Source organism: Columba livia, chromosome 1, assembly GCF_036013475.1.
Source record: "Columba livia isolate bColLiv1 breed racing homer chromosome 1, bColLiv1.pat.W.v2, whole genome shotgun sequence".
Classification (NCBI taxonomy): Eukaryota; Metazoa; Chordata; class Aves; order Columbiformes; family Columbidae; genus Columba; species Columba livia.
In genome coordinates this window covers 129,752,131-130,040,488 of record NC_088602.1, presented here as the reverse complement: position 1 = coordinate 130,040,488, position 288,358 = coordinate 129,752,131, and the positions used below count along the sequence as shown (strand labels likewise).

Here is a 288,358-nt window from a genome sequence, read left to right as displayed (position 1 = left end):
GAAAATGGATCTGTGAGGAGGAATGGATCTGCGAACCTCTTTATGTATTGCTGTCTTCTCCCACATTCAGACGTACTGTTTTATCTTCTCAGTTACAGTTGAGTGTTTTTGTTAAATAGTTGCTTTCCTACTCTCATCTTTATTCTGTATCCTGGATAATCGTTAGTCTTCATTTCTGTGTTACATTCTGGGTACTTTTTCCTTCCTCTATGACATGTGTCCATTACCCATCATGCAGCTTTAGTAGGAGAGCCAGTGGATTCTGGTAAATGTAGTTGAGGTGTTGGTGGGCAGTGTCTTCTGTAGTCTGCTCCACTGCAGTGGCTGGGAAGACGAAGGTCGCAATAGGCTACTTGAATATTTTCAGTTCTTATTTATCAAAGGTAAACGGGCAACTGGTTTAGTGGTTGTGTTTTTTTTTTCTGTTTTGAACTGTGGTATTGTATCTGTGAAAATGCTGCTTATTCTTCCTGTTCCTACTGGAATCCCTCTTACTGTGCATAAACCCTTAAAACAGAAAAGCACAGCGAAGAGCACAGTGTTTTTGTGTGGGTATGTTGGAAGAGCATGTAGATATACTGGTCTGTGTAGTTAGTCGATCTGAAAGGATGTGTGGAGCCTACAGCTGTATTAGCACACTACTTGCATTCCTGAGCAGTGAGTGAACTGTAGGAGTGACTCTGGCACAGCCATTTCCTGTAAAGTCTTTAACACCACCAACCCTGCTGTGGTGGGTATAAAAAGTTTCAAGTGTGTTCATGTGCTGGAAGCTCTCTTTTGTTTAGTTATTATGTTACACTTTCACAATGACCAAGTGCTGGAAGGAAGGTTGCAGGAAGAGTAGGTAAAAATAGTGTAATTTTTTTTTTAAGCTACTATTTAAAGTGCCATAGTGCTTATGGCTTTGTTTCTTTTTATTTTGCTCCTTGTATGAATCCTTGCACTTTAGAATGGCAAGTGATGGCTACTTTCATTTTGCGGCCTGCTACAAGGTGATTGTGAAAGAGAACAGTATTGTTATCTTTCGCTTTACCAAGCTCTGTGATGTGTTAGAATCTTATGTGTTTCAAACATGTCTGAGTCTCAGTTTAGCGGCTGGTGGTAAGGCATCATTTAGTTTGCATTATGATCCTGTTCCAACAGTCTTCAGATCCGTCTTTGATGTTCTGTAACTTTATTCCAGTGTGGGTAGGAAGTAAATTTAAAATATGAAGGAAATAATTTTCATTGAGGTTTTCCATAAGGCACATATGTCAGTCATAAAATATTAACATTTTGCCATCTTCCAGGTAAAAAGGAAAACCTGGAAGCTTATTTCCAAAAGTTGTGGTGTTTTTATAGCTTTTTATTTTCTGAAGAAGAGACTAATTTTTGGGATGCATTTTCTTTTAGGAAAAGCAACAAAACCTCAGACAGTAGCTTCTATCTACACAGGACACCTTTGTAGTTCTTTTTAATTATATAAGAATGTGTCCATAACTCTGAGAGCTACATAGATTACTTTGTAACAAACTCTTGTCTACAGTTAACAAATGTCATCTATTTCTTAAGTCAGCAGGCATATGAAAAGGAATATTCCCCTCCCCCTGCTTTTTTTTTTTTTTTTTTTGGTCATGAATATTTTATCTGGAGCTTTCAGGCATTTTTCAGACTGCCAAAGATGGCCTTTTCCATCGCCTATGCTTTAAATAAAAAGCATGTCACATTTTAAATTTATGTTGAAGTTTCACATGACAACTAAAGTATACCTTGCTGCACTGCAAAGGTGTGTCTCTGCATGTTTCTTTCTTAAATTGTGGATGTTTGCAGGTGGAGACAAGTGTATAACTCTTGTGGTGGGGACATGCAACAGCTCTCCCTTCCTCTTCAAGAGAAGCATTCATTCTTCCAGGCCCTCCATTACCTTTGAATCCAAGGTGCTACGTATTACTGGTTCATGTGAGGAATAACGTCAGTTTTTAGAAGCAAAGTGTTTTCAAGGTCCTAGACCTGTTATGTGACAATACTTGAAATATATTAGAAAAAAATTCTAGAAATAAGGAAAACGGCAAAGTAAAAAACCAGGCGAGTGGTAACTTGCTGTAAAATAGCATTAGTTGGCAATAAGCACCAATTTTGGAGTATATACACTGTGTCTGTGTATAAAACTTTTGTTCTGCATATTGAAGCCTTCAGCAACAAAGGCCTGTGCTGGCTAGTGTAGTCTGTCTGTAAGGACCTCTAGACTGTCATCTGCCTGTCTGGAAGCTGAGTCAAATGTGGATTTACTAGGGATTGATGGGATTCTGAGCCCTTTCTCTGCTCATTAGCTCTCTGCGCTGTGATCAAATTTCCATGGCATATGTGTTGCAGAAACACCACCCCACCTCTCTCCCTGTTTCTCACCATCTCTTTTTTTTTTTCCTTGTTAGGGTTATATATTCAGCACTGTCTGCCAGCTGGTGACTTCACATCATTGGACATTTCTGCATACCTAAACCAGATGGAGAATTTCCTGTTTAAGCTGAATTTTTGGCTAGCCTTCCTTTTCTACATGATATCAATAAAATATATAATGTTTGTCTGTTTCTCATATTAAATATTTTCTTCCTGATGCTTTCTAACTTTCAGAGAGGTCTTTGTCAAAGCTGTGTAGGGGGAAACTGCACAACTGTGGTAGGCAGAATATGTGCTTACTTGTTAATTAATCTTTTCCCTTTGTAGGGTTAACTGCTCTAAATTGCACTTTACATAATAATTCATGATTGTGCAAAAGGAAATGGGAAGTCTATATGCAACACAACTTAAAACAAAAAAGTGAGTCCTTATGCAAGTTATCTATAAAACACTTAAGTAGTGAAATAATTATTTTTTTCATCTGTAGAAATCAATATGAGGTGTTGCAAATACAGATTCAGGTATTAAAAATAGTTCTGGGAAGTCAGGCAGGAGGGGGAAATGGTGCAGGTTTGATTCCAAGACAAAACCTAAAATTCTGAGTTAATTTGGAATTGAGCATTTTATGAAGAAGCAGGGATTTTACTGAATTGGTTTGAACTTTGCTAAGCCTTTGGATAGAAATTGTCTCATAGCCCACCTCAAGAGTGGCTCATATTCCATCTGCCAGTAATTAAGCCTTTTTTACTTACAGAATGTTTTCAAAACAGTTTACTAAGAAATTTAAACTACAGTTTGGTCCTATTTATGACAGAATGTGAAGTATGTTTTCTTTTTAATGACTTGTAACTTGGTCTTCTTGTGGGATAGAAGTTATGTCTTACAGTTGTTTTAAAATCTTGATGGTGAAGTTGTAGTCTGTGAATAACCTGTGCTCTTGCAATGCAAACAATTTACACGCAGTAATTATTTTGTTTCTTTCCCTTTCTCAGAATCTTTGAGGATGAAAGCATGAAACTACGACAGCTGAAACTAGAGAATCAGGTAAGTGATAGTGCTGAAGCTGGTAAAAATAAATATATGAAAACAAAAATTAGCCATCTAGAGACCTGAGAAATCAGAATCCTAGAGTGGTTTGGGTTGGAAGGGACTTTAAAGACCATCTAGTTCTTACCCCCCTGCCATGGGCAGGGACACCTTTCACTAGACCAGGTGGATCAGAGCCACATCCAACCTGGCCTTGAACACTTCCAAGGGATGGGGCATTCACAGCTTCTTTGGTCAGCCTGTTCTTGTACTTCACCACTCTCATATAGGGGTGAAGTGCTAAAAATGCTTGGTCTAAAGATTACAAATAAGAACTCATTGCTAATATTTTTCTTTAAAGATTTTCATGGCTTTCATTAGTTTAAGTGAACTTTGCTGTGGCTTGTAGGCTTGATTTCTTTGATACATTTATTTTTCATACATCCTATTCATTTCATTCAGATGGAGTCACCACAATGCAAGAATGAATCAAAAGAAAGGAAGGCTGCAGGGGATCGTACATTTTAATCCTGAAAGAAAAATTTTCCCTGAGTTATAGAAAGTCCTCCTTAACACTACTGTTGAGCAAGATTTCCATCATATTTTGTCTTTTTTTTTGTTTCCTATAAAGAAAACATCTACAGCACAGCATTTGTCAAATATGAGGTTATAGATCTCAGTTTTTAAAGCACTGTTTGCTGGATCACCATGTTCTTCAAAACAATGAAGTGTCCATCTTTAATATTCTTCCTCTATAAAATTTTAAATGCTTATAAATAGATCAGAAGATGTGAGATTATTGGCATTCTGTAGCTGGCCATTTTCCATGGACTACAGATCATTGTCTTGCATTAAATTAATCTGTGTTCAAATTAAAGTATGTTTTTTAGAAGAGCTCTCTCTCAGAGCTGAGGATCTTTAAATCCAGACATAAGAGTCTTCAGGGGACTGTTGTGGTGGAAAATAACCTTCTTTATGAGAATTTGTTTGTTATTTCTAGTCTGAGTTTGCTTAGCTTTGGCTTCAGCCAGTGGAGTTATTACCAACTTCATCTGTGTATATGTAGGCATTTCATCTTCTTCACAGAAAGGGCTGTCAGGCATTGGAACAGGCCGCCCAGGGAACTGGTGGAGTCACCATCCCTGGAGGTGTTTAAAAGGCATTTAGACAAGGTTCTTAGGGACATGGTTTAGTGCTAGAGTTGGGTTAGATTATGGTTGGACTTGATGATCCTGAGGGTCTCTTCCAAACGAAATGACTCTATGATTCTGTCTTTGGTCATATTTATAATCCTTTTACTTGTAGGCTATCCAGCAACAGTAGTTCTTTTGTTTTGTTTTGGGGTTTTGGTTTTTTGTTTTGTTTGTTTGTTTGTTTTAAAAAGGCAAGCAGCATTAATTCAAGTAGTCAGTAAAAGAGCATTTAGTGCCAAATGCTACTCAGTAGAAGTTCCAAACCTGATGATGGTCTGACTGCTTCGTGATGAACTTTAGTGTCTGTTTGAGGACTGTTGTCTTGGGTCATAAGCTGGTAGTAATCAGTGGCTCCTAGTGCTAGACACTGTGGTCAATGTGTGCATAGTTTCAGACCTTGTCATAGGGGTGCATTACTGTTTCACCAAAAAAAAAGCTGCTGGGCTAGGTGGCATTTCCTTGGAGCAACTGTCAATTGAATCATGAAGAGCTGAGTTCAAAGAATCTATACCCTTTTGCAATTTTGTTTCAGGCTCTCTTGGATTTGGTTGAGATCGCAATCACCTGCAAAACCAACAGCTAGAAAATGTCAGTAAAATATATTTTAACACCACGCCCTCTCCTTGCAAATGAGATTCCTTGAGAAATGCTAACAGTCTCTAATTTAGAATTGCATATTTAGGTTTGAATATTACCTTTGAAAGTCTGTTTTTAACCTTTACATGAATAGTACCATGCCATCTGAAGAAACAGAGGTCAGGAGGAAATCACTGTTGGACATGATGGACTCATTGCTGGTGGCAGCTGATGCCTTGCTTGACTAATTTGTCCTAAACATTTACAGGAATCGGAATAAAAAATGCAGAAAGTTTTAATCCAGCAGGATTATGTTTAGAACATCTGACCATAGAGAGCATTTGCCACAGCAAAGGCACATGCCTGTCATCCATTTTTCTTGATAGGTTTGGAAACCATGTAATTGCAGTTAAATAGTATTTATAATAATGCATAGCATTAAGTTCCATCTGTGGGTCAGCTCTGCCTATCAGGATGTTTTTTCTAGACTAATGTCTTTTCTTTGAGGAGACAGTGTGTGACTGCTCAGGCAGTGCTTACTTTCCCAACAGTAGAAGGTGTTTTCCTGTCTTTGGAGGCACCTGCAGCTCACAGTGCACTGCTGCTGTCTCTCTGTGAGTGGAGGGCATGAAGCTGAAGGCATACTTCTGAATACACCTGGTAAGGTACTTACTTACTCTTGACATGAAATTTTGTTAATGCCATCATCACTAGTACAGTCACTACTGCCTCAGCATGAACTAAGGAGGAGCTGGAAGAGTGGAGAAGATGTTTCATAGCTAGAATCTGTCCTGCATGGTCTAGTAAGGTAGGACCCTGCCAAATAATAAGTAGAATGGCATTGCAACTTCAAGGGTGGAGTAGTTGGAATCTTCTTGTATACCAACTTCCTGTTCATCACAGTTGTAGAAAGAATACTAAAATAGTTGTCTTGAAAGTCTGCTATGATATATTCATCTGACATACTGGGCTTCTTAGCTTGTTGGAAGCTCATTAGAACTGTAGTTGGTATTTTATGATCTTTTAATCATCCTGTATTCTGATGTTATGTTTTTCTGTGGTGCAAAGAAAATATTTCTGAAAGTATTTAATACATGGAGTTCACAAAATCCTGAACAAATCATTATAATCTGTATCTATTATTTATTTAACAGGTTATGTGTACTGGTTCATGAACTAGTTAAATTTTTTGTTGTAATGTTATATGAATTTTTACTGTAACACAGAGCTGGAGGACAAAGTGTTAGTAGCTAGTTAGTAGACAAAATTAAAATTGCCATTTTTTGACTCCTCTTAGTGGAGTAAGTCTGAGAATACATAGTACTGAATGTAAGGCTGCTCTGCCACCTTATGTAGAGAAAATGAACTGCTACTATACTGTCAGCAGGCTTGTAGATTTTTTTCTACCTCATTAAGCACAGTAGTAGAGAGAAGCCTTAAAAAGATTAAAACAAATTAAATTACTGTCAGGTTTTGTAACTTAGATTATCCTGAAGTTCCTGCAAGAAGGTCAGTCGCATCTACCAGCAATAAAGTATGTGTTTCAGTATAAACCAATATGATCCCATTGGATTGGTGAGTCCTAGAAACTCTTTGATGAAACAGAATGTAGTATAATAAGAAAGAAAAATGTAGACTGGTGAGCAGTGAAATGTTTAAAAAACTCATCTAATAGAATAATCAGTTAATCCTCAAAGTTATTACATCTTATAGTGATCTCAAATTCACTTTCCTGTTCTAGCAGTAGCTGTGTACTTTCTTACTGCCTTTAGGATGTCTGGTGGGTTTTTTTTTTCATGTCTATCTGTTTGTTAGGTAGTTGCCTTGGCAAAAAGTTTTCTCAAGCCCCTATTCTAGAGCATAATGTTTTGATTCTTGTTTTCCCTCTATACTTCTATTTAAACTATTAGAGATTTATAAACTCTCACTTTTTTTTTTTTTTTTTTACTTCTGCCCAGCATTAATTTAAAAAAATCAAACAAACAACAAAAAACAATGTAAATTCTTCTGGAGGGTCTGACTACCTTTCTAGAAAACAAGTTTTATTTGTAATTAGTGTTTGCTAAGAATTTGACTTCTACTGCTTATTTTTATTTTCTTCTTCTAGAGCAGTGTGATAATCTCTTTGGAAATCTATGTAATTTTTGACCTGCAGGACAATCCTTGCAAAACATCATGCAGCAACAAACACTACATGTATTGCAGTCCAGTCTTCAAAGTGTAATCATGAACTTAAATAGAAAATGTTGTTTTGTTTTCGTGGCTGGTTGCTTGCTTACTTTTTAGCTCCGTGCTCAAAAATTAGAAAGAATAAAGGACCAATGGCTGAGTTGTGTGTGAACTTCTTCAGGGAGAAGTTGCCTGAGAAACTAACCTCGCTTAAGACAAAAAGCCTAATAGGAGAGGAAAGAACCAACAAGAGAGAGAAAAAAGCATAATATGAGAGGAAAGGGTTCCAAAGATGTCTGTGTCTCAAGTGAATTGAATTGTTGGTATGGTTTATCTCATGGGTCCTTGGAGACTGAAAATAAATGTGATGGATAAAGGGTTTCTGTCATCAAGAATGACTTTCAGGGGTGTTCAGGTGCCTAAGAAGCAGGCATGGATAAACTGCATCTATGGCAAGGCACATGCACGTTGTTTCCATAGTGGTGCATTACAGAATATTAGAATATGGTTTTTCCTTCTTCTTCATGCATCACCTTAACTTTTCAGGATTAAGCGTGGCTGTCTTTAAAATGGTGCAATGTCCCCATTTGCCTTGATTTAAGTTGTTTCTGTTCTCATTTAGTAGGAGATCATAAGCATCAAATGTATTTGTATCTTGGAAAAACTGTTTTATTTTTTAACATTTTGATTTACTGTTCGTTCCTTTTAATCTGGAATTAGATGGACAATTTTTGCAATGTAGATAAATTTTCCTTTTACTGGATCAGCCCTATAATATTTTAATTACTGCATTTTTTTTTTTCCCTCAAAGTCTTATCTCTCAACATCAGTTTTTGGAAACTATTTGTTTTCAGTTCTCTTCATAAGATGATAGATTTAGAGATAGAAGCCTTTTCCTTTCCAAGTCCTGACTTGCTTTTGCTGCATTGTAACAGCATTTTTAACTGCAGTGGCAGTATAAACCCGGATTAAGGATTTTTAGAAATGTTATACTAATATAGTAAAAGACTTAATTGCCATGTAATGCATAGGGCAAGGGCTCTCATTTTTACTTAGCATTTACAGATAGTCTTGAAGATAGTTCTCTTAATACAAAGTTACCTTAATTGTACAAAACAGGGAGGAAAAATTATACATTCCCTGTATGCACAGGAAGTTGCCCTAAATGACAGAATGTTTAGTCCAATCACAACTGCAGTGGAAAGACCAAAGAGTCCTTGTGACCTGTTTTGCCCACTCTATCAGCTTAAGTAAGTAGGATGCATGGAGTAATAAAATTGCATGACCATGCTGTATCTTATAACATTTACTTTGTGAAATGTTTCATATTGGATTATAAATGATTGCTGAATTTGTCTATTTATATTAAGGATTGCTGCAGTTAGACTGGATGAAAGGAGTTTAAATTATCTGCTGGTGGTCTCAGGATAGATCAGAAAATACACACATATCATTCTCATCACCCATCAACCATTGATGAAGAATCAAAGGAAATGTCTCACTCCAAACACACAGTGATATCTCTGTCTAGGATTTTTGTAAGATACTACAAGGGTATTCCAGGTTTATTGGAGATCCTGACTGATCAGTGGCATGTAATTGCCAATTGCTGAAGCATGGTTTCTGCCTCTCTGGATCATAGAATCATAGAATGTCCTGAGTTGGAAGGGACCCACAAGGATCATCAAGTCCAACTCCTGTCCCTGCATATGACAACCCCAAAATTCACACCATGTGCCTGAGAGCATTGTCCAATCACTTCTTGAACACTGTCAGGCTTGGAGCTGTGACTACCTCCCTGGAGAGCAAGTTCCAGTGCTCCAGCACCCTTTGGGTGAAGAACCTTTTCCTAATGTCCAACCTGAACCTCCCCTGGCACATCTTCCTGCCATTCCTTGAGATCCTATCATTAATTGCCAGAAAGAAGAGATCAGCACCTGCCCCTCCTCCTCCCCTTGTGAGGAAATGGTAGGTGGCCATGAGGTCTCTCCTCAGTCTACTCCAGGCTGAACAAACCTAGTGGTTACTCATCCTTATTTCATGTTTTTTCTTACTCTCTCAGAGAGCTCTTCTAGAGAAGAAGCAGAGGAAGAAACGTCTTGATCCCTTGATGGTACAGCCAAATCCTGAGGCAAAGCTGTGTAGGTCAAAGCCCAAAGGGCATGAGGAGCAGACTCCTTTAGTAGAAAGTCCTACACCTTTCCACAGTGAAGTTACGTTGCATGGTAAGTAATCAACTGGTTAGCAACAATGTTCCTCAAACTGTCAGTGCATTTTATGTCACAGGTGGGTCCCTACATTGCTGTGACAGTGGTCAAGTAATAAACAACATTCATTACGCACCTTTGTATGTACAAAAGTAGCATTGTAGTACAGTATGGTTGAGCAACACTGAACTGTAAAAGCAAACAAAAGCATTAACCTGGATTTTGTGACAGCTGAGAATGTATCTTCATGTGCCTTTGAGTAGTCCCTCCCTTGTGTTAGGCTAAGAAAAACAGTAGAAATGGGTTAGGAACTTCTATAAAGGCAGGGAGATACAAATCTGAAGCAAGATAGTCTTTTGAAGCTGTAGGGTAAAGAAAAGGGAACTAGCGACTGCCTGTACTTTCCTTCACTGTATCATGGTATATATCTCAAGACTGCATATGACTGAATGATGAAGTGGACAAGAGCAAAACAAAAGTCTTATGAATACCGAATTAGGTTCTTGCTGGTTTTTACCTCATCTATTGTTTTCTGTGGGCTTCAGGGAGACAACTGAAACTTCACAAGCTGTAGTGGTCTAGAAAGCCACAAGCACAAAGGTGGTATCAAAGGCAATAACTCAGTGGTCTCAAAACATTACAGTAAAATAGTGACCATTCTGTTAGGAGTGAAAAGAAATGCAGTAGTGACAGCCTTAAAACTTGTATGTTGCAGGATGGAAAAAAGAACAGCAATGAAATGCCTATATTCCAGTGGAAACATCAGGAAGTAGTTTATCAGAGTCAGGATCCCATCAGCCCATCAAGAAAGTAACAGGAAACATCCTAAGGCTTTGAGATGTATGTTATCGCAGGATGTTATAATAACACCACTATATTAATAGAGAATTAAAGCGTAGAGTAGAATTTTAACAGCCCAAACAAAACAGCAATACCTGATTGGAAGGTCACATTTGGAACTATGTTATCCCCTGCCTTTTGAATGCTTTTCTTGTTCTCCAGATGTCTTTCATGATTGTAGGATGGGGAGGAGTGTGGTGATGTGGATGGTATCATTTATGTGTTTAAAATCAGGTGGGAGAAAGCTTCTGTTGAAAGACACTTTTAAGTGGAAAAGAGAGTGAGATAAAAGATTGATATAACTTCTGAGTTAGGAAACTTCAGTAGTACTGAAACTACAAGAAAGAAAAATGAGAACTGCTTCCTCACTAGCTTCCGTAGTACTTCAGTAGTAACAAATCCTGTTAAGAAGTGGTAACAGCAGTAAACATGTCAGAAATCTGATGACTAGATAAAGCAGTAAAGTTTTAAGAAAGAAAGCAGTGGGAAAGCAAGAAATCCAAAGCTGGAACTACATTTACATATTGTGCACTACACAAACATGTATTAAGTATTATGCCAGCCCCGACATCAAGACATCTTCACCAATTACAAAGTGCAGTGCACAGCTGTGTTGCATGATTAAACATGAAAACTTCATTTCTACCAAAAAGATAGAGGGCATACATTTACTGTTTTTCTGCCTGTGGGTTTAGATATTTTTATCAAATTGATTTGTGATGTTCACTGTAGAACACTCACTTATTGGCACAGGAGTAAACAAGGAACCTGAAGGAAAAGAAAATAGAGTAGTTTCCCATAAATAAGTTGAAAGATATCAAGGTGCATGACAAATACAACTAGTTTAAATTGCTTAAGGCCTTGTGAAAAGGTAGATACAATCACTATATTTATAAATGGAGAAACTGATGCCTGATATGTTTAAGGTAATAGGTGGTCTATACCAGAATCAGGCCTGACTCTTCCTAAGTCTTCTGGCAAAACCTGAACAAGTATGTATCAATACTTTAAAGGGATGCTTGAGCAAAGAAAAATGAAAAGCAGAACCATCCTGGAATGTGTCTTTAGCCATAAAAAAATAGACTTTAGTATTCCATTTCCTTTTGACTGGCAGGTATTGATGGACCAGCTGCCTTCCTGAAATCAGAACTGCAAGATTTGGATACCAAGCTCCAAAATCTCTGTGCTGGATCTTCCAAAACAGAAGACAATGCAGATCAGGAAGATTATGGAGAGGCTCTAACAGACACATCAGGCAAGCCAGATCTGCAAGAAATCTTACAGAAACGAGGTAACAGATTATAAGGACAAAGGTCTTTTTCGGGGCTTTTCTACTTCTTATGTTTTTTTTTCTCAGTAGCATTAGAAAAACTAGAAAATACGAGGAATCATAAAACAAGTATCTGGATATTACTTTTAAATGCAGAGCTAGTAGAATCTATAGCATGTGGAAATGCAGAATTGCAGTTCCTTCTTCTGATATTAATTGGAACATACCAATTACATTTTAAAGGTTTATCAATGTGCTGTATAATTTCTGACCTTTCCAAAGAGCTGGTGAAAAAATGCTATGCTTCACATTTTCTAACATCTGCCGTATTTTTATTCCATATATATTATATCTGGATATGATGCTTGAATATTTTCACAACAGCAGAACCCTCTGTAGCCAGTAAATGCCGTAATTTAACTGTTTAGGAGACTAACAGGAAAGGTGTTTTTCCTGAGTCAGAAGCTTTTGCAATCAACAGTTTTAGAGTTTTGTGTTCAGTAATTGTTTCCCATTGAGTAGTTTCCCAGTGGAGTGTCCATCACTGTCTGCCAAGTACTTAATGTTGCTGCCAGTGCCACAGGAAACTTTTTTTGTTGCATGCAGCCTAAGCAGTTTGCAACAAAATAATGGCTACTGTTTAATAAGGTACATGGCTTGTTTTTATTTTGCAGAGCCTGTCTTCCAGAATGTTTCCAGTATACTTTATGTGTTAAGGTACTACCATATATAGAAGGATGGAAATACTTCCATTCGTTTGTGAGATGCGACAGCTGCTTACCTATGGATAGCAATATTATCCAAGAGTTAGTAAAGGAAGCAAGAGAAAAATATCCAGAAACTTCAGGGGAAATTAGTGGAGGTGGAATATAAACAGTGAATTTTAATATTGGCTGGAGTACTAGGGTTAATGCCTTTCCTCTTTCTGACAGGTTGTTAAAGCTATATATTTCTGTTTGATCTGAGTCAAAGAACTTCCAGCAGTGCCCCTTCTATGCAGTGCCATGTGGGAGCACTGTTTTAATATTGGCTCTCAGAAATTAATTCAGCTTAGCAGGCTGTGTTCATTTGCTATAGTGCTTAATGTTCTTTTCCATTCTACAACCAAATTGAAGAATGGGATCGCAGAACCGAATTAGGCAGTTTCTGGAGTGGAAGTGGAAGTGGAAGGAAACACCAGACAGTGATGTCTACAGCAGATTTTTAAAAACTTATCTTACTTAGTTATATACCCACAGTCATCTCTATATAACTGTGCTGAGGTTTAACCTTAAATAAATGAGTATTGGAGCTACTCATGTGCACTTCTATTTTAAAAATCAAATCATTAGTAGTATTCATGAGACCCAAGTTATTGCTGCTGATGTAAAACTAGGAGGGGCCCTTACTGCAAAATTATCATACTCCATTTCAGTGTGTATAAGACTAAGAGGAAATGGTAAAGGATGTAAACTCTGTAGTGTCCAACTTATGGCATAGGTGTTAGCATATTGATCTGGATTTTCTTTTTTTGTTCTTAAGACATGGAGGGCTTTTTGTGTGAAAATAGGCAAAATTAATTCAATGACAGCATACACTAAGCAGTATGCTATATCTTGTAATATTATGTAAAGTATGTATTAATAAAAACCTGACATCTGCTTAATCATCTGCACAGTGCCAGCTGCCCAATGGCACCAGGGGATTGAATTACAAGGCCCAGGAAGCAATATGTAGCACATTAAGAAAATCAGCAGTTGAAACAACAGAAATTAATTAAAAGAGCAAGAGTTGAATGGCTTTGCAAGAGTAATATATGAATTAGTGATCCCATGAACTCATGACACCTTCTTCCAGAGGTTAACTGTTTGATCCTGCATTCTGACAGGAATTTCAGGCAGTCTGAATTTTGATGAGGAGGACACAGAAGAAGAAGAAGCTGCTAAGAGACCAGCATCTCATTCTCCATGTCCAGAATCTGAGAGGCCTAGTTCTGCAACCAGCGAGAAATCTTTTGCAGTAAGTGTATAAAAATACATTTCTGATAATGGCTGGGCACATGCTTGATTTTAGTACTAACCCCTTGAGCAGTGAGTTAAAAAAGGAGTAGTCGCAACTACAGTAGCTAGTTTATTAATCCTTGAAGGCAGAAGAAGGTCATGACTGTCAGGTTATCTGACTGAGAGGGCCTTTGAGTTAAATACAAAAACCTAGTAATGACCAAAAGAACAACGGTGGGTGGAGGAAGCCAATCAGCCTGATCAGTGAAGGTGGGAACATAATCAGCTGCTCTTATGACCCGCAAAGGAGACAGATTAGGCCATTTTCTCTCATGTAAAATCCACCAAGATGACTAACAGAAACTGAAATGCCATGCAAACTTAGGAGAGTTAACTGCCTGAAGATTTGTAGCATTTATTGTGGGATGCAAGGAGGACCAGAATTTTGGGATGAAACAGAGAATTCTGGGATTGGTAAAAATTTTTTATGGGGTGTTTAGGGGAAGGGACTCAAGAGGGACAAGAAAGCGGTCAATGTGGATCAGAGGGATAAGCATTGGAAAATAGGGAGTAAAGGGGTTAAAAAGTACTTGATGCATGTAAACAGCTGCAAGACAGCATGGTTGTGTGGCCAAGCCTTGTGCCTGATTACTGCAGCATATCCTACCATCTTCCAAAACTCTGGTTCTAACTATTTCCTGTGTTAATGTGTTCCTGTGTTCATGTGTGTGTGTGAGATACATACACATATATATATACTGACAAACTGTATGGTGGACTATGTGAGTTGGAAGAGACCAGCATCAGGAACACCCAGGATCTGAGGTAGTGACCAGATAAAGGGCATAGGGCTTGGGCATGAATGCTGGACAGCCTTACACGTCCATGCTACTATTCAGAATACCTGTGTGAGTATATTTGTGAGGTGATTGTGTGGGTGGGGAGTACAAGAGGTCTGCCTGTTAGGTATTTGGGAGACTGGGCTACGGGTGTCAACTGCTGGAGATGCAGTGTAGGGGGTGCTGGAGATGCAGTGTAGGGGGTGCTGGAGGTGGGGAGGGTTGAGACCCACTAGTGAATTTCAAGTCTGTGTGAATCTCTCTGTATTCATTCATATTTCCTACTAAGTGTACCAGGGAATGGGGATAAACCAGCAACCCCATCTTCAGGTTCCAGTAATGGAGGAATCTCCTGGGCTCTACAGTCCCAAAGATTCAGCTACCTCTAAGAAAAAAATACTTTGATGATGCATACCAAATTTCCATTAGCATTACAGTTCCTTTGGTGACCATAGCTTGCATCCTGACTGTATGCATTGTTTTAAGGTTCTTCCAGCATTTAGTTGAGGTGGTTCCACCATCAGCTTACTCTGTTTCTGCTACTCTTCTGAACCAACGTAATCTCAGTGCTCATTTCAGTCATAAAAATCCCAGCCTGTCTTACTGCAGCATCTACCAGTTCAGTTTATCATTGTGCTGTTTTGACTGAAAATGTGGTAATTTTCTTTGTGCAGTTAGAAACCTTCCTTTTTCATAGCTAGCATGCTCATTATTTGGCCCTGGTTTGAGAACAAGCAGATAACACCCCAGCACAGAGTTAATGTTTTTAATTGCTCTGGTCTGAGAGCCAAGGACATTCTGAGTGCTCTGCCCACAGGTGTGAGGCATCAAGGAAGGGAGGGCAGAGATAGGGCAGAGCTTGACTGACATCCAGACTGACCAATGAGAGTATTCCATCCCATTAGAGTCATGCTTCAGATTTAAGAGTGGGGCCTTCTGGTTTCTCACACTCCTCTGCTTTTCTGCTTTTCTCTCTTTCTCTGGGGGTAGCCGGAGAAGTTTGGTCGGGACATTTAGCTTGGCCTTTTGACATCCTGCAAAGGCCTCTGGGCTTTTCTTTTTCCTCTTTTCTCTCTCTGGGATCGGCTGTGGAACCAGGTGCTGTTTCCTGGGACTCACTGCTCAGCGTGTTTGTGAGGAATAGCCTTGAGTATCTTTTATATATATATATATTTACTAGTAGTGTATTAGTATTTTGTTATTGTATTAAACTGTGTTTATCTCAATCCAAGCTTCTCCCTTCCCTTCTGATTCTCTCCCTTATTGGGGGAGGAGATGAGTGAGTGGCTATTGTGGTTTTATTGCTAGCTCCAGTTAAACAATGACAATCGTGCTGCCTATTTCCTACAGTGCTTGAAGCTCTAAAAGCAGAGAAGCTCTTTGCTTAGAATATTTCCAGTATCTCATAATATTTTTCCCTTCTTAGCAATTTACTTATGTCTGGTTAATGGGTACTTTTTCTCCCCACCCCTTGGAGGGCTAATCTTTCCTCAGAGTTAAAGTCACTTTCAGCCACTTTCTGGAGGGAAACACGTGTGGCCTTTCATTTAACTTCCCTTTCCCAAATACCTTCTTGAGACATGACATCTTCTGTTTCAACAGACCTTTCTTTCCTTTGGGAATACCAGAACCTTGGATCTGATATTAATTTGCTAATATGATGGTTCTTCCCACAGGAAACAGGTGCGTCCTGTAGTCCATCCACTCAGACAGATGTACAGCTGGGAGAAGTAGAGAACTTGGAGAATTTTGCATTATGCCCTGCACCCCGTGGTATTACAGTCAAGTGTCGAATCACTAGAGATAAGAAGGGAATGGACCGTGGCCTCTTTCCTACTTATTACATGCATCTGGAAAGAGACGACAACAGAAAGGTATTGGAAACAGCACACAGTTATCTTGGCTATTTTACTGCTACCACAGAATATCTTTGGTGTAAGAGAGAGCTTCTGGTAAAAAAAACACCAGAAGCTTAGGAGAGCCAGCATACACATGAGGACAGCTTATATTTGGCTAAGCATTAAGCAGGGAATTGATGATGGGAAGGGATGATGAGGGAATGAAAGATGAAATTTTAAAACTATGAAAAAGTCAACGATAAAGAAGAGCAGGGAGACTGAGATGCTCCAGAAGAAAAGGGGGGAAGACTAGAAAGGACAGTTGTATTAAATCTAGACTGCTGAGTGAGCTGATTGGAGGAACAGGATTTCAGGGTGTGCACTTGTGGAAGAGATCAAAACTTTGGAGACAGTAATAACAGCACAGAACAAAAAGGACAATAGATGTGGGAAGTGGAGAGATAACAGTTTGGATAGCAATACCTCTGCATTCTTACAAAACTCCGGTCTTGATCAAAGTTTTGTATTTCCAGACATTCCTTCTTGCAGGGAGAAAACGAAAAAAGAGCAAAACATCCAATTACCTCATATCAGTTGATCCAACTGATTTATCTCGGGAAGGGGAAAGTTTCATTGGAAAACTCAGGTGAGAACCACAGGTGAAAACTACTGACAGGAGAGATAGGATTTTCTTTTTAGTTGAGTTGGGGTTATAAATAGCAATCTGTTATCAATTTAGAAAGAGTGAACTTGCATTGGCCTGCTTAATGAAATCTGTATTCACATGGTTTGGCAGCCTTTCTTCAGTATTACCATTGACTCTGGCAATTCAGAGAAAGAATTCTGGCTTGATGCATTTCCAGGATAGGTTACAGCCTCAGTTTTATATGGGCACTTGCTCCTTACTGAGCTGGCAATAGGAAGATTCAGATAGCAGAAGGTGTGTGTTTTCACTGTGCTGTACAAATACCTTCAGAAGATGACATAACTTTCCACTGATGCCTCTCTCTTTGTCTTTCCAAAACCTGACATTAGGTCAAACCTCATGGGAACTAAATTTACAGTCTATGACCATGGAGTTAGCCCAGTCAAGGCACAAGGTCTAGTGGAGAAGGCTTATATGAGACAGGAGCTTGCAGCTATTTGTTATGTAAGTAGTGCCTCTCCCCTTTTGCCCCTTCCTTTTTTGCTGCCTGGTTACCGAGGAAACCAGGCCCACAAAATCATACTTCCTGGCAGCCTCCCCCACTTAGCTTTGGAACCAACTGACCAATTTGAACCAGATACAACAAAGGGCAGAGGCCTCAAAGACAAGTTCTTACAAGTTTAATGAAAAAAAAGAGTCAATGCGAGGGGAGAGAGAGAGACACAAACTAACAGCCCAATGACCACCTTATCTGGCCTGTCGTTTGGTGTGTGGCTATTCAGCATATCCTTTGCATAGAGCCAGCCAAAGCATGAACTGCATGTTGTCCAGCTGGTATCTGGTGGACATGAAAAAGGCATTGGGAGTACCCTGTGAAGAAGAATTATGTTTTGCAGAACCAAAGGCATTTTGGTGGATAGGAAGAGGCTGGCATTATTTCAGCAGCAGCTGAAAGGTGTTGGTAAGGATATGTTTCCAAGGGAAATCGTGATTCGCTAGCTTTGTCCTGGAGATATTTTGTTTTTCTAGTCTTGTGCATCACCTCACTCTAGGCTTCTGAGTGAGGAGGCACTTGTGGCAACTCTAGAATTATGTGAGGGATCTCAACATCACATTGTTTCATATTCCAATCTTAAAGTTTGAGTAAAATTTGAGGTTCTTTACAAAATGCTGTCCAGTCAAGTGAAGGATTTTTACTTTTATCACAGGTACAGCAGCAGAAATTTAAAGGCACACTAGCCTACTGAAGCATGATCTGGATTTTTTTTTACTGTTGATCTTGGTGCCACTTGGGAAAAAAAAATATGTGATAATTCTAGTACTAGCCTGTTTAAAGAAGTATCACTAGATTTGTATTATATAGAGTATTCTTCAGTTTTGTACATAACTGTACACAGCAAGGTGTTAAAATTACTACAGCAGATAACACGAAGTCAGCTTTTCAGATTTCTGAACTTTTATCTACAAGAAGTTTGTAAAGTTTATATATGTATAAAATCAGTACCCTCATTCTCATATATGTCCCTAGATTTTCTGAAGTGAAATAATAGAGGTTGCAATTCCAAAGACCTGTGTGTAAAATGCACTAGCATGTTAGGAGAAGCTATATCACTCCTATCAATTGATTCAGTACTTCAAAAAGATTCTGGCTTTTTAATTGGTCTTTAGGAATTTTAAAGGTTATCATTGACATTGTTACAGAACACTTTAAATGGACTCTTGGATTTTGGTTGACATTATTAAATGGGTGGTTTGAGAATGCCAAGACTTTTTTCCTTTGCTTATTATACTAAACCCACTTGGAGTAGCATCCTGAAGTACTCTGAAAAAATCTGCTTGTTTTAAGATTGAAGCTCGGACAGATGCTGAATACTTTGCCTTCTGGGTCTGTTCTTAGTCATTTATGAAAGTGTGATTTGAGAGAAAATTGTAGGCATGTTCTTAAACACAAAAACCAGCACCTAAAGAAGAATGTCAGTCATTCTTCAGGAACATTTTAGCCTAAATGCTGATATATAGACTTGGGTCAAAGATATTTGCCTTTTATCATACTTAACACTTGTTCACTAGTAGGATTTTAACATGTTTTTGCCTCAGATGCTAAAATTTATGTCTGGAGATTACACTTGTCTGATTTCATTATAAATGTTTCATTAGGATAACAGATGTGCTCTCAATTAGCTAACAGTATGTATGTCTTTTAATGCAGTTTTCAAAATGGGAGAGAATGCTATTCTCAGTCATTAAACACAGTTCTAGTTAGATAACTGCTACTACAGTTGCAGCTAGCACATCTCTAAAGCCAATATAAATGTGGATTCAAGTACAGTTTTGCTGCCATTCCTTCTTTGAGATTGAGTATCCCATTTACTGAAAATAATGTCTTTCCTTGTCTTTCAGGAAACCAATGTGTTAGGATTCAAGGGTCCCAGAAAAATGTCTGTGATCATTCCAGGAATGAATATGAATCATAAGCGAATTCCAATCCATCCACGAAACGTGAGTTATGGAGTTTGGTCACGTTTCAGATTGGAGGAAGAGGTTAAAACTTTCTGGAAGAGGTTTGGGTGTCACTGACAATTAAGGTTTTTAGTGCAGGGTTGTTAATACCCTAGGCTTTAGCGAGTTTCATAGAGAGTAAATACCATGTAGCCTGAAGGTGTTGATCAATTTTTTTTTACCTAATTTGTAGTTGGTATCCTTACTTGTCCTTTGGTCAGCATATTATTTAGTTAGCTATTGCAATGGCTAGTGTGTGGTGTCGCTGTTGCACCTACAATGCCTCCTCGTGAGCAGGACTCTATTATGCTGAGAGCTGCATGAACACAGAACGAACTTGCTTCTCCCAGGAGCTTCCATTCTTAGCCAGTATTACAACAGATAGATAATAAATAGATAAGGTGGTATTCTGGTGTAGTAGCAAGAGAGTAAATACATTTTTGATCAGAATGGTAGTCTCTTTGTAGGAATCACAGAAAAGGAGGGTTCTTTAAGGAGAAAGTGGGATGAGGAGAAGGATGGAGTTTTGTGGTGATTGTTTAGCGAGGATTTCTCATACATATGGGGAACATTATAGCTAAAAGCTTACAGAACAGTATCTGAAGATATATTAAGGTATATGATTAAAATAACGCAGCTTCCTTAATGTGGGTTTTATGTTTGGTGTGACAGAAGACAAAAAGGCAGGAAAGACAGGTGCAAAATGAAAGACATGGTCAGTGTTTTAAGCTAATAATAGTATTTGTAGACATGTTGTGAGTAGATATGAGTAGGACAAGAGTGTATTTGTTGAGTTCAGAGAGAAAAAATCAAGACGGGAAACTCAGAGTCATGAGAGACTGGAAAACAGGTTTAATTTTGTTGAATGGACAGGAAAATTGTATCTGGAGGTGGTAATTTATTCATCATCTTTCAATTGACATTGCCGTCTCCCTGGTCAGTACAGTAGTGATTCTATGGCCCTGCCTTTATCTTTCTTCGGTTTTCCCAACTGTTTTGCCAGCAGGCAAGTGTACTGACAGTAGATAAGGCTAAAACACAAAGTGGTTCCGAAAAGTTGGCAAAGCTTTCAGATTAGGGGTTTGACTCTGTTTTTATCTTCCTTCTCTTCAGTGAAGACTGCCCCTACTTTAAAGGAGGAAAAATTGTATCTAAATGCACTCAGGTGCCAATTCTCAAAGTTCTTTTTATGTTTTTAAAAAAGTAAAAAGGGATAAAAATAAATATATAAACTAGCATTTAAATTGAACTGTAAGTTTTATGTAGGTTATCCTCAGAAATCCACTATCATATCTATATACAATACTAAAACTATGCCTGTATCAGTCAGACCTCCACAGCAGGTTGTTTTCTGATCATTTTTGCCATTAAATAACTTCAGTTTGGATTATTTTTCTTAAGAGTTTTGGCATATATTATTTAAGTTTGGATTTACTTGTTGCAGAACTTTTAAAATTAAGTCATATGTCATGTGTTTCACTACTATTTGCAGCTTCGTGTAATTCATTCTGTTTGTCAAATGTAATGTGCTGGTTTACCTCCTTTTTGTATCTTTTTGTTTTTACTTTCTCTATTTTTCATATTGTGCATCACTTATTAGACCCAATAGGATGACATTTAACCTACTTATGGCATACTTACAGCCCGCTGTAGCCTTTGGACTTTTTACTGAAGCACCCTAGGGCCTGGCACTATAGTTAATTGTAGATTATTTTCTTTTGTTACAGAGTTTAGGATAGTAGAAATGAAAGGTGGATCCAACAGGATCAGAGAAAGCTTACAAGACTCAGAAAGGATTCCTGCCAGCAGGGTGGCAGTCATCTGTGGCCTGTGAATTGCTCTCTTTCATGTACATACACTTTCTTCTCTTTACTCTTTTTTTTTTTTTTTTTTTTTCTCATGTGAGTGGAAATATGGTGATAGATTGAGTGAAAAGGAATGCTTGGACTGAAAATGCATGAAAGTATCTTCCTGGTACTTGCAGGAAATTTTCAGTAGCACTGAGTTTAAGTGTTGTCATGTTTGATTAAACAGGGAATGACCTTCAAGTGTGCACACACATGAGAGAGGCAGTACTCGAAAGCAGACCCATTCCAATCTGATAAATATATTTATTTATTCTGAACAGGAACATGAGAGTCTGCTATCAAAATGGCAAAGCAAAAATTTAGAGAACCTCATTGAGTTGCACAACAAGGCTCCAGTCTGGAACGATGATACTCAATCCTATGTTTTGAACTTCCATGGGAGAGTCACTCAGGCCTCAGTGAAGAACTTCCAGATTGTCCATGACAATGACCGTAAGAGTCTGGTGGAGAGTGTGGTGGGCTTATTCAAACAGAGAAAACCCAATTTATTTCATAAGGTATTGGAGGAATAGGACATTATTCCTGGAGAAGGGAGAATGGGTGGAGCAATTCAGCTCAGCACTACTGGGGACTTCTTAGCTGTCAAGAAAATGATAAACTCATTTTTCTGGGGTGAGTGCAGAGACTGCTGTCAATAGCTGCAGCAAAAGAGGGGGAAAATGTAAGCTTCCTGAAGGGAAAAAAATACCTTCAGCCCAGCAAGCTTTGGTTCTGAGAAGAAAGGTAATCTCTAGAATAATGCAGTCGCTCTAGACGACAGATTTCAGGGCCAGTCTGGTGAGAAAGGATGGATACAACAACCACATGTATTTGGGACTGTCAGACATGTGGTTTTTTGTTTGTGGTTGCTTTTGTTTGTTTGTTTCACTGTGAAATTGCTTGTCTCTGAATCTTCCTTTTCTCCCCAGCTGACTACATTGTGATGCAGTTTGGTCGTGTAGCAGAAGATGTGTTCACTCTGGACTATAATTATCCTCTTTGTGCTCTTCAGGCCTTTGCTATTGGACTCTCCAGCTTTGATAGTAAATTGGCTTGTGAATGAGAGACAACAGACTTGAAACATGGAACTTGCTCCCATCCCTGCATCTTGTTGCAAGAGTTCCAGGTGGAGTAATGAAAAGCACTTTGGGGAGGGAAAGGAACTGGAGGATGGACTGCAGAAGGCTTGTTAGAAAGCAAATACCAGGCCTCAGAGCATTATGGTTGTTTACAGCAGACCATTTTAGGAGACTGTCCCAAGACTGAGCAGTCTCTGTATGCATTATGGAAGAACAAGGAATATGGGTGATGTTTTTGTCATCGGTATTGATTCTGCTTTCAGAATCCTTGTAACAGATGCTGCGTGAAAGTGGGCTAAGGAATTTAGCCCACTAATTGGAACTCCTTGCATCTAGGGTTAGAAAAATAATGTTTTGATGTTCATATACCTTGGAACTTCCACAGTGCCACTGGAGATGATGCTACTGATCTGATCAGGAACTCCTGAGTTCCTGATCAGATGAATTCAGAAAAAAGGAGGACAGTTATTGGCATATGTTCTCTTTTAGTCTGTATAGCATTTTGCTGTCTGCTACAACAGTCATGCACAGAGGGATCCAAGTTATGGCTCTGTGCAACCATAGGTAATGTCCAACAAATACAGAGCTGGAATGAGACACTGGCTCTAATAAAACACTTTTCTCTTCCTCTGTGGGATGATTCTCTGTTAAAGCTCATAGTCTAGTTCCCTTTCATTATTCTAGTTGTTCCATATCCCTTGATAGTCTTTTTACCAAATAAAGATCAATCAAATCTCAAACACTCCCTTTTCAGTTGGTGATGTTATAACTATTGCTGTTTCTGTTAACTGTTAACTTTTAACCATGTGAAAAATGAGACTGAATAGATGGTAGAATCTGACTAAATTTGGCAGAAGGTAGTATTGTAACAATATACAGTACTATTCCTGAAAAGCCCTGTTCTGATTAAGTGAATCTAGCCTGTAAGCCGATCATAAATATATTTTTAATGTTTCCATTTTTTGTAAAATTTGCTATATTTTTAGGAATAAGTTAGTGATTGATTTTTTTTTTTTTTTAATGTGATATTATCTCAAGTCATGACATACTAAAGTAGATCTTATGTAAGTAGTTTTAATGAGACTGTAAGAAGGAGTTACCTCAAAAGGAGACTGCAGCTATTTTCAAAGGCATCAGTAAGTATTAAAAAATTAATAATTGTATCATGGGGCTTTGCAATGTGTCGTTCCAGTGTTCCATTTTTAATGTTGGATGTACAATATGGAGACTGCAGGTCACAGCATGGAATGCTTCTTGATTCTTATGGCCTTGATTCATCAGAGTGAATTGCTGCACACTGTGACTTATAAGCCTCGTAGTGTACACATGTGCTGTGTACTAGAGCAGAGAACAGTAAATATCTTGCCTGTTTCTTGGCCATTATGCATATTCATGATGATCTTGGAAAACTCTCTCCCTCTATTGAGACAAGACAGACATTCTGCAGATTTGTAAATTGTCATTGTCAGCTGAATAATTCTGTTTCAAGCGCCAAAGAGACAGATTTATTGCTTTTGGTCTCTGGAGTCTTTGCAGTGGTAGATATAACTTGCTCTTTCAAAATAATGAAACTTTGTGAAGACATTTTCTGATGTTGCCAGGAAAAAGAAAATGATGGTAATCACGTGTAAACTCTATATTTAATTGTAAATTATTAACTGGCACTGACAACTCCAGCTCGCCTGTGTCCCAGATGACCACTCTGCATTAGCTGGTGAGCCATTGTCTTGAGATGATCTCATCAGCAGAGCAGTCCACGAAGAGAACTTGAATCATGGATCTCTTTTGTGCCTTCATGTACTTCCTGCTTCATCAGCCCGGGGACAAGACCTGGCAGTGTTTTCCAGTTGTGCTTTTCTGAGTTCTTTGCTGATGGCTCTGCATTCCCTCCACCCATCCAGAAAAACTAAGTCAGTTTGTTACCTGTCTGATTATTTTTCTGATTACAACTGTGTGAAAGAAGCTGCCTTATGTTAGTTTGGGGCAACCTGAAGGTAGAGTGCTATTTTCTAATTCAAGATTATCTTCTCTGTGCTCAGAAGGCCACGGTTGCATCCCTTTACTCATCCTTTTAGTTAGGCTTGTCAGCAGTGGCTCTTCAAGCTATTTGTTGACATGTAGCATGGTCAGGGCCTCTCGGTCTCAGTCAAATTATGCAGACAGATGAACTGATTTAGTGCTTTTTTATGAGATACTGTTTTATATTAGTTGTATTTATAACTTTTATATCTAAATGAAAATAAACTAATTTATATATTGAAAGAATCCTTGATTCTAAATGATTTTTGGTACAATTTTGCTGTCACTCGTGGGTGTTCTTTGTTCCTCCTGTATGAGATACTACCTCAGTTTCTTTCTGTCGCCTCGTACCTCATCTTTATTCTTATTCCCCCTTTTCCTTTGTAATTCTCGATTATCTTAATTTGTGATGGTATTTTCATACACTTAGTCTGGGAATAAATGTAAGGTTAGTATCTCTAATACTATTTTTCCTCATCAGCAAGTCTTCCTCTATAGTTCTTGGTTCCCATTTGATTCTCTCTTCAAGCTAATTGCACTTCTCTGTTTTTAATGTTTCTCCCAACATCCAGTTAAGGCTTTTGAGATGGTTCTTTATGCATTTTTCTACCCTCCATCTAAACCCGTTCTAGTGTTGGAGTATAATACCATATATTTCTGAATCAAGAACTGAAATAATACAAGGCTAGGAGGAACATCAAGTTGAAGTAGTTGTTTTTCCCATTTTCAATGGGAGATGTATCAGCCTCAGTAAGAGGAGATATGCTGGTTCCGATAATCAGAAATGGACGCAGTTGTCAATGTGTAGGCCCTATTCTTCATACACCCCCTTTTTCCCAGTATTTCCATCTGAGCCAAATTAGGTTTACTGGGGAGAGAAAACTGAGCAGGAAATACTACTGGGCATTTGTTCTTAGTACAGTAATATTAGTTGCTTATATGCAAACACGGCATTCTTGAAATCTCAAAGAGATATGAAAACAAAAAGTAACCATATAAAACTGTTAAATATGGATCCTGAAGGCATGCCTAGCAGACTAAAATAGCTCCTTGGCTCACAAAGACTGAATAATTTTTTGCTTTAGGCAGTCTCACTCTCATTGAAGTTTTGCTGCTAAATTTGGTAGCAGGGTTTTTTGTTACTGTTGGCATAATAATTACTTAGTGTGCTTCTCTATTTGCTGGTAGTAACAGCTCTGTAAATCTCTCCGTTGACATTGAATTAGGTTTCTTGTTCCTGGTATAGAAGACAAGCAAAGCTGTCCCTGTGATTTATAGGTCGAGAGCTAAAAGTTTGTGTGAAGTCTTGTGAAACTAAACTATGGACAGATTCCTTCTCTGACAGAATCAGGAATCTCATCTACTCTGCCACAGTGTCAAACTGTTGTACATAACTGCAGTTTGTAACTACTACAGCTGAAACCCAGACCTAAGATCCTTAGGGTATGCTAGGGCCAAATGTTTTGGCCCAGCATATGTGATGAAGGCAAGTAGAAAATTAACAGTGGTGTAAGGGCTTCCTTACTAACAGGAAGAACAGCCTGCCGCAACTGTGAACTGGTAAGAATTGAAAGGCTTGTCATGAAAGAGGACAGAGACCCTGTACCCACTCTTTCTGTTGTATCTCTTGAACTGTACAGCCTGTAGAGTTTTTGTCTTCTCATTCCATCCCTTAATGTGTTCTATATGGAAGTATTTGTTTCCCTCTGGAAGCTGGAGGTCACTTCTTTGGTCCCCACATCAGAGAAAAATCCAGAGGCATACTAACTTCACCAAAACATATTAAGGTAAAGGCTATTATAATTGTAACCTGCTCTGGTAATTTAACATTTAATTTAGAGAATACATAAATGGGTGAATGTATTCTAGGGGACTGAATTTGTGAACATTTGCTTTGATTAAATTAACACTTCTAGACAAGGCAAAACATTGCAGAGTCTGCAACATAAGAGCTTAAAATTATAAAGAAAACAAAGGATTTTTTTAAAAATGCTTAATCGAATTGAGCCCCTTATTTATTAAAGGGAAAGTAATACTATTTTACTGTGAAAAATGACTTTATTTTAAAAGCTGCAGAGGGTTGGGGAATTAAGTCTGATCAGCTTGCCCAACTTCCTCTTCTTTCTTTTCTAAGCAGAATAGTTTACTTCCGTATTATCACTAGTAAAGAAGAAAAACAAAACCAACAAAAACCAACAACAAAAATCCCAAACCAACAACAAAAAAACTACTACCAAACCCCCTCTTTTCTCTTGAGTAGGTTTACATCTGCAATTGACTGGAGTCCTGCAAATAATTTGTGTGATGATTCACAGGAAGGAATAGGTTTCAATTCCTTCTCTTTGAGCTATGTTTATTCTGTGGGGAAATGGGAGCAAAAGAATACTGTTAGTCACATGATCATGAGACCTGACCTAGAATTCACAGTGAACAGATGTGATGAGAAGTGAGCTACCTTTAATTTGTTTTTCATTAAATTACACATTCTAAAATATGGCTTAGTAGAAACAGTGGCTGAGATTGTTACAGAACTTTAAATAACAAACAAAAGCACACAAAATAATTTCAGTGAATTTTGTAACTTCATCTTACATATATTGTACATACTCTTGATTCCTACAGTTGTATCAGAAAGCTTTTTCTGAAGTATTCGTAAATTATATAAGGTGTATATTTCTTAAGTATTCATAAAATTATTATATTACTTATAAAGTGTATTAAAAAGTATCAGTTATCTTCAGCACTGCCAAACTAAAAAAAAAAAAAAAAAAGGACAAAAAAAAAATATGGAGTTGGCCTTCCAAATCCCAGTATTAAGTTTATGAAATTGATGGGTTTTGTCATCTGGTTTCTGAGGCCTTGGGACACTTTTACATCCTGTTTTCTGTATTTTCTCTGCAACTTTAAAGACTTAAAAATTGTTTTAGCTTTGGGTTCTTACCAAAAGCTGAGATTTTTCTTAATCAATTTCTTCAATATACTGAAGTTTTAAACAAAGCCAACTCTGCCATAACTCTACCACAGGTAGTTATGTGCACAGCAGGCATCGGGTGCATCCACCGTCACCTCCTGGAAGCATGAAAAAGTTTATTTTGCTGATGTAGCTACACGCCTAGAGCTGCTAATAGGATGCAATTACAATTACTAAAGTTGCTGGTTTACTTCTGCTTTTGTTTTGGGGATGTGGCTTTCCAATCCTAGTGTAGTTCTCAGTCTTGGATCAGCATTTTCTAGTGCGGCATGTCTGCATTCCTGTACAAATAACACAAGAAAAGGGCAGCTTCCTCGCGAGATCAGGAAGAAGCCACAGAGGATATCCCTTTGCTGTTGGGCGAGTAGCTTACTTTCTGGGATGCTCTGGGAACAATTAAACCCTTACGACCATTTCTGCGGTGTTGGGGTTGGTTTGTTTCGCAGTGGCTGAGCTATGCTGGGTGCAAATCCCATCACATCCCTAAGGGGCGCGGGCCGCGCCTGGTCTGAAGGGGCTACCGAGGAGGGTCGTGCCCCCGCGCCAACAGAGGACTGGGGAAGGCCGGGTTCCCCGGGAGCGGAGCCCCCTCACCCAGCGCTCGTCCCCGGCGGCCGGAACGGGCGGCTGTTGGGTCGTCGTCGAATCCCCGCAGCGCCGGAGTCCCGTCCCTGGGAAAGCACCAAAGCAAGTGGCGGCATTTCCAGAGCTCTTTCTTCGGTTAAGGCCAGCCCGTCCAGGCCGCGGACTCCAACTCTCTCCCCTCTCGGACACCACCCCCGCCCGCACCACTGCGTCACTTTCTAGAGGTAGCGGCGTCCCGAGCGCTCCCGCCACCCCCGCCCCCTTCCCCTGCTCCCCCTTCCAGCCGCTCGAAGTTTCCTTCCTTCCTTCGCTCCCCCCCTGTCGGGGCAGCCTTCCTCCGCCGGCCCCCTCTTCCGGCTATTGCCCGCATTCCCTCCGCTCCGGTCACACACGACCCTCGGCCGGGGAGCAGCTCAGCTCCGCCTCGACCCTTCTCTCGCCTCCCCCCAGTAGTCCCCTCCCCAGCCCCGTCCCAGCCACTGCGTTGGGCAGCAGTTCCCTCCCTCGGCCGCGTTCATTTCATACCAACTCGCATTCCTCGCATTCCTCACTTCCTCCTTTCAAACTCCAGGGGAAATAAAAACCCTCCCGAACTCCTGCCCGGCCGCCGCCACGCCGCTCGGGCTTGCGGTCCCGCCGGCCGCTCCGCGCTCCTCAGGTGAGTGTGCGCTTTGTGCCTCCGGTCCCGCCGGCCATCGCTGCCCCACCCCTCCGCCCCGCTCTGTTCCCCTCCTGTCCCCGGCCGCCCGTCCGGCAGGAGCGCCCGGCTGAGCATTGTTCGTGCCGCCCCTGCAGCTGCGGGACTTGAGGAAGGGGGATCCTCGGGGGCCCATTCCGCCGGGAGAGCAGTTCGTGGATCTCCGGCAACTTCTTTCCTTTCCGACTTGGCGGTGGCGATGCTGAGCGAGAAACTGACCCACCCGCTCCGTCTGTCCCAGCCCCCATTTCTACCCCTGCGGGCTCGGGGATGGGGATCGGGCGGGAACGAGGGGCAGGCATGTAGTAACAGCCCTCATCTGCTCTTTTGGCAGAAAGTCCTGGAGCAGAAGGATTTGAAGCCTGTGCCCGCTGCCCCTACGAAGCAACAACCGCTCTTGCCTCGCTCAGGTCAGGACAAGCTATTTCACGGTTGCTTTCGTGGGAGGTGATGCGGCGTGGGTGCCTGTAGGAGAGCGTGAAAGACAGGGTTCGGAGCCAGTCATGTGCGACAGAGGAGGCACAGCCATACAAAGGAAGCGATAAGATCCTCTATGGAGGCTCCGGCGGCTCTCCCTGTTGGGAAAGGGCTGCCGGCGCTGGGATTTCGGGAACTTGGTCACTTGCCGCGTCGGCTGAAAACTACTAGCATGTCTAATGGCAAAAAATAGGTTTCTGTACCGTTTGTAGCCATGTTCTTGGGGAGGAGGATCGGCACTTTCTGTAATAAATTTTAATGTAAATTGTGGAAGTTCTTTTGGGGAAAAACAAAACAAAAAAGTCATAAGCAAACTTGTCCTTGAGAAGGCATGTGGGTTGTTAAAGGGCATTTATGAAAAGATGAGGGAACACTTTTCCCAGATGAGTTATTCTGAAGTTAAAGTTGAGTTTTGGTGGCATGCCTCTGGAAAGGATTTGAATTAAAATCCAAAACAAAAAACACCCCCCCCCCCCCAAGCAAACAAAAAAAAGTACCACCAAACAAAGCTTCCCCAAGTAATATTTTATCTTATGTAGATAACTCCGTTTAAACAATTCCTTGTGTGGGATGCTAAAGATGGGCTTTTTTTGTGGAAGGAGGAGTGAGTATAACTCAATGTATTTTAAGGACTTCTGTGAAGTACTTTATGGTGAATGGGCATATATAAGTTAAAAGTAAAAAAAAGCCCTACAACTAACCTACCAATTTTAAAATTATTATTTTTGTTTTAGCTGAAGTTACCCTCATGCTACTTTCTAACTTTAAGAGCTGAGTTCTGTGAATGCCATACAAATAAACAACACAAAATACTTTTCAAATGCAGAGGGCAAGGGTGAAAGGGAAGGAGATTTGAGGATTGTTTGTTTATTTTTTCTTGTTTCCGATTACTCAGAACAGATTATCTTCCCCTAGACTTGACTGTACTGTGTGCAAAGTGAGTGGAGCATTCATTCATCTGTCTGTGTAAATGTAAGAGGTTTTATTGTTCCTCTCCTACAGGAGGAAGTAGACAGTAAGACAGGACACGAGTAACAGGGAGGAGCAAAAGGAACAGAACAAGGGGGAAAGCAGACTGGATATGTAATAAGTGCCAGTGCGGGTTTGAAGCTTCTGTACTGTTACCTGTGCAGTTAAGGCCTTTTGGTCGTGATAGTTTTCTCATGAACTGGATGGTGCTGTATTGAATATGGAGGGGATTCTTTATTAGGGTTGTTAGGTGCTGAGGGACTCTGGTTTTCTTTGGAACTTGGGTTGGCAGAGTGAAGGGCAGCCAGACAGTGGGTGCAGTCACCTTATAGGCTTTTCCTAATGCAGTCTGGATGGCTCCCTCAAACTTGAGCATGTGAGAAAGTCTATCATCTTTAAACTGAACCATCAGCTCATAGTTTGTTATCCTCTCAGACATGATTTTGGGAGCAATTAGTGTGCATGAGAATGGGTGTGAAGAATTGCTCCACTGTCCTGGTTCCTGGTACATAGTTTGAATTTTTAAATTAATGTTACTGATGGCTTTGAAGTATTTTATGTTATTACTGTGATAAGTGTTTTAATGTTAGCGTATTACAGAGCATATGTGGGCAAAACATATGAAAATAGTACTGCCAAGCTCTGAAGCAAAAAAGGACTCTGTGGCACTGAATTTTGCTTGTGGCTTAAAATAAATCATGGTTGTTGTTTTTCTTACTGGGGTATTTGTTTCACAGAACTTGAATACTCTAAGTAGAGTTTTGAGAAGGTTACTGAAAAGTGCCATTTCCAACAGATGTTGCTTGCATCTCTGTTTAAAGTGCAATTGGACTCATTCAGAGCTCTCCTTCCTTAGTATTAGGTGTCTTTTTCTGCTTTTATCTTTCAGCATTTGGTTCCCCTACAATATTGCTCAAGGGGTGGGTCCACAAAGACTTGAGGCTGGCACTGCTGAAGATAGAAGCTGTCTGCACAGCCTCAAACTTTCAATTTCTGTACGTGTCACACCTCTTGCCCTTGTTGCTGGAATAGGTGTTGGTACTGCTGTTTACTGACCCAGGCCAGGGGACCAATCCAGATGAAAAGTAGCACTCTCTTTTAGCAAGTTAGTTTTCAGCCACATCTTGTTCTCCAGTGTGGTTAATTGTATGGTCTCAATAAATGCTGGTGTGTCTGGAGAAGGGGATGCAATGACTAGGGAGTGGGCAGCAGGAGAAGAATGGGGATATTTTCTTATCAACATTGTAATCTTTTGTCACCTTAAGGAATTCCTTGGTCCATGTCTACAGTTTCTCCTGTGAGCATGAAATTATTTTCTGTTTTATCTGTACATAACTGTATCTTAAGAAAGAAAAAAATTCAGTGCTACCTTTCTTAAAAGATCTCTTATACTTTCCCTATAGCTCAGATTTGTCCTTTATTCATTTGTTTGTTTTGTTTTCTTTCCCTACCCCCAGTCCCCCATAAATGCTATTCAATGGATCTTGCAGTATTTTTCTTGGGCAACTTTTCCATTGCCTTATGTACTCTAACATCAGAAAAGTTCTTACTTTAGTGCATCAGTTTTTGCCTTGGTGTGTATTTCTGTGAAATGATTGATTATTCTCTGCATTTACACCTTGTAAGTTCTTACAAGTTACTAATGAGACTAAACTTTTAATATTTTTCAACATCTCTTGTTTTTTATTCTCTGCTTTTCATTTTCTTCAGTTTGTCTGTGTTGCTTTTAAAGAATAAGACCTGATATTCCTTGTATCGGAGGTGATTAATCTCTTTTTTTTGCTTAATGTGATACCTGAGCACAGGCAGACAAAAGTTACATTGGTCATTTGGCAGATATATTTGCTTTGCAGAGAACTCTCTCATTTGTTCAGGGTTCTTGCTCCTGCTTCTCGAAGAGCTTTTTCCGTTATTTATTTTGTTGTTGTTTCTTCCGTGTCTTTGCATTACTTTTTTTCACATAGTCTTATTTGTCTCCCTTGCTTCTCTTGTTTGTTTTTGAGCTGTCCGAATCCCTTTGAGTTGTTTTTTATCCACTGATATTTGTAAACTTCATTCCATGTCACCTGTAAGTTTTGTTTACATTCCTTTTATTCTGTCTTAGATCTCTAAATTAAGATGTCAAATCTGGATGGGCAAATATCCCTGCAGCAACCTAGTAGATATGCCCCCTATACCTCTTGGTTTCATTGATCTGTATCATTACACTTATTTTTGAATGTGTTAGTTAATTTTCTAATAATATGAGCAGTACTGTCCAATTTGAAGTAATTTTTCATCAATGATTTCCTTGGAGAGTAGCAAATGCTATTCTAAATCTAAACATATTACATTATGCACTGTGTTCTTTTCATTCCCTAACTTAATGTCAGTTTTATCCTCCTTTGAAGTGCAGTCAAGTTTATGAAGGTTTACAGTAGTGTATGCTTCTCTCTCTCCAACTTCTGCATTTTGCCCACCGCCCTGCTAAATAAATGCTCAACACGTTCCTTTTAGAGTCCTGTAAAAATTCAGGAATTTGTGTGCATGGAGCCCGTTACAAGATCTGAGACTAGATAATTAGAAAGAGTTCTTTGGGATTTGGAGGTGCCTTTTTTGTGTGGATTGTGTGTTTTTGTTGTTGTTGTTGCGGTGGTGGTTTGTTGTTGCTGCTTTGTTTGTTTGTTTGGTTTTATTTTTTTCTTTTCGGGTGGGGGGGGGTGGATAGGGGTGGGGGAGTGGGTTTTGTTGTTTCTGCCCCTTGGCTCCTCCTTTTTCTGGAGATAATGCAGTCAGCCCTGCTAGGGAGGGTCAGGTTTTCCGGTTCTGGTGCCACTGGCTGAGTCACACTGGCTCTGTTTTTTGTTCTGTTGTAGGTTTCTAATTACCTCATTCTTACTTTCATTAGAAAATGATTGCCAAAAGGTAGGTGTTTTACTTCATTTTACTTCTGAAACATGAGTGCCAGTGGCTTTCAGAGCCTGGATACAAGCCTTTGAAGCATCTACTTTGCTATTTCCTAAGAAAAAATAAATTAGCGTAGTCCTCAAAATGCCTCCCTTTGAACAGCATGGTAACCGTTAGTGACAGATGTCCAGGCAAAGTCTAATCTCTTGTAACCAGGACTACTTTAACTGAAGGAGGAAAAGTCAAAAGAGTACCGAGCATGTGTATACTGAAATGGAAAGGGAGGATGTGCTGATGTGTCTTAAGTTTGTCTTTCCTGATCATACTTCTCCATAGTTAGTATTCAGCAAAGCCTTTGACACTATTCCACAGCATTCTCCTGGAGAAGCTGGCAGCTCAGGGCCTGGATGGGTGAACTCTTTGATGGGTAAAGAACTGGCTGGAGGGTTGTGGCCAAAGAGTTGTGGTGAATGGAGCCAAATCCAGTCGGTGGCCGGTCATGGGCTCAGGGCTCAGTGTTTGGGCCAGTTCTGTTTGATCTCTTTATCAATGATCTGGATGAAGGGATTGAGTGCACCCTTAGGAAGTTTGCAGATGACACCAATTTGGGTGGGAGTGTTCATCTGCTGGAGGGTAGGAAGGCCATACAGAGAGATCTGGACCAGCTGGATCATTGGGTTGAAGACAATTTTATGAGGTTTAACAAGGCCAAGTGCTGGGTCCTGCACTTGGGTCACAACAGCCCCAGGCAGAGCTACAGGCTCAGGGAAGAGTGGCTGGAAAGCTGCCTGGCAGAAAGGGATCTGACGGTGTTGATTGACAGCCAGCTGAATATGAGCCAGCAGTGTGCACAGGTGGCCAAAAATGTCAACAGCATCCTGGTTTGTATCAAGAATAGTGTGGCCAGCAGGAACAGAGAGGTGATCGTGCCACTGTATTCGACACTGGTGAGGCCCCACCTTGAATACTGTGTTCAGTTTTGGGCCCCTTATCATAAGAAAGACTTTGAGGTACCAGAGAGAGTGCAGAGGAGGGTCATGAAGCTGGTGAGTGGCCTGGAGCATGAGTCTTATGAGGAGTGGTTGAGGGAACTGGGGCTGTTTAGCCTGGAGAAAAGGAGGCTAAGGGGAGACCTTCTTGCTGTCCTCAGCTACCTGAAAGGAGGTTGTAGCATGGAGCATGCTGGTCTCTTCTCCCAAGTAGCAAGTGATAGGACAAGAGGAAATGGCCTCAAGTTGTGCCAGGGAAGGTTTAGATTGGATTGGAAAAATTTCTGTGCGTAAGGGGTTGTCAGGCATTGGAACAGGCTGCCCAGGGAAGTGGTGGAGTCACCTTCCCTGGAGGTGTTTAAAAGAAGTTTAGACAAGGTTCTTAGGGACATGGTTTAGTGCTAGAGTAAGGTTATGGTTGGACTTGGTGGTCTTGAAGGTCTCTTCCAACCAAAATGATTCTGTGATTCTATAGCAGGTCCATGAAATAAAGCTCACTGATACAAGACTGGCAGGATCTAGAGAGAATCTTTTGGGTTGAAAATCTTGCCAGTATAGGGAGAAAATAGAGAGGTGTAAAAGAGTGTTTTGCATAAGAAGATTTTCTCCAAGTGCATTTACTGCTCTCTGAGTTACCTTTCTAAAAATAAGTAAATAAAATCCTATTTATTTTCTTGCCCTGTTTGTTTGTGAAGGATCTCTGTGAACAGAAGAAAATAACTCTGCAGGGGAAACAATGGAAATCATGATTTCTATCCACCCAGTAAGCTAACTAAAAAACAGAGAAGCAGCATCTTTTTCAACTGTTTTTGGTCACAGATTTTATTAAGAACATGCTTTAAAATCTGGAACCAAGTCTGTGGTTGGCTGTGTCCCTTTAAGAATCTAGTTTTGCTTGGCTACCTGCCCTTGTTCTCCTGTAGATTAGTCCAACAGAAGGTATATAACCTGCTGACCTTCCTGGTGAGAAGGGTGTGGAAGGGCAAAGAAATAAATCAGGAGGTTCATGCAAACTTAACCTGTGTTTTTTCAGTTTTTAGCATTCCCCCCCCCCCTTTTTTTTTTTCTTCTTAGTTATTCCCATTTGAGGGTTAGGGTTGTACTTACAGGTTCTCATGATTTTCATTTGCTTTCTCTGAAATCCCTACACGATCAGCAGTTTGGAAATGACAGTGTGTTTATGGCGCAATTGAGAGGGAAGAGTTTTGAGCTCAGAACTACACTAGTCTCAGTTGAGGATGGCTTTATTGTCCACTAGTCTCAGTTGAGGATGGCTTTATTGTCTCTTGTATCAAACTAGTAGAACTGCAATCTGTCTAAAATGGCTGGTGTCTTTGTCTCCTGAGAAATTTCAGACTCCTCTACCAAAAAAAAAAAAAAAAAGTCAAATCTGGTGGATTTTCCTCAGTGTCAGCCATCAACAAGTGATCATCTTATCTGCAAGCAGTGAATGTTCACCTGTTGCATGTTCCAAGTGGAGCATGCACTTCACAACTGAACTGGGTGGTTTCTGAATAACTCAAGAGAGTGTGGCTTGGTTGGCAGCTATGAGTAGGGTTCATTCATATGATGCAGATGTTTCATGGTTCTTCTGTATTTTTCTTAGGCATTAGTTTATCATAAGTACCAAACACTTTTGGTCTCTTTTCTGACTATGACTAAAATCAAAGCATGTGCTTAATTGGTTGACCGAATTGACGTCCCATTTTATATACCTGTTCTGCCTGTTTGTGGTTTGCATTTTTCTTGACGCTTTAGTAAAGGGCTTAGCCCTGGCCAGGCAGGTCGTGCCTGCAACACAGACCGCCTGCAAGCACTGCAGATGTGAAAATCTGACTCTTTTCATGGGTTCTGAGGTCAGTGCTTCTGGTTATTCTGTTGTATGTCTCAGCCTAGATTCAGCTATTTCTTTCCTGGGAGACTGGCTGTAGTTTTGGAGCTCGATGTTTCACTGCTTTGGATGAAATTTGAAAACATCTGTCTCTTGTCTGAGTTATAATAAGTTCTGCCATTAGTGTTATGGAAAGGTAAGTATGTCACAGTTGTGAGTTTTTTTGGGACAGCTACCCTCAAGTCCTAGACAAGAGGTTGAAGGAAGTCATGAACAGGGTGCACGATTAGGAAATAAGAATTCAATTTGGATATCATAAAATGGGCTTTTTGAATCTCTCAATTCCATGTTACTTATCAGGAAAGACTCAAAAGACACCCAGTTTCCAGACAGTGTTAAACACGAACCTCTCTGAAGTTATACCACTTGCAATCGCAAATCACTTTTAAATTTCACCCTTTCTTGTCTTGAAATTCTTGTATGGATTTTGCCTCCAGTCTGATTTTGTCATTGAGTGGTTCACTTAGGTCTTCAGGCTATAGTTTTTTCCATAGGTAAAAAAGGGGCTTTTGACTCTGGTGAGATTTTCAGGACCACCAACTTTCAGTGGTTTTAGGAGCAAGACTTTTTAAAGTTGCTATTAAAGGTTCCCTATCCTTTAATAATGATGGGAATAATACTCTTTAGGAAAATGCTAAGCATGATTTTTCTGTCGCTACCTTGTTTTGGTAAGACCTAAGTAATTTTAATTAGTCAATGTCTACACTTGTCTATACTTGAAGGGACAGTTGTGATTTAAATGTGTTAGGTAACACTGCTGGTGATTTTGGTGATAGAAGAAGGCCATGATTATTTAATCTCCTCCTGGTTCATTGCTTTCTAACCAGCTCCATGCTTTTTGGGAGAATGACTCTTGGTGACCTCTGCTGCTAGCATGAGGGTGGGTAACCATCTTCATCCTCCCACAGCCTTCATGTTTGGGAAACTGTGAAGCACGTGCCACATCTTGGAAAGCTGGGGAGAATGGGAGCTCTGGGAACAGTTCCCATGTGGCAGATTAATGGTGACTCCCAAGGAACTGGCCTGTTCCTTTGATGGTTTGGGCCAGCCCAGTGTGTGGCTCAGTCCTAGGGCAGCCTGGCAGTGTCCACATCTGCTAGCCTTGCTGGCTCATTTTCACTCCCAGCTGAGATGTAAATCATGCAGCAGTCATTTTGTCAGTCCAAGGCTGGTGGCCTCCCAAAGTAACCCATTCATGGGAGCTGTGCATGAGTTGTCTGCGGTTTAGGATTGATCCTCAAGTTGGCCATCTCTAGACTAGTAGGCCATCTCTAGACTAGTAGGAGCAGAAGCAGCCTTTGGGTTTTGTTGTTGTGTATTTTTTTCCTCCTCTCCTTAGGGCGGCAGGGCTCTGTGTTCTGTTTCCTTTATCACAAATGTAACTGATGAGATGGTGTGCAAGGCCATGCACAGTCTTCTCTCATCACATCCTGTTTGATTGCATTATCCAGGGCTGTGCTGATAGAAGTTCTCCTCCATCCTTGTTGCGATTTATATCACTGTGCTGGACACTACCTCCTCGCTCTGTTTCAGCCAGAGCTCAGCTGCTGCAGTAATTTTAAGAGTGTTGGTTTGCTTTGTTCAGGAAGTCAGATGCCTTTTGAACAGTAGCTGCTGCAGGCAGTTTCAGTGTAGCAGGCAAACCAAGCTTGATTTTGTACTAGTCAGCGTGATAAGCATAAATGCTGGAGCTAAGCTTATGCTGGATATGATCTGAGGCTGGTAGTGCTTGTTCCTTTGTAAACCAATCTTATTTAGTGGTGAGATGGAGACAAAAATCTCACAATGCAGCCTCTAGGTGTAATCATTATATTACCCTGCCCAATACACAGAGGGAAATCTCGGTTCTCCTTTCTTCCTTGCCTGGTGCTGGTGCCTGTTGAGAGCTTTTGTTTCACCTACAGCAAATAATACCTTAACTGGTTTTACTCACAGGATTAGGCAGCATTACCCTGGTGTCCTGGGTGGACAGGGATATTGACAGAGAATAGCCAGCAATGCTCAGGGATTGCCGGAGGCCCAGGGCAAAAGGTCAGATTGTAGCCACTCTCACCACTTGGCTATTATTGTGGAGTGCTTGAGTGCAGCTCCCTCAAAAGGCTCTTTGAACTGCACCTACCCATCTCCACTGTCACTAGATTTTCTGTTGAAGCTGTGTGGCTTTGGTTCCAGGCTGATCTAATGAGTGGCGTACAGCTGTTGAGGAGCCTGTAAGCAAATAGTTGCTGGCTGGTGCTGTGAAAGTGCAGTTTACTTTCCTCAGTATAGTTCAGTGCTAGTTGGTCTTGTGACAGTTGCATCTTTATTTTGCTCTGTAGAGATCCTGTAAACAAGTTTGTGATTTGTCTTCTTTTGCCTCCAAGCTTTAACAGATCTTGGTTATTACTGAATAGCTGCTTTCCCATGTTTTCCCTTTCCAGTACATTTTTTTCCTGCAGTCTTCGAGTTGCACCCCCTTGGAGCTACTCATCTACTGATTGCACTCATTCTTCTCTTTCAGAGGAACTGACCTATTACTGTAGTGTCCTGTAGAATTTCCCAGCCCTCTTCCTCTGGTAAGTTTGAATGCTGTCTTTCATTGTGCCTCACATGATACATTTTGCAGCATTCCAAAATGTTACTTTCCTAACCCCAAATCTCTTTGTATGACTGCATTGTGTAAACTCATTTGTTAGTATGTTCTGGATGGAAGTAACTGACTGGTTGTTGCTGTTTCCAGGTTTTCTTCTTGTTATAAATGACAGTTATAGTTTCATCAGCAGGACAGTTTCTCTTCTGGCCAAACTCTTTCTTTTTTGAAATTCTCTATTTGACTGCTCATCAGATATGAAAATGTTGTGCTTCAGATCTCCTCTATAGTAGCAGTATTTGACTCGTGATAGCCAAGAAGTGAATACCAGAATTGTTTGTTTTTATTTGCATTACAATGATATCAAGAAATACTGTGGTAGGAAGCAGTCCCTGCCCCCACAGCTTGCAGTTCCATTAAATGAGACCAAGGATGAAGTGATATATCCTCGGTAAGGTGAAGTGACCTGCTCAGAGTGCAGCCAACTCAGAAGCAGGAGTGGACCCACACGGTCAGGCTCCACACGGCTGGGCTAGCGAACATTCCTGCCTTGGAGGAAGGAGTGGATAGGGACATCTATAGTTAGTGTGTCATGCTTGATAGCAATTCCAGCAGGGAAAGGGGGTGGCCATGGAGTGGGGGTAGCCTTTTGGAAAGAGCAGCTCTAAGAAAACAACAACTCGAGACAGCTGGCTGCAATTTCTCACATCCTCGGGAAAGCATGATTTTTGTGTTGAGCAGCTGCAACAAACACTTAAGAGGGAGCTGTTACTGACAGTAATGACTGAGAGATTGATATTAGAAAGCAGATGTATCAGACTATAGAGTCTGTTAAAGACGTGCTCTCTGTCAGTGAGACCTCTCTGAAGGGCTCTTGGCAGCTGTCTGGCCCTGCAGGATCTCTGAATCTCAGTTTGATACCATGTGTCAAAGGAAAGAGAGTGTTGAAGTTACCAGCATCACAACAATTAAACCCAAGCTGCTGGAGCTGAAAGATTATTGTGCTTTCTCCATTGTTTCGCTTTTATTTGGCCCAAAAGCCTGCTTTTGTGAGGGACTCATTAAGAGATGGGCCATGGCAGAAAGAGTAACAGGGACCAAGAGTGAATAACAAACAGTTTTGGACAGACGGGAACAAAAGAAGGAAGTAGAGGTACTGTCGGGAGGCGGTGGAGGAGCTGTGGGGGGCTTGTGTCTTTGATCTTGGGAGGGGATCCATGACTGGACCCCACAAAAGAAAGGTCTCAGTAAAATATGAGTAGGATCCGAATAAGAACAACTGTTGGGTACAATACCAGAAATGTGAAAGTCAAGAAGCAGAGCATAAGTTCAAACTGAGGAAATCTGAAGATAACAAATGCCAAGCCTGGGACCTCTGGTGAAACTTCCTGTTATGAGAAAGGGACAACATCCTCTGACTCCTCTGATCTTAAGAACTGTTGTGCCTGGACAGGGGGGATTCAGATGGGGAAAGAATTGTCTGAGGGTGCCTGGGTACTGGGATGTCTGTTTAGTGATTTCACAGTTAAATTCCTTCCACATCAGAAGAAAGCTCTTGCATAAGCGGAACTTTGAAAAAAAAAAAAATAGGAAAAAAACCCACTTACAAGTCCTAAAATATTTAGTTATATTAGAACACTCAGTAGTACAAATCACTGTTAAAGTTACCAAGCTGTATGTGTATAGTTATTATTGATTGATTGAGAAAACAGAAGCAAACTGAAAAGTAGATGCTAACTGAAAGATTTGTATTTTCTTAGATTAGTTACTAATGAATATTATTCACATTTTATAAATAACACATTCAATACTACCATGTTTCTGAAAAATGCTCTGTTTTTCACTGGGTTGGGTTTTCAGTGGGAAGCAATTCCACTGACAGTTTTTCGACTTGCTGTACTAATAAAGCCATTTGCCATATAGTTTAGCCCCAGTTTCTCTGCAGTTTGCTTTACTTAGTTTAATAAATGGCCACTTTGGCCACCAGTGAGCTCAGAGTTGAGATCAACAGTGCAGGAAATAGAAGGCCTGAAGTGCTCAGCCAAGGAAGAGACCGATAGATCAGATAATACCTGACCAGACCTCCCGGTATTGATGTTTATTGCCTCTGAGCACACAGTATTTTCTGGGACCGCATCTGGAGCTTCCTGTTCAAACAACATTATTTAAGAAAACTTCATAGGCCCTTTAAACCCTTGGCATCTTACTGAACTGGAGGCATAGAGTTATAAGGATTTTCCTGGTCATTTCAGTCTATAGAATTTCTTTGGAAGGTATCAAAAAGAAAGCAGATTTGGTTTAGTGTCTGGGTAATTACTGAGATTTCAGCTGAAGACTGCCAAACATCCTTGATTTTATGATCTGTGCAATTCCACTTTTCTCATAATTCATCAGGAATAGCTTTAATGCAAAGAAGGGAAAGCTGAATCATTCACCAAGCTGTAGAAAAGTTGGGATTGGGCATGACAGTACATTTGATGCCTGCTGACCTAGCTGCAGCTTGGGATAGGACTAACATTGCTAGTCAAGACATGAAAAGTAGGAACCATTACAAAAAAAATACCTAACCACTTTCAGATTTATATAATTTCTTTAATTGCTCTTAAGTTCCACAACTCCCTCGATTTAGACCAATGTGAGCTAAGGCTCACATATTCTGTCTCTTGCTTTGTGGACTTCCCCAAATATGTAAGTGACATCTGCTCGAGTTTGCGCAACCTTTCTTTTGTGTTTGAAAAAGAGAGTCTTGGGAGTTGACGCTGAACTGAATACAGCATGTTTTCTCCTCCACTTATTCTGGAGCTTAGATCAGAAAGGACCTAGAGTTTCCTTTGTCACCCAAGGTGCTTGGTGCAGATGGTGGCTTGTAAAACATTAAATGATCAAGCAACAACTCTTAGGGCTTGGGTGTGGGGGGGAGGAGGGGAAGTTATGCTTCAAATATATTTGCTTAGTTTCCAACGTAAGAGTGTGCCATACTGAAATTATCTGTTAGATATTAGTCTGTGTCTGCATGGACATTAAGGAAATGAAAATAACTGCATACACAGTAGGTGCTTCTTATGGTTGTGATGGCCATACATTCCCTAGGATATGACTTTGTTCACTTGTATGCATTGCTAGGGAATTTGGCTTGCATAGGAAAGGTTGTAGCTTCCAGTGACCATAGCTTTGGGAGTCACACAGTTGAGCAATATGTTTTCACTTGGTGTGGAGCCTGCTGGCTATTATGAGACTTACAGCTCCAAATGCTGGTAGAGCTTTCATACCTTAGGCTTTCTTCTGAACCCCTCCAATTCTCAGTCTGTCAGCCTAAGTTAAAACTAGTCTGTGTTGTGTGTTTGTGGATATTTTAGTGTGCATTAAATACAGACAGTCTTGACAACCTCTAGGGACTAGGGATGCTTGGAGAGATACCAAAAGAAGAATAGGTGGAACAAACAGCTTCTGTTTCTCTGTCAGAGTGGAAAGCTTACTCCTCTACACTGATTCCACAGCTGGACCATCTCTTCAACACCTGTGTAATTTTTTTTTGAGCATCTGCCACTGAAACAGGATGTATTGGTGCTAGATACTTGGTGAGGGAAGCAACTGTTATCATTCATTTCAGGGTCTCTTAGAGTCGTATTGCCTGCTTTGGTGCCATTCATAGTGTGCATGAAGTCCAAAGCAGTAAGAAACCGAAGAGAGACTTAAAAAGGAGTGTATGATGCAATGTGTTTTGTTTTGTTTTGTTTTATTTTAAGTTATGTCAGAAAAGTTTCTGGAGCCATGAGCCCTGAATTTTTGAACTTCTGAAGCTGGATTAATGGACCTGCTTTTCCTATTGACCAACTAGGGCATGGCATAACTGCACAAATTTTGTTCTAGCTAGTTTTTGACATAGACCATGCCCAAATTTCTCTTCTGTCCTCCTTTACATTATCACTGTGATATTTCTGAGCTAGTCTGACTTGGCATGTCAGAGCCTTCTCCTTAATTCTCTTGTTCAGGAAATGTTTGATGGTTCTGTTGCTCTTGCAAAAAGAGCATTCTGATTTTCTTGCTACCCAGTGTAATATGGTGATACGCAGGGAAGTTTTGAACTCTCTCATTTAACTGGATTCTCAAATGGTGGCTTGTGAACGTTCTTTGTAGCTCAGATAATGAAACTATTCAAAAGGTAAATTAACAGCTTTGGGAATAAGGCAGGAGAATGATCTGTATCTTTAGAAGACATTTGGCTTCCGTATGGTTGACTGGAAGTGTCAGTAAGGTCTAAAAGTTGCCTTCTGAATTAGTGTTTTAGCAGCTCCACTTAATGACTTCAGCCTCTACTGTAGGCATTTATAAGCAGACTATAATTTATTGTAGTTTTCAAGAGCTAGGAGTTGCCTGCTTAGGTTAAATGAAAAAACAATTTCTGCTACTGCCCAGCAGCAAATCTAATAGTCTGAGACTGGTAAAGGATGAGATGGCAGAGAGTCACAGAGAACTGAAGGAATGTCCCCAAGGTCATTCTGAAGATGAGAAGTAGAAATGGGCTAAGTGCCTAGGATTCTTGACCTGCAACCTAGTGCCTTTATCCTTTTACTCATGGTGCCTTCTGTTCCTGCCAGAATATATGTAGTGCTAAGATTTGGGAGACGTTGCATTAAACTGTCTGCCTCCAGGGATTGCTTTTTAGAAGTGCAGCTGATCCTTGAGAAGAAGAAATGTCAGTGTTAAAAATGACACCGACTACTAATTCTGATCCAGTGAAACAGTACCTAAGAAAATTTAATCCACAGGACTCGGTGATGACTAGGTAATTCATCACTGCTTTATTTTGTATAGTCTTTCACATGGACTGAACCCTGTATGCATGCTTCAGAAAGTTAAATAACAGTTACACAGGTTATGACAGCAGAGGGAGAAAGAAACTGGGAGACACAGATATAGCATCTGAGGAGAACTGGGAAGTGATAGAGAGTTAATGAGCCAAAGAGATACAGGAGCAGGCAGTTCTATCAGAAGGATTTGTAGAAAGGGTTTTCACCTCAGCATTAATAGAAATCAGGGAAATTGTTGAGTTACCATTTAAAGTAAACTTGAAGTAAACACCCTTCTCACTGAGGATTTTTAACCTTCTGTTTGTTTTGTTTTGGTAGTATCTCCTCATCTTCCTAGAGAGGAGGATTTCTAACTGACAGATGGGATATGTTTGTCACCACAGGTTCTTCTAAGTCTGCTTCTCTGCGTGGCACCTTGGAGTTTCTAGCTGGCACCATTACCTCCAACGAGTGGAGTTCTCCCACCTCCCCTGAGGGGAGCAACGACTCGGGAGGCAGCGAGGCCTTGGACAAACCCATTGACAATGACGCTGAGGGTGTGTGGAGTCCAGACATTGAGCAAAGCTTCCAGGAAGCGCTAGCCATCTACCCACCATGTGGACGGCGGAAGATTATCTTGTCAGACGAAGGCAAGATGTATGGTAAGGAGAAAGAAAAGGTACATCACAACACTCCAGGCATCCTGCCCTGTGCAGGCCAATTGCCTTGTACCAAATGATGTTCTGAATAAACTCTTTTCTCTCAGGCATTCCCAAGTTGATGCAGTTGGTCACTTCAAGTTGTATTTAGGAAAATCAGTGAAGATTTTAACAGTCACAGATCAGAAGGAATTATAGATGTCTTTTTCAGGGGAGTATCAATAAGGTAGATCTCAGAATTGAGCATGCTACAGAACTAATCTTTGGATAGATAGTATATAATGGCTGCATGGTGTGACTAAGTCTATCTTATGGTATCTGTCACTGCTGTCTCCAACATTCTTATCCTAACAGGTAAAGGTTTGTGTCTCTGGTGCTAAAGGGCAGGTCAGCCACTTGAAGCCCTTAATGGTTCTGCTGGTGGTGTGCAAACACCTACAGTTTGTTAACAAGCTACACTTCTCAGATCTTAAGAAGGGCACAAAACAGACCTCTCTGGCTGCTTCCTTTCATTGTAGTTGACCTTCTTATAGCCCTGTCGTGAATGTCTTTCATCTGTGGGTTCTTCTCAGCTAGCTAGATAGATACCTAGCCTAGCAAGCAATGGCTTGCAGCTGCAGCAGAAGCCAGCTTTTAGGTGGTAGACAAGATTTTGAATTGTATTTTTGGTCTATTCCACGTTTAAACATTCTGTCTTGATTTTGTTCACAAAAAAGCTGATCTGGGCTGGTTTTTCTGGCTTAGTGTTGGAAGAAGTCACCTGGTACTTCTGTGACGAAAAAGCGAAGCAAAGGATGGGAATGCACAATATTTGGTTAGAAGTCCCAAGGTATTAAAACTGTTTCTTAAAGCACTAGCAAGGATCTTACGGAAGGCAGCCCTCTTCCTACCCAGTCAGTGCTTTCTTTTTTTACTTTACATTGGAAGGTGTGTCTTTGCAGGCCCCCTGATGAGAGTGCTGTGGCCTGAAGCTTCATATGGAGCACTTCAGAAGTCATTCTGCAGGTTTCTGCCCACCCATTGTTCTCTGAGCTAGAGAACAGATTGCTCTCACTATGAGCGCATGGGTGGGGTCTTGTTTACACATCCTTATCTACAATGGATGGTTTTACTGGGCACATATTGTATCATTGTATCTGTACAGAACAATATATGTTGAGTAAGGCTGATCACCCTGAGGCTCAGAGAGTGTCAATATCCTGTTGTAGACATCAATTCCTGTTCTCTGCTGGCACAAACATTTTCGTTCTTGTGCTATGGAACCAACCAGGGAGCTGATCCGTCTCAAAACTGACACAGTCGGAAAGGGGAAAAAAGTGAACCTTAATTTGGATATTCCCTGATTTGTTTCACTGCACAGCTGCTTGTGCTGTTTGTTACTCAGGAAAGGGATGATGAGAATGTGAAAGAGCAGCCACAGTTGAGGTGAGGGTAGGATTGCTTTTTTCAGAAGCAATGCTTGCTTAAAATGTTATTCAAACTAAAATATTACTTGAAAATCCACTCCATGGTTATTAAGCAGAGATTAGTGACATGCGTCTTGTTAGTCTAAGTCTGCACTAATTTTCATGACATATGACTTTTAAAATTACTGGTGAAAAAATACAGTTGTGTTTTAAGACAGTCTTGATTTACTAATCATTCTACACAGTCCCTGAAGTACTTCAGTTTTGGAGTGAAAGTGTCAGTGCAGAGAGTGAAATGGACCAGAAAAGAAGGGTGAGAGCAAAAATTAAGTAGAATGGAATACAGAAACTAACAAGACTTAGCTGGGGCCTGACCTAGCATGGGCTGGTGTTTAGTGGAAAGTGTCTAGTTAACTGCACTTGTGAGCTACAGAAGGTGAATAACCCACTTGCAGAGTGAAAAGTTTAGGCTAGGCTCTGAGAGAAGAAATGAACAGCTTTTCTGCAATCCCTCCCCCACTACTCCAAATGGGACAGTGTCCCTGCTTGCCTTCAGTGCACCTGTTCCCAGTGTGGACGGTTGGTTCCATGTGCTCCTGACAGAACTCAAGGCACTGATTTATGCCCTCCTTTGCTTACTAGTCTCCAGGATCCATGCCAAGGAAGTGGAGCCCAGCTGGGGATCTACAGAAAGATTTGACCAGGCAGGAAGGATAAATATAGTCCCTGATTTCATCTTTGCTGCTTACAAGCCAGCTCATGGAACAGGACAAGCTGTATGTGGAGCTGCCCCTGCCTCCAAGGGATGATTGTTAGCTGTGCCATGACCAACTTGCACAGAGCTCATTGACCCAAGGGGCGAGGTGTTACAAAGAACTGTATATGCTCCCTTCTCTTGACAAAAGTGGAACAATTTCACTGGTTCCCTCTGAGGAGTGGCTCATGTGGTACTACTCTTTGGGCATGATGTTCCAGGTCCCAGGATCTCTTTATGTGCAATTTATATACTTCTCACCTGTTGTGATACAACCTGGTATCAGTTTAAAGTTAGTAGCTTTTGACAGCAAAGATGTTGAACAAGCTGAAGTGCATCAAGCCAATATGAAGAACTTGTACTGTTGTGTTAAAATACAGTTAAAAATGCACAGAAATGTGTGTTTCAGCCTATACACAGGCCTCATGCTCATGTTCCCTAGCCTCTTCAGAGTTAGCTTGCTGCTTATAGCTTTTTAGATGACGCTGCTGATTGCTGAATGACTGTGATTCCTACTTCACCCAAAAGTCAGCCAAGCTTTTCTTTGTACATTGATGATCTGTGTGTCGATGCCTTTGCTGCCTCCTTTTCTTTTATTATCTTTTTCCATCCTAGATGTGTTCCATTACTGGAGGCAGCGTCCTGACTGAATAAGCTCATAGAACAGCACTGCTCCAAGTACAGGCCCTCACTGTCCCTTTCAGCAGTCTCTGCTTACCACCACCTTAAGGCGTGAAAAGCTGTCTTGTCTTATATGCGATGCTATCTTTTTTCTTAATCATCGTGTTGACATTAGAAGCAGTGAGTCTGAGCACCATTAACTTACTGATCTGGTGCCTTCTGGTACCACTAAGGTCCTATAGGTTAATTTTGTAAGTGTTGCCTGCTAGAATGCTATGAGGGTACAGTATTACAAATCTGTCTCTTACATTTTTTTCAACTATGTTTTTCCATGGGAGAAATGGTATCTGTAGCATTTGTATCAACTAAGCAATCACAGAATCAGATGTTAAGACTCAGTATCTCCTGGCATCTTCAGTACTGGTCTAGAGAAAGGAGAGGGGAAAAAGCTTAGTTTTTTGTATTATTTTAATTGAGATGCTAAAAGAGAGGGTCTCCCAACACTACTGACGACAGAGAAATAAAAAATAGTAACTAGCTAAGTCATATTTATTTTGACAAAACACTGCTGGGACCTTGATTTGCAAGTGAGGAAGTAAGAGTTTGGAAGAACTCAGCTACTGGCTTAGCTGTCAAGTGTTCCCTTTTACTGTGCAAACATCTGGCTTGGAGCACCTTTTTGTAAGAGGAGCTAGAACTGTCGGCTGTTAGTTAGGTTGCTGTTCTGTAGGAGGCAGTAGTTTAGCAGCTTGTTTACAAACACCTCATGCATTTCTATGCTGAGCAGGGTGGGGCAGATAGCTGGGGGCAGTCTTCTATCTCCCAGGCTGGTGCTGTCTGTTTGTGAGTCAAAGCCTTGGTACAGGTTATAGGAAATACTTAAAGACCTCCAAAGCTCAGAGGCACAGAGTGACAGAATAAAGATAGGTAACCATGTTACTAGTTAAAACCTGGAGCTAGCAGTGAGCTGGAAATATTTGAGCTTGCAACATGAATTAAACTGGCATAAGAGGCCAGTCTGATGCCAGAAACTACAATGTCACAGGTGGTTCCTCCCACCTATGTTCTGAAGTGACTAGGTAGGATATTAAGGATATTCCTTAATCTTGAAAGGATATGTTATCAGTTCATGTTTTTCCCTACCTCAAAAAGTCACTAAAAGTAAAACTGAGAAGCAAACAAACCCAAAGAAGCACAAAACCTACACTGCCTACACTGCTGTCCAAGTTTAAAAACACTACTTCTCCTTGAGTGGAGGGAAGAGCATGGTAGCTGTTATAAGGAGGAAAACTTTCAAGGTGTCAGTCCTCAAATCCTTTCTTCTATGTCTAGTTTAGCATCTTACCTGATGATGATTCAGTCAAAGCAATTGGAACGTGCTGAGAATGTGCTCAGTTGACACAGAACTGGTTGGCCCAGGTAACTGCAAAATTTGGATTTCAGTTGTAATATCCTTCAGAGAGATACTTTTGCAGTTCCTATCCCTTCCATTGTTGTGACCTAGGGAACTGCATAAGTCCTTTATCCCACAGTTTTGCTAACAAAATTGAATCTCCCATTTTAAACACTAGAAGACAGACAAAACTTAGAGATTTGTGTACAATCAGTCAGGATGATTTTTTTTTTTTTACACCCTCCTATCCTCTCTTCCTGGTGGTAGGTGGGATATTTTTTGAGTTACTCAATGACAAGGCTTTATTTCACTGAGTCAGCTTTCAAATTTGCTTTTGTGTGGTTCTAGTTCTTTGTTGTTGACTAGATGAAGACATTTCTGGAGACCTTTGCAACAGGTTAAACTTCTCCTGGAGTTTAAGTCTTTCCTTCCATGTCCTTTGTAAGCTGAGTGCAGGGTTCTTCATGTTAAACTGTATGTTAGTTTCACTGGTAGTTTCTCTGTTGAAACATAAAAAATATTTTTACATGAGTTCCAAGCATTTCCTGTATATTGAGGAATTTGACACTTTTGAAATGCCAACCAATGAGGAAATTGTTTGCTGTTGCAGATAATAAAGTTAATAGTACTGGCTGTGGCATGTTTTTTTTTATTGTTTTTGTTTGTTTGTTTACATTTTAAAAATCACTGTGTTGTTGGTTTGTTTTTTTTTTTTCACAGTCAGATATGAGTCTTTCTGGTTGCTAATCTCTTCTTAAATATAAAAAACCCCATTCATTTTTATTTAAAATTTCAGACTGAATACAAAACATAGGAACAAAATCAGGCATGGAAAAAGAAAATTAATAAAGTTCACTGACTTTGGTTTCTTTTTTCTTTAAAATAAGTGCATGTAAAGCTGTCTTCTGGACAGGTTTTTGTTAACACATTACCAGAAAGATCTCAAAAACATGGAGTGAGTTCTGAGAAGAGCAACAAGCATACCAAACTTAACACTAAGCTCTGGGAGTTGAAGGGACTGATTTAGGAGGAAAGATTAAAGTATCTAAATATATATAGCTTGGCTAAGTGATGACTGAAAGGTGGAGGGTGGGGGGACATGTAATAACAGTCTAAAAATATTTGAAGGGTGTTAACATTTAGGAAAGAGGGTTTTTATGTGGAACATGTGAGCATGACTAGGATTAATGGGAGAGAAAGAAGGAATATAGGATGGACATCAGCAGAAGCTTCATGACAGCGTGGTGCTCAGTGTTGAGGGTTCTCTCTTCTGTAAGAAGCTACAGTAGAATGCTGTTGTTGGGGACTTTTAAAATTGTAGCAGACAAAACTGTAAGGAATGTATTTGTAAAACTAGTCCAAAGGCATGTCATGTGTGTGTGCGTGGTTTGTATGAATGAGAGGTAGAGTCTAGATTAGATGTACTATGATTTTATACAGGAAGCAGAACAGTGGGCATTAGCTGGTGGCCCAATACGGATTTCCACTGCAAATATCTGCATTTTTTTTCAAATTGTTAGTATTATGATTTATACTATCTGTGGTTTTGTGCCATGAATAAGTTTATTAGTCTGATGGACACAGAGGCTCTTTCTCAGGTCTGAAACAGGAAAAGCGAAATTCAAGATAAATATTAGGAGTGCTTTCTCAAAACCTGTCTTCCGTTGATTAGTCAGACATTGGGTAGAGAAGGGTGATGGCATTTCTCAAGGAAGGGGGCCTGTGCATAGAGGGAACTTGTAAGTATCAATATGTAGGTTGTGTGGAGATCTGGCATAGGAAAAAAGGAGCTTTCTTATTTTTACAGTGCAAGAAAGCAAAACCTATCACAGGAACTCTCTTAAAGTCTCTTTCAAAGGCATGCCTTATTGCTGGAGGGCATCTATGAAATATAATTTAACAAAACTTTAATGAAGTGTCACTATACGTCTGTTAAGCAAAACCAGTAGAAGACCACAATACCTTTTGAAGGTACTAGTGCCTTAAAGAATGCCCTGAAGTGAAGGAAAGCGTATTGATCAGAAAAAGACGATATTACAGCTAAAAGAAAAGGCAGTATTCTCATTCATGCAGGATCCAGAAAATGAGCAGAGGAGAACTGGGAATGTCTGTTGGTTTAAACAGTTGTTCATTAGCTAAGCCACAACAAGCCCTGTATTGTCTGTGTATGGTGAAGATCTGGGCAGCAAAACTGGGAAAGCTGTCTGCACTTTGTGCCCAGACAGATGGTCTTGTAAGTCTGTTCGTTATTGGCAGAGCTGACTTAAACCTCTGGGGCCTGGGTACACCTGCTGCTGAAGGGTGCATAGCCAGCAGCTGTTCCTCATTGTTGTCACCTTGACCTTGTGACCCATCTTCTGGATACTCCTTTACATTCTCTGAGCCTCACTGCATGCACATATGTGGGCATGGTCTTGCTCTTTCGCTGTCTTCTTGAACAGGAAATTACACTCTTTTCATTGAAACTTTTTCATGTAAAAATGTCTCTTTTGAGTGTGATTTGTACAGTAATTGCAAATCTCTTTTCAGGAGCTTAAATTAGAGTCTGTGGCCTGGAGTGCCAGGAGTGTAACTAGTGCTTGATGAGAGAACTCAACAGGAATGACCCAAATTGTTGACTGAAAGTCTGCAGACTTAGGGCCATCTCTAAGTGAGACAGTATTACAGGGAAACACACATGCATGTGTAGTATTTAGCACAACGTTGCCTTCAACCTTGTCTGTGGATTATGAACATTACTGCATATGAACACTACATCATCATCTTTAGTTGCAGAATCATAGAAAATGGTGCTGGGAGGGACCTTCAAAGTTCATTTCATCTCTTCCTGTGCCTGGAGGCAAAGGCAACTCTACTTAATCTGTTTATGTCTAGTTTGATCCTTTCCGGCTAAGACTGGTAGAAAGTGGTCTGACAATTCTAGATATATCAGCTTTCATCTGGAAGGTAGTCAAAGCATTTAGGTATTTGCAAATTTCCTTCTGGATCCATATGCATTTTTAGGTATCCCTGCAGCTCAGATAGTTTTGTCATCCTCTTGTTACTGCTGTCACGTGACTGCCTGAATAATGGTTGCCCAGCTATCTATCAGACTTATGCTGCAAACTCAGTCAGGGAACAGGTGTTTAATGAATGTAGAACAGAATTGCTCCGGTGTTAGGAGTAGAAAGAGAGTGTGTGGGGGGAATATCACAAGCCACTGTAAGAAATTTTATGAGCTTGTCAGAATTCAGCTGTTACCCAGATCAGTTCCTGGGTCACTACCCAAATTGTGAAGCTTGCCTTTCTGCTAGGCTTTTCTGTCCACATTCTCTTTTCACCTGTTACAGAATATGACATCTTTATCAACTATTTTTCCTGGTGTTGGGATGGTATAAAACTGCTGTGTTGAAACCCAGTATATTCCCTTCAAAAACAGTGAAATGATCTAACAGTTCACTGCAGAAGGAAAGAGGGAGTTGCCTCTCCTGTTTCCTTGCTTCCCTGCTCTGTTCTGGGTTTTTTGCTCCCACCCTTTACTCTGACTTTGGTTGCCAGCAGACTCCTTGGTGATGCATTTTAGCTTGCTAAACTGAGAGCAAACTACTCTGGTGAAATGAGTGTGACAGATTTCTGCCAGATTAGAGAGCTGAACTGACCTATGGAACGATCTGGTGAGAGGGATTTAGGGGGGAAAAGGCAAGCACTTTTTCAGCAGTAGCCAGCCATTTGTTTAAGCTGGAGCTATAACCTGATGGTTTCGAGTAATCATGCACAATGACTGCACTTTAAATTATGATGGCAAAAAGTCAAGATGAGTGAAGCGGCAGCCATTCCACTTACAAAATCAGTATAATGCAAGAGTAGTCTCAGGCTTCTTTTGCTTTCCTTGAAGCTGCTGCATAATTTTCAGTCAATCAGCTGGGACTGAGTCTTGGTGTAGTCTCATGTGTCAAGTGAAGCAGTCACAACTCACAGGACTAAGCCTGACCAGGCCAGATGCCTTGAGAACTGCAATAGTTCTGTGCTGGTCGCAGAACAAGTGGCTGAGCAGATCTCACAGACCACTTTTAGCTCCGATTTCTTTGGTAGTTGAAACTTTGAGTACTTGATTGGCCTGTCATCTGGGCACGTGCACAAGATTAGCACTTGGGCCAGAAATCTGCAAGAAACTGTACTGTTGGTGCTAACAGAGGCAGCTGACTGCAAAATGCGGAGGAGAGGTGCTGAAGCTTTTGCTGTCCTTTGAAGCAATATCGCTGAAGCACTGTTGAAAGTTGCTTTCAGATACCCTGCAGCTATTGGAAGTTATTGAAACAAGCAAACAAGATGTTTATTGACCTAAGGAAGAACTTAGTAGATGTCTGGGTCTGTGATGTAGAACTTGGAGTCATGGGAGCTGGAGGATGCTGTTTCAGTGCCACACTCAATTATCTTGTTTTTCTGAACCTGGGCCTTTGTGAGTAAAGTATGTTTGTGTCTGTATAATGTTGTCATTCTCAGGTGTCCTAAGAAACTGACAGCTGTTAGTTTGACATGCCTTTCCATGTAGGATTGTTATTGGCTGCCACAGGTGTTACCTGATAAACTCTCATATTACTGTGTGCAGCTGCTTTGCTGAAACTGTAGGATTTCACAGCCAAACTGAATCTAAACTATGTCTATAACATTCTCATCAGTCTTACTCTGGGAAACACCAGAACAAGCCCTTCCTCTGTTCCTGTGGCAGCCCTTAATGTGGATATGGAGGAGTACTTACTGGATGGATTATGGCCTGAGGTGATAATGTGAGAAAACATAGCTGTTGGGGACATTCAATTTATGCACTGAAAAACTATTAAAGGCTGAAGGGTGGTGAATTGCTGCTTACCCTGGAGTTTCCCATTAGGGTGATGTCAGGGATTGCTACATGTGTACATTGTTGTACCCTAGTAAAAGCTCATCTTTACAAAGAATAACTCCACATGCCTTTGGGGCAGCAATTAGGAGGCTCATTAACTCTGTCTAGCAAGCACAGGAAAAGCCTTGCCTGTTTCCTCACAGGTCTGTATGTATGGAAGGGTTAGGTGGAGTACAGTTCCAGGCTACAGTTTATCTGGTGGCAAAACTGGTTTAAGAAGTTTTGCCCTGATTCTCTCAGTTCTCTCTGCTGTGCCAATGCCGTGGTTAATGTGGCCACATAATGTGTCCAAAAAATGAACTAGTTCACCAATACAACTGAAAATAGCCTGGTTGGAAAAAACGAAACAAAAGCAGCAACAAAATCCACATGGAGGGTGGGGGGAGCTGAATTTTTAAATTTTTTTGTAATTAAAGAGATATGTGTCAGTCCTTCCCTCTCATCCCTATTCTTCCTCCTTCCAGCAATTTAATTGGTATAGCTGCACACAGGAGTTGATGGAATATTGCAGGAGGAGGAATGACCAGCTGAGTAGAAGGACACCTCTTTAGGTTGTTTTGTTGATGAAGAATTTGTTGCTGTAACTACATCCGTTGTGACAGACTTTTCATTTATCTCCACTCCTTGTCTAGAACCAAGAAGAAGCTTCCCAAAACCTGCAGGGTCTGTAATTATTATCCCTCAGTCACGCACATTGTGTGAAGCACTGGCCATGAGGAAACAGCAAGTTTCTAAATGGAGATAGCACTTACTGTGTTTCTAGGTGTGAATTGAGTTTGTACAGTGGCAAAGGAGAGGAGTAAACACTAGCCTTTCCAGCAAAGGTCTTATATGCAAGACAGGATTTCAGTGTTTAGACCAGTTAGTAAATGAGACAACTGAGTTTAAGACCTCAGACAGATTGATCACCCAACTGCCTTTTCCCCATGTGGGGTGACTGACTGGCACATTCTGCTCAGCCACTAAAGCTTCAGCTATGTCATTTCAGCAGAGGAAGGAGCTCCGCACTTGCACAGGGAAATGATGAAAACAGGCATGTGAGGGAAGACCTGATGGTGTGGTGGTGCTAATAATTTCAATATCATGTTTTCAGGAATCTGATTGTTTTGGTATTTTTCAGAAATACTGGCTCAGCTCACTTTGAGTCTTCATCTCAAAATCCCTTTGTTGTAGGGACTGCATGAGCTCAGAGAGTCTTCTTGTGGAAGGTTAATATTGAGAAAAATTCAATAATGGGATAAGTTAACAGAGTCAGGGAACTTTCTTCTCACAGCAGAATACAGAATTCTCTGGTATGTATTGAACTGAACTACTAAACACTGAAGTCCTGCATTGGTGGGGGAAGAGATGTCTTCATAGGATAGGCCAGTGCAGTAAAATGCAAGTATAGTTTTCTAGGGTCTCTTTCATGGGAAGTGATCCCAATATGATGATGGTCACAGTGGTATATGAAGTTCCTTTATTGCCTCCTGAATACAGTTCTCTGGAGTCAGTGTAGAAGTTAGGGTTGAAAATACAGGTTGTTAAAAATATCCTTGGAAGGACCTTTATTAGAGTGAGCTTCATTGTTATTAGTGTATTATTTAAAGAGTTGTCTCCAGGTCCTAGCTAAAAATAAACATCCTGCTCTTGAGATTATCCACTGCTGTTGGGGCTGCTTCCCACAAGGATTTGCCACAGTTGTAGTCCAGCTAAGTGGGAAAAACAAGACACCATGGTGCATTCCTTGCTCAGTATGTTTAGTTTATAGGTAACAGCAAAGACTGAAGACCAGCAACAAGCAAACAACAGAATTTGGAGGTTATTGGTGGGGGAGTGAGGGTGGATGTTCCCAAGGAGAGGTGGAAAGATAGGGATGAATAGGGAGATGGTTATTGCAGAATTCTTATTGACTTTGGGGATAGCCTCAGCTCTGGTAGAGACATTAATAGTCAAAGTAGGAGCTGAAATGTAGGGAGGGAAGAACTAAGCCTTTGAAAGAGTTTGGGTGCTGAACATAATCACTGTATTATATAAATTGTATACCAAGACAAATCTCAGAAAGAGGGGAAGAAGTACCTATAGAAGAGACAGAGGCCAAAGTCTAAAACTTCATAAACAGGTTTCCTGAAAAAGAGATTTTAAGGTTGAAGGTGAGCATGCTAAGTAATCAAGAAAGATATGACACTAATGATTGCCAAAAGTCAAGGAAGACAGGAAGGGATGAAGGGAACCCAGGCCAGAGAAGGAAAGGTCATATACTGCACTTTCTCTTGCCTTGAAAAAGCTGGGCTGTGAGGCTAGCAGTATCTTCTCACCAAGGCTTTAAGAAAACATGGTTTATGATGAATGAAAGATCTAACAAAGATAGCATTAAAACTATCCCACTTTAGTGTAATTCTGGTAAGACTTGTTGGCAGTTAGTTTTGCTTCATATGCATTGAGAAACATTGACATTTGGTGAGCAGCTGAGATATCCCTAAATTTCCTCTTGTATCTGGATTTATTTGTCATGCTGTCTGATGCACACAGTTAACCACATTTTTTGATTGTAATCAACAGTTAACTAAATGCTTAGCAAGTTCAGCATACAGCTGCGTCTCAGGAGCTATCACTAAGTGACATAAAGAGATTTAAATGATAGTTGAGATAGCTTCCTTGACCTTGCTTTGATTAGCTGTTCACTAGATACAGCTGGATAGTTGCTTCAGTATTCCTGTTATCTTTGCTGTACTTCACCGGTAAGTGCATGTGTTTACTTTGGGTACAGAAACGGTATCACTAGCAAGAAGCAGATACTTTCATGCAGTTTTCCATTGGAGGGATTTTGCAGAAATTATTGAGTTCTTTGCTGTCACCCGTCACAGAAGAGAGGCTCTTGGTTCTTCTACTTTCTTTGGCAACAGGTGTACAAGGAAGTATAAGGCTCAAAGAGATGCTTTACCTGCCTCTTGTAGATGCAGTAATATAACATTACTAGCAGAAAGCTTTGAAGTGGGACTGGGAAATGCTCTTTATGGCTGTGGGAATTTCCTTGATTTTTTTTTTTTTCCCCATCCTCAGAGACAGACAGTTCTCTTCTTGTATTGAAAGGAGAACAGGCATAGTATGGAGAATCAAGAAGCCTCTTTATTCACTTCTCTTGGCAACACCTTCTTGGATAACTACTGAACACAAAATTTTGCCATTTAGTGTAAGATAGTGTGAGAGCCACATTGATGCCCTTGGAAATTTACCTGTTAGGAGTGAAATAGGGAACATAAGAGAGTATTTCTTTACTGCTTTTTTCTTGCCATGCTTCCAAGTGGAAGGCAGCAGGGAGGATAAGGAGCTTTTGGGTGCTGTGCTGTAGTTGGTATGTTAGCTAGAGCTTTATGAAACCCAATGCGCAATTTCAACAGAGGAGGCACAACCGTTGGCAGGTTCTGGTGACCATGGCAAGCCTCAGTGGGAGTTATTCTAAGAACACAACATACGATCATGTTACTGAAGGACGCTTTACATGGCTCTAAAAAATGTACCGTCTGATGGTTTATGACAGCTCTGCCTATTCCAGCCAAGTGAGAAGTACTCGTGTTTGCTGACCTTGAAGCCAGGGTTGTGAAACAAAGAAAGTGCTTTCCAGAGGCTGTGAACCTACAGCCTTCTGGCTGCATAATACCTGCTTACAGCTAATTTCTGATAAGAAAAACAAAAGGCAGGATTCACAGTAATTTAATACGTTATTGCTGCAGAGTTTACTGGCCTTGGCAATTTGGATAGTTCTATATTTAATAAACCCTGTGATGCTAATGTACAGTAATCTCTTGGGTTTTGTTTGGGTTTTCTTTTTTTTCACAACCAGTATCTTTATTAGCTTAATATACTCTGCCGTCTTTTTGTTTTTCTCTGGCTCTGTGTGGTCACACTTCTGGAAGAGGAAGGCTGTATGAGAGGTGGGAGGCATGAGGCAAGTGGGAAGTGAATTCTAAAGCTGGAAGTCTTGAGGGTCCATATTTGAATGCTCTCTCTAGAGAATTTATCTCTAGAGAATGTCTATACCAGCTTCTAATATATGCAATTTGTACAACAGCTTCCCCTCCCTGTAGTCATCTTTAGTGAAGTGCGTGCCCTGAGAGAGCTTTGCAATTTTTGCTGATGTTGTCAAAAACAACAATTAAACACACTTTAGGAAACACCTCCCACTTTCCCAGGGTCAACTACAGTTTTTCTCTTCTCCCTGCTTTCTCATCTCAGCTTCCCTTGTCTTATTCTCTATAACACTCAGTCTCCTGTTTCCTCTGATGAGGTGCTGGGTGACACAGGAGGTTGGAATCACTGTGTAAAGGTTCTGCCTCTCCTTGCTTTTTAGTTTTTTTCCTCTGGTGCTCCTTGCTTCTTGCTGTTCTTCTTCTCCTACATGCGTTCTCAATGGGCTGCAGTCTTTTCAGAGTTGTCCCTGCTCTGGCATGGGTCCTCCATGGGCTACAGTTGCCTCAAAGTGCACTCCTTCTGCAATGGAACACCTCTTTCCCAGAATACTTTTCCTGCCATGTCCCTAACAATGTCCCCCATCATGTGTCTCCTTTTCTCCTTTCTTTTCTCTAAATGTCTCTTTTTACATATCTTGCATTTCTTTTTTCTGTGCATCCTCACATCTTCCTTTCGTGGTTCCTTTTCTTTGTCTCCTGCCCCTAGTGGCTATTGCCCTTTCCAAAATATCAGCAAAGGTATCCTGTGCTCCTCTCATTGACTGAGGTTTTGATGGTTTGTTGTTTTCATCCATTTTGGAAATGGCTGGAATTGACTGTGACTGTCACCGTTCATGATATCCTCTCACACAGATTACACCTCTACTGCTGAAGTAGCATAGTGCTCTGTGAGACTGCTCAGTCTGTATAGTTTTTTGACATTCATGGAAATACAACAAAGCTCAGTTTGCTCCCTAACATTTATTATATCTGGCTGAGAATCAATTGAAAATGGTTCTGCAAGGATGGCACATATTTGAGTCTGGAGGGTTTCCATATATTCAAATTGTCAGTGTAGTTCAATACACATCCTTTAAAAGTTTGCCTGAAGTTCTCCCTATCTGCTTCTTCTCAAGGCTAGGTTTTCCTTTCTCTTCTATTTAGTCATTTTCCTTGCCCCTAAAAGGGTCCTTCTGGTGTATATAAATTTTCCTTCATGTTTCTTTATAGATAATGAGGTTTGAGCACCTTGTTTGGTTCTGCACATTTCCTACATCTGACATCTGAAACTGTCGCTCTGAATTTTCAAACATGCCAGCATCTGTGCAAGAAGAATCACTTCTTTTTTTTTTTCTTACCTTTCAACTTGTATCCATGTCCAACAGCTTTGAAGAGCCATAAACATTATTCTTGGCACTGGAAAAAGGTGGTGTGTGTACTGATTTCGGTTTTGTAAAAATGGTTACATTGTTTGGAAAAGCAGACAGTTGGAAGGTAGCATAACAGTCTCCACTCCCAAAAAACTCTCGTGGGCATGTCACCATGCTAATGCTGAAGCTGTGGGAACTGTTGGGCATTGTGGTTACATGCTGGCCATTGTGTTTCTGGTACAGAAATAGTTCCTAATTTGTGTATAGAGGAGCTGGAGATGTTTTCTCAGCTACAGACCTGATTCTTCTCCTAGGGGAATAAGGAGAACTTGTTTCCCATTCCTATGTGCGCTTTGATTGTGTTTTATGAACATGGCCTATATGCAGTCATGGACATTTACATTCTTCTGTTTCAGAAACAGATGCAATTAGGAGCTTTGTCACCCCTTCCCTCTGAGTGAAGAACCTTTTCTTAATGTCCAGCCTAAATCTCCCGTGGCACATTTTCCTTCCCTTGGATTCTGTCATTGATTGCCAGAGAGAAGAGACTGGCACCTAACCTTCCTCCTCCCCTTGTGAGGAAGCTGTAGACTGCAATGAGGTCCTCCGTCAGTCTTGTCGACGCTGAACAAACCAAGTGACTTTAGCCACCACTCACACAGCTTCCCCTCCAAACTCTCCACCAACTTTGTACCCCTTTTCTGGACACTCTCCAGTAGCTTTATATCCTTTTCATACTGTGGCACCCAGAACTGCAAACAGTGCTCCACGTGAGGCCACACCAGTGCAGAGCAGAATGAGACAATCACCACCCTCACCCGGCTGCCAATGCTGTGCTTGATACACCCAGTACACGGTTGGCCCTCTTGGCTGCCAGGGCACACTGTTGGCTCGTGTTTGACTTTCCATCACCCAGAATCCATAGATCCCTCTCTGCAGAGCTGCTCTCTGGCATCTCGTTCCCCAGTCTGTATGTCCTATGGGTTGCCATGTCCCAGGTGCAAAATCTGGCACTTACCCTTGTTAAACTTCATGTTGTTGATGATTGCCTGGTTATCCAATTTGTCTAGATCCCTCGGCAGGGCCTCTCTGTCCTTGAGAGTGTCAACAGCTCCTCCCATTTTTGTGTCATGGGTGAACTTACTAACTATTCCCTCAAGTCCTGTGTCCAAGTCATTTATGAAGACACTGAAGAGTGCTGGCCCTGAGATGGATCTCTGTGGAGCATCGCTAGTGTCTGGTTGCCAGCCCGACAGTTAATAAACTCCCAATTGATCTGGAACTTGTACGGGATTTGCTACTCCAGCTAGATGTGTTCACGCAGCCATGGTTCTCTAACCCAGGGCTATGGGGGCCCCCAAGTCCATCTTCGGTGTTGAAGACTGAGGTAAAGAAAACATTAAACATCTTGGCTTTGTCTATGTCCCTGTTTATAAGGTGACCGTGCTCACTGAGTAATGAACCAATATTATTTCTAGTTTGCTTTTTGCCATTAACATATTTTAAAAAGGTTTTTTATTGTACTTCATGGTACTGGCCAGCTTGAATTCTAATTGAGCTTTGGCACCACTGATTTTTTCCTTACAGTGGCGAGCAGTATCTCTGTAGTCTTCCCATGACACCTGACCTTGCTTCCACTAGCCTTCTCTACTTCTTTTCCTGATTTATAAATACTGGACCTGAGTTTTCTGCAGTTTCCTGCTATCATTCCAAGCAATTTCAAATTTTGTACCAGTGACCCTATAGCTTCATGTTTCATCAGCCATTTCATTCATGTTGCTGTTAATAGCATTTCCCTCATATCACCATGACCATCTTTTTTTTTCATCTCTGCCCTGGCCTGACCTTTCACATTGAACATAAAGCTACATGTCTTAATTTCCTTTGGCCCTGAAGGGTATGATCTTGCTATATTGTTTCTTAAAATCAAGGTGTAAAACCTGTCTTCCTGTTTGTGGGAGCTCCCAATAACAAGGCTAAGATCCCTTCTTTGTATCTCTTCTGAAAAATGCTCCTTTTTTTGGGGTTGCCTGCAAAAGCCTGAAAGCACTTTTAGTTCACAGTATTGTGTCACACTGATAAATTCTCTTTAACTGTTTCTGTGTATTTCCTCATTGTTAGTTTTCTTGTACTTAGATTCACAGAATGACAGACTCATTTAGGTTGGAAGGTATCTCTTCAGATTGTCTAGTCTGGTCCTATGGCTCAAGCAGTATCAACTACAGCAGGTTGCCCAGGATTGTGTCCAGTCAGTTTTTGAGTATCCTTCAAGGATGGAGACTCTACTACCTCTCTGGGCAGCCTGTGCCAGTGTTTGACCACCCTTGGGGGTTTTGTTTGTTTGTTTTCAGATGGAATTTCCTGTGTTTTGTTTTGCGCCTGTTGTTTCTCGTCCTATCACTAGGCACTGTTGGAAGGAGGCTTGCTCCCTCTCTTTCATTGCCTCCCATTAGGTATTTATATGCATTGATAAAAACTCCCTGAGTCCTCTCCAGGCTGAAGAGTCGCAGCTCTCTCAGCTTCTCCTCATAGGAAAGATTCTCCAGTCCCTTAATACTTTTTGTGAACCTTTTGCTGGACTCACTCCAGTATGTTCACATCTTTCTCGTGCTGGGGAGCCCAGAACTGGACACAGTATTCCAGGTGTTGCCTCAGCAGTGCTAAGTAGAGATGAAGGATCACCTTCCTTGACCTGTTGGCAGCGGTCCACCTAATGCACCCTTGGATGCTGTTGGCCTCTGCCGTGAGGGTGCATTGCTGCGTCATTGTCACCTCATTGTCAACCAGAACCCTATCCATACAGGCAGTTTTCAATCCAATTCCTTGTCTGCTTATCTAACCCATACTTTGTCAGGTTGCTTATGGGAATATTATGGGAGACAGAGTCAAAAGCCTTACAATATATACAGCTCTGTACACATCCATCAAGCTGCTTTGGTTACTTCACTGTAGAAACTATCAGGTTGGTTGATTTCCCATTTGTATTATAAATCCATGTGGACTATTTCCAATCACTTTCTTGTCCTTTGTGTATCTGGAAATGGTTTCCAAGATTACATGCTCCATCAACTCTCAGGCATTGAGGTGAGGCTGACTGGCCTTTTATTTCCTGATCTTCCTTCTTGCCTTTCTGAGTGTTTTAGGGTGAGTGGTTTTCCTTTTTCTTCTTTCTGTTGGCAATTCTGATCCATGTTTACAGGTTCTACACACTATGGCAATGTAATTATTAAGCAAAGCATATGATTCTCCTTTTCATTGGTAATTTTTAAGCTATACAGGTGCAAACTGGGAAATAGAATTTGCAGCCCAAAGTATGCTCCTAAACTCAGACCTCTGCCATGCCAACTAATGAGTACCTTTCAAAGACAGAAAATAGTTAGACAGAGTGTCATCCCACTGCTCATATCTATAGATAATTCCATTGTACATCTTTGCTCGGGTATTGTAGCTTTCTAAACTGATATTTGCATTATTTCTCTGTTCCAGGCCGAAATGAGCTGATTGCCCGCTATATTAAGCTGAGAACAGGGAAAACACGCACAAGGAAACAGGTAAGTGTAAAGTTTTCACTCTAAGTATTAGCTTCTTTGGACCACTAGACATGATGAGGGCTTATAAGAACAAATCCCTTTCTGTTCACTTGCTATTAGTTTCTGGTTTTGCTGGAAAAAGGTTGTTGTGCTGAGCTGGTTAATAGGAGTGGTGGGAAGAGTCAGGCTCAGGCATTTTACAGTAGAATTGTAATGCTCGTGTCTCACAACCACATTGTGACACACATTTTTTTCTGCTGTTAAACAGTGTGTGATTTTATTTGTTTGTTCTAGTAATGAATGTTTCAGTGAACATCAGTGGTCTTCAATATGAAGATTCTTTTTTCAGTCCAGTCAGATGGACAACAATGGTGATTTTGAAAATACTTGGCACATGGCATGAAAAAGGAATCTTTGTAATTTGGGAATGGCAGTCCAGGCTGTGCTGGATGAAGCATTGAGCAACTTAGCCTGCTTTGTGTAGGGAATTGATGGATGACATCCAGAAGTTCCTTCCAACCTAAATTATTCGATAATGTGTTTTGGCTCACATTAGATATGGGGCAATTCTGAGAGTCATTATATAGCAGCCAGAGATGTGGAACATGGGTTTCCCTTCTACTAAGAGGAGGACAAGATGGGGAGCAGAGAGATCAGAACTCTCAGTCCTTAGATTTAAGGATGAGCTTTTTAGTTTTAGAGGAGGTCTCTGGCTTGATAAAGCCATTTGATTTGGAAAAGACCTTAAATGGCCCATCTTTGCTGGTCCCCTGCTTCATTTCATGACACTTAAGTTATGTTCAGAAAGCATCTCGTTACTACCTCACCCCACTGTCTCCCAACCATAAATAACTCCTTATTGCACAAGGTGCCTGAAGTGTGTTTACTTCTGCAAGAAACTACCAAGCACTCCTCTGGAATGAAGATGGATTTTGTCTTTTAATGCAGGTATCTAGTCACATCCAGGTCCTGGCAAGGCGGAAAGCTAGAGAGATCCAAGCCAAGCTCAAGGTATGATGGGTATCCTTTAACGTATCATGCAAGCCCCGAGTCAGCCATTCCCTCATCCATTCTCTTTTTTAATAGCCTTACCAAAAAAGGTGAGATTGGCCACAGAACTGTAATAAACTGGGGAGGAAAAAGTACTTCCCAGGAAGTGTTGTGCAAACACACTTGTATTATGGTAGCTCTGTGATATCTGGAGCAATTCTGTTTAAAGAATAATTAAAAAATAACTTTAAATTTTATATGTCTGATTTCTACTTCTGGTTTATGCTGCTATCATCCAAATCTGAAAAACCCTTAGACTTGTGAGTATGCAAAGAGTGTACTTGAGAAGGAGGGGTTTATGGTTACCAGTGCTGAGCAGCGATTAGTCCCTGGTGTTGTCATTGGCCTTGAGAAAGGGTAGCCTTGCAGTTACTGCAGTGCTAGTTGCACTTCTACTAGTGGTAGTGATGTGGAGTTTTCTATGAAGAAGTGTTCTGAGTTGGCATAACGACTGAAAGGAAGCAGTAAAGCCAACTGGCATCTTCTCAGGTGAAATAGTGCCAGCAGAATAGACTTTTCCACTTGATTAATTTAGAACTGATTTACAGAAGTGTGGGCTAATCAGAAAGAAAATAGTTGACCACTCAGCGCTGGTGAGGCCCCACCTTGAATACTGTGTTCAGTTTTGGGCTCTTCATCATAGGAAAGACTTTGAGGTACCAGAGAGAGTGCAGAGGAGGGTGACAAAGCTGGTGAGGGGCCTGGAGCACAAGTCTGATGAGGAGTGGTTGAGAGAACTGAGGCTGTTTAGCCTGGAGAAAAGGAGGCTGAGGGGGGACCTTATGGCTGTTCACAACTACCTGAAAGGAGGTTGTAGCATGGAGGGTGTTGGTCTCCTCTCCCAAGTAGCAAGTGACAGGACAAGAAGAAATGGCCTCAAGTTGTGCCAGGGGAGGTTTAGATTGGATATTAGGAAAAAATTCTTCATGAAAAAGGTTGTCAGGCGTTGGAACAGGCTGCCCAGGGAAGTGGTGGAATCACCATCCCTGGAGGTGTTTAAAAGGCGTAAAGACGAGGTTCCTAGGGACATGGTTTAGTGCTAGAGTAGGGTTAGGTTGTGGTTGGACTTTATGATCTTAAGAGTCTCTTCCAACTGAAACAATTCTATGATTCTATTCTTTTCTGTAGGAAGAGCTTTGAGATCATGCAAATTAACTGATAACTCTTGACATTTATTTTCCACCCAGATTTGAAGAAGGGAGCTGGCTTATGTGCTCAGACTGAATTGCCAGAAATGTCAAGAAGGTCAAGTTTGTGGGTGACAATTGCTTGGGAGGGTGTCCACTGTTAGAATGTGAGCCATTCAGAAAGGGCTTGCAGAGCAGCATGTGAGGTCTGCTCCTTGTTATGTATCACTGAGACAGCCAAAGAATGAAGGTATTGTACATGCTGACTTTCCTGATTTGGTACAGCAATAAGTGATCTGGAGGGACCTGTGTTTTCTTCCCTGATCTTCCATGCTTCAGGGGATGATGAGGATCTTGACAGCCCAGTCCAGACCTGACTGTTGAGTGGATAGTTGTTAGTGTGTCCATCCTCTTGGCTCTACGGGCAACTCTTGCTGGGAGCCAGAGATAGTGGACTGTCTGAGTGAACTGTTGGCACTCAGTCTTGACCAGTGCTGAAGTGCATGAATCTCTATTGCAAGCAGTGATTACCTTTAAAGTCATAACTGCACCCTCCACATCCCATCCCTAGCTCCATTTTAGAAAATGGTGTGTCTGTCATTAGCCCATTGTGTTTCCATCTGCTCTGATAAAGAGAAGGAGCCACACATTGCAACTATCTAATTCAGTGCTTCTAGATAGGGCTGCCTAAGCTTGAAACCTGTGGTGCTGTTAAGTGGTCAGTTCAGGTGGAGACCCGCTTGAGAGGCAAGTTCTAGCGAGTAGGAAACAACAACTGCCCGTGGTGTTAAAAGATTTACTACTGCTTATATCTATAACCTTGATTCCATTCCTTACATGTCACAGCTCTGGGATTTGGCATTATTGAAAAGCCAGTCAGCTGAGCCTGTTTCCACTTAGCACACAGGAGCTGGCCATTTTTGTTCTCTGGGAATGAAAGTGCCTTGGGGAGCTCTATGGAGCCATTGGTTGGTCTCCTTTCACGCCACGCCAGGCCATGCTGTGAGTTCTGCCCAGCTGCCTGTGGTGAACCATTCCCAGTATCCAGACTGTTACTTTCTGCCTGCAGAGGCAAGTCTGCAGCACTGATTCAACTTATTTACTTCTTTGCTTTCACTAGTCATTTTCATAGAGCATGGAAATGAAATCACAAAAGCTGCTGCCCTTCTAAGTTCTGGCTGATAGCTGTGTGTTCTTCTGTCACTGTTCATTTTACATAGCTAGTATATGTTTTCATATTTATATCCTAGAGATTACAGCAGCTACGTGCTAACTTTTCAGATAAATTACTATAATACTGCTGTCTCCACACAAACTGCAGTGTCTTCTAGGTGTGCAGTGTGCCTATAACAGATAGAGGTGGGAAAGTAGGGTAAAGCTTGGAGAAAAATCTGCTCCCAGAAATCAGTAGTTTTCCATGTCCTGGGTGGCTAATAGATGTCACCTGTAATAAGGAAAAAGATGGAATTTGTGGCAGTATTATTATTAATATTATGCATTTTGAGAACAATGAAATAAAACACAAACCTTGCAAATGTTTGGTAAGTTTTCGTTGCTTCATTTTATTTTTTATTTAATACTGGAAAGATTATACAAATGAATGTAGAACTGTTAGCTGAAAGAGGAAAAAAAAGTCTTTTACAAAAACATGCTTTTTCTAGCAGCCTGTCAGGCATTCAAGCAAAAGAGAAAAACACAACGGGTTAGTAGATGAAACCTTTTCCCTTAATTGTTCTTTTTTATTTTTTTTTTACTTTAATACTTCCACAAGTAAATGATTCTTTCCCATAAATTCCTGCATAAACTCAGGTAGACAAATACGATTTTTCCAGTGAGAAAGTAAGACGAAGGGAAAAACTCCTTTTCTGCAATGGCAACTGGGAAATGGTCCTTGTGCATGTCATGAAAAAACAGAAGAGTCCTTACCCTTAAAAAATATATTCTTAAACTATTCCCTAAAGCATAATTTAATCTGGATTCTTGAAAACTTTCCTATAGCTTTGGAGAATCTTAGGAACTTTCTCAGCAATTAAAATGTTTCCCTTCTATTCATTTGAATGGTACTAACAGGAGTCACAGATACTGTAAAAAAGAATACATGTAAGTTTTGCCCATTTCTACTGATCATTTGATTTAAATGTTATCATTTATTCCTGAACTTTTGTTAGTGTTGTGGTTTAACCAGCAGACAGCTAAACACCACATGCAGGTGTTTGCTTACTGCCCCGCACTGGGATGGGGAAGAGAACAGAAAAAAGAAGTCATACTTGTGGGTTAAGATAAAGGCAGTTTAATAGGACATAATGGGAAAATAACAATAATAATAAAAGAATATACAAAACAAGTGATGCACAATGCAACTCCTCACCACCCATCAGCCCATCCTCAAGCAGCAACTGCAATTCCCCAGCCAAGTTCCACAAGTTTATACATCGTGCATGATGTCATATTGTATGGAGTATCCCTTTGGACAGTTTGGGTGAGCTGTCCTGGCTGTGCCCCCTCCCAGCTTCCTGTGCACCTCCTCACTGCCAGAACATGGGAAGCTGAGAAGTCCTTGACTTAGTATAAGCACTACTTAGCAAGAACTAAAGCATCATTGTGTAATCAACATTATTCTCCTACTAAATCCAAAACACAGCACTGGGAAGAAAATTATAACAGCCAAAACCAGGACAGTTATGGCTCCTGCAAGGCATAACTCTGTTAGACACATCAGAATCCCTGGGCTTTGAACTTCAGAAAACGTTAGAGGAAGTGAAGGGGTTAGAAAGAATGGAGACTCAAGGGTGACAGCTTACTGCAATTCAATGAATGCAAGTGGGAAGTGAGAATTCCTGAAGAAAACAGCAAGAGCTTACCTCTTTCAGCAGTTTCTCCAAGACATGAATTCATCTGTGGCATTGCCATTATAATTATCATGTCATAGATAATGTGGAGTGTTTGAAGGTTGAAGATTAGTTGTAGGAGATGTAGGAGGAAAGGCAGAATGTGGGAAAGTGCTTCTGTCTGTTTATTCATGGAAGAAGAAATTAAGAATGCCATTTGCTTTAAACATACATCAGACCCCCTAGTTTTTGCACTGTCATTGCATGTAAAATGTATGCAGTTCCGCAGCCCTGTTAAAATGCAAAAAGGAATGTCCTTGCATATGTGGTTTGGGAGGTTGTTAAGAAGTCCTGTTTCCCCAGGGATGTGAATAAAATTATCAACTCTACTTGAGACTAATGCAGTTCAAAATTGAGGTAGTATTTTTGCAGTAATGATGACAAACTCCTTTTGTGAGCTTTTCTTTAGAGGGTTTCTCTGATAAGCAGGAGTCTTTCCTATTGAATATTCTTACCAGTGATTAAAACACAAGAGTCAGGATTGTACTTTCCATAACAAAACCTTCAGACAGAAAGGATAAATGCTTAGCAGTCTCTAAACCAGTGATGTCAGCATTTCAGAAAGGACAATCACATCTGAAGCTATAGCAATGGGTGACACACGTGCCATGAAGAGTTCTTAGGACAGTTACTGGTGAGTCTGCTGCCCAGGTTTTCGGAGATGCTTGCTCCCTATTAAGAAGCTGATGAGAATCCTGATTATGCAGCATTAGACTAGGCAATTTGTTTATCCTTATAATAATTCAGTCTTTTCTGTTTCTACTCTTGCCCATAGGATCAGGCAGCTAAAGATAAAGCCATGCAGAGTATGGCTACAATGTCATCTGCCCAGATCATCTCTGCAACTGCCTTCCATAGTAAAATGGCCTTGCCTGGTCTCCCACGACCAGCCTACCCTGCTGTTTCTGGGGTGAGTCTTGGAGGAGTTGGGCTGAAGACACCTGAGTATTTGAAAGGGTGTTGGGACCTGCTGAGGAAAATCCTGAGGACATCAGAAAGAATGGGCCAAAAGGCATTGTCTTTTTAGAGCATATCTGTTATATGGCTTCAAAAGTTTGAGTCTGATTCTTTGCTCACACTGATGTAAAACAATAGAGTTTCACTGTATGCTCTTTTTAAAATGACACAAATGAGAAAACAATCAGATCCTTTGAGTTTTCAGCTGCCTGAAATATTTTTAGGTGTCTGAATTGCTTTCATAGTCCAGGATTAAAACTGTTTGGGCCATCCTGACCCTTTCTCAAGCTTATAATTCCCAAGCTCATCTTTAGTGCTTAGATCGCAAATGGATGGCCCTTATATAAAATCCTTAATAGATACGGCCTGTCAGTATCCCATAACCTCTGAGTTGGGCCTAGTGAGCTTTTGCTGAGCATTGATTTCTGCCAAAATACTCCCATGGAGCTTTCCTGGGGAAAATGGACCCTCCAACAGAAAAAGCATCATTAAAAAGCTTTGGAGACAGGGACACAAGGTGCATACATAGTATTTAACATTAAAAACCACTATGGGTCAATTGCTTGTGTGTCACTAGTAGTAGTATGTAGAAGGAAAACTAAGACCAGTCAGCACCTCCACAAAGATGAAACCGGGAAAGTGTAAAGAAAAGATATAGCTCAGTCACATCTTTAAAAGTCTGTGACCTTGAAGTTTCTTTACCCAGAAAGGAATAAGCCTTGCTTTTCATCTCTGTCCTAAGATTGATGACTTTTGCCTTTATGTTGTTCTTTTGCAGTTTTGGCAAGGAGCTTTGTCAGGCCAAGCTGGATCTTCCCAAGAGTGAGTATTCCTTCATGTGATGGCAGATGCTTCTGATGATTTCTCTCTGCTGCTACAAGAATTATAAAATGCTAAGATAATGTAGTTAACTGCTCTCAGATTCCTTGATGATGGGTCCAAGACTTAAGGCCCATGGTTGAAGACAAACTGACAGTCATGAGAAAATCTTAAATAGATAAAACCCCATGTCTTCATATGTTACCTTCAGCATAGATTACACTCCTGACTGTCCCATGACTCAAGCAGTCTAATATGGGTTCTTTTAGGGAGCTGCTGAGTCTAGCAGCCTGATAAAGTTGAGGCTGCTGCAACTCCATGCTCACAAGTTCAACCAGTAGTGAGGCTGAGCATGCATTCCCAGTAGGTGCACACACAAATGCGCATATACATTGCACATATACACACATCTGGCCACACAGAACGGCACAGACAGACAATGCTGAGCACTCACAGAAATACAAGCAGCAACAACTTCATCCTGTACCCCTTTCTGGCTGATGAGGGTGAAGGTGTGTTAGTGAGAAATACACATGCCCTGTGGATCTGCCTAGTAGCTGCTGCTCTCACACACACAAACACACAGACCCTGAATCTCTGCAGTAGCTGGGCTTAGATACACAGGCCACCCTGTATCTGGATGTTCACTTTTACCTCCCACAGGGTTAAACACACACACAGAAAATTATCTTTCAGTTGACCTTCAGACTCCACAGTCTCTCTGTCATTTGTTCTGAACTTCTTTATCCCTCTGAAAGCATCCTTACTTCTGGAGACACACAGAGCTGGCTCCCAAACCATCTACTTGCTGGCTAGTCTGGTTTGATAATCCCAAGTGATAAAACTCTCAATTGCTGCTGGCACTCCAGAAACAAACAAACACACACACAAAACTGAGAGCTCCTCATGCAGGAAAACAATTAGAAATAGAATTTAGTGAGAAGATAAGACATACTGCACTGACAAAGAGCATGGCATAGACAACTGTACTGACTTTCTTACATGTGACTGGCACCTTTTATCACCATAATTTGCATAAACATCCCCCATAATAAGTCTTGAGCAATCCCAAAATGCTCTTCCCTTGCATTCTGTAACATGTCCCATACCATCTAGGCATAACCCCATCAGTTTGTAAGGTTACTGGTTTGTAATCCTCCCCAGCTTTGTTTTATACCTGGGCAATGGGGCTGATGGCTCTCCTATGACAGTTTTGGAAGGGGTTGGAGTCAGGGGCTCTGTTTCTCTGATGGCATTACTGACACCCCCCAGTGTGGAGATGAGCCTTGATGGGCTGATTGGTCACCCTGGGTGTAGGTGTGTAAGAATATTATTCAGGTTGCGCTGCCTGCCATTGTTCCTCTGTGCTCCTTTGTTTCTATCACATAACCTAACAGGAGCAATTTAAGTCCTCGTAAGGAGAAGCAGCTGGAAGGGAGTATGTTCTTTGTGCAAGCCATGTGTTCCCACTCTCTTGTGGTTCTATTGCTAATGTTTGTGGAGCAGATCAGGGAAGAGGTACTATTAAAATACACTGTGAGAAAAAATGGCTAGTAAAAGAAGGGAAGCCATCCCAGGAGAAATAAAAGTAGGTTTTATGCCTTTAGCTGGAAAGTGAGTGAGGAAGCATCAATGTGAGAGTTTCGTTTAGGAGCTTGAAGTATCTGCCACCCCTGATGTCAAATAATGTCTCCATATTCTGATTTTTCTTACAATCGTGTTAACATGGAACTGAGCTGTCTTGAAAACTAGGTTCAGTTGTGGTGGGTGTTGAATCTGGACCTTAAAGTCTGAGATGCCAGACATATATCTACTTGTATAAATTTAAATCTATCTGTGATTGAAAGAAAAGGATAAACAAAGCAAACGGTCACCAGTGTATTAATAGGCTGATAAGAATCTCTGAAAAACAAGTCTGCAGGGAGAGCCTGCTGAACACATGCAGGTAAATCTCATTCAGTCCAGTCCTGGTCCCTTGCTGTTTTTTGTCTTTCTCCATGATCTTCTCTTGCCCACACAGAAACATAATTTCCCAAAGACATGCCACTTCCTTCTTTAGGAGAAATACTTGCTCAAATATTCACAAATAGTTGGTCAAGAATTGTGGTGGTGTTTTTTTTGATTGTTTGCTTTTTGTTAACCATCTCTCTTTGTGTACTTCTATAGCGCGAAACCTTTTTCTCAACAACCTTATGCTGTACAGCCCCTGCTGCCATTACCAGGTAGGTAAAATCAGGTTCCTCTGATTTGAAATTATATTCCAACTTAAAAATAGCAAACACTTGATAAAGCTTAAAAATTAATTTAAAAAAAAAAATATTTTTACCTGTTGAAGTATTTCAGTGAGCCTCAAATTAATTTTTATATAGTTTCCCCTTATCACCACTTCCCATCTTTTTACTAAAGGAGCTGAAGCTTTTAAATTTTCTTTTAGTTTAAAACCATTTTTTTCCTGTTTTAGGTTGGTTGTTTTGGAGTTTCTTTTTTCCTCCTGGCTCACGGAAAATAAAAGTTTATGTATCTCTACTGTTCTTCCATCATGCTGCATATTCTGTTTTTCATCATAACATGATTGCCTTTCCAATTTCTCATTAAGTGGAACAATAAATGTATTTTTCTTCTCAGTTTACCAATCTTGAGAGACTAATGGTCATATTAATGGTGATGCTTCATGCTGATACTGAAGCAGTTTATTTCACTGCTCATTTAGGGCTCAATCTAGGTACTCTTAAAGTTGCTGAACCTATTTTCTCTAGTGTCAAAAACAGGTAGGTTGCCTTTTACATCATTACCCACCCTGACAGTACCGTCTTAGCAGATGGTAACTGACAAGCCATCAGAACACAGGAAGAATAAGAACCTTGTAAATTATATTTTTGCGTGATAACTAATGTCATAGGAAAATGTAGTTAGTCAGATTTGATAAAGAGTGCTCTACTGGAAAGCTGTTACCAACTTTGTCCTAAATTTTGTTACATAAATCCTGTGTGCTTAGGGTTTGAGTCTCCTACTGGCCTCTCACCTTCTCCATCAGCACCAGCTTGGCAAGGACGAAGGGTTGCTAGCTCCAAACTTTGGATGTTAGAATTCTCTGCATTCTTGGAACAACAACAAGATCAAGACACAGTAAGATACACACCTAACTTTTACTCCTCATTAATTTTTGGTCTTCAAGTATCTCCTGTACATCATGAACGTGTTATACTACTGTATGTGTATGGAAATACTCACTTCATTGCTTTACTGAGAATAGAATGACATCTTTGGGAAACACAACATATCCTTCTCTTGGAGGACAGAATTTTGCCCATAGTGATATAGCCAGCTCTGTGCCATGTGGTTCTGGCCTCCCTTTTCAGAGTCATGGATGTTCACATACCAAAGCTCAAGGCACTGAGGTCATAAGATAGTGGTACAGCCCTTTCTGGGCTATTCTATCTGTCCCCTTCAGCCTTGGAGGATAGACCCATAATCAGATGATGGTAAGATCACATGAAGCCACCTATTTCTCTGGTGTGCTGGGAACTTAAATTTGGGTGTAACTGGGATATGTTTACATCAATGTGTTTCTATTGTGCCAACTATAAAATGGTAGTAGTAAGATTTTCCCATCTCACTAAACCTTGTGATCTTGAGACGTTAATTGATGATGGGCCAGTTATATTTTCTCTGTCTGAGACAGGAAAGTTCAGAAAAGATGACGGTATCTGGCTGGTACCTTGCTGTGGGATTTCAGGCAGCTCTTCAGACAAGAGCATTGATTGTCACAGTGACCTGTGACAGGTAACACTGTTTCTCAGGTTATTTCAGACTAGATAGCAGCAGCATCAGGCAATAATTTAGGAAAAAAACCCAGCAATAATTTTTCATAAGAAGCAAGAACCATGGATATATTGATAGGAAAGAAATAACAGCATAAGCTGGTATTAGGAGAGATATTTCTGCCAATATTTCTGCTCTTTTAACAAGTGTTGTCAAATCTTCAGTGACTTCCAGTAGTTCAGTTCTTCTGTGAAGAACCATGAATGTTCAGTACATACTGAATGATTTCCTAACTCCATGTTTTTTCTCTTCTTGCAGTATAACAAACACCTGTTTGTGCACATTGGGCAGTCAAACCCCAGCTACAATGATGCCTACCTCGAGGCAGTGGATATCCGGCAGATCTATGACAAGTTCCCTGAGAAAAAAGGGGGCCTGAAGGAGCTCTTTGAAAGGGGGCCAGCTAATGCCTTCTTCCTTGTCAAATTCTGGGTAAGGGAAGGACCCTTTGTAGGGTACCCATTTGCGATGAAGCCCTCACTTTAAAAGCAGTGACCTTGCTAGCTGTTAGAATACTGCCTCCTCCCAACAAATTTTTCCTGTCTAGGCAGTGTAATACAGTCACGGCTGTCACTAGAGATTTTTCCTTGACTGCACAAGGCTGTCATTCTGGTCTAGAGGAAGATGTGTCTTTCACAATGTCATCTGTAGAGTTTTTGACTAGTGCCTGGAGACAGTATTTGCTAGTGGTGACTTGGACCCTTTAAATCTTTATTTATGTATAAGAGAAGAATTCAGAGGAAATTATTCTCTGTGTACTCTTATGTGTTCTCTTCTCTCAGTGCTGAGTAACTTCTCAGTTAGAGGCAACATCTTTCCATCACTTCTATCTCACTACCTGCATTTTGTGTTATCCAAGTACAGATGCATGGTTACTGCAGGCATAAGGACAGACAAAATTTGAGAGACATATAATGAAATTGGATTATGCTGATAATATATTGCTGAAATGACTTCTGGTATGTTGACAGAAATCAGCCTGACAAAAGCATACTCACTCTATTTGGATTTTTGTGAGTTAGCTCAAATTTGCAAAAACTATGTCATTGTGCTTCACGGTACAAATGGTGACATGTCATTATGTTGGACTCTTTCTGGGCCCACATGAGTTGTCTGGTGTTCAGAGGGTACCAACTCACTGAAATTTGGCTTGCATAAAGAGATGTGACATAGGATTTGAAACACCTTTACTCCAGCGTATACCTGATGATCTGAGGCTCTGCATCTGTACACTTATAATGACAGTGATATTTCTGGGCTTGGTTTAATATTTTGACTTTCTGATTCCTTTTTTTTTTTTTGTACCTTTGCATTGTTGAATTCCATCTGGAGTTAATATGAGGTTTTATTGGGGGACACACTACAGGCTGTCACTTAAAAATAAGCTAAGTTTACAAGTCTAGTCACTGATGAATGGAAGCTGCTAAGGCTTTTAAGAAGTAAATCATTCAGTCTTGTATTTGTTTCTCAGGGTAGACTGTAGTAGGCAGAGGATGAAAACACCATTCCTGATGCCATATTCTCAATGAGCAAGGATTGAGTCATGTTTATGATTTGCACTGTGCTTCACAGGAGTACTTACATTAATGCTGTTGTAAGATTTCAGCTAGGATCTCTAAGGCAATATAACTAAAGCAGTTTAAAAAAACTGTTGTGCCAGAAAATGTGGGCTTTTTTTTAAAGAAAACTCCAAACCGTTTTGTTGAAAAACTTTGCATTCAACATGCCTGAAATACTGTAGTAATGCAGTCTTTTACCTAAACAAAGCATGTGAGCTGTGCCTATAATGCACCATGCTACTCATGTCAATGGGACTTCCTGAGTTTGGTGTATTGCAATAGATGTGTGTACTGCAACCTTCCCACCAATAAGCATGTTTCACAGATAAGACAATGTGATTTAAAAAATAACAGTTTAACAGAAGAAAACTAGGTTTCAGCTGAGATTTTTATATGCCTCTGCATTGTTATTCTTCTGTAACAGTATATGCTAAGGTGTTTTTTCATTTTGCTACCTGATTTCTCTGGACAGATACACAAATATGCTGTTGATGTCCAAAGATGTGTTGGATAAAGCAATTGCTACACTGTTGAGTTTATAGCATCATTTTAGGACAAAAGTATTATACAAAAGCAAATCACTGATAATGTTGAAGTTGGGGAGTAGAGTTAAATACCTGACGGGGTGTTTTGAGACATGAAAATGATTGATTTTTCAAAGGTTCTGAAATAAGTGGTGGTTGCAGGTGACAAAGACTTGAAAAAATTAAGGCATTGAATAATCTGGGTTTGTATATATGTAGTTTTAGGCTTGAAGAACCTGAGGCAGAAGCCTGCTATTACTGCACTGAGCATTGAATATACCAGATGATGTGTTGTGCACCAGAAGCCTAACTCTAAACACTGGGGCTGGGGCTTCTTCACGTCACTGATAGCACTTAGGATCTAGTGTGACTGAGAAAGAAATATTAATGTTTGTTCAATGGTGCTTTAAATTATTTATACAATAGCTGAGAGTTAGAAGTTGATTAGTTTGAAACATAAGAAGTGTTTGCAATTCTTCCTTGATTTTGGCATTTTGAGTTTGATATGATAAAATAACTCTTGGACTTCAATTGGCAGGTTGTGTGTGACATCTGTGTGACATTTCTCTGTGCTCCAAGTGCATTCTAGCACGTGACAATGAATGTGACACATTAGCCTTCCAACACATGGGCAGTGGCAGCTTTGCTCTTTTCCAGCGTAATATTATCTCTACCACCTGTTACTTGGTTCTCTCCGTGAACTCCTCCTATATGCATCGTTATTAATAGTATGGGGAAGAAGCATTTTCAGGGCTTTGCACATTAGCAGAATGGTACAGTTGCATCTTAAATCTTTCAGAAGTTGTGAGACTCTGGGTGAAAGATAGAAGGGAAATGACAAACCAGGAATTCAGGACAGGCAGTACTGTCCAGAGCAGCCATCTGCAAAGGGATGGATCAGGGGAATTACCTGGGAGGCCATTCCTGCTGCTGATAAATATATGTAGTAATTTCTTCTCCTCAGTGACAGGCAAGCTGGAACAAGCAAATCACTGAGTGTTTTCTTTCCAGTAAATGAATTCTGCTTTTGTGGAAGTGGGTGAAGGGGTGGGCTGGAGACTGCTGTCCTGTACTTGGCTTCTTTCCTGTACCAAGCAAATCCAGTCAAAACAGCAGCAGTGCAAATTCCCCTTGGCACCCTGTCCTGCTCACTGTATATACCTTCAATCCTGACCTGGCAGAAACTGCCTGGAGAGCATGGAAATAGTAATTTGGTCTCCATGTCCATTCTGTCCTTGGCACTTCTTCTGAGGCAGCAAACAAGACAGCAGCTAGCAAAAATGATCTTTGCACATTTTTTTATGAGAATGGATCTGACAGCCCATTAATTTCACCTACAGTCACCAGCACCACCTCCTTCCAGTTGCTACATTATGTAAGGGAACTCTGTCTATGGTACTTCTTTCACCAAAGTTATTCCCCACCGTGTTCGACGGTATATAGAGATTGTTTGCAGCAAAAAGCAGATTGATATATTGAATTGCTAAGGGAATCTGTATTCTGCATGTCAAAATAACACAGTCCTGGTGCTAGCTAAGTCACAGCTACCTGTACTATTGAAAAGGATTTTTGCTATCTTCAACTAACTCAGAAACTCTCCCTTTCTTGGAGGCTGAAGCAGCAGTGGTACAAGTTTTGGACTGTTCTTAAAGAATTGTTCAGCATATGCCTTTGCATTGACTGTGTGGGACCTGTGTGCAAGATACTGGCAAGCTATGATTTCTCACAGGATTTAATGCCATTTGGGCTCTTGTCTAATAATTGCTTTTCAAAGCCTCATATAAGCTGAACACTGATTCCCAAAGGTCACATTTCTTACTCCCACCAAATATCAGACAAAAATCTTGGGTTAGTGTATGGTTAGGACAGTGCACAATGCCTACTTTTCTGTGTTTTTTTCTCAGGCTTGAAGTTGTTCTTCTTTCTCAGTAGTTGCCTGATAAACTCAAGCTCATCAGAGCTGTTTTCAACAGAGCTGCTAAGAGACTCAGTTACTAATATGATTAAAACAAACAAACAAACAAAAAAAAAAAACAAACCAAAGGAAGTAATATTAGCTTGCTGAGGGTTACTATACCCTTCCTTTATCAAATCCCTTCTCTTCCATCTAGAAAACTTGTCTTGTAGGTATTTAAATATGCTGCTTACTTCTCTGGAAAGGAGTAAATCTCAGATGTTTCCCCCAAAACAGATAAATCAGCTCTCTTGCATGCAATATGTAAATCTCTGGGACATGCAAGATGACAGATACTTCAGTTTCAGTATGTTTGGAAGTCATGAGGCAAGCTATGGACAAGTACGCCATTTGTGCTGAGCTTGCATAGTAAGTTGAATGCATCCCAGACACACCAGATTGATGTTATGCTAGAGCGTGCACCGCTTTTTGCATTTAGAACCCTGACTTTGTCCGATAAAGTAGTGTGGTCCAGTTGGTGGCTCATCACTCAGATTTAGCTTGTAATATGCTTCATCTATTTGAGTTTATATGTTTGCCCTTAAAAAGACAGAGAATAGCTGTTTGAGTACTAGACACCACAAAGCCAGCTGAATGCTGTTGTTGCCCCTGCTGCAGTCTCACCCTGTTGCTAGCAGCAGCTAGTACAAATCTGGGAGGTAAGACAACCCAGTGGACTTTCCTAAATCCTGACTATGTCTCATTTGGGTGCATAGGCTGGGATAAGGAACATATTCAAGAGTTACCTCACTTGTTGTTGGACATACTAGTGTAACTGTCCGTGAGGACCTGAGGCATCTAGGTTCTAGTCTCCAGATCTGAATCACATTCATTTATGTATTCAACAAGTCCATGCATCCCCACACTATAAGATGAAGATTAGCCTTCCTACTTGATGAAGTCCTGGGAAGATGAATTTCCTTCAAGTCATAGTCACTATTATTCTTTTGCATCTTAGAGGGAAGGAATGTACTGAACAGAGTAAAGCAGAACTTTCTCTGCTCACCTTGGGTGCTCACTGCAGGACTGCATGTGCTTTGACACAAGGCTTTTTTCAGAGAAAAAAACTGAAAGTGAAGAAAAAGAAAGAGTCCTTTCCCCAAAGCAGTAATGTGGTTTCTAGTCCTGATGGCCTAGGTGTTCTGAGGAGCTCATAGGAATCTAGGCATGGAGGCCATAGCATTTTTAGATGTTAAGTTAAAAGCAGTAGCTCTTTTGGCCATTACAGACCCATGATGTACAGCATGATTTTGTCCTGGTACAATCCTGGGCATCTATTAGCATTTACCTCAGTGTCCAGTAGACATTTAGAAGTTAATTTGGCCATGGCAAATGGTGTTTTTCCTCAATTTTCTGCCTTGTTTCCCTTCAGGAGGTAATCATCTCCATAGCGGCGAAAGCTAACAGATCAGAGTTCCTCTTCTAAGGGTTTCTTTGGTCTTGTATTCGTGTACATCATTGCCATTCTCAGTTTACGTGAATAAAACAGGTTGCAAATAATTCAAGAGCAGATGGGTGTGTGCTAAATAATCTCTGTTATGGGGCAATAACTTCCATGAGAGGGTGATAAGCAGCAGCTGTAAGTAAGTAGATAAGCTGTAACTGTAAGGTCAGCAGTATCTGCCTGAGGTTGCTGTAGCTGCATTCTCCTGCAAATGAACCAGACCCCTCAGCTAGCTGCTACTGTCATTCCCTGGAGTTACTGAAATTCCATGTACATATATGGTCTCAGATTTTCAGAGGTGACAGAAGGAGGTGGGTGCATCGCTCTTGTTGACTGACCTAAGACGTGCCTGACGGTCTTAGCCCATAATATGGGATGTGCTTTAGAATAAAAGGTTCAGTGTAAACATCAGGGAGTTCCAACATGACCTCGTTGCTTCACTGCAACAGGGCTTCCGGGAACCTGGCTTTACATAATGTTAGTGAATGGCAATGACTGCTTAATTCAAATAGTATTACCATAATTTTTCCTACAGCGAAATAGTTTAACATTGATCAATTAGATATTAACTAGCTGTGAAATTCTATGGTATGGTCTTTTGATGGGAGACTTGCCAAATTGTGGAGGCACTTGGAGTGGCTTCTTAGGGCTCATTGAAGCTTTTCTCATGAAGTGAAACTAGCACCTTTCTGCTTTGCCTGCTATTGATTGCACTTTTTTTTTTTTTTCTTTTTAGTTTGCCATTAAGGGTTTAGGGTAATGTAACCTTAACTTTACAATCTGAAAATGTTTGTCTGCAGTGAGGGCCTCTGCTATGTTTATGTAGCAGTGGTCTGACCAGTCTTCTGTAGCCTTGACCCTTTGTTCTTTTGACTCAGTGGGACAATTTCTTTGGAAGAGCGGAATTGGGTCCATACATTGTTTTAATCACCCCTAAGGAAAATAGCTGAAAAATATTGTGAAGGACTCCTAGTATGGTTCCTCTTTGGAGAAGGGAAGGAATTAATCTCTATTCAGACAGCTGGAGTATGAGTCAAATAAACAATAAAGTTAGTTGCATTGACATGTAAATGAGTATTACAGCAACTCAGTAAAAACCTAAACCAGAATAGAGTAGCATTGCTACTCTCTAAAAACATGAACATTTGTTGGGCAAACAAAGTAGCTGCATACCTATGGAGTGGAAAATTTGATAGCAAGGACTTCAGCATGACCATAATAATTCAGTTGGCAAGTTGAATTATGAGTAAGTCTGTAATACCTGTGTCTTGTTCCTATTAATACCTCTGCTACCAGGCTAAAGCTAGCCTGGATTTAACCACACATGCTACTCCAGTGGAAACAAACCATCAGGGCGTAACACTGCATTAAAGTCACTTATGTGGTCATGACAATGTAAAATCTTCCAATCTTCCTCCAGCTGTTGTTTCCAAGTCTTGTGCAAGAGTTATCACTACCTCAGTGGTGCAAAGGTGAACAATGTAAAATGATTTTTTAAAAAGTTTTAAATCCAAATTGTTTTACTGATATATTTTAGCATGTGTGCCCAAATCTGTTTTCAGCTCAGTGAGGAGGCAGAATACTATGGGGGCAAAAAGCCATAAGTTGTTAAAGAGTAATCACGAACCTATTCAGCTGGATAAATTGTTTTGTGAACCTATATTCTGAGAAGAAGCAAACATGAGAATAAAATAATTGCCAGCTTTGTATGACTATCTCCTGATAAATCAGAACATGCTCTTGGATATATGGTATGCAGGAGATGACAAATTTAGGAATACATGAAGGCATGAGTGAACAGCTGGTGTAAACTGGTATGAATGTATTACTTATTTAGGACTGAGAGTATTCACAAGTATTCACAATTGAAGATCTGTCACTACTTCAGAGAAAAGGATTCTCCTTAGAAGGGGGAATCACAGAGAAGAAAGAAAGCCATTCTGACAAATGGACTTTCTCTCATCTATAATCTGTGGTGAAGATGGTACAACTATTAAGGATTTTTGTAGAAACAGTGGGAAACAACACAGTCACTTCCAAGAGTGATTTGTGATCATGTGTTTAGATACTGTGCTGTTATGCTCTCCATTAAGAGTAGAGTGAGCAGAATGAAGGCTGCATGCCCATCCCTAATGCTGCCAGTGTTGATGGGAACACTGAAGCACTCTGTCATCCTGCCTGGACTGAAACTTTGTCCCCCTCGAATTATCTGAATGCTACAATTGCTACTCTAGGAGATAGCCCAAGAGATCCATTGCTTACTGTACTTCATGAAAAACCTATCTTAAATCTCGCTTTCACTTGCTTCTGAGTTTGTACTTAAAAAAAAAAAATAATAGTAATTGGATTTTATTGGTTTATTTGCTTTGATCTTCTGTGATATCATTTATCTAATGCAGGTGGTAGTTTTTTCTCTAGGTGGAAATATATGTGCACAATGGCACAGTGGCAGCAATGCCCCAGTGTTATGCAAAGTGGAAAATGGAACTGGATTTTCTGAAATAAATGGGGGAGATGGTTATTTTATTTCCTTTACCACTTCCTCCTTCATACACCTTAACTGGCAAGTTAACAGCCGTGGGAATAAGATTGAATGGAAATACTGCATGCCTGCTCTTCCTGCTAGTGCTTTTGGCATCACTGTTGGCAAAACGGTGAATTCTTCTGTGACAATAACTCTGTGCGATGGGAACTGCTGGTGAGTGTTGTGGTACAGAGAGGGTGCAGCCTGACTGTTTAGGGACAAAACTTTTAACTGGAAAGGAATTACAAAAAAGTTTGGCTTTTAGGAGGTTCCTAGTTACTGCTGTAGTTACTCAAACCCAGCCATTCCCTTACAAGAAGCAGTCCTGCCTTCTGCTTTCCCTATTGCTGCCTACCCTTCCAACACATGTTCTTTGAACATACAGAAGTTCTCCTGGATCAGGTCAGGGAACTGATCCCACTGACACCAAGCTGAGCAATTCCTCAGTGAGTCTTGTAATACAGCTACAGAAACGTTTGTGTCAGTACAAGAGGAACGGGGAAGTACAAACTGCTCTGGGACAGTGAGACTGCTCTCTCTTGGTAGTGGGACCAGCCTGGTGTTATCAGTCTACAACTTTGAGATGCAGTTTCCCAAGAGGCTCAAGCCAACCTATATGTTGCTGTCAAAACAGGCAGTCTTTGTGCCCTCAGTTTTTGTGTGTGTTCTCACCTCTTCCAGCCTCTGCAGTTTTGTGGGGATCCAAGTGAGCTTTCTTGTCTGACTGAAAACCACAACAAAACTTGTTTTGGCTGGGGTCGGCTCTCGCATCTGGCTAACTACGAAGTCATAGAATTGCTAATGGTGGCATAAAGGCAGCAGCAAGCTTGTGTGGCTACAGATGGAGAGAAGGCTGGACTGGCACTTTCTAGATTGACTTAAATTTTTGTGAAATTGCTACTTAAGCTAACAGCATTATCTTGTGGCAGAGACAGGTATTTTGTATGGCAAAGAACAGGGGGATTCATTATTGCAGTGGTCCAGTTCCAAGGCTAGCATTGCTTATCCTAAGCACTGCTCTAGATCTCAAATAAAAAACCTTCACTGACATCAGCTAAGAAACCCATGCTAGAACGGCATCTAATGCAGTCCTGTTCACACTGTATCCACTGTAGCAGGAATATACTTTCTTCAGTTTCCTGTTTCCCTCAGATCAGCAGGAAGAATAGCCTGAAGTACCCTATGGGAACAGATCGTTGCTTTTCTGCTGATGTGAGCTAGCACCTGGACTTGCGGGTTACGGGGAAGGTCTACTCTTCTCCTTTTGAAAGGGAGGATGCTGAACTGGGCATTCTCGCGCACCTTTTCTGTTTTCAGAGCTGGAGGGAACCACCTCTTCTTTCCCTGAGTGTCGTTCTAATGACCCCTGGTGGAAGCTTCAGGCAACGGGGATTTTTAGGAGTTAGGTCCCACCACGAGGCTTCAGTTGGCCAACCTTCAGCACTCAGATTTGAAAACTGTGGCTGCTCACTGAGATGTTTTTGTATTCAGGTGGAAGTGGGCTGAATCCATCAGCAACCTACATTCCTTATCTTGCATCCTGTCTACTTACATTCTTCATATCATAGTACCTGAGCATAGTATGTGTGTGTGTGTGTACTCACACATTCCTTCTCTCTGCTCTGTCTCTTACCTGTTACCTGCATATCCGGGGTGGAAAAGCTGTATTACAGTTGCTGTCCCCTTATTTTTCCTCCTTAGTGAGACAATCCAGTCTAGCCTGTCTGTGCAGTGCCCTCCTGTATGCTCTCCCCATGCTTTGTGAGTACCTCCAGGTTGTCCTGGCACTGTTCACTTCTAGTAAATATCAGATAATGCAATGGACTGTGTCAGATGTTTTTAATGTTAAGATAATATTTTCCAGATTTAGCTAATGTGTATGCAAATCCTCACTACCATTTTCTGAAGCAGGAACTGGATTTTAGTGCATATTCTTCAGATTACCCTTGCTTGTTTGGTGCACTAATCTGCTTAATGAGCTTTGGACACTTCAGTACCTTACAGTCTTGGCTACACCAGACTCCCTTAGGTAATGGTGAAAAAGCACCACAAATATCTGTTGATAACCATCTATTTGTCTTGCCTTATTTTTTTTTGGCAGGCTGATTTGAACACCAATGTTGAAGATGAATCCAGATCGTTCTATGGTGTTTCCAGCCAATATGAGAGCCCAGAAAACATGGTCATTACCTGTTCCACCAAAGTGTGTTCCTTTGGAAAGCAGGTGGTGGAGAAAGTGGAGGTAGGCAGTAGGCAACTGGGTGCAGGGCTCTCTCTGGCTGCTGTTTTGTCACTTCAAGTATTTGTAGCCTGCATATATCTCAATGCAAAATATATGTCACAGTTGTTGTCAGAAAGATGAATGCCATGGATTATTATTTCTGAAACACGGAGGTATAAGACTGCTCCAGCTGTGGCCTTGTCTCAGGACACCATTGAAGGTCTGGTAGTGTCTGCTACTTTTTCCTTAAATCTCAGTTTCTGAAGACATGTGAATTTCTAAGACTCTCAGGCCTGGTGATTCTCTGGGTTTTTTTAGGGGAGCAAAAAAAAGCTAGGAAACCCGGACCCTTGTCTTGTAGTCCAGAAAGGTGAAAACACATAGGCAACATCTCACTCCCATCAGTGTTTCTAAACAGAGAATGTATAGACTATAGCCATTAATTAATAGACTGTAATAATTTGCAAACTATGGTTTTGTGATTTTATGAGGCTTTTCTTAGTGTTTGTACACTTACAGCTTGAGCAACAGTGGACCTGCATAATTATGCATATATCTGGCATTGAAGAAATTCTTCTGATGCCACATTCAGCTGCTAAGAAAGCTGCTCTGACCTGCTTCCTGCTGCTCTCTTTCTCAAGAAGCCTTTAGAGATAGGAGGAGCACCAGTGTGTAGAACATCAGGTGTTCTTGTGTCAGCAATCAGTTCCAGATACATCCTTCCTCAAGACTCATCTCCAGCCATATAAGACATGCCTGAAGTCTGGTTATGTATTTGCATGATGGGATAGATAAACCCAAGAAAGGTGTCATGGTGCACAGGAAAGGAGACCAAGCTGTTGCTGTGAAAGGAAGTAATGGGTACTTAAAGGGTCTGCTGTGAAATGATAGAATCTAACCTCAGCTTTTGTTCAAAGGAACATGAAATATACAGGAGCTAAGATGTGAATGTGAACAAAAAAATCCCTCTGTGTACTATTGTTCAACCCTCTTCTAAGGGGAAGCAAAGATACAATGTTCTCTCTCACAAGTACCAGAAGGCTTTAGTCCTTTCCAGCTGTGAAGTATCCTGAGCATACAGTCACCTTTACTAGGAGCAATTGATCTGCTCCTTTTAGTTACCTTTCACAGTTCCTTGGCAGTTTGCTGCTCATAAACTGGAACCCACTGTTCTGAAGCAAAAAGAAATCAATCCGAAGAAGTTACAGGGCTCAAGGAGACTGATGTGAAGTTCTGTAGAGGAATGATTCATCACCTCATTACTGTTAGTAAAATTACTTGAAAATGCCATTGTAATTTTTCTGATCTGACTCCCTTTATGTGATTAATTCTATTATACTAATGTGACAACATTAGCCCCATATACCCCTTTTGTGTTTTATATTGCAGACAGAGTATGCACGCTATGAAAATGGACACTATTCCTATCGCATTCACCGTTCCCCTCTCTGCGAATATATGATAAACTTCATTCATAAACTCAAGCACCTTCCTGAGAAATATATGATGAACAGTGTGCTGGAGAACTTTACTATTTTACAGGTGGGCCTTTCAATGCTTTTCATTGGAACTTGGAAACATGTAAGCCCCATCTAGGAGTTCACTGTTGTGAGTCAAAGCAGCATCTAACTGAACTTAGTGTCTCTCATGTGTATCACACCTCAAGACTGTTCATGGAACTCTAGAGATACTAACTCAGGAGAAGAATATGAGAGGCCTGAGTAAGAGAGAAAAAAAAAAAAAAAGAAAGGTAAAGGGAGAACTCCTGAAGCAGGGAGATAAAGGAAGGAAAAAGATGCACAAGTCAATGAGGAAATGCTCATTCCACTATTGGACAAACGTTGAGTTGCTTTTTGTGCTCTGGACCTTTTTGCAAGGTAAAACCAGACACAATAGCACTGTTAAGTGGCTATATAATTTTGCCATGGGGAGAGTTCTTCACTGACTAGGTAGGAAAAAATGTTGTTTTCTCAGGAACCTGGACAGAAAACGGAGGCATGTAAAGGAAGGGGCATATTGGGGGAAGCTCTGTGACAACTTCATGAATCACTTCAGCCTCTAGGTAGGGCAGTACTACAAGGCTACAGCAACTAGATTTGCATTAGTGTATATGTTATAGCATCTGAGCCTGGATCAGATGCAGCCTAAATTTGAGAGGGCAGAGACAGCTTAAAAGGTGGATTTTCCTAATGAACCAAGTTCTGTCCTCACCTCTACAAGATGCGTCACAGATATGCCAGAGAACCTGAGGTTGTTTAAGTAGAAAATATGCTAGAGGCTGTATGAAAGAATGGAAATCAAGTGGTCTTTGTTCCATCCTCTGGAGATCTTCAGGCAACTTGTTTCACTGCTCTGTGGCTTAGGTAGCTCAGCTATAAAACAAGTTTAATAATGCTCTCACGTTATTAACCTCACACAGGGTTAATAATATACCTCACAGGACTTAAGGAGGCTTTAGTCATTCACATTTGTACTAAGATATTTAGCATTTGCAAGAAAGGAGGAGTAGCATCTGGAAGAAAAGAGGAATATAAATGCTGTGAGATTTTTTAAATGGGCAAAAACATGAAGGACTGAGAGATGAAAGGCCTGTTGTGCTGTAATTCATACTGAGGAACACTATAACTGCTTTCTGCATGTTTAATACCACAGACAAGCAGGAGTAGATGGAGGGAAAGAAGTGTTCATGGCTGGGATATATCAACACATACATGAGCAGGAGTGGATGTGCTACAGGAGGCAGCCTCTCTATACCCAACAAACAGAGCAAAAAGAGATTTTCTGTGAAACATCTCATCTTTACTGAAATCTGCAACACCATGGGGGGTGGCAGTAGAGGACCTAGTGGACCTACTTCCACTTATGAGGTCACTGCTTGGTCACAGCTTTCTTTCCTCCACAGTGGACTCTGCTCACCTTCCATGTCACTTCATTGCATCGTAGTCCTGATGCTGTGAAAGTGCTTTGCTTGGATGTGTGGGCAAATAGACTGGGGTTGTAGTGACCAAGCTCTGGATCATTCCCATGCTGCTCTGTTCTTTGCCTGTTACTGAATTTTTGGTCTATGTTGAATGTGTTTGAATATGTACACAGAGAAACAGGAGTTGCTATCTCAGTTTCTTCTCCTTTTCTGTCTAGGTTGTGACAAACAGGGACACACAGGAGACCTTGCTTTGCATAGCGTATGTTTTTGAGGTGTCAACTAGTGACCACGGTGCCCAGCATCACATCTACCGTCTGGTGAAGGACTAGAGACTCTCTGCCCTGAGTTGTCCATGGGATGCATGTCTAAGATAAAAAGTTCATGCTTGAACAACCCCTGCCCCCTTATACCAAACTGAAAAATAAACTGCAGATACTGTGTATTTTCAAAAAAGCACCTCTGAGCTGTTTTGTGACTGAGAGGGTCAGATAAGTTGATATCTTCAGGTTTGTGCAAATGGAGAAAAGACTTGGAGTCAATGCAACAGGAAAATGGCTGCTTAAGGGTTTCACCACAAATAGCATCCTGTGGAATGTATTTCCCACAGAGCACACACAGGGTGTGATCATACACATGTATGCACCCAAGCATACAGGTAGGGCAATGGCAGCAGATTCCATAAGTTTGACAACATAAGAACAGGTTTAAGATGTTCATGCTACATCTAGGCTGCGTTTGTGGGCATTCATATACATTCATTTGTAGGCTGACACATGCACAGACATGCTTACCATACATTTATGTAGATGTCAATTAGACGTGTGAGCACGTGCATGTGTATAGAGATCACACATATAACCTACGGATCTGCCTGTCTAGCTGTCTACTTTAGCAGGTGTGCTGTCACAGATCCCTTCAACTTTTCCTTCTGCTAAGAGGCTGGATAGTGTTTCCCTCCCTTCCATGCATGATAGTGAAAGACCAACCTTTCTTTTGCCTTTTAAACAAAGTTATGCTTAGAAAATTAGGTACGTTAAATCATGTTGTCTTGCCCAGCAGATATCCTCCATGTATCAGGTTGACTGACTTGACTGACTACAACAGTTCATAGTGCTTTTGCTTTTGTTCTCCGTGTGGAGTTACCACTGCTCTGGGAGCTAGATTCTGTTCTTCCCTTGTGCACCAGCAAAATAGTTGGTTACCAAGCTCAAATTGTTCCACCTGTTAGTTGCAGACAGTGAGGCACGCAAGTATGGCAAAGAATGCCATTTGGCCAGCAAATTGCAGGAAAATTATGAGAGAGAATAGTGAAAAGAGGTTAGCTTTTCATGTTTCCTAGGCTTTCAAACATAGTCTCTCTGCTTTACCTGTAAAGTGAGGTTGTTTACTCAAGAATCACTGAGAGGCAATAATCTTGGTCCCTGCAAATGCTGCTGATGGGGGAGAAGATTCAGCCATTCATGTTACTCTGAGGGAGGAGTTGGGTTGCATGATGCTCTCTGGCAGCCACTGGCCAGGCACAGTCCCGTGGCACAGACTTGGATATATCCTCTTCTTTCCACAATGCATCACAACACTTTAGGAAACACCTCTCAGACTTACTTCACACATTTCCATCCTTGCATTTTTTACATAGAGAAAAGTACTCATGGGTACATGAGGAATCTGAGATACCATCAGGGTTTATTAGAATGCCAGAAGGTAAGAGCTTCAGCCACACACAGATGAAATCTGACTTCTTTCAAAAACTCATGAGCTTATTGTTACTCCCTTCTACAGCTTTCAGTCTGCTCGTTAAAGGGCTCTGTGGATATCGTGAAGACACTGTACAACTCTTTCCACAGCGTTTGTAGAGACCTGCAGACTTACATATCTCCTCCAGCTTCCTAACCATCTTCTTGTCATTTAAACTGTTTTGTTTCTCTATTTGAAGTTGTAAGTTGTACTCATTTACAAGGTACACCAACAGTCTTCTCACAGATTGATGATTTTGTTTCCTGTGCATTTAAATCTCAACTTCCTTCAAAGTTTACATCTTCAAGTCCTAGAAAATGTTCTTCCCATACTTTGTGGACTTGGATTAACCCTTTGAGTACTTGAAGGTCTAAGTCTCCATTGGGCTTTTTCACAAGTATTGTCGAATATGAATCCATCCTTTCACTGAAATTAATGAAAAATGCTCAGCCAGCCACCTTCCAGTGTACCATCAGCGTACCTTCTACTTGGTAGGTATGTTATATTTGGGATGGGGTTGGGGGGAGGAGGAAGGGAGGGAGGGAGGGAATATTTCCTTACCAGAACACATTATTTTTAAAACATAATCTGGTATTGTACTGAGTTATCTCCTACAAACTGTTCGTTATGCTCAGAGAAAGCCACAATAATGGCCTCTTTGATGCCAGCTCTCAGCTCTTTCACTTTCCAGTTCTCAGGCTCCTCAACTTTTCTCCACAAGATGCTTTTGGCAATCAGCTGCTTTAAATGCTTGTTTCAAAAATCTATTTCTTCACTAGCTCTTTTCCTTGATTGTGCTCGTGAGCTTCCTTGTGTGTTTCACTAGCTGTGCTTTCTATTACCTAGCTTTAAATAAGTTCTGGTAAACACTGAACTTAAATAGGTAATGGTAGCTTCAACCACCCTGTGCAATAATTCTGAGGAGGAATCTACTGATGCCTTGGAATCATCATGGTTTTATTTTGAAGCTGGAATTGAAACCAGTTATTCTTTGCTATTAATAGCTCCTAAGTATAGAGAAACATGCAGTGTTTTCCTCCATGACTTACATCTTTAGTATTCCTCTGCCACACTGCTGGCTGATAGGATGGAGTTTCTCTGAAGTGCTTTCCAAAGCCTGTGTAAAACTTATTCAAGCCTATAATGCTGCCTGTAGGTTTATAGTTCTTAGTATATGACCTTACGGTTCCATGCAATCTTTTCTGATTCTCTGTTGCAGCTGGGTGAATTGATTCCTCGCGAGGAATTAATATTCAAGAAATAGTAAAGAATGAACTATTAAAATTTAACTTTTAAACCAAATGAGTTAGACAAGTTTATTATGGTAAAGTTTTGAAATGGGATACAACAACAGATGTCAAACAGAAAACCAGAATATAGGCTACTTGCAAAGACCTAGTGAATGTACTTCATATACAGATACGAAGGGAAGGGAAGAAATAAAAAGAGAAAAGAAGAAAAGAGTTGGAAGGGATCTACAATGATCACGTAGTCCAACTGCCTGACCACTTCAGGGCTCACAAAAAGTTAAAGCATGTTGTTAAAGCCATTTTCCAAATGCCTCTCAAACTGACAGGTTTGGGGCATTGACCAACTCTCTAGGAAGCCTGTTCCAGTGTTTGACCACTCTCTCAGCAAAGAAATGTTTCCTAATGTCCAATGTCCAGTCTAAACCTCCCCTGATGCAGCTTTGAACTATTCCCATTCATCCTATCATTGGATCCCAGTGACAAGTGATGAGCACCTCCCTCTCCATGTCCCCTCCTCAGGAAGCTGCAGAAAGCAATGAGGCTACCTCCTTTTCTGCAAACTAGACAAACTCAAATTCCTCAGCCACTGCTCATAAGACATGTCTTCCAGCCCTGTCACCAGCTTTCTTGCCCTCTTCTGGGTGCATTCAAGTATCATCACATCCTTCTTAAATTGTGAGACCAAGAACTGCACATAGTACTCAAGTTGAGGCCACACCAATGCTGAATACAGCAGGACAATCACCTAATTTGGCCAGCTGGTTATGCTGAATTTAATGCACCCCAGTATGCTGTTTACCTTCTCAGCTGCCAGAGCACATACTACTGACTCATTGAGCTTCAGCTGACCAGCACCCACACATCCCTTTCTGCAGAACTGCTCTCCAGCCACTGTTCTCTCAATTTATACTTGTATCTCATGTTACTCCATCCCAGGTGCAGAATCTGGCATTTGTTCTTCTTAACTTTCATGCTATTAATATTTGCCCAGTGCTTCAATCTATCCAGATCCCCCTGCAAGCCCTCTTGTCCCTCCAGAGAGTTAACAGCACCTCCCAGTTTGGTATTGACAGCAAACTTGCTAATGGTGCATTGAATACCTATATCCAGATCATTGATAAATACATTGAACAGGACTGGCCCCAAAATTGAGCCCTGAGGAACAGCGCTGGTGACTGGTCATCAGCTGGATGTGGCACCATTCACTACAACTTTGAGCTCTGCTCTTCAGTCAATTGGTTTCAGCCAGCACAGTCAATTTTCTTTGGAGTAGCTGCAGCATTTTTTGCTTCAGCGTGAGAATAGTGCTGACAATGCCTATTATTTACAGTTGTTATCTTTGTAATGTTTATGCCTAGCTGGGATAGAATTTATTCTTTTCTCCACAACTGCTCTTTAGCTTCTGGGATGAGGAAAATGCTGGGAAAACTGGTGTTGATACTTATTTCTAGGGAAACCAAGGATGTTCCTCAGTTTCCCGTGTTTTGCAAGTAAGCAGGTGTATGATGTGGGGAGCAGCGTACCCAGGACAGCTAACCAGAGCTGGCCAACAGAACTATTTTCACATCATGAATGCCACACTCCATATACAAGCATGAAGTTGCTGAGGATGGCACTTCTTCGCTGGTCACTGTCTGTGAGGGTTCACACTCTTGTGACTTCCCTATGTGTGCTGTGATGTCTGCATTTTGCTGGACTCACTGTGCTTGCAGTGTCTGTCCTTTAGTTTTAATTGTTGGGAGCAGACATTCCAGCAGCTATTATTTATTATTGTTCTATTAAATCTGTTTCTATTTCCTGTGAGTCTTTTCTCCTCTTCTCTTCCTTCCCCCTGGGGAAAGAAAGGTGAGAGAGAGTGGCTGTTTACTGTTCGATGCTGGCCCAGGGCTAAATGGTGACATTCACCCAGCACACTGTAAACCTGCTCATCTCACGGTATCAAAAGCCTTACTAAAATACAAAAAACCAATATCCACCTTCCCTTCACCCACTATGTGAGTGACTTCACCAAAGAAGGATATCAAATTAGTTAGACAGGACTTTCCCTTTATGAACCCATGTTGACTGTGCCTGATGATTGCATTGTTATTTAAATGCCTTTCAATAGCACCCAGTATGATCTTCTCCCCTATTTTTCCAGGTTCTGAAGTTAGATTAACAGACCTGTAGTTTCCTGAGTCTTCCCCCATGCCCTTCTTGTATATTGTAATAACGTTGGCTAGCTTCCAGTCAGTGGGAACCTCCAATTTTTGTGTTCATGTAAGAATAAAGTGCACCAGGACTAGCCTTAAAACACAAAGGCCTGCACCACTGGAGTCCCAATGTGCTTGGGCAATCAATTTGATGAGGAAGGGGGACTAATTGACTTACTTCCTCATTAAACTATTGCATGTCAGTTATCTGTTGTGACTGCCCCAGTGCACGTTTCTGTTTGTATGTAGGAGGTCCCTCACAGGGATGAGTCTTCACTAGACATTACTGTGGAGCAGCTGGCATGATACTGGCTTTGCCATGCACACCGCACTTTGCTGCTCATGGTCTGTGCTAGGTCATAGCCTGTGCTTTGAAGCATGGGAAGGAAAGGATGTGGGTAAGGACAATAGCGAAGATGAGGTCATTAAGTCAGAGATGGGAATAAAGCTCTATTTATTTCTTATATGTAATGAAGTATTTCACCCCCCGAGTCTTGCAGACCCTGTACTCTCAAAGGCTCCTTTTAAGGACTGTGCAGAGCTAGTGCTGTTAACCTTCTCTGTGCAGGAGCCAGAAGTGACTAGTAAAGCACAGAAGCACTTTTTTGCATCAACTAAACAACATCTGCAACTTTTTCCTGTGCACAAAGTTCCTGCTGTGTCTCTCCAAGACAAACAAATGCTTACAAAAACTTACTTCTGAACAGCAACACAGAACACTGATACCAACAGCTTTCCATAAGATTTGCATGGCTGGTAACCAGAATCAGGCAAGCTTGGAGAAAGCCGAGCCAAGTACTTTAAACACCTAGAAAACATAGCATCTTGAAATGCCTGCCGTTCTGTGCTACACGTGAAAAATCCATGCAAGCACAGTGCTGCTCTGGCCCATCAGTTGTCATCACATACAGCAAGGTGACCAAACCACCCAGAACCAAATTAACATCTTCTCTGCAAACCAGCCACCCCTCACAGTTGGCCACGCAGGTAAGAATGGCACCAGCTGGCTACAGTCCATTACCGATGCCATACACCTGCTTATTTCAGACCTATGTAATTTCCCTCCTAATCTCTGAACCATGTGTGGAGCAGGCAACAGAACAAATAAAACCTCACAAATCAGAAAAAAGTCTGACTCTTTGGAAAACTATTTTTGGCCAACAGTGACAACAAATATGTTTCTAAAAGCCTGTACAGAGGAAAGAGTAGTGTTTAGTCCCCAGTGATGGAAAATTGCTTGTGATGTGGAGTAGTGCTCTTCTGCAAACATGAGCTTGGTGCCTTGCATGCTTCCACTGTAGGTTCACACTGGTACAGCAGATCCCATGGAGATGAGCCTGCATCTCCCTGAAGAAGATGAGCCCTAGAAGTCTTTTTTGTCCATCAGCTGATCATGAATAAAGACATATTAGCACAGTTTTATGATGTTATCAAAGTAATGAATACAAGCCAACAGGCTGAAGAACAGATGAAATCTTAGGACAGTTGATTTAGGGATCCTTATGCAGGTCTTTTTTTTTTCACTGAGTAACAATTAAAGCCTCTTCTCTGGCACTGTGTCTTTCTACTCTTACTCTTGGAGTTCACAGCTCCTTGGTGTAAATAACCAGGGTCACCAAGAGACATCTACCTACCTTTCAAACTCAGCGGAGGAACCAACAGAAAATTCATGTTTCTGGGAGAGCTCACTTCTATGGAGGCTACTGTCCCATCCCAACAGATGGGATGAGGGATGAGTTAACTCTGAACACGACATGCACCCTGTCTCACCAGGTGAGATCGAGTGTAAGTTAACTTTGGGAATTTCTGCGCAGTAATGCGAAGTGAATGACAGAAAATCACCCCAGAGGTCCAAATGAATTATGAATTTACTAAAAGCACTTGGTGGAATACAAATTACAGTTATTAGTGACTTGGCAAAAGTATGTTATAATATCACAAAACTTATCAATGCATTGACAGCAAAAGCCCTTCTAAAAACCGTGGATTGACAACTATTAGTAACTATATTGCAAAACTTAACAAGACTTTAGCAGCAGAACTTGCAATGGTATTACCTTTCTATGTTCAAGAAAAAGGAAAAGAGAGAGAGACAAGGAAAACTAAGATATCAGAGAGAGAGAGTAAGATATCACTGCTACACTGGCTGATCAGTCCTGCGACGACCTCTGGAGGGGGGGTGGATGCGTTGAAGATTTTGGTACATGCCACCACCTCATGTCATGCGTGAGGTTGTTTTATAACCCAGTTCATTTGCATGCGAGATAGGAGAGGGTGGTTCGTCTCCTCCCTCTGTTTGCTTTTCATGCTAATTAGGAAATGCTTCTGGAAATGGGTCTGCGGTCTTCACACTAGTTCACAGTACTGACCAGAAGTGAGCTGTTTTCTCGTCAAGGGTAGCTGTTTGCTCATGGTTTCTTCTGGTAATTGGTTGTCCAACGGATGGTCCATCTCTATCATCCCAATTAGGCCATGAGGCCTTCACAGGAACACTGTTAATTGCCTCTATCTTACAAGGTACCTGACCCCACAGCCATCTATTTTTTCCACCCAAAGTATCAATCACAAAACCTTGGGGGAAAAAAAAAGACAATGTGTCTGCCTCCACAGCCATCTATCTTTTATGACCAAAGTAGCAAACCCCAGATATTTAAGGCATAACATAGCCCTTTGTTTTGCTAAACATGGGGGGACCGCTTCAAGGTTGTCACAACTACCACATGAAGAAGATTTAATAAAGCTGTGAGTCAACTGGAGTACTGGAAATCTTGTTCTGGACTAAAAGGCTCCTGTGACCTTGCAGACTGGGTAAGATCCAGACAAAAACACTTGAAACGCTGAAAGGACTGTAGATCTCTGTCCCCAAGGGTTCCTTTATTGGAATTTCAAGAGAAGAAGCCCGACAGTACATCAGAACTAAGAGCCAGCTGCAATTTTGCTGAAAATGAAGGAAAGCAAACACCAAAAATCAGCATAAGTTAAAAAAAGAGCTAGCCTAGTTTCAAGAGGAAAGGCTAAATTGGACTCTAAACCAACAATAAATGAGGATATCAAAGTGTCATTTCTCTTGGGGCAGAAATACCAAAAATATTAACCTTAGCCTATAAGAATTTGCTGTAAGATCAAAGGACAAAACAGCAAAAGCTGATTCCACTGATCATTTAACAGCCACAACACTGAGGCATTAGAAGATTAAGTGACAAAACAAGCATCTAAATATCCATGCTTGCTTTAGAAGAAAGCATCTCAAGTTTCTATTCAACTGTAGCTCCTTTATTTTCTAACCCACATGCTTCGGTATATCAGCCCTCGGTTGTGCAGCTACATCTGCTTGTGGAATCATGTCAGGCTTGATTACTGAAATGATTCCACTTAAATATAAACTTCTGAGATGAGACAAAACAGAGCATGGGTCTGAGCAACACAGAACTAGGTAAGACAGGAGCCATCTCATCATCTTCACTTCAAAGCCAAAAGAAACACTTCAGGTAAGACAAGTTTCCTTGAGTATTACATATGTGCTTTAGCCTTTGGTGCAATTGGTTTCCCAGGGACTTTTTTTCCTCATTATCCAGCCCATTTTTCCTTGTTTCTTTGACATCTTGGACCAGGTGAAGGATTTGAAGAACTTAAGTGGTGACAGCAAAGAATAAGAACATTCAGACAGGTTAGAACAACTCAGCCAGCAGCCACATGCTGTTCACTCACTCGTGTCTCCCCCTCTGACACCCAGTGCGATGGGGAGAAGAATTGCAAAAAAAACCCCAAAAACATAAAACTTGTGGGTTGGGATAAGAATAGTTTAACAGAATAGCAAAGCAATAACAAAAATGAAAGAATATACAAAGTGATGGGTACACAATGCAGTCACTCACCAGCGCAGAAAACTGATGCCCAGCCCATACACTGCTCCCATTCAGCCAAGCCCAGAAGATTGAAGGCATGGACCGCACTTCATGCTCAAACATGATTGCACCACACCACTGGTCCTGGAGAACAAAGGGTGCCCTGGACAGCAGCAATTTCCCAGGCAGCGAGTTCTTTCCACAGCCAGTTCCCTCCAGCTTTATACTGAGAATTACTTCATATGGTATCAAATACTCCTGTGGCTAATTTGGGTCAATTGTCCTGCCTGTGTCCCCTCCCAGCTTCCTGAGAAAAATCAATATCCCAGCCAAACCCAGGACATTTTCAGCTTCCTGTGAAAATTAACCCTATCCCAGCTGACCCAGCACACACCTTCAAACTTGCTGTAAAGCTGTAGCAGAAGCAGAAAGAACATGTACTGAGCCTTTGAGAAGCTGCCAGAATCATGCTGCTTCATCAATCCTACACATACAGTCTACATCAAAACCAAGTAGCAAGGCAGCAGACAACTGGCATGCTTGTAAAGGAACAGCAAGAGCAGGGCTGCTTTACAATAGAAAGCTAGCCTGAAGTGTATGTTGACCACAGGTCTGTCAGTAACCTCGCAGACCGGGGTATAGCATCTAAGGAGATGAGCAGAGCAAAGATTGTAAAAGGTTCCACTAACAGTCCAGTCAATGCCAGACAAAGGCCATGTAATAAGTCAGGACTGAAGTCAATCCAGGACTAGACACAGACAGACATAAAACAGAGTTCAGAAAATGACTGGAGTGCCCAGATCTGAGCACAGATAAAGCTCCCGGGCTAACAAGCAGTGGGTACACAGATGGAAGCCCCAGGTAAAGCTAGTCGGGGCACCTGAGGCCTATTCAAGGCCCCAAGAGCAGCTCCCCCTCCCATCATGGTGTGTCCCACCCCTTGCAAATGTCTGCTTTTTTGGACAATCCTCTTCTTGGACACCAGATCCAGATCTCCTACACTGATAAGCATGTTTTTCCTGTATTTGCATAATTTAACATGTTCATTCAGCAATTAGTGAAGATTCCAGATCTGTGATCCATACCATTTTTGGCCTCTCAAATGACCCACGAAGTCCTGGTGCTCATTCTGAGGGAAATAAACAGTGCTTAATTAAAAAAAAAAAAAAAAAAAAAAAAAAGCACACCCCTGACTTCCTTCAAATGAGCAACATAGCAATAATGATGGGAAGAACCTGAATATAGCAAAGCTACAGAGTCTAGATGGATGATCCCTTTCTGTCAGAAAGAGAAGCACCAACTTCCGTTTTTCAACATCCCTAATTTCCCCACAGTACGTTACTGTTGCCATTCAATTATTTAATCTGAAATTGGTGGCTGGGACCCAAAGCTGTCTGTTACAGCAGGGGGGTTATACCCAGTGAATCACACTTCAAAGCTGTGTGTCCATTTCTAGATGCCTCAAACACAGCTACTCAAAGCTTTCACTTGAACTACAGAAATCCCATATATCTGGGTATAAAGCTGCTTCTGCTTATGTCAACAGGTAAAGAATATAACATCATGTTGTCTCTGTTAAAACAAACAAACAAACAACAATAACACCACCATCAAAACTGCCAGACTTGTCCTCATTGTCTACTGGCTTCATGCCCTGTTCATCTTTGAGGAAATGGTCCTTTATCTCTAGAGGTTGAGCCTGGGTTATTTAAAGATTGACAACATTTCTGGAATGAAGATCCTTCAGTCCTCAGGTACAACAGGAGTTATTGCATTAGAGCTACAGATGGAGCCTAGAACCAAAGAACCAAATCAAATTCTCTCAACAAAGAGAACTGCTGCATTGCAAGGCCGATTTCCTTCATTGCTTGCTTTAGGGTAAACACATAGCAACATTTGTGTACTCTTGTACATAAATAAATGAATAACAGAGTGCTGCTGCACATGCTTTTCTTCTAGGGGAGGCGGGAACAAACATGCAGCAGCTGAGAGTTGGGGTGTTGGCAGCACTACCACCAGGATGCTTAGAGTCTGTTAAACTGACCAGTTTATAAAAATCCATATAGGACAGAATGGAAGGTATGAGAGAATATATTTGATGTGAACATGCCCTTGATTTGAGAAGCATGAAAACAAGGAAGGAAATGAGGATACACAGGGGACCTAAGAACATGAAACAGATCTTCCTTTTACAGAAATATTTATGGTAGAACCTTGAGTTGCTCTTCACACACTGTGAAATACAGTTCCGCCCAGCAGGCCCATGTCCATGACTGCACTGGTCTATTTCTGTAGGTGTCTCTGCCCCAATTCTAGACCACATCACCTCACACACTTTGCTTAGCAGTCCTCACCAGAACTTTCTTTCTCAAGCTCTGTTAAGACTCAAGAGACACCTCTGCTGGAGCTGGTGTTTGAAGTTGGCTCCATTAACTTTTTGTTGCCCTTCCACTGACACCCAGCAGAAAGCAGGTAGGGACTTTCTGTAGGATCTCAAGAGGATCTCCCTTATGGCCTTTTCTTATACAACATTACAGACAATGTTCTATGCAGCCTGCATTCTGCTGCTGCCAAAGCAAAGAGCTCAGACGAGCAGTCACACAGGCTTACTCTCTGTGCTAGAAGCCACAGCAATATATTGGCAGTCGTGGGCTTAGGACCAACGAGCAGCTTAGCCATGGGTTTTCCATTTGCAGCAGCAGCCGTCTAGGTGCTAGTGGGTTACATTCATCCCAGCTACTGCCCCTGTCTATGCGAACCCACAGGAGACTTCAGCCACAGGCCCCTCAGGGCAGGGGAGGCAGCCCAGGGAGGGAGGCATTAAGTGCCCCCAGTCTCGGCGCAGGACGCCCCAGTTTCGTGAAGGTGCAGGAGAGGAATGCCCATGGCGTCCCCCCCCAGGAAGGTTCCGTCCGGGGGGCTGCGGTGGGTTGAGTGGGCTCACAGGGGGCGGGGCGAACCCCTGGCGAGCAGGCACCAGGGCAGACCTATCAGACAGAGGATCGGGCGCAGGACGGCGGCCTCTTGCTCCGGATTCGGCCAGGCCGGCTCCGGGCGGCGGGAGTTGCGCTGAAGAACTGGGCCGGCGGCGCTGCTTTCCCTCCACTGCTGGGCTGGAGCCTCCCATGGGCAGCGCCCCCAGCTCCTCCCTGCTCGGTAGCGCCGGTCCGAGCCCCTCCTCCCGTTTCCGCTGGCAGGAGCTGGAGCCGTGTCCTACCGTGCCTCTGCGGCTCCCCCACCGCTCGGCCCCATTCGGCCCACCCGGCCCGGCCTAGCCCAGCCCAGCCCAGGGTCGCGCGGGTGAGACTTGGCGCTGCGGGGGCAGTGGAAATTTGCGGGCGCTTCCCGGCCGTGAGAGATGGCAGGAGCAGGGCGGCGAGGGGCAGCCGGTGCCGGGGGGTACCGGCCTTAGGGACCGGGGGCCGCCGGCCTGGCGGTTGGAAGCTCTGGGGTGTGACGGGGTCCCTGTGGGTGTTGGCAGGGTGGGGGAGCGGGAGAATCGTAGGGGTAAGGAGTGTGTGGTGAAAGCAGTAACCTCCTCTCCTCCGCCATGGTCTGTATTATTTTTGCGGAAACGGGAAAGTTTGTTCAGAGGGACGAGACGATCCCAGTGGCGTCTGCATGCGCGGGTCCTGCTCCCCGCCGAAGAGTCCGCGGTGCCCATTCCTGACGGGAGCGGATGGCGTCGGTTTGGGATTTCTCCCCGCCACCTGTGAAATGCGTCCGCAACAACGTTGCTTGCAGGCGTGGGGGCCTCCTTTCTTCTTCCCTTGCCCAGTGCCGGAGGGTGCAGCAGGGTGAGGGCGCGGAGCCGAGCCGAGCCTTGGTTGGGCGGGAGCGCGAAGAAGTCCCCGCGAGGGGCAGAGCACGGTGGGACTCCAGGAGGGAAGCCCGGCTGGCAGGAGGGAGGCCGCGGTCCGGGGGGCGATGGAGGAGCAAGATCATAGGTGGCCGATAGGCTGACAGCTCTCCTCGGCTGCCGCCCATAGAGGTGGTGCCAGTAGTCCCTGCCTTCCCCCTTCTTACGCAAAACTTGATTCCAGCTTTGCCTTTTTCTGTTCAAGCTTTTGGAAACTTTTCTTGCCAGATCTTGGATCTTGCTTGTCACCGTGCTCCTGATGGGAGGTGGGAGCTCTGTGAACCGTGCCTCACTCAAAAAGGCCTATCAGTTCCAGAAATTTCAGATGGGCAGAGAGGAGCACCTGTGATATGGGGATGCTGTGGTAGGGGAAAACATAGACTACAAGGGTAAATAAAGCTGCCGTTCTTTACTTAGTCCTTTTATCAACTTTTTTTTTTTTTTTTTTCTTTCCCCCTATGCTTTTAGTCTGCTTGGTTTTGTAGTTTGTAATGTAGGGCTAAGAATGGGGGCACCTGATTTTCCTGCCTCGCTGAATTGACTTTGGGGTAAGTCATATGGGATTTGACTGAGAAAAATTTGGACATTATTCAGAAAAGCCATGAGAGTCAAATCATGTGGCTTGTTTGGGCTGTTACTTCTGGATGGGTCTAAACTTTACCTGTGGATGTCAAAATTTAACCTATTACTGTAGCAAAGTAATAACAGGTGACAGAGGTAGTTTTAATGGTTTGTTTGTTAAGTTGATAGATTAAGTCTATTTGAAGTCTATCTGAAGATACCTGATGAAGTGGACAGATGAAGGATGGTCTCTCTTCAAGAAGGTACTCTTAGAGGTGCAGGAGCAGGCTGTCCCCATGTGCTGAAAGGTGAGCTGGCAGGAAAGAAGGCTGGCCTGGCTGAATAGAGAGCTGTGGCTGGAACTTAGGAATAAAAAGAGAATTTATAACCTTTGGAAGGAGGGGCAGGCTTCTCAAGAGGAATACAAGAATTCTGTGAGGTTATGCAGGGAGAAAATTAGAAGGGCCAAAGCCCAACTAGAGCTGAACCTGACCACCACTGTGAAGGTGACAAGAAATGTTTCTATAAATATATTAGCAACAAGAGAAGGGCTAAGGAGAATCTCCATCCCCTGATGAATGCAGAGGGAAACATAGTGACAGAAGATGAGGGAAAGGCTGAGGTACTAAATGCTTTCTTTGCCTCAGTCTTTAATAGTCAGAACTGTTGTGCACCAGGTACTCACCCCCTTGAGCCAGAAGATGGGGATGGGGAGCAGAATAAACTCCCAAAAATCCAAAGGGAAATGGTTAGCGACCTACTACATCACTTGGACACCCACAAGTCTATGGGGCCAGATAGGATACACCTAAGGGTGCTGAGGGAGCTGGTGGAGGTGATCACTTACCCACTTTCCATTATCTATCAGCAATCTTGGCTAACTGGGGAGGTCCAAGTTGACTGGAAGTTGGCTAACATGATGTCCATCTACAAGAAAGGCTGGAAGGAGGATCTGGGGAACTACAGACCTATCAGTCTAACCTCGGTGCCAGAGAAGGTCATGGAGCAGATGATCTTGAGTAACATCACATGGCACGTACAAGAGAACCATATGATGAGGCCCAGTCAACATGAGTTTGTGAAAGGCAGGTCCTGTTTGACCAACCTGATCTCCTTCGATGACAAGGTGACCCGCCTAATAGATGGGGAAAAGGCTGTGGATGTTGTCTACTTAGACTTCAGTAAGGCCTTTGGCACCATATCCCATTGCATTCTCCTGGAGAAACTGGCAGCTCATGGCCTGGATGGGTGTACTCTGCAATGGATAAAGAACTGGCTGGATGGCCAGGCCCAAAGAGTTGTAAATGGAGCCAAATCCAGTTGGCGGCTGGTCATGAGTGGTGTTCCCCAGGGCTCAGGTTTTGGGCCAATTCTGTTTAATCTCTTTATCAATGATCTGGATGAGGGGATTGAGTGCACCCTTAGCAAGTTTGCAGACAACACCAAATTGGGTGGGAGTGTTCATCTGCTGGAGGGTAGGAAGGCCATACAGAGGGATCTGGACCAGCTGGATCGTTGGACTGAGGCCAGTTGTATGAGGCTTAACAAGGCCAAGTGCTGGGTCCTGCACTTGGGTCACTAGAGCCCCAGGCAGCACTACAGGCTTGGGGAAGAGTGGCTGGGAAGCTGCCTAGCAGAAAGGGTCCTGGGTGTATTGATTGACAGCCAGCTGAATATGAGCCAGCAGTGTGCCCAGGTGGCCAAAAAAGCCAACAGAATCCTGGCTTGTATCAGGAATAGTGTGGCCAGCAAGACTAGAGAGGTGATCTTGCCACTGTACTCAGCGCTGGTGAGGTCCCACCTTGAATACTGTGTTTGGTTTTGGGCCCCTCATCATAAGAAAGACTTTGAGGTACTAGAGAGAGTGCAGAGGAGGGTGACGAAACTGGTGAGTGGCCTGGAGCATGAGTCTTACGAGGAGTGGTTGAGGGAACTGGGGCTGTTTAGCCTGGAGAAAAGGAGGCTGAGGGGAGACCTTCTTGCTGTCCTCAGCTACCTGAAATGAGGTTGTAGCATGGAGCATGCTGGTCTTTTCTCCCAAGCAGCAAGTGATAGGACAAGAGGAAATGGCCTCAAGTTGTGCCGGGGAGGTTTAGTTGGATATTAGAAAAAAATTCTTTACGGAAAAGGTTGTCAGGCATTGGAACAGGCTTGCCCATGGCACTGGTGGAGCCACCATCCCTGAAAGTGTTTAAAAGGAGTTTAGACAAGGTTCTTAGGGACATGGTTTAGTGCTAGAGTTATGTTAGGTTGGACTTGATGGTCCTGAGGGTCTCTTCCAACCGAAATGATTCTATGATTCTAAGTTCTTTATAGACAGGGTATGTAATGGCAAAGAATAATAGCCACTGAATAAATGCATTTATTAAGTATATCAGTATAGAATATGGGGCCATAGTTAGCACTCAATAATTTAAAAAATATCAAAGGAAAAATTATCACTGTGATGTGCATGTGGTTGACAACACCAAGGGAAAAACCAGACCTCATAGTTCTGTGCCCTTGGCTTCCGTTTTGATTTTTTTTTTCTGAGCTTCAAGAATGAAAACTGATGGAGCAAATGTAGCTTCTGCCTTTCATATTTTTAGGCCTGTGCTTTTCAAATTGCAGCTTCTACAGGCAAGACCTTTTCTGTGACAGGGCTGTAGAGCTTACATCAAATTTGGTTTGAGGCATCCGCACTTTCTTTAAAATGAATTCTCATGAATAAAGCCACATGAGAAGACCTTGGGTTCAGAATAAAACTAATGCAGCATCATTTGCATTATTCAGAGAAAGCCCTAAGGTTACAATGATCCTGTTCATCTCTCTTGAGGAGGGTAGAGGATTAACTGGGAATGTCAGTGTTATCTTAGTTCTTGTGGTTATTTTAACAGAAAATAGCCATCAGAGACACATATACCACCGTCTTTGCTTTCCGTGCTATTTTAAGTTATGTTCTACCAAAACATGCTAAACATTAGCCTGTCCATGAGGGTATTTTCAGCACAACCATTTATTTTTAATGTTTAACCCTTCCTTCTCCAAATAGACAAACTCAATCATTGCAATAAAAAAGTGGAATATGGGAACAGTTCAAAATGAAATAGCAAAACAACACTTGAGACTGCAGCACTGGTTGGAGGAGTTACTTCCACATTTGTGGCACATGTGAAATGAGCAATTTTGCACTAGGGAATCCAAGACTTTGCCTCAGTATTACTCTGTGAGAGCTGGTGTGGAGTTGGTTGGGCCTTGATCAGAAAAGACTGGTTATTTTAGAACCAAGATGTTAACATTCCTGTTGCACTTGGGCTTGACAATTGAAAACCAATCTCAGTTTTTCACTTTTATCATGTTTCAGTATTGCAAGTGACTGATACCTGAAAAAATGTCACTGCATTTATTGATGCATAAAAAGATAGGAGAATGCTTCAAATAAGCTAGACATGAGCCAGCAGCATGCTGTGGAAGCAAAGGTGGCCGACAATATGCAGGGTTATGTTAATAAGACTGCAGCCAGTATACCAATGGAAGTGATTATCTCCCCATACTTGGCATTTGTTAGAGAGTCTAGAATACTGCATCCAGTTTTCTGCCCTGAGAGACAAGAAAGGCATGGATAAATTGGAGCTAGTCCCATGGAGGGCCACTAGGACTGTTAGAGGCTGGAGCACGTAATGGAACAGCTGGCCCCTGGTTAAGAGATGGGAGGCTGGGAGCCTGGTGTGGTAACCCAGCTGGCAAAGCAGGTGCCCCACCAGTCAGGGCCCCATCCCATGGTATAGATTAAGGCAGCCAGTGCTAAGCAAGAGTCTAGATCACCAGGCAGGTTTGTGATGCTAAGGCAAGTACAAGATCAAGTTGAGATGTGAATCAGCAGACCAGGATCAGGTCTAGTGATTGTAATTAGGGTCAGACACAGTCCAGTTATCACTGAGGTCTGTAGTGATGTGGCAGCTCTGAGGTCAAGTGAGGAAATCACACCATGCATCAACAGAGTCCATGACCATAGGCAGACATAACTGGAGACAGGCACACCTACAGCATTGTTTGGACTGAAGGCCAAAGGCAGAGCTTAAATGGAGCCCCTGGGATCATGGGTAGAGAGTGAGGGTGGAGGCAGCAGGTGAGCCTGATCAGGGCCTTTAATACAGTATGAGGATCATATGCTGAGGAAACTGGGCTTGTTCAGCTTGGAGAACCTTCTAGTACCTTAGAGGCGGTTATCAAGAAGACAGAGCTAGGCTTGTCACATTGGTATGTGGTGGCTGGATGAGGGACAACAAATTAAGTGGAAACAGGAGGTTTGAGTCAGATACAATGAAAATCTTTTTTGCTCTGAGGATGGTCAAGTCCTTCATCTCTCCTGGTCTCCTAAAGCTGCCTTCCAGGGACTGTTTCTGCTGCTACCTGTAGCCTCTCAGATGAAACTGAAAGACAGAGCTATGTTTCTTGGGGGAAGGAAACATCAAATCTGTCTCATGGGTCACTGCCTCTGGTTCAGTGATATACTTTCTTTGGTGTGTTTATAATGAGGCAGGATGTTGTTATCTAGTGAAAGATGCTGGATGCTTTCCTCAGTTGCACAGGTGTTTCTGGGAAAGTCATGTGTTTCTGTGAGTTGTCTTTTGCCACAGTTACGGGCTGTGCTTCAGCTGTCTTTCAGCCCCTACTTCACTTTTCCTTCTCAGCCTGGTTTTGAAAGCATTTCCTCTTTAGGCTCTATTAAACTGTTTCTTCTGATATTCCAAGCACTTGTATTAATTGCTGTCAAAAAATAAACCTTAAAGGCTAGAGTTTGTAAAATAAGGCATGATCCTTGGGCAGAGCCCTGCTGCTTTTGCTGTGACTGCAAGCATAGTTAAACAGGAGGCATCTGACCTCCGTGCTTCATGTGGAAGAAAGAAGAGATAGGAAATGTGGGATCCCCCATAGGTCATGAACTGCATTTTGATGGAAGTACAAGGCTGTTAAAATGCCTGTTGAGGAGGGATGAAAAAATCCTATTGTTGAAAAGCTTTTAAAATCAAGAATATTAAACACACAGGCATGTTCTGGGAATAGTTCCAAGGAGATGAGGCAGACTAGATCATAAATGTGTTCTCCAATAAGCCTTTAAATAGACAAAAGTAGTAATTAAGCTTAGCATTTCTTCGCAGTGATGTGAATATGATGTGATATTATGATAACACTGAAGTAATAACATCGGTTTAAAAGATATGAAGTTTGCATTAATCTTTGTTTCAAAGGCATAACAGGAAAATTTTTCATATTTAAGTTGTTTTGAAAGCACTTTTTACTTTTACTGTCGGAGTTCTCTTTTCTAATGCAAACTGTCACGTTGTTTTAATGACTGATATTTCTGAAGGTGGAAGTGACTAATAGCTAGGGTGTTTATTTCCATAGTCTCTGTTACGAATGCAAAAAAGGAAACAAACTGCATTAACTAGTGAAAAGCCAATTCTATTTCTGAGGCCAAGTCACGGCATGTCTTTAGAATCAGCTGAACTCTGTGAACTGAGCTTTAGTTTCTACACTAATATTGTTAAAGTAGAGCTGTCTTTGCTGCAGACAGTTAAATGATTTATAATTTCTTGGACTGTTCTGTGTGTACTCATAAGAAGGATATGACAGAGTATATAAACCTTATGCAGGCATAGGACCACAAGAGCTGTATTATCTGTATGTGGAAGGAAGCAGGGCTAGGCTGGAGAAGGAGCTTGGGTGGAATAAGTGAAAATGCGGGAGTCTTGAGAAGGTCGTAGGCTAAGGGAGAAGTCTGCGGCCCTCTTCTGGGTGGAAAGTCTGCAAAGGAAGGCTGAGGTGGTACACTGAACAGAGAGCTGAAATGCCACACCCAGCAGGTCTGAAGGAGACTTAACTCAGAATCTTGTGACTTGTCCTAGGGAACAGGGATTGGCTCAAATTCTAGAGAGCAGAAAGCTCTGTGAGTTTTCCTGTATCGAGTGTCCTTCAAGTTCAGTCCTAACTAAAGTCATTCGACCTGAAGGATTGAGGGAGGCAGGGCTTGATGTTGAAAGAATCCTGGGATTAGGACATTGGTGGGAAGGACTCATTGGAAAGAAAGTGTTGTGACAAAGCTGGACAAATAGTAATTTCTGATTTATAGTTTTATCTATATTCAGGGGTTGCAGAGTTCTCTATAGCCTCTAGGTAATCATTACTAATTTCCAAATGAATATGGGTGTAGAAAGGCAAAGCCTGAGAGACAACATTGCATACACTGGTGTTACTCACCCAAATTCCTAGTCTTTTGCAGTTTGGTCTCCCCAGGTGCCTTGTGGCAATATGTTGAAAAATGCTTTGTATGGTGATTGCAGTTGTACTCAAAACTCATGCTGAGCACAAGCAAGGAGACTTTCTGTTTGGATTTGCTCACTTCTAAAGGCTGAATAATTCAAGAATGCTTTTGAAAGTGTATTTTCCTTTCTCTGTGTCTGTTGCTGTCTTTTACCCCTAATTCTGTGTACAGTTCAGTGTAAGGTTTTTCTGCCCAGGGTGTTCAACTAGCTTTATTTTGAGCAGTTCTTTGGTTTCTCAAATGTGTCATTATCCCCAAACCAGCTTTGCATTGCATTTAATGTTGACTCTAACCTTACGTGAATGACGATTGTTGCTTTACTTTGAAGAAAGTACAGCTGAAGTTGTGAAGGGTTGAAGGCAAAGTTCTAAGAACATCTAGCATGTTGTTTGTACTTGAGGACAGTGTGCAGAGTATTGTTTATATGTATTTATATTCAGGTGGACAAAATACCATCAGGGGAATGGGATAATGGTTCTGGCAAGAGAAGAGACATACTAACTAGCAGACAGGAGCATGTCTCCTTGTAAAATAAAAACCTAAATGGCTGGCTTAAAAGCCTGTAAATGAAACCTTCCAAATATAAATAAAGTGATTCTCTTTCATACAGCAGAGTGTTTGGATCTCTCCAGTGCTTCTGCTCTGTCTCACAAAGTTTTGCCAAGTAACAGTGGCTCTGAGTGTTAAAAAGGCTCTTGCTGATATATTTCCCAGAAATGGAGAAAGTGGCAGGACAGGCAAGACTTGAATTTTGTAGCACCTGGGACACTACTGATAGCAGTAGAGGAAGCTATGAAGAGCATATAAATTGTGTAGACAGCTGTTGCTGAGCTATTTGGTGCCATAAGAGATGAAGAGCAAGAGAGAAGAACTACAACTCTAGAAAGATTTCCAACTTATTCCCCTCACAACCACTTGGGATGGAAGAGTGGCTAGATCCTACACTGTGAAGTTTCTCCTGTTTCAGGACAGTATTTCAGGTGAATATGGTTGTAGATTAGGGTAAGAGAGCCATGGTAAAAGTACTTTCTGGGACCAGTAATCCATAGAGAAATATGAAAGAGAGGAAGAGGCTTCATTTTGAACAGGAGCTTTTTGAAATTGTTCTCTATTCCAAATACAGAAGGCAAAGTGAAAAGGACTGTGAAGCAGAGAAGGGGTCTTCTAGGAAGAACCAGGAGGAGGAAATGATAACAGACAGAGTCCTGAGTTCCCAAACCAATGTAAACCTATCTGTATGGCTTTCCATTTTCCAAGTTCCATGCTGTCCTACCCTTTCTTGGTGGGATGGTCACCAAAAAATATCTCACAAGAGTTATACAAGAAACTCTTCCCTTTCCATTTGTTTTTGTTTTGTTTTGTTTTTTTTTCTTTAAATAATTTCTCTAGACATCTTTTTTAAAGCAGCCAGTTTTCCCTGAAAAAAAGTCACCTTCATTAGTTTCTTTCTCTTTTTCGCTGTTAGGCTTTCCTTTTCTTACTCTACCAGTTGAATTTTCCTACTCTACAGGGACCCCCAAGCAATCTCTATTATGTCCTGCTTTGTTTCGTGAGAGCAAGAAGTCCTGCTTGTGTCTCATCATAGATTGTTTTTTCCAGATCTGTAGTCTTCATCTTTAATGCATCTTCCTTTGCATTCTGTTCTCCATCAATTCCTCTTTGAAGAGCTGAGGAAGTTCATTGTATGGCAAGTGAACCACACATTCTGTTTTGCTGTATGTAGTTTGTTTCTTCCTCCCTGTTTTTACATTGAAACCACAACAGGGGAAGCAAAACGTCCAAGTATTTTAGATCTGCAGCTATATTTTTTGAACTGCTTTTCAAAGAGCTTGAAAGAGAAATGTTGCTTCATGTGGGAATCTCCATGTTTCTTCCTGCTTTAGTAAATGTTATTTAATTCCTCTGGTCTTTAAACTTGAAAGTCACTTCTCAAAATCTTCTTAAAGCACTCATCTTTTTTGAGCTGCTGAGTAATCCTTCTCCTTTACTTTTAAGAGGCAGTGAAAGGTTATATTCTTTGCTCAATGTTCCTCTGAAGTAATGAGAAAAAGATAGCTAATCAGGCTGTTTTTGCTTGGATCACTAGACAGTCCTGTTACTGTTTCAAAGATCTGAAAGTGGTTAGAGATGTAGGTTTTAATTTTGTTAATAAAAGACACCCATCCCATGCTTCAGGTACAAAATATCCCCATAGCAAACTCAAATCTGTCAGTGACAGCCGAAGTAGATATTTACTTGGTGCTGATGGTGTCAGTTCAAGGCATCTGTTTACAAAAGCAAGCAGACTTTGCTTGCCCTTGGGACATGATTTCAAGAACTGAAAGACATGTATGCTTTATTTTAGAGGACCAAGTATGGTGATGTACCTATGGTTATCAGGAGATAAGTGCCTTCCAATCATTGAGTTTCTAGAAGAGCAAAGATCTACATTTATTTCTAGGTTTTGCTAGCTTTCACGTTATAGGACTTCTGGTTTGGAAGGCAACCCTGTCTCCTGACTTCCTTCTGCTGTGAACACTAGATTGGACAGATTGCCTAATTGTTGAGTACAGTTCCACATTCATGTAGACAACATGGTGAAAGATCTAAGTTTCTGAAGGGTTTGCAGGCTGTCTGTTATTTGCATCATCATTTGTAACAAAAGCATTGTACCAACTTGAGCCCTCTAGTGAACCTCAGAGCATATGAACCGAGCTCTTCAGTTGCATCTACCTGCGAATTTTTGTTTCACCACTTCTGGTCTGATTCTTGTTTCTTTGCATTTGTTACCAGCACTACCTCTGTCAACAGCAAGACCTCTTTCCCCTAACAGTTTCCTTGCAGGTATTTAGTTTTCCTCTGTTAATTTTACTGTATAGACCCGGCTTATGTTAAGCCAAGCAGCGTACCTGTGATGTGGCAGTGACCACTACCTGACACTGGATTGCTTTACTTGGAGGACTCCTCTCAGACTATTCCTGCCTTTGCCACATGTCGTGCTGTATTCGTAACAGGCTTCCATCAATGGTGAATGAAGGTAATCTTTAAACGTAGTTGACAGCGTACCATGTGTGGCATCAATTTGACTAACTAGCCAATAAGTACACTGTGGAACTATAGGAAACTTAGATTATTTAATGACTGAAATTTTAAAAATATTTATAGGTTTTGCTAAGCCACATTTGACTTCAATATGATTAATTCAGTTACTGAAATAAAGTTGTCCCTTGTGTCTCTAGGGAGCTGGGTTGGTTGGTTGGTTGCCTGCATGTGCTTGACATCAGAGATGAGCCTAGTGTTTGTGTAGTATTAGTTCACCTTATGAAAGATGTATAGAACTGATGTGTATGATATTTTGCAGTGTCCATGTGCTCCAGCAGGCATAGTAAATAAACAGTGTGAACTGTGAAATCAACAAGACCTTCTCTTGGCAACAAAGGCAATTTTTAATTTGAGGTACATTGATTCTTAAACTTCAATGTGAAAGGATTGAAGGTATCAAGGATAAGAGGGTCATTAGGGGCAGTCAGCATGGTTTCACCAAGGGGAAGTCGTGCTTGACCAACCTCATTGGCTTTTATGAGGACATAACAAGGTGGATGGATGATGGCAGGGTGGTGGATGTGGTCTGCCTTGACTTCAATAAGGCATTCGACACAGTCTCCCACAGCATCCTCACAGCTAAACTGAGGGAGTGCGGTCCAGATGATCGAGTAGTGAGGTGGACTGCTAACTGGCTGAAGGAAAGAAGCCAGAGAGTCGTGGTCAGTGGGGCAGAGTCTAGTTGGAGGTCTGTATCTAGTGGAGTGCCTCAAGGGTCAGTACTGGGGCCTGCATTATTCGATATATTAATAAATGATTTGGATGAGGGAATAGAGTGTAGTATCAGCAGGTTTGCTGATAGTACCAAACTGGGAGGAGTGGCTGACAGGCCAGAAGGCTGTGCTGCCATCTAGCGAGACCTGGACAGGCTGGAGAGTTGGGCGGGGAATAACCTGATGAAATTTAACAAGGGAAAGTGTAGAGTCTTGCATCTGGGCAGGAACAACCCCAGGTTCCAGTAGAAGTTGGGGAATGACCTATTAGAGAGCAGTGTAGGGGAGAGGGACCTGGGGGTCCTGGTGGACAGCAAGATGACCATGAGCCAGCTCTGTACCCTTGTGGCCAGAAAGGCCAATGGCATCCTGAGTGTGTTAGACGGGGGGTGGTTAGTAGGTCGAGAAGGGTTCTCCTCCCCCTCTACTCTGCCCTGCTGAGACCACATCTGGAATATTGTGTTCAGTTCTGGGCCCCTCAGTTCAAGAAGGACAGGGAACTGCTGGAGAGAGTCCAGCGCAGGGCAACGAAGATGATTAAGGGAGTGGAGCACCTCCCTTATGAGGAACAGCTGAGGGAGCTGGGTCTCTTTAGCTTAGAGAAGAAGAGAGTGAGGGGTGACTTTATTAATGTTTGCAAATATATAAAGGGTGAGTGTCATGAGGACGGAGCCAGGCTCTTCTCGCTGACAACCAATGGTAGGACAAGGGGTAATGGGTTCAAACTGGAACACAAGAGGTTTCACTTAAATTTGAGAAGAAACTTCTTCTCAGTGAGGGTAACAGAGCACTGGAACAGGCTGCCCAGGGGTGTTGTGGAGTCTTCTACTCCGGAGACATTCAAATCCTGGCTGGACACCTTCCTGTGTAGCCTCATCTAAGTGTTCCCACTCCAGCAGGAGGATTGGACTAGATGATCTCTTGAGGTCCCTTCCAATCCCTAACATTTTGTGATTCTGTGAAGGCAACTCCTTAGCTCCATGTTTACTGTTCTGAAAGGGGCAGTATTTAGTTTTGAAAACACCATTCTTGAAAAGAAGTTTTCTTATCCGCTGTTAAAAAATGCTTTATACTGGAAATCTGAAAACATTTAGAAATTAGTTATTTTTTCGTAGATACACTTGAGTACTTTATCTGACTTCTAGAGTCTGGAAACAGTGTTTCAGAATCTTACATGATACAGCGAGGCAAGCTGAGGGAAAACATTAATTTAAAGACCACCAATGACAATGGAATAATGGAAACATTTCTGTTGACCAAGTTTGGTGAATAGTCACATTTATTTCTAATAATCAGCCTGTAGTTTTTGTATGCAGCTGTAATGATAGTTATGGGGTATTAAACACTGGAGGTCCTACTCTTCTATATGTCTCCTCCATGTGTCTGGAGAAAGTCCTAATCTCACTTTCGTCAGTTTGCTATTTTTGCAGGACAGGGTGGTGCTGTTACAGCCTTGAAAGTACCAATATGAATCAGAGAAAGTGGGTTGCTTTATGTTGTTTGGTTTTGTGTGATTTTTCACTCCAGCAGTGGTCTGTTGTACTAGAAGAGAAATTGAGACTAGTGCAAGAGAGTTCAGCAGGATAGATCTTGCTTAATTTCTGTTCTTGCTGCTGTAAACAGCTCATCAGGTGTCTTGGTGATGATAGGAACCTACATGCAGAGGGGAAGAAGCACTGTTTTTTTATGACTAATATTTCTGTTTTAATTGGCACACAAATTTTGCATTTTTCCTTAATCTCTGTTTTCCCTTTGTTTTCTATGAGTCTGTTTTAATATTTTGCTTATTGTCATTATTTAAATTTGAGTACAGGTGAAATCAGTGTATTATGAGAACAGTGTTTAGACTTAACCTCTTTTGTTCAGCAGCAGCTGGGATTTGAAAATAACTTCCCTGGCTTTTTCCTCTCTTCCACCCCCAATGCTTCCTTTCTGTCTTCCTGAGGTAATTATGTTTGTGATGGGAGATAAGTCCAAGTGGCAACAAAGTTCACTTTGGTCTTCATCTTTCTGGGTTTGGTCTCTGACTTTTCCATTGGCATGGATCCAGTTACCTCTAGTAAGCAACATCTCTGAAGGATACTTGGAGTCAGTCAATCTGATCTTTAATGCTGCTTGCATTGACATTAAGGGGAGACAAGCTGGGCCAACACTGACACCTTATGAAACTTTCTTGTCATCTGTTGTTTTCTTGCCACAAATGCTGAGAGTCCAGAGTAATGTGGTTGTTCTTGGGGTTGTCTCCAAGTGCCGCTGTAGGTACCAAATGAAATGTAACAGAGGAGGACATTCTCTTCATTATATGCAAATATTCTTCCTCTGTTTTCTTAACTGTCTCGGAGATTTGAAGGGAAAGGAAACAGGAAAGAACCAAACAGGGTTCCTACACTTGCATTAGTCCCTATATGTTTTGTCCTTTTGTGCAAGCATAGTTTTATAAACAAGCTTTGAAAATAGACTCATCTTGGAGGGACCACTGTTACCCTCACATTTAGTGTCTTAGTGCAGCTGTAGGCCTATTGCTTTGTGCTTTTATACTCCCTATGTTCTTCTTAGCCTTGGCTAAGAAGTGGGTGGAAAATGTGGCATTTCCTACCTTTCATTCAGTTTCTGAGATAGCAGAGGAAGCAACTTCTGGCCCCTCAGAGCAAGGAGAGGTGAGAGACACCTTTCTGTTAAAGGCTGAAAGGAGTAGATTGGTAGGTCCTAGCAGTGGGAGCAGCAGAGAGATAATAGTCCACTCATGCACTTGGCTTGCCAAGGACTGTTGCATACTTCTGTGCTGCTTGTGTGAAACTTGTAAAGACAACTACACACAGAGAACATCTACTGTTGTATATATTGGGATGAGCGATGAGAGATCATGATCTGTGAAGGAAAAAAATCTCCCTGCAATTGGGCAAGGCAAACAACATGTTAGGTGAGTCTAAGAAAAAGAAATGTTGAAGCTTTCTCTTACTCTTGTGTAAATCATCATTACAGGCGGTGTCACACAGTGGCTTAGTCTTGGGGATATGGCAAAGATGCATTGACCTTGGGATACTGTTTATATAAGGGAGAACTGGGAAATATTCAAAGTGGGATTTTTCAGTGTCAAGGCAGTAGTTCTGTTGTCTAACTGCCGTGGAAAATGTCACTTGTAGGACGTGTACGTTTCTGAGAGAAAAAAATAGTAATAAGATGTATTAATAGGAGGTATACAATAGCTTAAAACCTATACATTTGCTATTGAACATAAACAGCTTCTGGATATTTCTGTTGCAAGAAAAAGAACGAAGAGGTAGTTCGGGCTGTTAAGCATTGATATAGGTAATATCTGTATTTGTAGTAGATGAGACAAAATGTTAGAGTATGCAAGATAACCTATGAAATTTCATGCTGTAGAATTTAAGACAGTTATCTTAGGCATAAAATGTCTCTCCTGTAAGACTGTTCTGTGTTTACATCTTGCAATAATTTTTTTAAAATTACTTTTTGCATGTGTACCATGTTTGGAATCATACTGAATGGTGTTCTGTTGATTCCAGTGTCCTACAAAAACTCTGTTCTGCTTTTGGGTAATGGAGTAAGTACACCAGGGAAAAAATAGTTGGGGAAGCTTGAAATGGTTGTTACATGTTCCAGGAGGTTTCTATTTGTCCTTGTGACACTTGGAATGATTGTTGTATTGCGAGCTCTTTCATCTTCTTTCCACCCCTTTAAAATTTGATACTGCAGAAGTTAATTGTAACATTATCTATAATTTTTAAACTGCCATATGTATGAAAGTGAGACATCCCACAGCAGCCTTAACTCTGTCCCTAGAAGAGAAAGCCTATCAAGTGAGTGTCTTAAGTTACACCATTATGTAGCACCGGTCTCTAGGATGTACTGTTTGGCAAATATTTATATTTCAAACCCTGTCCAAGTCTATGGCAGTGTCAAAATATCATATGCTAATTATGCTAAATGATCATGTTACACTGGTAAATGGGCATAGGCTTGATTCCCAGAATGCTGATCTGTGAATCACATCATAAAGGTGTGCAAAAGAATCCACATCCCTCAGAGAGAGAAGATGAATAGGATCTTTCAAATATTTTTCTTGTGTGTATGTTAGTATGCGATTTTCTCCCCTTTCCATTATGTTACTGAAATCAGTTTCACAGAAGACTGAAAAATTAGTATCCCATGTCTAATGGATGTCTAGAAATTACCTCACTTTCTTTACCTTGCTGATAAGTATTAGCTGTGGGATTTCAGTCACCCTTTATTATAATTCAAGGATTTTTTTTTTCAAAGGTGTCCATTTCTCCTAAGAAGATAGGACTTTGTCCTGATGAGGAGAATGGAAAACATGCTTTTTACTTTCTATGAAACATGCATATTAAAAAGCTTGCCAGCCTTGAATTCTGGTATCTGTTGTTAAAATAAAATGAGTGAATGCCTTGCTAGCATGTTGTTGAGTGAAATACTTGTACTTATCACTCAAAATTGAATGCAGTGTATTGCAAAAGCAGTTGTAGGAAACAACTCAGTAGAGAAGTCAGACCTAGAGGATTAGTAGAGGTGGTCATCAGTTATATCTTAAAACCACCACTTACTGTGATTTTTTTTTTTTTAATGTCCATAAAGCACTGTAAGCCCTAATTGTTCTCGTTGTTGTGTAATGGAATCAAAAAGGCCTTGTGAAATGCTTTGTGATGGTATGTTTTTGGCATGTGGCCATTTGGAATAAGATGAATGTTTTAACATATAGGATGTATTGAACAATGGGTTTTAAATGTTTGAGGTGCTGTTGTATGGGGACAAGTTGGCACTGTGCTTTACCAGTGTAGTGGACTATGGAATCTTCTAGAGTGACCATAATACCTCATTGAGATAGGTCTGTTTTTCATTTGTCAAGTTTGTTTTGGAGTGTGTGCAGGGTTATTGCTCCCAAATTCTTTGTATTGCACCCAGCAGAGTGAGGCACAGAGAGGAGGGCCTGGAAAGTACTGTACAAGTACAGGCTCTGAAGTTTAATCCAAAACTAGTTCAGACAAGCAAGGTGAGAAAGAGAAGTATGAGAAGAGATTTAGGTAACTTATTTGGCTGTCTTACAGTTACAGAAATACCTTGATGACCTGGTTGTGTCAAAAGCATGTATTTATAAAATGTGTGTAACATGGTGATGTGTTCCACAGTTGGGCAGACACCTCATTTGTGTCTGATATTAGTGACTTTTTGGCATCAGTTTCTGTTTTTTGTCATACAAAGAACTTGTCCAATTAAATGGATAATGTTAGATCAGATCTTCAGGATCGTTATTAGAAGTCCTGCTGAGGCAGCATAAGGAAAAGTTCCTCTAGCCAGCAGCCTTGGGGCTGGCCTTTGGCCAGGTCAGAATGATTTTGTTTATAGAAATCTCTGTTTTAAACTGGAGGCCTTGAGGCAGAATCGTGAATGATCCTGTCCAGTAAGTTATGAAGTAATATGATATAGCTGAGCTTTAATGTGCCATAAACCTAAATCTCCATGTATGAGAGCACCCCACTGGCAAAAGATAAATTGGTTATGGGGAAAAGGGAATTATTTGTCCCAGGTATATTGTTAGGAGTTAATTGCCAGCTCTTTTTAGGTTGCTTGAACCTGGAATAGTTGCCCCTATCATTCATTAACTTAAGAGGTTCTTTTTGGTGCTACAACTGTCATCAAGAAAACATGTTTTCTTATTGCTTCTGCTGCCTTGGAATATCAGATTTGTGACCTTTTCCCACAGGTAGGTTTTTACTTAAGTTTTTTAATACAGAGAAAAATTTTCACTTGAGTGTTCAGTGACATGTGTAACCTAATCTTATTAATGATAAGGTGAGGCTGTCTCTTTCTTGTTTGTCATGTGAAAGTAGTCATGGAGGAATGTGATCACTGATGGAGCACTATTTTCTGCTCTTCCTTAGTTTGTTGTCCTTATTGCTTATAACCAAGCTCCTGCAGAGCTGTCGTCCCCAGCTACCTTCCATACAGTGGTTCTTGGGCATGGCTGCCTCTGAAAGTAGCTGGGGGCTGCTTCTCTCTGGTCTATGCTGGTCCATGGTACGCATTTGGTTGCTTGCAGTGTATTGTCTGCACCTCTGGAACATCTTTCTTATAAGGAAAGACAGAGAGCTGTTTCTGGTCAGCCTGGAGAAGGCTGAGAGGGGATATTATCAATGCTTATAAATATCTTAAGGGTGGGTGTCAAGAGGATGAGACCAGACTTTTTTCAGTGGTGCCCAAGGATAGGATGAGGGGCAGCAGGCATGGACTGAAACATAGGAGGTTCCATCTAAACATGAGGAGAAACTATTTGCTTTGAGGGTGACAGAGCACTGGAACAGGCTGCCTGGAAAGGCTGTGGAGTCTCCTTCTCTGGAGACATTCAGAACCCACCTGGACACATTCCTGTGTGGTCTGCTCTAGGTGAACCTGCTCTAGCAGGTGGGTTGGACTAGTTGATCTCCAGAGGTCCCTTCCAACCCCAACCATTCTGTAATTCTGTAATAATCTCTGTGATGAAATGGAAAGACTTAATTTTTAATAGCGATGTGTATATATATAGATACATATATATTCGCTAACCTATTTGGCAGCTGTGAACTGAATTCAATTTGTTAAAGCAGTAGTTTTCAGTCTGTTATCAGACCTTAAGCATTTTCTACTGAAGGCTTTAATCAATTCAAACCCACTTTGAATTATGATTTTTTTCAGCTGGTGTATTTGAATTTTTGACTCAGCTGTTCATGTCTACTCTGCACATCAAGTTTATGTCACTCAGCTCCAGAAAAGCCATGTATGTTTAGGTGTATTTGTCTTAAGGAACCAAGAAAATGAACTTTAATTATTACAGTACCAAAACTTTAATTATTGGTGGATTCTTTCTTTTTATTATTCTTACATTATCAGTGGATTCTTTCTTTCTTTTTAGTCTTTTGCATAAAATTTTTGCCCCTATAATCCCTGAAAAATTTCCTTCAGTGTAGAAGTTAGGTCACATATCTGTAGCTCCATGTAGATGTAGGTGGGATTTCAGGAGCTGTACTGCTTTCCTTGCTGGTAGCTCTGATCTCTTCGCCATCATTTTCACTTGTTAGGAGCATTTGTAGTATCACAGAGGTTAGAGGGGAAAACATTAAACTTTCCAGCCCTCTATAGAGCCAATATCAAATTACTTGCTATTAATGTGTTTCCTTGTATTTTGGTTCAGTTGCTGCAGATTTTCAGGTGGATGGGTGACCCTGAGGCAGCTAGGTTGCTCCCAAGCAGAAGCACAGAAGTCTTTTCCTGATATACGCTATACTTTTTATATAGTGTATCATTACAGGGTGTAGAAGTCATTGCCAAGGCTTTTACCAAGCCTATTGCTTGGGCTGACAGCTCAGTGCTTTTGAAAAATGGTTCTGGTTTGTCCTGGTTTCAGCTGGGATAGAGTTAATTTTCTTCCTTGTAGCTGGTATAATGCTGTGTTTTGAATTTAGAATGAGAAGAATGTTGATAATACATTGATATTTTGGTTGTTGCTAAGCAATGTTTATACTAAGTTAAGGACTTTTTCGGGAGTAGGCTGGAGATACACAAGAAACTGGGAGAGGGCACAACCAGGACAGCTGACCCAAAGTGGCCGTAGGGATATTCCATACCATATGATGTCATGCTCAGTGTATAAACTAGGGAAAAGTTGGCTGGGGGACCACTGCTCAGAAACTAGCTGCATATCAGTTAATGGGTGGTGAGCAGTTGCATTGTGCATCACTTGGTGTGTGTATATATATTCCCTCCCCCCCTTTCTGTCCTATTAAACTGTCTTCATCTTAACTCACGGAATTTACCTTTTTTTCCCCCATCCCACTTCAGGCAGGGGGAGTGAGTGAGTAGCTGTGTGTGGTATTTAGCTGCCTGCCAGGTGAAACCACAAGAAGGGTATATGTAGGTAACAAGAATAGGGATTAGTCCTAGTTCTTTCCCTTCTATTAAGCTAATTAGTCACTCTTCCCCTTTGTGTTCCTACTGTTGCAGTACTGGGAGTCTGTTAGCTTGTATTGGACCCTGTGCTAAACTTCGCTACTCAGCTATTTAATCTTTTCCATCCTGCCAGTTCCTTCACTGCCTGCCTCTGTATTGCCCTCAGGCTGACATAGAGATTAATTGACCTAGTATCATAGAATTTTTCCTGTTTTAAAGTCCTCCCTCCATGAAGAAAGAAAATGGGGGAATTAGGAAACAAATGGTTCGTCAGCTGGGGTTTCACAGAATCATAGAATAGTTTGGGTTGGGAGGGACCTTCAAAGGTCATCTAATCCAAAACCCTGCAATGAGCAGGGACATCTTCAACTAGATCAGGTTGCTCAGAGCCCCATCCAGCCTGGCCTTGAATGTTTCCAGAGATGGGGCATCTCTGATGAAGGAATAGAGTGTACTATCAGCAAGTTTGCTGATGACACCAAGCTGGGAGGAGTGGCTGACACGCCAGAAGGCTGTGCTGCCATCCAGAGACCTGGACAGGCTGGAGAGTTGGGCGGGGAATAACCTGATGAAATTTAACAAGGGAAAGTGTAGAGTCCTGCATCTGGGCAGGAACAACCCCAGGTTCCAGTATAGGTTGGGAAATTACATATTAGAGAGCAGTGTAGGGAAAAGGGACCTGGGGGTCCTGGTGGACAACAGGATGACCATGAGCCAGCTCTTTGCCCTTGTGGCCAGGAAGGCCAATGGCATCCTGGGGTGTATTAGACGGGGGGTGGTTAGTAGATCAAGAGAGGTCCTCCTTCCCCTCTACTCCGCCCTGGTGAGACCACATCTGGAATATTGTGTCCAGTTCTGGGCTCCTCAGTTCAAAAAGGACAGGGAACTGCTGGAGAGGGTCCAGCGTAGGGCAACCAAGATGATTAAGGGAGTGGAGCACCTCCCTTATGAAGAAAGGCTGAGGGAGCTGAGTCTCTTTATTTTGGAGAAGAGGAGACTGAGGGGTGACCTTATTAATGTTTATAAATATATAAAGGGTGAATGCCACGAGGATGGAGCCAGGCTCTTCTCGGTGGCAAACGATGATAGGACAAGGGGTAATGGGATCAAGCTGGAACACAAGAGGTTCCACTTAAATTTGAGAAAAAACTTCTTCTCAGTGAGGGTGACAGAGCACTGGAACAGGCTGCCCAGGGAGGTTGTGGAGTCTCCTTCTCTGGAGACATTCAAAACCCGCCTGGACATGTTCCTGTGCGACCTCACCTAGGCGTTCCTGCTCCAGCAGGGGGATTGGACTATATGATCTTTTGAGGTCCCTTCCAATCCCAAACATACTGTGATACTGTGATCTACTACTTCTCTGGGCAGCCTCTTCCAGTATTTTACCATCCTCATTGTAAAAAAATTTATCCCCATGTCTGGCCTGAATCTCCCCATTTTTAGTTTAAAACCGTTACCCCTTGTCCTGTCATAACACGCCCTGCTAAAATACAGCCCCCTTTATAGCCCCCATTTAAATACTGAATTATAGCCCCCTTTTAAATACTGAAATGCTGTAATAAGGTCTTCCTGGAGCATTCTCTTCTCCAGGCTGAACAACCCCAACTCTCAGCCTGTCCTCACAGGAGAGTGTTCCATCCCTCTGATCATCTTGATGGTCCTCCTTTGGACCCTCTCCGACAGGTCCATGTCTTTCCTGTACTGAGGGCTCCAGAACTGGATGCAGGACTCCAGGTGGGGTCTCCCCAGAGTGGAGTAGAGGGGCAAAATCAGCTTGTTTGACCTGCTGGCCTCACTCCTTTTGATGCAGCCCAAGATAGGATGGGCCTTCTAGCCTGCTGGCTAGCTCATGTCCAGTCTTGCATTCCCAAGTCCTTCTCTGCAGGGCTGCTTTCAATCCCTTCATCCCCCAGCTTGTATTGATACCTGGGTTTGCCTCAGCACAGGTGCAGGACCTTGTACTTGCCCTTGTTGAACCTCATGAGGTTCGCAGGGGCCCACTTCTTGAGCTTGCCCAGGTCCCTCTGGATGGCATCCCGTCCCTCAGGCGTGTCAGCTGCACCACCCAGCTTGGTGTCGTATGCAAGCTTACTGAGTGTGCACTTGATCTCAGTGTCTATGTCATTGATGTTAAACAGTAGTGGTCCCAATGCAGACCCCAGAGGGACACCACTTGTTACTGGTGTCCATCTGGACATTGTGCCATTGAGCACTACTTTCTGGATGCAACCATCCAGCCAGTTCCTCATCCACTGAACAGTTCACCCATCAAATCCATATCTCTGCAATTTAGAGAGAAGAATATTGTGGGGGACTGTGTCAAAGGCTTTACAGAAGTCTAGACAGATTACATCCATAGCCCTTCCTTTGTCCACTGATGTACTTACCCCATTGTAGAAGGTCCCGAGGCTGGTCAGGCAGGACTTGCCCTTGGTGAAGCTGTGTTGGCTGTCTTGAATCACCTCCCTGTCTTCCATGTGCCTTAGGATAGCTTCTAGGATGATGTGTTCTATGATCTTTCCAGGGTGTTGTGTGGGACAGTGTCAAATGCTTTGCACAAATCCGAGTAGATGACATCAATTTCTCTTCCTTACCCACAAATTCTCTAACCCTTTTGTAGAAGGCCACCAAGTTTGTCAGGCACATTTGGCCTGTAGTGAAGCCATGTTGGCTGTCACTAATCGTGTTATTTTCCATATACCTTAGCATAGTTTCCAGGAGGCCTTTCTTTTTGTCCCTTTTTAAAAATGGGGGTTATGTTTGGTTTGTGTTTCATTTGGTTTTAGTTGGTTGGTTTTGCTTCAAAGCCGCCCACAGTGCATCTTTTATTTATTGGTATGATGCACTATGCAATGAAGACTTAACTGGCAAAGAACTGACACAAAGGAATGTACTTTTTTTTGTATTTTCATGCGAGTGCTTCCTTTGATAGCAACACAGAATAATACACAGATTAAACTCTGTGTGGTGTGGGGGTTTTTTTCCCTTTTTTTTCTTTTTTGTTGTTTTTGCCTTGTTTTGTGTTGTTTTTTTAAACAATTGTTACTTGTTCAGGAACAGTGGTTTACAGTTGGCTAGTACCAGTCATCTACAACTGTTGCTTGAGGGTGCAGTTGAAAGAATCCAGCCAAGCTCACATAAATTCCTGTTTGTTAAAGCATTCACAGCTACCCAATTTGAAATGTATTAAATGAGACTGATGAACCTTAGATGAATGAGAAGATAGTAGCAGTATATGCAAAGAAATTAAATAATATGGACATGGAAATTTTCTCTTTTAAGGGAGGATGTGTAAAGAGAGAGAAAAAGATTAATCTTCAACATTTTTGTGGGTTAAAATGCCAAAACTGTTTAGTGACTTTATCCACTTTTTTTCTCTGCTCTCAAGTTACAGAAGCTGTATATTTGTGTACCCTTGTTTCAAATTAGCATCTGTTAATTTGTCTTATATACTTTTATTTGCATTATCGTAATTCCATGGATACCCACTCAGAACAAACATGAAGTACTTAAAATTGAAAATATACAGTATTATTATACATGTCATCCTAACTTTTAATTTGCTAGTCTTCCAAGATTCTTAAAAGAAAGCTTTTGTGTTCTGTCATATACAAGAAGGGGAGGTTCACTGAAACTGAGATGGGAAAAACAATGAAAGAAAATGGTGTACTTCTTTTCATACAGCATATCATTATTATAGATTGTAGAAGTCATCATTGAGGTTGATGGTGCAGCTGTAAATTTTGTGCATGTAAAAGTTTGTGGGTGCAGTTAGGTAATGGATACTTAAATAAAATACTAAATAAATCCTACTTATTATTAAGTATTAAATGTTTGGTTTCAGCTCTTAAGTCTGTTCTACACCTATGAAGTTCAACTAGGGATTTTCAAGTGGAAACAGTTTTTCTCTTTACTGACTGCTATGAGATTCTTGTCTGTTCCTGTGAGAGTACAGTACTCAGCATTTCAAGACTGCACATGACCTAATATTTTCTTAAGTGAAGTACCGTCAGGCTCTCTGCATCATGGTTTCACTGCTCTGACCACGGTGCCCACAAACTTCCTGTCAAGGGACTGGTGAACTTCTGGTACTGTAAAAGCATGGCACATGAATGAGTCATCATGTGATGGGAAAGTTGTTGCATGAGATTGGATGCGTGTTCATTATTCAGCAAAAATGGAGGCATTTTCCTCCTGTTTCAGTAGCTTTGCCATACAGCGGGAGTGCATTATGGGAGTTTCAGGAAAAAGAGAGAAAGGAAACAGGCTGTAGACCCCTGGGGAATTAGTCTGCTCACAGATGTGAGAGTCAACAAAGATGATGGGAAATGACCTTTGGGTTAGATGAGTTTTGTAAAAGTGGATGGATGTCAAACTAGATGCTGTACTAACTCAGAGAGTCCCAAAGGATGGTATAATGCATGTGCTGGTTGTGGTATCTGAGCATGCCCACGCAGCAAAATCGTATTATCACGCTGAGAGTGTGTATAAAGGAGCAGCACTGCCATGAAAGTGTGTAGCTGAGCAAAGTGATTTTGAAATTTCTGTATCTGATGAACTCTGTTCTCCTCTGGTTTAGAGACTTTGACATTCCTATGACAAATTTATAAACATCAATTTTAATAATTTTTAAAATAAAACACTTTTAAATAATGTGTTTCTCTCTTATCTTCTTAAATATTTAGCTGTGCTTCAGAGATCCAGGGTGCTTACTGTGATGTAATGCCTACTGCTGATACTGGTGTGAACAGTATATAATTTTTTTGTCAGATTTCATAAAACTGCTGAACAAAAGTAGCTGTGTAATGTGGGTGACTGTTTTTGTATGTGTAACTGAGAGTCATGGGAGCATCTCAAAGCCAAGTATTACATCAGACTCTGCATACCAGGCAGCGATTTAGTATGGCCCTGCTGGATTATTGCTACTCTCAGAGTTTGTGTCAGCAAGTCTGCTCATGATTGACATGAAGTTTTAATCTAAATTAGTGACATTAAATGTGGGTCCCATCTTTAACTATCGTGGTCAGATACTCGACACTATTCTGTAACTGGTATATTTCATGCTAGTGATGGTTCTTATGGAGCAGATATGGTGAAGATATAGGCCAAGGGTGACCACCTGTGTCGTATAAACTTTCCAAAGACTTGCTTACAGCCACATTAAAAGCCTTGTGTATATATGACCTTATGCATCTTGGTACCCATATTGATATTTTTGTCATGAAGGAAAGACATAGAGGGACTGGGGACACTGATTTAAATTTTCTTGAAACAAATGCTGCTAACTAAGCACATAAGCTGTGTGTGAGCAGCCCTAAACATTCCTCAGTGCTACAAACATATGCCAGCACTATTTGTGGATGCAGAACAGGAAACCCTGGTATGAGCATTTGCCAGCTATTAATGCCATTTAAAATGCCATTTTTAAAGCATATATAAATGTACAGGGTGTTTCAAAAAGATGGACCCAGTTTCAAAGATACAGCGATTTCAAACTGGATCCATCTTTGTGAAACACCTTATCCTTATTTCAGAGCGGTGAGTGCCCAAAAATAAATAAATACTGATGTTTGTGATGTTACTATCCCCCCTGCTCCAGCAGGGGGATTGGACTAGATGATCTTTTGAGGTCCCTTCCAGTCCCAAACATACTGTGATACTGTGAAATGGTATTGAAACTATGATACCTCTGACTCCCTGGTGGTTAGGGTTTATAAGGTGAGGTCACCTGCTGAATCGTTCAGGTTGGAAGGGACCTCTAGGGATCATCTAACACAGCTGCTCCTCAAAGTAAGATCAGTGCTGACTTCAGACTAGGTTGCTCAGACTTTGTCAACGTGTGTCGTAAAAACCTACTTGGATGTAGATTCCACGAACTCTTGGACACCTGTTCCAGTACTTCATAGCAGTGATTGATTGATTTTTATGTCCTTTGGCAACTTCAGTTTATTGTCTCCTGTTCTCTAGCTGTATACCTTGGTAAAGAGCCTGGGTCTGTGTTCTTGGTAACCTCCTCTTAGGATCTGAAAGTGTGCTATTCTGTTCCCCCAAAGCTTTCACAGTCTAAACAAGCACAGTTTCCTCAGCCTTTCCTCACAGGTCCAGTGCTGTAGCTCCCTGAGCATCTTGGTGGCCTTTGGTGAGACTTGCTCAAGTTTATCAACCTCTTGCTTGTACTGGAGGGCTCAAAATAGTGTTAAGGAGAAAAATCACTTCTGTTTTCTACTGTACATGCTCCTGTGGCTACAGTCCAGTAAGCTTTTAACCTTCATTGTTGTCACAGTGTAATTCTGACTCCTGTTTAGCCTTGGACTCACAAATCTTTTATACCAGAAGTCCCTTCCTGGTGGCTGGTTCCTCTGGCCTGTCTAGGTCCTTCAAAATGCTAGCCCTGCCCTCCTGCCCTGAACTATATTGATTGTGTCTTCTGTTTCACCATCATCTACAAAATTGATGATAGAGTGCTGTGTCACCTTCTGCAGGTCATTGACAAAGCATAAGCAGCCAACAGCATTCAGGACTGCATGAGGAAGAGCATTTCCAGCAGGATGAGGAAGGTAATCCTTCCTCTGCTCAGCACTGGTAGACCAAATCTGGAGTACTGTGTCCAGCTGTGGGCTCCTCAGCAAAGGAAGGGTATGGATGTATTTGAGCTAGTCCAGCAAAAGTCCACAGGACTGGAGCATCCTTCATATGAGGAGATGCTGTGAAAGGTGGGACAGTTCTGCCTGGAGAAGAGAAGGCTCAAGGGAGAAAAAAATCTTATCGGTGTGTATGTAAATACCTGATAGGAGGAAAATGAAGAAGAGGGAGCCAGATTCTGTTACCTGCTGACAGGACAAGAGGCAATGGACACAAATTGAAACATAAAATCCCGCATCAACACGAGATTTTTTAAAATTTTGTTGTTGTTTGTTTTTTTGGTTGTGTTGCGGGTTTTTTTTGGTTGTGTTGCAGGTTTTTTTTGGTTGTGTTGCGGGGTTTTTTTGTTTGTTTTTGGGGTTTTTTTGTTTGTTTGGTTGGTTTTTTGTTTCTTTTTACTGGGAACATGGTCGAATCCTGGAACACGTGGCCCAGAGAAGCTGCACAGTCTCCATCTTGGGAAATACTCAAAACCAGTCCTGTGTTCCTTGTTTAGCCAAGCCAATCTCCTATATGTATACTTATTTTCCTGAGTAGTAGAGCAGATTGTTCTTATGCTTTGAGGAGGTTGCTGTCAAAGACCTGCCAGCCTTTCCTTCCCTGGTTTGAGAGCTATCAGGTTACTTGTTCCACACCAGTCTGCTGACTTTCCTGCCACTGCAGGCCTGGACTAGGTGTAATACAGGTTTTAGTGATGTGAAAAGACCTGCTGGAAGGCTATAGTAAATACAATCCCTGATCTTGCAAAGACACTAGTATATGTGCGGTATCAGACACTGTGTTCATAAAATCCTCGGCTGTTGCTCACCAAAGTAGTACACCTATGGTATCATGTGGAGATATTACGTAAGTCCTGAAAGCAGAGTAGATGTGTTATTATAGGGTTACAACTGAGCTAATCACCTTTATCTCTCAGCAGGATTAATTAGATCAGGAACAGTGCTGTTCCAGTGCATTTACACTGTCACAGCCTCTGTAGTTTGTACAACAAACCCACCCATGAATAACAGATCTGCCAATTCCTGTTGAACTATGTGCATTGTGTTCAGCTGTAGAATGGGCTCTCACTCTTTCAGTACCATTTCCCCAAAAATAAGCCCTAGCATGATTTTTCAGGATGCTTGATATATAAGCTCTACTCCAAAAATAATCCCTAGTTATAGTTCATTAAAAAGTTGATTTAAATAGTGTCCAGGCAACTATATCTGTAAAAAAGTAATAAGTTTTGGAACAAAAATTAATATAAGACCCTGTCTGATTTTTGGGGAAACAGGGTAGTAACCTTGGTTGAGCTTGAGGTTGAGCTTGATGTATCAATCCAGATGTGGTGGTGATTTTTTTTTTTTCTAGTCATTAAGTCTTTGATCTGCATTTTCCTTATTTAGCCCCTTAGATAGCTTGTCTTAAGAGCTTATCTGTTAGAACATTTCTATTTCTTCTATCAGTACCTAATATTCTTAGGAAAGTCTCACGTTTTGGCATATTTATTTTGTTATTGATGCTCAGGATTTCATTTTATTTGCTGGTAAAGGACTTAATGCCCTTCAGAGAAGGTTCCTCTCTGAGCTTTCCTTGTTCTGCAATGCTAGTTAAACTCAAATTAAAATTCACATGTGGGGCCTGAGGAGGAAAAGGAGAATTTTTCATCTGTGCTTATAGTATATTAACGGCTTATTTTAAATAAAGTGAATTATAAAAGGTGGTTGTTCTCCTTTAGTTGTAATGTTTGCTTATCTTACAGCTTGGGTTATGGAAATAGATGATGGATATTTTCTTCTCTTTACAATTCTAATAACTTCCTTTTTTTAGCATCAAGCAGAGCTTTTCCTTGGGCATTTGTTTTCAGTTTTCATAAAAATACAGGGCTGAAGTTGAGTAAAAAACCCTCTTATAATTTAATGTAGAGAGCTGCTGTGGGGCAGAATCACATCTTACAAAGAAGTTTGAAAACCTTCATTTTAAAGACAAAATTGGCTCCTTTAAAAAAATCTCGTTTTTAATTTTTAGGTTACTGTGGCAAACAAGACACTGTCAATAGTTAGTTTCTCAACTCTTGGCTAGCCTTTGTATTAACACAGGAGGGCGCTTGAAACACTTCAGTCCTTTCGGAAAACCGACTTCAAGAAAACAACTTTCAGTTTTCATTACCAGGAGTTTTGTTAAATACTGTTTATAGGATGTTTATTTTTAGCAATTTAGCAATAAATTTGCTTTATTTCTTTCAGTCGTTTTAAGACCTGAAAATCTAGCTTTTAACTCTCTAGCTTTCTATGTGCTCTTATAGCTCTATCATGCATTTAGACTGATTAGCAGTCAAGGAGGTACTGCTTGTACATCCTGTATGATTCGATAGGTGTTTTCAATCACCTTGTTTCAGAAACAATGAGAGAGATGCCAGAGATGGGAATGTATCAAAGATCTCTACTGTTAATTTTTCTCAAGAAAGTAAAAGTTTATTTTATAGCACTTCCTGTTCATTTTTTAGGTTTTTTTCTGTTATATAATAAGTTCCAAACCACTTTATGCTTCAAAGGCATCTTTTTTTTTCCCCTAGCAGAACTTCAAAATGGCAACTCCTGTCCTTCAAGAAACATAATCCAATATAAAGACTTTAGAAATGAAAGGTCAAAAGAATTAAAACTTATTGTTTTCAGAGCTCATGTGAAAATTGCCACAGGAATTCTTCTTGGCTTAAACTAAAATTGGAAACATTTCATTTTTTATTAAGAACGTGTGGTGAACTACACAGTGAAACACAGTACTCAAGGATATATTGTGATTGATGAGATTTTTGTCTGTTTTGCCTGTGGAGTAAGAATCTATTCTGTTGCTTACTTATCTTTTTGTTGCTGTGGTTTGTGTGCGTGTGTGGTGGGTTTTTGTTTGTTTGTTTTTCTCTTCCTGTTTCGAATCCCTCATGCTTATTCCAAGTGTTGAACAACAGCTGAGTGATGAAATGTTTATTTGCACTTGAACTTTAAATGTACAAAATGAACTTTAAATGCTTTTAAATTATTGTAAAAGCAACAAAATAGGATCCGTACACCTGTAAGAAAGGAACTCTTTGTTTCTCAAGATCAGTGTAAGGGATTTATCTGATATTTCCTTGAATTGGTGTCCGATGTTTGTTTTGTTTCACTCTCTACAAATTATGTGATCTGAAAAGGACCCATGCCTCTCTTAGGGACATATTACACCCCAGCAATTTCATAGTGACAGTGATGACATATTGTTTTCTCCTTCAAAATAAGCTTCTGGAATTGTCTAGTTATAAGAAAATCTTGTCTATTTTTATCAAAAGCATTTCTTTAGCTTTCAGAGGTGGAGAGAATAATTAAAATACTGTAGCTATAGGCACAAGCAATAATAGAAAAATGCATAATTTCTTATTTTGGAAAAAAAGAAAAAAAAAAAGACTGGTTCTATACAGTGGACTGTGTGGTTTGTTTTCTGCTTCTGATATGTATGCAAAACTGTGGTTTGCAGTTTTCCCAGGTTTGGAGTCACTGAAAATGGAATGGTTTTATCTCTTTTTGTTGTGATATCCTGGAAGTGCTGCAGTTTTTGTGCCTTTTCTTGTTTTCTCCCATTATTTCCTTTTTATGTTGCAGAGTATATCTATTATCTGACACCTCCTTGACAGTTTTGAATATAACATAATCATTCTCACCATACTGTGGTGATTGATAGAACAGATTTTGAAAATCATTGATGCTTGCTTAATTTTTTCATATGGGGTTCTGCAAAGTGCAGGGCTGCTTGGTTGTTGGACAGTACCATAGTACTGCTTTTGGAAGAGCTAGATTTCCATAGAAGTGATTCTGAAAAAATGCAGTAGGAGAGAAACAGTGTTCTTTCTTTTATTGGTTCTGAGTCACAAGAAGGAACCAATTAAAATAAGCAAAACCATAGCATTTTTATTTTGCTCCTAACTGCTAGCCTTGCAAATTGAGAAATTATAGTAGGTTTTAATTATAACCAGTAGAAGAGAAGTTGCCAAGGGCCAAATTTTCTTCCTGTGAGGTTTAATTGCTGAGTTGTGATTATGCCCTGAATGCAATCTCATTGTTTGTAGATGTGTAGAAATTAAACCAGCTGTAAATTATTTTGATGACTTACAGACTTCTGCTCCCTCTCTCTGAACTGCATTGCCTTCATAGGACAAAAGGGAGTGATAAACTTTCATTGCCTATTTTTATCATTTTTTTAATAGATGAGACTGTGGCTGTATGTAGGGAATAGACCTGGTGGACAGACACAGCTATTCTGATGACGTTTTAGAGTAGTCTGCATTTGACTTTGACTGTTTAATAGGCCATCCTTCTTTGGATATGGCTCTTGTAATAATCACTTTGTACTAGACACTTTCTGTCTTTTAATATTGAGGTTTCATATTTAAAGGTCCTAGCTAGTAGATAAATAAGATTTGCTTCAGTATTTTCTGCTTGCTCCTTTTGTATTTAAAATATGAGTGACTGGAGACTAGCCTCTTTTTAGTAGATTTCTTCATTTTTTGCCTGGTTATGCAATGTCCTGGCAGCAGTTAGTTTGTGTTCTGAGGAGGAAAGTTCTTAGATAAGTTTGTATTTTGATAGACCATTACAGCTTCCTCTTGTGTGTTAGAATTTCAAGGAAACAGTCCTTTTCCAAAAATAGAAAGCTTTATTGATTTTGACATAGAAAATTTTGCCACCATTCACTGCCATTTACCTCTCCTACATCAGCTTTAATTTTGATCTTGCTCGAGCTTTGCTTACCAGCACACCACTGTGCCTTGTGGCATGACGCAGAGTAGATTGGGGCAATCAGAAGGAGTGAAACAAATGTGGCTGGTGAGAAACTCCTGTGGTATGGCATGGGACCTCTTCCACCTCTAATCTTTTCTCTGTTCAGTCTGAGGAAGACGTTGGATATCTTCCTGGGCTCCTCTGCAGGCTGTCTGGGTGGGATGGGGGCAGCAGAGCAATAGCCATGTCTCAGTTGTGTCATTGAAGAAGTCCTAGTAGTGAAATATGTGAACTTTCCTTCATAGTCCCATGATCTCTGGAATATCGCAAGTTGAGAAACACTCTCCCAGTGGAAGGGTTTTGAGGCAGAAACTAGGTACTGCTTGTTTGCCCCCTGTGCTTCTTTCAGTATAAAATGAACTGAACTGCTGTCTATTGCAGCACCAGTGCATTGGTCTGGCTAGTGATCCAAATAGCTTAAATTCCCCTTATAAGTTAATTAAGTTTGTGAGGAGCTGAGGTCCTCCCTAAGGGTGTCAAGCTCCTGAGAACAAACACGGAAGCTTTAGAAATAACAAAAGCCTCCTCAGTCTTGCTCCAGTTTCTCTCAGTTTTCTGATAAAGAAGCATCTGGTACAGCCTTTAGCTGTCCTTTTACAGGCAATAAATCCTGATACATTGCCAAGTGACATAATATTATATTTCATTTTTATAGAGGATTTTTTGGGGAAGAGGCAGAAGTGCACAGTAGATTTATTTGTTGCACGATAAAGTCACTAAGAATGAGGCAAAACTACAAGCATTTTATTTTTGATCAGCTTTGACTTGTGATCAGTTACAGCTTCTCACAACCAACACTCTCATAGTGATTTATATTCTGGGTCATATACAATGATTATAAACCATATTAAAAACAAAGAAACAATCCAAACAAAACCCAGAACAACCAACCAACCAAAACAAAACTAAATGTGTTTGCAAGAAAACTACTTTTTACAGTGCATGAACTTCTCACAGATTAACACTGTTATAGTTGTTTAGTGTATTTCCCATATGTAACAATGTGGGAAATCAGTGGTAGCAATGCTGGTATCAAAAGTACTCAGATACTACCTGCTTCTCCATGAGACAGGATGCTGTGTATCAGCACATCTGTACTATGTGACTGTGTTCATAAAGTATTCCTATAGCTACATCTCTATGAAGCTAAATCTGCTTGTAGTGTATCTATTAAATTGCTTAAAATCTGACCTGCATGTCTTCTTACTTGTAGGTTTGAAAAATGAAGCGAAACTGTGAAACATGAAAACGTTTTATTTTTAATAATGAAAATTGTTTTCAGTGGTTTCTAGAAACATGGTGTTAGAAGCTTGGAGCATAGAAGCATTTGAAGGTATTTCAAGAGGTAGGTTATTGCATTTTTATAATACACTTAAATTACATGTTTTTAGAGGAACACAACAGTATTGGCAGTGGCACCTCTCTGTTTAAACTGTATTTTTATGTTGAAGGGGGCCATTCTGTTCTTACAGATAAGCCAAGAGTATGTAGACAGTTTTACGATTATAGGGATGGGTAGTGTGCGATTTATGCGCTAATGCTTGCTGTAGTGATTTTATGAATTTCTGGTGATTGTATTGGTTCAAAATGGATTTGAGCATCCTTAACTGGAAGTAAGTAATGCAAAATTGGACACTTTTAAGATTCAGCTGGACAGGGTTCTGGGCTGTCTTGTCTAGACTGTGCTTTTACCAAGAAAGGTTGGACCAGATGATCCTTGTGGTTCCTTCCAACTTCAATGATTCTAATTCTTTCCAAAACACTTTTCCAAGAAACTGAACTAGAAGTGATAATGGTCAGAGAGGAACTACTAAGTGAAATCCTGTGCTGTCAGTTGCTTTAGTGGTCAGGTGAGATGGTCAAAATACCTGCATGGGTAAAGTGTTTTTGTTAAAGATTATTTTTTTTTTTTAGCAGCAAGATTGTTTTTACTGAAAGTCTGTAAAAGCATATTTTGTGGTATATGTCCTTTAATGACAAATGAAATGCAGATAAAAGGACTGTTTATAAGTCAGCCCTAACCTCTAGCCCATCCTTTTGCTAGAGTTGAGAGGAGTGAGAAAGAATGTCTGTGTGTGTCCAGTGAATTTAGACTGTGCTGAACTTGTAGTGGACATGAACAAAACAAATCAAGAACCTGCCTTTGAGAAAACCTTTTTGGTAGTTTCCTTTCATTTATCTCCAATGCCAAGTTGTTACACATCAGCAATTGTCAGGAATGTTCAGTCCCTTGGAGAGGAAGGGGGGAAAAGAAATGGGGGGTGGGGGGGAGCAGGGGGAGAAGAGAAAACAAAAAAGAAAATGTCAATTAACTTTTACAAGTACAACAGATGCTATTTTATGATTGTTTCCCTGCCACCACCCCCTTTCTGTAGAACTGACTACCTAGTTTAGAATTAAGATGTGGAACATTTAAACTTTGATGGGTGTTTCAGCAAGTCTGTGTAATCTGTTAGTGGTCTAGATGTCTGAGGCCATCAAGAAGAAATCAAACTGATTCATTTGCACAATTTTAAGATTTCCAATATATGTATTTATTTCAGCCAAGAATTAGACTGAATGAATGACTTACTCAGGAATTGGTAAATACTTAAGAGTTCAAACTCTTTTCAGGGTCATTAACAACTCAGATATAGCTAGGAAAACTTGAAGTATTGGTAAAATTTTAAGGCCAGTGCTGTGTTTTTCTTCTCTTGTTTAAATTGTTTAGTCCCATTAATTTGACCATAGAGCACTCTGTAATTGTTGTCTTTTGGTAAACATCCATATATCAGAAGTATTCAAGCTGGCTCAAGCAACATTCTCATGGGCAGCTTGCCAGGAGCTCAAAGGCTTCACCTAAATTGCATATTGCTGGGAATAACCTCACTCTCAGCTGTTCTTTTTCTTTTTTTTTTTTTTTTTGGGGGGGGGTAGGGGGGAGTCCTCCATCTGACATTTTGTTGGGACAAGACAGGTAGGAGTAAGTGGTGGTATCTATAATTTGTATAGGTTGCAGCTTTGTAGCATATTTGGAGGGCAGTACAGATACTGAAGCTAGTGGAAAACTTTGAGCCAAGTTCCAACATTTTTGAAAGAGAGTGAGTACTGTCTGTCAGAGCATAATAGAGCATCCATGGCTTCAGCTATAATTCTTTAACAGTCTGATTTCAGGTCATTAGGAAATCCAGTGCAGCTTCTAGCCATAGTAATTCTAATTCTGGGACATATAGTTTCATCAGTTTGTCCTCTGACCACAGTATGAGGCTGCAGGTATTTGAGATGGGTTAGAAGGGGTTAGACAGGAAATAGGTTTTGTCTAGACATGCCTTGTATTACTTTTGTTTAGACACACTTCATATTAATTTTCAACATATTTTCTAGAGAATAGCTATTCTTATGTAAAATATATCTTTGCTTTAAAGATGGAGAGGTTTTTTAATACTCTGTACTATCTATATTTTCAAGTATAAGTCAGTCTTCCATGATGGAACAGCTTAAAATTAAAGATTCTTTTTATTTCTAAGGTGAGATCAATAGGAGTTATTTTCTGTTTGGTTTTGAACTCACAAAGAGGGCTTTGAAACAACAATTTCTGTAATCTGGAGTAGAAATACACTTGAAACCTATGCTATTGCAGGATTGCGTGAGCTGAGCCTTTAGAAGAAATAGTGAGATTTCAGTGCAGTCATGAAGACTGACAATATAGAAATTCCTCAAATCCCAAATAGTTAGTTTCTATTTATTGATAGATTTATTGAAAACAAAACTTCCTTTCTAAAAAAAGGCATGTTCTTGGCACAATGATGATTTTGACTTTTGATGAAGAAGAACCTCATTTTCTAATTTATAAGTGGGGTTTTTTTAATTATTTTTTGGATGCCTGTTGTCAAGAGTAAAGAGCATGTTAGAGGAATAGCTGATTCAGCATAGACACCTTTTCCTCTACTTTCTCGTGATCTGTACATGATTTACCTGGAGTGGATGTAAACCAAACTCAAAGCATACCTTGCTTTGTCCCTGTTCTTTCCTCTCCCCTGCCTGTTGAGCCTCTCATTCTTTAATTGTGCAGAACTGTGTTGCCCTGTTTTGTACAGATTTAAATCCTCAATCCGCAACGTTAGAAGGAGTCTACAAGTCTTATGCTTCAAATCAGATAGCTAAATCATTTAGCAGTCTCTTACCTAGGTATGCAAACCTCTAAGAGCTTGAGAACAGTTATAGATAGGAGGTAAACTTCAAGGGGTAAAGGAAAACAGCTTTGTGGAAATCTTGACTTTCTGTTTACTGTGGGTGGAAAGCAGATTAGGGACAATTCTGTTATTTGTGTTCCTTTATTAGAGATTTGAGGAGGCTGTGTTCCCTATTTTAAAGCCCTGCATTTGTTGACTGCTGCTAATTTACTCTTCAGGACCAGCAGTAATAGACACCTGCATGACAAATGTTAAACCTGCAGCCATCGTTTTGTAAGCTTCCCAAGTGATAAGAAGACAGCCACCTTTACTACATATATTTGATCAGTGTCTCGATGTTTCCTGTAGTGAGCCCATTAATTAATTCTTTTATCTCCTGTCTGTTGATCTGTTAGGACTCTTTCTAATTGCCATGCTTTCAGGAAGGAGCACCTTGGAGCTGGAGGTTGGTTCAGCTCACAATTAGCATAGCATAAGGTGCTAAAACAGGGTCTCTGTACTTTTCTTTAGAATTTATTCCAAAGATAAATGCAGGATTTCCTAGGAATTTGCTTTACTTTGCATCATGATACAGTATGCAAAAGGAGGAATTTGTTGTCTATAAATAGGGCTGTAGTAGGACAGGAAGGCTGCTAATGCTTGCAGGCTTTTCCACTTCAGGTGTAACAAAAAAGTGAAGAAAGTGCTAAGCAAAGTAAAAAAAAAAGAAGAGGCACTTCTAAGTTACAGAATACAAGCTCAGTTGGATTAGAGAGCAAAAACAAGCAGCAGGACCAGTTTGTGGGAAGAAAAGGTGTTAGGACAAGTTAATTAAATCAGCCTTTTATAAAAATGTTTTACTTAGTCTCTAAGCCCCATATCCTGAAACTTTAATTGAAATTTGTTTTAAAAAATCACATCAAATCTTGATAATTGCTACAAAATCACCAGCAATATTTAATCGGGCTTTTTGCACAGACAGTCCTTCTAAAATATTTAGAATGTTTACTTTCTGTAGTGCATTTAGGTAACAGCAATATCATCAGTACATTTTTGTAATAAGTCACTATGTGTCTCTGAGTTTTGTTTCTAAGGAACCATATAGAAGTTCCCCCATAATGGAATGTTTGTCCCACCTTATATGTATTGTATCAAACCTAGATAATTGTTGAGAATAAGTATTAGATGAGGAGGCAAGTTTTTCTTACTTGGTAATGCTTTTTCCACTGTGAAGAACCTTTATCAATTTGATAATATTGATAATTTAGGGCAGATTTTGTCAGAACGCAGTTTTTGTCCCCAAAACAGGGTTCTGATACCTGGTGTGCAAAAGAAGCCAAATTGTAGCACACACAGACAAGATATTGTTTATTACAGAGTTGTGCAAGTCGGGATGCTGGAACAAAGCCAGCATACCAGAAAGAAAGGTAACAGCCATTACATACAAAATCTTATCACAACTCAGTCCGAAAGAGCCAGTTGGTTACACATTTGCATACTGGTTACATAATCATTTTAGTATATAATGAGCAACGTTCAGCTAAAGGACACTTTATCCAACAGTCTGGAGATATCTGTTAAACCAAATCTCAACCAATTGTGCAGGCTTCAGAATGTCTAAGGCTGCAAGGTCAGTCTCTCTGATTTAGGTGTTTTGTAAGTCACTCTTATCTTTGTTAGATGAGTGGACTGACCTAAAACTGATTTGCCTATCTTTAGGTTAGCAGTTGCAGACAGGATTCATTCTTTTAAGTAGTAATGACAACACAGTTATCATGTGGTTTGTATGATTAATTCCAGTTTCAAGTTGTTCTTCTTTTTTTTTTTTTTTTAAAAATCATGCACATTCATTAGAGCATACCCTTCTGGTAGGTAATAGCAAACCAATACTTTCTGTAATAGATGATCCAGATGGGCAACTTTATTGTAGCTGTTTCTGGTGTTGTGTGGAAAGATACGCAGACCTTCAGAAAACTGGATTGACGAGGAAAGGTTAGAAAGTAGCAGGAGTGCTGGTTTTGGTTAAAATGGCATATATTAGTTTCTTTTATTTAATATTGTGTATAGCTGGATGGAAGGTAAGGATGACCATAGAAGAGTTGCAAAGGAGGAGACAGTTTTCTTTTAAATTAGTTGTGGGGCTTTTTTAAGGTATCAGACTTTAAAAAACTTATTTATTTAACAGGTTTTAAATTTGGATAATGTACTGCAATAATTTATGAACAAGGAATCTTCGCTAAATATGATAGTGTGGTAGTTGTCACATTCTGCCTATACAGTATTAATGGCAATTGCCTTTATATATTAATAAAAGAAATAGTAACTAAAATTATCCCATGAAGAATGAGGTGGGTTTGAAGATGGACCAGTGAACTGCATCTGATACTTCTAAGCTCCACCAGATATCTGGGGAAAGCAGAATGTCTGGAGATGCATTTAACCCTTTTAACAGAAGTATGAATTTTCTGTTGAACTGCAATCAGAACTGAACTCAGGCTTAGTGGAGATGAAATAACTTAAGGGGTAACTGCAGAAGTGGAAAAAGTCTGTAGTGAAAAATCACACAATCAACACAACACTGACAGTCAACAGGGGATACTGGTGAGATCTTGTTTTAAACTGTAGTATTATATTTTTCTTCCTTATGTAAATCTATCCCTTTGGCCAAAGGGCTCATTCCCATAATCTCTATGTGGCTGGTTCTACGACACACAGTGTACATGTACATTGCTGTTTTCATTGGCACAAACCTTCCAATTGTTTGTCTGCAACCAAGATGTTGCATCAGCTTCACTACAGCTGGAACAGGGACCTGCCAACATGTTATTGAAAGAAAAAAAAAAAAGGCAATGCAAATGTGGTGGTCAAACAGCTGGGAGGGAAAAGGTGCTTAAACCTTTAATTTTTTTCCCCTATTTTCTCCTCTTGTCTATTCACTCATCCCTGTAGACTAATTGAGTCTTAATTCCCGGACAGCAGAGGGACAGAAGCTTTGTTGGTGTGTAGAACTGAAGATCCCAAAATATGTTATAATGAAGGGTGTTTATTACCATTCCTGTTCTGGATGTGGTATTCCACAACATTAGTGGTACTAAATAACCTGACATAGCTACTTGAGAAGTCCCTGTTGCAACTGAGAGGTTGAAATCTCCTGCAGCCAATATGCTGTGGTTTCTTACTTGAACTGTTATCCCACTTGCCTTCGTTTGAAGGTATAACTTCTAAATAAAAGCTTATTCACTGTTTGCCTGGCTACTGCTTGTCTTCCTGTTTTTTTAATAGTCTTGTTTTTAATAATTAAATATGTGGAAGACCTAGGCTATTGCAGCTTCTACCAAGAATTTTGCTAATGTGCAAGTGCTAAGCAGTACCTCCTTGATTTGAAAGATGAGTCAGCAAGCAATTATTGTTCAGGGGTATTTCTTTTTAGTGACATGCTGCATTACGTTTATTTATCTGCTGTGGAGCATCATTCCATGTTCCGTAACTCAGAGCGACTAGAAACAGAGTGATGCAGTGCAGGCTGAGATGTGTTTTATCTGTTGGCTACATCTCTGTAGGACTACAGACTAATGCGTCATCTCCATTTGAGGTAGGAGGGCAATGGGACCAAGATGAAGTGTTGCAACTGTCCTCATACTTAATCCAGTTCCCAGAAATGACAAAAGGCAATATGCCATCTGATATGTTTTATGCACAGTGATCCTAACCACCAAGGGCCTGGCCAATTGCCACTGGAGACCTGAGCAGGGCAGAGTTTAAGAATGTGCTTGTAGTGGTCATGAATGTCAAGTTTCTGATGCCTTTCTGAAATGAGATGTAGTAACAGCTGTACATTCCTATCCCACACTACAGAACAGGACTGGGTTTCATGTTCTGATTCACATTCATGTGCTATAGAGTGAGTTTCTGATTCCCTTCCAGATGGTGGTCAACTGACTCTCATTTGGGTGTCTTGAAAGTGCCTGTTACATCAGAAAACTCCTGGAACTGACAGTAAAGGAAGAGGGAGAAGAATGGTCAGTGGTCTTGAAAGAGCATTTTACTGGGAGCCTGGGCTGATGAGTTTTGTGTTGGCTGTTTAAGGCAGCTGTGACCCAGTGCAAAAGGATATAATTGAGGAAATGGGGGAATTCTGTTCCTGGTTCCTTAAACCACTTGGTGATGTTTGAGTGGTAGTTTTATCAGCCGCTTGCTAGATGGGATACTGCTTGTAAGAAGTAGTGAACTTGACAAAATGGAATTCACTGTCATGCAGCCAGTTACTAGGGATTGTGTTTTTCTATTATAACTTTGTGTGGCCAGTGTGCAGAAAAAGGGTGCCCACATGAAACAAAGGAGTAAAAGTTAGTAGCTTCAACATTTTCTGCTTTTGTTTCATGTAACGCATCTCGCCATTATTTAACAGCTTTTGAAGAAGCTTTTGTCTCTGCAAATAAGATTCTGACATTCTTTTTAGAATTACTTTGCTTTATTTCCCCCACCTCTAAAACTTGTAATAACCTGCTGATTAAGAAAGGTCTCTCTCTCCCTTTGTTTTGTGTTCTTTCAGTGCTCTATTGTTTCCCTTCCTCAGATTCCCAGCTCAGTCTAATTGCTGTCAGGGCAACAGCTGCTGCCTCTGCGCTACTGAAATCTCTGTGTCTGCCATTTCAGTTTATTCCCTTCTTATATCCAGGCTTAGCTGAGATGTACCATCTGCCTGTGGCTCTTGCTTTTGTCTTCTGTTACCTAATGACATAAAGCATTTTGGTGTACAGTTTGCATTAATAAGAAGAAAGCAGAAATTGCCCCACAGAAAACCAAAAAACACTGAACAAAACTATTGTGTGAGACAGTGGCTCATTTGGAGCCTTATTTTGACAACCTTAGACTGGAAAGAAATGCCACTGTGCATTGTCATGTCTCACTGAACTCTTTATTCAGTGAGTTAAGATCTACTCCCTTTCCTGCCAGGTCATTGTTTGATCAAGAGCATGGAAGTGTCCAGAATGCAGAGCGACATAAAGGGATGTTGTCTCTGTTCATGTAGCATAAGTATATATGTGTATATAAACAGAACAGGACAGCATAGTCTGAAAATTAATTAAATATGATTAAAACAAAAAAGGATTGGTGATGAGAAATACGCATGCATTACTCTAATCATGGTCCTTTCAGAACAAAACACAAATGTGCCTGCTGCTACTCTGGTTGCAGCCTGTTTTTCTTAATGTAAAAGCATGCATGAGAAGAATCAGTTCAATAGAGAGCAAATGTAAAATCACAGAATAATTACCACTAATGTGTTTAAGGATGACCTCCTGGAAGCCTTCTTTCTTTGCTGTTTCTTGGTCTACTCTAAAGCTCATATAAGTATAATGTGAAATTAAGGGATAGAGGGAAAAAAACGCAAGCCAGTTTGTTTTTGTACTATGTGAAGAATGCCTTTAAATGGATTAGTTTTTTTTATATACTTTGTTTACTTAGGTTATTTGTCCTTCTACACTAGAAGTTCAAAATAGCAGTGCGTTGGAAGCAAGATTGGTATGAGTATAAAATGTTTGAAACAGAGGTGGCAACTAAGGGGATAGGAGATACATTAAAGCCTCATCCATTCTCTCTGCCACTTATGCTTTTTTATTTTAAAGCTGTTTTGCATCTGGTTTACTTGCCATTAAAGCTCACTATTTCAAGCTTATTTTTCACTGCCCTGGAAGCCAGAACCAGAATCTCTACTCTTTTCCCACCCCACCTACTTTTGCTAGAATTTAAAGACATATCTGCGATTTCAAAGCATACGGTGCAATCATAAAGTTTCCAACACAGGGTAACACTGGACATATGTACTGGTGCACATAAAGAATTGTGGTCATTCACTGATGCTGCTTAGTATTGCACACTGGATCTTATGGAAGTAATCATGGAGTTGACTCTTTCATCTTCTACCCATTCCTACCCTCCTGCCAGTAGGTGATGGTTTCCTCTGTTCTTACTTAAATATGTTGTCAAATTGGCACACTGGAAACACATTGGAATTTGCAGACGACATAAACATTTGAATTATCTCCTTGTCAAGGTAAGAGCTGTTTTTTGGCTTTTGTTTTGACAAGGCAGAAAGGAGGAACTAGTTATTTGCCTGTGATTTCTTGATGACCCTGTCAGAACTGCAGGAAGCATGTGAACCCATAATGGTCACTGCTTATTGTGCAGTGCTTATATTTGGACTTCTTTCTGCTGCTTTCTGTAGAGAAATCTAGGAAGCCTGGTCATTATTAGGGGACTGACAGATGTGGTAATCTTATAGAGATGCGGCTGCTGCAGCTCTGTGTCTCCAGGTGTAACTGCTAGTGAGGCTGGACATGTATTCTCAGGAAGGAGCACACACAAGCAGGCATGTATGGTACATAGTTGGACACACAGATCCGCACAGAAACACTTAGCATTTGCACAAATGCAAACAGAACCAGCGGTCTCATCCTGATCCCCTTTCTGTGACTGACCTGAATTGCTTTGTTAGTGGAAAATACATACATACGTGCAATGTGGATCCCTCCAGTACCTGGGTTTAGACACTGTCTACTCAGTAGCTGGCCCCCAAATCCCAGTCTCCCCAGTTGCTGGCATCTGAACATAGGAGTCCTCAAGGCTGCAGCCCTACTTCTGTTGTTGGTATAGACCCCCTCACTCACGTGCACACACAGGCAGTTGCCCTTTCCTGTGCCCCCTGTATTGTGGATCTCCCAGTAGTTAGCCTTAGACATAGACTTCATCCACTAGCAGGTCTTCCAGTTGACTTCCAGACACACCTGAGTCTCTTCAGAAGTTGGACAGGGCCACTCTGGTTCTCCAGATGCCAGTTCCACCAGCTGCCTCTCTCTCAGAGGCAAACACATACCTGTCTGCAAAGCCACTTAGCTGAACTCCTTGCTTAGTTGGCAAGTAGTTGCTAGCTAGTGTGTCTTGATAGTTACTAGCAATTACACAGTCACTGCAGTTGTTGGCACCACAGACAGGTGGGCACTATGATCTGTAGCCCTATTCCAAAAGACGACCTTATTTACATGACTGGCCCATTTTACCTCCTTGTCCCTCTATTTTCTCTGTTTCTTCCTCCCAAATAATCTTGATGTCTCCCTTCTTGTGCCTTTGCTTAATTCCCTAAACATCCTATAATCATTATTGTGCAATCCCCAAATGGTCTTCCTCTGCATCCTGTAATGTGTCCCATACTCCTGGGAATCCCTCTTAGTCTGAGAGAGCTTCTCCAGGTGAATCATCTGGTGGGCATCGCACCCGGGCAATGGTTCTTCTGGGACAGCCCTAGAGGGGGGCTGGGGCTCTGTTTTCCCAACTGAGTTTTGGGGACTTCTTATGACTTTGTGCACATGTGTGTGTAAGAGTACATAAAAGCCTTTGAGGGTTTGATCATTCTCCTGTGATGGTCCTGAAAATAGTTGCACAAGGTGTTATTGGGGTTTCCACCACCTGCCATTGCTTTTCTGGGCTCCTCTGTGTGTATTTGGTTGTCACATAACTGAACTGTCCCATCTACAGGAAGGTGAATAAGTAGGCACCAGCCTTTGGGTGCCAATCATTCCAACACAGAGCAGAGGGATTTTTTTCTTCCTAATTTCTCTTTTTGTATGATTTATTCAAGAATTCTTAACTACTGGCTAGCCACAAAAACTCTTTGTGTAGGATGTGACAATGATTGATGCTTGGCTTTCTGGTCATCTTTGCATTTATTTTTCTGTTAAGGGTTTTTTGTAGTGCTTGTCTTCAGTGTTTGTAAGTGCTTATATAAAAAAGATTCATGATGTGGTGAATGATGACCTGACAGAGTTGATGAGAACAATTCTAGGTAATTTATTTATGTACTACTATTTCCACCCCCCCCCCCCCCCCCCCCCCCCAAACTAGTAAAATACAAGAGAGATGAACAGGGTGTGGGAACTCCACAGATACCTGTCATCTTAAGCTGTTTTGATTCAGCTGTTAGTTTGGCTCCAGTCTTCCAGTACCTCAATCCCTATCCCATTTCTCTCTACCCTCCAATGTGCTGCAGCTGTTAGAATTTCATCATCTCTAAATACCACATTTCCCATTAGCCCCTTCTGTGCTAAGGGAATGTCATTTTTGTGCTTTGCATGTATATTATTGTTAGGTGATCTGCAGCAAAAGCAGTACTTACACCTTAGGATGCTGGAAGGATTAATTCTTTGGTAAGAGACACACATAAGATGCAGAAATATTGAAGGGTGAGATTTGCAGACTTGCTGGCAGAAAATAGTTAAGCCTTTTTGTTCTTATGCTCTGCTTTTCAAATGCCTTTGCACTCTAGTTAGCCTTATCAGTGTTTGATTTAACACCGGATCCGAGCATGTTTAGGAAAGAGTCTTTTAGCAGTTTCAGTGCCGTGTCACTCATTGGATGTCACAGTTGTATCATATATTTGATGGTTTTTCCTAAAAAACAATTTGCAGTTATGAAACCAGTGTCCATTTTAACATTTTTCATCTATGTATATGTGTCTTCTGTGTTTTTTTTTTCTTTCCCAAGCTGATTTTTAGGTTTGTGCAAATGTGTGTGTTTTGAATCAAATGCTTTTGTGAAGTTCTTTGTGGCCGCTGTCTTCATTTCTCATAACTGTTTTGCACTTAGCTTGGCTTCCCAAGAAGATGCTGGCAATGCCCTTGCTTTTTCCTTACAGTCTCTTGTAATTACTAAGTCTCTGCTGGACAACTTTTGCAAGCCTGGCAGTGCATCTTAATTTGGACCCAAAGATCAACTTGAATTTCTGACATATTTGTATCTTTCTGTCTCGTCCTTCATATCTTCATAATTCTTATTAAATCATTTGTGGGTAGAAGAGACTTTGAGCAAACCATTAGGATTTTCACATGCACAGCAGGAACTGCAGGTCCCATAAAATGGCCTGAAATAAATGTTAGTTTTAGTGCTGCTTTCCCACATTTGTGGCAAAGCATGACTAGTTGCCTGTGGTTCTCTTCATCACAGTTCTTAGTTTCTCAGACATAGTGTTTTGTTTTTTGTTTTTTTTTTTTTTTAATAATACCTGGGTGGAGAGAGCATCTGCAAGATAAATTGAAAGTCCTAAGACAATGCCTGTAGATTTAACTTAGTAAACTACTGGGGAGGAGAACCTTATTTGAGGGGACAGAACAGGTCTTTCAGTCATAAGTGGTAGGAGGCATGTTGTTACATACTTGCATGTGTAGTCTACATGTGTTTACCTATGTCCCAAAAGAAACTGTGTGACTTTGGATGTATAATATGAAGTAATGAAATGTCTGTGATGGCCGATGCAGAGCTTCTACACTCTTTGTACACCTGAGCATTGAAAGTATCTGTGTTCAGTGTTACATGTGGCTCATTTCTACACTGCATGCATATTGTGAATTCTGTTGTGCAAATGTGACCTTACTTTGTGCAATCTAAGACAGTGTAAAGCAGAATACTTCTGACTGGACCTGTCTTCATCTGTTCAGCCCTCTCAAAAAGTGGCAAGGATATTTGCACAACACTTTGCCAATTCCAGATATTTTTCTCTCTTTTGGCGTGTTTATTTTATTGAATCCTTTGCAAAGAAATAAAGGATGCATCTCCTTTTGTTTACCAATATAAAGGCTGCAATCAGCAATTGAAATGACAACTTTTGATACTTAACTTTGATCCTGTAAGTCAAAGAGATCCTAGATGGAAATGCTTGTGAGGCTCTAGGAAGCCCTGAGGGCTGCAGGTGTTGTCTCCCAGTACATGAGTAACGCTCAGCACATTTTGAGTTAAAGTAAATCTGATTTTTTAAAAACTACATATGGCTTTGTGACGGTCTCACAGGGACCTTTCTGTTTCTTACTTTTACTAGTCAGGAGGGACCTGCTTTCTTCAGCAGTCCGTGGCTTGTTGACCCCATGATTTTTGTATGCTACATTCAGGACAGGAAAGCTCAGCCCTCTTCCATCTGATGTTGAAAGCTATTGGTTGAAAATTGCATCTGATATGACTAATGTTCACAATAATAAGTTCTAAAAGTGCATTTTTAGTTTGTGTTTCTTGACCTAGAGGTTGTGGGGAGATCACTTTAAACAATGCATTTTAACTCTGCAAGCACTGGTCTGAAAACAGGTGTTGAAAACTCTCTGACATCTTCCTTTGGAGATGTGGACTAAACTGTTTTGTTCTGTTAACCATGCTGTTATGGACTTACCATTTACAAGTCTCATCAAGTCCTGTCTGCTTTCTTCTGCCAAATAAATATTCCCTAATAATCCCCCAATCTGTTCCTTCATTTTCATTATTTGCTCATTTAATAAACAACCAATATTCTTTTTTCTCCAAGAAGCCTAAACTGCTTTAAACATAAGCTGCTCCTCGGCTGAACCAGGTAGCAGTTTCTGTACAGCTTGGTGTATTTGTCAGTGTTCTTTGAAGAATCACTGGTACTCTGGAAAATCAAAGTGATGTACCTGAGGGGTGTGGAGGTATCTTGAGAGAACACAGATAACCTGGTTATATGTCTCTGCTATGCTAAAGCAGCAGAGAAGTAGTTAATTCTGGGCTTCCTGTGTTCTGCTGAACTTCTCATTTCTAAAAGTGACAATGAAATTAATGTCTACTTGCAGGATATGAATTGGAACTCCTGCAGAACCCCACTGTATGTGCCTTCCTACTTGACAGTAAAACATTAGTAACTAGTAACAAGTTCATTTAAACTGTTGCCTAAACATTCTGAGTAATTGTTTCATAGACAATCTGAATAAAAATTTTGAATAATCTTCTTCTAAAATTCAGTTGTTTTAATGTATTTTATATGAGTGTATCTTTAGAGTAGACTAGACTAAACTAGACTATTGCAGTTGGAAATTTATTTCAGTTTAACTTCTGCTCTGTCAACATCCTCATGGAGGAATTGCACGTGTGATCTGCAGCACCATTCCCAAGGAAGGAAATGCAGATTTTGGCCATGTCACTCATTTATGAATAGATCCCTGCAAAATAACAAAAGGCTTCAGTGTCATTGGCACATACACAGTATAAGATCCCTCTAGCTGGGTACCTCTTTAGGAGAGCTCCTTATATTACATGTTTCGAGCTGCTGGTTCAAATTTCTAAAGTAGGCTTTTTCTGATTTCAGGCTAAAGTTTGAATTTCCAGCCCCACTGAATCCTCCTTCAAACCTATTGGCTGTACCAGGCAGACCAATATTCTAGTGAATTTGTTAATGTTCAAGCTACATTTTTACCATTCTTTTCTCACAGGAAAATATCTGTAAATAACCCGTCTAAAATTTCTTACTCTGCTAGGTTTCTTGTCACCCTCAGGAACTTTAGTGCTGCCTTTATATTGAGTGTTAGTATACCACTAAGAATAACCAACTGAGGGTATGATAATGGATCAGTGCCATTTGGGGAAAGGATCATATGCTGAAATACACCGTGCCTACCTTGTTTTAAAGGTACATAATGTCACTTTGTCCTTGCATGCTTTAAGGGAAACTTTTATTTCTAGGTTTTAATCTTAAAACAGGAATATTGCAGCACTAGTTTCTGTGTTTCCTGCAAGAGGTGTTGGTTCTATCAAAATTTAATGCTTGAATCTCACCCAAAACTTTTTTTTTCCATAGTTCTAAAGTTTTCATCCACAAAAGTTGGTGTCAAAAATTCTGTTACACTTAGTGTATCAAGAAAAAAAAGAGTCCAGTTTAACTAGGGGGAAAAAAAGGCAAAATTGTTACTGAATATATAAGCTAGTTGTCATCTTAAGACTGAATTGTCAACTTCTCCTTCAAGACAATTAGACAAATCTATTAGGTCTCACTTCTACTTTTTTGTCTCACTCATGAAGTTACTCCTCATGGTTTCTTTTGTTTTAAAGTAAATGAGATAATGAACTCTGTCCATAGAGCAATGTTTAGGCCAATGGTTTCAAACTTTTGTACTTAAAAATATAGACTTGAATGTATTTCAATTTTTCTACATTAAAATATTTTTAACAAGACTGTGGATAGTTGACAGTTTTACAAATTGACTCTAAATATGAATTTCAGAACTGTAAGCAAAGAAATTTCAAAAGTTAGTCAATATTCTGTTTTGACCCGCTGCCAATCCTCATTACACTTGCAATGTGAGGTTTCTATGTTATCTGAAGAGTTCCTGTTTGACATTTTTACTGGTTAATTTATTTCAAAAACCCCAAATCATCTATTTGTTATCCAATTTCCAAAACTTGATAGAACATCTGAGAAGTTCACAGTCATCATGGATATCATCTTGAATCTCTGTTGTCTTTTTGTGACTCTCAGTCTGCTTAAGCTTTGCTATGTAAGCCAGCAAGCTGGTTAGGACCTTCTATAGCACTGTGCTGGGGCAAGAACAAAATGGTTCATGACTTGGTTTGAGAGAGTTATGTTGGTGTGCCAGGTTTTAACTGCAGTGTAGAAGCATGCCGGCTTGTCTCAGGCATGTAGTTGGAGCGTGAGCATAGAAAGTAGTGTATTATCTGTACTCTGAGCCTATGAGGATTCTTCTCTTTCTCCATAGTTGAGTGCCTGAGTTGGATGAAAGCCTTGTTGCATGTTTCAGATGTTGAGAGTGGAACTTTCTTCATTGAAAGGGTGGAAATCCTGAGCATGGAAAGTCATGGTCTTTTTACATATAGCACCTTTGGAATTTCAGGTTTTTGAGGTTTTCCAGTCTCAATATTCATCCTTGAGAGCTATACACCTATATTTAAAGAAATGTGTTGTAAATGTATACTTTTAGGAAGTGAGACTACACCAGGTAGGCAGCTATATATAAGAAATATGACACAATAATAAGAATTACAAGTGCTAGTTGTTTTAAGGTAAGATGTTTTTGCTCTGGTTGGCTGGGAGTTTGGACTTAATTGGATCTTATTTTTTTATTGTAATAATTTATACTGAATGTAATTGCATAGTATTGGCTGATAGGAATGTGATAAATGTAACAAATATTTTTCTGGGTAGTCTATAGTACAGAGCATTTTTAAGAGCTGGCATGTTTTGTACAGACTGAATTATCATGCAAAACTTCTAGGAGCCTATGATTTATGCCAAAGGTTGCATTGCATAACATTGCATACGTGTAATGCTTTTATTCTGAACTACCATGTTCATACACTAAAATAATTATAGGGTGCTGATGATGCATCATCATTTAAGAAAATGAATGACTTAATGTTGCTTAAGTATATTTATTGTTTAGAATAGGACTATGCTACTGTATTTAAAAAAAAAAAGGAAAAGAAAATCTCAGCACAAGAAGATGAAATGCTGTCAAGTCATAGATCATAACACTGGAACTGGGAGCCGTCCTCTGTGAAGAAATTGTATTGTTTTTACCTCCATTTTTGTAAAGCGTCCTTACATGATGAAGCAGTCCATACAAATGTTGAAATTTGTGAGATCTCTGTTGCTGTTAACTTTTCATATTGACTGTCAAAGAGTATGAGTGGTAGTCTGATCTGAACTGACTGCTAAACCTGCTATAATTATTTATCATCTTTGTCAGTCATTGGGAAAGGGAATCACTGGTTTTGGTACAGTGATGCTCAGAAGTACAAAATTAGTATGTCTTGTTTATACACCTCGTACCATAGTGATAAACCTGTTGGTTAGCACATGGGTGTGAGTACCTATACCTTGAATTTGAACCCAAGACTGCTTGACTGTGTCCTTTCTGGAAACCAGCTTCTTGTATGGGTGTCTGTGGGACCTCTGAAGGGGCATGTTTGTGCTGTAGGCATCCAGACTATCTTCTGGTTGACTGTAGGAGAGTCCTGTCTACTTAGGCAAGCAGTTTGTAAGGCATGCCAGAGGAAAGAAGAATTTGGGGAATCATTGATAGGCTATTGCCACAGAAGTAGTCAGTTCTGTTGTCCTCATCCTTGCAAACAAGTTTGGTTTACTGGTAAAGTACTTGGCTTTAACTGACAGTCAGATAAAAAAAAATATTAGTAAACTATGAAAAAGGCTTAAGAAAAAAAACAAAACAAAACATATTAGCAAAAATCCCCCATCAAGTTACATCTGCTGTAAAGAACAGCTTGAAGCTTTGTGGCACTTGCGTAAGGCTGGGTTTGGTGATGTCCCAGGCAGCAGCAATGGAGCTGGAGTGGGGGAGGGGGAAGTGGAGGGAAGGATGGGTGTATGCTCACTTGGTGTTTTAGACATTTTGTACTACTATTCCTGCGCAACCTGCTTATGTAAGGACCCTGAGTGCAAATACAGTGTTAACAAGAAGAGTCTACAGTGCATCACAAGTGGTTGCCCCTTCAGCTGTTTATCGGTCACCATCAACATTGAAACAGAAGTGGAAAAAAGTGCAATGGGGAAGGAGTAATAGATAAAATAGCCAATGCTATTTACTAGCAGCTCTTTCCAGCTCTTTCCACTGGCAAACCAAGTCTCAAGCATTTGAGAAATTTTTGATAAGAGCTCTAACACTTAATATTTGAGGTGACCTTTCTAGCTTAAATTGTGATAGGTGTAACAATTTTTATATTTTTGTTGCTTCACATCAGACCTCCAGTTTTATTTTTTGTATTTCTAATTCTGAGCATTCTAAGCTTCTTTTAAAAAATAAACCTAAATTATTTATCTCAAGCAGTTGCCAGAACAGAGGGGTGTTGATACGCTAGTGCTGTGTTATCCCAGCTTTCCAGAAAACTACTGGTCAGCAATAGTTACAGGAAAATATATGAATTTACTTGTCTTTAGGTGATTTGAGTGAAGTGTGTGAACTTAAAGGCTTTTGTGGGATTGTGCTGGATTCTTCTAAGATAGGTTTTATTCCAGCTTCATTAAATAAAAGCACTAAAAAGCTTGGCAACTGCAGTAGAGTGACCTGTAAAGAAGGAAAAAAATGAGCTGCTTCATGGTTTTTTTTCTCTCATCTGTGTTGCTTAAAGAAAGTTCCGAAGATTATTTCCATGTTTTCCTTACCCGTAACAATACAAACTCAGATCCGGCCAAACATCAAAAGACCTTTTCAATAATTTGAGAATAGTGGCATCACAACTTTCAAATTATTTTAATTTGAAAATAAGTTATTACTTAAATTAAATCGCCTCCCCTCACCCCCTTTTTGAGTGTAATTCCAACATTTTCTGAATTCTGTGAAAATTTAAGAATGGAAGAACCACAAGTCCACAGCTGAATTGTCCATTTTCAGAAAACAGTGAAAATGAAACTTTATCATTCTGCTATATTAAAGAGGTCCAAAAGTCCAATACATGTTAAGTAAAATCCTTTTCTCTTTTTTTTTGTAATGCAGATTTCGATTGCCAATTTTATGATAATATAAATAAAATGGAAATTATTTGGTTTAGCGATTTGATTTAATATTCTTTTGCATTGTTAATTTAGTTGTTATGCTCTGGGGAAAAACAGATTTTGTGTTAACATTGTTTTTTGTTTTGGCTGGGAGAGGGGGAAGTAGGAAAATGGGTTTTACTACTTTTCATCATATAATGAATGATCCATTGATTTAGAATGTTAGTTTCCATGTGCTTCATCTTATGTTAAAACCTCAAAAATTAAATATTTGCTGGTGTAATATTTAGTTTAGGATTACATAAAATTGTAAGTGGCTTGAAATCCGGAAATTAGTTTAAACTATAAAATTTTGTTATGGTTACATAAGGCTTCATTAATTGTGCTGGAGAGATAAAGAAAAATATTTTTAAAAACATGCTTTGTGTTTAAAGTTAGTATTAGGGCAAAGTACCTATAGTATGTTGAACTATACTTTTTTAGTCACTGTGTTGAAGTATAAACATGGAACTTATCCCTGGGTATCAAGTGGGTTTTTAGATAGGAAGAAACCAAGGCTTTTTTCACTTGTTTGTTTGTTTGTTTTTGTTTGTTAACTTGCAACTTCATGTGATGTGGTGATGAAACAGAACTAGTTGATTAGGCTGGAATGTGAACAATTGCTACTCAGAAAATATTGCTGCTGTCAAAGGTGTTCTCTCACAGTTCTATGCTACACTTTAACTGCAAACCTGAAATACTTGAATATGTTTCTTATTTAAAATATTTTAATAGCTTGGTAATGTTTTCATCTTAGAAGTTATCATAAAATGGAATTTTTAGTAATACAATTTTAGATTAAAATATGCCTTACACTTGCAGGTGTATCTGATGTACTTGAAGTGTTGAGAGACAATGCAGTCATTGATCCTAGCCAGCATGGCTTCATGGGGGGAAAGTCCTGCTTAACCAGCTTTTCATAACAACATCACCCATCTAGTTGACCAAGAGAAGTCAGTAGATGTGGCAGGTTTGGGTTTTAGCAAAGCTTTTGATATGCCTCTCAGAGTATCCTTCTGGATAAACCATCCAGCACACAGCTAGACAAGTCTGTAGTACGCTGAGTGAGCAATTGGCTGATGGGTGGGGCTCAAAGGGTTATATTAATAGTAAATTGCATTACATCAGGCTGGTGGCCAGTCACCAGTGGGGTTCCTCAGTTTGAGAGCTAGTTCTCTTTAATGTTTTTGTAAATTATCTGGATGCAGGAGTTGAATGTACATTAAGTAAGTTTGCCAATGATACTTAACATCTACTTGCTGATCTCCTCTCTCTGGTGACCAGTGACAGGATACAAGGAAATGGAATAAAGCTGCACCAGGGGGACTTCAGATTGGACGTGAGAAAAAGGTTGTTCACTGAAAGGGTGGTCAGTCACTGGAACAGGCTTCCAGGGAGGTGGTCACAGCACCGAGCCTGACAGAGTTCAAGGAGCATTTGGATGACACTTTCAGTCATACGGTTTAGTTTTATGTTAGTCCTGCAAGGAGGACAGAGTTAGACTCCATGATCCTTGTGCGTCCTTCGCAACTTGAGATATTCTATGATTCATTCTTTTATCTACTGTGTTTACTATGTGGAAAATTACATGGCTCACATTTGAAATGCAGCAAACACCTTCCAAGTTGTTTACAGTATTTTAAACAATCCATTTTATTTCAGTTACTCTGCACTCCTTAGCTTTTCCAGTTTTTGTTTTTATAAAATGTCTGTCTAAAGTCAATTATGATATTGATGTAGCTTTTTGCAGTTTATAGATGTACAAAGCTCTGGGATACTGTTAATTCTGGCAGGGTCTGGTGTAAAAGTGCTGACATATTTTTTAGCTGCTGTGCGAGACTGTTGGAGAGGCTAGTTTCCCATCATGGTTTCAATTTCAGAATGAAAAAGACACATGTAGCAAGCAGTCTCTGCATTGCCATGTTACAGCAGAATCCCATGAAATGAGGAATCCATCTGTAACTTAAAACTTCAAGAGGGATCCAGTTGAAGCAGCAAAGGTCTGACTTCTGGCATTCATGCAGCAGCTGCCTGGGCATTGTGCCATTCATCAGAGGCAATACAAATTCCCTCTCAATCCTGCTGTGATTCCCTTTCTCCCTCCTGCTTCAAATGCTTTCACAGAGCTGAGAAGTGTGAACTTTCATCAGAGGTGAAAGTGGTGTTGCTCATTCTGAACATGCCAGGATTATTTTCCCAAGTTCAAGTCCCATTGAATGTTTATTCCTGTTTTTCTCCTCACGGTTGCTCCTTGTAGCCCTAGAGTTGGCTTGCACTTTGGTGTAATTACAAGAAAAAAGCTGGGAGCCTTTTCTAGGCAAAGAAAATTAATGTCCTTTTATTCTGAGCTGTGCTGTATTACCAATAATCCAGTTACATGCAGTCCTTTGCAAATGAAGACCATAAAAGACAAGCAGCTTTGATCAACCTTAGTTACAGTTGCTGTGATATCCCATCCTTGGCATCAATGTGGAGATTTTTCAGCAACAGTTGGTATAGTTACTCAATGTGGAACTTAATTTTCATTGTTACCTGTTATAAATGATGGTGGGTGAGATTTTTATTACCTCATTTTGTGAGAAACTGTAGCTAAAAACATGAATATAATTTATCTGTCTTCTGGAAAAAAATGAAATAAAGCCAAAAACTTTGTCATCATGAAATAAACCATAGGGACTTCTGCACAGGAGCAGCTGTGAGAGGGAATACGTGATGGGTGGTCTCTCTATCAGGGAAGCTCTCTCTCTGTAATAAAAGTGTTGCTGATGTGAGATGGCTGGTGAGCAATAAATGAAGTTCTAAGGGATAACACAAGTTTTCATTTTAATATATGTTGTGGCAAGATCATTATGTTTGAATCTTGCTTCAGCTGTTTCCCTTGTGATCTTGGTGGCCATGTACTGAAGCAAGAAGCTGCTGTGGTAAAATAGATGTGGAATTAATGCTGATTATGAGTAACCATGAATCTTGATGGTTGAAAGAGCCTCTCTGGGTCACCCCTACCCGAGATGAGATTCTACACACAGAAACATTAAGGTAGCCAAAAAATAACTGTATGAGTTTCAGAACAGACTGTAAGGGAAGGCTAGGCTACAAATAGGCTTTGTACAAACTAAACAATATTTTTTTTTCATATAACAAGTTGTTAAAAGCAAATATAGTAAAACTAGTAATACAGGCTATACTGGTTTTGCATACTAAGGAGGAAAGTGGAAGAACATTACCAAGGCTGCAAAAGTTATGCACTGAAAAGAAGTAAAAAGCAAAGGGGAGTGCATGGTGGCTGTTTTATTAATAATGACACTGGGGAAAAAACAGCCCTGGTACAAATTGGCTGAAGAAGGTACAGAGTGGCCAGCCTCAGAGGCTTTTAAGAACAGGTATTGCTCAAGCTGCTCAGATGGAGACTGCAGCTTGGGACAGTGAGTGGATTTTTTTTGCAATTTTTGTGAGGTAAGACAGACTTGAAAGGTTTCCCACAGAGCTATGAAAGGTAGTGTTTTTCTTCCTCTGCTGGTCCCTTGGGCAGCAATTACAGGACATCTCCACTGTTTCCTAGCTGTGAGTGTGGCACACAGCACGTGGCGAAGCTGGAACTGGGACACAGTTTCCTGCTGAGCAGATGGCTGTATTTGTTGATACTGCTTTTGGAGAGAAGGCTATATTAAATGAATTGTTGAGCCCTGCTTGGCTGAGTGTAATTCTGTGAAAGTTAGGGGAACAATGGGGTTAAGGTACATGACTTCTGTTTAGTTGCCTTACATGGATTCAATGTGATGCCACTTTTCAGTTCACTGAGGTGCCACCTCATTGTCTTCAAAGGGAGTGTGCTGCACTATGCAGCCAAGGAGCACCTGGTTCATTGTTCAGTTGTAATTAGTGTATGCTGTTTAAACTCTGCTCTGAAGACAGCCTGCAGTAGCCTTATTGTGACAATATTGGAGTGCTTAGTAAAATTTTAGGATTTAATTCTTCAGAGCACTTGTTTGAAGGAAAGTGAAGGGTTGCCTTTTCTCCATTGTAATGCATAGGAGTTAAACACAACAAGGTTCAGAAGGTTTTTATTTTCTGGCTGCCAAGTTTTAGATCCTGTATTTATTCAGGGCACTTGGTGTTAAATAACAACCTGTGTTCACAGCGCTGGTCCCACTGTGATTTTAAGGGCTTGGCCATTCTGCCTGCTAAGCAACCTTGGTCTCAAGTAACACAACCAAGAAACAAGAAACGTGATTAGAAGGAACACAACTATGTCAGGAATTTTGCTATGCATTGCAAAAAATCTCTGTAGTAAATGCAAGGATCGTGTTGGATTTCAAGTACCGGAGCTGACTGCCTTGACTGTCAAAGCATTGTTCCTGTTTGTCCAGTCCTGGCCTTCTCCATCACGGGACCTGTATCCTTATGTGTTTCACAATTAGGTTGTACATGATACTGCTTTCTCCCTAGAGCAAGATGGTCATGCTCATAGGTTGTGCAGTGGGACGTTTAAAAAGGCAGCAGGGTCTTGCCTGTGCTGCACGAAGGAAGAAGTTCCCCTTCCCTCAAAGATAAGGTTGTCTCTGCCATCAGGTTTCAGTGATGACTTGTGTATCTGTGGTTTTATTTTACTTGCCGCCTCCTCCTGTGGCCCTTTTATGTTTCTGTGCTCCACTGATTTTTCATATTTGTGTTTTTGCTTGTTGTCACTGGTATTTCTGAGGGCTTTCTGTTTAAGCATCTGGGTTTTCCACACCACTCTGGTGAGATTTAGAATTCCTCTTGTACAGTATTTGACAACCAACCATCTTATGTGGAAAGCAGACATGCAGGATCATGCCCCTGGTATTCAGCCCCCTTTGAAGACAAGACACATTTTATAAATAAATTTATAATAAAAGTATTGCTATTTTCATCACTGTAAATACGACTTGCTGTTGGGATTGATTCTGGTAGTTATGAAATGCTTGTCTTTTCTTCACTTGTCGTGTTTTCTCATTAAATCTGGCCATAAATACTTTTTTTTTTTTTTTTTCCCCTGGAGAACTTTTTGCCCAAAATGTCATTGTGCACGAGGATAAAGTGATGGGTTTTTGCACGTCCCTTCCTTTTTCATGAGGTTGATTCATTTAACTCAGTAATTCCATGATACTTGCTTCTTCCATAAAGGAAGCAAACTGTAATTGTGAATTATTTCCTTAAATACATACCATTTTTTGTGGTGGTGTTCACCTGGTTCTAGCACACATACGACCAAGAGTACATGGAGAAAGTGAAAATTATTCATTAATGATCTAACTAAAACCCTGTTGTGATCAGACTTGAGCTCTATAGGCTTCAGATGTGAAAGATCAGTTCAGCTTATGAGAACAACAGGTCCTGAACTGTCTGTGGGTGGCATGATTCCCATTTTCTATATGTAAACAGAAAGCTGCTCTTCTGTTGTCAATAGGGTGGGAAAGTTGGGATGAAGGTATATCAGTATTCCTAATATGTACTCATAGTCTAAGTGTTCATAACTCGTTCAAGATGTGATCTTCAAAACAGTTATGCAATACTTGAGTTTGGCACTAAGTGTGCAAGGTTTGTTTTGCTTCATTTTAGCTTTCAGGGAGGGCTACATGGAGGAATACATTTTGTAAAATGTGTTAGTTCTCACGTGCTCACTTCAAAATCCATAATTTCTGTTAATGTCTATTGAGATACTACGTCCTCCATGTCAAAGAGCTGTAGAAGTGCCGAGTGTCTTTGGATACTGAAACGGCAGTGGCTGGGCTCTGAGTTCTCTGAAGAATCTAAGGCCAAAGCAGAATCTTTGATGCTAATGCCCCTTCCATCTTGAAGAATTAATGATTTTCTGCTCTGTAGGTTTTTGTTTTTTCTTTTGAGTTTTCTCTAACTTTTTTCCCAATATTTTATATACTGAGTCTTCCAGTCTCAGGCTGTGAGGTGCTTTCCAGCCTCCCTTTTAAAACTTCAGAATCTGCCTTACTGTTTTGTTTCCTCTTTTAGACTTATTCATTTCCCCCCTGTACCCTGATTTCCCACTGACATCTCAGGATGCAGTGGTCCTGGTGCTTTGATATGATGGGTTTATGCTTTCTGTTTGAGCTGAGATCCCAGTCATGGGATAGTTATAAGCCGCATTCCTGTGCTACAAATTTCTGTAGTTCTGAATTAATTTTACCTGTGGTTCTGTCGACTGTGGTTTTTGCTTGTGATTGCAGCTGACTTTTGCGTTGGCAATGGCAGCTGACTTTGGGAAAGTGACTTTTCTCATATGAGTGTCTGCTTTTCTTCTTTAAAATGTGTTTCTTAGGATTCCAGCTCTTTGCTGCAGAAACAGCTTCAAGTGACAGTGTCCATTTGTTGGAGGAGGTACTTCTTGAATCGTGACAAGCCTAAATTCAGCTTCTTGCTCCTGCTGGAAGTTTCCTGTGTGAGGTTCGGCAGTTTGTTTGGCATCTCTTTGCTATCAATGGAATGGGATAATAGACATGTCCTGCTGCACAAGAATATCCAGAGGGTACAGTTTCAAGAATGGACGCGTTTAGGCTATATATAGTTGCACAGCTTTTGACACTCACCTCAAATTGGTATTGCTGTGATCTAGCGCTGCCCTCCATTTCACCTGAGCATGCTTTCCTCTGTATACTCATACGCTTTGGAGCTGCCTAAGTCAGCTTCTTGAAACGTTTCACTGAATATATATGAATGCCAGCAAATGCGAAGGGTGGGGAGCTGCAGGGGAAGTGAGACCAGAGAAACCCAGGAGTCTGGATTTGCAGTGGCTTTAAGTTGTGAAAACCCTACAACCTAGAAATAGACTGCACTGCTAGTGATGAAATAATGATGTTGAATAAACAGGTATAAACAGACTAGTACAAAGACGCCTTGTTCTCCACAGACCAGGAGTCTGGGTCCTCCTTGCTTGAAAACTGGTACAGGATAGTATCTTTAAGTAAAATTATTAGAGTTTTCTCCAGCCTACCACAACTATTTTGTGAAATTTTCATCCTTTACCCACAATCTGTATTCCATTCAGGCCCTATGTTTCTTTTCTTGAATGTACCTTCCTGTGCTGAGCCTTGTCCTGTTACTCTGCTATGCATTTCGTAGCATTTATATCTGAACTCCAAAGTTGTTGTTCTTACCTTTGCCTTAGTCCTTTTCTCTTGCAGAACAAACACAACTCTCTTCCATATTGTCCTTAGTATGTAGGAGGTTGCTTACACTCTTTCTTTTCCAAGGTGCTACAAGTGCAACCCCCACCCCCAAACCAAGAAACCAAAAGGTGGGGAGGAACTGAAAATAACATATTTGATTTGACTTGGTCTCCCACATGCAGGACGTGAGACTTTTTAGCAAGTCCTTCTAATGGCATGGGAAAGTGTGTTTGTAATGCAGCATTGCACTGAAAGACATCTTGTAAGAAACAAATCACTGGGAAAAATAACTCTGGGGCTGTACATTTATTTCTTTAGTGTCCTTGCTGGCAGCAGACATCAAAATATTTTAATTAATATCTACTGTCATTTACATATGCTGTAATACATTGGTTTTTTGATAAATTGCGAAATTATTGATTTTAGGGAATGAAGAGGGAAGTGGTTGTATGTTTAGTTTCTAACATTAAGATTAATTGGAATTGGTTTGGGTAGGAAGAGTATCAGGTGTTTAGGAAGTTTGGTGAAAGTAAACAAAAGCTGATTATTAACAGCAGTGCAATAATTATATAGTTTGGGAGTTAGACTGGTGTGTAACATTTCTGTTAATGATATGGCAGAAGGAGAGAGCAAATAATCTTAATAAATTTCGAACATAAACTGGGAATTGGGAGCCTCAGAGAAGAAAAATAATGGGGCAGTGGGTGTAGATACATGAAGAGAAAATAAGAGATTTAACTTGAAGAACTGTTAAATCAGGAGCATTTATGCTAACTGGAACATATATCCTAAACAGAAGTGGAGAGAGATGGATTCAAAAGAGACATGCCAATTTGTGGTGCTGCAAATGATAGCTAGGGTCCTTGAACCCCTTTGGAGCAGGGGACTTGGTCATGTTCCTGCTACTATGCAGGGCCAGCTTATATCCCCTGCCCATGCCATTGAGCTTAAAAAACAGAGTACACAGTTTGCAGAAGTTGCTTCGAATAAACTTGGTCCAGTCTTCATCAGTCAGTACACTCTTGTCACTGTTTATGGCAGGGCAACAATGAACTGTGGCACATGCTCTCTATTACTGGCCCTCTCCCCACTAAGGAAAGGGAAAAGGGAGAGAGACTTATGAGTTACAAAGTTTAAAGAAACTTCACTAATAATACTGATAATGAGAGAAAATAATGCAAAATATACAAACCCAATATTGAATTTCCCAGAGCAGCACAGCGGCTGTGGCGAGTGGCTGCTGCAGGGGCGGGCATTGGCCAGTGGCTGCAGGGCAGGCACCAGGAAGTCCTGGACTGGGGTCAGCAGTAGACAGGAACTGGATTCAGGGACTCAGGGACAGGAACCAGGATCAAGATTACAGGCAGGGTCCTCTTCAGACACTGGTCATAGACCAAGAGAGTGACACCCTCCTGATCCTTCAGTTTTAAACTGTGTATGATGTGTATGAAATACCTCACTGGTCACCTGTTCTGTCCACCCCTCCTTGCAAGTACAACCCTTTTATGAGCCTTCACTTGTGGAACATAAGAGGTCTATCACGGATCTTGCTGCTATAGCAATAAAATGTAAACCTGGGTCTTTTCTCCATACCATTCCTACTGGTAAAACTGGTAAAAGCAGATGTTATCACCTCTGGAACAGACACTGTCCAAAAAACGTGTAGCCAACTTCAGAAAAATGCAGTTACTTAGAGAACTCAGCTGAGAGGAAAGACCACTAAAAGAGAATTGGACTTGTTTTAAGCAAAACCAGGACAATCCTCTAAGGCCATTATAGAGGTACTGGGATGATCACCTGTTGGTAAAATTTGTTGTCTGGGAGTGCCTGTCTTGACCAAATGAAATTGGCTTGAAAATGATTGATAGGAAATGATTGCACCTAGTATTATTCAGATGATTAACTGAATGAACTTTTCCACACAGTTATGGGAATATGTGGCTTAATGTTACAGCTTATGTGAAAGTGTGCGAGAAAGAGGATACATAGCTGAAAGTGTGGTTTGGTGGAAGGTCTTCTGAACTCTGCTTCTTAAGTAGTGTTCTCAGCATGTGTCTTTTGTATGATGCCTTCTGCATACTTTTTTTCAAAAAGCAATGTGCAACCTATACAATCTTCTGACTCCACCACATTAGCAAGGGCTCACTATTCTCAATATTAATTGTGTGCACCTGCTAAAAACAGGTCTGTACAATGCCAAAGCTTATCTTTATTTTTTTATATTGCAGTCTTGTCTTAGAAACTGCAGTGAGGGACTAGACTCAAGAGCTGTAAAACACAAAGCAGAAAATGATCCTTGGCTCAGAGTTGATTATAACTGTTGTGGTACCACTCAGATTCTTCACGATAGTTCACAATGTCCCTTGGGGCTTTTGACAAGTTAAGCTTCAGTTAGAACATAAGCCCATGGAGATGTAGGAGATGAGGACTGGATCCCAATCACAAGTCTGTGCTAGACTCTTGAAGACTTGTTGGCTGGTTGAAATAGAGAAATAAGCATACACAGCTGGATGTTATTTATTTTTGCATATAAACTTAATAGCTTGAACTATCACTAGTACTTTGTCTCGAGTTTCATCTTAGTATTTATCTTGAGTTCTGGGTGACTCAGTGCTGTTAGGGTGGAGTGATTGCTTTGGTTTTTTACCTGTTTTTGTGTGTATTTTAAATAGTCAAAAAAATACTCTGAATGTTGTTGGGAGTGGTCTGAGCATTGCATAAGAACTGCAAGAACTGTCTGTGGAATGACTAAAATATTTGAGTATTTTTGGGATGCTTTTTTCAATGATTACATGAGAGTAGCCTTTAAAGTGAGGTCTCAGCTGACACCGATCAAACTCTTCCTAATGTCTTCAGTGAAACACTATCTCAGCTTCAGAGGACTGGTTCTCATATGAGGCATATAATTTCTTTTAGCTCCTGCTTGCTGTTATGATCCCAGGGACACCTGTGCCTGGTCATAAAAATCAGGTTCAGTTGTTTGCAAAAAAAGTAAAAAAGTATTTACTTAATCCTGACAGGCATAGAAATAAAAATGATGTTCAGGTTAATACACAAAGGTTCTGCCATCCAGTCAAGTCGTGGCCCCTTTATGGGGTGATTCTGTAAGTTTCTTTGCAGAATGCCTGGCACTGGAAGAGAGAACCTGGGCCATTTTGCACATACTTAAGGTTCATGAGTACAGCTGTCAAACTGCCATGACCTGACTTGTGAATATTCACTTTCTGCTACTGTTGTGATGTGTACTTGAAGCTACTCTGCACACTATCAGAGGTGAAGGTATGACCACCCAGCTCCTGTTCTGTCTTTTACCGTTTAAAATTCTGCCAAAAGCAGGATGAATGAGTTCTGATTTTCTTTGGACTTTTATGGTTGACCTTGTTACAGACTTCTCTCTTCCTTCCACACCTCTTACCCCTGCCAGACTCCAACATCTCTCGTGTGTCACCCTGATAGAGCTGGGCAGGCTAAGAGCAAGGTGTGCTGAGTGCCAGCCGGGAGTCACATCTGTGCCCATTCCTCACGCAGGCTCGGGATCAGCCTCACAGTCTGTTCAAAGAATCATAGAATAGTTTGGGTTGGAAGGGACATGTTCAACTAGGTCAGGTTGCTCAGAGCCCCATCCAGCCTCGCCTTGAATGTCTCCAGGGATAGGGCATCTACCACCTCTCTGGGCAATTGTAAAAAATTTCTTCCTCGTGTCTAGTCTAAGTCTCCCCTCCTTTAATTTTAAACCATTACTCCTTGTCCTATCACAGCTGGCCCTGCTGAAAAGTCTGTCTCCGTCTTTCTTATAAGCCCCTTTTAAGTACTGAAAGGCCACAATGTCATCTGGGGAAGAGTGGCTAGAGTCTGTTGCTCCTACGGTGTTGCAAATTTGTTTATAGTAGAGGTGGGTCTTTGATTGTTTGTTTAAGAAGTGTGGAGGTGAAGAGGCTGATTTAGGCTTATTGAAGAGATGAGTTAGGCTTATTGTTGGCTGTATTTATTTTGGAGCTTAAAAAGGAAGTTCAACTAATTTTCTGTATGTTCATCCCCTTGATTCTTCTAACAGCTTTAAGTGTGCACTTATCTATACTGTCATTCTGAAATGAGACTTCTAAAACTGTCAGGGAGACCTGATCCTGTTAGGAACAGACAAATTGCTTATTATTTTTTAAATGTATAGGAACTATGCCATGGGTTTTTATTTTGGACTGTAGCAAGTTATTTTTTCTCTGAGTTAGAGCAGACAATGCTAGTTTAACATAGAATATAGTAATTTGCTATGGGAAGAAATTCTGTTGTCAACCTGTATGGCTACGCAGATTAGCCTTGAAAAGATAAATCATGTCAGGGTATGAAAATCTGTTTGATTCTGTAAGAATGAAAGGAATGTACAGCACTTTGAAAGTGTGTGCATAAGATTCTTTAACTTGATCATAAAAATTAATTGTGTTCTATAGTCACATGAGTACTGGAAGTTGAGAAGCTAAGAACATTTGTATTCTTAGCACCCAAGGAATAACCCTGTATTTGTTTTCTTCATATTTTATGCTCCTTGTAATATAACACAGCAAAACACTGCAGAGATATTTCCATATGCTAATGCTTACCATTAGTAGTGCTTGTAACAAAGAGGTTAGAGACAATGTTACTAATAATCCTTCAATATCTCAAGGAAAATAACATGCCATGTGTGTCTGCTGCAGAACAAAACATCTAGGTGGGCTCAGCCCAATGACAAAACTGTCCATAACTGTTAAAGCCTCTAACAATAAACCAGTTATTTGGGGATGTGGCCAGAGGTAGCACCATTTGGCTTAGTAAACCACCTTTTCCTTTGAAAGACTACTCCTTTGCTTAGTATTTTGATGAAAAGCTTTAGTAATCAGATCAATATACATTATTAATATACTCAATCTGATATCTTTTTTAGCACTTAAAGGAACAACAGCTGCTAAAGTCAAACCACTGTCCAAAAAGTTTTGTGCACTCTTATCACAGTAGCATCTGATATGCCTTGAACTAAGGTGTTTCAGTAAACAGAAGGATTTTTCTCCCTTCTTCTCTAACACCTTTCCTTATTCTCCTTCCCCTCTTCTCTGCTGATTGTTTTTGTGCAAAGTTTCACAGACTCTTCTTTGTTCCTCACTGGGGCTATAAGAAGAGAACAGTATGATAGGAAAGCTGTAGGGAGAGACTTGCAACACAAGATGTATCTGAAAAATCTTTATAGACTCTTCGTGAAAACTGACATTATTTTATGTTGATAATGTCCAGTTAAGGAGATGGGTGCATCTAAAACTGTGTGACAAGTTGGTCAGATCAAATCCTTAAAGAGCTTTCCACTGTCATGACATAGTGGCAACAGCAAAGGAAATTTCAGCATCTCTCTGCTCAAGGATCCATTTTTTTTCTCCCAGATAAATAACTTTAATTTGTGATCTTTTAGAAATTTAGTCTTGAAGAGATTAAAACAACCCTTTGTGCAGCCAATACATCTCTAGGGGCAGAGGGATTGCCTTTAAATAATTAGTATTCCCTATTTTTGCAAATAAATGTCATTCCTTTCCTTGGCGAAGGTCCTGCATTCTGACAAATATACTTCCGTATTGGATTCACATTCCAATAGGGCAAATAAAAATGCAGAACATGGTGAGGGAAAGATTGGAATTTATTGTATAATTTTTTACTGTTAAGTATCTTTTTCAAGCAGACAGTGATTAACAAATCAGAAAGGATAAATACCAAATTAATTCACACAGATCAGACAGGCATTATGATCTGTAGATACTCAATTGACAGGCTGAGGATATTCCTAATTTGTCAAATCTAGCTACTGATAAGAAACACATCTTTCCTCCCCCACCCCCCCCCCCTCATCAGAGTGATAGAAATTTCAATTTGCTAGTTATTCAGTGCCTGCAATTGTGCTTATATTGTAAGCAAGTCACTCCTACTCTGTCCTTAGAAAGCTCTGCACCATGGAGTTCAGTGTCAGTCTTTCCCACTCTGGGGAGTTACGCTGTGGTAAGTAATTGCACAACCCATCTTTGGGGTCACTAACTGACTCAAGTTTTGGATTTTAGGACAAAATGTTAGAATCACAGGTCGAGGTTGGAAGGAGATGCTGGAGACAATGTGGTCTAAGCTACTGTTGAACACAGGGCCCCAGTCTAGGTTATCCATGCTCCTGTCAAGCTGAGCCTTGAATATTTCCAGTGAGGGAGATTCTATGGTTTCTCTAAGTAATCTATTCCAATGTTTAATTGTACTTCCACTGAAGGTATTTTTTCCCTTATATCCAGACGAAGTTTCCTCCTGAGCAACTTATTTCTTGTCCTACCACATGCATCATTGTGAACAAAGTACCACCATCTTCTGTAACTGCCTTGTAGTTACTGGAAGGCATTGATTAGCCTTCTGGAAAGTGAGAGTCTTTCATGTGTTAGGCAGCACATCTGTCCCAACCTTAGTGTCTGCCCAAAGCCCTAATATTAACATTTTATGTGCTGAAAGTTTTATTTCAAGTAGCACATAACATCTCTTGAGGGTATCATCATTTGTAAGTCAGTCCCTAAGCATGTATCTTTTATCTTCTGTAATAGAAGTCAATGCTTTAACATTTCCCAGTATTGAGACGTGTCAATAATGTAGATTTGGCTTTTAATTTCCACGGGTCCCTGGTTGCTTTAAAAATGTGGTTTACGGATTATGCATAACAGACACAGGTGACCAACCTCTGAAACCTGAGAAGGAATCTGGTTGACAGAACTTTGCAGCAATAATGTACAATGCCAGACCTCAAGTAAGTGGTCTGTTAGATTTGTTGTTGTTGGGTTTTGTTGTTGTTGTTGATTTGTTTTTCTTAGCTGCTTGATAATGTAGGACAATGTGTAGGAATCTGTTTTGGATTCTTTGACTTTGAAGTATTAAAGTAAATTAATACTTAAATTAAAAATATTAAAATAAAAGTACCTGGATCTTAAATATGAAAGATGTTTAAAATGTGTGAAGATAGTTCTGTGGACAGATATTTTGAAAGCTTTGGTGCCCGAGAACAGTTCACTAGGGAACAATTCATAGGGAAGGACTCATTACTCCCCCCCCCTCCCTACCTACAGCTTAAGTATTGATGTAGTTTTTAGACTCAGAGATCATTGATACTTGAGAGAGACTATTTAAACATAGTAGATGCATTAGGTCGGGACAAAACTGAGATATCTGTATAAATGGAGCTAACAGTGCTACAGAATAGCAACAGGCACTCTTTGGGAGGCACTGAACTAGAATAAGGCTTCTTTGAAATGATCAAGGCACTTTTTAAGTCTTTTTTGCAGCATTACACATAAACTTGGCATCAAATTACAGGACAGGTGCAAAGCATCATTCTGTTTGGAAAATATTTTGTGTAGAAAGAGAAACCGCACCTTTCAATTCATCAGCTGTTACCTTTGTATATTCAAAGATTCATAACTCCTGATTCTATTGATAAAGCTTTTATTACTTTTTACTTTCATTAAACCTAGAGACTTCCAATGGTGGAGCTGTCTTCTTTATTTTTAGTCTCAAGCCAAATTACTTACCATGGTTACAATTTCTGAACCTTTGTTTTCAGCGTATAGGTTAGGTAGCATTCAAGTTGATTTAAAAGGAAAAAACACAGGGAAATGAGCTGACTTCATATAGCAATCCTTGGAATACAAGAAACATGGGATTTCAGGGTGCAGTTTAGACAGTCAGGTTTTGATTGGAATAATGTTTAAAGCTGTGTATTTGGGTATAGTATTTCTTCAAAAAGAGGCAAATATGCGTAATCTTTTCATGATTGTGTCTACCAAATTATCTTGCTTTAGCTTGCAGTAGAAGGGAGTAACCCCATTATTAATAAATATTTTGATATAACAGTTTCCGTGCTATTGGAATAGAAACACTAAGTACCACATAAGTGTCCTGTTTTATAACCAGTGGCACAGAAAGAGGTGGGAGAGAAGACTGAGAGGATTTTATGTTTTTACTGGCCAGATACTTGGCAGGAAAGGCCTAGCGCAACCTAAGAAATGAGCATATGAGAAAAGTAACACAGAAGGAGCACCCATACAATCCAGGGAGCAAGTATCTTTCGTGTTAGGGGCATTGATATCCAAACCTGTATAGATCTGTTTTATAGACACTGAGATTATAGGGTTAAAACAACAACAAAAGCAAACAAAATATTACCACATGGATTATATAATTGCAGATTTACAATTAACTTGTTCTTCTGAAGGGAAGAAGTCTGGAAAGCCTTTTAGGTTAGGTTTGAAGGTAGTCTGGACTTGGACATTTAGGAGAGAATATAGTATCAATGCTATGGGCCTCAAATTTGAGTCCTACAAGGCATATCTGGACCAAAACTAGCACTGTCTAACCTTACGTGGCATTGCGTTTTGGAAGTCTGTAGTTTAGTTCATGTTGTTTAAAAACCTGTCTGGATAAACACTATTTACTAAGCATTTATGGCCATGTATTTGATAGATTCCTCTGAAGGAGTCTGCAGACTATTGCATGAAGCATCAAGTTGGTTGCTTCTGAAACAAAATACCAGGGTCCCAATTAATTTGTAAATTGAAAATATCTACCTATGATGAATTAACAAAGTGCTCCTTCTAAAGGCCAATGGATATTTCGTACTGTAACTACCACATACTTGTTACACGCTTAAGTAGATCAGAGCAGAGTGAATGATACGAGTTTTCCCCTCCAAAATACATTTGTCTTTCAGATGTCACTATGAGGAATTGTTGTAAGAGTCTTAGTTTCTGGCTGCTGATCAAGGGTTTTCCTGGTTTTCTCATCTCTGAGAGGCACTGATGGTATGAATAAACTTTTTAAAACCTTAAGTGAATGTGGGCTTGGCTTTTGGGAAGGAGTCAAATGTGCTTGCATCCACTCATACCCCATATTATGCTCTCAATGCCTGGTATCGCAGCTAGCACACCAAGTGTAAATGAGGCCTCCTTAATGCAGATAAGGTAATAAAACTATGTTTTGCCATTAGACTTCTACCTTTATAAAAGCTCATTAATGTACTGTAAAAAGTTAAGTAGCTTCTACTGTGAATCAGGTAGTTGAACTGTGGCACGTTTTTTTTTTTGTGGCATGACAGGCAGGGTCACATCAAACCGTACTCTGATTTTTTCCCTTTCTTTTCCTCCATTTTCATTTAAAATATCTCTCACCCTTATAATAAGAGCTGATGTTGATCACAAAGCTGATGAGTAGCATCACCGTTACATAAACCCGCTGGATTACAGTAAGAGATTTACCTTGGTTTCATTTTTACACCTTTTCTTGTATCTCATGCATAATAGATAAGAACCGTTTAGCCTCATTCTTGTGAGATTAGTAAGGTGACTAAAGTATCTGCCTCCCCTTGGGTTTTAAATCTGACTTTGTTGCTGTTGGCAAAGCAAAAAGCATTAATTGCGTGACTCTTACATTACAGGCACATCCTATTTTTAATGTTGAAGTTGACCATATCCCACAGTGTTATCACACACATGCAAGAAGCTTTCGTGTGAGGGTAGGTAAGCTCTACTGCAAGGGCAGATGCAGATGCTCAGGTAGAATTGTGTTTTCTAAACGTAAAGAGCTTCAAGACAGGAAGGAATCCGTGGACTTTGCTCCGGCTAAATGTTGTGAAGTTTGTTGGGAGTCATAGAAAAGAATCCAGCCAAAACCAGCAGGATGAAATGTGACTGTTATGCAGTGATTTGATCAGAACTTGAGAACTGCTGTTATTGGCACTTCAGGTATGAATCGAGAATTATTCAAAAACTACTTCTAATTAATTCAGCGATATCTCCCTTGACAAACAAAAGGAGGTACATGCAGGGAATTGTTAGGCAATGCAGCTTGTTACCACAGTTGGTAGACCTCAGAGAGGGCTGGGAGTAGGCTAGGGGAGTGAATGGCTTCAGAAGCTAGATCCCACCCTTGTTTTCAGACATTTCTGCCGTGGGTCATGTGGGGTCCAGCAGAGGGGAACCTTGTACTGTGGCTAGAACTCAGCCTGCTCCACTGACAACTTGCAGCGATGAGGCTACTTACTGTCTCTGGGCAAGTACTTGATTCAATCATTTGGCAGTTTGGCTCCTTTATGAAAGCTGTGTCTCTTTGACCCGAAAGTCAGGTTTTGCTTGGAAATGCTGCTGGTAAACAGCACTTTGGTAACTCACACATCTCTGAGGTCATAGCTCTCCAGTGAAGCCATCAATCCATCACTTTTAGCGATGTGTTAAATTGGAGGCTAGGGCTGGTGATGAGTTAATGGGGAAGGCAGCCTAAAATAATGGTGTATGTTTGCTGCCCATTGTAGATATCTGGGTCTCTGCCAGCCCTGATGCAGTGGTTTTAAATGTTCCCATTCATGGCATGACACCTGTTTATGTTTAAGTGCCAGAAAATGAATAGCAATGAAGGAATTCACTCTATTGTGAAAGGAATGTGCCTAGAAATGTTCCTTCATGGCATAATTGAGCATGTTCCGGAGATGTGTGCTGCCTTTTAAAAATGAATGCTCACATCATTCTTGTGGCTCTTCAAGTAGAGCCTCATGTATGAGGAATTTTTTTTAATTTGATTGTTTTAAAGTGTAATAGTTCTGCTAATGCACAGAAATCAGCTGTCAGTTAATTCAGAACAGCAAACTGAAGGTGAAAGACAGCCTCTTTAGAACAGAGGTTACAGAATGTCCACCTGATTTTGTTCAAGGAACTTGTACACATTAGATAGGGTTAGAAGAGTTCTTGTATTCATGAAGTTCTCCTACACTGTGCAAGGGGAAGAAGGGATACCATCTCTCATGACAGGCTATTTGCTAGCTTTCTTCAATCTGTAGCCAATTGGGAAGAGATAAAATCTAAACTGTTATTTAAAGTGGGAGTGGAAGAGAAGCACTCAGATTGTGTACCTTACCTCTGCAAAAAATAGGAGGTAAATAAGAAGAACTCTTCTCACTTCCTCTGTCTTGCTTTCAATTTTTTGGTCTTTAATTTGTAAAGCATGGTTTTGAAAATCTGATTTGTGGTGTTTCATCCCATAGGTCTATCAGGGATATGATGTTTCTGCATTCCTGCCTGTAGTTGACAGCTCTCTACTCCCTTGGTCTTTTCTCTGTGCACAGTAAAAAGCACTTCTCTGCGTATACTTTTTTTGTGTACTGGGAGGGGACAGCAGTCAATACTGTACGTTTAGTTGAGTGATTGATGGCCAGGGCTTGGTTTGGCATATTTTAGCTTCTTTACAAGGAGTCCTTGCCTTGAAGATGGGCTTATTAATGATTTTACAAGTAACTTGTATTAAACTAATGCTGTTGCAGTGAGAAAAGCCCCTTTCTTCCTACAAGCATGATACAGAATTTAAACTGCAAGAATTTTTCTGTTAGCCTCTGAAATGCTGGGCTTTTCAGAGACCAAAGTTTTAATCTGAAATAGAAAAACAAAATAGGAATGATGAAGAAAGGTTTGTTGAATCTGAATGGCTTCACTTTCATGCAAGTAAGGTGTTGACAGAAGAAGAATTTATTAAATTAATTTTGAATTTCTTTATTAACTCTTATCCTTTCAAGAGAATAAGTTCTTTTCAGCAGCAGATTAGAAAAGATTATGATATAAACATAGCTCAATTAGAAAGAAGCCCTGAGATTATTAGGGAGTTGGAGAGTTTTAAATAACAGGAGATACTGAAAAGATAAGTACTTAGATTAATGAAGGACAAATGACATGGGATATAAGAGAAGATTACAAAATAATGGATTATAGGTTGGTTATGAATGCCAGAACAGAAGATGGAGCTGGAAGGCTTAATATTGACAGTTAATAAGAAGATGCCATATTTTTTTAACACAGCGTACTTATGGAACTCACTGCTGTATGATTTTGAGGCTGAGTTGTCAGCAGAATTTAAGAAGAATTAGCTGGTAATGGAGATATAACAATGTATCCACTGCTATAGAAGATGCCATAAATGCCCTGAAATTAAAAGGGATACGGATTCTTATGCTAAAAGGCATAAACATACTTCCAAAGCATCTGGTACTCTGCTGGCAGGATAGGATGATTTTCTTGGGCACATGCTGTTCTTTTGCCCCTCATATTTTCTATTTTCTCCCACCTGCTAGTGGGAAAATTGGTAAGGAAGTTTTGGGAATTAAAAAAAAAAACCTCAAATATAGTTATTTATTCAGAGCCAGCTATCAATGTCTTGTTTTCTGCCTGAATTGTAGACTGTCTGTTGTGTGGGTTACTTGATCTCTGTATGTACACTGCCAAACCCAAGAAGACACTGCCTCCCAGGGCTTCTCAGAAACAAACAGTAAATTGACTTTCTAGATTCGAGTTCTTGAAGGTGAAAATATCAATGGGGCATTGCATTCTGACATAATCTTTAGAGGGTTTCTTTCAGATTTAGCATAGTTCATTATGTTGTTTGTAAAATGAAAACAAAAGACCCTTGTGCCACTACAAATGTTTTGATTTTAAAGTTTAAATGTAGGTAGCAGGATTTCTGATTTTTGTAAAGTTATGTTTTTCTGTCACTTTGGAAACTCAGGCATTCTGTCTGCTCAGTCTGAGTCCCATGTCTCCTGTGAATTCGCACAAGTCATTATCTGCATCTGATCACAGTGTGTTGTGGTCCCTGGCATGGTTTACAAATAATTCCTTAGTACAGTTTTAAGGCAGAATCTCATTCTGTCTCTGATGTGAAATCCCAAATGAGAAATTTCAGACACGTATTCACTGTTGGCAGTAAATGAGTTTTAATGGAAATCGCAGGGACCAATTTATGACATACAATGTCTGGCACAGTGGAAAGTCTTGTAATGGGATCTGGTTTTCTTGATCATCCATTCAGTGATAGCCACATGTCAGAAGGATAAACTCTTCTTATTGATATATGTAAGTATAAACTAGAAAGTATTACTTTAGGACGTTAAAAGAGTTTTTACCTATTTGCCTTGGGGAGGCAAAGAGTGTAACTGTGTTGCTGATGAGGCAACCATGAGCTGTTATGCTAGTGCCCTGGTGTCAGACCAATAACAACATCATGAAAGATAATTTCTCTGGGTGAAGTCAGGACTGATTGATGAAAGTGGGTGTTGGAATGAGGTGGCTAAATACTCAATTCTTATGTCTGTGAGAACAAACCCTTTCCCTACAGGTCTCAAACTCTCTGTCTTCTCACGGGTCCTCTTTCACATGGTCCCTCCATCCTGAAGTGCTACCCCACTCCTGTCTCTCTGACAGACCTCCTTTTCTTCAGCCATGCCAGTGCTAGGTAGACTTCTAGAATGTGGAACCTAGCCTTTAACAACCTGAGTGTCTTTTCCTTCCAACTCATGCTGTATGCACATTTACCTGGCCCAGGTCCTTTTACCTGGCCCATGGAGGTGGCTTTCTTATGCAGGTGGAACTGAGGGTCAGATGATGCCTGTTGGATGCCCAGAGGCCCCGCTACAGAGTGAACAGAGAATGGCATGTGCTCTCTCACAAAACATTAGAAGAGAATCATTTACTGGTCAGATTGCAGGCACCAGCTGTGAGTAAATAAGTTTCTTAATGCATTTGGTCTTCTCTTTCATCATCCATCTGCGCCCAAAGAAGTGATGGTTTTCTGAAGGCATTAGAAATGGCTGCTGTTCAAACTAGTACGGAAACTAGGTATGGATTTCAGTTTTCTCTAAACACTTGATAGTGATTCTTTTTAGCATTTATAACAAACAAGCTGTACATATATGCCCTAAATAATGCACTAAGCTATGATCAGTGATGGGAGACTACAAAACTGAAGTTATAGTAGTTCTTGTCTGCTCCCAATGGAAGACTTTTCCTGTTGGAAAATGAAAGTGTGTCAAAGGTAAAATATGGCTTGGGATATTTGGTTCTGGAAAACACAGGCAGGTTTTAAAACTTGTCTACTAATACAAAGCTGTCCGTGAAACCTGCCTCATTTCTGTCCAGTCCCATGATGGGCAGAATGCTTTGGCTTTACAGCATGCAAGCTGGGAGCTTGGAAGGCCCCAGGATGTGGGATACAACCCTCAGAGCATCCAGGTTTTTGGTTGTAAGTTCTTCAGCCTTAGGAGCCCTGGGAACTCCAGGTATTTTGACTTGCTGGAGTCTGTAAGCTCTTTGTTGTGGAATCAGGAGCATGGAAGTCCCGAGAACACCATATTTTTGTCTCTCCTGTGATAGTAATTTCAGTTAGATATTTTTTGTATGCTCTTACCATGTTTGTGTGTGTTTGTCTGTTTTTTGTTTTTGTTTCAATCTGAGCTTTCATCTGTTCCAACTATATGCCGGAGTCATAAGCTATTCTTTCCAACTCTTGTGCCATATCTCCTTCTCATGGCCTTCCAGGATTAAGAGCAGTGACTAGAAAGATACAGTCACTGAGCTTATAGTCAGCTATCTCAATTCTTTGTCTACCTAGTGTACCCTGAGGAAGGCTTGTATGATTGAATTATTGGTCAACATCATTCAAAGGAAAAGAATGAATTTAAGAACCATATCTCTCAAACACTTGATAGTGTATGCATTTGTATGTCTCTCTGGAGGGCTTAGTATTGTCCTGAAGTCATTTGGCAGGGTTATGAAAACTCATGTTTTCTAAAAATAATTAGTTTGAGAATGGTGCAATGGTTAGTGCACTAGCTGAGGCTGTGCAAAGCACAGATTCAGTTTTCTTCTCTGCCAGCAATTTCCTATTCATTCTCAGCAAAAGTCTTGGACCTCGAGTTCCCCATATTTGGGGGTAGTGACAGTAGTACTATGCTCTATAATAGAAATTTCAAGGTAAAATATGTAATAAGTTGTAAAATAGCTTTTATATCATGATGACTGGAGTCTTTATTTTCCCTTTTGAAAAACTAAAGTTTCGTATTTTCAAGTCAGGAATCATGGGGGACCATAACAAAAGTTTATTATATTTTTGTTCAGCCTTCAGTCTTTGTTCCTGTTCTTGCCTATTGTAGTCCTTCTCACTGCATCAGCAAGATCATTTAAGGGAAATGGTTTGTAAAATGGATTTGAAACTTCCACAAGGGGAAAATAAGCACAATTTTCATATATTGCTGAAACACATTTTATATCTATATTATATCTTTATACATACATGGTTACAAATATGTGTATAAACTTGGTCAGCTTTTGATCTGTTTTGCAGCATGGTTCCACAAGCTGGTTGTGCAAAAACAGCTGAAAAGGGCAAAAATAAACAGAGGACTTCAGGAGCACTGTAGCTTGGTGTAATTTGCACTGAAGTTCTGGTGAGATAAAACTAAGGACTGAGGAAAAAAAGGTATTAAATATTTTGTGATTTCAGATAAAAACTGAAGTTGTTGAGACCCGTGTTTTGAGGAGTAGGGTGGACTGTTCCCAGGACAGAACCAAGTAAAGCAGTTTCAGAAGAAGAACCAGCCTATGTTGTTTGGGCTTTATTACCCTTCCTTTCCATTTTTCTGCTACTCCCATTGTGACATCCTTTTTCATACCTGGTATCTGAAACTGGTCTAAATTCTTACACATAATACTTCACTGAGCTGTTCAGATGCAATGGACTGATGTTCATTGCCTTGTATGAGGCATTTGTATATGGGACTGAAATGATTTTCTTGTTGTGGAGACATCTCTCAGCAGCAAAATTCTGTGATTTAGTAATCAATGATTAATGAAGTACAGAGTGAGCTTTTGAATATTTTCATGCCCTGTTTACTTAACAGACGTGAGAGCTGTAGAGAACAAAATGTGTTTGTTCCTGTGCTGAGGTTACACTGTCAAGTAGGACCACCATACTTTTGAATGGCCTTGCAGCAACACCTACCACTGAAGTCTCAATTGGAGGGAGATGTAAGTGCAATGGCTAGTCAAAACACAGCTGGATGAACTGGTTACAGCTTTTTCATTGCTTAATTTTAGCAAATAAGCAGTTTTGTGTGATTTATTAACTGAGCTCCATAAATACCAACTTAGGCTTCCAGCTGGAAGAAGCGGTATCTAATCCCTAAAATCGCTTTGTGGCTGCAAATTCAAGTGGTGGAAGCTTACTGAGCCTTGTAAAGTCTCCCTGGTGGCAACAGCATCACCGTAAGAGTCATATGTTTCCTTTGTATACAATGGGAGGGAAGGCTGTTCTGGAACCATGTTTGCGCTAGTGCTCGTTGCTTAGGCTTGGCTTTTGAAGGTGACTGTTGGCTGTACATCTGTCTTTGGTTGTTCATTCTGAAGTCTGAACTGTGATGTACATGTGTCATGGAGAACTCTTAATGGAAGATGCATTGCAGGTAATGGTAAAGAAAACTAATATTTTGTAGTATTTGAAGGCAAAAATAGAGAACTCGAAATCTTCAATGAGGTCTAATAATGAAAACTTGAAAAAAAAAAAAAACTAACTTGGAGGGAGAGTGGTGTTTGTTTTGAGTGCTGTGTTGTTTGTTGTTTGTTTTTGCTCTCTGCCACCAGTACAAATGTTTCCACTATTTACAAACTTTGACTGAATTGTGAATTTGTGGAGATTTCTTTTTTATTACAAAATATTTTTTCAGTCCTTGAGGGGGTGGATTGTTATTATTGTAATGTAACTTCATGTGGGAAGCTAAAGCAAATATTTAGATTGCGTTATTTTTCACAAGTGCACAGCATGATTTTTTTCTGAAGTAGCCTATGTCAGTGTAAGTTTTATAGCCAAACAATGGGTAAAACAGGAAAAAATGCTTGTGCGTTCTCATAATTTTTTGTCTGAGAGCTCAATTTTGTGTGACAAATAAAAACCACTGAAAGTATCTAGCTGAAGTATAGGATTGCAATGGCACAGCTTTACACTGCCAATAAGTGAATTTTCAAACATAAGAGTTTTTTCAGACTTATCCTGCAGGCTCCAGTGTCCAAAGCGGGTATCTGGCTGTGGCCTACAAGTCTCTTCCATGTTATTTTCTAAGAAAGTTGGTTCTTGGTGACCGCTCACATTGAAGTTTGTGCATCATAGATGTGTACAGAAATACCCCACTCTGCTTTAGTTGCTGTTAATTTCTCTTGTTTTTACTTGGGTGTTTTATGTGTAGCCTTTTCTGCTATCATAAACACTGCTGAGTGGTCAGCTTTTCTGTTGCCTTTCTGATGGATGCATTTGGTGCAGATAGGTCTGAAATGTCTTTTGAAAAGCAAGTGAATAAACATTCTTGATATAAGCTTGGGCCTGCCTGTTGTTCCAATGTTATTCTAGACCAGAAGAGGTGAGAGAAAGATATTACACGTACAAATACTAGGTGTTTCTTGGCATGAAGTACTTTATGGTGGAGAGATCTTTTCTCAGAAAAAGCCTGTCAAGGAAGGTACAGCACAGCTTTAGGGTGTTGATTCTGATGTTGGTGCATAAAAATTACAGGATTTTGAGGGGCTTTTGGGCCCTTTAAATATTGAATACATGTTATATTAATTTTCTCAAAGATGCCTGATGAAATAATTACAGTGCATTATAATGTACATCTGAAAGGTTCAGTTGAAAATTGTGCATAACGTTTGCTGGTTTCGGTAGCTGTACTTCTTCAATAGTGGTCTCCTAGTATGACTTCTTTTATTACTGAAAGAAAAGAATAACCTGCATTTGAAATCTGCTGTATCACTTTGCACCACCAGTGCACTACTTTTATGTTTATGACCAAACGATGGATTTGGAAGCACCAGGAATGACCTGAAATACTTATCTTCCTCCCATCCAGGCACTTACATATGCAGACACACATACATGGTTGTGCCCTCTCTGCTTCAGAGTGGTAGCAGGGATGTTACACTACTATCTGGGGAAAAAAAAATAAAAGATAAAAGTATAAAAAAAAAGATCATGTCAGAGACAGCAGCTCTGCTTTTCTGCTTATGGTTAATTATATCGCATGTGATGGCGTCACATTAAATGCATGTGTAACTGAGACGTGCCTATTCGGTTTATGCTGGGTGCTAGTTTATTCCAGTTCCTTGTCTTATAGCATTTGTTTAAGCCAGAAAAAAAAGTAAGTCACTGTTAGTTTAAATGAGCAGGGAGAGGTTAGCACCTGTCTATCTAATCTATATTTTTCCAGTATTTTATTGCATTAAAGGAGTATCACTGCCTCACAGTTCTAGCCTATAAACAGCTAAACAGTACTTGACATTTAAAGAGATTTTCTGTTGTGTTCTAATCCTATTAAAGATATTATGTCATGGAGGCGTGCCCTGGGGTGGAAGGCTTCTGCTAACTGGCCCGATGGAAAGCAGAGGGGAGGGGTGAGCAGGAGCGTGGATTTATCACTCAATAGGTCAGGCATTTCTGGGGGAGATACCCAGTGGTTGCAGTTGCTGATGATTTCACAGCAACAGCAGTGAAACACAGAGCACGCTCCGATAGCTGGTTACTGAATGAGATACTGCAGATGGGTGGGAAGAAAAAACACAGCGTGTGAGAGACACAGAGAGGAAAGCTGAGAGCAGGGAAAGTGCTCTGGCTCAAGGAGAGTCTCCCAGGTGCACTGCAGAAGCTTTTTGGAAATGGATGCAAGGACCATCTGCCGCCTACAGATTAGAGGGCTGTAGACTAGGAGAAGAAAAAGAGCTTATGGCTCTTTTGAATAAAAATCAAAGTTCTGCATGACTGATTCATCAAGATAAATCATGAATATGCTTTTGCATGGGATATTAATGTATAAATCCATGCTACAAATAGACAGAGTACAGCCTACATTGCTGTGCAGAATAAAACCAGCAACAATGCAGGGAATAAATTCTGCAGTGATTATCTGATTCATGTATGAAGCAAAAGAGAAGCAAAAACATAGACAGCTCTGTGGCATTTGCAAGGCACTGCATTTAATGCTGAGAGATGCTATACATTAAATATGACAACTGTGAAAAGAGAGATCATGGAGAAGTCAAGTAGTGAGGATTCTTCAATTCACCGGAGTCCATCTTTGGATAGCAAAGACTCGGATTTTGCCAAACCTTCTACCTCAGGGAGGCAATTTGGTCGAGGTTTTACTGCTGGAGCTTTCTATGGTACAACTGGATCACGCAAACAGAGCCACACTGGGGTTGGAACTGAGACCGGCGTTGGGACTGGGACTGGCATAAAAAGCAACAAATACAGTGCACCCAAAGGCAGCAAATATGTGGTCTTTTACCTGGATCTATCATTTGTTTTCCTTTTAGAATTTAAGAAGTGCAACATGGCAAGAGGCTGCCTGTGTTGTTTGAAATACATGATGTTCCTTTTCAATTTAATATTTTGGGTGAGTACTACCTTTTCTGTTGCTTTCATTTGTTAGTCTGTCCTGTACTGCTGCATTGTGTGTGTAGTGCATCTTTGAAGCAGTACTGTAAGTTCTTCCCTCCTTCTCTCTCATACCTGCTCACAATATTTTCAGTGTTTAACTTGTGGCTATTGGGAAAATGTACATGCTTTCTATATCTATGTTACCACCTGGTTACTGTAGTCTGGCTACTGATTGCTTGAACTTGCTGTTCTAATGTGTGTTTTGAACTGAATTATTTAAGACAGGGCAGAATTATTGCCCTTTCAGGAAGAGCAGAATTATTGTAGCATTAAAATCTTGCAGTGGCAGGATTTTTGCATTCTGTTGTAATACCTCATGGTGCATTGAACTGCAGGTTAAATTAAGTTTGAAGTATATTTTCATTGTCATCATAAATACAATTTTCTTTTTGTAAACTTCATTTGACAAACTACTGTTCTATTTGAAGGAAGTTCTGGTCCATTTCTCCAGTTAAAACCAATAAATCATGTATGTTCTAACCTCTAAGGTATCAACATAAATGTGAAATGACTGGAATGGCAAATTAATCTGGATTCAGTTTCAACTGCAGTTGTCCACATTGGTGTGTGAAGTTGGAGACTTGCACTTGCTTCTGAAGGATCACAACTGGCTTTCCTTCATGAGCCAAGAGGCATGAGAAGTTGTAACAATGCCTCATCAAACAAGTTAAAAGCCTAATGGCTACTCAAACAAAGTATTGTCATGTACAAGAGAGGGAGGAAAAGTTAAGTCACCTGGCAGCTAGGCATCCTAGAGTGATCAGTACTGCTGAAGAAATCACAGGCTAATTGAAATACTGAGTTTGCATGAATATAGCCCAATATGAAATGGTTCGCTTAGTTTGAAATCAAAGATCACTGTTTTCCTGATGAATGCAAAACTTGGGCATGTGAACAAAATCATTCATGGTTGTGATCCAAAAACATACAGTGTACCTCATAAATAAATGAAAACACCATCTCTGGATTGATTTTGGAAAAAGGAGCATTAACAGTCTTGTTCAGATATCTTCCTCTGGTGTAGAGATATCATTGTTCAAATTACAAGTCTCACTTGCAGCTTCTCTGTTTATCTTGACCCATTTACTGAAGTAACCTTTAAGATTAAGAGTTAACAGGAGATTTGGTATGGTGTTGAACCACTCACACAACAGTAAGGTTTTATTGGTAATAGACTGAAATGCTACAATCACTGAAGTTGTTGTGGGAGTCTTAGTTAAATAGAAAGGTACAGCTGATCACTGAAGAACATCTGATCAAAGTTCACTTGTGATTTTTAAAATTTGTTTTCTTTTCTGTATGCAAACCCTACCAGAAGGTTGCCTTAGCTGTTACTGGAATAAATAATTTTGAACACACCAGATTTATATCAAACTGGCTATTTGATTTAATGCTGCTTGAAACCTCAGAAGTATTTTTTTTTCATATGCTATATGTTCTGATTAGCTTTGGAACAGATTTTTTTCTGGTGTCATTACTCATGTCCTCTATTAGGTATCTTTTACCCCTCACCTCCTTAGATTCAATATCTTTATTTGCTTTTAACTCCTTCCCAAGCAGGAATTTTCTTGATTCTGCATCAGGCCTTCAGAGCCTGTTTTCCTATTCCTTGAACTCACAAAAAATATTTCAGATCTCATCTGTGTACCCTTTTATGTCTGCTCAGCTCCCACTGGATATTTATACAAACACATTCCTTCTTAGGTTAAAACTAGCCTACGTCTGAAGCAGTTCTGTGGTACCCTGTGCTTCTTCAACTCCTACTGATACCTTTTAATCCTCTTTACACCCTCCCCATTATGGCTTTTGTTGTGAGGCTTATACAAATTTTCTTTCTGTTTTTCAACTTTGTCACCACATCTCAGTCTAATATTCTAAAAATGTGTTTTGTATGGACCAGGCTATACAGAATGAAAATTATACTCTGGAATGGTGATTGTGTAGCTTACTGCCTCTGGCCTCATACTAAGAAATCTACATTGGTTCTGCTGTGGCTGTCTGACAGGGTCTGGAGGTTTGGATCTGTATGTGCTCCTTGCTGACACTTGCAAGATCTCTCACTTTGGCTGAACTCTCCTACTAGCCCAGTCCTGGACTCTCCACGCAGCTCTGCCAGTGCTATCCTGTCCTGAAGCACTCCCTGCTATTTTGATCCTGTCTTTCTTCCTAACTCATTTTTTCCATTCCCAGGTTTGCCTGTTCTCATTGCTTTCTTCTGAGTTTCTGTTGAGAAACCCAAGTCCAAAAACATGAATTTGTGGCCTCCTCTTGAACAGTGACTACTTATCATTTGTAATGGCAAGTGCTTTATTTTTAAAAAGAGAAGACTTATTTTTAAGTATTAAATTTTCTGAACCTGTAATTCAAACCAGAATGAGACTCCTGATCTTCAGAGGTTAGGAGACCACTTCCACGCTGTTACCTTCTGACAAAGGCAAGCAGCTTTTTGGTTTTTTGCCTTTTTTTTTTTTTTAATTTAGGCAACTGGATTTAGGCAACTGGAAACAGAGGTGGAAAAACTGTTTCATGGAATCTTTAAAGAGGTGCCAGTCTAGCAGCAATCCATGTGACCTGCTTGTTTGCCACAATGCTACATGGTCCTGAGCCTGTGGTAGCAGAAAGCCTCTCTCACGGGAAGTGTTGTTCTGCTGTAGAAAAATGGTGTTTGGAGCACTAGTAGCATGTGTATTAGTTAACACGGAAGGATTGTATATGAGTTCTGCAAAGCAAGTTGATCGAAGTGGGGCCCAGCAGTAAGTTGAAACAGAAGGTGTTTCCCTACCATATCACTAAGAGCTTCAGGTATTTCTCTGTGGCCCTCTGATTCTTAGCAGCTGTTCTTCGCCATCTGGCATTGCTTTCTTTTAGAGATTAGGAAAGTCTGAGCTGGGGGTTAAGCAAGCTTATAGTACTTAATTGTGTGGCTAGGATGATGATTTACACGGAATTCATCGTAAGCGCATAATATTACATGTTTTGCAAAGGGACTGGGCAACTACCCTTGTTAGTTGATTTAGTTTGCCTTCAAGAATATTTATTTGCAAACATATGGAGGTTGCAAAGTACCCAATATAGCTCTGCAGAAGAAATAAAATACTGATTTTTGCTTCTACAGGTAGCAGCTTCATTGCCAAGGAAGGTAATCACCACATATAAACATTAGGGTATATGTTTTTCTAGGGTAGATTTCACTTCATTGTTTTAGTAGAGAAAAGGATTACAATAATTGTTTTCACATATATATATATAATATAAATCTATGTATTAATGGTGTAATTATAAGTAGAAGTTTTAATTTATCCAAGTTAAATGGAGTCAGATTTACAAATTCAGATATTTAATATTCAGTTTCAGAGTAAATTTTATAACAGGTTGGAAACATTTTCCTTTTGCTAAAACACAAGACTAGAAGAGAAAAAGATGGGCTGGAAACTTGCTGGTAGCAATAAACTTCCTGGTAGCAGGAAGAAGTCAAATACAGCAAATTTTTCATGGATATGCTGTTATTAAAATAATGGGTAAAAACTATTGCTCCTGAAGAGTATTTTTCTGCATTAATTATTTGTCTAATTTTATCTTGTGGTGGAAGTAATTAATTTATTTTTTCCTGTAGATTAAAAATAAAGTTGTGTGTTTATCAGTGAGTATAAAGGCAGTAGTACAGCAGCCATGCAGATCACTTTTACTAAAGTCTCAGATCAGACTAAAAGAAAGGGAGCATGTCCATTCTCTGGGTCTGGCTGCTATCAGAGCTATTTGTGCTGTAAAGCAGCTAATAATTTTAGAATGGTTTATATAAGGTAATCCATAATTATTTATACCAAACTGGAATATACGCTGTAGTGCACTGTTTAGTTTGAAGTACAAAGCTTTCATGCTTGACTGAACCTGTTGCTCAGACAGTTAAATCTTGTGAAGAGACTTTGTTTTTACACATAATTGAAAGTTCATCTCTGAGGTTTAAGAAAGGTGGACAGTTTGTCGCTGTAATGAGAAAAAAATTGGTAGCTATAGACAGTTTAGAACAGGAAATACATTCAAATTTTCTTTTTCGTTGTCCTCCCCTGGGCTGCATTGTCTGATACTCCTCCCCTTTTCTAACACAGGGAATAATGACAGGGAGGGACAGTGAGTGACCCCAAGATGCTTGTCTCTTGACATAATAGTAATGTTTACTTCTGTTGTATTTTGACTGTAATAACATAAATCAGCAGTGTGGTGATAATTGCAGTACAATCCCATGGAAGTAAGGCTACTCAAAAATAAACAAAACCAAAAAACCAACCACACACAAAAAACCCACAACAAAACCAAAACAAACAAAACCCCCAAACAAACACAAAACTCCCAACCAACAACCCCTCAAAAAAAAAAGAAGCAAGACTGTGAAATATGGATAAAGCTAATGTTTTCAGTCACATTAACAAGAAGAATACAGTTTTTAGTAGGAATTTGGTAAGTTGTGAAATATCACACCTTTTAGTTTTAGTTTCCTCTCCAAATGGTATAGCATTGTTGGTGTGCCTATGCAAACGTGCATCTCAGTGAGGGAGAACAATTAGATAAACATTTTAGCATGTCAAGGTTTCGACTGGGAGGAGAAGGAAAGGTAATTTTAGTTCAAATGGTGTGGTATCCTAATGAATATAATGTAAATAAAGTCCATTTAAAATCCTATACTATGACATTACAGAATAATATTCAAACATTATTTGAGGTCTGAGACTGGTTTTAATTTAAAATAGCAAGGTTTGCTTCAGAGCTGAGTTAGACTGGTTAATCCTGGTGATGAAGGCTCCGTAACTGGTTTTATGGTCTAAACTGTTTCTACTTGATAGGGAAGACATCTGATATGGCATTTTTCACAGTGTTCCTCTCACTAACTGCTTTTGCTAACAGCATTTTCTATTCAGGTTCTTTTATTTTCTTGGTGTTTTGGGAGTGTTATTTGCATGGTTTTTTTAATGATTGTTGTTATCTTTCAGTATGGAAGTGTTTTTACTCTAGCTGTAGGTAGGTGTGAACACCTTTTGCATCTGTTATTCTGGATAAATTATGAGCTTATCCATTACTCAAAAGGCAGATTTGTTGCACACATTTATTATAATGTAGCCTGCTGGACATAATTTAATAATTTGTATATGGGGAGGTTTATAGTTATTGAAAGTGAGGAGCAGAATAAGAAATTCAAATTGGAAATCAAATTACTGTCCTCCAGGCCTCCCTGCCCCTCTGTACTCCCAGAGCTAAATCTCTAAATACATGACTCAGGCTCTGTTCCTCATATCTGCTGTGTGCGTGACTTTAAGCAAATTTCTTCAGCCTTCTGTGTCTCAGTTCCCCTACTTTTTAAAAATAATTATATCAACTTCTATAAAGTGATGGTTATAATCATGATTGTTAACATTGAATAAACTTAATAACCATACTGTTTCTTACTTATCTGTGGACTCCTAGACCCATAAAGAACATTTCAGTAAGCTGCTTGATTTGGCCTGTGTTAGCATGCTCTCTTTTTGTCTGTTCCTGCTACCTTTCAGGTAGGTAAATCTCCAACAGGCTGATCCAAAGGGGCATAATCTTCCTCATGTGAGTAGAGGATGAGCTTATAACTCCATTATCTGACTGTCCAAGGAGGCATCTAATTTGCTTATTTAAATGCTGCTGACACAGAGCAAGACCTGGGTGGAGAAGATGGGAGGATGAAGTCCAATTTGTGGAAACAAAGTTCCGTTAATTGGATTTGCTGTACCTGAGGTTAGGATGTTCCTAATTAGCAGCCAAGTCATCACAGATAATATGCTATAGGATACTTAGTAGCTTCTCTGTCTTTATCCCATATTATTTGTAAGGTTTCCCAACCTTTCAGCAACTCATGGAAACTTTGAATTAAAGGAGGAATTCTGCTGGATATGTTTGGGCTTTGCTTTAAATATCTTGCAGAAATAAATAAACCACATCTTCCAAACAAAGTTAAGGAACCTAATGTGGCTGAAGGTGTGTTATTGAACAGTGAATGCTGAACTTGTGGTGGTCACATAAAACTTAATCCTTTTGGTATCACTTCACAGAAATGACTGCAAGTGCTGAACTCTAAGCGGTTTCACAACTTTCTGAAACAAATTATTAGTTTGAAAATACATTGAGCTAGTGTCTGTATGTTTTCCCATGTCACACTGACAGGTCATGAGGCATCAGGGATTGAATTTGTATCTTCTTTTATTTCTTTTGTGGATTTCCACATACTTCTGTTTCATGCGTGTTCTGGTACAGTTTCTACTGCTGTAGGTACAAATTGTATGTCTGCAGTAGCAAATGACTACGTTGTTGATTCTTAAAGTGTATGACACATATTCAGAGTTGCTGCAAGGAATTAAAACCAATAGGAACTGATATGCTAATCATTTGTTGCTTGCAGAATTATTAATTTTTAACACTGTAAGGAGTTGTGACCAAGTTTTTTTTTTTTTTCTTTTTTCTAAAATAAGTGGGTATTAGTGGTTTTTGATTTGTTTATGGTAAAGAAGACTGAAGCAAGACACTCCTGAGCTATGGATGAAGGTAAGATTATGAAGAGATGACTATAATCTGTAGGGGTTCATCAGCTTAATGAGTTACTAATCATGAGCAGAAATGCATTAGTTGCTTGTGTGCACGTTTCTACTGTGCTGCACATGTGATGCAAAGCATGTTAACTTAAGCCAAGCAGTTTTGTAATGGTTAAGAGTGGAAGCAGTTAACTTGGAGTAATTCTGTCATATATATATATAACCATCTCTGTGTACCATAGTGTACAATCACTGAGTCTGAAATAATGCAAAAATGAAACAGTGGGAAAAGAATTGTCGCTGTACTATCCAATCAAACTTTCTCTCTTAATTTGCTCAGAGAACTGCAAATTACTGGAAAGGCTACTTCTCAATCAGAGGCTTGTTCTTTTAAGGTTCTTGGTTGATGTATTAAGCACACTTTTCTTTAAATGATGCTGCTGAGTACTTATATTTTGTTAGTAGCTGTGTCACTGCTGAGTAGGATGGGTTCTTTGCAAGACTTATTACTTCCTTTGTATTGTCTTGGAGAGTTTCCAGCCAGTTATGATCTTAAGCAGGTAAGAGAGCTGTGTGTCAATGGATTGTAATTCAGAAATGTAAACATCTCATTTTGTCTCATTTTATAGTACTTTTAAACTAATTCAGTTGTTAAGAATCTTATTGTCCTGTACTTCTGTAGCCCCCTACCCCTTTTCTGTGCTTCATCTAGCTACTGCTGTGTCCCAAAGAGTGCCTTTTCTTCTGCACTGTCCTCTGGATGCAAAGACAGTTGAATTAGAGTAAAACCAGAGCTTTATGTTCTCAGTTGCTCTTTCCTTAGACTTTTGATTGCCCTGCCATCTTCATTTTCACTGCTTTAAGGAACTGATATTACATCTGTTGCCATGATCTCAGAGTGCCTTAGGACCACTTAAATGTATTTATCCTCTTGACACATTTTGTGTGTAGGCTGTGTTTTTATCCTCCTGATACAGATAGAAAGGCGGGCCACCAAAAGCAAAGAGTGCAGTGTGGAGCACAGGATAGAGAGCTGAGAGCTGTTGGAGATCAGAACTAGCAAGTACACACACATGTAGTGCAATTCAGCATGGGTAGGCTTGTGTTGAGTTCTCCTCGACTGCATGTGACTGGCATTGTCTGTGAACTTAGAAATCCTGCCAGTCACCTGTCTCGAACTTGGGTGTCTTTGCAGCGGTCTTCCCTGCACTTTCATTTCCAGATTAGTTTGGGCAGAGACAGCTTTAATCTTTCTATATCCATGATGTAGATGTGTCCTACTAAAAGACTTGTACAAAGTTAAACTGAAATTGAATCCGGATCCATATAGACTTTGGTGTCTTAAGCAACAATACATCTGTTATGTGCCATGCCTGGTGAGAGACTTGATGCAGGAAACCCCCTCTGAATTCCACATGCTTGTGCAGCATGGTCCAGAGGCACAAAACTCCTTTCGCATTTAGAACCGTCCTTTTTTTGGCTGTGTGCTCCAGAGGTCTAGCATGTCAATGACTTCCAGAAGTACCTAGAAGGGTGCAAATTTTCTCATGACAAGTAACATAAAACCTAAACCTCCCTACCACCTGCAAAGTGTCACTGAGAAAACTGAAGATCTCTTCTGGAGATTGTCATCCAATAGATGACAGACAAGGAGAAGACTCTGTAGTGTCCATTGTAATATGTTTTTAATGACTCCAAACTAGCTGTTAAAATAATTCCATAAATGATAGATAAACTATAATTATATTCAAGACTTACAGAAAGTAGAGATAAGACAAAAAAGTTTCCTGTTGTGTATCTGGCAATTCTTTCTGCTTTCCGTAGCCCCTCAAGCCATATTTTTGTCTTCTACTGTCAGAGCAACATTTGCCCTAATGGCTTTTTCAGCAGGTGGAATGTAAAAAGAACTCTCTGGTGGGATCTTTTTTCCCCACTGTCAGCATCTGGGAGGATGTTGGGTTTATACCTTTCAGTGCAACATCGAGTTTGTGTCTTATGGAATGTATTTAAAATGCAGATAGTTAGTGTTATCTTTGATCCTGTTTTGTTATTTTTGTGTTTCTTCATATTTTTTTAATGTGTTATCTAGTCTGCTCATAGAAGTGACCTGTGGAGGTGCTATGAATTATGACCTTGGTGTGACAGAGTTATTTGTTACTTTGGCAGGTTATAATCCTGTTTTCTTGGGAATTTTTACTCTTTCTGCCTTCAGTTGGAAATAGAAGTCAGCATTATTTTTGAAGTTTATCCTTATTTTGTTTCTTAGCCTGTTCTTCCATTTACAAATTAATTGGAAAAAATCATTTTTGTGCTTTATCATTTATTAGATGTTGGGGGTAAGGTTTCTGTCATTCTGCTGTGAGCATGTAAATTGATAATCTAAATAAAATGTTACATGTTAAGACAGGTAAGACAACTATGTTTGACTTTTAGTGTTCTCAGAATCATAGAAAAATTCCAGATTGATAGGAACCTGTAGAGAACAACTTTCTGTCGAAAGCAAGGCCTTAGTTTATGTTACCTGAGGCCCTTTCAGGCTCAGCCTTGAGCATTTACAGCAGGAGAGAGTCTATGCTTTTTATTGGTAATCTATTCCAATGTTTAATTGTTCTCAATTAATTCAATTTGTTCTCAGTTTTTCTTACAGCGACACCAAAGTTTTCCCTGAAGCAACTTGTGCCCATTGTTTGTCTTGGTGGCTCTCTGATGGGCAGTCTCCAATTTCTTGAGCTGGGATGACCAAACCTGAAGACAATAGTCCAAGTGTGATGTAGAAAGTGCTGAGTAGTGTGGAATAATGACATCTGTTGATCTGCTGGATGTAGTCTTGCCAATACAGCCTGGGGCAGGATTTAAATTCTTATACTAATATTTATGCTGACCTGGTATACTGTGGTGTAGCTTTTAATGTTGAGAGCAGCAGCATGCACAGCACTCCATAGAGATTTCAGTGAGTTGAAGCAGCTTTGTTGTGAGAACAGAAATGTTTCCTTCCTCACTTTTGAGAATTTACACTCATAATACATTGCTGCAATTAAACACTTTCAGCCTTTTTTGGTTGTCCCTCCAAGAGTGGATTGAACTCCTTTCCCTTGTAGCCTCTCCTGAAGTACACTTCAGCTAAAACACTTTTGCTGCTTTGAGCTATTCAGTAGTTTTTGTAGCTCATCCTGCAGCTGTGTCACTTTAAGTTAGACTTTTAAACTCCATCCAGCTAGAAAATGTAGAGTTGGCACAAGTGCTGACAAGAACAAAAACATTGATCTTACCGCTCCCCCATCCAAGCAGCCACAGTGTATGATTGTGTTCTCTAGTACAGAATATTGATTTTATGTATTGCTGTATGTGTTATACTGCTTCACAGTATTTATTGGAACTGCTGACTGCTTTTTTTCTTTCCACGGTACTTTTCTTTCTGGTCTGCTAAGAGCTCCCGCAGTCCTGCTAGTGCTTGTTTTCTCTGTTATGCTTAGTCTAATTAACAGGATAAGTATCTCAGAATAATGAGATTTTTGGAGTTCATGATTTTTACTAGGGCTGGAAGTGGGGTGGGTTAATGGTTGTGGTGTTTTATATTCACACAAGTGGCATTTTTTAAATGATACTTTATATTTTAGACTTACATAGAGGAAGGTTGAAGAACAGCTAAACCTTGAAAACAATGTGTCTTTATGAAAAATAGTCTGTAGAAATAGAGGTATTGGGTTTCTTAAACATTTTATTGAAGTGCAAACTGCATGACAACTCTGTGTTTCCCAACAGCATATCTGTTCTGACGTGTGTCCTAGTTTTAGTCCTTTTCCAGGTTCCTGAATGTGCTTTCTTCAGAGGGCTATATTAGAGCCCAACAGTATTTCTTTCAGGGTGCTTTATCTTGCTCATCCTCACAGAAATAGTTAGATTCAAGCATTTTTACACAACTCGTGTAGTTCTGGAACGTCCAAGAATGCAGGTTCCTCACTTAAAAGCTTCTGCAGCTGTGTTTGAGCAGTAATAAACAGTTGACACAAGCCTCTGGGGACAACTTTAAATGGGTGAACTGTTCCCTATTTCAGCAGTCTCGTGGATTTTTTCCCCACTGGTTGGATGCTATGTTATGAGCCTGACCCAATCCTTAGTGACAGCTTGTTGGGCTGATTAATGTAGACTCCAGAGAATAGCTCTTTGCTGTCTGGCTGATTCATTTTGCCTATAGAATTCACATTCCTGTAGTGTGAATAATAAACAAGTAATTTAATGAGTTTTCTCCATCCTATTCCAAGTGGCATATCCTGAATGGAGCAGCACATGCTTTTGGAAAGCTGAAATACTGTATGTTACATGCTGAAGATACACTGAATTATATACTTCTCCTATAAATCCAATTTAGAAAGTCAAGGATGATTTTACTTCTAATTTTTCTGGAAAAAGATAGGGAAAGCTTTGGTTTTGCTTGAGGCCATCCTTATTTTCTATATCCCTGATGCTGCTATTTTTTTGGTGATGGTCCACTTTGTTTTGTGGTTTTTTTGTGTAACTGTTCCGTAGGTATTTGCTGTCCAAGTTCCTGCATCTTGAGAGACTCTCAGGAGCGCAGAAGAGCAGATAGCAGTAGAGGACAGCAGGATGATAGGGGAGTAGAGCCAGAGCAATGGAAAAGAGAAAGAATTTCTTGTTTGGATCTGGATGTTTTCTGTTTCCTCTTTATTCAAGAATTCTTACAATCCCAGGTAGGAGATCCTGATTCTAGATCTACAGAGGATTCTCTGACAAACATATTCAAGAAGGATATGCATAAAATTAATATAAATGAAGGAAAACTGTGGATGGGTTTCTGTTAGATGGAGATTTGTTACTGAAGTAGCCAGGCCCAAAGGAGTTTCAAGGCCACCTTGAAAAGCTGAAAACAGGATCTGCTGTGGGAGTAAAACAGCTCAGCAGCTACAAGGCAGCAATACAACGTAAATCAACAGACCTATCAGCGATGAGACTCGGGTGCGTGGACAGCTTGTGAACATGGATGATATCCAGTCAGTTAATGCATGCTTGGAGCATGGACACGTGATCAGGAAATAATTGCATATATAAGGAGGCTTGTTTCTGTAATAAATCGGCTTTCCGTGATTCACATGGAATTGGAATGCTGAGTCCTTCATTCACTCCAACAGAAAACAACATTATTGTAATTCTATATGGTCTATATGGATAAAAGCATCCTTTATTTCTTCCTCATCTGTTCTTTTGTCAGAACCCACAGCACACAAGTTGTTGCTGCCCCAAGTTTATTGGTGCACCTACGTATCTGTTCTCCATGCCCAGCCTTGCTAGTACTAATGTTGTACCTGCTCTTTCATAATTCAAAATTTGAGTAACTGAGTTGGGGAAGCAAAAATCCTAATGAGGTTATGATCAGGTTTCTGAGGAATAACAGCTGCTGGCTTCTTTGCTTCTTTTCCCAGCCTCCATCAGAGAGAGCTGAGAGGCTTCATTTGCACTTGTGTGAAGCACTGCTTTTATAAATCCAGTAGCATTGTGCCTGCTAGCACACAGTTCACTGACATGACTTCAGATTTTTGAGTGGATAATCATTAGATTTTTTTTTCTTTTTTCTGCTGAATGAAGCTCAACACCCTTTAAAGAACCTTCTTTCTGTCTTTAACTTATTAGCAAAAGGTTCTAGAAGCTATAATTACAATACCGCTTAAATGACAGTCTGGGAAAGGTTTTTGTTTCATTGCAGCTTGGGGGAGTGAAGAAGGCTTCCTCATTTGTTATTTCTGCCCTGCAGTGTCTTCTGTCTGTTCCTCTGAGACTGCAACCTGATGTGACATTCATTTCAGCAGTGGCTCTTTTTGTTGCTGTATCAGCGTAGATTTATGTTTGGTCATTGATGCAATGTATTTTCTGGGTAGTCAGCTCAAGGCTGGCTGTGTTACAGGATGTGTTGTGGGCAGGTTTAGCAAAGGAAACTTCCAAACCCAATACCATGAAGAGGAAAACGAAGCCTACTGAATTGTGACTGCTTAGGATTATATAGACTATATAGGCTTAAGATCTGTTATAGGGCTGGAATTGAGCACAGCAGTACTAAAACAAAAGGCAGTGTCTAGAATCAGGAATACATGCTTAAAAAAGAAAAACCTTGAGAGCACAGAGCTTGCCACCGAGACATGAGAATGTCACCACTGTGCTGGATGGACCCCAACTTATTTTTCATCTGAAAGATTAGGTAGTATTTGTAGTGCTTGTTTTGCTTAAGTTAGATGTCCCATTATTTCAATCTAAAAATGGCTAAGAAACACAGAGAGTACACATTACGCATGATCAAGTTTGCGATTGTTCTAATGATGTGGCACAGCTCAGCTGTCAAAGTTCAGCTCAGTCAAAGGACTGAGCAGAGGCAGCCTTTTGCCTAGTGCTCCAGGGTGAAACAGTGGCAACTGGAGAAAGACTGAGTTCCCTTGATCATAAATGTGCCTGATTGAAATTGGTTTTGAGTACTTGACAATAGTTCAGCCCATTAAAATATGCCTTTTTTTGTACTGTTTTCAGTAAAGTTGTTAATTTATAAGACTTCTGCAAGTACTTGGAAAATCAGGCCTTGTACTCTCTTTCTATCTGCGGTCCATTTCTAGAAATTGATAGCTAAGCCATCAGTTGCAAAAAAAAAATGATGAAATGGGCAACCAAATAACAAAACCACCAAACAACAACTTCAAAGAAAGTCCTGAGCTTGAACATCCATAATCAAAAGTAGGACTTTTGAAAGCTTTCATCACTGACTGGGCTTTGCGGCTGCTGAAGTCAACTCTCTGAAAGAAGAATGGGTTGATGGCCAGTTTTCAAACTCCTGGATGCCTGATACCCTGTTCAGTGACGGGGCGGATGTTACTGCCTGGGGATTTGTTAAACCTGCTCTCAACAGCTTGTGACGGAGTTGTGTCTTGAAAACTCCTTTGGCTTTCCAACTCCATGGACGGGAGTCATCTTGCCTAAATTATTCATATCTATCTATACTAAGAGATGTTTGCTCTGGAAATCTTTGCTATGGATGCTGTATCTGAGAGGTTCCCCAAAAGCTCCCTTCACAGCTGACAAGAGAGGCAATGGTTAAACTTGTTCTAGCCTAGATGCTTCAGATCAGACATGTAAACATGATTACTAAAGCTTCCAAATTGTTACTTTGTAGATGGCTAAAGCAAGTGAGATGGATCTTAGCTTGGATATTCAGTTTAGCAGGGCTTTGTCTGAGTAATTAATGACAAAGATGTTTCCATTTGCAGACTCGCAAGTCACATTGATTTGTTATAGCCTTTTTTACTTTTTTGTTGTTGTTGCAGTTGTAGTTTTTCTTTTCTGTGAATAGAGTTGTATGTCATTTAGCGGGAGACTTGATTTAAATCGTCTTTGGCATTAGGCAAAAACCCTGACCTTGATTTAGTTGCTGTTAAGTCATGTGACACCAGGTTATCTCTGTTCAAGGTATTAATTAGGAAGAGCCTTTTAAAAGTTGTTTTCAGAGCCTAGTCATTCAAATATAGCAATAGGGATAGAAAACACATTTCAACTGACAAATAGCAGGAGCTTTTATTCAACAGTCCTTATTCAAAGGCACTGAATTGGGAAGATCTGCTTAAATGAATCCATTCTTCTATCTTCAGAATGGTGTGATTTTGTAAAACAGATTCTCACTCATTCTGGACTGATACATCCATGTGATCCCATGGCAAAAGCATAAAGAGCTCCATTTGTTTATGACTTCATGGGGACTTTCCAAGCTAGTGCAAGCCAACAGCACAGGAACACTACCAGAGCTACCACTGAACTGTAGCCTTGAGGCAGTTTCTTTACAGAGGTTTCCTTTAATAGATTTGCTCACAAAAAGGTGCCTGGTGATGATGCCTTTCAAATAGGTTTGGGATATACTGGCAGAGGGAAGCATGAGTGTATTATATTGTGTTTATCTGTGCTGTAGATTCAAGACCTTGCAGGTTTTTGCTGCCTAAGTAGAAACAGGGGGTCAAAAGTAAGAAGAGCCAGAGGATCTGGGACATACCAGGTTTACTTTGTGGTTATCTGCAAGTTGCTTTCTACCACTGCCTTTCATGAGCATAAGTCAAATAAATAAATAAAGTCAACACTCGGGAGAAGCATGCTGCTTTTCCTGTGCTAACCCTCCTGAAAGAGAAACTTGACAAAATCTCCAAGATGAAGATCAGGACAAGGAGTGTTAAGACACTTGTCTTCTTCAAATTTCAAAGCCCTTGATTAAGGATTACAAAGTAGGCACCTGAGATACAGAGAGTTTGACTGTCTTAACCAGGGTCATGCAGGAGGACATGGTAGACCTGAGAGTAGCACTGTACTTTTCTAACTTCTAGTCAGATCCCCTATCTGCTATAGATCACCTCTCTGTTTCCCACCCGCCTTTTTTTGTGCTGTAGTTGTAATAACCTCTGAAGCAGATGACGTGACATTCTCTTAGCTATGTTGTTTGTGGTCTGAGAGTTGTATAAAAATGACACTTAATGCAGCCATTCATATCTTATAGGTGTCTAGCTCTTCCAACCTTATGGAAGGGTGCATACCTCATACTTAGGAGAGCTCTAATGAAGGGGATTTCTATAGGTAACTCGGGAATGTGAGGTGACAATTTCTTACCGGCCCCTTTGTTTTGTTACTGCATGAGGCTAACTTGGGTATGTAGTCGGATAGGGCTGACCCCATGAGTGCCATCTGTACTCAAAGCATTCAAGCCATACATGGCTTAAATGCTCTGAGTTCCCCACCTGTGAAGTATGTAGTCATGTCTATTGACCTTGGTGGCTGAGGTAACTTGGAGAACTTTTCACTTCTTGTCCTTCTACTGCTTCTCTAGCCCAGGACCAGATCTGCATGTTTCACACAAATATCGGCTTTGTTGAATTAATGAGACCCTGCAGAATAGAACGGTATGAACTTCTTGAAGAAGATAACTTGCCTGCAAAACCGTTACTGTTATAGAATCATAGAATCGTTTTGGTTGGAAGAGACCGTTAAGACTGAGTCCAAACATAACCTAAATCTAGCACTAAACCATGTCCCTAAGAGCCTCATCTATGTGTCTTTTGAACACCTTCAGGGATGGTGACTCCACTACTTCCCTGGGCAGCCTGTTCCACTGCTTTACAACTCTTTCAGTGAAGAAATGTTTCCTAATATCCAGTCTGAACCTTCCCTGGTACGACTTGAGGACATTTCGTTTTGTCCTATCACTTGCTACTCGGGAGAACAGACCAACACCCTCCATGCTGCAACCTCCTTTCAGATAGTTGTAGACAGCAATGAGGTCTCCCCTCAGCCTCCTTTCTCCAGGCTAAACAGCCCCAGTCTCCTCAGCCGCTCCTCATCAGACCTGTGCTCCAGACCCCTCACCAGCCTTGTTGTCCTCCTCTGAACCTCCCTCCAGCATCTCAATGTCTTTCCTGTAGTGAGGGGTCCAAAACTGAGCAGGTGGAGCACAGTGGGGCTCTGCGAATGTTGCCGTGTGCAGAAGGTACCATCTCAGGATACCACTCTGCAACTGGGGTTCTGCTTGGTGAGATTCTGAATGAAAAGGCAATTAAAAGTGCTCCCATGAGCTGAAAGTTTGTGACTCAAACCAGGAAATACTTCTCCATATGAATTTAGAGATGGTGCAGCTGGAATATGAAGTTAGAGAGTGATTTATGAAAGACTTGAGAGTTGAACCCATGTCTCCAGAGGTTTGATTAAATGTCTTGACTGCAATTTTATTCTTCCTCCCATTAGGACTGCTAGTTGATTATGGTCTTTCTAGGGTGTTAAGGATTTTTCAAGTCAGTAATTCTGCAGATGCTTCCAATAGTCTGCAATGTCTCCATTCTGAAGTGGCCCTGAATCCAGAGTGGTCTGTAGACTCTGTGGAAGGTAAATGACTCTTGAAAAAGGTGTTTTATCTCTGTGGTGTCCCTCTGGCTTTTCCAGCTGGAGAGAAGGAGAGTAATTGCAGGAAGGGGGAAGAAGTAAATCTGTGCCTTTATAAAGCTACAGTCCTGCTAATGTCTCTCTAGTTTGCTATTTTTGTGTACCAAAAATAATTGTAGACCTTTGATTATAAAGAATTGATTGTAAATGTGGAGAGAGCTCTTGAAATGAGAAAAGTAATTGAAAGGTGAAGGGAATATGAATCGCACTCTGTGACTCCAGCTGACAGATGAACTGATGCTGATTACTAGGGTCTGTCTTCACCCCTAGGCTAGGATTCCCAGCCCAGCTTCATGAATGGTCTCTCTGAGTGTCTCCTGGAGATCTTCAATCCAGCTCCTCCACACAACCACGGGTTAGAAATTGACTGCATTTTTTTTTTCCTGGCTGCTGTTTACTGTAAAATGAAGCACAGACTCATCAGAAAGAGAGAGCCAGAGCTGTCATATTCTTGGAGGACGGCTAATGAGAACAGAGGTTTTAATTACAGTGGATCTTTACATATGTAAACTCATCATCTGTTAGAGAAGAGTACTTGTGAAGGAGACAGAGAGGATATTGTATCTACCTTTCAGTGAGGGTATGACAGTAATAGATCCTAGCCAGGAGAATTTTAGAAGTTTCTCCCTGTTGCTCTTAGTAGCTGAGTTGTCCTTATGAACAGAAGTTTCCATTTCCTTGCTTTCCAATAATGGGCATTGTCCAAGGTGAACCAAAGTTTTCATGGTGAAGCCTGGTGTTTTCTTTAGCACATGCAATCTTGCCACTTGAAAAAACCATTTTGTTTGAGGTTCTAAGGCCAGGGTGGATGACTTGCTGTTTTTACACTCCATGGGAGTGTATGCTATTGATGTAATTAGAAAGAAATCTTCGGAAGTCATGAATGGTACTTTTCAAAGAAAGTGCACTGAGTTTTGTGCAATTAAATTCACAGATAATGTAACATGATACTGCCATGCACACATGTGGCCTTCTAAAGGGATGAAGATTGCAGAAGTGAAAAGTGAATGCCGAGCAAGCATTCTGGCTAGAAGGCAATCCAAAAAAGGTAGATAGCCATTATTCTAATAAAGTATTTGTTAGCATTATTGTTAGTTTGGATTATTTCATTTTATTTAATAAATAATTATTTTAATGGTGGCTGCAAATAGCTACATGGCTGTGTGTGTGTATGTGTGAAGATTCTGTGTACCATGATGTAATAGTTGTAAGATGTTGCTCTAAGAAAAGCTAGCCCTTTTATACTTGCATTCATAGTAACGCAAGAGTGATGGAAGGTAAAATTTACCTTGATCTGTTGCACTTCCTTACTGAAGCATTCCTCTGAGAAAATACCCAGGATCATGCTGCATAGAAGCTCTTCTCTCCTTCACTACCTGTGGTTAACGAGCCCATACATTTAGCCTGTTTCCTGGAAAGTCTGTGACCATTCCATATCTTACCCTCCTGCGCTTTTTCAAACCATGCATAAGGATAAGTCATGCTAAGCTGATCTCTATCCTGATTGTTTTGTCTAATCTTTGCTTTTCAATACAGTTTTCTGTTGAAATTGTTTCCTGGCCGCCAAGACTTTTTTAATTAATTAAAAAAACCCTTTTTGATCAGAATAGTAATATGGTAGGAATCTATCCTATTTTCCAAATGTCTTTGGCTATACTCACTTGCTAACTCTAATTGGAACTGTTGGATCAAAACCTTCCTTGACCTTATTCAGGGTTGCTGAAGAAAATTAAATAAAACGTCTGTATACCTAAGAAATTAAGCAATGTTGTACCATGGGGGAAAAAAACCTTTCCTTCATGACCCCTGATCCTGTTACTTAGTGAAGCAAAAGGTTTGGTTGCCCAGGTCTTAGGATGCAGAGCTGCAAATTAATATATTTCATACTCTTCTTCTGTGATTATGCACATCATCCTAATTGATCTCAGGGAAAAGCAAGGCCTTTTAATTTCCAGTTTGCATATTCTGTTCAGTCCTCTTATTGCCAAAAGAGAAGGTCATTTATCAGCAAGAGGGGTTTTGGGACTAGGGAAGAATTAGGTTATCTTTACCTTATGAAACCACTTTGTCAAAATTAGGTCACTGTTTCCTTTGATGTCTCTGAGTAACTGGCTGAGAAATCTACAGAAAAACTGAGATAGCAAAGAGTGTGTTTTTGATGCACCAGGGAAGAACACTTGGTTTTCTGGGCTGATACTGGTCCAGTGCATTGATGCTGCAAGTAACTCAGGCAGATCAGTAAAAGCACTTCTCTCAAATATATGTAAAAATGATGCCTCACATAGTGTCTGGGGCCACCTAGCAAAACGGACAGCTTTCAGAAGTGTTGTGCTAATCCTAGCATTCTAGCCAAGACCAGCCTGGGTAATTATGCACTGCCTTCTTAAATTCCACATCATGTCCAGGTGCACAGACTATTCTTCAATTCATGTCCCAAAGTGGTATTGCAGTTAGGTATTTTCCCTGCTATACCTTGTGCTCATTATGTGGATCTTACACAGTGATACTGCTGTTGTTTTTGCCACCATTATTATTGTCCTCTTATTATCATGTTGAGCTTTGTAGGAAGAGGTGATATCTTTATTTGACCAAATAGCATAACCAGATAAAAAAAGGTTCAGAGCAATGTCTTAGAGACTAGAGAGACCTGGGCCTGGATGTGCAAGGTGTTGTGTAAATACAGAGTTATAGGCAAGGTCTGTTTTGGAAGCTTACGCACTCAGAAACTGAGGCAGGTAGAGGGATAAAAGTATGCAAGCATGGTGAATGATGGTGTGACAGGTAGACCTTTTGCCAGTGAAACGAGTAGAGTTCATTCTGAAGGTGTTGAGTTATTTCACATGATATAAGAAGGGAAAAGAAATGTAGAAGGACTTCATGAGCCATGAAGATAGGGAAAATGGGTAGAACCGGGCTGAGATTAGCAGGTTGTGAAAGCTGGTGTTCAAGCAAGTGGCTGATTGGAACAATGGAAGAAACTCTCCATGTGAAACTCTGTGTGATCAACCATACCCATTTTGCCTATTAAGGCACAAGCTGGGGCTCATTCCCTTTGCCTGGCCTCTTGGTCTAGGTTCCTGGTACCCAGTTCTGCATAATTTGGGGTAAGCATGGAAGACCATAGCGTGTCTGTGGACACAAAAGGGGAAATAGTACTTTGTTTCAGAGCTTATATTTAAGATAGCTTGGAGGAATGCAGATAGTCACACCTTAGCCTCTTTATTCATTTTCCGCCGAACGTTGCATGCACACATGGGGTGGAATGGTGTTGGGATGGAGCATCTCGTGTAACTGCCAATTCACAGTATCACAGTATGTTTGGGATTGGAAGGGACCTCAAAAGATCATCTAGTCCAATCCCCCTGCTGGAGCAGGAATGCCTAGGTGAGGTCGCACAGGAACATGTCCAGGCGGGTTTTGAATGTCTCCAGAGAAGGAGACTCTACAGCCTCACTGGGCAACCTGTTCCAGTGCTCTGTCACCCTCACTGAGAAGAAGTTTCTTCTCAAATTTAAGTGGAACCTCTTGTGTTCCAGCTTGATCCCATTACCCCTTGTCCTATCATTGTTTGCCACCGAGAAGAGCCTGGCTCCGTCCTCGTGGCACTCACCCTTTATATATTTATAAGCATTAATAAGGTCACCCCTCAGTCTCCTCTTCTCCAAACTAAAGAGACCCAGCTCCCTCAGCCTTTCTTCATAAGAGAGGTGCTCCACTCCCTTAATCATCTTTGTTGCCCTACGCTGAACTCTCTCCAGCAGTTCCCTGTCCTTCTGGAACTGAGGGGCCCAGAACTGGACACAATATTCCAGATGGGATCTCACCAGGGTGGAGTAGAGGGGAAGGAGGACCTCTCTCGATCTACTAACCACCCCCCTTGTAATATACCCCAGGATGCCATTGGCCTTCCTGGCCACAAGGGCACAGTGCTGGCTCATGGTCATCCGGTTGTCCACCAGGACCCCCAGGTCCCTTTTCCCTACACTGCTCTCTAATATGTAATTTCCCAACCTATACTGGAACCTGGGGTTGTTCCTGCTCAGATGCAGGACTCTACACTTTCCCTTGTTAAATTTCATTAAGTTATTCCCCGCCCAACTCTCCAGCCTGTCCAGGTCCTGCTGGATGGCAGCACAGCCTTCTGGCGTGTCAGCCACCCCTCCCAGTTTAGTGTCATCAGCAAACTTGCTGATAGTACACTCTATTCCCTTATCTAAATCGTTAATGAATATATTGAATAATATTGGCCCCAGTACTGACCCCTGAGGCACTCCACTAGATACTGGCCTCCAACTAGACTCCGCTCCATTGACTACCACTCTCTGGCTTCTCTCCTTAAGCCAGTTTGCAACCCACCTCACTACTCTGTTGTCCAGACCACACCTCCTCAACTTAGCTGTGAGGATGCTGTGGGAGACTGTGTCAAAGGCTTTACTGCAGTCAAGGTAGACCACATCCACCGCTCTGCCATCATCCATCCACCTTGTTACATTCTCATAAAAGGCTATGAGGTTGGTCAAGCATGACTTACCTTTGGTAAAGCCATGCTGACTGCCCCTAATAACCCTCTTATCCTTGATATGCCTTGAGATGGCATCAAGGATAAGCTGTTCCATTACTTTCCCAGGGACAGAGGATGACCGGTCTATAATTACCCGGGTAGTAATTCCTAGAGTCAGTACAACTACTCTGCCACTAATGAAAATGGTACAGAGGTTTTTAAGCAGCTTAGGTGGGCCAGCTTTTTGTGCTTTGTTCTCTGTCTCTGAAAGCAAGAAGAGGGCTCTTGGCTTCAGATTAATGTTGCTACTTTGTGAGGAATATCCTCTGATTGGAAAAGTCCTGAGAAGAGAATCTTGGACTGTTCTCCAAACCACCTGCTCAGGAAATGGCTCTCTTCCAGCTGCTGTGGAGATGTCACTATTTCTTTTTGATGTTGGGGAACACTTGCCATAAACAGATCTGCTGTTTATATTAGTGTCTTATAGTTACTTTTTGTCATGTTAGTTTATGTGAAAATTAGCCCTGAAGAGTAGATTTTTTTCATTCAGTAATTCCTTCCAGAGCTTGCTGATTGTTTGTCCTTTAGTGACCAAATATAAAAAGCAAAGTAGTTTAGCAAGTCATTTTGTGCAAACCGCAACTGGCCGGCACATGGCCCAACAGTCAGGTAGGTATAAGATCTCTCCCCCACTGGCTTCTCGTGGTTCCTGTACCTACATGAGCACAAGTGACATTTGAAATAGCCTAGCCCAAGGAACAGAATAAATCTTTTCTCATTGCAGTTCTTGTGCTGAATTAGGAGAGCAGCACATTTTTTTTTTAGTGCTCTTTTCATTGTCAAAAACTAAACCCCTGACAAAATGTACAGGTTTATATTTGTTTGTTGGCTGCTGAGTGGAAGTAAGTTTTATGTTTTGAGCTGCTTGTTTCGGCAACATTAACCTGATTTTTTTTGCTGTTCTGCCTTCTTGATCCAAAATAATTTCCTTGTCTTTGTGTAGTAGCTCATTTTTATTATGAAGTATGTGTACTAGTACTGTATGGGTAGATACAAAACATCTAATGGTGTAACCTTAATTAAAGAATACTTAATTAAAGCTCCGTTTGAAACCATTAAGGTGAATGGAACTACTGTAGCAGGAAATACGATAGCAATGTAGGAGTTAGAAAAGATCTCAATATTGCCAAATACTGTGAGTTTGAATCTCCAGTTATTCAAGAGTTATCATAAGGCCTCGATCCCAGAGTCACGTGATTATTATATTATACTAGCTAGAAAGAACTGAAACCACAAACACAGGCAAAGCATTGTCACTAGCAGTTTTGGAGAAAAGCTTGAAAACGTGAGTCAAAAGGTACAGGGGGAAAAGTAAAGACTGAAAAAGACACCAGAATATATTACCTTATTAAAAAATCAGTGTGTTTGCTTTTTTGTCTGGTGTGTGTCTGTTTTTAAAAGCTTTAAAACGTGAATTTAAGAGTGATATGATTCTTAGTTTTTACTAAAAGGGGAAGTGTGCATTTGGAAAGCAAGTCATCGGGCTCTTGAAATAACAGAAATGACATGAAGCTGGAAGTGAGAGGCTTGTCTTATAGTAATATACAACTAGAAGAGTCATAAGACTAGGTCCTTCCATTGACTCCACGCTCAGCTCTTTGTATTTTCAGTGGGAGTTGAGTGATGATTTAGCACTTTGCTGTCTTATGTTCACATAGATCCATTTACTGAGAGAACTGAAAGGGGTGTTCAGAGCAAGGAAGCTAATACAAAAAAGTGAATTAAGAACTCTAGAGGACAGTAAAATTGTTCCTGCTTGTAATGGTGAGGAGCGAGTTTTAGCTGTGGAGGAGAGAGCGAAGCAATATACTCCAAAGCGGGTTTTAACAAGTATCTGCAGCACTCTCTTGAAATTTTTCCTTTGAAATATTTCCTAATTCTTGTGTGTTGTTCTGTGATTTTAAATTGCAGTGCTGGTTTCACGTGAAGGTTTTGGGGGCAATGGTTCTGCCTTCTTGTGCTTTTGCCTATCATGGGTGCTACTGCATGTGAACAGACAGTCATGCCGATAAAGCAGAACTGGTTCTCCCCTTCTCCTAAGACAAGGAAATTTCTTACAGAAACCTAGCATATGCTGTTTTGATTTATAAACAAGCCATCAAATGTGCTGTGTTAGTTTTGAAATCTGTTTCACAAAAAGAGCAAGTGCTTAGTCAGCATCTCCCCTGCTGACTAGATGTATAGATATGTATAGATAATAGAGATATATAGAGAATACCAGAGGTGTATAGAATAGATAATGTACAGAGATAGATGTATAGAGGATAGAGATATATAGAATAGAGAATATCAGATATTGTGCTCATCTGTCATAGACATTAGCAGCATCTTGAGATGTAAGTCTCTAAACAAAGATTAAAGTTTAAATATATTTCTGAATATTTTCATGGAGTTTTATGTTCAGCTATATCATAAGCTGTTTTAATTGCTGTCTCCGATTGTATGGAGCTTAGATTATACCTGAATTAACAGGGAGATAAAATTTGTTGTAAGCCACAGTTGCTTGCTGTATACTTTACTAACTAAGATGTGTCTGTTACTGCTCTCTCTGGAAGACTTTCTATTATTAGTAAGGAACTCAGTTGCTCAGTATCTAAAGCATATACTTGAGGATAGCTACTTGTCACACTGAAATACTTTAAGATCAGCCACTGCCTTGGATTTAATCATGCGGCCAGAAGCAGGGTGCTGGGTCATCCAGTCCCCAGCTGCAGAAGGGATCAAGCTGTTAGGTCGGTGCAAAAGTAATTGTCATTTTGCACTGTGAATTTTAAATTATTATAACGAGACTCACGTCTTTATTAATCAAAATAGAAACCATTACAATCAACACGTTTTTGCCAATGAGAAATAAGTGTATTTATTCCTGTAGCATAAAAATCTGTGCTTCAGGATTTGGTGAACTCTTGAAAGTATTTTCTGCATCCCACTGGTTATGAAAGCATTTTCCCTGCAAAAGGTTGTCAAGACGCTTGAAGAAGTGGTAGTCAGTTGGCAAGAGGTCAGGTGAATATGGTGTGTGAGGCAAAACTTCGGAGCCCAATTTGTTCAACTTCTAAAGCATTGGTTGTGCGACATGCAGTCGGGCATTGTCATGGGAAAGAACTGGGCCCTTTCTGTTGACCAATGCCAGCTGCAGGCGTTGCAGTTTTCGTGCATTTCATTGATTTGCTGAGGATACTCCTCAGTGTAATGGTTTTCCCAGGATTCAGAAATCTGTATTGGATCAGTCTTGCAGCAGACCACCAAACAGGGACCATGACCTTTTTCGGTGCAAGTTTGGCTTTGGGAAGTGCTTTGGAGGTTCTTCTTGGTCCAGCCACTGAGCTGGTCATTGCCGGCTGTCATAGAACATCCATTTTTCATTGCACATGACAATCTGCTCAAGAAATGGTTCATTGTTGTTGTGTAGAATAAGAGAAGATGACACTTCAAAATGATGATTTTTTTTTTTATTTTCAGTCAGCTCATGAGGCACCCCACTTATCAAGGTTTTTCACCTTTCCACTTTGCTTCAATTGCTGAACCACTGTAAAATGCTCATGGTTGAGTTCTTCACCAACTTCTCATGTAGTTGTAAGAGGATCAGCTTCGATGATTGCTTTTAGCTGGTCATTGTCAACTTCTGATGGCTGGCCACTCTGCTCCTCATCTTCAAGGCTCTGGTCTCCTTTGTGAAACTTCTTGAACCACCATTGCACTTTACTTTCGTTAGCAGTTCCTGGGCCAAATGCGTTGTTGATGTTGTGAGTTGTCTCTGCTGCTTTATGACCCATTTTGAACTCGAATGAGAAGGCAACTCAAATTTCGGTTTGGCTAACATAATTTCCATAGTCTAAAATAAATATAAAATAAACAGCAAGTAATAAGTCAGTAGCAAAAAAAAAAAAAAAAAACAAAAAAAAAACAACCAACAGCAAAATATAAAGCAAGAAAAGTGCATTAAAATTATTTGTAACATAACCACATTTATTTTAAAATGTATTCACATATCAAATGGCAAATTTCAACATACAATTCCTTTTGCACCAACCTAATATATGCTGGAATTCATATGTCTGATGGTCCTTCAGCCAACATTTCACAGGGCTACCAAAACGTTTCCAGGTATTTAAACAACTTTTAAAAGAGCAAGAGCTTTCAGACAATTTCAGAAGAAGTTGAAATAAGGACTGACTTGAGTCAGCTTTTCATTTCTCGAGTCCTGTGTGCTGGAGTTTGGAAAATATTTGAGTAAGATGATGTTGCCATTTGAGTAAGATGATGGGGCTGAGCTGGTTTTTTTCTACCTCCTTGAAATGGCAGTTCCCTTCTGTTCTTCTATGTTGAAGCCTTCAGTATCATTGAAAAGTTAACTGTCTGCTAACCTTAGCATAGCAGGTTTTTGGCTGCAGAACAGAGGAGTTTGGGTCATGTCAAGCAAGTCTCCTACACCTGTACATCCCACCCTGACAGTGTTTTGTGTAGAATTGGTTGAGTTAATCTCTGTTTCTTCATCCCCTGATGTTGGTGATTAGATGTTAGAAAAGCTGCCAGTTGCTGTAGGTGTCATGGGACCTGGGATGGGCTGACAGGTCCTTTCCTGTCAGCTGGTAATTTTTCAGTCTGTTTCAAACTGTTGACCTAGATAAGGTAGCAGACAGAATATCCCTTGACCAGCCTGTCACCCATGGAGCCATCTGGCTCCTTCCCATCCCTACACATTTGCATTTATAGTTTAAGTGCTGGAGGACTGGATGATGCCTTGGTTTCATGGCTGCATGTGCTAAATCAGGGATGTCAAACTCATTTTTCACTGGGGGCCACATCAGCCTCACAGTTCCCTTCAAAGGGCTGAATGTAATTTTAGGACTGTATAAATGTAACTACTTGTATATTTGGCCTCCAGTGAAAATGAGTTTGAGACCCCTGCACTAAATAGACAAAAAACCCCATTTATTAAGTGACTTTTTTGAGAAGGTAATTTGAACTTAAATGGAACCTGTCTCCCTCAGTTATGACTGAATTTCTGTTATTATGTTGATACATTTTTCTTTCAAAGGAAGATTAGGAATAATATATGGGCAAGGTAGTGGAACTGTAGGAACTCAGGTATTCTGGACTGAAATATTGCACAGCGCATTGACAGTGTCCTGTGATAGCTGCATGGCTGAAGTGAAGGTTTTGTAATTTTTGTTTAGTTTTGTTTTTCCCAATGCCTCAGTTGCTGGTGAGCTTTCAACTTTCCAGCAAGCCTTTTTGAAGTAGTCTAGTCAAAGTTTCCTACCTGGAGCTAGTAATTTAGATGCATGAAAGAAAATGATGCTAGCATTACAAAAAGGCTTCATGCTTGCTAACTCTGTGTATGCGTGTGCACATGTGCACATACGCCTGTATCTGTTCACAGAACAAAAAAGACAGGGCAGACTTGCTCTGACATCATGCAAGCTTCCCAGCCAACACCTGCGTTGGCTTTCCTGTAACTGTGCCAGGTTTATTACTTCAATAAGGTTTGGTAGAACCCAGTAAGTCCCCTGTTGTTGTAGTCACTACAAAGGAAGGCCCTTAAAGAAATAAATTTGATAAGTGCAGTAGTTGATGCCCAGGCAAAAGGTGAAATGAAGGACTAGTAGCAAGTTCACTGGTGTGTGTTAGGTACTTAGTTCTTTAAGTCTTGGTTCATGACAGTCAGTCTAACTGGAGGCAGTTGGCTACTATTTTCATGAGAGCTTTTAAAAGAGAACAAGACATCTGTCTTTGCAATTTTAAGTGTTGAATTGATCCCATGCAGTGCATTTGGCAAAGATGAAAGCAGATAGTGTTTGGAAGAGAAAGGTGTCAGTGAACGCTTAGGTGAACCATACGTGTTCAAAACATGATAAGAGCTTTTACAGCTGAAGTAGAGAGGTGAATAGAATCCATCAGTTAGTACTGAGTGGTAAAAGCAACTCTCTTGCTTTTGTGTTGAGTTGTTTCATTTGCCCATGTTGAAACATCATTTACTTCTACATTTAGAGTTAGGATCTAATTAACTGGAAAATTAAGTGTCTTGCAGTCATTGCCTGGTCAGAGTGCAGCAACTGCAGCTTTTTATTCTGGTACTAAAATGACAGTCAGAGGAAATGCACCTTCCTCTTTCTGTCCTATTTCTCTCCCCTTTTCTCCCCCTCTCTCCCCCTTTGTTTATCTATCTATCCATCTATCTGTCTGTCTGTCTATTAATGAATGTTGGTGGGAGCTTGGCTTCTGCATTTTTGGAAGACAGCTTTCTCTGTCTGACTGCTAGGACTATTGAAGAAGATATGTCCTCCCTCTCCAGTGTAACTGATACACTTCAAGACTCCTCTTTTAGGAATCAGAAAGCAGAGCTATGTATTCTTCCACTGGAGCAGGGGTTTGGCTGAGCAGATGCATCTGCGGCTTGATCTGTGCTGTTGTAAAGTGTTTTGTTACATTATACGGAGAGAGCAATTTAATCAAATATTATATCAAGGAATTTTCACTTGCTCAACATCCTGCATATACTTTCATGGCACAATGGTTAAAGATTTTAATACCATTTCCACTCTAAGGCCATATGTGAAAGGCTTGTAATGTGAAGCAAATGGGTTTCCTGCATCTGCACTACTTAACCTTGCAGAAGGAAGAACCTGCAAGTCATCTTGAGTTCCGTGTATATTGACTAACAGTGAGGAACATGGCAATAAAGCTACTGTCATTCAACAATTCTTTTCCTGCTGTGTGAATGACATAAAGCACAATGTAATGGCGGCTAAAGTCCACAGTTTTAATATCTAGAAAGCTAAAGACAGATCTCTATATGTGTTGTCTATTAATTTGGTCAAAGAGTGGATATAACAGCTTGATTTATGGTGCTGCTGTTTTTCTTACAAATGGGAGACATTATTGTGCTAAGCCTGCTTTTAAAATCAAGGCAGAGTAATGGCAGTGTGCTTATAGTTTGAAGACATTAACAAAAGAAACATGCTATAGCAGCAACACTTGGTAGAAACACAAGAAATTACTGCTAAATTCCGTGTCCATTTTCAGGCTAATTTGGAAAAAAAAATTACAGTATAACTTCTTAGACTTTTAAAGTTGGTTACTGTGGAAAGAAAGATTGAAAACTTTAGGCTTAGCTATCTTGATTAACTGTCTTGTAACAGCATTCTCTTCAGAACAGGTATGATGCTTATCTGTCCTCCAGATGCAGTTTTTTCAGATGCCTGTCTCCTGCTGCCTCATTTCTTTCAAAGTATAAAGTCTTTGGTAATGTTGAGACTTCTTACGATGTTCTGTTTTAAATTCTCTGGTAACTTTACAGTTTGGCCCTGTCTTCCACCTCTTTGCCATTTTTACAACTCTGTTGTGGACAAATATGATCAGTTTTATTTGGTATACCTACATGAGCATGCTCCTGAACTCTCCTGACAATTAGCACATTGGCTACTAACAAAGCAAGTTGCTCAGTCTAGTAATGGATATCTGCTCCTCCTGTAATAACCAAAGAAAGTAAGTGCCATTGTTTGATTTCTGTGACTGTCAGCAGTGATTTGGTAAATTAATTTGAAATATGTATTTGAAGCATTTTCCACTAAAGTTTTGGGTTTGGTTTGGTTTGATGTTTTGTTTTATTATTTGGTCAGTTGGCCGGTTGTTTGTTTGTTTGTTTGTTTGTTTGTTTTGTTTGGATTTTTGGGTTTGTGTTGGTTGGTTGTTTTTTGTTGATTGGTTGTTTTTTTGTTGGTTGTTTTGTTGGTTTTGTGTTGTGGTTCCCCCCCGCCCCGCCTTTTCTCCAGTTGCCTAGTTTGCATATTGGAGGAAGGTTAGGGTACAAGCAATGAGAATGTGCTGTTACATCTCACTTTCTCTGAAAGTGCTTGTGGAAATCTGTGGGTAGAGAAGAGTAATAAACAATGGTAGTTGCAAATCCACAGAGATAGTGAAGGCCTCTGGAGTAGGTGCTGGGTGATAAGAGGTAGTTTCTGGATTGTACTGTTGCATTTTACCTGGCAAGGCTTAAAGTTGACAGAGTCTCTGTGAGTATTTATACTCCCGATAGGAAAGAGGAAAGGGAGTTGTGCAAGTAGAATTTCACTTGTAATCTCCTGCCAGGTATCAATTAAAGTATAAGAAATGTGCACAAGAGTTGTCATGAAAGCACTGAACTAGACAGTAGCTTAGACAAAAGGATCTTTGTTCTTCAGTTGGTGTCACACTATGGCCTGATGTTCTCTGATGCGTGACAGACAAAAACTGATAGCTGTCACAAAGCATTTAATTTTAGGTTTGGCTTGATTCCAAATCAATTTGCCCAGCTGTGTATCTACACACCTTGACTTAGCAAAAATTTTAAAAATTGAAGTTACTTTATAGCTCTATGAGTTAATTTGTCAGTGTGGTTGTGCAGATGTGTGTGCATGTGCATGTATTATGACTTCAATATTAGATTGAAATTATAGTGCACGGCATCTCGAATTATTTTGTTATAAAGATAAAGGAATCTTCTCTGTAGATGAATAGGAAGTTAAGAATGAATGTCAAATGCATAAACTTAGAGCTAAGTCAGGATGTCAGCATTTTACTACTTTTTTTTAAAAACTTCTAGAATTTATTTCTCTCTTCATTCTCACCCAGTTGGAGGAAAACTACCTTGCTTGTTATTCCTACTGTTGATTGATACCAGGAACTGTAAGAATGTCATTAATATTGTGTGTTAACACTTGAGGGAAAAATAAATGTTCTGTCTTGATGTGAGAAAAAAGTTTCCATTATTGCTATTGTCCCCAGCAAGTAATTGCTAGTTTTCTTGCAGCACTGTTCCTTGGTACTGATGTCCTATCCAGGGGTGAGAAGCTACTTGGAATTTCAAGTGACAATATCTTCATATACGCATTAATAACATTTTGCTATCACTTTACACTTCAATAGAGCCTTATATCATGGGATTTCAGCATGCTTACTGTAAGAATATTTGGCATTTGGAATAAGTGTCTTCCTCTGAGAATTACGAGCTTTTTACAAGTAAGAAAGATGGGACACATTGAAATGGTGTGTCCAGGGTAACGCTGCAAATTGCTGGCCATCAAATATCAATACCAGAGCTGGGTGCAAGTATTAACATTTAGTGGTAGACTTAAGAATTAAAGCCAGAAGCTGAAAATGGAAGTACTGACTTGAAGCTAACTTGCTGTTAAGTATTATATCATCCTGCTAAAGTTATCCTACATCTAACATATTTTGCACTTGAGAAAACGTAAGGGCTTTCATAAAGAAACACAATGAGCCTGTTGTTGTGAAACAGAAAGATGAAGGATATAAAAAAGTTCATGTGAGTATGCACTGTGTGCAGGCAGCCACCTTTGTGAAGGAAGAAACTATAATACTCTGTCTATCTACATCAAAAATATGGCAGCATTCTATTTTGCAGCCTTTTAAGACTTGCTGGGGAGTATTAGTAAAATAGTAGTAATCATTATGCTGGTGCATGTGTGGAGGACTAGAAGAAATGAAAGGATGGTGCACATTCTTTAATTAAAGGATGCAGGTAGAAGAAAGAAAGCACTTTTATACTTCTATCTTTGAGATGAGTTCACGTATGAGAAAAGAGGTAAAAAAGAGATGCAAAGACAGGGTTTCTCTCTGGTGGATCATTCCTGTTGTACCCAAATTTAGTAAATTCCTGAAACTTAAAAAGCCTGAAATGTGTACTGCTTGTGAATGTTTCTCCACTGCTTGTGATGGGAAGAACGGAATAGGCCCAGGATGCTCAGTTCTCCTAAGGAGTACAGTAAGTGATTCATCTGTTACAGGGGCAGAGGCTGAAGGTGACATTAAACTGATGAATACTGGTGAAAACAGTAGCCTTATCCTGTGTAGAACAGCGTCAAAGGAAGAGAAAAGAAAATCCTTTATGGCTGGCATCTGTTCTAGATGCTCAACAAAGGGGAAGTGATGGTTGGACTGAATGATTCGGGGACCTTTGGGATGCTTAAACAATCCAGAGACTTTTTGTGGGAAAATGTGTAGTGAAAAAAAGGCACTCAGTAAATTTCTAAAATTTTAATGAAAAACGATTTCATTGTCACACCAGATGGTGGAATCTGGCAGTTTTATATCACACGATGCTGGGCTGAGCTGATCTTGGAATCTATGCTGGAATTGGGCATGGTGAAGTCAAGTTGCACCAGTATGCTTTGTGGTGTTTTTTCAGTGCTAGGAGCACTACAAAACCATGAAGTCTGTGTTTTATATCCCTAATAAAACAGAATGCATATCAAAACCAAGCTATAAATATTCTTACTTACCAGTGTCATTCCTAGTGTTATCAGGTTGTTTGTGGTGGGGGATTTCTAATATGAACATTGTGTTTTTTCCTAGTGGTCTAGGATGAAAATTGAGAAGGATTGGCTTTATGGTACTGTGAAGGTCAGAGGCTTATAAACAAGCAATAGTTTGTAGGAAAACATATTTCTTTTATTACACCAATTGATACCCTCTGCAAAACAGATTATTTCAAGCATACTTCTTTGTTAGTTTTGAATCCCGCTCATCCCCATGTTTCTTCAAATCATCTCCACACTGCTATGAAGCAGCCAGGTTTGACATCCACTCATCTTGGGTTTAAAGTTAATGAAAATTGATCATTCAGAAGAAGGACTCTCAAAAAATCCTTAATGGTAGACTGATGTCATCTTTGCTCCTGAATGCTATAAACTCAGTATGAGCCCCTGCAGAATTATTTCTGCATGATGAAAATAGCCACTGTAACTCAGCTCTGAAACAGCTACCACTAGCAGCAGCAGTGATTTGTGGGACAATTATGATATATGCATTTTGTTAGGAAAATTGGAGATAAATGCATGCTAAGACATTTGCAGTGCTGTGATACAGAAAATCTTAGTGTTCTTAACATTTTAAGATTCTTTCAGTTAGAGGTAATAATTTTCTCTCAAATTTGAGAAGCAAAACATTGTGTTACTACTTCTTTTTGACTTTTTCTTCAGCCAAGACAGCATGGGAAGAAAGACAGTATAGGAGGAGTCGCAGCCAGTCTGTGATTTTGGGAAGCTTCTGGTCTGATTATGGTTGTTTCATAGACTTTCAGTGTGACCTTCAGCAGTGCACTCAGTTCTTGTGTATAGCTGTTCTTCACCTCTCAACTGGAGATAATTATGCTTATTTTGCAAGAGTGTTTACTGGAGAAATTAATTGCTGCCTCTGAAATGCCTTAGTAATACAGTGAGGGAGCCATATAAATATCTGGATAGATAAATAAATGCAAATTATGCTGCCTACAGATGAAGTGCTCACACCAGGTGTCTCATTGTAACATCTTTTTAAAGTCTCAGCATGCACAGGTGTTGGTAGTAAGTGAGGTACAGTGTGTTGTGTGCATTTCTAATATGTTACGGATCGAGTATTTTGCTTTCTGTGACGTTAGGGATTTATACCATAGGATGTGAAAGTAAGTGGTTTTGATAACAGTCACAATTTTCATATACGGGTTATCACTGTAGACTCAAACTTCATATTTAGCCCTGGGAACAGGGGAAAGAAGTGAAAGAAGGAGATGAGACTTTCTCTGTCTTATTGTCTCCTGGGCAATAAATAGAGTTGTAAATGGATAATCCAGTTCTCTTGATTACCGTCTGCTTTGAATATCTGTAGGGTCAAAATGGCTCACACTTGCCTGAGGTTACTAGACCACTCGTGAAATTTTTCAATTAGTAAAATAGAGCCTGTCCAAAAATTGTGGTGAAAGCCTCTGAATGTAAGTGAAGCCTTTGCATAACTTAATTGCTCTGTAAAGCAGAACTGGTGAACTGAATTCTCTTCCAGTAGCTGTAAATTTTTTTAGAAGACCCGGTGCTTATTCTCAGAGTATTTTGGTTGCTTATTGCCAACTTCTTAGAAATAACAGAGGAACAAATAATGTTGAAAGAAATTCAAATAATCTTGGATAATGGCAAAGCTGTGGCATACCTCAGACCCTGCAACTGCTTTTTCTAAAAAAAGTAGATGTATTTGGTTAATTACTTGACCACCAAACAAGCATCTGCAAAATTCTGCACAAAATCTGCCATTTACTGGCAGTTTGCCAGGTATTCCTGCTCTTTTTGTGCTGTGTGTGAAGTGACATGGACTCCTTGATGAGTCTCAGGAAAATGAGTCTCTAGTTGTTTCACAGTCCAGTTTGTAATATCAATATATAATATCAATATACAGACTTCTCCTTTTTTAACACTCATTAAATTCTGTTTCTGTTCTATGTGAAGAAAAATGCTGCAGTTTAATATTAAAACTTCAAAGGAATTGCACCAGGTTTTAAAATGAGAGCCCTTGTTTACATTGAAGATTATTGTAACAACATCAAAACATTTGAGGCATTTTGGAGAAGAACAATGACTTGTGAGGAAAGCTTTTGTTCCATGTATAATGAAAGCTCACTGCAAAGAGCTGTTACTTACATAGCTGAGCCTTCTAAATGCAACCTTAATTATGCAAGCTCTTATCAGTTAAATATAGAAGGCAGCCCATGGATAGAGCAGTCTAGTATGTCTTGTGACAGCTATGACTGTATTAAATTGCATACTTTGGTGGCATTCCGCTAGCCAAATGGGACTCTAAAATTGAAAGAACAGAATTATTTTAAAATGCTAGATGTCCTAAACCCATTGCAACTTTGTAACTCTAGGTATGGGGCTGGTTAAGTTGGTCTTGAAGGTTTTAGAAAGCAGGCTTTGCATTCCAGATCAGCAGTAGTAATATTGCTCTTCTGCTATAAATTATGACATTCTCTAGATGTGTTTATGTTGTATATGCTTGTTAATGATGTTGCAGTGATGCCTGCTTGGTAACCTAAACAGCTGAGGATACCTGTTTGCTAGGAGAATTTTGGAAAGCATCCTATTTAAAGAAAATGCTTTTCATTATCTGTTTATATATTCTTTTTCCGGTGCTGACACCATGTCTGTGCTTAAAAGCCCATCATTTACTCTTGATTTCTTCTGTCTTTCCATACACCTTTTTTGTTCAACTAGCCTGAGACCTTAAACACTGCAGATGATGAGAAAGAAATTAATGAGTTAGATTAACATCTAATTTAATGAGGAATGGAGGATCAGCTAACTGTCTGCACCAGACTTGCAACGGGCCAGTTAAGTTAGTTAACGTTAGGGTAGTTAATTAGGATAATTTTATTGTGTGGAATTGCATGTGGTAAAATTGAAAAAGCAGACTCAGGTTGTGTACCTTCTTCAGAAAGTGGAGTTCCCAGAAATCTTCATAGTGCTATATATTCCCTCTTCCTCATTACTTATTTAAACAGCTTTATGTCTATGTTTTTACTTTTGTTTCTTTTTGAAAAAGGGTAATTACTTAACAAGTGATATGTTGAAAGAGCTCATTGTGACCTTCCAGTTTTACCGCTGAGTTTTAATAAAGCTTACTGCCTAAGGTCCTATGAGGAGAGCAGGATTGTCCTGGGTAACTTGGCAGCCTGCTCCCCGGCAGCCTCTCTGCGCAAATGTGTGTTCACAATGCCGCTCCTGTGGCAGCTACATGCCTGTCCTGGTTTCAGCTGGGATAGGGTTAATTTTCTTCACAATAGCAACTATGAGGCTATGTTTTGAATTTGTGCTGGAAACAGTGTTGATAACACAGGGATGTTTTGTTTATTACTGATCAGTGCTCACACCAGTCAAGGCCTTTTGTACTTCTCACACCACCCCATCAGCGAGCAGGCTGGGGGTGCACAAAAAGTTGGGACAGCTGACCCCAGCTGACCAAAGGGATACTCCACACCATATGACATCATGCTCAGTATATAAAGCTGAGGGAAAAAGAAGGAAGGGAAGGATGTTCAGAGTGATGGCGTCTTCCCAAGTAACAGTTACGCATGATGCAGCCCTGCTTTCTGGAGATGGCTGAACACCCGCCTGCCCATGGGAAGTAGTGAACGAATTGCTTTGCTTACGTGTGGGAATTTTGGTTTATATATTAAGCTGTATTCATCTCAACCCAAGAGTTTTCTCACTTTTACTCTGCCGATTCTCTCCCTCATCCCACCAGGGGCGGGGGTTGAGCGAGCAGCTGCACAGGGCTTAGTTGCTGGCTGGGGTTAAACCACGGCAGTGCCCCATTCAGATGGGTTTAGTGCAGAACCCTGCTTGAAATGGCCTGCTGGCTCCCTCTTCACTGGAGATGAGCATCCCACCATTGCTATATTTGATAAAATTGTTAATGGCTAGTTTATATGGTATCTGTTATCTATTAAGATTTTCACTAAGCTCCCAACTATTTGCAGCTTAACTTCACTTCCTTACAAAATTTCTCTCAAGTTCAAGTGCTTTTTGCCTTGAGCTTTTGTCAACTGAGGTTGACCAAGGTACTTTAGTGAGACTTGGCTTCCCACACCTGCCCATACCAATTCTAGCTGGTTTTCAGTGGAAGTTAGGTGCCTTGCTCATTTCTGTGCCTTTGAAAATAAATTTTAAAATAAATTGCATTACATTCAGTCTTTACTGGCTAGGACAGAGAAGTGAGAAGTGAATCACAAGACCTCTGTTTCAGGGGCTGCTGCTGACTTGCTGTGATGTTTTAGCTGGACTGTACACTCTGTTCTGATTCACTTTTCTTTGTGGGAGGACACAGTGGTACCCATGTAATGGAGGTACTGAGACTTAATTGTTTAAACATGGTGTTGCTGCAGGAGTGTCTAAGTTGCAGTACTAAAATGATTTCTGTTTGAATTCCTGGTGTGACAATTTGAAATTAAAAGCCTTAGCAATGTTAAATGGTTAACAGATGAGAAGGTGAAGCAAGGAAACTATATCTAGAGTCATTGTTGGCTTCTCCTCAAGCTGTAATCATCCCTATGTATTTTTGTTGTCAGTATATCGGTTAGTCATTTAGTTTCACAACATGCAACCTTATTAAAAAGGAAATATTTTTTGTGATGGGGAAGAGAAAGGATCTTGGGCAAAAGCAGGTGAAGTTTACAGGTGTGTTTATTTCTGGAGTTCAGAAATATTGACTGTATTTTGGTTTATGAATAAATTATTTACCTTCTAAAACTGATGATTGGTGTCAATCTATTCCTTTCTTTTCAGAGTCTATTTCATCTCTAACATTTTGCTGATTTGTGTGTCAGACCGGTAAATGCTGTGTCTGAATAATTAATTTTCTCAGCTCAGGTCCAGAAAATGAAGTCATCTAAATTACTGTTTTCTGCAGCAATATTCTTCCTAAAATACATGGATTGTAATGATACACAAATATTCCTTGGATACCATACTAATGCCTTTTAGAGTGCCATAACAATTAGCGCTAGTTTTTACTTGGTATGTGCATTTCAAGGCCCATGTAATTGTTACTTCTGCACATAAAATCAGTTTCAGTATTTCTGTTCATCAGACCTGATTGTGATTAATACTTTTGAGTTTCACATTCACGGAGGTATAGATGTATCTTTACCTAAATGTATTTCTTTTATCTGTGTATCCATCTCCTCTGAGTTTCTGGCTTTTCCTTAAGTGTACAGACAGTAGACTCTGGGGGACTTTTATTAATCTGAATTGCAAGAAAACTTTCATTGATTGCATAATCAATAGAAAATAACCACTTGTAGAATGATGAGCATAACCATATTAATTAAAGGCAAGCTAATGGGCTGACAATAAATGACTTAAATGGTATTGCTTCTGATTCGTATAAGAACAGTGTGGCATGATTTATGCTCAGTTAGATTTGTGTCATGCAGCATGTTGTATCTGAAGTGATCTATTTGGAATGGTAATTTTAACACCTTGTATATCATACATTACTTCTAGCTTACATATTGAGTTTGGAGCTTAACTTTACTGTTCCGAAGCATCATCTGGGAGAAGGAGGTTTTAATCCTATTCCTGACAAACGTGTAAAATATGAAGTTAAACTCCATGTTATGAAACAGAAAATAACACTGTAAAGGCATATGAGACTTAGACCTGAGCTCAATCACTTTGAAGTTATAAGTCCTTTAAATGCTTTTTTGTGTTTGGAGACTTCTCATGTTTCAAGTTACTGCACACCTCAGATATAGTCAGGAAACATGGAGCTGCCTGGACCTGAGGTATAGTAACCTGGCAGTAGGGACAGCAGACCTATTAGTAGCCTTTTGAAGGTACAGCGAATCTTCCATTACACCTCTTTTGGCTGTATTATTGTTTCTGCTTGTGGGGTTCAACTTCAAAATGAGAAATGGGGCACAACTGGTTGATACAAATGTGAAAAGAAGCAGGCTTAGGACTCCAGTCAAGTCCATCAACTACAATTCTACTTGTCCTGATTGGAAACAAATGGTTTGTCATGTGAAGACATACCTGGATAAGGAGTAGGACTAAGGCAGCTGTTAATGTTGGCATAGAATTCTGTCATCCCAAGGTAACAGGTAGCAGCAATGGTAGAAACGTAGACTGATATTACCATGATGGGTAGAGTGCCTCCATTAGCACTTCTCAGTGCCTTGCCTGTTCTCCTGGATGCATGAAAGCACAGATCTTCCCTTCCTGTTTCTCACCAGGCAGTCACATCATGGCTAGTTCCACCCACGGTACTAAGGATGAAAATGATTTTCACATGTATGGGTGCTGCGCAAGAGGATTGTACATTTCACGTAATATGCTATTCCTTTGTTTCAAACGAACAGTTCCTTCATTGGCTTGATTTAGAATAGAGTAGTTCTAGTTGGAAGAGACCTACAATGATCATGTAGTCCAGCTGCCTGACCATTTCAGGGCTCACCAAAAGTTAAAGCATATTGTTAAAGGCATTTTCCAAATGGCTCTTAAACATTGACAGACTTGGGGCATCAACCACCTCTCTAGGAAGCCTGTTCCCATGTTTGACAACCCTCTCAATAAAGAAATGTTTCCTAATGTTCACTCTAAACCTCTCCTGATGCAGCTTTGAACCATTCCCACTTATCCTATCATTGGATCCCAGTGAGAAGAGGTCAGCACCTCCCTCTCCATGTCCCCTTCTCAGGAAGCTGCAGAAAGCAATGAGGCATTCAAGTACCATCACATCCTTCTTAAATTGTGAGGCTGAGAACTCCACACAGTGCTCAAGGTGAGGCTACACCAACACTGAATACAGCAGGACAATCACCTCTTTTGACCAGCTGGTTATGCTGAATTTAATGCACCCCAGGATGCTCTTTGTCTTCGTGGCTGCAAGGCCACACACTGCTATTGACCAGTACCCACATGTCCCTTTCTGCAGGACTGCTCTCCAGCCACTCCTTTCCCAGTTTATACTTGTTACTTGTGTTATTTCATCCCAGTTGCAGAATCTGGCATTTGTTCTCTTAAATTTCATGCTATTGATATTTGCCCAATGCTCCAGTCTATCCAGATCTCCCTGGAAGGCCTCTTTTCCCTTCAAGAGAGTTAACAGCACTCCCCAGTTTGGTATCATCAGCAAACTTGCTGGTGGTGCATTCAACTCCTGCATTGAGATAATTGATAAATATATTGAACAGCACTGGCCCTAGAATTGGGCCCTGAGGAACACTGCTGCTGACCAGTTGCCAGCCAGATATAGCCCCATTCACTACAAACCTTTGAGCCCTGCCCTTCAGCCAGTTCTTCACTCAGCTTACCATGAACCTGCTCATCCCACAGCTGGTCAGCTTTTCCAGAAGGATTCTGTGAGGGACAGTATCAAAAACCTTATTAAGGTGCAGAAAAACTACATCCACCACCTCCCCTTCACCCACAAGGCAAGTAACCTTATCATAGAAAAATATCAAATTAGTTAGACAGGACTTTCCCTTTTGAGCCCATGTTGACTGTGCCTGATGGTTGCATTGTTCTTTGAATGCCTTTCAATAGCACCCAGTATGATCTTCTCCATAATTTTTCCAGGTACTGAGGTCAGCCTAACATATCTGTAGTTTCTTGGGTCTTCCCTCATGTGCTTCTTGTAAATTAGAATAATATTGGTTACCTTCTGGTGTGCGGGGACCTCCCCAGATTCCCAAGACCTTTGGTAGATGGTTGAGAAGGGTCCTGCCATAACATCTGCTCCTTGAGTACACTGGGATGAATCCCATCAGGACCCATGGACTTGTGAACATTCAGCTGATCCCTTACAATTTCAGTTTTCTCAAATGGCAAGCACTGTTCCCACAGTCCTGGTCCTCTGACTCAGAGGACTAGGCAGCCCAAAGTCTATCAGTATTATTAAAGACTGAAGCAAAAAGGCAATGAATGCCTCTGCTTTTTCTTCATCCCTATTTGTCAGGTCACTATCTTCAACAAGTGTCAGTCCAATGCTTTCCTTAGACCTTCTTTTGCTATTACCCTACTTAAAATCTTTTAAAACCTTTTTTTTCTTACCTGTAGAGTTGGCTGGCTGATGAGTTGACAGAGTGTGACGTCTTTCATATGTCTTCCCGTTTATTTCAGCTGCAGGTTAGAGAAAACCCACAATTAACTCCAACAGACATAATTTTTAATTGAATCTAAACAAAATCTTAATGATTTATGGAAGCTTTCAAATGAGTAGTACTTTTTAGATGTTGTCATGTTCGTTTATTCTACCAGCAGAATGGAAGGGGCCCAGCCCCTTGTACTATGTATATTTTAGACTCCTTACTTTTCCCTGTGAATATCCTTAGTCACTGTCATGTAAGAAGTGTCAAGCATTTTCTAGATGCAGTCTGTCCTGCTGTGACCCAACATATGAAGATAGGCTAGTACCCTAGAAATCATTTTTGGACAAAGGATTCTGGGGTCTAACAATTGTCAAAGCAGTCTGCATTGCAAGGGAGACTAAGTAAACTACTGTTTCTTTTTAATATAGGAAGTAGGCATTCACTTAACAGTTGGTATTGCAGTAATATCCAGAGTTAACAGCTGCTGGAAACCTACCTGTCTGTGCACATAATGAGAATTTTTTGTGATCTTCTTGTGAAGTTCACTCATATGAAAAATCTCATGAGTTCCAAGAGTGGGGCTTGTTCCTGGAATCATTATTTGCAGATGTGGTCCCACTGAAACCAAAGGCTTTATTATCATGAATAAGGATGTACAGGATAAGTTTCCTTCTTTGGGGCTCAAACATGTCAGACACTTTATTTGATAAGAGGAATCTTCTTCTGAAATTTTACTAATGAACGTTCTTCAAAGATAAAGGAGTTTGGAGTCTTCTTGTTAAATGCATGTTTTCTAACTACTTTTTTTTCGCTGGGGGATATTTTTGTATAACAAGGGATTTACTCATATTCAAATATATATGATTGGCCATTGCCAGAGGCAATTGTATTTCATGTCTGCATAATGATCTGATAATTTAGGACAAATCCTCTTTATAATGGAAGCAGAGGAGTGTGAGAAATGCGTGCACTCTCATTCCAGTGCACAAAACCCAGGTATATTGCATTTTCAGTGGTTATCTGTCTATTTAATTATTCAGCAATTAGAAACAGTGAAGAAAAGCTGAGTGTCAGAGAAGGCACTTAATGAATTTCACTTCAGCTGTCTTCTTACCTTGTGATTGCAGTGCTTGCATAAGATGTGGTCATATGAGATGTGTGACATTGATTTTTTTTTTTTAATAACCTGGATGTGGTCATATGAGATGCATGACAAATTGATTTTTTAATAACCTGGTGAGCGTGCTTCTGTTGTGTGGTGTAATGAATTATTATCTTTAATGACTAAAGGAATATTAGTACCCAAGTTGGACCCATGTTAAATTTTTGAGATGATAGACTGATTTACCTTCAGAACGTAAATGTTGAATTAGGTTAGTTTTGGTTTGTTCTGATTTATGTTTTCCTCCACTTTTTTTTTGATTCTCAGATATGAAAGTAGTAGAGGTAGTATTAGTTTTTACTGCTTGCCTTGAAGGTGGATTCCATCCAGCTGGTTGTAGTTCACACAGCCAGCTGCTGCATTTGTGCTGCAAGTTATAACAATTGCCATCCGTGGCAGCTATGAATTTTGCAAAAATATTTTTAATTGTGTTTGTGAACTGTAAATGTGTTCTTTGCAGGTTGGATTTCCAAATTAATATTTAGCTATAAAAGTTACAGGTTTCATATGAACCTCTTATTCCTTTTTAATAGCTCTCGCTAGGTTGTCATTTTGGGCTTTTTTTTTGCTTTTTTTTTTTGCTTTTTTTCTTTTTCCAGCTTTTGGTGCCATAGAATGGTGAAATAAAAGACTGATGAGAGCAAAGTGTATCAAATGTATTTATATAGCATCATAAAAGAAATCTTTTATTTTTTATATTTGTGGCAACTCATGACAGCATACGATAGTTTTATAGGTGTTTTTCCCCTTTTCTTCTACCAGTGTAGAAAGTTTTCATTTAAGGTCATCTGCGTGTGAAACACTTTTCATAGAGAGAAGGTTTCAGACCATGTCTTTGTGGATGTGGAAGAGGGGGAGCTTTGCTACTTCATGTATCAAGTCATATATTGCAGTTACCCACTTCATGATACCTTTAAAATGGTGTGATTTATTAATTTGTGGAGTGGAACAAAAGATTTTTATTTTTTCCCCTAGTAATTACAGGGATTATCACACTGATTTTTCTTGCAGTGGTTATTTCTTTACTTCATTGTTGCCATATGTTTCAACTTCAGTATCTCAAAACGTTTCCATTAAAGATAATGTAAAAAATTACTTAGTTCCTTCCAGAATGAGCATAGATTTCTGATTAGAGGAAAGACAATGGCTGGATTGGAACCAAAAGTATTGTGCTGAGAACTGTTGACTGCTCCTGTTTCTATGTACTAGCTTCCTAAAAGGCAGTTTCATTCTCTCTTACGCAAACCAGTCACCTAATGTGTGTTGAGGGGACAGAGGAATGAGGCAACATGCTTGTAGTATACTATTCCAGAAGGGAAATGGAAAGAGTTGGCTGCCACAGAGAAAGAAAAAACAGAATAATGGGGTAGAAGCAGAAGATTTGGGTGGTTTAAAAGAAAAGAGGAGGGAAAATATGAGGAAGAAAAGAAGGGGGTTGGGAAGAGGCTGAGAATGTGGAAGGAGAAGGGAAAGGGTCAACATCTTCCCTTTCCTGTTGTTTTCTTGAGATTGCTTCTCCAGGAAATAATGTAGATATCAGACCTTTAGCTTGCATTTAGTTGGTATGCCTTTAGGTTACAATTTCAAACTAGAAGCATCAAACACACATAATTTCTCCCTCCCACCCCTATAAAGCTTAATAAGAAAACAAAACCTACCATGCACTATAGCTGCATCCAGCATCCTCATTTGTTTCATGGTTTAAATACACTGACTGTTTTCATTTCAGCCTCCAGTTGTCTTTTGATTTGAAAAGTTGTGAAGGGATGAGTGATTGCTGGGTTGTGACTGAGGTTAGTTTTGCAAGTCTTGTGTCTCACAGCTCTACTCCAAGCCTCCAGACTCCTTCACCATTTTGTCTGCTTGTTCTCCCTTTCAGGTGCTGAGCTATGGCATTTCTAAAAGGCATGTGTATTTCAGTGATCTGTTTCCTTGTACCTGTATCTATGTGCCGTTTTTCACAGTTTGGTATTCTTACTGCCACAAAGTGGCCAGACTCAGTTATTCTTTTCTCATGTCAAACCCATTGCAGCATGAGAGAACAACTTTGTCTCTTCCCAATCTCCTCCTTCCTTCTTTCTTCAGCTTTGAACTCTCTGCACACACTGTTTACTTCTACCGTCCTATCAGCCAGTATTCACCAGTAGGGTTTGATACGAGTTATGTGGTATTTTGGTATAATTGTGGGGAACCGTTATTTACACTTGCTGTGCCAATGCTGTTGATGTATGTATAGAGGAAGACAGCATTTCTGCCTTAGTCCAAATCAGACACACAGACAGAAAGACAGTATACCTAATATTTATTTCTCTTTCAAAGTGTCACATAAATTTGTTGCCTTTAACATTGTTAGTACCACCTTCTTATTCAAGATGCATGGAAAAAAGACCAGGTAGAAAATCAAATGTAGTACTCTCTATTTTTTTTAAGAAAGCAAAGTTGTTTGCATAAAAGAAAGGGCTTTGTATACAGAGAGTATATGTTCATATGTCTAGTGTGATTTTAAGTGCAGAATTATCAATACAAGTGTATGTACAAATTCTGGTTTATGCACGAACTGTATTCAGTATTGCAGGCAAACTTTGAACACTTCAGGAAGGGAGAGCAGTAGTTGTCTCTACATTTCCTTCTTGGCTAGACTCCGCTGTAATTTCAGTTCTCCATTTCTTGCTGATAACCTTTACCTAAACATCTGAGAAGGATATTAAGAATTCACAGGAATTTAACTGGGAAAGCTCACGCTATGAAAGCATGTACCTTTTACTCAGTTCATGGAAGAAAAAGTGTCTACAAGGGACTTGTGTGCTTTCTTAGTGTCATTGCTGCTCATTGTGAATAATTTGTATGTAATTTAAACCCTATAGGTAAACACTTCTAAAGCATTTATGCTGAAAGGCAGCTGTTTGTTGGTGTGAAAAGAAAGAAATTGGACTGGATTTTTACAAAGTGGATGATAACCATGTGGCCCATACAGCTGTTAAAAAGGTTTAACCCCAGTCATTGTTATATATACCCACACTGCCTGGGGGGGCACGATCAGAGCCCCTGAAAAACAAGGAGCATGGTCTCTGTTTTTTGGGCAGCATTATAATGCTGGAAAGACAGGAAACTTTAGGTGAAGGGCTGCTTCAGCAAAGTGTTTTCCACCATGCCTGTTAAATCGGTCAGCCGTGGAGGTGGCCTTGTTCCAACAGTGGAGACAGAGTAGAAGCTGAAATGTCAGAGTCAGGTGGTAGCTTTTCAGATGTGACAGTGCAGCTACAAATCTAGTAAAACATCAGGGCTAACCTCCAGACCACCAGAAATAGGCTTTGGGAAGTGAAAGACAATCCTGTGACAAAGTTGAAAGGAATGGTTTGTACAGGCTGTTTTTCAAAAAGTTGAAAGCTGCTTTTTTTTCTCTTGCCCCCCTCCCTTTTTTGAATTAACAGGGCCTACCATCCTGAGATAGGGTGAAACACCTGTGAGGTAAGGAGATAGGAGATAATCTGGTACAGAGTCCACTGCTATTGTGCCTTTCTCCCTCTTTCTTCTCCTTAGTGACCAGAGCAGGTGGTAGGATTAGTGAAGTGTTTGGTAGCTTGCTTGAGAAGACATGTTGGGTGAGCATTTGAATTTTGACTAAAAGTTAACTGTGTGCTGTGAAGCACAGGATATACAAGGAAGATATAGTATGACCAAAAGACCACACACACCAATTCCTTCTCCTAATACTTTCAGGGTTTTGGCATCCTGGATTCTTAGCTTAGAGTTTGGTTGGTTGTTTTTTTTTTTTTTTTTTTTTTGTCTGTCATCTATGAAAAAATACCACTATCATTCTAAGAAAATGTAGATGTCTCAAACTGTGCCCAGGATTCAAGCTCCATTATTAACTGATGATCCTCAATTCCTCCCTGATTTTGCAGATTTACGGAATTCCTTCACGCTCAGGTCACCAAGGTCAGTCATGGCTCTGCAGTTTTCCAGCACTCATTGTCTACCACTTCTTTGACAGAAATTGCTGTTATTTCCATTTTCTTCATCTCCATAGGACTCTGCTGGTTTGGCTGAAATTGAGTTAATTTTCTTCATGCAGTTAGAATCTCTTCTTTTTCATAGCTAGCATGGTCACCGTTTGGATTTAGTTTGAGAATAATAAGATACCACCCTGGGATAGCATTAATGTTTTTCTTCAAGTAACTCTCCATTGGTTTTGAGTTAGCATGATGAGAATGTAAGAACTTACTGTAATCTTAGTTGTTGTCTGGGAGACCAACGTCTTTCTGGGCTCTCTGTCATCAGGTGTGAGGCAGCTAGGAAAGGGGGCATGGATAGGACAGACCTTGACTGACATCCAGGCTGATCAATGAAAGTATTCCATACCATTAGCGTCAAGTTTCATATATAACTGGAGTAAGCTTTTCCAGCTTGTGAGATCCATTCTGGTTCAGTTCAATTCTGTTAGTTTGGCCTTTTGCTGTTCTGTTGTTTTGCAGTTGGCCTTTGGGTCTTTCTGCCTTTTTGACTTTTTTTACCTCAGTCTCCTTGGGGTCAGCTGTTTGGGACCAGGATCCTCACTTCCTGTGACTGGCTACTAAGCATGGACAGAGTTTGTGAGGAATTGCATTCAGTATAACTTATTTTATATTTCATTTTTAATATATTAATAGCAGTAGTATATTAGTATTATTTTCTTACTTTGTTGAACTGTTTTTATCTCAATCCATGAGTTTCTCCCTTCCCTTTTGATTCCCTAAGCCTACTTGGCAGGGCGAGGAGGGGATGACCAGAGTGAGTGAGTGGCTGTCATGGTTTTGATTGCTAGCTGGGGTTAAAACTGTGACAAAGACAAAATACATTTTAAATTTAACCTCTCTGCAGGAGTCTGATCAAGCTGGATTCCTAATTCTGTTTCTCTTGACTGCTGGGTAAATGAGTTTTCCTTTCTCTTTTTTAGTTAGCCTTCCATGTTCTGAGTTGATCTCTCATCTGTGCAGGTATCATCTCTCCTTTCTTGATTTGTTATGTTATTGCAAGCCCACATTCACTGGCATTACTCATCACAAAGCATAGAGTTAGCTTAATTTAAAGAGAGATTTGCTTAAGGCAAAAGAAATTTAAAATATTCATTTCTTAATGCAGGGATTTTACTACATTTCATTAAGGCAAAACATGAAGACTAGAAGTAAGTAATACATAAATAGTTAGGAAAGGTCGGGGAAAAGCATGAGACATGTACAGTAAATAAATGTAAGTTTAGTTGCATTGCTGAATTGATTTTTTATGTTTAGGAAATTTTCAAGGAAAGTATTGGCTGAGATTTCTATGCATGGATGCCTAGTAAGGCACCTCAGCTCCAGGATTTGGGAAGCCAAGCTATCAGCCTGCAGCCTCAGCTTATGTTAGCTAGTGAGCAGTGCATCAGATCAAGAAGCCCTCTACTTTTTGGTGGCTAAAGAGGAAATGAAAAACAATTTGCAATGCGTTTGGCTTAAATTTTAAGAAAAACTGTCCCACTTGATACATTGATTTATGTTTAAATAAATAAATAAATAAATAGGCTCTCCATGTATACGTCATCAGCCGAGATTGCTATGCCACACTGGTGTTTTCCATTTTGGGAAGGTTATAATCTTGGTGTTCAAATTCAATATTCAGTTTACTGCCCAGTCTGACCAATGAAATCTGTCCGTATGGAACAGCTGCCAAGCCAGTTAACTCCTGTTCTGCTTCTGTGCACTGGAAAGCAATAATCACTGTGAATCAGTTCCAATTTGTTGTAGTTCACTTTATTTAATTTCTGTCCTCTCCTTCAATCTGTCAGTTTTATTACTAGATTGAATGTTAAGCCTAAGCTTCTTGGCAATATCCCAATTTTAAAGCTACATTTTTGTGAGAGTGGTGTAATTTTTTAAATAAATGATGAGGAAAACCAAAAACTCTCCAGTCTGAAAAGAAAATAATTCTGCTCTTAGATTAAGTGTACACTGCTTCCGCCAGAGAGCTTTGTCTTATTCTTTCTACAGCATAATTTTTCTGTCGTGTGGTTTATTTATTTGTCTGGTTTGGTTTGTGTGGGAGGTTGTTTTGGTTTTTGTGTTTTCACTCTGGCTCTTGCCAGTTTAGAATTGAGAATATATTTGTTTTAATTTTTTTAAGAGTTTGTAGCTCAGACAGGTAGAATTCTTAATCAGTAGCATACAGTATGTTAGCACAGAGTAATATATTTTATGGCATTTCGAACTATGTATTGCTAGAGCATTATTTCTCATTTTGATTGGTTTAGCCTCTCCATAGCTGCCATTAACATAATTTATGCATATCTAATTTTAATTATTAATGAAGCTGAGACCAGCCTCTCCTTATTGGAGTAAAGGACCAAGAAAGAGAGAAAGAGTGCTTGTTCAGCATACGCTTCCCTGGCACAGGACAGGTTTCATTTTGCTGGCATTTCACCTCTGAGTGCAGTGCAGGAGGGAGAGACTCAGCTTTCAGGGTTCATTGCTGTGGCTTATGTCACCCGTTCAATATAGAACAGAATTCTGCCAAGCGTCACAGTAATTCCTGTGTGAAAATAGATGCTGTGGTCTGCTTTCAGGCTGGCAGCTGCCGGCTTTGATGGATGGGCTTCAGCAGGGAGGCAGTCACATGACCTTCACATAAAACTGTCCAGTTCCCTGTAAAAGTTCTCTGTATTTTCAGTGACTGTCAGCAAATGAAGCCAAGCAGCTTTACATCATGAAAAGAGCAGGAAATAATCTGTGATACTATTTTGGTATGAATAAATTTCTGGTTTGTTTTTTAAGCTGCCAGCCTTCAAAAACTGGTAGTGATCACTTGTCTATGCTTAAAACAAATGTATTGTCTTCCACTGTTTTGGAGTGGTGAATTGCTGAGGTTATTGGGATTGCAGTTTTAACGGCTTATGGTTGACCAAAAATGTATCATACTGAGGTGATTTATTGGTCTTTATGCTGTGCCATCTAGTGCTTGAGCTTTATCTGTACTGGGAACAGGATGGCTAAAACTCTTGCTTCCCAAACCAAGGAAGGATCTTGTTTCTTTTCAAATATACTTTTGGCATTTAAGGAAAAGGCTTCTGTGTTCTCTTCAAAGAGATGCAACAAGCATGAAGAGACTGAGAAGACTGCTACAGTTTGTCTTAGGAATGAGTTGAACAATGGAATGACATGAGTCAAATAACACTGTAACAATGCAAAATAACGAAACTTGATAGAGAAGGGAGTTTCTCTTCATCTCGTTGCACAGCATGTGCAAGCTAGAAATGGTTGATGGCTGATGTGGGTGAGGCTCCACTAACTCAGGCTAAAGTCAGACTACTTCTTCATAAAATGCTACATGAGAATTTCCGTTTTCCTTTCATTTTAGTCAGCTCTACTTGAATATTTATTTATGGAGTGTTAGCATGCTGCAATGAGGAAGTTGTCTTGTGCATGGTGCCCCAGCTTGCTGCCCCAGGCAAGAATGAGTCTCTTCCCAGGAAGATAAATCTGTGATCTACTTGAATTTGATTGCTTTGTTGTTGTTTTTCTTTTTTTTTTAATCTGCACGTGTCAGTAACTTCCAAAGTCTTACATGTTTTCACATAGTTCTGAGCAATAGCACTTCTATTGCAACCTTGATATATTTTCTTTCTTAGCAAGAAAGCATGGACAGGTATGTCCATTCCCACTAGAACTTTACAGGTGATCACCTAAGTAAAGTCGTCCTGAGTTATTTTCTTAGCCAGCACTAAGCCTGGCAAAACAACCACAGGAAAGGAACCATTATATGCTGCACCTGCAAAACCACCTAAAATACATACCCACCAACAAAATACTATTGTCACTGGAGAACCCAGTGTCATTAATAAAAGCTGAGCCCTTGTGTAGAGCAGAATAGGTTTCTGCATTATCTAAAGTAGCTTTTTATTCTACTGCAAGGCCTAAAAGGAACAAATTTAGATCAGATATGTGGGTTTGTGCTTTCAGTTACACTTTCTAAGTAAAACAGTTGGTGCCCTCCTCTGTCAGTTCTGTAGCTTAAAGTTCATTCTTTCTACTTTCTTGTTGCAAAGCTAGATGTTGTAAGAATACGTGGTCATTTTCTGTTGTCTTTAACCAGGGTACAGCCACCTGACAATGTATTTAGCACAGCTGAGGTAATACTTGGCAATGCTTCATACTTGAAAAGTGATTGAAATTCTCTGAGTGCCGCAAAGCACCCATATTACAGCAAGCCCATGTTATGTAGATCAGCAATTCTGTATTCCTTTGGCTGTGTCTCTGTATTTGAAATGTGTGAGTTTAGCTGCCTTTGCTTTTGTCCAGCTGTTAACAGTAAGGTAATGTGTAACTTTTCCCTTTGGGTAGGTGTCAGGAATGTGCTAGGTAGATACTAGACCAAGACCTTGAAATACATGATTCCATTTCCAACACGGTCTTCCTTGCAAAAAATCCTCCAAGGGGCAAGGTCCTTCAGCTCAGTAGTTTCTAAAATGTGAAGAAAATAGGTAAATAACTACATTTTTGAAGCTGGGTTCATAAGAGTGATTATATATATATATATAAATATATATATTTTTTTTTTATTATTTTTTTTTTATGGCTCCCCAGAAATGTTTTCCCAAAAGTGATGAGCAGCAGTCAATCCTTGAAAAACAGCAGCTGAGCTAATGTGGTGAGGACTGTAATTCACACCTAGCTTTGTGTTCAGAACTGGGCAGTGGGATTGCTTGGATCACAGAATCACAGAATGGTTAGGGTTGGAAGGGACCTCTGGAGATAGAATCATAGAATCATTTCAATTGGAAGAGACCTTCAGGATCATCAAGTCCAACCATAACCTAACCTAACTCTAGCACTAAACCTTGTCCCTAAGAAACTAATCTAAATGCCTTTTAAGCACCTCCAGGGATGGTGACTCTACCACTTCCCTGGGCAGCCTGTTCCAATGCCTGACAACCCTTTCCATGAAGAATTTTTTCCTAATATCTAATTTAAACCTCCCCTGGTGCAACTTGAGGCCATTTCCTCTTGTCCTATGACTCGCTACCTGGGAGAAGAGACCATCATGCTCCATGCTACAACCTCCTTTCAGGTAGCTGTGGACAGCAGTAAGGGCTCCCCTTAACCTGCTTTTATCAAGCCCAAGCTCCCTCGGCCACTGCTTATAAGACTTGTGCTCCAGGCCCCTCACCAGCTTCATTGTCCTCCTCTGAACCTCTCTCTAGTACCTCAATGTCTTTCTTATGATGAGGGGCCCAAAACTGAACACATTATTTGAGGTGGAGCCTCACCAGTGCTGAGTACAGTGGGATGATCACTTTTCTAGTCCTGCTGGCCACACTATTCCTGATACAAGCCAGGATGAGCTGAGCCATTGATTCTACTGGGACGGCAGACCAAAGCACCTCATTAGCACTACCATCCGATGCTGGCATGTTGCCCTTGTGCTTCTGCTACACCTGATTTCCTCTCCCTCCCCTTTCAAATCTAGTTTAAAGCCCTCTGGTAAGGTGGATTGGGTAGGGGAGTGTTTCTCCTGCCACCCCAAGTCTGGACTTTCTTCCATTCATCCCTTTCCCTTGACCTGCCTTCTTCAGTCAGGCAAGGGGAGGATAAAGAAATCCCTTGATCTTCATTTCTTGCTGGCGGTCTTATCTGCCCCCAGGTGGCCAGAGCCCGATCCCTCCAGTCGATTTCCTTTTCCATCTAGTCCAATCCACCTGCTAAAACAGGTACACCTAAAGTAGATTGCACAGGAATGTTTCCAGGTCAGTTTTGAATGTCTCTAGAGAAGGAGTCTCCACAACCTCTCTGGGCAGCCTGTTCCAGTGCTCTGTCACTCTCAAAGAAGTTTTTCCTCATATTCAGGAAATGAATTCTGAACCCTGCTGCCAGTGGTAAGCTAGGGTCCTTGCCCGTCTTATCACCTCCTTCTTCTACTCTGATTTCTTCAAGTTTTGCATTGTGTATCTTTGCATTATGAAGAACTTAGTATGAAGAGAATCAGGAAAGCTGGCATCCTTCCCTCCTTTCTGTGACCCCACTGAAGTCAGCAGAAGCTATGCTATTGATTTTACAGCAGCCAGAATTTTATCCTTTCTATTTAAAAAAACGGTTTGTGCTCAGACTCTTTTACCACTTAATTTTCCCAGTATAGTCACACCTAAATGTTCTACCTGTAGTTTGTTGCTATTCAGGGAACAACGGGTCAGTATATTTTTCATTATGAGGAAATTTAGATATCTGTGGAGTGTTTTGAAGTCTTTGTCATCTGTGTGGTTTATTTTCGAGGCCTAGACATTTCAGATACATATGACAGATTTTCACACACATGCATGTACGGCAATGACAATGAGATCAAAAAGACTAGTTCAGAAATAAATAAATTTAGAATAGTGGATTTGAATGTACTACCCTCCTAAAATGGACTTCTGCCAGCTTCCCCTGCACAAAACACATTTGATCTCTGGATTAGGTGAGCCAAGACTTTAATTTAATCTGAAAGATTAGCCTAAATACTGTTTGGTTTACAATCTGTATTTATTAAGGACACTACTTTCTTCCTAACAAAAGTATTCGTTAAGGCTTCTTGCAGTTCTCAAAATCAGTGAAATGACTGCATTAATGTTAAGTGGAAGCCACTGCCAACTTTATTTAAGAAATACTTAAGCTTCGTTCAAACATTTCACCTTCTTAAAAGGACTGTTAGAGAATGACCTAATAAACCATCGTGCCCTAGAAATGTCTCTGGAATTTATAGAGGAAATAGCCTTTGAAAGTTCTTGCTGCAGCAGAGGAATCACCAAAAAAGGATTCATTTAGCCAGAAATTCTGAGCTGCGTCCATATAAATGTACTTGGACAGATCTAATTCTTGTCTAGTACAAAGCAAATTATGTATAACAAAGAATCCCAGCACATTTAATTTATGTTTGCCAGCCCTGCTTCATTTCTGACCTCCATGTTCCTTCAAAGTTTTATATAGTGTCAGCTGCTCAATTTGAATTCTCAATGGTCATTTTTAGTTTCCACGTTTTTTTGCAGAGGCTGCAGAAAAAATGGGAGAGCTGTCTCGATGATTCAGTTTAAACTTGGCTGTATATTTGCTGGCAAGTGGTTTAGTATGTGCACAAAAAAATCTCCATGGTCTAAGAATGAATGGAGAAATCTTTCAAATGGCTTTGTTAAACAACATAGAAAATTATTCAGAGTGGCAAGGCAGAAGAAACACTGCACAAAAATGTTGCTCTGTGTTTAGCAACTTGTCGTTCTTAAGGGTTTTCAACAGCAGGCTGGCTACACTGGTCAATAAAAAAAGAACCAAAAGACCTCTGAGTTGGTGTTCTGAGTCCATTAAGTCCACTTATAACACAGCACTGCCCCCCTCTCTCGTGTAAGTCTAGTTTTCAGCTGCCTCTTCTGAATCTAGGACATAGGTGCCCCATGCAACCCATTCTAGAAGCTTGCCTAGACTGTGCTATCAATCATTGTACAACCAGTGAGAAGTATCTTGCATTTTCTTCTTGTGTGGGGTGAGGGGAGGGGAATGAGGAATAAACCAAAAGTGACTGTACTTGGCTGAATGGTCTGCCACATGTGTGTCTATCCACATCTGTACTTTGGTTTTATACAACTTTGGGGCAATAGATTAAATATTTGTGGAAGTTAACATGCTTATAGAGTGATAATGAAGATGCTTTGCTTTGCTAGTTCAAAGTTTTTCTAGTTTTACAGGTCAAAGAAGGCAATACATCTAGCTCAGACTGTGAACTGACTAGTCTGAAGTCCTATGACACATCAGGAGACAAATTACAAATTGAGTCTAAGAATACCATGTGCCTGAGATAATTACTGTATAGCCTCTACCATGACATTTGAGTTGCATTTCTTTGCAGCAATTATGTTGTTTCTTTTGTGTTGCTTAAAAGTGTTCAGAGCAAGAATGACAATGTGACTAAGAAAGACCTCAGGTTTAAGTTGATGGCAAGCTGAATATGAGTCAGCAGTGTGCCCTGACAGCCAAAACGCCAAACGTGTCCTAGGGTGCATCAAACACCACATATCTAGCTGGTCAAGGGATGTTAATTGTCCCACGCTACACTGCACTGGTGTTGCCCCAGCTCAAGTACTGTGTGTAGTTTTGGGTGCCTCAATATAAGAAGGATGTCAGACTGTTACAGTATGTCCAGAGGAGGGTGACCAAAACAGCCTCAAGAGCAAGACTTAGGAGTGTCTGAGAGGTCACTTGCCTTGTTCAGCTTGGAAAATAGAAGGCTGAGGGGGACCTCGTCACAGACTACAACTTCCTCAAGGAGGGCAGTGGAGAGGAAGGTGATGGTCTCTCTCTGGTGACCCGTGATAGGATACAAGGGAAATGGAAGGGTTGCGTCATGGGAAGTTCACATTGGACATTAGGAAAAGGTTCTTCACTGAGAGAATGGTCAGTAGCTGGAACAGGCTCCTAGTCATATGGTTTAGGTTTAGGTGGTCCTTCAAGGAGCAGGGAGTTGGACTCAATGATCCTTATGAGTCTTTTTCCAACTCGAGATATTCTGTGATTCTGAAAGGATGCAACAAGAGATAAAAACTCTGCTCAAGACAGCATGAGACTCTCTAAAGTTCTGGAGCAATGGACTCTGCACAATAGGACACATTCCAAGGCACTGCCTGGAGGAAGTACCCTGATATACTGGAGTCTTCAGAACAGGCAGAGCCCCTGAAAGTAGATACAATCCAGGTCTTGGGCAAGAGAGTGCCTAGGAACAAGACAGTGTTGCGTGTCAGGGCTGCAATCATGGTTGAGTCACTAAGTCACCACAAAAAGAGCTGTGAGGGATATTGACAGATTGCCTTATGGCAGAGAAACAGGAGATTGGCAGGACCTTTGCAGAGCTCCTACAGAGGCAAGAGCCTAAGCCTGTCAATGCAAGAAAGAAGAGGCAACTCTGAGGCTGCTTTTGAATGACCAGTGGATGTGTACTCCCATATGAGCTGAAGGCATGTATCATAGCCAGGTGAATCTGAACCACACCTGAACCAGCGCCGAGAGTAAGTTGTGTGTGACACTTCGTTGGAGATGTCCTTCTACAGGGTACAGAAGCAGCCATCTACTGACCCGACTTGCAACCTCATGTGATCTGTTGCTTGCAGGGAGGTTGGACTGGGGCTGTTGCAGAGAGCACTGAGGAATGTCTGGACTCTGGTCTGTTACCCCTGGCCTGCTCATCTGTGCATGCACCAATGATGCTGTCAAGAACTTTGGCTTTTATAGTCATGGGCTCCCTCTTTAACAGAGAGTGTGGGGCAGAAACAGGGTGCCACAGAGGGGTGAGGCAAGAGCATGTTTTCCAACACACTTTCCAGCCTATCTAGGAGGCTTTGAGCCTAGGTTCGTCAGTGTATGGTGGCCAAAGCCTGAAGGGAAGAGGAGGCATAGGGAGCAGGAAGGAAGCATCTGATGAAACTGGTGAACACACTTTTGTTGGAGAGCTGCAATGGGGACAAACCAGGAGCTGGGGTTGGCCACAGCACAGGTAATAACCTCAGTGGCCAGGGCACATTCCCACAGCACTCCTGCTGAATAGGGAGGGCAGAGCAGGTGTGGTGACAACAGGGTCCACTGACTTTCCCAAACAAGGCAAAGTAGTGAATGGGGTCATGGTCCAGAGAGTCCAGTCAGGAGAAGAAGGAGATGAGGTCAGTGCGTCGGGCTGAGAGTGCATCCCTGTTCTAGGAGTTTAGTTAGCTAAATTAAAGTGTCTGAGGCCAAGTGTTTGCTGATAAGAACTGTTGGGAAGAGAGCTAGGAGCAAGGGCTTGTCTCTCATTTCCCTTGGGATCTGTTTTAAGCAGAGGCCTTGCCACTGGCTCCTGCCTGTGTAGCAGCTCTGTCTGTGACTGATCTTGTACTTGCACAATCTGGATCTTGACCCAGACCCAATGAATACACTGGCAATAGAAGGGAGACTAAGAAAAAGTGGACCTTCTGCCAAATGGGGCGGGGGACCTGGTGACAAAGGACACACATAGTGCCTTCCTTGCCTTGGCGTTTACTCGTGTAAGGTTTGCTCTTAGGCCTTAGGTCCCAAATTTGCATCGTGAGGAAGATCGCTGGATTAGGGAAAGAAGCACAAGTGTCTTCCCACAGCCTCATGTAGCAGAGATGGTGATGGCTACAGCGCCACAGAAAAACTTTCTGTTCCCTGAGCGTTGCTGACCTTACTTGTGTAAGGTTTGCTCTTAGGCCTCAGGTCCCGAACTTGGTGGCAAAATTGAGCGATGATGTGGAGCATTACCACAGTAGAACAAGACTATGCTGGGGACCAAAAGGCAAATGGGACAAACACAAGTCTGTTGGTCCACTGGAAATGTGGCCAAAAGTGCTGAGTGAACTGACCAAAGTCAGTGCACAGCTGCTCTCATCTTTGAGAGGTCATAGTGAACAGGGGACGTTCCCAATAATTTGAAGAGGCATATGGCACCTGCTCCCACCCTCGCCATTTCCCCCAAAAGGCAAGAAAGAGCCCCTAGAGAACCACAGGCTAGTCAGCCTAATCTCTGCCCCTGGGAAGATCGCAGAGCAAATCCACACAAAAACTACTTCCAGTTGTATGAAGGGCAAGAAACTGATTGGGAAAAGACAGCATAGATTTACCGAGGACAAATTATGCCCAGCCAACCTGACAGCTTTCTACAATTAGACAACTATTCACTTGAATGAGCAGAGAGCCGCGAGTGCTGTTCACCTGGACTTCAGCAAGCTCTTTGCCACAGTTTGCCGTAGTGACCATGTAGCCAAATGGTCGAGATATGGTTTGGGTAAGTGGAAGATAAGGTGGGTGAATAACTGCCTGGGACTAGTGAGCTTAAAGGGTTGTGATCAGCTGTTCAGATTAAGTGGCATCAAGTTTACTCTTTTCATTTCTTGGGGATTGACACTTGGGCCAATACCATTTAGTATCTGTTTCTTTTAAAGACCGCATGTTAAGAGACATGGTTATTCCATTTTTTTTTTGGTACTGAACCTGGACTGCTCTACCCAGTTTTGGGTTCACCAGTGGAAGAAGGATGTGGGCATACAGGATTCATTGAGATCTTTTGGGAGACTGGGATGCATGTCATACAAGGAGAATTTGAGATAATGGGATTATTGAGAAGAAGAGAGTTTAAGAGTATTTTGTTGGAATTTAGTATTGCAGACACTTACACAACTATCTCGTATGTCTTGAAATCAGAAGGATCGTCATGTTTGCACAACATTGAGTCTCAAGGCAGTAAGGATTAGGAACATGATGGCTTCTGTCAGCTTTTCCATTTCCCAAAACAAGTGCTGGCTTTTAATTGAGTTAATTTTGCACACTGCAAATTTGAGCTCAGTTAATATATGTCTGCAGGCATGTATAGACTTTTGAGATGCTTCTGCTGATTCCAATTTTTAAAAAATCTTTAAATGGAAAATGTCCCAAATGAAGACATTTCAGCTTGCAGGCAAGTTTTATGCAAATTAGTCAGAAGGCACAAATGACTGTTCTGCATTGTTGGTGATCTTGGCAAGCTAGGAATAATGTTGAGAATGGCTCATGTCTGAGGAGATCTGTGGAACATACCACCTTCTGGTTACAACACTGTCTTTGGCCTATGTGTAGGAGCTGTTGCAGTCAGATGGTAGTTTGGCTGGATCAGACTGATGTTTTTAGTAGACATGGAACAGGACAGGTACAATACTTACCATATAATCAGTTTAGCAGATGTGCATTAACTGCTTGATGAAAGAATATTGCAAAGGCTCAGTTACAGTGCTTGTTTAGCAAGGAAGATATAATTAATAATGTCATTGCATAAAAGTCAGCTGTTCAGTAGTCATGCTAGCTGCCAAATGTTACATGATGCAGATTCAGAAATATTTCATCCATCTGACAATGCTTTCAAATAATTCTGGCAAGGTTTGTATTTCTATTTTAAACTGAGTAAAGGGAAATTGCTCTCATTCCCTCAGTGCTAAGGATGGTGCAAGCCTTGCCCTGCCTACTTTTAGAGAAACAGGCAAGGGAAAGAAAAGTATTAGAGGTCATCACAGAGGCTTAATTTAGTGTCTAAAATGTACTAGACATAAGCCAGAGTGATTCTCATGGTCTTTTTTTAGGGGAATTAAGTGGTGCATCTCAGGGTCAAATACTGTGTGCCTCCAGGAAGCATTCCACAAAAATTTGGGAAGTAAAACTATCACTTCGCACTGATAAATCATTGGAATTTTCATTTTACACCTTCCATTAATGCTGTGAAACAAATGAGTGTTATTTTCAATTAGATACTGCTACTTTTCTGAGCTAAGTGTTGAAGGTTTATTTATGCAACCTTGAACAGGGTCTTTCAACACAGGGTCTTTCATCTATGTGCCCCTTTTTTCTTCTCACACATGTTGAACCTGTGCAATCTACAGTATTCTCTTGGTTAATAATGGTATAATGGAACCATCCACTGGAGTTTTCCATTTTCTTTCACTTCTGTTTCTGACTATACCTGTAATCATAGCTTTTATACTGCTTCCTGTGGCCGCAATCAATTATTTAATATCAGACATATGAGTTACACAAGTGAGATACCTTAAATAGTAAAATGATACATCTAACAACGACACAAATGCAGGAATTCTACAAAAGCAAATATTTATTTCATTGTTTTGGTTCTCACTCTGAAGTACAAGCTTTGTAGCCCCTTATGAAATCTCACCCAAGTATTCCCTACCACTAGGTTTTTGAGGTTCAGAGTCTGTGTGATCAAAATCAGTCATGTTTTTGCATGTAAAAGACAGTGTTTCATGCTCTTATTTATTTGCATATGGGGAGCAACTCTTTCTGCTTAATACAGGCTCTGGAATAGATATATTAAAAAACAAAACGAAAAAATGGAATTAGCAAGAATGTTTGTGGTTTGGGGAAGAAGGAAGAACTTACACTTGATTGGTGAGTGAACTGAATGCTAACTTGTGGAAATGCTAGTGTTTCCAGATCATTTGCTTTGCCTGTGTTTTAAAGGACAGGCAGTAACTTTTGAGGTAGGACTACAAAATCATCACAGTTATATCTGGGGCAAAAAAAAGAAGGGCAAACTGTTGTGCAGTGTCTAGAAGAACAGCATGGAATTATGTCTTTACTCTTATTCCCAGGTTGTTGCTCTTTATGGAAATATTTTTTCTTGTTTGTTAGAGCGGAGTGAATTTGTGTGTGATATTCATTTTATGCTGCTATTTTGAACATGGTATGAAGGGATATTGTTCCATTCTTACTGCAGTGCAAATCATTGTAGCATCTGATCTGTTATCTTTGTGCCCTTCCAACACAACTACTACTGGAGTTGGGCTTTTTTCAAATAAAGAAGAAAGTGAAAATAATTTTTATTCTTTGAAAATGAGAATAACTTGAAAGAATATGGACAACATAAAGAATTACTAAAACTTCCTCATGCTTTGGCAAGAGAGTCCTCTCCAGTTTTTGCTAGTTGTTAACAGTCTACATTCTAAGCTGAAGGAGGGGGGAATAAAGGTGGACACCTTTTAATTTAACTCCTTTTACCTCCTTTTGAAAACGTAAACCTGTTTGAAATCTTGACAACCTATTTTATGATTATAATATCTGAAAATGCAAGTTAAATAAAAATAGTCAAAGAGTAGATACTTGCTGTCAATTTCTGCAAAGAAGGCAAGCAAAAAACCTGGTGCAGGTCTTAGCAGCTGGAAGCAAAGCTGACTGAAAGCCTAAACCAGTTTTTGACTGCAGTAGCTTTAATTTCAGATTATTCATTTAGTTATTCTCAACATCTAGTTCATTCAGTACTGAAAAATAGTAGCTGAAAAAGAAGATAAACTTGCTTTACATTTTTGAACACATAAAGAAAATGGGGCGTTAGCATGTAAGAGCTACAGTTTCTATGTCTTTAAAGAGTTCAGTCATCAGAAATGTTCGGAACATTCACTACAGGTAATGCTTCCACTGCTAAATAAAGCATTTAATTATGACTATGGTTTGTCAGTTCACCATACAGCACACTAGACATAGTACTGTGTAACTAATAGTGTTGAAATGTTGTGTTGTGGCTTTTGACTGAGTTCAAATTTCTACTAAAACTTAGTTACCATGAATAATAAAAAAAGTCATAAAGAAAATAAAAACACATCATTCACTGCTTTCTAACATAGTGACAACAGCAATAAAAGACGACTGAGTGTATAAACACAGATTCTCTTCTGACCTGACAAAAAAATGCATTAAATATCTACGGAAGGAAGCTGAATGGAGGATACAAGAGCAATGCGGAGTTAAAATCCGTGACTTATTCAAAGTTGCTTGCTTTTGATTTAAATTATTATTAAAATTGGTTGTTTAAATAGCTGTGACTTAAATCAATCTGCTTTGACCCTGATGCATTAGAAAAACATTCTTGAGAACAGAGGTCACTTCAAAGGGTTCCTTGTAGAAAGAGCAGAGTGTTCTTTTCCCACATCTGGGGATAGTGGTGATATGTCTTGCAGCAATGACAGCTGGAGAGAGATGTGCTGTTCATAGTCTTACATTCAGAGTAAGCAAAGCTAGACTTTGCAGATATATGAATCACCTTAACATACATTGTTCTATGTTCTTGTCTTTATTTGATACTCATTTAATACTTATTCAAACTGTTGAGCACTCTTGTCCCCATTCACCTCTCTCCTAAAGCAGATGAATAAACAAGAGTAGTGCCTCTTGCAGGTGGCTGAGCTGCCTTTTAAAGGCAAGGTGCAATTGAAGCCATGCAAGAATACCAGCTGCTAATCTGTGGGAGGTGGTGATGTTAGTTGCTGTTGCAGAGTTCACTTGCTTTTCCTCAGATCAGGCCTGCTGCAAATGCAAACAGGAAGTTTACATAACAGGGAGTTTGAGCTAGAAGTTCTGACTCTATGCAGGAACAGATGACTATTCACAACTCAGCACCAACTTCATTTTTTTTATTGCCTTCCATTTTACAGCTGAGAGGTGCGTTCAGTTGTATTCTAATTTATATAGAAAAGAATCAGCTAGAAGTCCACGAGGGCAAGGCAGAGGACTTAAGCCTCAGTCAGACGTGCATTGTGAATGACAAAGCAATCACTGCTTAGCTTTCTGTATTTTTGTAACATGTTTGAGGTCAGAGGACAGTTGGAGAAACGTCAGTAAATATAAAATCAGACTGGGAATTTGATAAATCTTTTCTGACTTTGTGGTCTTCCTGGATGGATTTCACACTCGGCAACAATAATTGAAGGCCACTCTAACTTGTTTTTGATGTATGTGGCAAAAGAGGTGGAAGCATATATGAAGGTAGGTGATCAAGGTCTGTGGTTTGGGGTGTTCCAGCTGAAGCAAAAGCTGTTTTAGCTTGTGGAATGGGAAGAACTTTTGGAAAGCATTCTGCATAGAGACTGGAAAGTTCAAAATTCCATAGCTGTCTCTCTGTTGGAAGATTATTTTAGTCAACGTGTCCATGTAATCCATGTCTGTATTAAAATCTATATCACAGCTTGCAGTTTAGGATTAGCTATATTTTCCAGTCAGATATTTTCTGTGAGGCAAGTCAGAATGATTTTATCATGACAAGCAGTCTAATGCAGGCAGATTACACTGCATAGATTTAGAGTCAGCAACTGGAGCTTTATTATGAATTCTACAGAACTAGTAAATGAAACTCAAGATTCATATGCAGTAGCAGAATATCCTGACTGTAGAAGGTAACCAATCCCTCTGATATAGGTAGAACTGCTTTTCTTGGTTTGCTTAAACACTGCCATTCTTACAGATTTGGAGATTTTATTTGTTGCTTAAGCTTTCAAATGTGGCTTCTAGCAGCGCTTCTTTCTGTCTCCTGCCTTTGTATGTTTGCCAGATTATGAACTCTTCATGGGCTCCATAAGCCATTAGAATGATTGTATGTGAGTGACAGATCTGTCTCTGTGAGCCCTTGCAGGAAGAATGAGTTGCTTAGGGCCCATTTGGTGGCCCTTACTGTTTAGCTCAAAATATAACAGCTCATGCTTTTTTTTAGCTGCAGAGAGCCCCAGTTTAGCTTCAGGTGAGTTCCTTCTGCTACAACCAAAATGTAATCATGATGTGGAGTTGGTTTTCGTGGGCTATAGAAACCTCATGAAGTTCCAACAAGAGGAAATGCTAAGTTCTGCACATGGAGGGGAACAACCCTGTATACCCATGTATGCTGAGGGCTGCATGGCTTGAAAGCATCTTGGCAGAAAAGGACCTGAGAATCTGGTGAACTGGAGCCAGCAATGTGCCCTTACTGCAACGAAGACTAACGGTATACTCAGCTGAGTTAGGAGGAGTGTTGCCAGCAGGTAGAGGAGAGGTGACCCTTCCCCTTTATTCAGCACTGATGAGGCCACACCTGGAGTTCTGGGCTTCCCAGTGTAAGAGAGCTGTGGACATAGTGGAGAGAGTCAACGAAGGACCACTAAGATGATTAAGCATCTCTCACATGAGGAAAGGCTGGGAGAGACAGAACTGTTTAGCTTGGAAAAGGTTCAGGGATATAATCAATTACATAAATACCTGAAGGGAGGATGTGAAGAAGCCAAGCTGTTTTCATTGGTGCCCTGTAACAACACAAGATGCAATGGGCAAAAACAGAACATCAGGAAACATTTTTTTACTGTGAGGGTGGCCAAGCACTGGAACAAGTTCCCTAGAAAGGCTATGGATTTTCTGTCCTTGGAGATATTAAAAAGCTGCCTGTATATGGTCTTAGGCAACTGACATTATGTGGCCATGCTTGACCAGTGGAGTTGGACCAGATGACCTTCAGAGCTCCCTTCGAATCTCAACTGGTCTGTGATTCATCTTTGTACCTTGTTGAGTATGTTGTGTGTGCAAAATCATAGATAATTCCCAGGTCTATATGTAGTAAATGAGCTGTCTTAGCACAACCCAAGGTCTGTCCAGATGGGCTGTAATGCATAAAGGCTGATGACTTGGCAAACCCACATGTGTTCTTGGTTGTGCCCTGTAGTACATCTTCAAGAGAGTATCTTAAGTCATGGTAACTTCTTTGGGGCTAGAAAGGTCCTCACTCCTTTTAGACAAATTTGGATGAGGGTTGCTGACTGCTGCACCTTCCCCCTCCAAGTCCTTGAAACATCTGATTTTTTGTTTTGTTACTACTGCTTTTGTTTGGTATTAAGAGATAGACCAGAATTAAGCAGCTGTGATTAAAATAAACAAAGCGGATAAAGAGGCTCCAGGAGTACTGGCTCAGGAAAAAAAAAGACATTAATAACATGTGACCAGCAGAGGTGTCCAGATTTCATTAAGTTATGCCAGTGAATGCTAAGCATTGTAAATGTATGTTTGATGGCAGACTGACCAGAATCTGACTGTGCTTCTTGTGGGGCAGAAAGTGTCCATGAATAAATAGGTGGGGACATACATTTTAGAAGACGGTACTGCAAATACATGCCCCTGCATTTGTGCAAATACATGACATGTGAATTTAGCATATAGTTTTAAACAGTCGTGCAGTTCTGTTTTCAAAAGACTTTAAAAGGCTGCTCTAAAATTAGAGCACTGGGGGAAGTCAATGGATCATGATTCAATTTGTTTTTCTCTCCACCATCAATGGAATAAAATATGATTTCCTGTCCTGTCTGATAGATTTCTCTTGATGCTTTCACATACTCGAATTTGGACTGTGATTTAGATATGCTGTTTGCTCTTGCTCTTGGTATTCTACAAACCGCCTTTGCAAAATTGTCTCTTCCTTCCAAAGCCTTCAGTGTTGGTTTTGAGTCTGTGAATCAAATGTTTTTGGAAAGAGGTTTTAATAACAAGACAAAAATATTTTTATTAGCCATATCATGGTTGCTAACATGTACAAATTTTGTCATTTGTTATGCTTGCATATGATTGCAGTAAAAAAATCTTATAATTATTCCAAAAACTGGAAGAACAAAATTCAGTTCTCTTTCTGTTCTGCAGGTCTGATGGGATTGAGCAGCAACATGTATTTGCTTTTGCTATCAAACTAAGCTCTGAATGTTTCTATGGCATAGGTAAATTCAGAAGATCTTTCTGTCTGGCTAGATTTCAGATTGGATTCTCATTTCAAGTGAAATTAACTTTATGGAAATAATTAGGAAAATTAAAAAAAAAAAGGGGGGGGGGGGGCATTTTAAAAGCAGATCTCCATTTTTGAATTAATAATATTACATAGGAAAAAACCCTAAACTTACGTCTTCTAACAAGAAGTTTCAAAAAGTGGTGCATTAAAAGACAGCATTGCAATTTGCTGCCTGTTTTCAGTTTGAAGTCTGCGTAGATAGGTTTATTTGCAAGAATTAAAGAAAGACTGAATTTAATCCCCAGACTTTGCATTTCAGAAAGATATCTTTACAATTATGTGTGTTTAGGAAATAAGGCTTAATGCTCAGAACTACTTTGTTAGGCTGATGAATTTTAATTCATTATGAATTACTTAAAGAATTGTTCTACTTCTGTCCCCTTGCTTACTAATGAGAAGATAATTTAAAATGGAGATTATGTATATTGCTTAGTTACTGTATTTTAAATGTACAGTTGTTGACAAGACTGTTATCAAGGACAGCATAAATGCACATTTTAATATATGCATAAGGTTAGTGTTTTTGTAGGAACCACAAGTCCTTTGTGGGCTTTCTGAATTACATAGCCTTCATTAATTATATAGCCTTTGTAACTATATGTTAAATACCCACCCAATCAGGTCTCTTCTGTGGAGTGACTACACAATTCCTTCTTCCGTATTAGTTATTTGCTGGATCTAATATATGTTATCTGTGATATTTTAATCTCTGTTTATTATTTGTGTGTTTTTCCATCCAGCAGATGAATGACTAGGGTCCTGCCAATCCTTCTGATTTCAGGAGTCTCTGTAGTTTATCTCTAATTTTTTTTTTTTTTTTTTTAAACTAAGGACCTAATACTGTGTCCAGGTTCTGCCCCTATTATCTTCTCTGCCATCTGATTTTTAACTATCACTTATGTTGTACACACCTTAATTCTTCAGACATCTGCAAAGGCGAAAAATCACAGACTCCACACAATACAATGTGAATTTAAGCGAACTCATTTATTGCTTGTTACAACTCTCCTTAAGTATCTTTTTGACTTGTCCATGTGCTGTCCACCCATCTGAAGGTTGCATGTAATTGGTCAATAGCTACTCTTCACTTGCTGCAAACTAACAAGTGATTGGATTTTATGTATCTGCACGAGCCCTAGTATTAAGCAAAATGTATCTATTTTATGCTGACTCTTCTTCGCTAAACACTCTTTCTTTTGTTTTTGCTCAAGGCTGCACAAAATCACGTAAGGCACGTAGGCTGCTCAACTCTTGCTCTCTTGCTGGACACACAGGCCTCAGAGGCCTGTTCATTTCAGTTCCATATTATGTCTGTTAACTTCAAGAAAATCTGTCAAATCTCCCACAGACATCGTCTCTGAATCCCCTTCAAATGTTCAGTCTTCTTTACCTACTGCACTTTGGGTTTTGTGTGTTATATACAAAAAGATTATGATGCTGGCATTGGCACAACTAAATTTGGCCTTTCATTCACACCTGCAGGCAGGGACAGTTTTGTTGGTTTTGCCTTTGTTACCTTTGTGCATGCCACTCAAAATAACTGTGAAGTTTTGGAACAAGAATTACTGCAGTCCAAAGTAATGTCTCATTTGCTTTGACACTTTGCTTTTTATATCTTTTCACAAATCATCCTGCAGAAACTCTGTGTTTGGGAATATAATTTTGCAGATGTATGTTTCCTTTAAGTTTATGCTTTGTTTCTAGTCTCTCCAAGTCCCTTTTCTATTGCTACTATTTTCCACACTTATGTTTTAACTACTGACAATTTATCACATAGGAATTTCATGAACAAGATGTTTGACACCTAATAATTAATGACAATCATTAGCAAATCAGGGTTGTGCTTCTGTTGAACACAACCTGTGAATAATGGAGGGGACTTATTTTTTACCTGTTCAGGCAGACATGGGATACTGGGGAAAAAACAAAAGAGTGTGTGTGTGCATAGTAGAGAATACTGCTGGAGTATAGTTATTAAGATCTGAGAGCGTATCTCCTTAATAGACTCATGGAATAGGTGTGGTAGGAAGGGACCTGTTTAGATCATCTAGTCTCCCCACCCTCGCTCAAGCAGGGTCAGCTAGAACAGGTTACAACGGACTGTGTCTAGTCAGGTTTTGAAATCTCCACAGCACTACTACAGTGTTTGAGCTCTCTCAGAGGTTTTTTGTTTTGTTTTAAAAAGGTGGCTTTTTCTTGCATAGTATATTGTGTTTGAATTTGTACCCATTGCCTCTTATCACTCGGCACTCCTGAGAAGAGTCAGGCTCCTTCTTCTTCATTGCCTTTCATCAGGTACTTATATAGATCAATAAAATCCCCCCGAGCCTTTTCTCCTTGAGGATAAATCATCCTAGCTCTCTCAGCCTCTTTTCCATTCTCTTACTTGTATTTGTCTATGTCTTGTACTGTGGACCCCAAAATTGGAAAGAGCGCTCCAGTTGTGGCCTCACCAGTGCTGAGTAGGAGGAAGGGATGACATCCCTCAAAGCTGCTGGAAACACTTTTCCTAATGCTGTTAACCTTCTTTGCTATGAGGTTGTATTGCTGGCTTGTGGTCAACTTGTTTTCCACCAGGACCTCAGGCTCTCCACTGCAGAGCTGCTTTCCAGCCCATCAGCCTCCAGCATGTCCTGGTGCATAAGTTTATTCCTCCCCAGGTGCAGAATTTCACATTTTGCTTTGTTGAATTTCATGAGATTCCTCTCTGCCCAGTTCCTCACCCAGTCCAGGTTGCTGTGAATGGCAGCTCTGCCATCTGGTGCATTAGCCACTCTAGTTTATATGCCAACTTGTTGAGGGTACACTCTGTCCCATTGTCCTGGTCATTAATGAAGAGGTTAAGCAGAACTGTCGCCAGTATCAGCCTCTGGGGTACATCACTAATGACTAATCTAATCTCCAGCTGGACTTTGTGCCACTGGTCACAACCCTCTGGGCTTGGCTGTTCAGGCAGTTTTCAGTTCACCTCACTGTCTGCTTATCTAACCCATACTTTGCCAGCTTGTCAATGAGGATATTATGTGAGAGAGTGTCAAAAGCCTTGCTAAAGTTAAGTTAAACACCACCAGCGGCTCTCCACTCACCCACCAAGCTAGTCACCTCATTGTAGAAGGCTATAATGTTCCTTGGCCATGATTTCCCCTTTGTAAATCCATGGGGACTACTTCCAGTGACTATCTTGTCCTTCCTGACCTTCATTTCAAACTATTCATCAATTACCTGGTTGAAGGGACAGAGTGTACCCTCAAGAAAACTGTGGGGAGTGGCCAATAGGCCACCAGAAGGCTGTGCTGCCATTCAGTGGAACCGGGACAGGCTAGTGTGCTGGGCAAAGAGGAACCTATTGAGGTTCAAAAAAGGCTACTGTAGGGTCCCGCACATAGGGAGGAGTAACCCCATGCACTAGTACAGGTTGGGGGCTGATGCAGAATCAGAGAATCACAGAATCATTTTGGTTGGACGAGACCCTCAAGATCGAGTCCAACCATTAACCTAACTCTGGCACTAAGTTGTGTCCCTAAGAACCCCATTTATATGTCATTTAGACACCTCGAAGGGATGGTGATTCCACCACTTCCCTGGGTAGCCTGTTGCAATGAAAGAGAACCACTTCCATGAGGAAATTTTTCTTAATATCCAATCTAAACTTCCCCTGGCACAACTTGAGGCCATTTTCTCTTGTCTTATCACTTGCTACTTGGAAGAAGAAACAAACGCCCTCCATGCTACAACCTCCTTTCAGGTAGTTGTAGACAGCAATGTGGTCTCCCCTCAGCCTCCTTTTCTCCAGGCTAAACAGCCCCAGTTCCCTCAGCCATTCCTCATAAGACTCATGCTCCAGGCCCCTCACCAGCTTCATTGCCCTCCTCTGCACTCTCTCTGGTACCTCAATGTCTTTCTTATGATGAGGGGCCCAAAACTGAACACAGTATTTGAGGTGGAGCCTCACCAGTGCTGAGTACAGTGGGATGATCACTTTGCTAGTCCTGCTGGCCACACTATTCCTGATACAAGCCAGGATGCTGTTGGCCTTTTTGGCCACCTGAGCACACTGCTGGCTCATATTCAGCCAGCTGTTGACCAACACCCCTAGATCCTTTCCCACCAGGCAGTTTTCCAGCCACTCTCCCCCACGTCTGTAGCTCTGCCTGGGGTTGTTATGACCCAAGTGCAGGACCCAGCACTTGGTCTTGTTAAACCTCATACAGTTGACCTCAGCCCAGTGATCCAGCTGGTCCGGATCGCTCTGTATGGCTTTCCTACCCTGAAGCAGATCAACACTCTGACCCAACTTGATGTCATCTGCAAACTTACAGATCATTGATAAAGAGATTAGACAGAACTGGCCTCAATACTGAGCCCTGGAAAACACCACTCATGACTGACCCCTCACCCCCAAGAAAAGCGGTGCTTTGTGCAGCTTCTGATAAAGTCCATTTCTGAAACTGCCCTGAATACCTTGAAGGGAAACATTCCATTAATACTCCCCCAAATACCTGTGCTGAAAAAAAAAACAAATTCATTACAAATCAGAGTAGTAAAAGTTTACCCTTCAGAAGAAAGAAGGTGCTGGCAAAGCAAACCGCTTCTTCTAAGTTTTGTTCTTCTGCTTATATGAGGCTTTTGGTAAAGCAGTGATGGAATATGTGGGGAAAATATATCTGGTGCCTGCAAATCAACTGGAGCAGCTAAAGGTGCCACCATTGCTCCATGAAAAACATGAAGACTGATAAAGCCCACTATTTGGATGCTGAAATGAGGGACATTTTCCAGCAATAAGGCTTGACAGCCTACAAGAAAGTTAAGGTGCATACAGCACCTTTTCACAAATACCTGGCACATGGGAAGCAGAGCTGGGGGATGACTCCAGGAAGAGGATGACTGCTTTCCTTGACAGATGAATTAAGGGGCACCAGCATTTGCATAGATTCCAGTTCTGTACCTTCTGTTACACATAGGCTGTCATTACAACTGTTGCAGCACTAGACTAAAAGGAAACATCAAAATAATTGCTGTTTCTTGCATCAATATCTAGTTCACAGAACGTTGTAGAGGGGTTTAAATCTTTGCCATGTTGTTATGACAGTAGCACTAAGTAGTTATTATTAAGTGTATTCACCCACTTCCATACTCCATTCTCATTTTCTAGCCTATGGCTAAAGAACTTCTCAGATTTTTGTGTCCTTGCTATATTTTGCATCATATTTAGAAGATTATCTCACTTTGCAAGAGTCTTTCTCTGAGATTTTCATCTGTTAAGCCCCAGTTTTTATTAATCCTGTGGATTTTCAAGACAAAGCCGGAAAATTTATCTGGGCTTACCTGAAAATCTCCTTTAAGCACCAGCCCTTTTCTGAAATCGATGAACCACCCAAATCCAGAAGTGGCAAGTGGCATCCAAAACCTTAATTTACAGAAAGTATCTCTGCTTTGAAGCAGTAGAAACCATGGAGTTCCCATCCCTGCCTCCATCCAGAACAATCATTCTGAGCTGTAACTCAGGGCAGAATACTGCAAAAGATGAACACCCCTGTCTGATGGTAAATGAATGGAATAGCTCTACTGCTGAGCTTTGAGTCCCCTTTCCCTTTTATGTCGCCCCCTGCTTTCCTTAATATGGCGTTCTCAATGGAGCAGTTAATGTATTGTGATAGTTTGAAAAATGCTGTTATTTGTGGTGATGATCTCTGTGAACAATCAAGTTAGTATCTTCCAAAACTTAATGTGCATTGAAACAAGAACAGGGACTGCTGTGTCTATGAAGACAGGATGGTGGGTTTTTGAACAGTATCTCCTACTGTTTTGAATCTCCACACCACACTACTTCCAAGTGAAGCACCAGATCCAAAATGCACAGGTGTGAGCTCTTCCTGCTGATCTGAAGAGTCTTTGAATTAGGTTTTCACCTGCTAAAGATTATGCCCATTTTTGTTTCTCGTACAAGTTTTCCTTAAAAATTCCTGCATAGTCGGAAAGAACAGCCTACTGCTTCTTGCTTCCATAGGAAACCTGTGAGGTCATTAAGATACCATAAAAGATGGAGAGGGGGGGAAAAAAAAGGAACAAATCACAAGGACAGAGTGAGAAGATTGTGCTGCTTCACAAGGGCCACTCACCTCATCTGCACATTGTCTGATGTGAGGGTCAGTTGAAGAAATGGTGGAAGGTCTCTCTGTCTTGAAAAGAAGAGCTAGGATAGGTAACCTTTGTTTTGTAGGACTTACCAAACAGAGGGAAAATATTACTGGCAGCTCTTCCGAAGTGTTGCTGACCCCAACAGAAGGGAAGGTTTTAAAAGTCAAATGGACACTGAAAAACCTTTCTGTTCCAGGCTTTGGTGATACATTCTGCTTTTCCACGTGGCTTCTTCGTGCTGGTCCTTTTGGTGCAGGTCGTATCATTATTGGCTTATTATTTCAATAGAGGCCTGTAAAAGCCTAATTCAGAGTGTCTTTTTGTCACTGCAGTTGTCCTGAAATTAGTTCCCAGTATTGACCCTTATTTTTGCAGTCATGCTCTTAGTAATTCCTTGTAACAAACCTCCTGTGCTTTTTGCCATTTTTATGGGGGACCATATTTAAGCTGTTCCATATATTTTTCATTGCATCATCTTTGCTTCAAGCAAGATGGCATGTTTTAATACAGCACAGAGGAAGGTAGAAAGCTTTGTGTTCTCTGTAACTGGGCCACAGATGGCCCAGGGCATATTATTCAAAGTGGAGGTACAAACTGAGACATTTACTTCTTCTTTTTGTCCCTAGTGGTTGTCTCTTGGTGTTTGGTTTCTGTATGTCTGTTCTATTCCAAGTCTGTTAAGAGCTCCCCTGGTGTTTAACCATCAGTAGTAAGTATCACGCCAAGAAGAAATCTTCCTGCCACTCTTTTTCTCTCACATGACTAGTTGTGCAGCTTTTCCATCATAAATTGTGTGCATGAGATGGAATGATGGCAAAAAAAACCCCAAGAGTATGGCCCTCATACCTTTTCCTCTTGGTAGTACCTTCCTTATCAGATTCCTGTTGCCCAGTACTGTTCAATGGGTTACTTCAAGGGTAAGTCTATCAATATTATTCTATTAATAAACCTTACTAGAATGGCATATCCTACCTCTTCTTTAGCCCAACTTGTTTGATGCTTGCTAGTTTTGCTGGATTCTGCATGCATTATCTCACACTGAGAAGAATGGTATTATACTCAGAGAAGTATGAAATGTCATTATTTTTTTATATACTACTATTTTTTTATATACTTTTTATATTGCTAACAAGTGTTGTTAGCAATAAATAAAATTATCTAGCCCTTACTGACTGTTGTGGCCACAGTACTTGATTCTTGTAATTGCTTATGGCATAATTAATCAATTTACTTCTCAGTTATGTGAAGCAAAACATACTACATAGGGCTTGCTTATATTCCCCTTGTTTCCATTACTGGAAAATATTAAAGAGACAGACTGTTTGGTTTTCATACTGACCTCTAGAATTGTGAATATTTCGTTCACTTCCTGTCTAATAATTCATCCTAGGCCAGATAATCCTATGCACAATCTCCTTCAGTACAATATGTCAGTCTTGGCATATCTCTGACCATCTGTGTTATCCTTCCCTAAGTCTTGTAAACTCTTACTATATCTTCTTTAGGTTAAGGCAACTAAATCTGGGTATGATGCTCTATTTTCAAAGTTTGTATTGTTTTATTAGTTCACACAATGCTCAAAAATCTGAACGAAATAAGAGAGCCTCTTTCCCACTCCGATGATAGCACTTGTTATGGAAAGACTTGCATTTGGGTTTGTCTCTCCCTGAGCTTATCTGGAGTTCTGATTTATTTGGAATATTTGAGACTTTTACTGTCTCCTAGAATGCTGTTTTCTGAACACAGTGATGATAACAGATAGATGTTGAGATAATCCAGGCTTTGATAGTGAAATACCAAAGTGAGAGAGAAACTGTGAGAAAAGTTGGTGTTCCTTTTGTTAGCTTTCAAGCTCAAAATATGTGTGTCATAGCTTGACTAAATTACTCTATAAGTAAGAATCTGTGTATCCATGTGTGTGACTGCCTTTATGATAGTGTTCTGCAGTTACCTTCATGAATAAACACCAGAGGAAGGAGAGATTTGATAGTTGCCTGGAGGATGATAATTTCTAATCACGAGAGGGAAATAAACCAACATTTTTTGAGAAGAAAGATCCAGTGAAGTTCATTATGCTGTCAAACCATTTTCCACTCTAATGCAATTAAATACCAAGTGGCATATATTATTTAATTATATAGTGAAAAAGGAATTAATAAGGTGACTTGATATGTTTTTGGTGCTTTCACCTGCCAGCATTCAGTTGTACCAGATGGAAAGATGTAGATCCTATGAGAATAAATAGCTGTCTTCATGTTGTACAGAAAATGAGATTGGTAGAGAAAAAAGTATCAGGGAAAGCTATTTGATTGCTAGAATTCTAGGTAGCTTTGGTTGGTATGGTTGTATGCAATTAAGTTCCAAGTCAGTGGAATTATTTGGGATTTTTTAGGATGCATGAGTGAGAAAAACATTTGACCTGGGACCTAAGTTTTAAAGCATAAATTTTAGCATCAACAATACTGCTACCAGTAGAATGACAGAGATAAAAACAGAGAAGTAAGCACAAAAATTGAGGAGCTCTGGAAAGGAGAAAAATAAAATTTGACTTAAAACTGCTAGTGCTATTTGGTATGGGATGCCACCTTGTGGAAGTTTCTAGATCGTCATGTCTTTTATCAAATCTCTTGCAACTCATACAGTCTTAGAATTGTTTCAGTTGGAAGGGGCCTTCAAAGGTCATATAGTTCACCCCCCCTGCAATGAGCAGGGAAGTCTTTGTGACTATTTACTCTCTTCAGTCACTGTAGATAATCCTGTTTGCATAGATCAGCCTTAGTCTTTAATAGCCACTCCATCACCTGATTTTTTAATGTAATCTGCACTTCCAGTGTAATTTAGGGATGGAGAAATCTTACTCTGGGAGGTGAAAAGTCTGTGAAAAGGAGAACTTTCCTTAGCTTGCCCAATGGGCCTGGGAATGAGCCATGGTGAGAGTGTAATCAGTGCAGATACTGTGGTATAATTGTAGTACTATACTAATGTGTGTTGTCAGCTCTGAAGGGACCTATTAATCACATTGTGCACATTAGCATGTTAATGAAATCACTACAGCAATTGGAAAGGAGTTATTCTGTGATTTTCTTCAGTGGGACATTACAATTGCAGGAACAAAGAGCAAACATGGGCATGTCTGCTGTCTCAACTGACATACCACTTCATTTTGCATTGTAAAGGATTCCTCTACTAATGTATTCAGATGTGTGGCATTTGAGTTGTATCTCCATAGTGGTCTGCCTAGGGACAGCATAGGTGTGTTGCAAATCCACAAGACCTTTGTTGAAAATGTTTCACATCAAGTGCCGAATGTTTCTTCCATGTTAGAGGCATTGTGAAAAGGTGAAGGTGTGGTGGGTGACTGGTTTTCTGCCAAAAAGCAAAGAGTTTTGATCCTGAGTTTGCCAAAATACTAGTGTGGCTACCACAAGCAAGTGAAGAAGTCATCTGTCCTGTAGTGTATATAGAGGATCTCCTGAACTGAGACCCAGTTAGAGAGACAGAGGCCATCTGTCCATTTTTCTGCTCTCCAGCTTGGATTTTCCTTCTGCTCTTGGTCCTTTTCCATCTTCATGTCCATCCCATGGACCACCAGTGGGCCTGTCACTTTCCAGATTTCCTACACTTAAAGGTAGCTCTCTCTTCCCTCATCTAAGCCACTGGCTGCTTCTAACTTTGTCTAAATAAACATAAGCGTGAGCCTTCTGGATTGATTTCAGGGCCACCTTTCTACTCTAGACTCAGGCTCTGTCTAGGACTGTGTTGGTTTATTTCCAAATGTTAAAGAGATGCTGGTAAGGGCTTCTTTTTTCTACCTGTATTGCTACTATCCTCATAACTGGAGTTGGATACTGAGGTGCCAGTCTTCGTGGGCTGATCTTTCCACTGGTCACATGTGCTTCTTTTTGTCCTTTACTTGCCCTTCATCTGTAAGCCTTTTGCCTTGATCTTGCTTTCACCACCACCTTGTTTATCTGCAGTGGTTTGCTGCTTTTGGCCTGATGATTTGAGAATTGACTGCCCTCTTTCAAAACACTTGAGCTCAGGCTGTGATGAGTATGAAAGTCCAAGAAATACATTTGTGAATAATCTTTAAGGTCTGAATTGAAGCTCCGAGGGGGAGTTACAATGAACAATTCAAGTCTTTGGCAGGGGTAGTAGAAACTTCTTTGGAAACATTTACGGCCTCATCCATGGAGTGTTACGAAGTCACTGATTGAAGTGCCACCAGCTATTGGCAATGTACAGCCCTGGCAGCTTAGAAATGCCATGTAAAATCTTAAATGAATGTTGTGTGGTGAGAGCTGCATCTAACCTCCTGAACCATCAAGCTCTCGGACTGAGCAACTGCCTGTGATTCTCATCGAATGGTTGAAGCAGCTGAGCCACAGAGTGGATTCCTGGAGGCACCAAAACTGCAGCAATTCAAGGACAGAATAGATGCAATTTAAAGTAGGAGCAATAGAGTGACTGATTCCATGAACTGCAGAGTTTAAACTTGTGGTTATGTCCACTAGGTCTTGCAGCAGGATGTGATCAGGATACTTCTTTTTTGCTTCCCCCCATCCCAGTTCTCTGTTACTCCAAGTTCACATTCACCTTGCTGAAATACAGTGAAAGGCAATGAGAAATCACGTGAAGACTATTAATTGGAGAGGACAGATTTGGGGGAAGAGGTGACGGTCCTCTCACCCTTTCCTGCCACATGCCTTTGTGTATGTTTTGGATTAGTCTTTTCAGTCAGATAGCAGCTGTTTGACTTTTTGCTGCAAAACACATTCATGTTGCAGCTGCATCCAGCTCTGTTACAGGAAACAAATGCTGTGACATTTATGCACACCCAGTGATGCAGAGCTCCCCAAATCACACTGTGGAGTTATTTTGTGTTGAGTTTTGGAAGCAGAGGTACTTCCCAGCCTCCTTTCAAGAACGCCTACAATTTCCTCTGTGTTAGTCAATGCATGTGCTCGTGAGCTTTAGACAGTTGTGGGATTTTTTTCCCAGATTGTTAAGCTAGTGCTTAGGTGCAAGGGGGCCTGGAAATAACCACCAATGCAGTATAATTAATCTCCATTTCTTATTCTCTCTCTGTGCCTACACAAGCCTATATTTTTATGCTTTGCATGATGTTAGCTCTTGTAGACTTAGGTACTTTGGGAGATGTTTTACCTCTCATGGGAAAACCTGTGAACATCTTACATAAGGCCTACTCAGTTCAAGAAGGACAGGGAACTGCTGGAGAGGGTCCAGCGTAGGGCAACAAAGATGATTAAGGGAGTGGAGCATCTCCCTACTGAGGAAAGGCTGAGGGAGCTGGGTCTCTTTAGTTTGGAGAAGAGGAGACTGAGGGGTGACCTCATTAATGTTTATAAATATATAAAGGGTGAGTGCCATGAGGATGGAGCCAGGCTCTTCTCGGTGGCAAACAATGATAGGACAAGGGGTAATGGGATCAAGCTGGAACACAAGAGGTTCCGCTTACGTTTGAGAAAAAACTCCTTCTCAGTAAGGGTGACAGAGCACTGGAACAGGCTGCCCAGGGAGGTTGTGGAATCTCCTTCTCTGGAGACATTCAAAACCTGCCTGGACATGTTCCTGTGCGACCTCACCTAGGCATTCCTGCTCCAGCAGGGGGATTGGACTAGATGATCTTTTGAGGTCCCTTCCAATCCCAAACATACTGTGATACTGTGATACTCCTGGTCACAATTCCCCATGAAACTGGTAAATCTCCCTAGATGCAAAGCAGTTTCAAAAGCTTCAAGCAAACTAGGAAGGAGTCTCAGAGCAGACAGAAGGGTCACAGGGGAAGTAAAAGAAAATAACCATGTGTATGATTATGAAAACATAAGCCTGACTCATAGGTAAGGTGACATGAATGCAGGAAGATACTGTTCTAGTTTTTCTTTCATGTTCTGTGAAGCAGCAAAACCAAAAGGTGCCAGCTGTACCCTGGACTATCTGCCGGTCTGGTAAAATCACCTCAGACAGAAGTAGGGATATTTGCCCAGAAAGTTAGGTCTGTAGCTCTTCATCATCCAGGATTAGTGCTCATCACAAGGCAGGATTGAACCCCATTTTAGTGGCTGTGCTGTTATCTGATCTTGAGTTTCCAATTTGAGAAAAAGTTGTAAGTTTATGCAAGCACAATGGGGTAGGCTGGGTGTGGTGAACTTGCTTGATGGCAAGAACTTTTGTTTCTTTTGTTCGTCTCTGCTGCCAGGTGAGCACCAACAGCTTTGGGATATCACTGTGAGTAATGATTAAGTGCTGTTTTGCTTTTCCCATGCAATGGTCCAAGTAAATTGGAGGGAAGCACTCTGAGTTGGCCGTGGGGGGATACTCTGATCTTCCTGTAGATAATAAACCTGGAAATCTGATTTTTGTGATATTGAACACTGGCAAATAGCAGAAAAGCTATGAGAACTCAGCCCAACCTGGCTGCTGTCACTGGACATTTTATGACATATATTTATTGAAATTATACTATTGATGGTAGTTATCTCCAGGTCTTCCTTGCCTGCCCTAGGATGAGGAAATATGGGGCTGGATACTCTGAGACATTGTAGATGAATGCAGAAATAAGTGCAATGGAGCATTATTTCAAATAAGGTTTTTTGTCTTCGTACAGAAAAATTGCATTGAGTTGTGCTTTTGGAAGATCAATGGGTAGCCCTGGTTTCATGTGCTGAGTCTTTTTAAAGATAATTTTGCCATCCAGTGGCTTTTGAGTAAATTAACAAGTATAGCTGACGTGACCACTTCTAGGTAAGAACATTTAATTTCACTTTGTTTCAGCACCAAGCCACTGAGAGCATTACTGCAGAACAGTTACCTGATAATTTGCTTGAGAAATTCTTTCCTTTCAGAGTTGAGGGGAAGGACCTAGTACCATTTCTTTTAATGGTGAAACCTCTCTTTTGTTTTTCTCTTTACAGTTATGTGGCTGTGGGCTGCTCGGTGTGGGCATCTGGCTGTCAGTGTCACAAGGAAACTTTGCCACGTTTTCTCCTAGCTTTCCATCTCTTTCAGCTGCCAACCTAGTAATTGCCATTGGCACAGTCATCATGGTGACCGGCTTTCTGGGCTGCCTAGGTGCTATCAAGGAAAACAAGTGCCTCCTGTTGAGTGTAAGACATCAATACTTATTTTCACTAAGAACAGTGACTGTTGCTTTGTTATTTTTTTTATTTAAATGACCAATGCAATAAAGTCTTGTGGATCACTGTAACATTGCCTTTGGCTTTTAATTTTCTGTGTGCCTGCAGTATGACATCCCACAGCTTTGGTCACAGAGATATCATTGGTGTATCAGCAAATGTATCCTTGTTACTGCTTTAATGTATTAGATAGCAAAGCAAATTATTATCAGTTATCTCTGAATGGTTAAACATGAACTGTAGGCTCAACCTGGATAGTCCTCTGGAAATGTCTGTTGGAAGGATTGACTGAAAAAATCTTAAGCGCAGCTGCTTTTGGATGCCTCTTAAAGTGTCTTATGGCAATTTTCTACTTTGCCTTTATCTAAGGCCTTTGTCAGTGGTTGGTGGAAACCATTTGACCCAAAGGTAAGAAGTCAGGGTCTCTGCCAGGCCTTACCAAAAAAACAATCAAATAAATCTGATCCTTTGCAGCATTTGTCCGACACTGAAGCACAGAGATTGGGGACCCCTCTCAGAAAACACAGTGTGGGTCACTCCTCCTGCATAAATCTAAGAGTCTTCACCATGCTTTTCCTCAGCCCAAAGAGAGAGGAATTGTGGCAGGAGGTGAGAGAACTGTTTTCAAAACAGACAGCTTCTGATTTAGTCACAGCTTATGAATCACAGGTGCTGTGACAGTAAGGAACACCTGAGTTTTCCTTGTGTAAGTCTCCCTTACATGGTGTGGAGGAACATCTAGGCAGCATTCCTTAGACCATCTCAGAGAACTGAACTGGAGGACAGATGTGTACCCGTGTTTTGCTATCTGCTGCTTGGTTTTGTATGTTGTACAGCTAGGAAAGCAAACAGAGAACAATGAGACCTGTGTCATTTATCCACACAGAGTGCAACAGCAGCTGAATACCTTTTTTTTAAGAGTGTTTATATTCTGACAAGGCTCTGCAGAAGTCTTTTTTTACTATAATGAGTTTCCAATTGGAGAACTTGCTGCAATGCATACTACATCTCCTCCAGTGGCTGCATGGGGGATGTCATAAAGGCAACTAGTGGGCATGAAAAGTAGTGAGAAACTACCGGAGCTTACACTTGGGTTGCCCCTGGAGAGAGAGATTTCAGCTACAGAGAGTTGGGAATAGAATTGCTGAGTAATGTAATGACAATTACAACAGTCAGATGTGGGCAACCAGTCACCTGCTAGAAGATCACTCCTGAAGCATGTCACATTTATCTTTGCGGTAATGGATTTAGCATCTGTTCTGTAGTCTGCATGAAGGAGACTACCAGGGCTGCGTGCTGTGGCAGCAGTCAAAAATGCAAGACAAAAGCATTGCTGAAACCTGTAAACTGGTAGTATGGTAAAACCTAAGATTTAGAGAATGCTAGACAGTCAGTTTCTTCATTGATGGTGAGACCTACAGGAGTTTTAGTACCAATATGATACTTCAATGTTCCTGAATAGTTTGAAATCAAACTTTCATGGTTTTGGCAGTAGAGGAAAGGTTTAGAAAACAAGGCCTATAGTCTTCTGATTTTATAGCAGCCCCAGCTCTGTTGGCAAGTGTTCATACACTGTTTTTTCTTTGTTCTAGTTTTTCATCGTTTTGCTGATAATTCTCCTGGCAGAGCTGATACTACTAATTTTGTTCTTTGTTTATATGGACAAGGTAAGCAAATATGCCATATAGATTCATTAACTACACTAGCATGTAAACCAGGTTCAGTTTGGTTTTGTTTAATGGAGGTATGTGGCTTCTCCTTGCTCTTCCTTTTGTTGAAGGTTTAACCTTGATATCCTGGCTGTTTTCTGTAAGCTGCCTCTGCAGGAGAAAGTGATGAGGAGGAGAGGAGAGGCCACTGAGCTTTCCAGTTTCCTCCCTGAAATAAATCCGTGGCCCAGGGCCTCCCTTTTAGTGTTCTCCTAAAAGCTAAGATAGCCTTCAACATAACTGTTTGATGTCTCTGCAAGAAGCTGATCATCTTGTGGACCTGTGTTGTGAGAAGTCCTACTTAAGACCTGGTTAGCTTCTTAGGGCCAACCCTTGAACAGGACTGGAGGAGATTGGCCTGGGATATTCACAGGTTATTCCAGATGCCACCAGCTGCCTCAGTTGACTGGGCAGTCCCAGAGAGTTTGTCAAGGTTACAGGTGGGAGAGGCTGCTGTGTGGCATTGCCAACAGCTGTATCTGGCAAAGTTAAAGTAAGCTCAGATTTCTGCTGATCACTCTTCAGTTAGTTTGGATCATTTGATGACTGTAAGATGGGCTTTTAGTAGAGGGGAAGCTGTTTGGTCTCCTGTGAATTAATCCAGTATTTTGCAGTCTGAGGGAGACACTAGGCCTTGACAGGTGTTTAAAGGTCCCACTGACTTGTGAGAGTCTTGAAGCTGTGGTGGGCTTTTCTACCCATGTTAAGTTTGTGGTCAGAGAAGGTAAGAGAGATACGTTCTATATGCAAGTGTACCACTTGGTCCTTTCCTCTGAACAGCGCATTGACTTCCTGTATTTTTTACATGATGCAGGTGAGTGACAGTGCAAAGAAGGATTTGAAGGAAGGTATGAAGCTGTACAATTCAGAAAACAATGTTGGACTGAAAAATGCATGGAATATCATTCAAGCAGAGGTAACATTTTCTCAATAGAAAAAAGAAAACCACCACAATTTGGCCATAAAGGCTGCTGTAGTCTATTAACTGTCACATCCACACCAAGTCTAAAACATGGCTAATGCAGGCTTTGGTTTCTGATGTTGCGCTCTTGAACGTCCAGGGAGTACTATAACACCCAGGATCAAAGTGTACTCTGTAAGGTGAAGGACGCTTACCTCTCTCTAAGATTCTCTGTGCCTGTCACATAGATGATCTGAAACAGAGGAGAAGCAGCAAAACCTGCACAGGAACAACTGCAGCTTTGGCAGCTAGGCTTTTGCCGTTCAGCAGTTGTGGGCAGAGATTACCTTATATTTAGGTGTTCAGTCTCATGTCCCTGTGGCAAAAAGACTTAATTTACCTTGGCCATGGAACCATTTATTTTCTTTGTTTTTTTTTTTTTTTTTTTTTTGTTTGTTTGGTTGGTTGGTTTTGTTTGGTTGGTTTGGTTGGTTGGTTGTTTTTTAAATGTTCTAAAGTATTTACTTTTAGTGATCACTGAGCATGAAGCATTTTAAAAATACAGAAATATTGTGGCAGCCCTTTTAAAAATATGCAGTGGTTTAGTGGAAGTAAAAGTTTGCGATGGTGCATGATTCACAAATCGTGCTAGTTAAGCTAATTTATTAATCCTGTACTTTTTTCATAGATGAAATGCTGTGGTGTGAATGACTTTACGGATTGGTACTCTGTGCTGGGAGAAAACACTGTTCCAGACCGATGCTGTATGGAAAACTCCCAAGACTGTGGACGGAACTCCACTGAATTAGTGTGGAAAACAGTAAGGCTCATTTTGCTCAGGTCAAGGGAGGGGTGAAAAGGAAGAAAAAAGAGGGAATGCACATGAAATAAAATGTGACCTCAGGATTTCAATTTTCATCTTTCATCATTTCAGGGATGTTATGAAAGGGTTATGACCTGGTTTGATGAGAATAAACATGTTCTTGGTTCGATTGGGATGTGCATCCTCATAATGCAGGTAATACTGGTATGATATTTGTCAACATGGTTTTGATTTGCTGTCAGCATTCTTGATTCTACTGTATAAAAAGTGATGCTCAACCACTTTGAGTTTGGTCATGATTTCAAAAAATGTCAGATTGGTTTTATGAGTTCATGTAAGGCCACCTACTCAGAAGGGAAGCAGGTCAGTTGTCAGTCCTGCAAAGAACATATGCTGCAGTGGGGTTTTGCTTACCTACATTTTGACTTCAGAGCACCACTTCAGAGTTCCCCTGTTTAGCCATTTGTTACCCTGTCCCCTAGGGAACCGTTTTTTCAAATTCTTGAAACAAGTCCTAGAACTTGCCAAAATTAGTCAAATCATGGCCACTGAACTGAGTAGGTTGACGTGTTTTATAGAAGAAGTGCAGAGGTATCATCATAATCTATTAAGGTTTGGAGTTCCTGTATCACTGCTGTACTTTTGGAGGAGAATACCTGAATCTGATGTTTTCAGTCACAGTCATGTGGCTAAACATGCACAAGTTGTTGGGTAAAAAGGGAGAGTGACTCATACGTATTGATTTTGAAAAATTGTTGCATGTATGACAAAGAGCCCTGAGAGCTTTTTGCCTCCATCTGTGCTCTGACAGAGCTGCCTCTGAACATCACTGTGTGCCTGAACAATGTACATGCAAGTTTCCTGATCAGTGTTGAAGCTTGAGAAATATGGCTAGTGTAAGATGACGTCTAAAACTACAGCTGGACCATGAACACAGGTCAGCAGTGGAGTTTTGGCAGCTTCCCTGTACTGAAGCCCTTATTGTTTGTTTTCCTTCAGATTCTTGGCATGGCCTTCTCCATGACACTCTTCCAGCAGATTCACAGGACTGGCAAAAAATATGATGCCTGAAGCCTCTGAAATACTACCACATCAACCCTTCTGTCTCTTCATAAAAATGAACAAAATGAATGATCGCAAAGAGTATCAAGCCTAGCTCTGCTGAAGGAATCCGTCCCGTTGACTGATCTACTTTGTTGTTACTTTGTCCAGTTTTTATCACAACTTATTTGACTCGTTTTTTGGTCTGTTTCATGTTTGCCATTTATTTGCCAAAGAGGGAGGAAACCCACCAAACAAATGGATTTTCTACACAAAATCATAGCTCTGCTTTAAGAATGTTTCTTAACTTAGGAAAAAGTTTTGCTCTACTAATCCATGTTATATGTGCAAAAATTATGTGTGTTCAGCTTCAAGGGAGAATTCTTAAGTCTTCCATTAAGTTTTCGACTCTCGTGTCCAATTTACTGGAAGATTCAGAAAAGCCACTCTAACTGAATTTGAGCTGCTTTGCAGCTTCTTGTACCTTACAGTGTATACTTTTTTAATATTATAATTATTATGATGAATATAGCTTAGAATTTAGTTGCCTGACTTATAACTTTTTACTGGTTTTGGTTTTACACATTTGTTGTACATTAATTTGGGAACCACTGTGCGATCTCCAAAGGACATGTTTTTCAAAGTTGATGGTGCGGACAAATAAGGGCATAGCTTTTCTCAAGTCCATGGGGAGGCATCGTCTACCTTTATCAGGGCCTTGATGCCCTTTCTGTAACAAAGGCGGTCCCTTTCAAATCAGAAGCTCTTGCCTCAGATGGAATACAATGCCATCCAATCGGACCATATGGTGAGCTTCCTACTCTTGTGAGGCTAAGTTCTGATGACTTTACTCACCTGAAGCAGTGTCTGGCTGCTTTGATGTCATGCTACTTAGAAAGCTAAAAGTACTGACTAAGCAAGTTACTGCTCCCTGGCACAAAGGAGAGAGATTGCATTCTGACATACTGGCCATTTGAAGCAGACTTCACAGATTGTGTTGTGTTTCAAAAAGTCTGTCCAAGGCATAGCATGTTGCCAGGTATTAGGAAAGGGGATGGCAATTTGATGGCAATATTGTCATGCCATGCCTTTCATTGAAGAGGTTTCCTCAGGCAGATGACAGCCATCTCCCTGAGCTGGAAGAGGTGGTTTGATTAAAGGTGACCCAAACAGCATTTGTAGGCAGCATGTGTTGTGTCACCTTCAGTACAGAATTGGTTTTTGCTGACAGATTGCCAAATTCATCCGGTGGTGTAGTTCAGAGTTCATTGCAATGCGTATTTTTACCAACATTCCTGTTAGAAAACTTGAACATGTATTTCTCAAGTTTGAATGGTGCTTCATTACAAGCAGTCCCCATTTGCTCTTTGTTGCAGGTTTTTGCTGATTTGTGAAGGAAGAAGGAAAGGCTTAGATGTTGGAGGATGTTCTGACGTAACTCCAGTCAGTGCTCAACTCAGCTCTGAAATAAACACTGCTTTTTGTACTAGTAGCAGTCAGAAGTGACCTTCAGAGGTTACCTCATCCAATGTCAGTCTCAAAGGGGGACTGTCATCTATGTGAGATGGGGTTTACTGTGACATTATTGGCTGAGTTTTAGAAACTGTGGAGGATGCACGTTTTGTGCCTTTCAGTGCCATGCCATGCCGAACTACTCCTCCGGTAAACAAAATTCTCTTAATGTCCAGTCTGAATATTTATACTTTAAACTTTTAAATATACCATTTTCATTGTATCCTTCAGCCTATCTTTTCCTTGTGAGCTGACATAGCTGTTGAGCCACTTCATATCTGGGAGTTTTTAGCCCCCTGTTTATCTCCTAGTGTAGGTCCTGCATGCATCTGTACATCTGGCAGCAATAGTGTTTTGTGTGGCCTGTGTGTCACTTTTTTGAGTTCCTATGAAATCACTGTGACAGGAAGGACTGTGAACGTGTGAGAGACAGAGATGAATTTGGCTATTGCATTGAAGAAGGAGATTCTTAGAGCATGACCCTTGCCCATGTGAGCACAATGCCCAAAGTTTTACAGGGCTCTTGTTTCCCACTGGAGCAGACAATGCCATATGGGTTCAGCTCTTTCACTTGGATTGCCTTTGAAAAAGTCAGGGAGGAAGCAGAGGGAAAGCACAGAAATTGAATCCAGTTTTACTTCCATTTCTAACAAAAATTGGGACCAGGAGCATGTGAGCCCCGCTGGAGATGGATGTTCGATGTTGAAGAAGGGGATCCGATGCCCAGTGTTATTTGCTGCTACGTGTAAGACTGTATCTGAAGTTGCTAAGATGCGTTCCCATTTTTGCAAGAAAAGACAGGACGATTTTAATCCGATGGCTCCACTGCATTCTCCCTTTGGGCAGATATGCTTAGCTTTCTCTGACATTCAAAAAGAGTAAGCAGGGTGCAGGCTGAGCAGGAGCATAATCTGTGTCCTTTTGGATCGCACAGTGGTACCTGCCATATTTTAAATTTTAATCTGCAGTCAGTTTTTGTACAGAACATGGTAAAATATATTAGTGAAAGAAATAAGGAAATAATGTTTATTAGTAACTCAGAGATGAAATGCATAGTTGCAAACTCAGCTACTTCGCCTTCCATCCAAACTTATTTTTCTAGACTGCTTCATTCCATTTCATGATCTAGCAGGATAGATCCTGAAATCTTTTTTTTTAATGACTACTTTTGGCATTTTAAGCACAGTATTAAGCGAGATAGTTACATGAGCTTCGTGTATTCATCTCTATGAAGCTGCCTCCTGGAAGGGGTCAAAGCAGGGTTGATTTGTGTCTCTAGCTGACTCTCTGATGGGAGGTGATGACAAACATCCCAAAAGGAGCAGAAAAGTAATGCCGTTTTCCAGGCAACAAAAAACAGACCTGGAAAGTGTAGGGCTGCATCAGTCAGTTTCTCAGAGGACACTGTCTGTCCTGTAAACTGACCAAAGGGAGCTTTGTCTCATGTATGTATGCACTTTTTTTGCTTACGCTGGAGGGTGGCTGTGTGTTTTCCCCAAATGTCACTCTGACTATTTGACTATAAGTCTTTAGCATGTTTTAAAATAAAAACTGATACTGAGTAAAAGTATCTGTAACATACACAAATATTGATTCATATAAATGCATACCTCTCTGTATCTCTAATTCATGAAAGCACAGTTGAAGGGTGTGAAAGTGCTGTTTCTCTGAGTGTTCCTTCAGATTGTAGCAAACCTGCTCTCTCACTGTCCATGCTTGGAAGCTGCAGCACAACTTAAGCAGAAGCATAATAGAACTGCTCAAAGAACCTCTACTTGAAAGCTGTTCAAGTGATGGCAGTAAATTCTGTTTCCTCCTGGTGGTAAAAAGGTTGTTACCTATAGGAAGCCTAGGTGGAGGGCCCTCAAAATAAGTGCCCATAGCTAAGTAGCATGTGAAATGATAAAAACAAAGGCATAAATGTCTCCAAGATGGCAGAAGATGCCTTGTATATGTCATGGATTGAGTTCCTGGACTATGGTCACATTAGGCCAACTCTCCTATCCTGTGTCCACCCCTCCATTTATATGCATGGAATACAAACTCACAGACAGGAAGGCTGCAAGCAGAGGGTGGCTGAACTGATCCTTGTGGTCTTTATTAAGCAATGTATTGGTCAGGCATAGAAAAAGCAAGGGGGAAAAGCCATTTTCCCAGCAGATGGTTCTTGAGAGCCACATGAAATAGAGCACACAAAATTCTCATCTAACTTCTTTCCATAGACATGAGCAGCTTCATCCTCTAACTGTCATGGGGAAACCTGGAGATATTAGTCATCTGTTGTGCAGTAGAAAGTAGACACTAAGAAAAAATTGCCATTCCCACCAAATGATGTTTGCACCAGTGTTTCTTCTATGCAATACCTACTTTCACCTTTATATGAAAGATTTTTACTAGGATGATATAAAAATAAAGGATTTTTTTAAAGGTGCCTCTCTGAGCTTGTTTGTCTCCTAACCCCAAGTACTACCAAGACAAAAAGGGGACAAAAAGTTCCAAAATGTGACTATTCCTACTCCACTGCAGTTGAAGTCTAGAGCTCTTGCAGCTGTTGCTCCTCTGAAAATATTCCCCTCCTGCCCCATCCTTTCACATCCTCCTTCAAAACAATACTGAAACAGAAATAGGTCTGAAAGATCCTCAAAGAACAGCAAATTAGTTTTGAGAGCCTTGTAATACAAGAAAGTTTCAAGTGTCGCAGAGAATACAGAACAGTCAAAGGGATGACAAAGCAGTAGAGAGCTTGAAAGACATACAGAGGACCCTGAGAAATCTCAGAGAATCCATCACAATTGATTAAACACTGAGATAGAGAAAGATAACAGCATAGACCTCCAAATGCCAGGAAAGTAGATGATGATCTCAAAGATGCCCAGATGAAATAGTGGAGCCAAGCAGAAGCCAACAAAGCAACAGAGAGTCTGAAAGAGATTAAGAGAATATAAAGTAGCTTCAGGGAAGGGAAGAAGGCTTGTAAGTGCCCAGGGAAACAAATGTAGCACTGTCAGAGAGGCCAAGAAAGAAACAGACAGGGCAAAGGATCTCCCAGAGAATACCGAAGAGGCTCAGTGATAACGAGAAAGTATCAGAGATATTAAAGGAGCTCCAGAGTACTCAGTACCAATCATAGCCTCAGAGAAGTAAAAAAAAAAAAAAAAAGAAAAAAAAAAAAAGGCAGAATACTTTAAAGTGCCCAAAGAAGGGAAAATTGATCCAAAATCTGTAAATGACAAAGAGAACACAGACTAGCCTCAAAGAGGAAAAGAAACTAGCAGAAAGCCTGAAAGAACCATGGTGAACACCTTGATGATAACAAGAAAGCAGGAAAGATTCTGAAAGAGCAGTAGGAGAGTATGCCTGCAGCTGCTAAGTAAAGGAGAGGTTAAAAGAGCAACAGATAATAGCCTTGGAGAAGGGAAGAATCAAGCAGGGAGGCTGAAAAAAATCCCAGGAGAAGAAAAGGTAGCTGCTGAGATGCCACATACCTTAAAGAGAGACTGAAACAGACCCAGAAACCCCAGTTTAAGTTAAGAAAATTGGCAGGGGCAGGGGGACAGAAGAGGCCAGGAGGGGAACAGCAGAAAGACTGAAAGCACTCCAAAGTCACCTCAGTTGAGAGGAAGGAACAGAACAAAAGCCTGAAGGGCAGCCACAGCAGCTTTGGAGAGTCTAAAGAAAAAAAGTGCAAGGTTTGAGAGTTCCAGAGAACAGAGAAGCCTTGCAGAGTTGAAGAGACTAGAAGAGAGCCTGAAAGAAATTCAAAGACAAAATAGTCTCAGAGAAGGTAAGAAAATAGCATAAAGCCTGCTAATGTGAAAGATAACAACATATGGCAGAAAGACTGAAAGAATGCTGGGAGAGCAGATAGTAGCCTCCCAGAGACAAAGAACGATGTTAGTCCAAGGAGAACACATGGTACCATTGGAGGGACATGAAAGTAGGAGACAGACTAGAACACCCACTGCATGCAGAGTATGCTTTGGGCGGTGAAGAAAGGTCTCAAAGAGCCTCTGAAAGCATGCAGAGTAGCTGGGTGAGAGAGACCAATGGGTAGGACCTTGGCATTGAGAGGAGAGCAGAAGGAGCCTGTGGCAGGGCATAACTATGTTGCTTAAGATGCAGTCTTTTAAAAAAAAACATACTAAACAGTATTGGCCCCAGTGTCAATCCCCAAGAAATGAAAAGAGTAAACTTGCTGCCACTTAGTTTGAACAGCTGATCACAACCCTTTAAGCTCACTAGTCCCAGGCAGTTATTCACCCACCTTATCTTCCACTTACCCAAACCATATCTCGACCATTTGGCTACATGGTCACTACGGCAAACTGTGGCAAAGAGCTTGCTGAAGTCCAGGTGAACAGCACTCGTGGCTCTCTGCTCATTCAAGTGAATAGTTGTCTCATTGTAGAAAGCTGTCAGGTTGGCTGGGCATAATTTGTCCTCGGTAAATCTATGCTGTCTTTTCCCAATCAGTTTCTTGCCCTTCATACAACTGGAAGTAGTTTTTGTGTGGATTTGCTCTGCGATCTTCCCAAGGGCAGAGATTAGGCTGACTAGCCTGTGGTTCTCTGGGGGCTCTTTCTTGCCTTTTGGGGGAAATGGCGAGGGTGGGAGCAGGTGCCATATGCCTCTTCGAATTATCGGGAACCTCCCCTGCTCACTATGACCTCTCAAAGATGAGAGCAGCTGTGCACTGACTTTGGTCAGCTCGCTCAGCACTTTTGGCCACATTTCCCGTGGACCAACAGACTTGTGTTTGTCCGATTTGCCTTTTGGTCCCCAGCATAGTCTTGTTCTACTGTGGTAATGCTCCACATCATTGCCCAATTTTGCCACCAAGTTCGGGACCTGAGACCTAAGAGCAAACCTTACACAAGTAAGGTCAGCAATGCTCAGGGAACAGAAAGTTTTTCTGTGGCACTGTAGCCATCACCATCTCTGCTACATGAGGCTGTGGGAAGACACTTGTGCTTCTTTCCCTAATCCAGTGATCTTCCTCACGATGCAGAGAGACCTGAAAGAAACTGTGTATTTTAGCCTAGAAGGATGAGGACTGTTCTCCAGAAATACATACCAGGTGCTTTTAGCTCAGGTGCCTGAAGCTCAGCCAACTCAGATGAACTGACCAAGGGGTTTGACAGGCTTGATGCACAACGTGACTCTCCTGCTTCTAAGGAAAATCACATATGCAACACAGAATCAGGCAAAAATGAAGCCTTGCACTAAAATGCTTCAGTCTTGTGTTTCTGTGAACAAATCTGGAACATTATTAGAGTATTATATGCTGCAAAGAGGGCCAGAGCCTGGGCTCCAACACAAGAGGGTCTCATTGGCACAGCTGAGCTGCTGTGGTCCCTGCAAAAATGATTTGACCTGTGGTCCTTGGCTTCATATTCATGCCTGACTCATCCATGACAGGTCATTGGACACCATTGTTTCCATATTCCCGTCATTGTTTCATTCCAACTGCATCCCCATGGGCTAAAACAATATAGTGACACAAAACTCTTATTAGGATTAAAAGAAAAGGTCATGTTTGGTCTGAGATCTAGGCCATGGGATTCAGCATGGGACAGGGGAGACTCATCAGGACACAGCAAGAGGTGTCATTGCAGGAAGGTGAGGAGCTCCTGGGAAGCTCCCTCTGATCTCTTATTCTCTCTGATATATTTGTATAGTCCTGCTGTGTGGAGAATTGCTGTAGGACTTCAGCAATTCCTACAGCTGAGAGCTGATTTGGCTCATGAGCTGCAGGCAGAGGACACACCAGCAGCTGGACTCTGAGTTTTCCTTTAGAGAAACGTGGTGGCAACGTGTGACATGAAGCAGGTTTGCAATGCTGCTCATCCTTGTATGACTGCATGAACAACTGGGCTCACAGGTTTGGCCTCAGCAGTTTCAAAGAGGGTAAGCACAGGACTCTGGAGCTGGTCTTGTTCCTCCCCTGAGTCACTGCTGTAATGCTCCTTGCTGATACACTTTCCTCTGACACCACGGCAATTCCTGCAACAGCTCATTTCACAAAGGCAATGGCGAGGGGCAACAGGCACACACTGAAACAGGACATTCCATCTGAATATGAGGAGAAACTTCTCTGAGGGTGACAGAGCACTGGAACAGGCTGCCCAGAGAGACTGTGGAGTCTCCTTCTCTGCAGACATTCAAAACCCACCTGGACACATTCCTGTGCAATCTACTCTATGTGAACCTGCTTTAGCAGATGGGTTTGACTAGATGATCACCAGAGGTCCCCTCCAACCCCAACCATTCTCTGATTCTGTGTGATTCTGTGGTGTTCAAAGCTGGTTGCCAGCCTGCTGATGTGAAGGGGACGGCTAGTCCTAGTCCTGGACTGAGGATCAGGTTAAAATTTCAAGCACTTCCCAAGTGGCCACAAACCCCTTAGAAAAATGCTTTACCTGACACCATTTAGCCTCCATAGCCCTGCTTGATGAGGGAGAAGGCCGCCTTTTGCTGCAGGGTCACTGACAGTCGCTCTGGCCCAAAGTGCTCTGGGAGCTGCTGCACTTTTTTTCTGTCAAGGTTCACTTGTATGCAGACATAAATGCAGACTGTAGACACAAAATCCCAATAAGATTATTACAAGATGGCACTGAGAGCATCCTAGCAAATGCTAGCTGTATATATTTCTATTTGTTTCACAAGCTCTTCCATTCACCAATGAATTGCTGCCATTCATGAAGGCATACCCAGGCTTCCTTGCATTGATTACCCATGGCCTAAGGGAAATAAACTGTGTTTAGGCCTTGCTCAGTGTCACAGGTGAGGGTAAAGCCACAGGCAAGTAAAGAAGTTCCTGTGTGTACCTGGGGTCTGCTCGCTTGCAGACTATCTTGTCCATGCAGCTGGTGACCAAAAAAACGTCCGCGGAGTGCAGGACAGTGACTAGCAGGGGTGACCTTGTGGAAATGGGCAACTCCAGCCTGAGGCGTGTTTTGGTTGTTGTTGCTGTTGGTTGGTTTTGGGGGGGTTTGTTTGTTTGTTTGTTTTGTTTGTTTGATTTTATTTTGATTTCCTCTGTTTTTAAACTGGTTCATGGAGAAGGCCCTCTGAGAAGCACTGCTCTGAGTTTTGGGAGACTTTGTTTCCTTGCTGCTTCTGACCTTGGATAGTGGTTGACTGGTAGAGTGAGTCACCATCCCTGGGGGTGTTTAAAAGACGCGTTTGTAAGGAACGTTTAATGAAAAACTGTTGTTTTCACATAACCGAGGACCTGGCGCCTCACCCCAGCAGGGGGGAAGGACTGAGAGATATCAGACTATGAATCCTTAATGTAAAACAAAGTGTCTGTACTATGAATCCTTAATGTAAAACAAAGTGTCTGTTTTACATTATACTGATACCTGTATGCATACTGATACCTGCATTTACAAGTTAGTTTAGGGGGAAGGGTAGCCAAAGTACCAGGAATCCATATCTTAAATAGATTGATAAGGGGAGGGTTTTGTATGTAGACTGAGGCAGGCACCGGGTAGTCTGTAAACCCTGAGGTACCCAACCAATGGGGAACAGGGGAGGGAATTTGCTGCAGGGATTTTCAGGGGATATAAGCAGGGGCTTTTTGCCCTATTATGTGTGCCTACCTTAGGTAGAACACCTGGTGTTACAATATCGTTATTGAAAAAAAATTGCTTTGCTGAGACATCCTACCTGATCCTATTATATTTGCAAAATAATTGCTTCCTACACATAGATGAGGTTCTCAGGGACATGGTTTATTGCCAGTGTTGGGTTAACAGTTGGTTTTGATGATCTTGAGGGTCTCTTCCAACCAAAATCACTCTATTATTCTGTATATGCATATTTCACAGGGAAATTGTGGACTGTAAAAATTCCTTGGTAAAGTAGAGGCCCATTGCTATCCAGGAGGACAGCCAGCAATCAGAAGAACTAAAAGAAACGAAGTTGCGTAGTACGGAGCAGCGAGGGGTGCTGCACCGGTGCATCTCACTTCCAAAATGCTACCCACACACCGCACAGCACCGGAAAAACTGCCGGAGCCTGTATGCGGAGCCCGTATGACTGACAGGCGATAACCGCTGCAACACCACGGCCCGGAGGCCGCCAGGTGCCCGTGTGGGCGGGGGGCGCGGCAGGTCACACCCACTGTGAGGGATCCCCGCTCTTGGGCAGAGCGACACATACCGCAGCCTGTCCCCGCCCACCCCGCCGCGCCTTTGTACACCAGGCCTCGCCCGTCTGTGTGACGAGCCTATCGAGCGCGAGCTGTAACAGCTGTTGCCCCGCCCCTTTCCTCTTCCACCGATAACGGAAGCGGCCGGAGGCCGAGTAGTGACGCGCCCCGGGGCGCGGCCTGCGTGCCACCGCTCCTGCCCCCCCACCCCCCTTCTCTCTGGGCAGCATGTGGGGAGCGAGCCCGGGGTGGGCGGCCGATGCGGTGAGTGCGGGCTGGAGGGGAACGGGGGAAACGGCCGCTCCTTTTATCTTTCATTTCCTCAGACCGTCTTCGTACTACGCGCGCCCCGCAGGCCGCTTCGCCCCACTCCCACCCCGCCGCCGCTGGCGAGCGCTCTGCCAGGTTGGGGAAGAGGGTGGGGGCGTAGGCCACCATCTTTGGGGAAGCCTCCGACTCAGCTGGAGAGGTACTGGTGCTGTGGTTAGATCTACCACCCTGCCGTGTCCTTGAGCTCTGATGGGATCAGCTCTGGAGGGGGTCGGTAAAGAGGGTGACTTCAGCAGTGGTTCCCTGAAGCACAAAGGGGGTAAGTGGTGATAGGGTATTGTCATTTCACATTGTGTCCTGTACTAGTGCTAATGGTGTTCTTCTTTCTCTTGCCCTCCCTAGCCCTGCAGTCTTACCTCAGCCAAGTCTCCTGCTCAGGTACCTTGCTCTCTAAGGAAGAGCCAGGGAGGCCCTTAGCACTGCTAATGTTCTCAACAGGGAACTATACAAAGTTGATATTTGTAGGCAAAAGAGTCTTTGGGAATGAAGCACAATCTGCTAAGTGGAAGCAGGCAGTACAAGAAATCAGACAGAATAGCCCATCAGGATAGTTCTGTATTTTTTACCATGAGGATGACTGTCTAGAGAAGCTGTCAGTGCCTCATTGTTGGAAGTGATCGAAGTTGGGTTGAATGGAGCTTTGAGAAACCTCGTCTAATGAAAGATGTTGCTGCCCATGGCAGGGTGGATTAGACTAGACAATCCCCAGTTTAAGGACAAAGAACTACTGGAGGGAGTCCAACAGAGGTCTACAAAGATCATTAGGAGTCTGGAGCATCTTTCTTAGGAAGGACTGAGAGAGCTGGGTCTGTTCAACCTGGAGAAGAGAAGGCTGAGAGAGTATTGTATTAATGCTACACAGCTGTGGGTGGGTGTCAAGAGGATGAGACTCTTTTCAGTGATGCCCAATGATAGGTTGAGGGGCAACAGGCATGGACTGCAGCATAGGAGGTTCCGTCTAAGCATGAGGAGAAACTTATTTGCTTTGAAGGTGACAGAGCACTGGAACGGGCTACCCAGAGAGGTTGTGGACTCTCCTCTGGAGACATCCACAGCCCTTCTGGACACATTCCCGTGTGATCTGTTCTAGGTGAACCTGCTTTAGCAGGTGGACTGGACTAGATGATCGTCAGAGGTCCCTTCCAGCCCAAACCATTCTGTGATTCTACACATTGTAAAGCATGTTTATAATTCAAACTTAAAGGTACTTTTGGAAAAATGAGGCAATGCATTACCAGTAGTAGTAAAGCCATTCAGTCACACCACAACACACAATGAGCATTCATTCTATTAGGATGATAGTTTTTGCTGTCAGAGTGATTTTGAGCTGTTCTGGTAACTCCTGGACCAGTAGAAACAGTGCTAATAATAGGAGTTGAGAGGACTTTTGTTAGCAACGGCGTTGCTAATAAAATTCTCCTTGCTGTGTCTTGATAGTTGACATCCTGTCATTCAGAAAAGCCCACTGAGATTTTTCCGCTCACTTTGCGTGCATTCAGCGTGTTTGGATAAAAAGCTACCTGCTCCTTAAAAATGGTGTAGGTTTGATTTTTAAATTCATCAGTAAGTTGACTGTTCCTTCAAGTATTTCAGATTTGTGTCACCTTTGAGAACTGCTCTCTTGTTCTTACGACTTTATGTATTCATGCCTTTCTGTCATTCTAAGTATCTTGGAATCTACCTGCTTACCCTAGACTTTGTGACTAGGGTAATACATATGGATTGAATGTAACATTTTTCAAAGATATGGCAATAACTGTCCCCTTAGTAAATTATTATTCCGGAGGCTGTGTTAGCCCCAGAGGAGTATAAATGTGTCGACGAGGCACCGATGAACATGCCTTCTCTGTTTGTAACTTGTTCAAAAGTTATTACTGATTTGAATGATCAGATTTGAGGCCCTGAACAAACACTGGGATGGACATGAGGTCTGGCCATTTTAGTGGGAACATGAGGAAACTAAACATTTCCCAAAAAACCTGAATTGCTTTCCTCTTAGCTTTAAAAATTGTAGACTACCGCTCTCTGTAGGAGAGAACGTAATCAAATACTCATCTGAGGGGCAGAATCAAGTTGAAGGTGGAAAATTATAATCAAAATATGTTGGCCAGTTGTGCTTTAATACAAAGTGAATGTAGGCTCTGTGATTTTGTATTGCTGTGAGGAACAGAAGAGCTGTTGGCAGATGCCTTCTGAAATAAAGAACAGTTTTCTCTTTCTCTTTTCCATGCAGCTGGTGTGCATGTAGTGTAGTTCTGCTTGAACTTGAGGCAGCTATCCATGTATTTAGCTTTGTGGGGTTAAGTTTGTACTGAAGTAGTTTTGCACTCGTATTCTGCAATTTAGAGATGTTGTGGAGGTCCACTTCTGATTCTTCTGTTTTCTAAGCATCTAGATTTTTGTAGCCATTTGGAGCTTTTTATGATAAGCACATGGTGTCTAGTTATACCACAAAGAGATTTCTGGGATTGTTTTCAAACAACCTCAGAGGGCTAGCTTGGGAAAAATAAAGGGGAAGGATAGTGCTAGAAGAAGTGCCTTCTGTTCTCAACTCCTGCTCCAGTAGCACTGGCCAGCTGATGCCTGCTTCCAGGCTCCAGTATTTGCCTTCTTCAGGTCTCCAGTTGAAGCATCTAGGATCTTAACTGGATGTTGTTTTACTTACTTGAGCTGGAGGGTGTTGTTGCACTTCTTGGAAGCAAAAGTTGAGAAAATTGTTGGGAAGGGTGCCAGTCTTAGTTAAGCAGTTAGAGTGAATGAGTTGCTAACCTTTTCTGTTAGTAGGGCAAGCTTCTTTCTCTGAAAGATTCCCCCAACCATCTTAGAATTCTTGTTTGCAGGGGGGTGTGGCAGGCCAGGTTGTCATGTCAGGAGATATATGCAGGTAGAGTCAAATACTCTCAGAGTTTTCAGGATTTTATTGATGAACAAAGGAGGGCTGAAATCTGGCAGGGACTGTTCTTCTGAATTGGTAGGCTTGAACTTAGTCTAGCTGCTTTTTGAACTTCCATAAATTTGCAGCATCCACAGCATACCATTAAAAGAATTCCATAGACTGCCATCTATTCTATGAAGAAGTTTCACTTGTTTCGAACTTGACCTGTGCAACCTTTGATAGGTGTTTCCTTCTTATGTTGAAAGAAAATGTAATTCTTTATTCCATGTTCAGTTTTGTCATGAGTTTGTAGACCTCTACTCTGTCCTGTTTCTTCCATCCATTAGGAAAGAAACAGACCGTCATGCAGTGTTGAGGAATAATGCACTGTGGACTTGCATAGTTAAATAATTATATTATTTGTCTTAGTTTTGTGTTTTTGTTTTTTTTTGTTTTTTTTTTTTTTTTTTTTGTGTGTGTGTGTGTTTTTTTGTTTTGTTTGTTTGTTTTTTGTTTTGTTTTTCCCAACAACTTCTGATATCCAGTCTGACTTGTTCACTGTTGGGGAGTACCTAGTAGATATCAGATTTAACCCCAATACATCATTCCTGATGTGTAACTTAAAGCCTGTTGTATATATGAATGGCCTTGCTCATATGACCGTGAGTATGGAATTTAGCCCCTTTCTTTGATCTGATAAAGCCTATAGGTCTTGCCTTTACTGGCACATTTACAGACACTTGCAAGAGTTTTGAAAATGTTGAACTGGGTTAAAGGATAATACTGGATGAGTAGCAAATTAAGAATTGTTATTTGAAAAAGAGAAAACAAATCTGCCTTCCACATGCCAGGGGTATTGTAAATTAACTTTATTTTGCTTTTTTATTGATTTATTAAATAATGCATTTTTGCAAATAGTATCCAAACTTTTTTTGTGTATGCATGTGAATGTTTCAGGAAATGCCTCAAACTACATCAGAAGATTTTTTTCCAAAGACGGAAAGTTCAGCTGAAGAGATGGATACCTCTGATACCCAGTGGGGCTGGTTTTATTTGGCTGAGTGTGGTAAATGGCATATGTTCCAGGTAAATACTTATGAAGTTATATTAGCTATGATGGATTCCATACATCAAACTACCTATTGCGGATTTGTCGAAATATGCTTTTTCATTTGTTTTGAAGGCTGATTCAAACAGTCACTGCTCTGTTAGCAGTGAAGATATTGAAAGGAGCTTTCGAACAAACCCACATGGTTCTGTTTCTTTTACTACTGCAAAATTTAACTACGTGCTAGACTTTTCAGGTATGTATCTTTTCACAGAGTAAATTTAAATAATAATAATATAATGTACCAGATGTACAAGTTCATTTGTTCATTCAGCAAATTATTGTCCTCGTATCTAGTGCAGAAACTTGTGATTGGAAATGTATTTTTTACTGGAAAGTACACAGGAGTTTTTAGAAGCAGCTGCCCTGTTGCACTCTCTAGTGTAGTTTATTAATAAATCAGCATGTCTTGTTTAGTAGTGCTCCATCATGTTACCACTGCTTACCTCACCTGTAGGTGGTATGTAGCAGGCACCTATGGGACTGGGAAGTTTGAACCTTTTTTCTTCAACATGCAACTCCTTGTGGGCTTGAAAAACTTCTTCCATTCAGAGTCTACATAAGAAATATTGATATGAAGGAAGCTTTCTGCAAAACTTTCTGCGAAATAACTGGTATCAAACTGATTTTATAATTCATCAAGTAGTTGAAGCCAGTTCTATTGTCAGAATATGGAGGAGATGGGCAAAAGGATTTTCTAGTAGGTTGTGAAGATCTCGCGCCATGCTCGTAAATTTACAGAATATTACAAGTTTCTAATGTTTGTAGTTAATCTGTCCTTTGTTCGTAGGTATGTTCTAATGACTTTTTTTTTTTCTTTTTTTTAGCTTTTCCATCCATAGGTTGTTTATTTTCTGATCAAATTTAAGCTATATGCTTAAATAGGAGCCTCTTCCAAATCAAAGAAAATAATAGTAGTATTTGAAATACAGAAAGTGGGGACTTGGTAAAACAGCAGTGTTACTAGGAGTAAAGTAGTATCTAACAACAGAGGGAGCTTTACGTTTACTTGTGTTGAAATGTCTGCTTAAAAAAAAAAAAATGTTTTGCACTAAATGCAAATGCTAAACAACGGTTTTTATGTTTCTGTTTGTAGGTCTTGGTGTCTTGCATTAAGGACAGTAATATACTTTGTCATCCTAGTTATATTAAAGCCAGTGGAAGTTTTGCCATTGATTTAGTGGGGCTGAATCTCAGATGGTTATTTTAACAATAAATGTTTTGTTTGTGTAATATTTGCATATTTTGACAACTCATATAAATGACAGTTATTCTGAGGCCAGTATTTAGAAACATTTATCGAAAATGCTAATTTATTAGTTGTTGAAATAGGAATTCCTGTTAAACAACTTTTGCTGTAGTAATGTTATTTTTTAAAATGACATTTAAGTGTTTCATATGCTATAGATGACTTGCAGAAACTTTTGTCTTAACTCTTGTTTTATGCTCAGTGATGAAACAAATCAACCTAACTACCCTTAAGCAACGTCCAATAAAGCGAGCTCCCTTTACTATCAATGCTTTCAGGTAAGGAAATGAAAGGAAGCCTCCTTATTTTTATTTTATTCCTGATTCTTCTAAGTAAAATGAAACAAAAATGCGCTTTGTTTTGTTTACATCAAACAATTTGAGTGGAAAAGCTAGTCAAGTGAAGAAGGAATACATTTCAGAAGAGAAGGCTGTCAAAAGAATTTTTAGTTTATTTTTTTAATCTTTTTTTCTGAGAAAGTAAGTAACTTGTACTGGAAGAGGCAAGGCATACTGAATACTGATATCCCTTGGCAAGAATCTTAAAGGTGTGCCTATCATTAGCCATTGGAATCCCATGCTGTAAATACCTGTTGAATCAGAATTGCTGTGGAGAAGCGGCAGAAAAAAAATTGACTAGTTTGTTCCATTGTAGTAGTGACTGCATAAATTATTTAGAGGTATTATTGTAACAGCAAAAAATATGGAGTTATAGTTTCTTGCCTGTATGTTTTAACAATTTACTCTAAAATTATGTGAACTTACAAGAAATTGCATCATAACAATCAGATTGTTTTATGAGTCTAATTGCTGCAGATTGTAAGTTTCTTAGCATTTGATCAGTCATTAGGTGTAAAGCTGTGCTGATGTAAATCTGTTACTCACTAAACAATAAACTTATAAATGCAGTGATACTACCACAGATAAAAGTGACTCTATGAAATATGTGGATTTTTTTTACCAAAATAGTTTCTTAGAAGTAATTTTAGTTCTGAATTTGGTTATACTTTCAACCTAGATCATGTTGCTCAGAGTCCTGTGCTGCCTGGTCTTGAATGTCTCCAGGGATGGGGCATCTACCACCTCTCTGGGCCACCTGCTCCAGTGTTTTCGCACCCTCATAGAAAAAAAATTCTTCCTCATGTCTAAATTAGTGCTGCTCTCCTGATGTTGCAGACCTTTCTGACTCTCTCTTCTGATTTATCTTCCCATTTTTTGTTGGGTAGATGGTGTATTAAAAGTGTTCACAACTGTGGTTTGTTTATAATAAGCTAAACCAGAATTTGAATACAAAACAAGACCTATTTGAACACAAAACAAGGCCTTTAATCTTACCTGCTGATAACAGACTTGGTTTAATTAAAACCCTAAGTAGTTTTGTATAAGTTTGGGGCTTTTTTTTGTTTGTTTGTTTGTTTGCACACTGTATTGTTTGGAGCAAGAGTTTGACAGAAGAAAATGCCTCGTGTCTTTGGTGTGATGTGTTTTTACCTTTTCTTGTTTGAAGTTACATCTGTGAAAATGAGGCTATCCCTATGCCTTCACACTGGGAGAATGTAAATACTGAGGAGCCTTATCAGGTAAGAGTTGATATGCAAGTAGGTCAAAAACATGGGATAATGAAATAATGCATCGAATTGAAATTGTACTAACCTCTTTTTTTCCAGCTTATTCCATTGCAAAAGAAAACAAATGAATATAATGAAGTTTCTAGTCTCTTTGGAAAAACAATGGATAGCCACCGAATTAAAAGAATTAAGAGAATACAAAATCTAGACTTGTGGGAGTTTTTTTGCAGGTGAGATTTTTTTCTAAAACCAACACTTAGGATTGTTAATGGAGCAAATCTTGAAGTCATGCAGCAGAAATTGCTATTATTATTAATGAAAATGTGTTACTTTTTATTTTTTAAAAATTTTATTTGTTATTCCTCTGTATTCAGAATTCCATTTTTAACACTATAGCTTCTACAGGTGCAGAAATGTAGTACTTACAGAAATCCATTAGGTGTAGATGTAGCACAGGTAAGACAGAAACATTAAAGATACTTGGGGTGTCCATGTGGTAGATGCCCATGATACAGTGAAGTAAGGAGAACAAAAATAAGCGTTTTGTATTAGTTTGGTGCAGAAGTACTTGCAGTTTTGGACCATGAATTTTAAATCGTCATTACTAGACTCAAACACATCTTTGTTAATCAAAATAGCAACCATTATAATCAATGCATTTTTGCCAATGAGAAATAAGTTTGTTTATTCTTGTAGCATAAAAATGCTGGCTGCAGGCACTGCAGTTTTTGGTTCATCTCATTGATTTGCTGAGCATACTTCTCAGTGTAATGGTTTTGCCAAGATTCAGAAAGCTGTAGTGGATCAGACTGGCAGCAAACCACCAGTGATCATGACCTTTTTTCGGTGCAAGTTTGGCTTTGGGAAGTGCTCTGGAGGTTCTTCTTGGTCCAACCTGGTCATCACCAGTTGTCGTAGAAAATCTACTTTTCGTTGCACATGACAATCCACTTGAGAAATGGTTCGTTGTTGTTGCATAGGTGACACTTCAAAATGACGATTTTTTTAAATTTTCAGTCTGCTCATGAGGCACCCACTAATCAAGCTTTTTCACCTTTCCAATTTCATTCAAATGCCAAACAACTTCTTGTGTAGTTGTAAGAAGATCAGCTTCAATGATTGCGCTCAGCTGGTTGTTGTCAACTTCAGTGGCTGACCACTACACTCCTCATCTGCAAGGTTCTCATCTCCTTTGTGAAACTTTTGAACCACCACTGCACTGTACTTTCCTGTATCAAAAACTACAAGTAACAATGAAAATTGCTAGAATAAGTGTATGCAAGTGAGGCTTAGCTGCTTTGCTGTTGAGGGTAAAATACAGCCTTGGAGTAGATGGGTTTACACACACTGGTGAAGAAATTATTGCCTGGTAGTATATTATAAAGAGGTAGGTATTTCATCTTTTCAAATTCACTAAAAGTTCTTTTTGTGTCCCATGTGGGACAGCGAAAGTAGGAGGTGAATCTTAGTCTAGCATATTTTGGTTATGCATCTCAGTTTGGAGTTGTAGATGATTACAGCAAGTAGAAAATGGCACTTGGTCAGTGACACTGCTGACTGTCTTTAAAAACAGTTTATGTGCTTGCATATGTACAAAGAACATGTCTCTGCGTATTTAATTTTGCTTTAGGTTTCTCCTTTATTGAGTGAACTGGCTGTATGCAAGCCTTCTGAGTGGTGGATCAGCTTAATTTTGTTTTACTGGATTAGCTTGTCACTGCTGGTGCAAAGTGCTAAGATGATGTTTTTTGGAATAGCTGGACTACTTGATTTCTGTTCCACATCAACAAAAAGTCCGTCAGTGGCATTTTGCACTCTGCAGAACCACCTTCCCAGTGTGCACAGTATATTCAGCTACTTAGAAGGTGCAATTGCTACTTAAACTTTTGTGGTTTTGAAGTGTTTTGTTTCATTGATAAGGTCAGTGATTAAATTTGAGCATTGCTCGAATTATTATTTGCATCATTGTACTGGTCTAAACACGTTTGTCTGTTATTGTAGTTCCCATATTAATGACTATTTAAAATTGTTTTTAGGAAATCAGCTGGTCAGAGGTAGTGAAGGACTCTTAGAGATCATTGTTGGACAACTGGTTATTCACCTTTTCTATAAATTGGTTCTGTTCCCCTGTTGCAAGAGACGTTACTAAAGGCTGTCCTTATACATTGTCAGAGAACAGCAGCCAACAATAGAGGGGTGCTGATTGAAAAATTTCAAATATTCAGCATTACTAGCACTTAGCTCAGAGGTGTTGCCTCACGCAGATGCAGGGAATCTTGGCTCCTGGGTTTTGTTGAATGGCTAATAGGGTGGAACTTAAATGCCTGGAACCTCTGCCTCTGACACAAAATGTCACAAATGAGATTATTAGTGAAACCTCCCAGATGCCCTTGAGATTGTGTTGATGTTCTTCTGATTTGGAAAGTGGTTGTATTAAAACAAAACAAATAAAAAACCCACAAAACCAACCAACCAAACAAGAATTAAGTTGCCAAGACACAGGTGTTTTAGTTTGCACTTAATGGAGGAGAAAAAAAAAAGCTGAACAATAAAACATATCTTTCAAGCTAAGTACTGTAAGAGTTTAACTTCTGTGAAGTGTGCTTATTTATAAATAATGCATAGTTGCAATGTAATGCCATCAATATGATAATATTTGCTGCCTGTCTCTTTCCCTGGACCTGGTTCATAGGACCTCCTCAGACTACATCTAAACTGTAAGCCCTGAGAACGTTTCCCCAGTTCAAGTGTGTACTCCGGTTATAAGCGGATTGCTTAGTGTGTTAAACCTAAGTACGTGCCTGATGTATGTAGCACAGTGCCCCATGCACTGTGTCTTTTACAGGAAGAAAATTCAGGTACAAGAACAAGGCTATGATGCACTCCAACTTGTTTTTTGTCTGGACAGTTAAGGGATCATAACTATAAACAAGTCAGTGATTTAGACACAGCTCCAGAGTCAACTTCTTAATGGATCTTATGAAAACCCAGTGGGGTTGATGGAAAATATATCTGTTCTTTAATGGAAGCTGTACTGTGGGCTTCTGCCCATGAGACCATAATAGAGGTATAAGGGGTTATTGCCAAAATTCTAGATGGCTTATCTCTTTTGGAAAGTATGTGAACCATAAATTCTGAAAAACTTTATGAAATTATCATGTTGAAGTTATCATATTACCTAAAAATGAAAGTAATTATATTTTTGATATTTTTGCTGGTTTACCTGGATAATGATACTTCATAATCCACTAACTCTGTTATCCCTTCTGCTGTGTTATTTAAGTAGATGGAGGGAACAAAATCAGAGAAAAATGCCTTTCTTTTAAAAATGTATCTGCAGAAAATGACCACACTAAAACTAATACCAAATGAACAATACTGGTAAAATTGGTATAAAAGACCTTTTTCCTAATCTTGGATTACTTCTGTAAATAGTGCACAGCATCTGGAAGTGTGTGATTTCTAAACGTTTACCTTAAGAATTCTGATCTGTTTAAAAACTAGAATCATTTAGGCGTTCATGGAAGTGGAATGTATGGAGTATGGTCCCATGGAACCCAAAGATTTTTGTCATCTTTGATGCCAACCAAATCTACCCTGAGTACTTAATAGAATGTATGGAATGTATGGTCTGTCCACCCTGGAGTGTTTTCAGAGGAGTAACTTAATTTGATGGTATGGATGTTTGTAATGCTGTATTGTGTATTCTCTGTAGGAAAAAAGCTCAACTAAAGAAGAAAAGAGGTGTCCCAACTATTAATGAGCAAATGTTATTTCATGGCACCAGTAATGAATTTGTAGAAGCAATATGTATTCATAACTTTGACTGGAGAATAAACGGGATGCATGCTGCTGTATATGGAAAAGGTAAGTATTTTTGTTCCAAACAAGTTTGGTAATCTTAACAGTTCAACATTAAGTGTTCTCTTACTCCCTGTGTTTATCCAGGAGCTGTTTACTATAGCTACAGCTCTACTTTTACATCAAGTGTAATTAAGAAAGTTGGGATGCAGTAAGGAATGTAACCGTCACAACTGGTTGTTAGGACCAGGGAGTGTGGGGAGATGTACAACAAAGCAGTTTTGATCACAAGACAGTCTCCCTACTAAAACATTCCTACTAAAAACATTTGGTCATGTTGCTATAATTCAGTGATTTGGGGGTGGGGGGGAAGTTGTATTGCTAATGAACATAAAAGAAGAGGCATCTTTCATCATCCTGTTACCTATATCCATGCTCTAGTAGTTAAGCCATCATGATAAGAATTGATAAGAATGTAATCAGATTATTTTTTTTTTTATTTGGAAGGGACCTATTTCGCAAGAGATGCATCGTATTCCAGTCGTTTTTGCAAAGAGGACATGAAGCATGGAGATACTTTTCAAATTCATGGCGTGAATCTGCAGCCTCATCTGCATAGACCAGATAAAGTCATGTTTCTTGCTCGTGTGTTAACTGGTGACTATATCAATGGCGATTCAAAGTACATGAGGCCGCCTTCAAAAGATGGAAGCTTTGTGAACTTGTATGACAGCTGTGTGGATAATACATGGAACCCAAAGATTTTTGTCATCTTTGATGCCAACCAAATCTACCCTGAGTACTTAATAGAATTTTGTTAAGTTTGAAAGGAGCTGGACTGAATGTTGTGTCTTTTTGATACTTTTGTCCCTCTTGTAAAGACAACAATGTAAAAACATGAAGCGTGAAAGGAGAGAGGTGAAAGAAAAGTTAGCATATGCTTATGGAAGATGGAAGCTATTAAACATTTAAGAGAGATTGTTGGACTGTGTTTAAAAATCTGTAGACATTACTAATCCATTTTTCAAATGCAGAGACTATTACAAACTTGAAATTGCTTAAGGAGCCTTAAATACATTGGGCATTGGTAAGTTTTCAAAGGCAAGATTTATGTTCTGATTTTTTAAAATATATTACAAGTATTTATTCATGTGGTAAATATATGCCTGTAATATAGTATGCATATGGTGAAGCTGATCTTTTTAGAAAGATTGTCTGTAGAACATAAAAAAAACCCAAAACTAACAACAGAACCCCAGGGAGCTTGGCTACATATGTGTGTATGTCTGTGTTCTGTAGTACATATTGCTTTGTGTTTGAAGGTCTCTTATTTTGGATTCTAAACCTACCAAAAAAAATCCTTCTGGAGAAAACTGATGAAAGAACTATGAAGTTCACCAAAGCTGTTATGTTTAACTTTAGGTCCCTTTTACTGTAATCTTCAATTATATACTTGCAAAGCTTTAGTCATATACTTTTAAGATCACAAACCTCTTGCACTAGGATTTGGACTTTGGTTTTTATGGAAATTATACCCATAAGCACTTGTGGTTGTTAATTGCTTGATTTGTAACTGTTGAGGTCAATGTTAGGATGTCACCAGTGCTGTACACCTTTGAGTTCTTACTCTATAAAATGTTTGTCCTATTGTTATAGTATGCGTGTGCATGTATTTACATTCATGCAGCTATGCTGTTACAATTCTTGCTTGGTCAAGGTTTAAAAAGCACTCAGTGCTTATGTATTTGCTGTTACTGAAGACAATGTTTAGATTAACTTTACTGGAAATCCTATGGTTAAACTAACAATGAAAATTTCAGAAGATGCCATCCTTTAATTCTTAAACACTTAGATAGAAGACTTTCACTTACAGTTGTGTACATCAGGTTTTTCATAACTGGTATAGTCAAGTTAAAAGAGTATTTCACATGTAGAAAGAGCAAAAGAGACAATATTCACGTAAAGAACAAACTTAAGTACTTAAATACAGGAAGGACCTGAAGAAGGGGCTGTGACAGTGAAATGTACTGAAATGTTGAACAATTGTGTCCCTGGTGTTCTTCTTTGTTAAGGGACTTAAGGAGAGCTAAGGGACAGTATTACAAGGTCTAAGGGGAAGCCCTTCCACTGCTTCTTTGGCTATGACCAGTAACAAATCCCTATAGAAATAGTATATAATTATGGCAGAGAATGATCTGTACTGGCTTGTGTCATAGATGAGTGATTTTAGGTCCTGTTTAGATCACTTAAAGTGTGACTTAGAGTTTGATGGCAAGGTTCACTCCATTACTTACTGCATAGAGGAAATATGCCAAGCAGAATCAGGTGAGAGCTGTTTTAAACTGATTTATATGGGGACAGGAGATACAAAATGGTAGAGAGAGGCCCTTCTGTTGAGTTATGAGGCTCAGTATGTACGCCCTTGCTTTCTAAACTTCTCAGGAGTTTAGGTGTGACTGGATCCAAACCTAGTCCCAGACTTGATCAATGGTTCATGTCTAAGAGACATATAGGGTAAGGAAACACAGGTAAGGGATTACATGTATTCATGGCCAAAAGATTATATGTGCACACCCAATTGTTTATATCGCTTGGCTAGATTTTCAAAGTTTCATTACTACATCTCAACCTGCTTACCATCTGTCAAGGTTTTATGCAGGGTGACAATAAACCATGGCAGATGCTACCTGTTAACTCCCTCCCCACCAAGGAAAGGGAAATACGAGGAAAAGAGAGAGAGAGGCTTGCAGGTTGGAAAAAAAGTTAAAAATGCTTTACTGATTCTGCTAATAAAATAGAGAAAATAATACAAAATATACGAAACCAATCTTGAATTTCCCGGCACAGCTCAGCATTTGCCCGGCGACAGAGCCGGCTCTGGCAGCTGCGGGGCAGGCATCCGGAAGTCCTGTGCTGGACTCCACAGCATACTGGAACTGGATTCACAGATGAAGGGTCTGAAAGCAGGCCTCGGATCACAGGGATGACAGACAGGGTCCTCTTCAGCTGCCAGCCATAGTTGAAGAGGGTGAGACCCTTGTGATCTCCCACTTTTATAGGGTATATGACATGGATAGGATGGAATACTTAGCTGGTGAATTTTAGTCACCTGTTCTGTTTGCCCCTCCTTGCAAATATGCCCCTCTCACTTATGGGATGTGCATTTTTATCAGTACTTTGCATACCATTGCTAGGTTATCAGCTGCTGTCTGCAAAAACAAGCAGCCAAATTCAGAAAAGTACAGTTACTTAGAAGAACTTAGCTGAAAGGAAAATTCACTAAAAGAGAAACTGGTCTTGTTTTTAACCAAACCAGGACACCTCCCCTCTAGGAGCCTTGTGTCAGGTCACTTCAATGTCTGGATCTTAGGTATCCCAAAGCAAGCTCTCGTGCATCAAAGTTCATACAAATAAGTAATTTAATGAAGTAGTACAACAACAGGGTTGCCTTGAGCTGGGTGAGTTTGCAGAGGTCCCCACCCGCATAGAAATCTGTCGTGGTTGAGACGAAAAAACGACATAGAACAAGTTCTTCCAGGATGAAAGTAGTAGATGCCATTTATTGCCACAAGTGCATTTTTATACAGTTTTACCAATTCACGTGTCTCTTCACTATTGGTTACAAGTTACAGCAGTAACATCTCATTGGCTAATTTTGCTATCGTCAATGTTACTCTTCTACTCCCTTGTCTTTCACAGGTACATCTTCAACATCTCCAGATACTCCTTTACTCCCATCTTTCTCACAGGTAGGCCTTCGTATCTTCAAGGCTAATTTCTGTTCCCATGCCCTCCATCTGGGAATCCATGGACCCACAATTCCCCCTTCTTGTTTTTGTGCTAAAAAAATTGCCTTCATTGTCCGCTGCAGGGCCCTTTGCAGCAGAGAAGTCATGCATGGCAACATCAGTAACACAACCACAACAATCATCAAAACGATCAGTCCCATTTTCACTACTGGTAACAACCATACTAAAAACTCCCAACCACTAAGCAATTTATTTAACGAATCCCATCAAAATCTTCACACCCATGTCCTTGAGCTAACAATGAAAAGTCTATTTTGGCTCTATTCTACAGTGTAGCATGTCTTACAGAATCTACATCTAACAAAAGTCCACTTAAAGCCTTAGAAGTTCTGTTAGTTTGCTTAACTAGCCAGCATCCTAATTTTTCTAAAGTATTTAAAGCTTTAGCTGTGCCAACACCAGATACAAGAGATCCTAAAACCCTTAACCCTGATCCTCAAAAATCTACATTATCATCACATTCTGACTCATATACATGCAAGAAGTGTTTTTCTCGTCTTGCTCTTCTGTGATCTATTATCATAGATACATTGGACATTAAGAGATTTAATAGTCCCAAAATACACAGTCCTCCAACAGCATTAGAAGGAATTCCTGGCCAGGCGTTGTGTCCACAGATCAAGAATACACCATGCAGGAGGTGTTGGGGTTGCTGTCCCACATTATCAGCAACACCCCTTGGATTCTTCTGCGAGGCATTACACCATCGAGTTTCATTTCTATAGTGACCAAGGGTAGCATTAACATTTTGCAGTTTATCCATTCATGTTCTCATATATTGTTCTGACACTTTTCACAAAGCAGGTTGATACAAGCATCCATGGGTATAGATGCCAGCAATTCCAGTTCCTGTGGTTTGACATCTGCTTCCAGGAGGCAACTAATCCAAAGCGCCATGTTGGTATTATTACAGTTTTTTGCAATGCCTTTGTACCAACCACTAATTGGAAACAGTCGTGTGATGCTGCTGTAGTCATCAAGGAAGACGCCAACCAAGCCTGTGTGGAATGGGTTTTCCGGAGATGCCATAGCTAGGCATATGGAGTCCTGGCCAGTTATGTTGGCTAAAGTAATACACATGTTAGTCTTTGTCTGTGCAGGCATCCAAAACGCAGCAGCTGCAGCAATCATTGTCAGGAAGATAACACAGGTTTCACATTTCGTGCCGGCAACCATCTGTAAAGACACAAGCATAGCCTCTCCCCCAGGTTATCAATTGGTGTTGCCTTTTCCATTGACCATCAACTAGTGATTTGACCATAACTAACGTAGGTTCTTTCTGATTTAGCATGTTTTGGGGTCATACTTGCAAAGTGTTTCATCACAGGGCAAATTTGGGCTGCACCACTTATATCTAAGTGATTCATCACATACAATGCTTTTGACAATTGGTTTTGTGGTGTTTTCCCTACTTCTCCCCCCTTCTCCTCCCTTACTGACTCCTTTTTATTCTTATACAGTATTCTACAAACCATAACATTTTATAAAACTAACAAATATATGTCCTTTTATTCTTTTGTTCTTTTATTTCCTCTGAGGTCTAAACCAACCTTTTTAGTTAAGAAAACTGAAATTTCTTTTTTAATGTCTTATGGACACAAGGCACCATAATCTATACTGATCTTAGTGACTTTTCCAATTGTGTGGTGGTTGGTTGTTTATTACTTAACTCACTTAAATTGAATGGCAGAATCTTAACCTTACCAAATCACTGTGCAACTGTAGTTTCAACTCTTCCTTCAGTGTACTATTCTGCTTTCTGGTGTCCATTTTTGTACTGATGAATCTTAATTCTGAAGGTATCTGTAAAATAGCCATCTTTCTGCTGGCACAGGGAGAAAGGTTATTATTACAAGCCAAGTCCAGAGCTCTACAAGTAGCCGATACAAGAAATAGTTGGATTTAATAAAAGGAACAGTGAGAAAGGAAGGGAGGAAAATAATTTATTGGACTATGGAGTGTTAAAGAAACTAAAAGGGATTTAGACTGATTCTGGCGAAGGAAACCTGCTATCTTCTGTTACTATTTCATATAGTGAAACTTTATGCATTTTCTTTTTACATCTGTGCAAGTGAGCATGTCATTCTCTTATATGTCTTAATCTGAGGTAAAGCTTTCTTACTAAGCTATTCTTGTGGCAGAGTGTTTTCACAGGGACACACCGCTTCAGTATGTGCTGATTTTATCATACTGACCTTGTGCCATTTTGCATTTTGTACTCAGTTATTGCTGAACAGATCTCATTTCATCCAAAGCAGTTTGGGAGAGTGTCTGTCTTTATTCCAGTTCATTTGCAGGGGAGGTTTGTACAAACTTTCATTTTCAATTTAAAATCTGCAAAAAACAAAAAGGATATAGCTTTATTTTTTAAAATATGTCCCAGTACATAATGTACCAGCTCGACTTAGCGACTTAAGTTGCAGGAGTACATTAGATGTCAGTTCAACTGGTGGTTCAAGGACAACTCTCATCCTTTTTAAACCATTTGTCCCATCCCAACTCAGTTGGGTGAGGGCAAGGGTTAACTTTTGGAATATTCTGTGTGGTAACACAAAGTGAGGACATCACCTGAGAGGTTCAGTTAAATCACATATTTACTAGACACCACTCAGTGGGATTACAGTCAATAGTGGCTTGGCAAAAGTTAGTAACTATATCACAAAACTTAGCAAGACTTTAACTACAAAACCCACAACATGTGCCCAGAATAAGGTTAGAGAGAAAGGAAAAGAAGGGAGATAGATTAAGACATCAGAAGAAAGGTAGATCTCACTGCTCCATCGTTCTTGATGGTGGGTGCAAAACTTCATTAATGCCACACAGCGCACACACACACAAAAATGCAAACAGACAGAGTCCAAAAGTGTCCCAAGCAAGGAAGTTTTATAACCCAGTCCATTTGCATGTCAGATAAGAGAGTGGTGGCTTGTCTCCTCCCTCTGCTTGCTCTTCATGCTAATTAAGCAGTGGTCAAAAAATTAGAGGAGTGGTTGCAGTGTTGACCAGAAGTGAGTTGTTTTGTCTATTAGGGGTAGCTGGTGTTTTGTGATTTCTCCCAGTGGTTGTTTGTCTGCTATTTGACCCATCTTTGTCATCCCAGGTAACTGAGACCGTGGTAGAATTGGCTTTATCTCAAAAATGTATGCTTTTTTTTTTTGTCAAAGACATTGAAAGAACAGAGACAGTGTCTGCCTTCACAGCTGCCTATCTTTTCCTGTCTAAAGTTGCAAAAACCAGCTGTTTAAGGAATAATGTACATTGTTAATGAGTCCTTTGTCTTGCAAAGAATGGGGATGGGCACTTTGAGGCTGTCACACAATTATCAGCACACAAAATCATAGTACAAAGGCCAAAGTAAGTTTGTGCAGTCTGCATAGGTGGAGATTACCTTCAGGAAGAAGACTCATCAGTAACTGGTGTGCTTCTTGGTGACATATTCAGACAGTACATCTGATGAGCAGGTCAGTCTTAAATTTCCTTTGACATGTATGTCCATCAGTGTTGTAACTATGACTATTATTAGGCACTGTCCAAAACAGCAGCCTCCTAGCACAGCATAAGTCTGCTCTACTATAGCCATTTACTCTTCACAATTCACAGTGATGGCTGACAGATGGAATACTTGGTAATGTGTTTGATACTCCCGTGCTTCTCTTGCTTTTCTTCACTGAGACAACCCTTCAGAGTTGGTGAGGGAGTTGAGAGGCATCATCTCTGAGCAGCCAAAATAAGAATGTGATTGCTTGACTGTATTTTTTGCTTTCATTTGACGGAGACAGAATCCAGTCATATTGGTGGGGAGTTCACTGACCTGTCATTTACAGAGTAGAAAAGCCTATATTGGCAAGCCACACTAGAGATCAGTTTTTAAAAACAAATAATAATAAAACAACAAACCACAAAAAGCTTCAAAGCCCCCCCACAAAAAAAATCCCACAATCAAACAAACAAATGAATAAAACCAAAATACCCACATATATTGCATAGCAAATGGACTGGGGGACCCTGGCCTGGATGCTAGATCACCCTAGTCACCAGGTAGTCCAGGTGGTTTGCTGGTGAATACGCAGGCTCACCCCAGGCACACCAGAACTGGAGAAGACACAGACTCTCCCCCAGCAGCCAATACCAGGCCCATAGGTACTGACTACCTATGGTCCCACTCCAGTGGCACTGAGCTCCTCGCTTGCCTCACTCATGCTGTCCCCCCAACAGCTGGTTTTTGGAACAGGCACCATTCCGAGCCCAGTGGCTGGGAGTTCAAGGCACCCGTTGGCTCCAGTAGGTGATATGGAGACGCTGCTCACTCCAGTTGCCAGGCCAGGGGCGCCCACTCCCTGGTCTGAACCCTAGGAGCTGGCATCAAATTCCCCTCACTCACACACAAGTCTCACCAGTAGCTAGCACCGAGTCCTTGCAGCGCACATTCGCAGGGGACAAAGAGTGAGCATACACAGAGAGATGCTTATGAGAAGATTCAATAAGAAGATATAAGAAGCCAGGCTAGACTGTGGTGATCAGGCACAGGGCTCAGCCAGACAAGCATATTGAACAGCCTCATTTTACAGTGACCCGCCTCTCTTACACCCTTTTCTCTCTACCCCTATTGTTCCCCCTGCTCCTTCTTCCCCTGCAGTTCCCCCACCCCATGGGTCTGTATGGCTCTGTTGATTTCCGCATCTCTCGAAGTCTGGGGCCCCCTAATATGCAGTATCATCATCTGCAAAGTCTTGGCTGATCTTTTGGAAGTGGCACATGTGGTTTCTTGATAGCTCATCAGTTAGTGAGCGTGGTGAGATTTGTTTCTTGCCATTGTCTCCATGTTTGCTTTGTCAGGTCTATGTGCCTGTGTATTTTTTTCTTGTTTCCCCTTTTCCCCTTTATTTTCCCAACTGATGGGTCCCCAGTCAGATAACCTTGCTGGAACAAACTTTCCTCCCACTCTCACAAGCCCTTATCAGTTGATGTGACTGACAGGTTTTCTTCTCGTCACTGCCTCCCTTATCATGTCAGTCAGGTTTGTGTCCCTGTAGTTTTTTGTTCCAGGCCTCCTCCTTTTTTTATTGTCCCTCTTGCTTTGGAAGAGCTCCTCAATCAGATAACCTTAAAGGAGCAGACACTCTCCTTCCATTTTCCCTTACAGATATTTGTGCCATGTAGCATGCCCTGCAGTTTTGGTCCCACATTTGTCGTAGCTTGGGGATAAAGTTGGAGAGGTCATGTTTCATTCCTGTGGTAATGAATGCACACAGTAGGATTGTTTGCACTGAGTTTTTATCCTGATGCCTGGACAAGAGCCAGCCAAGAAGAACACAAAGACTGGAAGTTTGCAAGTTCTTTTGCAAGGATCTTATCATTTTAAAGGGCTCACTTAATGTACAGGAATAGGAGAATATTTGGTGTATAGTGGAAAAAGCAAGAAAAATTCACAGTGTAATGAAGAGGGGTATACAGCATGGGAAGAGAGGCTTTATAATATGGGAAAAGGATAAAGAAAATAAACCCTACCTATTCAGACATTAATCAGTTCCATGGAATACCGTAAAATGAGTTTCTCTTCCTTGTGTGCTTTGAGCTGTTATGAGTTTGATACTGCTGTCATGTTAAGGGTGGCAAACCAGATGGTCCTGGCTGTTTGTACACTTATTTGCAGATATCTAAAGAATAATTTACAGCTAATACTTTTGGAGTATTTTGCAAAAGAGATTGTGACACCTTGCTAAGAACAACAGCCTTAAGTTCTGCTCTTTTCAGCTATTGACTTTGTTAACTAGAAATGTCATTAATTTCTGTATTTATATTTTGCCTGCCTATTGCTTCAGAATGTATTTGAGGGTTTGTTTGTTTGTTTCAGTATTTTCCTTTTTAGAAAAACTTATTTTACAATTAGAGAGGGATGAAAGAAAAATAATAAATGATAAATGTATCAGCATTTGGGGAAGCTGCTTGGTCTGTCTGCTCAGAGTGTGTCTATCACAAAGGCAGATAATAGAAATGACATTATGTTTCCTGAAACGAAGAACAACTAGATCTATTTCCTGTTTCATTCTGCTAGCCAATAAGTGCCAAATTTTATTTGAAGGGTATGAAATAATTTTGACACCAAAAGGAACAACCTTAAATATTTCTTCTCTTTACTCAGGTTCTCCACAAATATGGTTTTCTTTGCTTTGATAAAGCAATATATGTAAACCAATAACAGGTGATGAGTATCTATCTGACTCATGTTCTGGTTTCATGAGCAATATAAGGCAACAGAAGGCCTTGGCCTGCTCACCTCTCTGCTTGCATTCGTGTTGTCATAAAGTGAACCAGATGAAAGATCTGGATCTTTGTTAAAAACAGTGGGAAAGATGGTTTGGATAAGTTACAGTGACATTCAGTTTTCTGGTCCATAACACTACTGCATAAATAATATATGGCTTCAATATAGCTATCTACTGTTAACAAGACACAAAAGAAAATGGGAGAAGAATGTCAGGAAAAAATGTGACAGGAATGAAAGGCCTGTGGCTTTGGAAGTAGCTCCAGTCTGTGGTGCATTTTGCACGAAATAATGTCAGCTGTAATGAAAATCAACCACCTCACTCTTTGTCAGAAGGCCATCAGGCTAAAGCAGGCAGAAAAGACTCGAAGGGCAACAGCTATACTCATCTGTGAGCAGATGACTATTGTTGTAGTCACAGTAGGGTTTTTTCATTTAAAGAAGGAACCCTAAGAGAGGGATCACCTATATTACCTAAAACATGCATAGAGAAAGAACACATTAGCTGCAATAGCCTTGTAAGCCTTGTATAGAGCTTAAGGCATAGAAATTGGTAGCAGTAGTTATAAAATGTGCTTGTCCTTCAGCTTACCTATTCAGCCTCGCTTCCCATTTCATCACCTATGTTGACAACACATGCGGACTGCGGCTTGCAGCTGAGCTTGACTGGCAACCCCATATATCTTTTGTAATATGCTAATGTAGTTTAGTGTATTAAGTGGTATGTTTAGGTTACAGACCTGGTGGTGACCAAGTAGCTAGTACATGTAATTTTTTTTCCAGTCAGTATCTACCATTGAGCCAGTGAAAGCTATCCAAGGAAGTAATTCCAACTGAGAATAGTTGGTGCAAACCAGGCTTTCAAAGGATAATTGAATATTGGATATGCTGTGCTATTTTCTATGTATTAACCAGTGTGTTTACTTTTAAAATACATTTTTCTGTAAAAGGGCTGGCTGACACAAATACTTTCATCATAGATTTTGTGTTAACACAACTGTTGAGAATACTGTATCCCTGACAAAGCACTGTCAGCTAATTAATTGCTGGATGTGTATGAGAGTGTCTTAAATAGCAGCTCCAGACTGACTTTTTTTAATGTTTTTGATTATTTTTTCATATGAGAAATATGACCCAAAGCAATGGGGTAAGACAAGGACAAGAAATAGACAGCCTGGGGAAAAGGATAAATGGGAGAAAAATGGTTACATAAGTGAAATAGTGCATGTGTGTGCATGTATACTGGAGCTGGAGAGCAGATGAAGAGGAGAGAACATAAAAATATTATTGTCCTTTAAAATTTTTAAACTCAGTTTTCATGCCAATGACCTTCCTGAATGTTCAGCAACCTTATGTATTCCCAGTGAGAGACAGTATCAGATGAAGAGCCAGGGGACCTGTAGTCAAATTTTTGTGTGTTTTGGCACTTTGTGATGAGGGCAGAATTACAGAAGTGGTGCATAAATGATACGGAACTGTCAGAAATTAGAGATGTAGCTACAGCACCTCTCTTAAGCACTATTGTAAGGAGCATGGGGATAGCAAAATATTGCTGTCTGCTTTAAGTGTAACTGGCTTCTTGTGGGGCTAACATGCTTCTTGGAATATCCCCAAACCAGTCACATTGCATATATCTTGTCTTTGCATCTTTTCCATGTTACTGTACTTAATTGACCACACTAGTGTGATGAAAGCAGAAAAAATGTTCTGGTTTTATGTTCATGAATTGGAGGACACTGTGTTGTTGCTCTAAATCTTTCTGCTCTTTGAAACAACTGATTTCTGGATAGGAACTGTCTTTTGTTGTATATATACACTGGTTAGTGCTATCGCTCTCCATTTTTCTTGGTCTTTAGCTGCTATGGTGGTAAACATGACTGATTTCCAATTTCAAAATATGAACTTTCTCTGTCTTGTTATAAAAAGCAGGTTCCTATTAAGCATGCTCCTTAGCTGGTGAGTTTCTAAAAGTCTTCCTTTGATGCACAAAGTCCTTCACTGAACAGTATTCAATATTGTATTTATGAGAATTGCATTAGGGAAGAGAATATAGTTCTCTCTGTAATAACTATTCATTTAAGCTGAAAAGCCCTGAGCAGAAGAGATGTGACTAACAGAGCTTTTAGCTATTAGTGCACTTCAGCTGTTTCTGGGCTGGAATCTATGGAACACTTAATCACAGATTGCCAGGTTGTGGACAAAAATACAGTTTACCCCTTCAGCTGTAGCTGTGGGGGAAACTGGTAAGGCAGCATATAATTAATGTAGGATTTGATTCAGGATACCTTTCACTTGGGAGAGTAGATCAAGATTTTTAATGGTAGTATGTTTTTAAGGCTAGTTTATGGTTCAGCAAACTCTGGAATATTGAGTAACATTAGAACTGTATCATGGCACAAACTGCGAGAGAAATCTGTTTACTGTACAGCTGGTGTCACATCCTTGCATAGAAACTTTCCAAAATGGTGTTTTTCTTTTAAAATAAAAACTAAATGCTAATCCTTTTTCATTTTGAGAAATATGAGGTGTGGCTGTAAAGTATGATAGGAAAAAAAAAACAAACCACAACATGAAGAACTGATTTGAATATTCCCCTGGCAATGCTGTGTCTTTTAGTATTTCAGAAATGGGTTTGCTTAGCCCTGAGGTAAAGGGATTAGAAGTGCATGATAGACATAAGCATGCACAAAGACTGTACTTTCAGTATT

At 40.5% G+C, this 288,358-nt stretch overlaps 4 protein-coding genes and 1 long non-coding RNA gene across 41 annotated transcripts in view; 4 read left to right on the top strand and 1 right to left on the bottom strand.

Annotated features, from left to right (window-relative positions):
• TULP3 (TUB like protein 3) overlaps positions 1–24,649 on the top strand; it is a 38,307-nt gene extending 13,658 nt beyond the window's left edge. For 4 of the 14 annotated variants that reach the window (XM_065029288.1, XM_065029279.1, XM_065029283.1 and 1 more), the window contains 10 exons: positions 3,369–3,420; positions 9,403–9,565; positions 11,502–11,678; positions 13,525–13,655; positions 16,152–16,349; positions 16,847–16,959; positions 17,349–17,463; positions 19,360–19,458; positions 21,587–21,758; positions 22,235–24,649. In XM_065029288.1, coding sequence (XP_064885360.1) covers positions 3,369–3,420; positions 9,403–9,565; positions 11,502–11,678; positions 13,525–13,655; positions 16,152–16,349; positions 16,847–16,959; positions 17,349–17,463; positions 19,360–19,458; positions 21,587–21,758; positions 22,235–22,368 — 1,354 coding nt within the window. In that variant the 3' untranslated portion in view covers positions 22,369–24,649. Of the gene's footprint in view, positions 1–306; positions 384–2,411; positions 2,557–2,609; positions 2,797–3,368; positions 3,421–5,722; positions 5,832–9,402; positions 9,566–11,501; positions 11,679–13,524; positions 13,656–16,151; positions 16,350–16,846; positions 16,960–17,348; positions 17,464–19,359; positions 19,459–21,586; positions 21,824–22,234 lie in introns of those variants that run through there. The other 10 variants (XM_021297631.2, XM_021297630.2, XM_065029332.1 and 7 more) reach the window with 7 other exon arrangements.
• Positions 24,650–28,234: 3,585 nt separating this feature from the next.
• TEAD4 (TEA domain transcription factor 4) lies at positions 28,235–86,033 on the top strand. 15 transcript variants are annotated; one of them, XM_065029408.1, is made up of 15 exons: positions 28,412–28,617; positions 28,991–29,066; positions 38,369–38,423; positions 43,632–43,889; positions 61,725–61,789; positions 62,717–62,788; positions 67,342–67,467; positions 67,609–67,743; positions 68,569–68,612; positions 70,776–70,831; positions 71,605–71,735; positions 72,690–72,863; positions 82,538–82,678; positions 84,047–84,199; positions 85,796–86,033. In XM_065029408.1, exons 8-15 carry the CDS (start codon positions 67,633–67,635, stop codon positions 85,907–85,909), a joined length of 924 nt encoding a protein of 307 aa, XP_064885480.1. In that variant the 5' UTR covers positions 28,412–28,617; positions 28,991–29,066; positions 38,369–38,423; positions 43,632–43,889; positions 61,725–61,789; positions 62,717–62,788; positions 67,342–67,467; positions 67,609–67,632; the 3' UTR covers positions 85,910–86,033. The 15 variants fall into 15 exon arrangements, with proteins under 15 accessions (XP_064885427.1, XP_064885454.1, XP_064885471.1 ...); XM_065029373.1 differs by lacking the exon at positions 67,342–67,467 and adding an exon at positions 32,958–33,006 and having other exon boundaries at positions 62,717–62,779; XM_065029355.1 differs by lacking the exon at positions 67,342–67,467 and having other exon boundaries at positions 28,235–28,617; positions 62,717–62,779.
• Positions 86,034–97,593: 11,560 nt separating this feature from the next.
• Positions 97,594–258,922, top strand: TSPAN9 (tetraspanin 9). Of its 3 annotated transcripts, none has more exons than XM_021297583.2 (8): positions 97,594–97,901; positions 174,334–174,413; positions 250,284–250,475; positions 252,098–252,172; positions 253,029–253,130; positions 253,804–253,935; positions 254,050–254,133; positions 254,938–258,922. In XM_021297583.2, exons 2-8 carry the CDS (start codon positions 174,351–174,353, stop codon positions 255,007–255,009), a joined length of 720 nt encoding a protein of 239 aa, XP_021153258.1. In that variant the 5' UTR covers positions 97,594–97,901; positions 174,334–174,350; the 3' UTR covers positions 255,010–258,922. The 3 variants fall into 3 exon arrangements, with proteins under 3 accessions (XP_021153258.1, XP_064885550.1, XP_013224938.2); XM_065029478.1 differs by lacking the exon at positions 97,594–97,901 and adding an exon at positions 129,736–129,852; XM_013369484.3 differs by lacking the exon at positions 97,594–97,901 and having other exon boundaries at positions 173,793–174,413.
• LOC110364165 (uncharacterized) lies at positions 213,112–216,915 on the bottom strand. The gene is made up of 3 exons (XR_002422739.2): positions 216,750–216,915; positions 213,892–213,960; positions 213,112–213,198 (listed from the first exon to the last, which is right to left on the bottom strand). It is a non-coding gene; the product is annotated as an uncharacterized LOC110364165 (long non-coding RNA).
• Positions 258,923–264,727: 5,805 nt separating the features above from the next.
• PARP11 (poly(ADP-ribose) polymerase family member 11) lies at positions 264,728–277,231 on the top strand. 8 transcript variants are annotated; one of them, XM_065029229.1, is made up of 9 exons: positions 264,800–264,910; positions 268,809–268,937; positions 269,035–269,155; positions 269,417–269,573; positions 270,411–270,486; positions 271,715–271,787; positions 271,875–272,005; positions 275,491–275,642; positions 276,084–277,231. In XM_065029229.1, exons 4-9 carry the CDS (start codon positions 269,534–269,536, stop codon positions 276,395–276,397), a joined length of 786 nt encoding a protein of 261 aa, XP_064885301.1. In that variant the 5' UTR covers positions 264,800–264,910; positions 268,809–268,937; positions 269,035–269,155; positions 269,417–269,533; the 3' UTR covers positions 276,398–277,231. The 8 variants fall into 8 exon arrangements, with proteins under 8 accessions (XP_021153281.1, XP_021153282.1, XP_013224933.1 ...); XM_065029221.1 differs by having other exon boundaries at positions 264,868–265,235; XM_021297606.2 differs by lacking the exon at positions 269,417–269,573 and having other exon boundaries at positions 264,728–264,910.
• The last annotated feature ends 11,127 nt before the right edge of the window (positions 277,232–288,358 follow it).

Bases quoted from the DNA above. Each gene is read 5' to 3' on its own strand.
- TSPAN9 (XM_013369484.3), top strand. From the start codon at position 174,024: ATGACAACTGTGAAAAGAGAGATCATGGAGAAGTCAAGTAGTGAGGAT. The intron at 250,476-252,097 runs GTAAGACATCAA...TCTTTGTTCTAG, and splicing joins ACAAGTGCCTCCTGTTGAGT to TTTTTCATCGTTTTGCTGAT. The intron at 253,131-253,803 runs GTAACATTTTCT...CTTTTTTCATAG, and splicing joins GGAATATCATTCAAGCAGAG to ATGAAATGCTGTGGTGTGAA.
- PARP11 (XM_021297606.2), top strand. From the start codon at position 264,875: ATGTGGGGAGCGAGCCCGGGGTGGGCGGCCGATGCG. The intron at 271,788-271,874 runs GTAAGAGTTGAT...CTTTTTTTCCAG, and splicing joins ATACTGAGGAGCCTTATCAG to CTTATTCCATTGCAAAAGAA. The intron at 275,643-276,083 runs GTAAGTATTTTT...TTTATTTGGAAG, and splicing joins TGCTGCTGTATATGGAAAAG to GGACCTATTTCGCAAGAGAT.
- TEAD4 (XM_065029355.1), top strand. The intron at 70,832-71,604 runs GTAGGTAAAATC...CTGTGTGCTTAG, and splicing joins GCCCCTGCTGCCATTACCAG to GGTTTGAGTCTCCTACTGGC. The intron at 82,679-84,046 runs GTAGGCAGTAGG...TTTATATTGCAG, and splicing joins AGGTGGTGGAGAAAGTGGAG to ACAGAGTATGCACGCTATGA.